The 288,358-nt window shown below is 32.7% G+C and overlaps 8 protein-coding genes and 1 long non-coding RNA gene across 13 annotated transcripts; 2 read left to right on the forward strand and 7 right to left on the reverse strand.

The window, feature by feature from the left end:
• Positions 1–6,511: 6,511 nt before the first annotated feature.
• Positions 6,512–26,961, reverse strand: LOC143053414 (uncharacterized). 2 transcript variants are annotated; one of them, XM_076226214.1, is made up of 2 exons: positions 26,840–26,961; positions 6,512–8,562 (listed from the first exon to the last, which is right to left on the reverse strand). In XM_076226214.1, exons 1-2 carry the CDS (start codon positions 26,861–26,863, stop codon positions 6,733–6,735), a joined length of 1,854 nt encoding a protein of 617 aa, XP_076082329.1. In that variant the 5' UTR covers positions 26,864–26,961; the 3' UTR covers positions 6,512–6,732. The 2 variants fall into 2 exon arrangements, with proteins under 2 accessions (XP_076082329.1, XP_076082328.1); XM_076226213.1 differs by having other exon boundaries at positions 26,750–26,880.
• A 25,755-nt stretch (positions 26,962–52,716) lies between these two features.
• Positions 52,717–149,781, reverse strand: LOC143053434 (uncharacterized). 2 transcript variants are annotated; one of them, XR_012971347.1, is made up of 4 exons: positions 149,680–149,781; positions 148,836–148,946; positions 148,250–148,360; positions 52,717–53,407 (listed from the first exon to the last, which is right to left on the reverse strand). It is a non-coding gene; the product is annotated as an uncharacterized LOC143053434 (long non-coding RNA). The 2 variants fall into 2 exon arrangements; XR_012971346.1 differs by lacking the exon at positions 52,717–53,407 and adding an exon at positions 146,186–146,794.
• Positions 114,010–138,307, reverse strand: LOC143053431 (uncharacterized). 2 transcript variants are annotated; one of them, XM_076226216.1, is made up of 11 exons: positions 137,950–138,307; positions 136,367–136,454; positions 128,641–128,748; positions 127,290–127,397; positions 126,139–126,246; positions 121,188–121,298; positions 119,053–119,163; positions 117,666–117,773; positions 116,463–116,573; positions 115,080–115,187; positions 114,010–114,118 (listed from the first exon to the last, which is right to left on the reverse strand). In XM_076226216.1, exons 1-11 carry the CDS (start codon positions 138,268–138,270, stop codon positions 114,039–114,041), a joined length of 1,362 nt encoding a protein of 453 aa, XP_076082331.1. In that variant the 5' UTR covers positions 138,271–138,307; the 3' UTR covers positions 114,010–114,038. The 2 variants fall into 2 exon arrangements, with proteins under 2 accessions (XP_076082331.1, XP_076082332.1); XM_076226217.1 differs by lacking the exon at positions 116,463–116,573.
• A 3,265-nt stretch (positions 149,782–153,046) lies between the features above and the next one.
• LOC143053433 (uncharacterized) lies at positions 153,047–162,891 on the reverse strand. Its single transcript, XM_076226218.1, has 5 exons — positions 162,414–162,891; positions 159,727–159,814; positions 158,810–158,917; positions 154,495–154,602; positions 153,047–153,373 (listed from the first exon to the last, which is right to left on the reverse strand). Exons 1-5 carry the CDS (start codon positions 162,732–162,734, stop codon positions 153,246–153,248), a joined length of 753 nt encoding a protein of 250 aa, XP_076082333.1. The 5' UTR covers positions 162,735–162,891; the 3' UTR covers positions 153,047–153,245.
• Positions 162,892–164,048: 1,157 nt separating this feature from the next.
• On the reverse strand, positions 164,049–185,543 carry LOC143053435 (heat shock 70 kDa protein 12B-like). The gene is made up of 4 exons (XM_076226219.1): positions 185,224–185,543; positions 184,329–184,547; positions 166,908–167,061; positions 164,049–166,650 (listed from the first exon to the last, which is right to left on the reverse strand). Exons 1-4 carry the CDS (start codon positions 185,536–185,538, stop codon positions 165,602–165,604), a joined length of 1,737 nt encoding a protein of 578 aa, XP_076082334.1. The 5' UTR covers positions 185,539–185,543; the 3' UTR covers positions 164,049–165,601.
• An 11,079-nt stretch (positions 185,544–196,622) lies between these two features.
• LOC143053439 (ER membrane protein complex subunit 2-like) lies at positions 196,623–236,383 on the reverse strand. The gene is made up of 10 exons (XM_076226226.1): positions 236,326–236,383; positions 226,283–226,396; positions 225,784–225,848; positions 224,789–224,874; positions 224,408–224,465; positions 223,559–223,644; positions 222,686–222,827; positions 222,044–222,154; positions 200,284–200,394; positions 196,623–196,863 (listed from the first exon to the last, which is right to left on the reverse strand). Exons 1-10 carry the CDS (start codon positions 236,348–236,350, stop codon positions 196,771–196,773), a joined length of 891 nt encoding a protein of 296 aa, XP_076082341.1. The 5' UTR covers positions 236,351–236,383; the 3' UTR covers positions 196,623–196,770.
• Positions 236,384–236,437: 54 nt separating this feature from the next.
• Positions 236,438–242,031, forward strand: LOC143053440 (33 kDa inner dynein arm light chain, axonemal-like). The gene is made up of 6 exons (XM_076226227.1): positions 236,438–236,605; positions 237,621–237,763; positions 238,522–238,691; positions 239,185–239,363; positions 240,920–241,084; positions 241,817–242,031. Exons 1-6 carry the CDS (start codon positions 236,525–236,527, stop codon positions 241,853–241,855), a joined length of 777 nt encoding a protein of 258 aa, XP_076082342.1. The 5' UTR covers positions 236,438–236,524; the 3' UTR covers positions 241,856–242,031.
• Positions 242,032–245,998: 3,967 nt separating this feature from the next.
• LOC143053441 (uncharacterized) lies at positions 245,999–270,163 on the reverse strand. 2 transcript variants are annotated; one of them, XM_076226229.1, is made up of 7 exons: positions 269,974–270,163; positions 266,592–266,664; positions 258,367–258,470; positions 257,763–257,876; positions 253,123–253,236; positions 251,906–251,996; positions 245,999–251,184 (listed from the first exon to the last, which is right to left on the reverse strand). In XM_076226229.1, exons 2-7 carry the CDS (start codon positions 266,635–266,637, stop codon positions 250,025–250,027), a joined length of 1,629 nt encoding a protein of 542 aa, XP_076082344.1. In that variant the 5' UTR covers positions 266,638–266,664; positions 269,974–270,163; the 3' UTR covers positions 245,999–250,024. The 2 variants fall into 2 exon arrangements, with proteins under 2 accessions (XP_076082344.1, XP_076082345.1); XM_076226230.1 differs by having other exon boundaries at positions 269,850–269,992.
• A 21-nt stretch (positions 270,164–270,184) lies between these two features.
• LOC143053442 (hydroxymethylglutaryl-CoA lyase, mitochondrial-like) lies at positions 270,185–286,257 on the forward strand. The gene is made up of 10 exons (XM_076226231.1): positions 270,185–270,290; positions 273,955–274,023; positions 275,052–275,159; positions 276,618–276,713; positions 277,692–277,750; positions 278,682–278,771; positions 280,898–280,961; positions 281,185–281,373; positions 283,976–284,101; positions 285,093–286,257. Exons 1-10 carry the CDS (start codon positions 270,222–270,224, stop codon positions 285,195–285,197), a joined length of 975 nt encoding a protein of 324 aa, XP_076082346.1. The 5' UTR covers positions 270,185–270,221; the 3' UTR covers positions 285,198–286,257.
• Positions 286,258–288,358: the final 2,101 nt, after the last annotated feature.

Genomic DNA, 288,358 nt, shown 5'->3' on the forward strand with positions numbered 1-288,358 from the left:
GGGAATATTCTGTACAGATAAAGTCGCTTAAGGATAAATTCGAAGTTGTTATGGCTTCATGATACAATCGAAGTTGTTGTGACTTCATAGTACAGGCGAAGTTTATACAGTTTTATGATATAGACGAAGTTGTGTTGACTTCATGGTATAATGAAGTTGATAAGGCTTTGTGATACACATACAATTGTGGTGACTTTATGGAATAGACCAAGTTGGGACTTTATGGTATAGACGTAGTTGATAGTTTCATGATACAGACGAAGTTATTTTGACTTAATGGTATAGACGAAGTTGATATTTCTTTGTGACGCAGAGGAAGTTGGCGAAACTTTACAGTACAGACCCAGTGTGACTTTATGATATTTACGAAGTTGTTTGACTTCATGGTAATGATGAAGTTTATAAGGCTTTGTGATACAGATACAGTTTTGGTGAATTTATGATACAGACCAAGATGTCTTGACTTTATTTTTTAGACGTTGTTGATAAGGCTTTATGACATAGACACAATTGTGGGGAATTTATGGTACAAACGTACCGGTGGCTTTTATGGTATACACAGAGTTGTCATGCCTTAATGGTAACAACAAAGAAGATGTGACCTCACAGTAAAAATAAAATTGTGGTGACTTAATGATACAGACGACAATGTATTAATCTTACGGTACAGTCGAAATTGTTGCGACTTTATAGAACACACAGTTGTAAAGACTTCTGTACGGACAAAGATGCTATGGTTTTATGTTACAGACGAAGTTGTTGTAGCTTTTGAATACAAACGAAGTTGAAGGTTTTTGGAACAGAAGTTGTTTAATTTTAAGGTTCAATCGAGATTGTTGCGACTTTATTATAGAGATGAAGTTGTGGCTTTACGGTACATAATTAATGGAAAAGTTGTAGCTTCATGATATAGGAGTGGATATGGCTTTACGATACAGTCAAAGTTGTCGTGACATTATGGTATAGTCAAAGTTGTTGTGACTTCTCGATAATCAAAGTTGTTGTGACTTTATGGTACAGTCAAGATTGTTTTGACTTTATGGTACAGTGAAATGTGTTTTGACTTTATGGTACAGTAAAATGTGTTTCGACTTTATGGTATAGACGAAGTTGATATGTCTGTATGATACATGTACAGACGAAGTTGGGGTGTTTTATGGTATAGATCAAGTGTATATGGCTTTATGATACAGTAAAAGTTGTGATGTTACACTATTGTATGGTGAAGGTTGATAACTATTAAAATGTTAAAACCCACTGTATTTGTTTGCACCTGTCCTAAGTCAGAAACCTGGTATTTAGTGGATGTCGTTTGTTGATGTGGTTCTCAAGTGTTAATCGCTTTTTGTTGATATGGCCTCTTTATATCTCACTGTTCGGTGTCGAACCAGCTGCCTGTTGAAGATTGTACATTGACCTATAATGGTTTACTTTTATAAATTGTTATTTGGATGGAGAGTTGTCTCATTGGTTCTCATAGCACACCTTTTTATATCTATAATATCTGCATTATTATCCAAATAAATTATCACTTTAGGCCACACCAATTTAATTTCTTGTTCTACGGATTTTTGGACTCCAAAATTTGGGGCGAGCGAGCGATTTGAAAATTTTAATAAAAAAATATTTAATTTGCAAATTTTTGAGGCGAAGCTTGAAAAGTATAGGCGAGCGATTATAATTTTTTTTTTGTAAACATAAAATAGTAGGTTTTGACAATATTAAAGCTTGATTTATCACTTGTACTTTGACATTTCTTTAATTTCTGAAGTATTTTTTCCCTGTTCACCAAGAAATAGTTAGATCTGGTCTATGTATGTGTGACTGACAAGGAGACAATTCTCCATCCAAGTCATAATCAGTTTGGGGACAACCCCTTAATGTTATAAATATCCCTTTTACATGTTTTATGAGGGATCAATATAAGTTATAATATATTTGTTTGTACAAAAGGGCTCATATTTTCTCAAAGAACTATATATCTATCTGGTATTAAATGGTCAAAACATGTCCAAGAATTTTGTAATATTCCTGGACTTTAACCATGTTAACACATTTACTTTAACAGTTTAATATTATTCAAAATAAGTGGACCCCTCTTTTAGAAAAAAGTTGTTTAAAATATGATGTAACTCTTCTCTTTTTGAGTACAAAATTCTAAGTTTTCAAAGGTTTTGTATAGAAGAACTATACAAATCCTTGGTATTTCTATTTTCTTTTCTACATCAGTAAAATGACCCCTTGTCTGAGGGAGGGTTGTTCTCAACCTGATAATAACAAACACAGGTCAAAGTACGGTCTTTTACACAGGGCTTTGATACAGACCAAACAGCAGGCTATAAAGGATCCCAAAATTATTAGCGTACACAATTCGAACAGGAAAACCAACGATCTAATTTATATATCATGTATATCCAAACGGGAAAATACCAATGAACAACATCAACAAACGATAACTGCTGAACGACAGGCCCCTCAATCAATCAGGACAGGTGCATAAACATGCAGCGGCTATGGATAGTTTTGTTTCGCCAGCATACAATATAATTGCAGTTGAAGGTAAATCCTTCAGAAGTTCTTTGTACTTTATTCTAACAACGAACATTTTTTGATAGGGAATATAAGTAAGGGGGAAAGTAACCAATTTTTTGTTCTTTACAGGTATTTTCGCAGTTATAAATTTATAGCGGAGCACTCCCGCTTTGGATATGCTGAAACAAATATTCTCACAGATATTTACAAAGTGTGGTGGGGTGCTTTTATGTTTAAAATCGTTATATACAGGTTAGACTGTGATTTTAAAAACAAATGTTGATATCTTTTTATAATATTTACAAAAAAAAAAACGGTGCGGGAAAAATGGACATGATTACATTTCCGGATGCGGGAAGCGGGAATATAAAAAAAATAAAAAAATTCTGTTTTGAAAAAAATAGGTGCGGGCGGGTCCGTCGAACAAGGAATCAAATTGGTGTGGCCTTATATGATTCAGTCGAAGTTGTTATGCTTTATAATACAAAAAAGTTGTTGTTTTATTGGTCTTACGTAGTTGTGGCTTTAATGTTAGCTGAAGTTGTTGTAATTCTATGGCATGGAACAGACAAATTAAGTGCGTCTTAAAAGGTTTTTTTTACTGTAGTCGAGATTGTAGTGACTTTATTATACATGTTATACAGACGAAGTTGTGCCTTTATTGTACAAATGGAATAGTTGTAGCTTTATAAACAAGACGAAGTTGAACTTGCTCTATGGTACAGACCGTTGTTGTTACTTTATGGTACTGACCACACTGTGACTTTATGGTATAGATGAAGTTGACATGGTTTTATGATACAGTCAAAGTTGTTATGACTTTATGGTACTGACCAAATTGTGACTTTATGGTATAGACGAAGTTGATATGGTTTTATGATAGTCAAAGTTGTTATGACTTTATGGTACTGACCAAATTGTGACTTTATGGTACTGACCAAATTGTGACTTTATGGTACTGACCAAATTGTGACTTTATGGTATAGATGAAGTTGATATGGTTTTATGATACAGTCAAAGTTGATATGACTTTGTGGTACTGACCAAATTGTGACTGTATGGTATAGACGAAGTTGATATGGTTTTATGATAGTCAAAGTTGTTGTGACTTCATGGTATACACCAAGTTGTTGTGACTTTATGGTATAGACGAAGTTGATATGGTTTTATGATACAGTCAAAGTTGTTATGACTTTATGGTACTGACCAAATTGTGACTGTATGGTATAGACGAAGTTGATATGGTTTTATGATAGTCAAAGTTGTTGTGACTTCATGGTATTGACCAAGTTGTTGTGACTTTATGGTATAGTCGAAGTTGATATGGTTTTATGATACAGTCAAAGTTGTTGTGACTTCATGGTATAGACCAAGTTGTTGTGACTTTATGGTATAGACGAAGTTGATAAGGTTTTATGATACAGTCAAAGTTGTTATGACCTTATGGTACTGACCAAATTGTGACTTTATGGTATAGACGAAGTTGATATGGTTTTATGATACAGTCAAAGTTGTTGTGACTTCATGGTATACACCAAGTTGTTGTGACTTTATGGTATAGACGAAGTTGATAAGGTTTTATGATACAGTCAAAGTTGTTATGACCTTATGGTACTGACCAAATTGTGACTTTATGGTATAGACGAAGCTGATATGGTTTTATGATACAGTCAAAGTTGTTGTGACTTCATGGTATTGACCAAGTTGTTGTGACTTTATGGTATAGACCACGATGTTGCAACTTTTTATGGTATAGACCAAGCTGATATATCTTTATGATACAGTCATAGTTGTTATGATTTTTTGACGAAGTTGTTGCGACTTAAAGACATCAGGGTTTCATTTTTGGCAATAAAAGATTTCAATTATAACTCTATTTAATTGTTGGCGACAGGATCCGACCAGTGCACAATATTTTAACAATGGATCACTGTGAAATTTGAAAGAAAGATTCGTCAAAGAAAAATATATATTAAATGCTAACTTATTTGAAGAAAAAAAACATGCCCCAAAAAGTATTCAATTACTTTATCTTGGTCCTGTGAATAAACCCTTCTAGTATATATAGCCATACATTATGATTCTGATGATTTCATACTTCAAACTGATTACAAATCATGTCAGACTCGTTTGAATTGTTTTACATAAATTTGTAAATTCGGGGCCTTTTACAGCCGACTATACGGTATGGGCTCATTGATGGAGGCATATCGTGACCTATAGCTGTTAATTTCTGTCATTTTTTTCTTGAGGAGAAATGTCTCATTGACATTTTTATAAATGTCTCATTGACATTTTTATATATACACTGTAGATTGCAGTTTATTCTATTTTACATCAAAGGGCAGGTCACTCTGACTGCACAAAATAGAAAAGAAAAAGAACTCTTAAGTGTGTAGTGTAAGATTACTTAAAACATATCATGTGTATGTCAAATGTATCATTTGTATGTACTACAATATCTTAAACGGATAGTAGCTACGATTTTCATTAAAATTACTTTTTAAAACTATATGCCGAATTTTGTACAAAAAGTTAAATAATTATGATTAAAACAATTACTGGTTACGTTCCATTAAGCATTTAGAAGCTTTTTAACGTTTAACACCTACATTTATTTATTATCTATAGATAATAATTCGATGCTAAGCCCAACCCTTATTCATATGACCTTTACCCTTCAGTTCCCAATGCGCAATCGCACATTGTGCCTCGAAGGGAAAATGGTCGAACAGGGGAATGTTATCGCGGAAATGGTACGCGAATTTACAGTTTCAGCGAGAAAAGAAACAAAAAAGAGGTGCAGACAAGTTATTGTAAATTGAAAATTAAAAACGTCGATGAGATCGGTCATTAAAATCACTCAAAACACCTGCGACGCAGGCAAAGTCGAACAGAAGTAGCCGACGGTTTGCGTAATGTTTACATTTCTTAAATTTTCCAGATCACATGAAAAAAAATCTCAACGTGTTCATAATTGTCAAAAATATGTTTATAAATTTACGGGCAGTAATCTCCCACCTTAGAAGAAATTAGAAATCAACTTCCTAAACTTTAGTATTATTCTTCAAGTGTATCCTTCATGGAGGCCCCGATTTAACACACAAACACGTGTATACATTATCGGCATGGTTTGGTCATACAAATGTAATAACAAGTGTATAATATCGCCGTTGTTGGAGAATCTTGAGTTGGAATAATATGACGGTATTTGTTATATTTTTTATTTACATAATTTGATAAATGGCGTCAAATATGTACGTTTAATAAAGAGTAATTATCAAATATGTAAGAAAACAAAAAGCACGTGTTCGTATCTATATATATCTTGGTTAGCTCACTCGCTATGTCGGCAAAGTTCGGGAAGTAAACCCGATGCATAATTAATGAGATGAATAGGCACACAACACGATATGAATTATCAATTATTAACACTTCTGTAGTTTATGAAAACATTCTAGCGATCTTATTGCTTATATTTTGTACATATCTTTGATTTTAGCAGCTTTAAAACGTGTTCATAATTTTGTCAAAATCGTAGCTACTATCCCTTTAAGAATTATATCGAGATAAACAAGAGTGCGCACGCTGAAATGTCTCGCCTGCTTTCTTTCCGTTGGTTTTAAGCTGGTAGTATCTGGTTCAAATAGACTGAACATGATCCAAGAACATGAGGTCAAGGTGAGATAAACCAAGCTGGAAATACATTTACACCTTACATCCATTCTATGTACACCAAATATAGCTTCTTAGAAACGAAATTAACCAAGAAAACTGAACATTGATCATTCAATGATCCACGAGAATGAGGGCAAGCTTATTTCACAGACAGAAACTTCATAACATAATTACAGCCTAATAATTATATAAGACATCTATATACAAAGTGCAAAGTCTTCCACCACCTTAGATCCAGCTTTTGGCGACAGAAGTTGCAAGTTCTTCACGTCTATACTGAAAATAAAATTGGCAATACATATCAAACTTATTCTCCATTTTATCATCCGACATTAACAACAAAATTTAAATTCAAAAAGCTTAATTTGATAGAATGGTTCAAAAGTTTTCACATAGAAACAACTTTCAAGCTTCCTGTCAGCCAGCGTGGTAAAACCCCACTATTGACATAAACCAGTTTTTTCTTTTCTTTCTTTTTGAAATAGGTCAACCATTAATACAGGAGGTTAATATTCCAGGGATCTATCTACCGAAATAGGTTGCATCCAGTTTGTTCTCAATCAAATGGGTATAAAATCTATACAGGAGCCTGTTCATTTGTAGTATATTCTGAATGCCATCTGAATTCCTGGTATACAAGTTAATAACTGATAGATTTTCGAAACTACACCTATTCAAAGTGTAAGGTTTGTCATCATCTCTGGCAATGATAACAACAGCATGTATGGTAACATCCCAGTCAGAAAATATCTTCTTCATCACCTCGAGAGCTCTACCCATAGTGTCCCCTCTATGAGAACGGGAACCAGTTGCCACTTGAATAAGGTACAACACAGAGTTTTGTTTATTCTTGGCCTTTTTCGTGGGAGGACAGTTTTCTTCAGTCTCAATTTGCTGATGCACAACATAATCAAATCCCATTAAAGTTTGGGATTGCGGAAAAGCAACAAAGTCGCCTATTGATGCTATATGTTGTTTCAGATATACAGCAAATAAAGCAACGTTTCTTAGATGACCTTTAAAATTTTCAGGTAAATCACTTTGGTAAGAATCTAAAGATGTATCAGGAGTCCGAAAATTTTGAGATGGCATGACCACAAATTTTAATCTATTTGTTTGAGAAATATTATGCTCGGTATCAGATTTAAGATAAACCGTTTCCGAAATTTTGATTTCTGGTAAGATGACCAGCCCTACTTTTTGCTGAGTTTCTAACAGGAGTTCTTTAAATTCTTTTCTTGCCCCTCCATTCTGAAACATAATTGCAAAGATTTCATCACCGGCTACTTTTTCAAGCATCTCTTCGAAATGAAAGGGAAGTCGTCTGCGCCAATCATTTGCTAAATAAGGTACAAGATGCCTGACCTTAATATAGAAATCTCCTTCATCAAGATCAAGTCGTAAGACTTCCAAATTAGTTTCTAAATCATTTCTGGTGACTCTGCATTTTTTCATTTCAAATATGTTCACAGCCACTTTTAAAAAACTTGCCTCGTTTTCGGTAAAGATACATTCTCCTCTGTCTGGAATATATTCCAGTAAAATTATTGTATGGAGTCCGAACTTTTCATATTCTTTACTACTACCTTTTCTTCCTGATGGATATACTTCAAAGCTTGCAATTTCATTTTGTCTGTCTAAAGTGTACTGTCTCAAAACTTCAGTAACCATAAGACCAGACCTTTTCATGAAATAATCTAGCACCGAATGATGCAATTTTGGGGTCATGATGAATCTGTCTGAAAATAAAGCATAAACTTCATCCCCAATATCTGTTAGTCTACAGTTATGATAACCAAGTGACTCCAAAGATCTTTTCCAGATTCTCAAAAAAGAGTCCTCATCCAACTGCAAATCTTTGCCAAAATCTAGTAAATAATGTGCACTTGCTGTAAAACCTGACTCAATGAATATGAAATTAATTTCTTTCTCACTGGTTAACTCCCTTATGTTGTCAAGGTAACAAGAATTGTGTCTAGTCACATGATCAATAACAACACAATGACCATCATCAAACTTTTTAGAAAATTCAGTAAATGTTTTCAACTTTTTATCCTTGGAAATTATTTTTTCTAAATCAAAATAATGAATTCCATCATCTCCTTTTTTTCTACATTCCAAAACATAGTATAGCACAGATGATGTTTTGCCTAACCCTTGAATTCCACTCACGTAATTCGTGCGTGTTATACCCCGTCTACAAGCTTGGATGTTTGTAAGAAATGTTTCATGAAATTTTGATTTTAAGAAGTATCTTCCTGATAAAAAATCAGTTCTCCTTGCAAAAAACATTGCTTCTTCGTCCTCCAATACATATTGCATGACACTTGATTCAAATGAAGTGCTCGGAATCTGAAAAACAGGAAGTAAAAAGTAATAAAGATCAATATACTGTTGACACAGTTATGTTTGGCTTAAAGCCAAACATAAAATATCTGCATAAAACTCAAACAAGAGTGCACACGCTGAAATGTCTCGCCGTCTTTGCTAAATCATTGCTATTATGTTGATAGTCCTAAATAATAATTAAAGCTTTACTTCAACTATCACATAAACTTAACATGATCCAAGAAAATGAGGTCAAGGTCATCATGGTCCATTTTCCAGCTAGGATTTTGAAAGGGCAGGGAGTCATTCATGAAAAGGGCACTTTAACATCTATTTTATCAGCAATCAAAGACGGGATTCAAAGTTATTTTGAAACTGCCTATTCTAGAGGGGGCGTGAATCAGATGTGGATACTTAAAAATTCCAAAGATCTTTTAGAGTACATACAATCTCAGACAATCTAACTCTCTTTCATCTTGTAACAGTATTAAAACATTTGACTTTTCTACTCTTTACACTAGTATTCTACATTCCAAACTAAAAGACAAATTGAAAGAGTTGGTATTGCTTTGCTTCATTAAAAAGAATGGCCAACGTAGATACAAGTATCTTGTCTTAGGGAGGGATAAATCCTACTTTGTAAAGGATCACTCTGATTCAAACAAAAAAATCTCTGAAACTGATATTATCAAGATGCTTGATTTCTAGATTGACAACATATTTGTCAATGTTTGTTACGTTCGGAGGACGTGTTTTTGAACAGACTGTCGGCATTTCAATGGGAACAAACTGTGCCCCTCTACTTGCCGACTTGTTTCTTTATTATTATGAGGCTTACTTCATGCAGGAACTTTTTAGGAAGAAAGATAAGAAGTTAGCAATATCCTTTAACTCTACTTTCCGCTATATAGATGATGTTCTTTCACTAAATAATTCAAAATTTGGTGACTATGTGGAACGCATCTATCCCATCGAGCTAGAGATAAAGGATACTACAGATACAGTTACGACGGCCTCATATCTTGACTTACATCTAGAAATTGACAATGAGGGTCGGTTGAAAACAATACTTTACGACAAAAGAGATGATTTCAGCTTTCCAATTGTGAACTTTCCATTTCTAAGTAGCAACATTCCAGCAGCACATGCATACGGGGTATACATTTCCCAATTGATACGATATTCCCGTGCTTGCTTTTCCTATCATGATTTTCTTGATAGAGGGTTGCTGCTCACAAGGAAGCTATTAAACCAAGAGTACCAAATGGTGAAGTTGAAATCATCCCTTCGTAAATTTTACGGACGCCATAACGAGTTGGTTGACCGTTATGGAATAACCGTTTCACAAATGATATCAGATATGTTCCTTACGTCGTAACTACAATCCCCTTCCCGTTCATGAATGTGACCTACCGAATTAGACTATTTACCGGATTTGCTATCACATAAGCAACACGACGGGTGCCACATGTGGAGCAGGATCTGCTTACCCTTCCGGAGCACCTGAGATCACCCCTTGTTTTTTGGTGGGGTTCGTGTTGTTTATTCTTTAGTTTTCTATGTTGTGTCATGTGTGCTGTTGTTTGTTTGTCTTTTTCATTTTTAGCAATGGCGTTGTCAGTTTGTTTTAGATTTATGAGTTTGACTGTCCCTTTGGTATCTTTCGTCCCTCTTTTAGCACGATGTTCATGATGTTTGATATTTTAAAAAGGGCATGTCAAACATTGTCTTAAATCTGAACTGCAGGGGTTTCAGCTAAGAGTTTTGATGCTAGATGAAAATCAACCTTAAATTATTATTGGTCATATCAACTAAACAAGAAATACAAGTACACCTTACAATCATTCAATACACTAAGTATAGTTGATATATAGCTTAAATTTTCTAAGAAACAGACTTAACCAAGAAAACTGAAGACTAATGAACAATGAAATTAAGGTCAAGGTCAGATGAAAGATGCCAGGCAGACATGTACAGCTTACAATTCTTCCATACAACAAATATAGTTAACATAATGCTTATAGTTTAAGAAAAACAGACCAAAACACCAAAACTTAACACTGAGCAATGAACCTTGAAAATGAGGTCATGGTCAAATAAAACCTGCCAGATTGACATGCACATTATAAAATATTTCCATACACCAAATATAGTTGATCTATTGCATATAGTGTTAGAAAAAAGACCAAATGTCAAAAACTTTACTTTGACCACTGGACCATGAAGATGTGGTCAAGGTCAGATGACATCTGCCAGCTAGACATGTACACCCTACAATCATTCCATACAACAAATGTAGTAAACCTATTGCAAACAGTATAAGAAAAACAGACCAAAACACAAAAACTTAGCTATAACCACTGAACCATGAAAATAAGGTGAAGGTCAGATGACACAGGTCTGCCAGTAAGATATGTACACCTTACAATCATTCCATACACTGAATATACTAGGCCTATTGCTTATAGCATCTGAGATATGGACTTGACCACAAAAACATAACCTTGTTCACTGAACCATTAAAATGAGGTCAAGGACAATGGACATTTGACAGACATAAACTTCGTAACTTGAGGCATCTATATACAAAGTTTGGAGCATCCATTCCAGGTCTTCAACTTTCTAAAATATTAACTTTAAACATGTAAAGAAGTTAGCTAACGCTACCGCCGCCGGATCACTATTACTATGTCGAGCTTAGGCTCGACAAAAAAGCAGTCTGAACTTAAGGACAGCAACACTGGACCATGATCATCATCTAGTGGGGGACCTTTGAATGGTTGACACATTGAGATGTACAGGCATCTCAGTTATAAACTCTATCGAAAATATTGGTGTTTATTGTAAGAAGATCCTGTTAATCTACATTGTAACTTAAGCAGAAAATTAAAGAATCTTAGTGAGCGCGCTCACATACCCCACGTCCCAACATTGTCACTGGAGGAATAAAATAACTGTAAGAAAAAAAAAATGTATAAGAAAAAACATTGAATCATAATTTCCTGTCGATATACACATCTACATACATGTAGTATGTCCTTATTATAGATCTATAATTAGTTTCATGAAATTCTGTTGTTGTGTGGTTTCAGAGGAGTTGCGATGACAAACTGTTTCAGTAGTATATCATGTATATTAGAGCAAGTAAGTTCAAAGGGCGTAACTCCTAGAAAAAAAATTGAAACGTAATTTTCTGTCGATATGCACATCTGCATAGTATATCCGTATTTTCTAACTAGAGGCTCTCAAGAGCCTGTGTCGCTCACCTTGGTCTATGTAGATATAGGAAGATGTGGTGTGACTGCCAATGAGACAACTCTCCATCCAAATAACAATTTATAAAAGTTAACCATTGTAGGTCAATGTACGGCCTTCAACGCGGAGCCTTGTCTCACACCGAACAAAAAGCTTTAAAGGGCCCCCAAATTACTAGACAAAAGTGTAAAACCATTCAAACGGGAAAACCAACGGTCTAATCTCACAGGCACTTGTCTCAGAAATTTTTTTTCCTATACACCTCAATATATTAAGGTATATAGGAAAAAAAATTCTGAGACAAGTGCCTGTGTCTAATCTATATAAAAAACGAGAAACGAGAAACACGTATGAATTACATAAACAAACGACAACTACTGTAGATCAGATTCCTGACTAAGGACAAATGCAAACAATTGAAGCGGGATAAAACGTTTTAATGGTACCAAACCTTCTCCCTTTTTTTGAAACAATAGCATAACATCACAACATAGAAAACCACACGATAAAGTATCAATTGGAAGGCTTAACTCAATCAAAAAACGTAAATTAACACACTATGACCGAATAAATTTGATCTGCAATACCTGAATGCAAATACACAGTTAAAATAAAATATTAGGGACAAACATTCAAGGCCAAAAAGCAAACAAACAAGTATATTAAACAAAAGACACAGATGGATTAATGACAAAATCCTATTTTGGTGATGGTGATGTGTTTGTAGATCTTACTTTACTGAACATTTTGCTACTTACAATTATCTCTATCTATATTGAACTTAGCCCATTGGTTACAGAGGAAAATATTTTGTTGAAATTTACAAAAAAATTTAAAAATTGACTGTAATGGGCAATTACTCCTTAACGGGTCATTTTTGGTCATGTTGACTTATTTGTAGATCTTACTTTGCTGAACATTATTGCTGTTTACAGTTTATCTCTATCTATAATAATATTCAAGATAATAAGCAAAAACTGCAAAATTTCCTTAAAATTACTAATTCAGGGGCAGCAACCCAACAACAGGTTGTCTGTTTTATCTGAAAATTTTACGGCAGATAGATCTCCACCTGTTAAACAATTTTTCTCATGTGAGATTTGCTCTAAATACTTTGGTTTCAGAGATATAAGCCAAAATCTACATTTCGCCCCTATGTACTATATTTAGCCATGGCGGCCATCTTGGTTGGTTGGCAAGGTCACTGGACACATTTTTTTAATTTAAATACCCAAATGATGATTGTGGCCAAGTTTGGTTAAATTTGGTCCAGTAGTTTCAGAGGAGAAGATTTTTTAAACGAATACTAAAATATTAGAAAATTGGTTAAAAATTGACTATAAAGGGCAATAACTCCTTAATGGGTCAACTAACAATTTTGGTCATTTAACTTATTTGTAGATCTTACTTTACTGAACATTTTGCTACTTACAATTATCTCTATCTATATTGAACTTGGCCCATTGGTTACAGAGGAAAATATTTTGTTGAAATTTACAAAAAATTTTAAAAATTGACTGTAATGGGCAACGACTCCTTAACGGGTCATTTTTGGTCATGTTGACTTATTTGTAGATCTTACTTTGCTGAACATTATTGCTGTTTACAGTTTATCTCTATCTATAATAATATTCAAGATAATAACCAAAAACGGAAAAATTTCCTTTAAAATTACTAATTCAGGGGAGCCACCGAACAACCTGTTGTCCGATTCATCTGAAAATTTCGGGGCAGATAGATCTAAACTTAAACATTTAAACCCCATGTCGAATTTGCTCTAAATGCTTTGGTTTCGAAGTTATAAGCCAAAATATACATTTCACCCCCTATGTTCTATTTTTAGCCATGGCAGCCATCTTGGTTGGTTGGCCCGGTCACTGCACACATTTTTTAAACTAGATACCCCAATGATGAGTGTGGCCAAGTATGGTTAAATTTTGCCTAGTAGTTTCAGAGGAGAAGATTCTTGTAAAAGATTACAAAAATTTACGAAAAATTGGTAAAAATTGACTATATTATCATACATGATAAGGGGCAATAACTCCTTAAGGGGTCAACTGACCATTTTGGTCATGTTGACTTATTTGTAGATCTTTCTTTGCTGAACATTATTGCTGTTTACAGTTTATCTCTATCTATAATAATATTCAAGATAATAACCAAAAACTGCAAAATTTCCTTAAAATTGCCAATTCATGGGCAGCAACCCAACAACCAGGTGTCTGATTCGTCTGAAAATTTCAGGGCAGATAGATCCTGACTTGATATACTATTCAACCACCTGTCATATTTGCTCTAAATGCTTAGGTTTCAGAGTTATAAGCCAAACTCTACATTTTAACCCCATGTTCTATTTTTAGCAATGGCAGCCATCTTGGTTGGCAGGCTGGGTCATTGGACACATTTTTATAACAAGATACCCCAATGATGATTGTGGCCAAGTATGGTTAAATTTGGCCCAGTAGTTTCAGAGGAGAATATTTTTGGAAAAGTTAACGACGGATGACGGACGCCAAGTGATGAGAAAAGCTCACTTGGCCTTGTAGGCCAGGTGAGCTAAAAAAAATCATGAAATTCTGTTGTGTGGTTTGAGAAGAGTTGCGATGACAAGCATGACAAGAAACAGGACTGACGGACTGACAAGTCAAAAACATGCACCCAACCATATTAATATACCTCTTCTGATAAAAAAAATACTTTTTCACAAAATTATTGGATGCAAACCGCTGAATATTTAGAATATCTTTTAATAGATTACCTACCACATCAAAAGCTGTGAGGGCGCTACAAGTAATTATCTTTGATTGTTAATAAGATAGTATCAAACATGTTTAAGTATATGGTTTGTGTTGATAGCAATTGTCATGATTGTTCATTTCAAAATTTCACTTTCGGTGCTTTGCTTTTATGCCAATTGGCAAGTGTTAAGTGTACAAAAAAACTAGGTATTATAATTAGAACATGAATTTTACCATAAAATTGAGAAAGGAAATGGGGAATGTGTCAAAGCGACAACAACCCGACCATAGAGCAGACAACAGTCAAAGGCCACCAATGGGTCTTCAATGTAGCGAGAAACTCATGTATTTTTAAAAATGATTTTAAAGAAGAAACGTATTTTGAATAAGTTTGATATTCATAACAAATAATAAGTTTCTTTATCGAATATTTTGTGACTTATTTTTGTCTAAACTCGATATATTTCTTTGTTATAAAAAAACATTATGTAGCTTTATTAACCCTAAGTTTTTTAAGACTCAAAGCAAAGTATATACCATTGCCAAACTCACAATTCATTAGAAAATCTCTTCCCCAATTAACGGGACATACACTGAAATATGTTCCACTGGTCTTCATTCAATCAACGATGCACTCATAAATGCATAACTTAAACCAGGTGCTACGCAGGGCATAGCTTTATACGACCGCAGAGGTCGAACTCTAAACAAATTTTTGACATAATATGGGTTTCTGACACAAAACAAATGTCAAAATCTATTTTCCCCCTTTTTTGCCCCCAATTTCAAAACATTTTGAGCAATAACCTCCCCCCCCCCCCCTTACACACACACACAAAGTCAATACTAACCATCCCTTCATGGTATGGAAACTTGACGTATAATTTCAGAGAGATTCATACACTAAAACACAAGTTATTGTTTGAAAACTACAAAAATGCTTATTTGGGATCCCCTTTTTGGCCCTTTATTCCTACACTATTGGGACCATTACCCCAAAAATCAATCCCAACCTTCCTTTATTGGTATTGAACCTTCTGGTAAAAATTTATAGAGATCCATTCACTAACACTAAAAATTTTGTCCGGACACTATTTAAATGGGTCATTTTCAAAAAATGTTGAATTTTCAGTAATTTAACCCATGCTAAAATTTTTATTTCTAATGGAAATTTCAGTTGTAATGGTTTAAATGAAAGCTTGTCGGATTTATGATTCCGAATATTGATAATAAACACAATTTACATCTATTTTGATAAGATTAAAATAAATTTAAGTCCGACTTTGGGGGTATATGTGTGCGTAGTGTCAGAAAAACACATATCCAATGATTTTTTCTAATTTTCTGATCGCCTTGATATCTGACTGCAAATGGTACTTTTTAAGAACGTTAATTATTACTCTAATGAAAAATCATAGCTTCTTTATCATTATATGTAACATTTTATCTACAAACTAAATTCAATCAGCGTACAGGAAGTTCATGTCCATCCTGTTACCGCTACTTGAAACTGCTGTAAAATTGTTCTCCCTATGAATATTGAATCAGTCAATGTTGATTTCAAAATTGCAAAGTTACCTTTACATTTAAAACCCCACGTTACAGTGAATAGAAATTTTAAGACATTTAGTGAAAAAAATAGAGGGTACTTTTTTTCATGTCTATGCTGTTACCAAGGATTTGTATATTTAGTCTCACTATACAAATCCTTGCTGTTACCAACAATTTTGATTAATTACATCAACAGTATACTTGTAAAAAGTGCAATAATGTGTAGGAAACCAAATTCACAGCAGAAAACCATAATAACTTCATCAAAGGGAGTAGTTATTTCACAACAGCATTTAAAAATGAAGAAATTTGTCTATCCTGTTACTATGGTTGCTATGGTTACACTGTAACAGGAAAGACAATTGTAGACAGAAACGTTGTTAAAATTTTTATCTTAACATATAGTTGCAAAAAAAATGAAAAATTTCTTTGTTTGAACTCATCTTAAAGTTATAACGTCTAATTCAGGTGCAAGTGCAATACTGATATCGGTAACAGGATAGACAAAAAGGTAACAGGATAGACTTTTATATAGTGATATATCATAAACGTACGTTCCTGTTACCAATGAAATAAAGAGAAAAGTAAACTCTCTTATGTCTCGAGGGATTTATTTGATGTTGGGTTTATTTGAAAGAGAGAAAAAAAGGCCGAACAATATAAATTGCTATCTTAGACTTGCATTACTGGTGGTTATTTTTACAACCTTTGAAAACCAATTTTTAGATGACCAATGCATTTTAAGGGAGACATAAGTTTGGACCCCCTCCTTTATCCTGGGTTAGGAACCCTCATTTCATTTTGATAATTTGCAGTACTTTAAAGACACTAAAGATTACAAGAGGCTGATCCAGGCATTTTTGAAATATAGTTTTCCTAAGTGTGAACAAATCTTATGTAAAGCAGTGTACAGGTAAATAAACAAGATGTATAGATGTGAACAAATTTAATGTGAAACCAGTGTACTTTACATTAAACTTATTGTAAACATGTGTACTGTACATGGCTTTTGGTGTGAACACGGCCTTAGTCTAGTGATTTATTTGTACTACATAAATACATGTAGGTCAAAGAAAGACAACTCTTTCTTCCCAATATTTCTGGACACAATGTTACTAAGTTACTTGAATCGGTGATTTGAAAATTACTCATTTAACATGTTTAAGTACAAATGTAAGTCCCCTGACTGTATACATGTATAAACTAGAGGCTCTAAAGAGCCTGTGTCGCTCACCTTGGTCTATGTGAATATTAAAGGAAGCAGATGGATTCATGACAAAATTGTGTTTTGGTGATGGTGATGTGTTTGTACATCTTACTTTACTGAACATTCTTGCTGCTTAAAATTATCTCTATCTATAATGAACTTGGCCCATTAGTTTCAGTGGAAAATGTTAGTAAAAATTTACAAATTTTATGAAAATTGTTAAAAATTGACTATAAAGAACAATAACTCCAAAGGGGGTCAATTGACCATTTCGGTCATGTTGACTTATTTGTAAATCTTACTTTGCTGAACATTATTGTTGTTTACAGTTTATCTCTATCAATAATAATATTCAAGATAATGACCAAAAACAGCAAAATTTCCTTAAAACTAACAATTCAGGGTCAACAACCCAACAACGGGTTGTCCGATTCATCTAAAAATTTCTGAGCAGATAAATGTTGACCTGATAAACAATTTTACCCCATGTCAGATTTGCTCTAAATGCTTTGGGTTTTGAGTTATAAGCCAAAAACTGCATTTTACCCCATGTTCTATTTGTAGCCATAGCGGCCATCTTGGTTGGATGGCCGGGTCACCAGACACATTTTTCAAACTACTAACCCCAAAGATGATTGTGGCCAAGTTTGGATTAATTTGGCCAAGTAGTTTCAGAGGAGAAGATTTTTGTAAAAGATTACTAATATTTACGAAAAATGGTTAAAAATTGACTATAAAGGGCAATAACTCCTAAAGGGGTCAACTGACCATTTCAGTCATGTTGACTTATTTGTAAATCTTACTTTGCTGAACATTATTGCTGTTTACTGTTTATCTCTATCTATAATAATATTCAAGATAATAACCAAAAAGAGCAAAATTTCCTTAAAATTACTAATTCAGGGGCAGCAACCCAACAACGGGTTATCCGATTCATCTGAAAATTTCAGGGCAGATAGATCTTCACCTGTTTAACAATTCTACCCCCATGTCAGATTTGCTCTAAATGCTTTGGTTTTTGAGTTATAAGCCAAAAACTGAATTTTACCCCTATGTTCTATTTTTAGCCATGGCGGCCATCTTGGTTGGTTGGCGGGGTCATGCCACACATTTTTAAAACTAGATACCCCAATGATGATTGTGGCCAAGTTTGGTTTAATTTGGCCAAGTAGTTTCAGAGGAGAAGATTTTGGTAAAAGTTAACGACGACGGACGACGGACGACAGACTACGGACGCCGGAAGCAAAGTGATGGGAAAAGCTCACTTGGCCCTTCGGGCCAGGTGAGCTAAAAAAAGAGATTTGGTATGATTGCCAATGCCGCAGAGTTTGCGAAATCTTTTTTCCCCTCTGGTGGTCCTTGAAGAAAATCTGCTGGTCCTTACTATTAATTCTATTGAAAAATACTAAAATTGTGTCAGTCCTATTCAAAATGTTGGTGGTGAAATCCTGAGGACTGACACTTTTCGCGAACTCTGATTCAATGGGACAATCATCCACTAAAGTTCAAATGAAGAATATGAATAACTTATTCATTGTTATACATTTATAGGCAACCATATAAAAGCTTTCAAAAATTAATAAAAAATTAAAAAAAATAATGTATTGAAAGTCAGTATAGTCGACTAGACATGCTAGAAGCAGCCCTGATGTGAAAAATATGAATCAAGGGACTGTTTGTGTCCCAATTGACAATGTCTATCTTGACATCTAGCTCAAACATTTGAAGACTATATACATGTAGTTACATGTACCAGTGTAAAATGGTACAAGTGTAGTTTAATTTTTTTGACCAAAAATGAAATATAAAACGTTGAGGTGCAAATGAAAAATTGGATTTTGTAAAAATTTATGTCTGTCTAAGGCAAAAGATATTGTAAAAAAGATCCCATAAACTTACTTTTTTTCTCTAGATTCCATGTACAATGTATGTTAAAATGGCATACACAATCATGTTATCTGTCCATTTCAGGCTTGGTTCAACATTTCATATAATATAATTAACCAGTCAAGTCCTTACAAGAGGGTGGTAATGGCGGTACCTTCATGATGAATAACAGAAAAAAGTCTTAACAAATGACGTTAACAGTAATTTTTAGTGCATGACGATAAAATGTACGCTTTCTTTTAGACAATAAAAGAATCGATTGAATTTGACGAACATCACGAATGACATAAAATTATTTCCAAAAATAACGTTGACTATAATTAATTGAGACCTCTGACGAATCATGATAAGAATATTTTGATGAATCACGGTAAAATTTAAACCAATTTAACACTAACGGTAGCCGAAAATGACCGTTTGACGCCTGACGGTAAAGGGCATTACTACCCTCTTACAATACAACTGGTTTGGAAATTCTGATGTGTGATAACTGAGTAATATATAAACATGATAAACATGATAAACATGATAAATGGGTTATGATTTGCCACAAAATATGTTTCAAGCGTCAAGAATTTCACATTATCTTCAAAGTATGAATTGGGATGAATCAAAATTCACAGCAGCACATCTGTATCTCAAATCAAATGTTAAACACCCTACAACCTTCCTCTTTTCCCTGATTAGATTAAAGGTCTATAGTATGTTGTATAGTAGTCAATGGTAGTCTTAGACCAGTCAATGTCAAGTACTAACCATGCTAACTGATACATTTTGTAATGTAGTCTTTTGTCAATTTATGATGTCATTTTCCTTTTGTACCTAATGTTAAAATTGGTATCAAAATCACTTTTTTAAAACTTAAATTCACTGTGCATGTTTCCAGGTTTCTGTGAGTTTGTTTATTCCAATTTGGCTAGATATTACATTGTACGTATGTTCCATAGGGGAAAGGTTGAGGAGTTTAACACCCCTAATTTTTTTAGACTGTCCCCTGGCTTTATTGGTCTGGTATGTTTTGTTTTTTTTTCAATTTTGGATCATTTATATGTGCGGAAAGTAGTGTGATGTATCTATTTTTGCTTAGCTGGTATACATTAATGGCACTGACTATGGTTACATGGAAATGTAACAATGAAAAAAAAATAAAAATGTTACGTTGGAGACTAATTGCTGGAATGTGGGGTTGGGTAATGATCCGATTAATTACGAATGTAACAATAATATTGTGTCTACAGTTACATTGTGTTATTGTTACATAAATCTGAGACTAATCTCAGCATAATTGCACTTCAATCATGTCAATGTACGCTTAGATTTATTATGTTTATTAAAATAGTTTTTTGCTTATTTTTTTTTCGCCAATAAGAATGTAATTACAATCACAAACTATCTGGACTCTGAGATAAATGAAACACTGTTTCCACCAGTTTCAACTTTCCGGCAAATGTCAACATCAATATATCATGTATATTGACAGAAAGTTTCCTTAACTTACAATGACTTAAATAGTGCAGTATGGAATAGTACAGTATGCAATACAGATGTGCATATTGCTACATCCATTTTTGACATCACAAGTTTATGATGGCTCCTCAGAGTAGTTTCATGTCAACGTATATTTGTTCCATCTTACAGAAGTTCCAGTGGAAACTTTGTTATAAACAATATGTCATAATACCTGTACCTGATGGAACAAATATTCTATACTATTTATTCCATTAGGACCATCTACTGTAATATTTATTCCTGTGGAAATAATATTCCAGAATATTTTTTCCATTTGGAACTTATATTATGAAGGAACTTCTTCTATTCCGTGACAGTTTCACCAAAATGTGTCAGACTAAAACATGCTTCTTCCAAAACAACATACTGGATTTGTAGTAACTGTCATTGTAAACAAAAACTGTATGCAATATTGTAAAATTCAAATGAAAGTTTCAAAGTTGTTCCAGCGTACATTGTACATGTATTGCATTAACATGATTAATGTAACAATAACGCAATGTCACAGCATGTAGACAAAATTGATATTGTTACATTAGTAATTAATAAAACTAACGGTACCAATTTTTCTTGCACCAGATGCGCATTTCGACAATACATGTCTCTTCAGTGATGCTCGTGGCCAAAATATTTGAAATCCAAAGCTTATATAAAAGATGAAGAGCTATAATCCAAAAGGTCCAAAAAGTATAGCCAATTAAGGTTCATCATAACCTTTTGGCTAAAATGGTCGTATTTAACACCACAAATTTTACTCTGAGCATGCTGAGTACAGAAAAACCTGTGCACCTGCGAAAGTTATAAGGCAGTCAGTGAGGCATGGCTGGACCTAGATAATTAAATTTTAAATGCATTTTATGGTTCAGAAAATTATAAACTTTTCTGGTTTTTGCTACTCATTTTTTTTTCATTCCTGCAGGAGGTGCAAAAATTAACAAAGTTGGGAAAACGTTTGAGAAGATCCCCTCATATAATCGATGTTGTGAGTAGTATTGATTTCAATGGACAATAGATGGACAATAGACACCAGTAAACAATAGGTGATTTAAACTGTGTCACTGAGTGGGCCGTATCAAATGAAACTCGTGTGTTTGTTTATATTGCTGTCTTCTGCAGACTGGAAAAAAATGCACGTCAAAATCCAGGTGAGTCATTGATTTTCTGAAACATAGACTTCCTATAACTTTTATATACCTAGGTCCAGCCATGCCTTAAAAATTTCCTAGATGCTTCAGTTTGTCTGCACGCATAGTAAATTTTTGGGAGTAAAAACGGCCATATTTTTCAATTCCTTCAGATGAACAGTAATCAGTTCCTGAGATTACTATACTATATTATAGTAATCTCAGTCAGTTCCTACGGGAGGGTCTAAAACGCGGAAATGGAAAACACGGAAATGAAAAATGAGTGTATTATAACTAATATCTTTGGAACCGCTAAAGCTAAATTAATAAATAAAACTGATTTTGAAGCTAATATAATAGTCTATAAGATAAAATTTAAAAAATATATATTTGAAAATGCTTTTTTACCGAAAAGTTGACCGGAAGGCTTTCTTAGTGCGACTCTGGCAACACATTTTTGAACATTAAAACTTAAATTCACGAAAAACCATATAACCCGGTCAAAGTCTGTAAATTGACTCTTAAAGATATTTAAATGACAAATAATATGATATAAAGAAAAAAATAAATATATTACTATAAAAGGACAAAAAGTTGACCGGAAGAACCCCTTGTACACAAATATTGAAATGAAATTTTCAACTTTGAATTAAAATTCACAAAAATATAAAAAGCCCGGTCAAAGTCTGTAAATTGACTCTTATAGACATTTAAATGACAAATAATATGATATAAAGAAAAAAATAAATGTATTACTATAAAAGGGCAAAAAGTTGACCGGAAGACCCCCTTGTACACAAATATTGAAGTGAAATTTTCAACTTTGAATTAAAATTCACAAAAATTTAAAAAGCCCGGTCAAAGTCTGTAAATTGACTCTTAAAGACATGTAAATGACAAATAATATGATATAAAGAAAAAATAAATGTATTACTAAAAAAGGGCAAAAAGTTGACCGGAAGTCACCCTTGTATACAAATGATGAAATTTTCACTTTGATACTAAAATTCACAAAAATATCTAAAACCCGGTCAAAATCCTGAAAATGATTCTGAAAGACAATTCATTGACAAATAAAATGATATAGAAATATAAATACAAACCTCAAATTAGCAAAAAAAATGTTTCCCGGAAGCCTATCTTGTGTGTAAAATAATAAATAAAAAATTCAACTTCAAACTAAAATTTACGTAAAAATACATAAAGGTGACTGAACTTATGCTAGAATTTATAAAAAAAAAGTAGATAATAAGTAATATGTAATAAAATTAATGAGCAAAACATTCAAATAAGATAGGAAAGTCTAGACCGACATTCTCTTTAATGCTTTTGAATCTATCCCTTAATATTAAATTTTATAAAGATTTTCAACCGTATACACTATATCATATAAGGTAATGATTATTAATTATTCTATTTTATTTATGTTTGATTGCATTATTAAAGTATGTATTATTATATTAATTGATTTATAATTAGTTTTTTTTCGCTCGCATCATAGTATGTAAGGAATGTCGGCGTGTGGACTAATTATGTTGTCGCAAGTGAGCACGTGTCACCTTTACTGAATATCGGCATGTTGATATCAGTGTCACGTACCGGGGGTACGCAACTGCGTTAATCTGGGTTTCGTACCAGAGTCGTTTCTCTGGATACAGTCAAGGCTCAAGAATTGGTAGCGTTATTTTATCAACTGAATATTCGGATTCTCTTTATATTGATGCTGGGCGTCAAAATTAAGTGGGCTTCGGGTATCAGACGATAAATGCCAAGGATGATAATTATAATGACATCCCGGTTTATATTGCTTTATTTAATATCTTGATATACTTTTGCTTGGCCAGTGCTTTCTAAAAGCAACGAAGTATTAATATACTGAGCCAGTGCTTTACTTGTAGCCTATTTCTAGTGTTCAGTCTATTTCATCAGTCCCTATTTCTAGTGTTCAGCCTATTTCATCAGTCCCTATTTCTAGTGTTCAGTCTATTTCATCAGTCCCTATTTCTAGTGTTCAGTCTATTTCACCTTCCTCTTAACCACAACGTGGGGGCGGTATTTTACCTTATTTGACTGGTGTTAAAGTAATGTTTGAAAATGAAAAGGTCATAGATATACTTCAGAATCCTATTAAAGAAAAAATTGGTTGTCTTCCTCCTGTAAAACCTAATGGTGGTGATATATACCTCATTCAGTCAAAACATCCCAATGACTGGAAATGCGACCCGTACACCTGGATTAATGAAAGTAAATATGTTTTTGAAATTGAAGGTGTAAAATTAAACAAATGTTACTTTAGACTAAGATTGCCTGGTTTTGAAGCAAAAATTGGTCGAAAGCGACCTCGTTCTACATCAGATTTTAAACGTATAGCTTATTGGTTAGACAGTAATCCAAATTTGGTTCTCATTCACTATATTCACCTTATTCTGGAATAACAAACAATCTTTCCGAAAGTATGAATGCCGTTTTAAAAAGAGAAAATGATTGGAAAGAGCTACCAGTAGATTTGCTGGCTTTGGGTTTTTATTACATACAAAATTTTGAGAATTATGAAATTTTACGTGGACGTTCTGGTTTTAATAGGAAATTATCATTTGAAAAAAGAGTTTAGTAGAGCATTTATTCCACCATCAGATGTTATTTTTCCAAAAAGAATTGTAAGTCCTGATGAAGTTATTGAATATTTAAAAAACGACAAGCCACTTTTTCAGTCTAATTCTTTCCAATCTGACACTGATCCTTTAGGCAATTTAAATTCACAGGAAATCATAAAACAAACAAACTCTGATGAGAACACTAGTACTAATCAGGTCAAATTAGAAAATAATGAGGTAATAGTTAATCAACAACCTGTCATACAATACCCGACTGATAGCAGTCAACAAAGTTTGGCACGGTTTATTGTTGACAATCATTTAATTACTTTGGTTCCACAACAAGGTGCGTTTATTGTAAATGGCAGGAAAGGAAAATACTGTGTAACTCTTTTTCCAAAAGAAACATGTCAATGTGAATGATCATCTACTTGTTTTCATATTTTGGCTGCAAAAATGAGTATAGGGTTACAGTCAACACAAACAAATAACGTCGTTAGTTTAAGGGCACTTTCAAAAAATAGCAAGAAAAAAATTGACAAAAAAACAGGAAGAAAACAACCAAGAACAAATGATTCTGGAATTGAATTCGAACCTGCGCCAGATTCACAATTTTCTATAAATACTCCTTTAAAGCAAAAATTGATGACAACACCTTCAACGAATGGTAGCATAAAACCTAATAAAACGCCTAAAATATCAACCGAATTTTCAACTCCTAAATCGAAAAAAAAAACTTGAACTAAGTGTAATCGAAGAAGATGCGGGAGAAACACATATTATAGATGAGCAAAAAAATTCGACCGAAATTAATAAATCACTCCCTGTAAAAAAAAAAGATAGACGATATCAACTTAGATGAAATGGAAACCCCCACTAAAAAAACAAAAACTCTATCAGATCTCCCTTGGATAGGGTATTGCAGTCAACAGCACAAACAAAATATTTTAAATAATAAGTATCTTTGTTCTGATATCATTATTTCAACACAAAATCTTCTGAAATTTGAGTTTCCAGAAATAAATGGGTTCCAGGAAACAACTTTAGCGCCTGTTAAGGTAAATGGGTAAGTGAAACAGGTTTTCAATCACAAGAGTCACCAAGTGTACAAATACACCATAATGGTAATGATCATTGGGTTTTGCCTCTTCAAACTAGAGATGGAAACATTATATATCTTCTAGACAGCTTATCACTAAATTTAACAACTTCATATATCTAAATGGAACATATGAAATATCAGAAATAATAAGTATGTTGATACTATTGAAATAAAATTATATGTAATAGAAATAGCAAGTTCAAAGTTGAAAATTTCACTTCAATATTTATATACAAGGATGAGTTCCGGTCAACTTTTTGCCCTTTTATAGTAAAATATTTATTTTTGTCTTTATATCATATTATTTGTCATTTAAATGTCTTTAAGAGTCAATTGACAGACTTTGACCGGGCTTTTTATATTTTTGTGAATTTTAATTCAAAGTTGAAAATTTCACTTCAATATTTGTGTACAAGGGGTTCTTCCGGTCAACTTTTCCCCCTTTTATAGTAATACATTTATTTTTTTCTTTATATCATATTATTTGTCATTTAAATGTCTATAAGAGTCAATTTACAGACTTTGACCGGGCTTTTTATATTTTTGTGAATTTTAATTCAAAGTTGAAAATTTCATTTCAATATTTGTGTACAAGGGGTTCTTCCGGTCAACTTTTTGTCCTTTTATAGTAATATATTTATTTTTTTCTTTATATCATATTATTTGTCATTTAAATATCTTTAAGAGTCAATTTACAGACTTTGACCGGGTTATATGGTTTTTCGTGAATTTAAGTTTTAATGTTCAAAAATGTGTTGCCAGAGTCGCACTGAGAAAGCCTTCCGGTCAACTTTTCGGTAAAAAAGCATATTCAAATATATATTTTTTAAATTTTATCTTATAGACTATTATATTAGCTTTCAAAATCAGTTTTATTTATTAATTTAGCTTTAGCGGTTCCAAAGATATTAGTTATAATACACTCATTTTTCATTTCCGCGTTTTCCATTTCCGCGTTTTAGACCTTCCCAGTTCCTACCAAACCCTGCATTCCGACAATTAGTCTCCAATGTAACAATAATATTTTTTATTATTGTTACATTTTCATGTAACCGTAGCCAGTGCCTACATTAATAGTGGCCAGCTGAGTCCCGCCTCTGTGTGCTGGATTTTCTCGCAGTGTACTTTTTTGGTGGCCTTTTATAGCCAGTATCTGGAACTATCTGGAACTATTTAATACAAATAACACTGCGGTAACTGTAAACATACATGTTATAGCCACAGGCACAGTACTTGTTTCTAACCTTTAGGAGGTCGACTATCCATATGCAGCAATTCCAGGGCATCTTTCATTTGTATGGTAGATGCTTACCGATTAACAATTTCATACTCACCAAGTCTGCCATTTCGCAAGACATTGATTAAGAATGTCTTTTCAAAACTGCGCAAAGTTGGAGGGGCGTATTAGTAAAGGGGAAAGCAATGATAAAGATCCTCTTAAAATCCATTCTGTTCTGTGCAGGTAATTTACTCCGTTAAATATCGGAGCACTCCCACTTGGGATATATGGTTTTAAAATATTTACAGATATTTACAGTGTGGTGGGGTGCTTAAGTTTAAAAACAAAACTTTATATACGGGTAAAACTGTGAACTCCTGCCAAGGTCTTAGCATATAATTAGATGTAAGCAGCTAATCTAGTCGTAGATGGAGGCAGTTAGCTTGGCATTCCATGCAGACTGCTTGGTCCATCTTTCCTGTTTTGTATATATGCATTATTCAGAAAAAGGGAGAGGGTTAGGTACCATTAAAACGTTTTATCCCGCTGCAAATGTTCGCACCTGTCCTAAGTCAGGAATCTGATGTACAGTAGTTGTCGTTTGTTTATGTAATTTATACGTGTTTCTCGTTTCTCGTTTTTAATGTAGATTAGACCGTTGGTTTTCCCGTTTGAATGGTGTTACACTAGTAATTTTGGGCCCCTTTATAGCTTGTTGTTCGGTGTGAGCCAAGGCTCCGTGTTGAAGGCCGTACATTGACCTATATGATGGTTTACTTTTATAAATTGTTATTTGGATGGAGAGTTGTCTCATTGGCACTCACACCACATTTTCCTATATCTATAATGTTAGTTTGTATAGCTGGATCCGGGGGGGGGGGGGGGGGGTGCTACTGACTATTCTTTCGGGTATAACTGTGCCGACAGCACTTGCCAAATCATACCCTGTTCTAACCAGTTAACATTGAAAAACATACCCTGTTCTAAACAGAAATGTTGAAAAACATACCCCGTTCTATACCCGCTCACTATACAAATCCTTGCTACAATTGACCAAGGATTAAGAATAAAGCAAAACAAAAGATTTCTGATTAACTCTTTTTGCTCCTATAAACAGTTAAATAAGTGATCCTGTTCTAGACAAATACTTTGTTTAAAAAAAGACCCTGTTTTCACCAGCAGGGCATAAAAAAGCGACCCTGTTCTAACCAGCAAGGACATGAAAAGGGACCCTGTTCTAACCAGCAGGGCATGAAAAAGGGACCCTGTTTTGCGGCACACTCATACCACTAAAAATATAGGAATTAACTCCCCCCCCCCCACCCCCGGGAGCTGGATAACATGACAATGTTGTTGTTTAAATGTAAATTCACTTTGTCGAGGGTCTTGAAGAGCAGTACTTGGGTGTTTCAGCAGTTTCACTTCAGCATCTTCTTCATGTATCATCGTGTTTGTATTTTGGTGCGTTTCTTATGCATTTTGTGACAGAAATTTTGAGATTGTTTTTCTATTTCTATCAGGTCATTTGCTTTTAGGTGGGATAGGCTAGTTGTTGATAGCCTCGAGCAGTCCATTATAAATTGAAGCACATCCTCCTCTTTATAATGAGCTTTATCATTTCCCCCTTTCAACTCGGTCAAAGATAGAAGTTTGTTCATCTGTTTTAGTCGACCACTCCCCAGAGACTCACATTCCAGCAGAAATTGCTTAATATCCTCTTCAGTTTTGGTACATAGCTCACATATTCCAGATATTTGCAATTGATTTTTGCTAAATTTTGCTTTAGTTGTTTGTAGCATGTAGGTTCCAGTTATTAGCCGCCTACCTTTCAATTCTGCTTTTCGAATGTCATTCTGATTGTTTCTGGTAGCTTTCCAGATATTATGTGGGTTTTCAGTAAGGTTTTCTTGTTTTGTCAAGTACTTAATCGTTGTTTTTGTTAGGCATTCCTCTTTCCAGATATTTGACCAGTATATATTTCTGGCTTTTTTCAGCATGTTTTTCCATGCATTTGTATTTTGATGGCGGGTTTTCTAAAATTTCATTGGATTTGGCAGACTGCCAATTTACGACTACACAACATATCGTACCTCCGCCAGCTCGTACTCAATCAACTCGTATCCTATTTACTAGCAACTCGAAATTTACACACTCCCAGTCCGTTACTTCATTTCAATAGGTCTTCTTATATGATTTTTTAAAAACTTGTTTATCTGTGAAGCTGAGACTATATACTACATCATACATGTATATGATAAATATAAGTTTTAATATATAGTAGTCTAGCTCAGTGTGAAGTAATGTATTCATAAGAGAGGTGCAGTGGATCCATCCATTTTAAAAAAGGGGATCTCCATACCTAGGATCGATTTATCCATATGTCCCCATTCAAATGCATTGATCGTCAAAAAAGGTTGTTAAACCCCTGGATCCCCTTCCCCCGTGGACCCGCAACTGCATTAGTTTTAATCCTACATTGTACTTGGTAAATAGGAATATATAGAACATTACCTGTAGCTTGAATCGTCCATAGAATAATGGAAAAGGATTTTTTTTTATAATTTTTGCGTCGGACATTTCAGTTTATTTCGTAAAAGTGTATATAGTCCTATCATAGGCGGATACAAGGGGAGGGGCTGGTGCGGGCCCGCTCTTGGGACAGTCAGTGACCCCCCTTTTTTATGAAAGCTTTAGAATCCGCCACTGCCTATGCCAGTCTAATCCCTTTGAAACCATAAGGCAGCACGCGAATTGCATGAACTAAAAACTAAAATGTCCAAATTGTTTTACATAAATATATATTTATTAGATACAAGTGTGGACACAGATCACTGTGGATAGTATGTTTGGATGTTTAACAGCGTTTTCTGACAAAAAGAATTCTCAGTTTTCTCTATACGGTTCTATGTTGAACTGTTGTGCACAGTGACAGCCATGGAAACCTGTACCAAACACTGAAAATAGTTAGATACTATAAGACATAACAATAAATTAAAACATATGATCATTCAGTGTATCTGAATTCAGATATTATTTGATAACTGTTATCAACAAAATGTTTACATATCTAATCAAATTAAATAACTGTTGACATTCACATTTAATATTCGATATGTTTACGGTTCAATGACACAATTTGACTACTGAGTGGTTTCATTTCAACTACTAAATGCAACTTTTACAATATATGATAATCGAAAGTCTAAATTGCCTTTCAAACAAAAATCATTATTGATTAGCATTTTATTAGCTTTGATTTGAAAACAATCATGATTGCATCATAATACAAATCAAGGTTATATGAAATTTTATTTGTATGTTTTAACATTATCATGATATATGGAAGAAAATAACAACTATAACAACAAAATGCTATGTATATATCAATGTATGAATACTAAATTAAATGAAATATTGGGTACGAGTTGGTGAAAATACGAGTTAGTAGTAGTATGAGTTGGTTGAGTTCGAGTTGACATACATCCGAATTTAACAATATCTCCGAGATTATCGAACAATAATTCGTATCTAGTCCCTTCTTGATAAGCCGAAAAAGCAGCAAATACCAGTCTGAAGTCTTTGGTTTTACCAGGTCAGGTTCATACAAGGCCAAGTTCAAACCCGAAACCTCCCCGAGATAGTTATCAATTTAAAGTATGTTTTTATATATGGGTTTCGTTCAATATCGTAGGAGCTACATAGGGCTACGTAGATGTTTGACTACTGAACGTGTAGCTAGCCTAACTGTTATCTAGATCTATTTCGCAGCTAGACTATCTACACGTTCAGTAGTCAAAACTCTACATAGCCCTATGTAGAAGAGGGGCGAAAGATACCAGAGAAACAGTCAAACTCATAAATCGAAAATAAACTTTCAACGTCATGGTTAGTAATGAAAAAGATAAACAGTCAAACAATAGTACACAAGAAACAACATAGAAAACTAAAGACTGAGCAACACAAACCCCACTTAAAACGGGGGTGATATCAAATGCTCCTGAAGGATAAGCAGCTGCTACGATATTGAACGCAACCCAGGTTAATGTTTTCTGAAGTAAAAACTGTTAAATCATATTTTCGAAACAAAAAAACAGGGAAAGGAGTAGGTCCAGTAAGACCCCATTTTGGCCCCAAAATATAGCAGTTTTATAAAATTGTTAAAATGTAAACTTTTAGTTATTTATTGGAAAGTATAATGCCTCTGCTACATAAACATGGGCTGTTTTTGACAATACAATGCACATCTATCGGGTTAAAGCATCATAAAGTTATGCTAAAATACTGAAATCTTCATAATTTTTGCATTTTAGTTAAATTTCAGGCTTTTTCCGTCTTAAATGAAAGTGGCCGCATTCGTGTTCATTCTTAATATTGAAATGTTAAGTGTTTGATGATAAAACATAACATATGTAAAGGTTGAGGATGAACACGGATGCGGCCACTTTCATTTTTGACGAAAACCATCTGAAAAATGACATTGTTTGGCATATTTGATAGATTTTTCATATTTAAGCTTGAATCGATGCTTTTTTTATAACTAAATCAGTTAAAATATTTCACATAAAATAATTAAATTGACTGAAATGGCCACTTAAGTGTTTTAAAAGTGTTCAAAATCTGTCGTAAGATGAACATGAAATTTGAGGCCAAAATCGGCCCTTACCGGACCTACTCATGTGTCAACTATCTCCCGTATCAATGGATGTAAATCGTCCTCTGAAGGGTTGAAACAATGACTTTTGTTAAATCAGTTGTACTGTCTCGATTTTTCTATTATTTCACTTTTGGTAAAGTATCATATAATTTTTTTCTCATATTGGAAAATAGTTTTTGAAATAATTTTATCACTGTTTTTTTAGTGTGTTTCCTCCTTTTGTGCTTTATACTTTATTCTTGATATTTTAGCGCTTCATAATTCCCATTTCTTCATATTTTTGCACTTCATAATTCCCATTTCTTCATAATTTTGCACTTCATAATTCCCATTTCTTCATATTTTTCCACTTCATAATTCCCTATTCTTAATATTTTTTTGGTCTATTTTGGTCTATTTTTTATGCTTAATTTTCATTCTGCCCAATTTGTTCATTCTTTTCTCTATATATGCTGTAAACCACACCGGACCCTTCTTAACATAAGTATGGCAAGCCGTTTCACTATTTATTCCAGATTAAGATATCTCATATAATATATAATATATGAGATATCTTATATATTATATGAGATATCTAAAAATATTATGAGATTTCAGATATAATTATATAAGATATCTAAAAAATATTATGAGATTTCTGATAAAATTATATAAGATATCTATTAAATTTATATTAGATATCTAATATACTTTATACTAGATATCTAATATACTTTATACTAGACATCTAATATACTTTATTAGATATCTAATATACTTTATTAGATATCTTCAAAAGTTTATAGGATATCTTATAAAGTATATGATAAAGCTTATAAATGATTTTTTTATATAAGATATCTTATATAATTTATGAAATATCTTTTTTAGTTACTAAGATATAACTTATTTTATAGTTTATTAGATATCTTCAAAAGTTTATAGGATATCTTATAAAGTATATGATAAAGCTTATAAATGATTTTTTTATATAAGATATCTTATATAATTTATGAAATATCTTTTTTAGTTACTAAGATATAACTTATTTTATAGTTTATTAGATATCTCATATAGTTTATGAGATATCTTATAAAGGAAATTATATAGCATATTTTATGATGTATATGAGATATCATATAAACTATATAAGACATCTTATTAACTATATAAAATTTCTTATAAACTAAAGAAGATATATTATAAACTATATATTATAAAGTTTATGAGATATTATATAAAGTTTATGAGATATTATATAAAGTTTATGAGATATTATATAAAGTTTATGAGATATCTTATAAAGTTTATGAGATATCTTATAAAGTTTATGAGATATTATATAAAGTTTATGAGATATCTTATAAAGTTTATGAGATATCTTGAAGTCAGAATAAATAGCAAAACGGCCGCTTACTTTACATAAGCCTAATACCAGAAACATAAACGGTTTTTCAATCTTATAACCGTCTCTCTATAGTCTTTTGAAAGCCAATTATACAACATAATTGTTATCGGCACATTGCAAATAAGAAAGGCGGTATGCATGATTGACAGAATTTCCAGTACGCCCTCCAAACCACGTGACCCTAATTTAAAAAACACAATGATGTATATTGGTAATGACGGCAAGACAACGATTGTGTATGTTACAGATGCTGCGATAGTCACTTTTGCCAGTCTTTCATCAGCTTCTTGTCGATTAGTCTGTTGTTGGTTGAGATTTTGTCGTATATTTTGTTGTTCTTTTAACAAAAAAATGGTCCCTACTGTAAGGGTTATCATTAAAATGCACGGTAAAATACCTCGATAGATTTCACCGGCTATGTTGACCGTAAACGATGCTTCCGTAGACTGCGAATTTTCCAACTGCGATTTAAAGTGATCTTCATCACGACAAACTTCTACAAATTCCCCTGTGCTTTTGTCTAGCAATATTGTTTTTTCGAAGTTCACTTGAATTTTGAAAATTCCCGCGCTTATAGCACACGCACATACACTGATGAGAAGAATATACGCACATATCTTATGTTTACTTAGAATAGACTGAACGTGTAATGGCTTATACAAAATAACAAATACTCGTATCGCCTGTGCAAGTTTCAACCAGATAGTAACCATATATAGACATCCTGGAATGTATATAGTAAATGCTTCAAAAGCATAGCACCAATCATACGGTATATATGTTTCCTCTCTTGAAAGAAATATTGCCAAAAATACGTCTTGCAGTATGAATGCAACTATATCAAGACTAGCATATGCTGTCATGAGTCCATACTGTTTTGCGAAATTCTTGCTCCAAATAAGTTTTACAGAAATGGCCAACCAGATTATAAGGAAAGTTATAAGAACTGGCTGAACGTATATATAAAATATTTGCGATTGCTCGTTAAAAGTTTTCTTTGGAGTGTAATAACTATTTGCATGTACCAATTGAAGAAGCTCCAAATTATTTACACTATTCGCAAAATTTTTCATCCATGCAGAAATATCTTTTGGTGGCATGGTGCTATCTGTAAAGAAACAAATATTATATATAACTTATAAAATTGAGAATGGAAATAGGGAATATGTCAACAAGACAACAACCCGACAAAAGGGAAGACAACATCTGAAGGCAATCAATGGGTCTCCAACGCAGCGGGAAAATCCACTACCCGGATGTGGTCCTCAGCTGGCCCCTAAATTATAAAATTGTGTACTAGCTAGTTCAGTGAAAATCGACGTCACACTAAACTCCATTGTTATATTCCTATTTCTTGCACGAACTTAAGTTTCCGTTTTTCTTTAATGATAATTGTATCGCCAATGTTATAATCAGTGTTCAATTATACTGGAGTACAGTCAGAAAGAAAATCCTGTTGTAATAAGACTTTAGTTTCCGTTTTTGTTTGGTGATAATTGTATCGCCTAAAATATGTTCAAACATGATGGATTATAGTCAGAGAGAAAATCCTGTCGTTAAGAAATTAGTTTTATTTTTATTGGTGATGATTGCATCTCCACGTTTTATATGAAAAGAAGACAGCGTTAAGCTACAACTACCATTATACCGATATTTTATTACTGTATACGAACTGAGTTTCTGTCAACCAAATTTACTTGCATTTTAATTAAAGGGGCACTAGCTACGAGATATATAAAAAATCTTAAGTTTGATTTTTTTTCTGTTCAATCAATAATGAAAGTGAAATAGTGAAATAACAATTCGCCTTTTGCAGCCAAAAAGGTTCAATTTTGTCAAATTACGCTAAGAAACATTGATAATTAGTTATTCACTTGCAAGTGAATGAGTCGACCTCTTTAAATCCGTATTCATGTAAACTTCAATTTAACCCCTAGCTAGAGATTGACAACGCATGCATTGTACGTGTACTGGTTATTTAAAGAAAATGAATGTCAACAATGAAAGTAAAACTACGGTAAATCATTTGATTACTAATTCGATGCACATAAAACAATTCTTATACGATTAAAAACAATGAGAAACATCTATTTTTAAACTATGAAATAAAATCAAACAGACCTATAAAAATCCAATTGCACGTGTTGGTTTAATCTATTCATATCTTTATTTATGTTTTATTTACATCGCTTATATGGTCATCTGAGGTCAAATCGATAGTTAATTAGATGGCATCTGGACTAAAATACACACGAAACGAACCTATATATTATCTATCCCATGCTCTGTAAACTGTTTATTTTAGACTTTGAATAGTTTGGATAAATGTTTTACATTGTTATAAATCAAATATGAGAATTGAGTCAAATCGGTGACCACGAATTTATCAGCTAGTGCCCCTTTAAGACATATATTGTGGAATATAGAATTGTGCTTGGTACTTAAGTTCGCGAGAGAGTTAGACGTAAAATCTACTGTTTCATATGATAATGTTGATCTTGTATGTGTGTGTGATTGTGAGTGATGTGTGCGTGTCTGGTTGTAAGCTTTTGTAGTTTGGTATTTTCATTTGAAGTCAATTAAAGAGTATAGATTTCTACTAACTTCACAAAGATAGGAACACAAAGTTAACATTGCATAATATACAATATCATGCGTATTGACACATTAATTTTATTATTATCTATAGACATGTATATGCTTATTTTAGCAATAATAGCAAGAAATGGTATGAAATGTCTCAGAGTATACTTCAGTATGAAAGTAGAAATATATAATGGATTTAGGAAAAAAGCAATCTTTTAAACTATATTGTTATGTGTTCGACACTTCCGTTAACCAGACAAATTTTTCCAAATTTTATAATTTGAAGCGGGGATGTTATATAAACAATAATAATGCATTGACTTGACATATCAACGATATAAGGATGAGGCTTAGAAACGGGGATATGCGAGGCTGTGCCGAGCACTTTCCCCGTTTCGAGCCGAATCTTTATATCGTTGATATGTCAAGTCAATGCACTATTATTGTCTTTATACTGCAATCTAAAAAAAAAAAAACTTTTTCAATTGTTGTTTAGTGTGTTAATGTTATTTATTTGATTTAAATATTGGGAAAAAATACCTTTTAAAAAGGCCTCATATTACACAGGCGGAGAAATATACAACACGATGAAATGTACATCATTACCTGTTCAAAACCGCAATCAATGGTGAACGAATTCGTTTGTTTACAGACTAAAATATCAACAATAAACATAAAACATAATGATTTATAGGTTGCAAACAAACAAATATTAATAAGTGAAATATGTTTTCCCAAAAATTGTAAAAGAAACAAGTTTGAGTCGCTAAACGCATCGTTGTTTACATTGAAAACAAGAACAGGTTGAAGAGGTCGTATGAATAATTAAATATAATTTCGACAATTTCTATTTAAATATTCATGAGGAAAAGTGATATCAGGTCAGTGCATGACAATATATGACATAGAAATATACGGTCAACGCATTTTGACTGCTCAAATAGAACGACTGCAGTATAAATTCCTATCTTGGGTCTTCTGCCTATCGGGACTGCCTCACACAATTTATCTATAATGTCGGAAAAAGTGGATCATGTTTTAGCTTTTAGGATTACGTTAGGTGTCGTCTGCCAGTGCAGTAGCATGGTCCGTTGTTACACTTTGTTTACATAATGACAAATTGCAACATCTGATACAAAATTTTAATAACACTTTAAATATTTGGATGAAGACTTCAGTATATATAATAAATATATTTCTAATTGTTTATGTCCTTATAGTTTACAGTAAGGGTTTTTGTTTTGCTTTTGAGAGAATTCTTTTTTTTTTAACATTCATAAATTCTTTATTGCACTCCTTGCTGTTTTAACAAATTATTTAATGTACAGCATTCCATCAAGTATCCCTGTTACATACAATTAATTTATAACTGATATCCAGGGAGAATATACAGTAAAACTTATCTTATTTTATACATAGCCATTAAATACATTTCTATTTTCTATAATTACTTTATAAATAAACATAATATCAAATAAAATCTTATCGAAGTACTAAAGATGTTACAGACACTGTGTCGTGAAATTTACGGAGAAAAATCCGTTATCGGTTCTTTAAATAGAATTTTGAAACATATGAAAATATGAATGAGATACAGCGTGGGGACTGTTTCTGTTAATTTTTGTTACTACCTTGGATTTATACAATTTTTTGGAAGTGTTTTGTTAATACTAAAGAATGGTAAGTAAAATATGTTTTTTTTTTGTTTCTTATAAGCATTTGTCATGAATTTTGATTTTACAAATTTGACCCCAATTGTGTTACCTGTGAGCAGTCTGTGACCTGTCTGTGACCTTTATATTGTAAATATTAGAATTATTCTTATTATTCTCATATACAATATGTTCATATAGTTTCACCTAAAAAAAGAAAAGCACCATTAAACATATGAAAATGTACATCTTTGTTGTACAGATATGATAGGATACATGTTGAACATTGTCTAAACACTATTTATTTTTACTTTTATCCCCTTTTTCTTTTCAAGTTAATTTCATACTTCACTTTCATGCATACATAACTTACATACCTACATACATGCATTCACACTTACATATATTTTCATTCACACATATGCTATAGTTACATACATCCATGTTCACACATATAAAGTAATATATATGCATTCACATACATTGTACATATGTGTTTTCATACCTTTTTTGTACATAGACACTTATATTATAGTAATAACATTGACGATATCAATTTTCCTGCACCAGATGCGCATTTCGACAATACATGTCTCTTCATGCCACTGGATACTGGACTGGTGATACCCTCGTGGACTAACAGTCAACCAGCAGAGGCATCGACCCAGTGGTAGTAACAACATTGACGGTATCAATTTTCCTGCACCAGATGCGCATTTCAACAATACATGTCTCTTCGGTGATGCTCGTGGCCAATTGCAATAGTAACATATATTTTTACTTGTCCGCTTGAAATATTAAAAACAAGTACACAATATTAACATTCTACATGTTCTAGAACATATATTCTGTTTTTTCCAAAAGTTAATTTTGTTTATTTCAAGATCGTACAATATAATTCAACTGTACTCAAGATTTCATATTTAAAAATTTTCACTATGTCTATTTTTTTGCCTTATTATTGAATTTATAATGTGATTTATATACTGAAAAAAAACCCATTAAGCTCAGCAAGTGATGGAGTCCAAAATGAGCATCATCACAAATCTTGTATCCTATTACTAGAGAGTGTAAGCTTATAACATGTTTGTCAATACCTAATTTGTTAAATATATCTCCCATTGATCTCCAGAAGTTTGTGTTATATGCGCATGTGATGAAAAAATGTTTGTAGTTGTCTTGTTCATTGCAATAAGAACAAAGGCTGTTTTCAGAAATTTTCCATTGAAATAACAGCTCTTTATTTGCCAAGATGAAGTGCATTAATTCCCACCTGAACATCTTAATCTTATTATCTTTTAAGAATTCAAAAGTGAATTTTATAGTGTCTTTGAGTTCACTATTTATATTTCCTGTATGTAATATCTTTTCCCATTTCAAAACACCAATGGGTGTTTCTGTTTATTCGACTTTGCACTATCTTATAAATATCTTTATTCTTAATGCTCAGTATATCCTCATGGTTTCTTAGTCTAATTTTTTCTCTGTTAATATTTACTATATTTTTGAATGATCTCTCAGTTTTAAGCTTCTCCAAGTGATTTGGTATGGCTCTTTTAAATTTTGTAAATTCAGCAATCCAATTACTTTTGTTTTTTAATTCTAAATTGATAACTTTTTCTGATATTTGTCCTCTATTGTCAATTATGTCATTTATAAATAGAATATCACTTTCAATCCATTTTGACATTGTCCTTTAAATTTTATCAAACTATTGCCCCATATTATTTGCTTTCTGATCTCTAAAAAGTTACATATTTTATTATTTTTGGCTTCATTAAGATTTACATGTATCCATGATTTTATCCGTTCTTGATAGAATAGTGGTGTATTGTTCCATATTTTTTTATCAATTAATTTTATGTTTCTGATATTTATCTTGAAAATTAGCAAATTTTTGCCAAACTTATTCAGGTATAGTTTAGGCAACACCGAACAGTTAGCATTTTCTGATTGTAATATTTTTTTAATCCATGTTATATGTATTGACAGTATATAAGACTCCAGATCAATCATTTTTAAGCCCCCTTCATCATAATTTTTTGTTAATATTGACCTCTTTATCTTATCTTTTCTTCCATTCCAAACAAATCTATAAATTATATTGTTAATGATTTGCAACTTATCTTTAGGAATAATACCATTAGTAGCAAAATAAGTTAAATTTGGTAGCAGAAGAGCTTTTACAATTAAAATTTTCCCAAGCAATGTTAAATTTCTTTTCGACCATCGGTCTACAAGTTTTGTAATTTTATCCAAGATTTGTATTATGTTCAATGCTTGACATTCCTTATTATCACACCCAAATTAAATACCTAGACTTTTGACTGGTTTATTTGTCCAGTTTATATTTTCATATTTATCTTTACTGCTTTTTAATCTCCCTAACCATATTCCTTCTGTTTTATTCCTATTAAGTTTCAGCCCTGATAGACTTCAAAATGTCTCTATTATACTGAGAGCCAGACATATCTTTACGAGACTGAAAAAATAATGTTGTGTCGTCTGCTAATTGACAGATTTTTAAATTACAAGATTGTCCATCTAATTTTATTTTTATTCCCTTAAGTTCTTTATTTTTTCTTAATCTTATGGCCATTAACTCAACAGTTATAACAAACAGTAAAGCAGAAATCGGACACCCTTGTCGAATGCCGCGGTATATTTTAAATGGACTTGAGACCCAGCCATTATTCAAAATACACCCTTTAATATCATTATACATAGTTTCAACCCATCTGATAAATCCACTTTTAAATCCAAACTTTTTGAGAGTTTCTGTCATAAAGATCCATTCTAAAGAATCAAAAGCCTTACTAAAATCTAGAAATAGTACTGCTCCTTCTATATTAAATTTCTCTGAATAATCAATTATGTCTTGAATTTGCCTTATATTAAAACCATTATATCTATTTTTTACATATCCAGTTTGGTCTAGACTTGTAATAGATGGTAAAACTTTTTTTAGTCTTTGTGCTAACACATAAGCCAGTAGTTTTGTATCTATGTTAAGTAATGTAATTGGACGGTAATTATTTAATGAAAGCGGGTCATCTTTTTTATATATTAAGGAGAGAATTCTTTGTCAATTGGTCTCTCGTTGAGAGTTGTCTCATGGGCAATTATCCGACATCTACTAATTTTTATAGTATCCTGTTGGGAATTGATACATTTACTTTAACATGTTTAAATCAAACTAAAGTTTAAAACTATTACCACTAATTAACAATACCCTTGCTTGTACCTTGATATCTATATCTTTAACTTGAAGCTTACTTGTCAAATTACACGGTTAAAGACACAATTTTGAATTTCTTATTGTTAATTATCCATTTCTAGATGACACCATCTTATGATGTTTATGTATCCCAACTTCGGTTTGCTCGTGTATGTAACAACTTATTGATTTTTAAAAAAGAAATCTCTGTATTAAAGATTATTTATTGCACCAGGATTTTCTATAAAACAAATTTGACAAAGCTATCACTAAATCTTATCTCCGATAACAGGACATCAATCGCAAATACTAAAAAATGGACAGACATCACGCTCAAGTATGTCACATCCAATCCTTTATGGTTATATTATCAAATGTCTTCATTTACCTCAAAACCTACTAAACATTAAAAAGACATATTCATAAGGGATATAGATATAATACAGCTGTTAAGTTGGCATTATTTTTTTTTTTATTAATATTGATTCACTTGATATTGTGTCTTTGCATCTGAAATAAACATAATTTTAAAACATAAAACTTTGAAACATAAAAGTGACGGTTGGCATGAGACTGGTTATGTTCTTGATGGCGTGGTTGAGCTTGTTTTTTATATGATGAAGACATAATATTGCGATCAGTTGAATTGAGGCATGGAAGTTACATGTCAGCAACTGCTATTAGTCCTTTTTATGATGATCATTGTCATTTTGCTTTGTTTTCTATTCTAACATCAGATTTTTACTTCTTTAGAACTGAATTCAACTGTGCTTTTTGCTGTCTGTTTTTTTCAATTAGCTAGAGGTAAAGGGGGAGAATTGAGATTTCACAAAACATGTTTAACTGTACCGCATTTACGCGCATGTCCTTAGTTAGAAACTTCATCCTTTGGTCGTCGTTGTTGTTTAATCCCATTCAGTTATTTAAGGAATGAGTGTAATATTTTTTCTGTGTATGAAGAAATAACATAAAAAATGTGGTGCACACTGCATAACGCGCGTAACGGGTTATTTAACAGTGTGCACCTCATTTTTTATGTTATTTCGAATAGACAGAAAAAATATTACAGTCATTTCTTATAATTTAATTCTAAATTCATTTTAAACCGTAGAAAACCATGAAAAAATGTTGATGACGTCACGGTCACATGACTAAACTATATCTATGGGTGATAACAAAATAACGTCAGCCAATCAGAGGACGCGTTACATCCAACATTAAATTATATGCTATCAAACTCAAAAACTCAAGCAAACCAAATAAATGGAAAACAACTGTCATATTCTTGAATTGGTATAGGCATTTCCTTATGTATTAAATGGATCATTATAGGTAAAACTGTAATAAATAGGGGTACAGCAGTCAACATTGTGTTATAATCTTAATCACTATAAAATAAACAAATATGCCAACAAAGAAAAACAAAATGGTATATAGACAAAGCACATGAGCAAAAATGAAAAACAAGAATATAAAAAATTACCACAGCATAACAAAACATTTGCGGAAGGCTTTAGTGTTCCGCAACACAAAAAGTAAAAATGCACAGTAAATATTATTAATTTACAAAGACAAATAAAAGAACAATCAAGCACGGAATTAGAAAGATGGACAACTTTATCTAGTTATATGTTATATATCATGTCGATAGCAATGCATTATATGACGATACCAGTACACCAAGCTAGATCTCGACTTAGATTACACGATCGTACAGTAAAACATGATAGAAATTGAACAAGAATAATTTCCATACAGCCAAAAAACAAGATAAACTGTGTATGATATAATAAATAAATCAAATTGACAGATCCGGCTCATTACATATAACAATGCAACAGTTGTATACAGCTGTTCGAAAGTCATAAATCGATTGAGAGAAAACAAATGTTGGTTACAAACATAAACATTTGATAAACTGAGGTAAAAACAGCAACTTTAAGAGGAAAACAACGAAACAACAGAAACACTGAAGTGCAACAAAAAGACAAAACGACAATGCAACACACACAGAAACGAACTATAAGATAACAACTGCCAGTTTCCTGACTTTGTACAGGATATTTAAAGAAAAATGTTGGGTTGAACCTGGTTTTTTCGGCTAGCCAAACATACAGCTTTAATGACAATGTTAAGTATAACACTAAAATGACAAAACTTACCTTGGCGTAAAAATCTTCGGGACTTCTGAAAGTGTCAGAAAGTGAACCCAATTTATAGACCTAATGGAGATAGATCGATAAAGATTTATATAAAATTTAGCTAGGCTCATATTTAAACCTGGATGTTCTGAAATATCAATAACGAGACGCTGAAGTGTGAAATTTATAATCCATATTAATAATCTCATTTTTCGTCTTAAATTTCAGTCTGTTGTAGTAGGGATAGTCTGATAGATTAAGGCAACCAATGAAGCCGTAAAAACTTCAAACACTAGCGAGATCTGGTATTTTTACAGCTAGAGTAAATGTCCTTTTCTTCGAAAACAGACACTATCATAACACACAAAAGAAAGGGGGTGTATTGAAATTTGATTAAATAAATGTTGAAAAGTTGAAAATAAAACAATGATTTTAAATTGAGATTGTAAAGAGGATTGTGTAAAAAAAAAAGATTTTAAATTGAGATTGTAAAGAGGAATGTGTCAACAACCCGACCTCAAACAGTTCACACTTGGACAGACACTTCATTATTTTGTTATTTTATTTAAGAATTAAATGTTTCTTTTTTGTAAATTCATTGGGTTGTAAAAGCGTTTACCGAGGTTTATCTAAAAACAAAAATGCACACGGTCAACACTTTTACAACCCAATGAATTTACAAAAAAGAAACATTTAATTCTAAAATAAAATAACAAAATAATGAAGTGTCTGTTCAAATGTGAACTTTTTGAGGTCAGGTTTTTATGTAATATACCTGTGCACTTTATTGTGGGACCTCGTGTTATCATGTATGTTAAGTGCTATATATACCATGGTTTTTACGAGTTAACATATTTAAACAAACGAATCCGAAGGATGAGTTTGTTTAAATATGTTAATGAGTAAGACACATGGTATATAAAATTTGTAATATAAATAAAATGATTGACAGCTTCAAGACCTTCAACTAATATTGGAAATTGATCACGTTACAGTTTCATCCAATGAAATGGAAGCTCGCGCAAGTCACTTTTGCGCTTCGTGTATGATCGTCTGTATATTTCATGTAATAGAACCCCTGAATTTGCAGAAAGTAAAGAAAATGTCGGATTTTCCCGATTTTTTTTAGTTTTGCGCCCCGTGTATGATTGTAGGCGCAGGTAATTTCATAATGTCATCAGACTGAGGTAAACAAAAATGTCGGATTCCAGCAACAAGGATTAAATAATTATTCTAATGACGGTAAGAATTGTTTTTTTTTCAATGTATCATACAAATTAATCATATTTTACAGAATTTTCATCTAATTGAAAAATGCTTTTCTTCCGTTATTTTACTAGATTATTTATTAAAACACAATTTTAATGATAAAACAATATTTTAACAGTTGCGGATCCAGGGACATAGATAGTGTACGTCCCCTAATCATGTTTTTCACAGATATTTGTAGCCGATATTTATTCCTTTTTGTATAGATACCTCCCTTTTTAAATCGAAATTTAATTGAATTTTCGCAAAGGAAATGATAGTTTTACATTTTATTTTATTTTTTAAAACTGAAAGAAGAAACATTAAGTAATTGTTTCCAAAATTAAGGGAATTCGTAACAATCATATATAGTTTGAAAAGGGTTTCTTGAAATGTGGTACACATAATTTATTGCTTTTTCTTATAAAAGGAAAACAAATGAAGATCTTGACCTTTTAGTATGTTTTACAGTTTCCTAAATATTTTAGAGGCGGGTACATTTAAAAAAAAAAAGGTGGAGCTTCAGTCATGGAATAACATTTAATTAGAAAAGTATGGTACAACATAAATTTGCATATAATATACCATGGTTTTCCCTCACCACATTTTTAAAGCAAATTATTTCATAAAAACATCAAAGGAAAAAATCCAATTTATGTTACAAATTTCATTGTGCAATGAATGTTAATTTCAGAAGGACGCTAGATTGCTGTTAGCCAATCAAAATAACGTCATGTAATGAAACATTTTGAGAATAAACTACACGGCAATAAAGATAAACCCTGTAAAAGAAGAATGATTTCCAATGCATGTTTGGTGATATTTACTGTTTTTTCTTCTTCTAAAAACATAAAGTTCACATCAAATTTAATACGTTGTGATTGTAATGATAGTAAACCTTTAACACGTCAGAAAAGGTATTGATGAAGTAAAGGATTTAAAGTTCAGAAAAAGTTCAAAATGGCTGACGGTTTTTGTTATCAGCTGGAAATATGATATAATCTGATTGATATAAACTAGATATCATATTAATACAGATTGCACGTCATTATTACTTTCTCTTATATATTTGCCATATATACAGCATTAAATGCCACCTCAAAGTTAAGTTTATTTTCATATAAGCAATGTCTGCTAACACCTATGAAACCAACTACACACAATATATTCAATCCACCATTTTCTACATAAGAAAATGCATGTACCAAGTCAGGAAAATGACAGTTGTTATCCATTCGTTTGATGTGTTTGAACTTTTGATTTTGCCATTTGATTGTTGACGTTCCTCTTTGAATTTTCCTTGGAGTTCAGTATTTTTGTGATTTTACTTTTACATTTCAGTGTTCCTGTAATTTCTGTTGTTACTTTGTTTTTCTCTTTTAGTTAAACACAATTTTAATGATAAAACAATATTTTAACAGTTGCGGATCCAGGGACGTAGATAGTGTACGTCCCCTAATCATGTTTTTTATCAAATATTTGTAGCCGATATTTATTCCTTTTTGTATAGATACCCCTTTTTTTAAATCGAAATTTAATTGAATTTTCGCAAAGGAAATGATAGTTTTACATTTTATTTTATTTTTTAAAACTGAAAGAAGAAACATTCAGTAATTGTTTCCAAAATTAAGGGAATTCGTAACAATCCTATATAGTTTGAAAAGGGTTTCTTGAAATGTGGTACACATAATTTACTGCTTTTTCTTATAAAATGAAAACAAATGAAGATCTTGACCTTTTAGTATGTTTTACAGTTTCCTAAATATTTTAGAGGCGGATACATTTAAAAAAAGGTGGAGCTTCAGTCATGGAATAACATTTAATTAGAAAAGTATGGTACAACATAAATTTGCATATAATATACCATGGTTTTTCCCTCACCATATTTTTAAAGCAAATTATTTCATAAAAACATCAAAGGAAAAAATCCAATTTATGTTACAAATTTCATTGTGCAATGAATGTTAATTTCAGAAGGACGCTAGATTGCTGTTAGCCAATCAAAATAACGTCATGTAATGAAACATTTTGAGAATAAACTACACGGCAATAAAGATAAACCCTGTAAAAGAAGAATGATTTCCAATGCATGTTTGGTGATATTTACTGTTTTTTCTTCTTCTAAAAACATAAAGTTCACATCAAATTTAATACGTTGTGATTGTAATGATAGTAAACCTTTAACACGTCAGAAAAGGCATTGATGAAGTAAAGGATTTAAAGTTCAGAAAAAGTTCAAAATGGCTGACGGTTTTTGTTATCAGCTGGAAATATGATATAATCTGATTGATATAAACTAGATATCATATAAATACAGATTGCACGTCATTATTACTTTCTCATATATATTTGCCATATAGACAGCATTAAATGCCACCTCAAAGTAAAGTTTATTTTCATATAAGCAATGTCTGCTAACACTTATAAAACCAACTACACACAATATATTCAATCCACCATTTTCTACATAAGAAAATGCATGTACCAAGTCAGGAAAATGACAGTTGTTATCCATTCGTTTGATGTGTTTGAACTTTTGATTTTGCCATTTGATTGTTGACGTTCCTTTTTGAATTTTCCTTGGAGTTCAGTATTTTTGTGATTTTACTTTTACATTTCAGTGTTCCTGTAATTTCTGTTGTTACTTCTCTTTTTGTTGATGTATTCCACTCGATTTTAGTTTGTGACCCTGTTTTGTGCTCTCTTAGTCGATTTATGACTCTCTTAATCGATTTATGACTTTTGAACATCGGTATACTACAGTTGCATTTATTTATATACAAACAAAAACATCATGACTAGTTCAAAAAGCATGTTAAAAGCGTACAGTTAAGGCGTCTGATTGATATCATAACTTAGTTTCACACAAGCAAGCAATTTGTACGAAATATAGTTGCATAGCTACTAGTACATACATGCATTTGAATGTACGAAATGATCAGCGATATATAGATATAAGAAGATATGGTGTGAGTGCCAAAGAGACAACTCTCCATCCAAATAACAATGTATAAAAGTAAACCGGTATGGGTCAATGTACGGCCTTCAACACGGAGCCTTGGCTCACACCGAACAAAAAGCTATAAAGGGCCCCAAAATTACTAGTGCAAAACCATTCAAAAGGGAAAACTAACGGTCTAATCTATATAAAAAACGAGAAACGAGAAACACGTATAAATTACATAAACAAACGACAAATACTGTTCATCAGACTTAGGACAGGTGCAAACATATGCATATACCCACTTTAAAAAAAATACAGTTTCTTAAACTTGACAGTCTTTAAGCTTTGTATTTAGACTAAAACCTGCACTTTGCCTTTTTAATTTGGTTTCAAAATTACCTTCAAATATTCAACTCTCCTATATATTTTTTCGATAAGAAAAAAAATAACAACCTGGCTATAACAAAACAGCTACCTAGAACACAAATAGACTCTCGGTTGGAGAGTTGTCACATTGGCACGTATACCTCATTTTCTTCCTATATCTAGTTAATAAGGAATTGCAGAAATGCTTTATATACAAAGTCCTGTTAAAATATTTCAGACACTTTGTGTGCTTGCTGCGATGATTTGTTTCAATATAAGATCATACAGTCAGACACATTAATAGCAACAGTCTACATAAATCGAAGAGTGAAACTTCTATAACTTAAACAATAAAGCAAACATTTTGAAGTATTTTCAATAAACGTTAATATCAATAGCTATATGAAAAAGATGCTCTAACATGCAGGATATGTTAGAATCCATCATCTGGTTGCATTTGAATTGTGTTTGAAGGCATGATTAGATTTTCAGAATTTGATATTTACTTATTACACCATAAATCCTGCTCCAACAGAGTGTTTAGAAATAAAATTGAGAAGGGGAAAATGTCAAAGAGAAAACAACCCGACCATAAAGCAGGCAACAGCTGAAGACCACCGATGGGTCTTCAATGTAGTGATAAACTACCGCACCCTGAGGCGTCCTTCAGCTGGCCCCTAAACAAATATGTATACTATATTTATAGTCTAGTCAATCTAGCATAGATTTGACCTTAACCTGAAAGTAATTGCCACAGATGATTTTTAAGTTTTAATCTTTAGCATTGTACCTCAAATATACACAAAAAAGTCCCATAAGATATTACTTGAGGAAGACTAAAAAATCACCATTTAAATTCCTATGGAGATTTGCATTGAAAAGGGAGATTACTCTTGCAAAAAAGGCAGACACATCAATAACAATTGATACAAAATTATAACTTTACCGCTTCTATTCACCAGAATGTATTGATTCTTCATTTTGAAGCATTCTTAAGAGTACAACAAACAACTCTAAAGGTGTTTTCATATCTTTTATCAATCTATAATCTAGATTTTGTAATTCATTAGTTGACCATTTATTGAATTTTTGAACATGTCAAGGTAAAGAATCTAAACTTTAATAAAAATATTAAGCAATAAGCATGTATTTTTCTTTTTGTGGTTTAATGTTCCTTTGGATAAGTTAGATGCTTAAAAAAATATAATATACAGATATAAACAATACCAAAATTTCACATAATATTTTCAAAATGGGCACTAAGCTTCAAATTTGCAATTTCTTTAATGAAAAATGCATGAAAAAAATAAAACTACCCTTCACACTTCAGTTTTGTACATTTCATGAACAGAAGATTATATAATTTAGTCAAATACAAACTTATTACCCCATCAAAGTATCATACTTTACATAGATTTCAAGAAAATCAACTGAAATCTAACAAAAAAGGACTCATTTTGCGGAGTTATCTCCCCTCCCAATGTTTATTTCCATAGATTAATTTCCATAGGAAATTAAAAATGCTGATTTTGAGTTTTCCTCAAGTTAGACTTTATGGGACTTTTTTCTGTGTAGATTAAAACTAAAACATTTTCTGTTGCAATTAGTTTGAGGTTAAATCTTAGTTTGACTGGACTATTAAATGATGTATATAGAAAGAACACTTGAAATCGGTTGACCGATACGATGTGTTGATATGGTTTCACAGCTAACTAACGCCATGTTTAATGTACTATAACAGTAGTTTGATCAGCAATTTTACGAACTTAAACACTTTGACTGAAAGAGAATGCGTATGGAAGGTGATGTTTGCTAATCAGGATAGACTTACCCTGTTGCCGTCCACGGAATCGCTCCTTTTGGTGTGCATGTAATTTCATTTGTTAAAACATATAATATAGGTGCATGATCAAGCTATGCCATGGAAATTGGATGTTCCGGCCATATCGTATGTTGAACTTTCCGCGAAATCTATATCAGATACAAAAGTATCGGGGGAAAAAAAAACATATGATACTAAAATATAAGAAGAGGAAATACCGATTCATTCTTTTTTGGCCTAAACAGGTTTTGAAGACTGAATATTGGAAATATTCAGTAATAATTTTCTCTTTTAACATGGTAAAAATAATTATTCTTATTTACTGTCATTTGACAGTAAATGTTCTATACTTTTTAAATAAAAGTTGTCTGATTACTCTATTGCAAAATGGAAAATATTTTTAACCCATAAGCACTAGATTTTGTAAAACAATGTCATTTAATTCACAAAAAACGTTTTACCATTTTGCATAACATTTTATTTTATTGTCAACGGAACATATTAAAAACACTGACCGACAAGACTTTATACTTAATACACAAATTGTACAAAAACATACAAGTAGGTAACACAAATAGGTAAAGCGGAAAATATATTGAAGAACTTTGATTATTTACAATTCATATGACCTGAACAAGTTATGAATTTCGTCTGGTTTTCAATTGTGACATCATCAAAATCAGTTTCATCACAGAATGTGTGTTAATCGAATCAGGGACATTACTGGTGCCACAAGTGGAAAAGAATCGGATACCTTTGCGGAGCAAATGAAAACCCCAAGTTTTGAGGGAGTTTGTGATACTGAGACTGTTTTTTTTCTATGAAGTTAACTTCCATTTCCCCCACGAATGGGATCTATTTATCGGGTTTGTAATGATGTGACGGGTACCACATGTGGAGCAAGATTAGCTTACCCTTCGGAGCAACTGTGATCACCCCCAGTTTGTGATGGGGTTAGTGTTGCTTAGTCTTTGGTCATGTTGGTTTTCTATTTTGTGTCTTGTGTACTGATATTTGTCTGTTTGTCTATTTTTTTCTTTTTTAGTCATAGCGTTGTCAGTTTTTTCGATCTATGAGTCCCTATGGTTTTTTCGCCTCTCTTTTATTGTGAATTGTTTGTCATTTTCCTTGTTTTTCATGTTTGGTCATGTCAGATTTCCCAAGTTAAATGGAGTTAGTGAACTCTATCAATAATTTTCTAAGACGTTCATTGTGATTTATTTGTCTTTTCGTTGTCTTTCGCACAATGTTATGGTGGATTATATTGTGGCGTTGTCAGTTTCTCCCATCTTTTGATTTTTTAATGTATCATTGATATCTTCCGCATCTTTTAAAACAAATTGTTTTTAGGGAGAACGATGAGCATATCAGGATGAGGAATGCACATTCCCCATTTCCATTCTCAATTTTATTATTACATTTCTGCGCTTGTGCATGAGGAATTACGAATTAACTTTATCAATCACTTTATAGTCAACAGGAAGACTGATATGATGTTTAGATAATTCCGTATAACTTTGTAAAAAAAGCGGAGAAATGCATATGTATATATGTTCTTCGTAAAATATGTATTTGTCATGTAAAAATCACCATGTGCTTGAACAAATAACACAATTGTTAATTTTGATTTATTAACAACATATTTATTTACAACATACGAAATTGAAAAGCAGTTTATACGATTTACATTACTAGCCTTTGTCAGACAAAGATTAATTTACATGTATATAAGTAAAGAGATAAGTTCATTCTACAAAATAATCATTGAACTTGGAACCATATCCGACAAGAATTTGTTTGTTTTCATAGTTTATGGAATATGATGTGTAAAGGGAGATAACTTTTAAATAAACAAAGCGTTTATCATAATCTGTCTCATTATAAATACAAAAAGGAATATGTGGTATGAGTGTCATTGACACCAACCATCCATCCAAGTCACAATGTATAAAAAGTTAATAATTATAGGTCAAAGTACCGAGTAAAGCCTTGGCTTAAACCGAACAGCAAGATACAATGGGTCTCAGACACAGGCACTTGTCTCTGGAAAAATTTCCAATAAACCTTAACATAACACAAGGTACTTAACTTGCATTTTCGAAAAATGTCAGGAAGTGACGAAATTCCGTTAAATTCCGCTTTCTAGGCTGTCAACTCCACTAAAACTTGTAATATCGTAAATCTAAATTGATTAATCCTTACAATGGTGTATAACACGCCTACATTGCGGTTGGCAAAAATATTACGATTGACATACTTGGGTAGGATTGCTACGAATGATTCCGACAACAAATGTAGGCATGCTATACACCTTTGTAAAGATAAATCAATTTAGATTTCCGCTATAACAAGTTTTAGTGGGGTTGACAGCCTAGAAAGCGGCGTACAACGGAATTTCGTCACCGCCTGATATTTTTCGAAAATGCAAGTTAAGTACCTTATGTTATATTAAGGTATATAGGAAATTGTTTTCTGAGACAAGTGCCTTTGGCCCCAGCATGACAAGTGTAAAACAATTCTAACAGGATACAACGAAGCGGGTTTCAAGGAGGTGCCTAACACTACAGGGAGATAACTCTGTAAAATCAGCTAAACGTTTTAATTACGTTGTCGTTGTTAAGGGAATATTAAGCTTTGGATTTCAAATATTTTGACCACGAGCATCACTGAAGAGACATGTATTGTCGAAATGCGCATCTGGTGCAAGAAAATTGGTACCGTTAATTTTATTACTACCACTGGGTCGACGCCTCTGCTGGTGGACTATTAGTCCCCGAGGGTATCACCAGCCAAGTAGCCAGTACTTCGGTACTGGTATGAAAATACGGATTTTGTGTGTTATTAAAATTTGCTGTTACAAAATGATAGAAACTATTATAAATTAAGGAATGTATCTCCCTCATGCAAAGCTCTGATTCCTTCCACGGATTTAGCTATACTTTTTGGACCTTTTGGATTATAGCTCTTCATCTTTTATATAAGCTTTGGATTTCAAATATTTTGGCCACGAGCATCACTGAAGAGACATGTATTGTCGGAATGCGCATCTGGTGCAATAAAATTGGTACCTTTAATTTTATTAAGCTTCTCAATGATCAAAATCAGTGTAAGTCGAACTGTTGTATGACCAGTGTTTTTTTTCTAATAAATTGGTTGGTTCAATTTTTTTGAAATTTTTATATTTTTGTCAAAGGGTCAAAGTAAATATTTTGTCAAAATTTTATGAAAATTAAACGAGCCAAATAAATTTTAGTTAAGGTGTTGGGTACCACCTTAACGTTATAACAGGCGCCAACCTTTACCTTAATATGGGACAGTAATGTTACATTACAACAAAACAGATTCACTATCAAATATCAATTAAAATGGTTTAAATAGATCAAAAAGACTTTGAACAAAAACAAGTAAATATACACTGAACGAATAAGATCGATGACACAATTCAAATACAATATTAAAACGTAGGTGTCTATATAACAAAGACTTAACAGGTTGTAATAAAAATATGAAAGAAGGGTGTCAATAAGACAACTTTTACCAGGAAAAAATGGCGTCAAATGAAGCAGCCTACACAGGTAAATTCAAATTTGACAATTTTGTTGTCAGGAGTATGGAAGTAACATTTCTCGCAAAATTAATAAAATTGTTGTTCGGAGTAAGAGCACAGAAGTGCAAAATTATTATGGTGGCAAATATAAATCAATTACTTGTCGAGCACTCATTTGAATCAGCGTTAAACATATTAAAGTTACTTAGTATAACAATAATAATGACAAATCGATTGCACCAGATGTAAAATTTGACAATTTTAATAGATGTGTAGAATATATAAATAAAGGCAACAGTTGTATACTGCTGTTCGAAATCCATAAATCGATTGAGACAAAACAAACAAATCCGGGTTACAAACTAAAACTAAGGGAAACACATCAAATATACTAGGAGAACTACGACACAACAGAAACACAACAGAAACACAACACTAAAATTTACTACACACAAAAACGGTATAAAAGATTACAGAATGAACCAGTGATCGTAATGAGGTAAGTCCCTCCAGTCTAAGTCATTGAATTTTATAAGGAAGAATGAAACCTATTTCATCTATTACAAATCAAATATGAGTAAGAAAACATAACATTCGTCGTTGATGTCTTTTACGTCTGGAAATTACGTGATAAATTAGAGAATATACATAAGAAGATGTGTTATGAGTGCCAATGAGACAACTCAGCATCCAAGTCACAAATAGTAAAAGTAAATATTTGATTTCTCACTATGAAAATGAATGTGTTAACGAAAAGAAACATGCAACCTTCTAAATTAATGTTAAAAACTCTTTTCGAATCTATTGTAGAATGCATATATTATTTAACATGTTCAACATTTTATACTTATAAATGTGAATTTTATATATTTAATCGACCAATGTTCCTATAGAAGGATCTGTAAGGTTGTCATATACAATGAAGGTTCAAATTATCAAACAGAATTTCTTTTGCACAGGTAACAGCTCTATCATGTTGAAGGCAATTAATGAATTCCATTGCAGCTGAGGCAAGTTGTTCCAGTATAAGATCGTTGGTTGTGATGTTCGTTTATATTAAGAAGCTACAGTAACAGTGTATCGTTTCTCAATGTTACAGGAATTATCTACCAATCCATTCTAAAAGAGAAAATAACTTGTTGTTATCAAAAGCATCAATACATATATATTACATGTACAATTGAGAATGGAAGTGAAGAATGTGTCAAAGAGACAACAAAAAGCAGAAAACAGCCAAAGGCTACCAATGGGTATTGAATGCACTGAGAAACTCAGTCCTTCAGCTGGCCCCTAAACAATTATGTATACTAGTTCAGTGAAAATGGGCGTCATACGAAACTCCGAATTATTCACAAGAAACTAAAATTAACAAGAATGTGTCCGCAGTACACGGATCCCGCATCCGCACTATCATTTTCTATGTCCAGTAGATCATGAAAATGGGAGAAAATCTCTAATTTGGCATTAACATTAGAAAGATCATATCATAGGGAACATGCGTACTAAGTTTCAAATTGATTGAACCTCAACTTCATCAAAAACTACCTCGACCAAAAGCTTTTACCTGAAACGAAACAGACGGACAGACGATCGAACGGAAGAACGAACGGACGGACACACAGACCGGAAAACAAAAAGCCCATAAAAGGGCAATAAAAATCACACAAGACTAACAAAGGCCAGAGTCTCCTAACTTGGGACAGGCGCAAAAATGTATGAACATCAAAATATCTATAACAATTGTCTTATATTTACTGCTATAGTGATATTAATCAACTATTTATCCATATCGATATCACTGTAACTAATTTTATAAACGCTTACACTATGCATTGATAACCAAGCGAACCTTAATTGGAATCCAAATTTTTAATATTTAAGGTGTGAGACCACCAATTAAAAATCCCTATCTGTTCAATTAAATTTTTCAATGTTAACAGCTTTCTAAATATTTTACCTCAAGTATAACTTCATGAAAACCAGGTATAACCTGATTTGCACATGTATCAGCTTTCTACATGCCAATGTTCAACATACCTTTAAAATCGTCTTAGAAAAAAATGAACTCCAAACATAAATAAAGGCAACAGTAGTATACCGCTGTTCAAAATTCATTAATCGATAGAGAAAAAACAAATCCGGGTTACAAACTAAAATTGAAGGAAACGTATCAAATATAAGAGAACTATGACACAACAGAGACACAACACCGAAACGTAACACACACAGAAACGAACTAAAATGTAACAATGGCCATTTTCCAGACTTGGTACAGGGCATTTTATGAAAATTGATGGGTTGCACCTGGTTTTGTGGCATGCCAAACCTCCCCCTTTAATGGCAGTGTTAATTATAACATTAATAACATTAACGGTACTAATTTTTATGCACCAGATGCTCGTGGCCAAAATATGAAAATCCAAACCTTATCATATAAAAGATGAAGAGCTATAATCCAAAAGTTCCAAAAAGTATAGCCAAATCCGTGAAAGGAATCAGAGCTTTGCCTGAGGGAGATACATTCCTTAATTTATAATAATTTGTAATATTTTGTAACAGCAAATTTAATAACACAAAAAATCCGTATTTTCATGTCAGTAACGGAGTACTGGCTACTGGGCTAGTGATACCCTCAGGGACTAACAGTCCACCAGCAGAGGCATCGACCCAGTGGTAGTAATAAAATTAACGGTACCAATTTTTATGCACCAGATGCGCAATTCGACAATATATGTCTCTTCAGTGATGCTCGTGGCCAAAATATGAAAATCCAAACCTTATCATATAAAAGATGAAGAGTTATAATCTAAAAGTTCCAAAAAGTATAGCCAAATCCGTGAAAGGAATCAGAGCTTTGCCTGAGGGAGATATATTCCTTAATTTATAATAATTTGTAATATTTTGCAACAGCAAATTTAATAACACAAAAAAATCCGTATTTTCAGGTCACTAACAGAGTACTGGCTACTGGGGTGTAAATGACAACATTACACGACAGGGTTACAATAAATAAACAGATAAATAGGAGAGAATAAAGGACAGAGAAATAAACGAATAATAGCCTTCAAAAGGTAACAGGTTAAAAAATATTTTATACGCTAGACGCACGCTACGTCCACACAAAAACTATGCTCAGATGTAAAGGGTTTGAAAGCCATAACAACTACAAAGTTGAAGACCGCCGTGGACCAAAAGTTCCAAAAAGTTATAAGGCCAGGGTTATCCACCTGGGACAAAAACATCATTATTATCAAGAATAATACATACTTTTGCAAACAGTAAATTTTGTAAAATGACTATATGATAGATATACAAAAATGTATATGATTAAACTGAAGTGGTGACTAGCTATAGAATAAAAACGAATAAAGAATCACAGCCCTGTTAGCCATAGTCAATGCAACGCTCAAAGTGACGTCACATTTAAATTTCTAAAACGTGTTCCCAAAATAAAGAAAGAATTTGGATGAAATTCAAGATTAGATTTGTATGACTTATCTAACTTATATTAATAACAGTGAAAACTATAATACTAATTAATATTTAACTGTAGTAGAAATTAGATAATTAATTGTATTATCTAGCTTTGTGGGTGTTTCTTCTGATCAAACTGCAAACCAAATATATAGTGTATATTTCGTTGATCCAAAATTAAATCTACCAAATTAACTGGATGAGTAATTATCCCCAACACAACACAATAATACAACAGAAAAAAATACCATTTACTTCGGTACTGGCATGAAAATACGGATTTTTTTTTGTGTTATTAAAATTTGCTGTTACAAAATGATAGAAATTATTATAAATTAAGGAATGTATCTCCCTCATGCAAAGCTCTGATTCCTTTCACGGATTTGGCTATACTTTTTGGACCTTTTGGAGTATAGCTCTTCATCTTTTATATAAGCTTTGGATTTCAAATATTTTGGCCACGAGCATCACTGAAGAGACATGTATTGTCGAAATGCGCATCTGGTGCAAGAAAATTGATACCGTTAATTTTATTACAACTACAAACGTTGAGACATTTGGCAAATCCGATGATAACAACAAACACAACATCAAAACGCAACAAACTAATTTGAGATTGAAAAGTACCGTGCCACGACTTAAAACAATACGAATTCACACTCAGCAAAACAGTCACATTCGGGAATAAGTCACGTTCGGTAATAAAATATCAGACGACGTAATGACAAACCACAATCTAAAACGTGGTAAAAATGTCCAAAGTTAGTTTGGACAAAGATACATAGTATGGATAAAGCAATTCGTGATGGTGTCCGTAAAATTTACGGAGTGTCATTTTTAATATGTCCTCCTCATAACTGTATTGGAGCAGTTTCTGCGTTAGGAGCACACTCCTGTATATGAAGTCCATGGTCTACGGGAAATCTTTATTTAGTACTATTGGGCGTATTAATCCTGAATTTTTAATGCAAACTCTTTTGCTTAAAATGATCTAAATATTTTTCTGTTTCACCAAAAGTTTAATTTTTGCAAATTTGTTGGTTAGTTTGAGTAAATAATGACATTAAAAGCACTATGTTATGTCAGGAAAGGGATACTTTTTCATACGTTCTAACTTGGAGGAAGTAGTCTGACACCTAAACCTAATCGGAAATGTAGTTAGCTTCAAACAACTCTTACATCTGCCGTATTTAGTATGCTCTGTGTGTCCAAATGGCAATGTAAATAACACTTAATATCGACCTTGTTTGCCTTTTGAATTAATTATGAATGTTTTTCGACCGGACATATTTGCCCCTTTAATCACTACCCCGGTAAAATGTTTGAGCTCAATGGTATCTGATATCCGGAACGGTGACAGACAGTCAACAGACGGATAAAAGGTAGGGCTTATATATATATGATGTGGAAGAAAATAAATACAAGAGTAACTTTTTTCGATTGTGAGATGAGATATTTTATGTAAGCATTTTAGATTAACGCATCTCATGCGTGTTCTGAGGCAAATCATCAAAATATTATTTATTAATATATCATTTATTATCAAAAATATCTAAAAATTTATGAATGCAGTATCTAAAGAGGTAAATTTGAAATTTTTTTACATTTACATGAAATTTAAACATACAAAACGAACTGAAAAGCAATTTAATTTGTTCAGGTCTATCATCTGGAAAAAAAAATAAAAATCATTTTAATTTGAATCCTTAAGATAAAATCTGTTAGACGTTATAACGTTTTCCTCACCCGACGTGGTAACAGAACCACTAATAGGAGGATATCCAATTCTTGATTTTTCTAACAAATGTGTCATAAAAGCCAGGTAACAGTCATCATACTTTGACCAGTATATTTTGTGTTTTCAAAATCGTCCTTCATCGGAAATTAATCAAGAATTGATCAAATCTTTTTCTGAACATAAAAAAATATGATTTACAAATTCGTAAAATTTACTCACTGTTACAAGTTGACCCATACCATCCTAATGGGCATGCGCATTCATAATTTGATCCGCCAGTCGGATTGCACGTACCACCATTCTGACAGGTGTTTTGTTTACATGCTTTCGCTGAAACAAAAGACAATTAGAATTGATTTTTTTTAAATAGATCAAAACTTTTTACAAAGCCTCACATTGAAATTACAATAGCATTACACGTGATCACTTTTTAGACCATTCAAGGGGAATATTACTTTGGCTACTTCCAGTTTGTGTCAAGTGTTACAAAAACATCAGTAATAAGCTGAGGTTTGAATTTTTTTGGAGAAAAACACATTTTAAAATGTCAATTTGTTCGAGGCACAAGTTAAAGTTATCACAATGCTTATTTTAACGATGGTTTAAAAAACATCTCTTAGAAAAGTGTTATGCCCAATACATTGATAACACAGACTCTAAATATGTACAACTAGTTTGTGACGTATTGAAATAGTTGTGTTATTTCATATCTTTTCCAAATTGGAATAAATAGCGAAAGGCGTATTTCCTTTTATTAGCCATCACGTTGTGAATTTATTTTCGACTTTTCGATTAATAGTTTTGGGCATATAAACATAAAAAATATATTTGTACATTCCTTTTTTTGGCAAGCCAGCAACTTTTGTTGCAAAAGCGAGAGATATCCTATTCTTCGTTTTATCTTCAGATTCATAGTATAGGGGTAAGTTGTAAGTGTTGTAACATCAGTCGTTTGATGTTATAGTTTTTATACTTTTTAATTTTACTTTTTACATATTACATAACAAGTTATTTTATCGTTAGAAGTAAGTGAAATTTTCAAAGAAAATTGAACTTACACTCGCATTCCGAACCGTAATATCCGAGTGTACATGCGCAAGAATAAGTTGACCCAGATACACTACATGTTCCATCGTTCCGACATGGACCCAAGTGACATACCGAAACTGAAAGAAAAATGAAATAAATGTACATGCACAAGAATAAGTAGACCCAGGGACGCTTCATGGTCCATTGTTCTGACATAGACCTACGTGACATGGCGTAATTGAAAAAAGAGGTAAATGAACATGCACACAAATAAGTTGACCCAGAGACACTACACATTCTATTGTTTTGACATGGACCCAAGTGACTTGGCGTAACTGAACATAAACTTCTGAAAATAGAAGTATATATGTCTGTTATCATCAATTAAAAGTGTTATGCCAAGTTCATTGATTAAACAGACTCTAAATAGGTACAACTGGTTGGTGACGTATTGAAATAGTTGTGTTATTTCATATCTTTTCTGGATTGGCAAAATAGCGAAAGGCGTATTTTCCTTTTTTAAGCTCTCCCGTTGTGAATTTATTGCCGACTTTTTTATGAATAGTTTCTTGCATAAAATCATAAAAAAAATATATTAGGACATTCTGTTTTTGTTGAGCCAGCGACTTTTGTCGGAAAAGCGACTGATATCCTACATCCCGTCGTCATCTACGGCGTCGGCTTCGTCAATAAATATTAATTCTGTGGTTATTTTTATGAAATTAAAATAACTTTCTTGAACTTTTCTCGATTTGTACCAAACTTGGACCGAAGCTTTTTTGTAGAGCTTGCGACTAACAGTAGGCGAAACACTGGGTTCCGAGTAACCCTTACAATTTTTTCTCTTTTCTATGTTTTTTCTTCATATTCATAATCAAGGGGTAACTTGTGAGTGTTGTAACATCAGTCTTTTGATGTTGTAATTTTTATACTATTTGATTTGACTATTTACATACTACATAACAATTTATTTTATCGATAGGATTAATTGAATTTTTTAATGAAAATTAAACTTACACTCGCAGTCCGTTCCGAAATATCCGAGTGTACATGCGCAAGAATAAGTTGACCCAGATACACTACATGTTCCATCGTTCTGACATGGACCCACGTGACATGGCGAAACTGAAAGAAAAATGAAATAAATGTACATGCACAAGAATAAGTAGACCCAGGGACGCTTCATGGTCCATTGTTCTGACATAGACCTACGTGACATGGCGTAATTGAAAAAAGAGGTAAATGAACATGCACACAAATAAGTTGACCCAGAGACACTACACATTCCATTGTTTTGACATGGACCCAAGTGACTTGGCGTAACTGATCATAAACTTCTGAAAATAGAAGTATATATGTCTGTTATCATCAATTAAAAGTGTTATGCCAAGTTCATTGATTAAACAGACTCTAAATAGGTACAACTGGTTGGTGACGTATTGAAATAGTTGTGTTATTTCATATCTTTTCTGGATTGGCAAAATAGCGAAAGGCGTATTTTCCTTTTTTAAGCGTTCCCGTTGTGAATTTTTTGCCGACTTTTAGATTAATAGTTTCTTGCATAAAATCATAAAAAAATATATTTGGACATTCTGTTTTTGTTGAGCCAGCGACTTTTGTCGGAAAAGCGACTGATATCCAACATCCCGTCGTCATCTACGGCGTCGGCTTCGTCAATAAATATTCATTCTGTGGTTATTTTTATGAAATTAAAATAACTTTCTTGAACTATTCTGGATTTGTACCAAACTTGGACCGAAGCTTTTTTGTAGAGCTTGCGACTAACAGTAGGCGAAACACTGGGTTCCGTGTAACCCTTACAATTTTTTTTTCTCTTTTCTATGTTTTTTCTTCATATTCATAATCAAGGGGTAACTTGTGAGTGTTGTAACATCAGTCTTTTGATGTTGTAATTTTTATACTATTTGATTTGACTATTTACATACTACATAACAATTTATTTTATCGTTAGAATTAAGTGAATTTTTTAATGAAAATTGAACTTACACTCGCAGTCCGTTCCGTAATATCCGAGTGTACATGCGCAAGAATAAGTTGACCCAGATACACTACATGTTCCATCGTTCTGACATGGACCCACGTGACATGGCGAAACTGAAAGAAAAATGAAATAAATGTCCATGCACAAGAATAAGTAGACCCAGGGACGCTTCATGGTCCATTGTTCTGACATAGACCTACGTGACATGGCGTAATTGAAAAAAGAGGTAAATGAACATGCACACAAATAAGTTGACCCAGAGACACTACACATTCTATTGTTTTGACATGGACCCAAGTGACTTGGCGTCTTCTGAAAATAGAAGTATATATGTCTGTTATCATCAATTAAAAGTGTTATGCCAAGTTCATTGATTAAATAGACTCTAAATAGGTAAAACTGGTTGGTGACGTATTGAAATAGTTGTGTTATTTCATATCTTTTCCAAATTGGAATAAATAGCGAAAGGCGTATTTCCTTTTTTTAGCCATCACATTGTGAATTTATTTTCGACTTTTCGATTAATAGTTTTGGGCATATCAACATAAAAAAATATATTTGTACATTCCTTTTTTTGTCAAGCCAGCAACTTTTGTTTCAAAAGCGAGAGATATCCTATTCTTCGTTTTATCTTCAGATTCATAGTATAGGGGTAAGTTGTAAGTGTTGTAACATCAGTCGTTTGATGTGATAGTTTTTATATTTTAATTTTACTTTTTACATATTACATAACAAGTTATTTTATCGTTAGAAGTAAGTGAAATTTTCAAAGAAAATTGAACTTACACTCGCATTCCGTTCCGTAATATCCGAGTGTACATGCGCAAGAATAAGTTGACCCATATACACTACATGTTCCATCGTTCTGACATGGACCCACGTGACATGGCGAAACTGAAAGAAAAATGAAATAAATGTACATGCACAAGAATAAGTAGACCCAGGGACGCTTCATGGTCCATTGTTCTGACATAGACCTACGTGACATGGCGTAATTGAAAAAAGAGGTAAATGAACATGCACACAAATAAGTTGACCCAGAGACACTACACATTCCATTGTTTTGACATGGACCCAAGTGACTTGGCGTAACTGATCATAAACTTCTGAAAATAGAAGTATATATGTCTGTTATCATCAATTAAAAGTGTTATGCCAAGTTCATTGATTAAACAGACTCTAAATAGGTACAACTGGTTGGTGACGTATTGAAATAGTTGTGTTATTTCATATCTTTTCTGGATTGGCAAAATAGCGAAAGGCATATTTTCCTTTTTTTAGCTCTCCCTTTGTGAATTTTTTGCCGACTTTTTGATTAATAGCTTTGTGCATAAAATCATAAAAAATATATTTGGACATTCTGTTTTTGTTGAGCCAGCGACTTTTGTCGGAAAAGCGACTGATATCCTACATCCCGTCGTCATCTACGGCGTCGGCTTCGTCAATAAATATTCATTCTGTGGTTATTTTTATGAAATTAAAATAACTTTCTTGAACTATTCTGGATTTGTACCAAACTTGGACCGAAGCTTTTTTGTAGAGCTTGCGACTAACAGTAGGCGAAACACTGGGTTTTGTGTAACCCTTACAATTTTTTCTCTTTTCTATGTTTTTTCTTCATATTCATAATCAAGGGGTGATTTGTGAGTGTTGTAACATCAGTCTTTTGATGTTGTAATTTTTATACTATTTGATTTGACTATTTACATACTACATAACAATTTATTTTATCGTTAGAATTAAGTGAATTTTTTAATGAAAATTGAACTTACACTCGCAGTCCGTTCCGTAATATCCAGGTGTACATGCGGAAGAATAAGTTGACCCAGATACACTACATGTTCCATCGTTCTGACATGGACCCACGTGACATGGCGAAACTGAAAGAAAAATGAAATAAATGTACATGCACAAGAATAAGTAGATCCAGGGACGCTTCATGGTCCATTGTTCTGACATAGACCTACGTGACATGGCGTGATTGAAAAAAGAGGTAAATGAACATGCACACAAATAAGTTGACCCAGAGACACTACACATTACATTGTTTTGACATGGACCCAAGTGACTTGGCGTAACTGATCATAAACTTCTGAAAATAGAAGTATATATGTCTGTTATCATCAATTGAAAGTGTTATGCCAAATTCATTGATTAAACAGACTCTAAATAGGTATAACTGGTTGGTGACGTATTGAAATAGTTGTGTTATTTCATATCTTTTCTGGATTGGCAAAATAACGAAAGGCGTATTTTCTTTTTTTAAGCTCTCCCGTTGTGAATTTATTGCCGACTTTTTGATTAATAGTTTCTTGCATAAAATCATAAAAAAATATATTTGGACATTCTGTTTTTGTTTAGCCAGCGACTTTTGTCGGAAAAGCGACTGATATCCTACATTACGTCGTCATCTGCGGCGTCGGCTTCGTCAATAAATATTCATTCTGTGGTTATTTTTATGAAATTAAAATAACTTTCTTGAACTATTCTGGATTTGTACCAAACTTGGACCGAAGCTTTTTTGTAGAGCTTGCGACTAACAGTAGGCGAAACACTGGGTTCCGTGTAACCCTTACAATTGTTTCTCTTTTCTATGTTTTTTCTTCATATTCATAATCAAGGGGTAACATGTGAGTGTTGTAACATCAGTCTTTTGATGTTGTAATTTTTATACTATTTGATTTGACTATTTACATACTACATAACAATTTATTTTATCGTTAGAATTAAGTGAATTTTTTAATGAAAATTGAACTTACACTCGCAGTCCGTTCCGTAATATCCAGGTGTACATGCGCAAGAATAAGTTGACCCAGATACACTACATGTTCCATCGTTCTGACATGGACCCACGTGACATGGCGAAACTGAAAGAAAAATGAAATAAATGTACATGCACAAGAATAAGTAGACCCAGGAACGCTTGATGGTCCATTGTTCTGACATAGACCTACGTGACATGGCGTAATTGAAAAAAGAGGTAAATGAACATGCACACAAATAAGTTGACCCAGAGACACTAGACATTCCATTGTTTTGACATGGACCCAAGTGACTTGGCGTAACTGATCATAAACTTCTGAAAATAGAAATATATATGTCTGTTATCATCAATTAAAAGTGTTATGCCAAATTCATTGATTAAACAGACTCTAAATAGGTACAACTGGTTGGTGACGTATTGAAATAGTTGTGTTATTTCATATCTTTTCTGGATTGGCAAAATAACGAAAGGCGTATTTTCTTTTTTTAAACTCTCCCGTTGTGAATTTATTGCCGACTTTTTGATTAATAGTTTCTTGCATAAAATCATAAAAAAATATATTTGGACATTCTGTTTTTGTTGAGCCAGCGACTTTTGTCGGAAAAGCGACTGATATCCTACATCCCGTCGTCATCTACGGCGTTGGCTTCGTCAATAAATATTCATTCTGTGGTTATTTTTATGAAATTAAAATAACTTTCTTGAACTATTCTGGATTTGTACCAAACTTGGACCGAAGCTTTTTTGTAGAGCTTGCGACTAACAGTAGGCGAAACACTGGGTTCCGTGTAACCCTTACAATTGTTTCTCTTTTCTATGTTTTTTCTTCATATTCATAATCAAGGGGTAACTTGTGAGTGTTGTAACATCAGTCTTTTGATGTTGTAATTTTTATACTATTTAATTTGACTATTTACATACTACATAACAATTTATTTATCGTTAGAATTAAGTGAATTTTTTAATGAAAATTGAACTTACACTCGCAGTTCGTTCCGTAATATCCAGGTGTACATGCGCAAGAATAAGTTGACCCAGATACACTACATGTTCCATCGTTCTGACATGGACCCACGTGACATGGCGAAACTGAAAGAAAAATGAAATAAATGTACATGCACAAGAATAAGTAGACCCAGGAACGCTTCATGGTCCATTGTTCTGACATAGACCTACGTGACATGGCGTAATTGAAAAAGGAGGTAAATGAACATGCACACAAATAAGTTGACCCAGAGACACTACACATTCCATTGTTTTGACATGGACCCAAGTGACTTGGCGTAACTGATCATAAACCTCTGAAAATAGAAGTATATATGTCTGTTATCATCAATTAAAAGTGTTGTGCCAAGTTCATTGATTAAACAGACTCTAAATAGGTACAACTGGTTGGTGACGCATTGAAATAGCTGTGTTATTTTATATCTTTTCTGGATTGGCAAAATAGCAAAAGGCGTATTTTCCTTTTTTAAGCTCTCCCGTTGTGAATTTATTGCCGACTTTTTGATTAATAGTTTCTTGCATAAAATCATAAAAAAATATATTTGGAAATTCTGTTTTTGTTCAGCCAGCGACTTTTGTCGGAAAAGCGACTGATATCCTACATCCCGTCGTCATCTACGGCGTCGGCTTCGTCAAAAATATTCATTCTGTGGTTATTTTTATGAAATTAAAACAACTTTCTTGAACTATTCTGGATTTGTACCAAACTTGGACCGAAGCTTTTTTGTAGAGCTTGCGACTAACAGTAGGCGAAACACTGGGTTCCGTGTAACCCTTACAATTTTTTCTCTTTTCTATGTTTTTTCTTCATATTCATAACCAAGGGGTAACTTGTGAGTGTTGTAAAATCAGTCTTTTGATGTTGTAATTTTTATACTATTTGATTTGACTATTTACATACTACATAACAATTTATTTTATCGTTAGAATTAAGTGAATTTTTTAATGAAAATTGAACTTACACTCGCAGTCCGTTCCGTAATATCCAGGTGTACATGCGCAAGAATAAGTTGACCCAGATACACTACATGTTCCATCGTTCTGACATGGACCCACGTGACATGGCGAAACTGAAAGAAAAATGAAATAAATGTACATGCACAAGAATAAGTAGACCCAGGGACGTTTCATGGTCCATTGTTCTGACATAGACCTACGTGACATGGCGTAATTGAAAAAAAGAGGTAAATGAACATGCACACAAATAAGTTGACCCAGAGACACTACACATTCCATTGTTTTGACATGGACCCAAGTGACTCGGCGTAACTGATCAAAAACTTCTGAAAATAGAAGTATATATGTCTGTTATCATCAATTAAAAGTTTTATGCCAAATTCATTGATTAAACAGACTCTAAATAGGTACAACTGGTTGGTGACGTATTGAAATAGTTGTGTTATTTCATATCTTTTCTGGATTGGCAAAATAACGAAAGGCGTATTTTCCTTTTTTAAGCTCTCCCGTTGTGAATTTATTGCCGACTTTTTGATTAATAGTTCCTTGCATAAAATCATAAAAAAATATATTTGGACATTCTGTTTTTGTTGAGCCAGCGACTTTTGTCGGAAAAGCGACTGATATCCTACATCCCGTCGTCATCTACGGCGTTGGCTTCGTCAATAAATATTCATTCTGTGGTTATTTTTATGAAATTAAAATAACTTTCTTGAACTATTCTGGATTTGTACCAAACTTTGACCGAAGCTTTTTTGTAGAGCTTGCGACTAACAGTAGGCGAAACACTGGGTTCCGTGTAACCCTTACAATTTTTTCTCTTTTCTATGTTTTTTCTTCATATTCATAACCAAGGGGTAACTTGTGAGTGTTGTAACATCAGTCTTTTGATGTTGTTATTTTTATACTATTCTTTTGGACTATTTACATACTACATAACAATTTATTTTATCGTTAGAATTAAGTGAATTTTTTAATGAAAATTGAACTTACACTCGCAGTCCGTTCCGTAATATCCAGGTGTACATGCGCAAGAATAAGTTGACCCAGATACACTACATGTTCCATCGTTCTGACATGGACCCACGTGACATGGCGAAACTGAAAGAAAAATGAAATAAATGTACATGCACAAGAATAAGTAGACCCAGGGACGCTTCATGGTCCATTGTTCTGACATAGACCTACGTGACATGGCGTAATCGAAAAAAGAGGTAAATGAACATGCACACAAATAAGTTGACCCAGAGACACTACACATTCCATTGTTTTGACATGGACCCAAGTGACTTGGCGTAACTGATCATAAACTTCTGAAAATAGAAGTATATATGTCTGTTATCATCAATTACAAGTGTTGTGCCAAGTTCATTGATTAAACAGACTCTAAATAGGTACAACTGGTTGGTGACGTATTGAAATAGTTGTGTTATTTCATATCTTTTCTGGATTGGCAAAATAGCGAAAGGCGTATTTTCCTTTTTTAAGCTCTCCCGTTGTGAATTTATTGCCGACTTTTTGATTAATAGTTTCTTGGATAAAATCATAAAAAAATATATTTGGAAATTCTGTTTTTGTTTAGCCAGCGACTTTTGTCGGAAAAGCGACTGATATCCTACATCCCGTCGTCATCTGCGGCGTTGGCTTCGTCAATAAATATTCATTCTGTGGTTATTTTTATGAAAATAAAATAACTTTCTTGAACTATTCTGGATTTGTACCAAACTTGGACCGAAGCTTTTTTGTAGAGCTTGCGACTAACAGTAGGCGAAACACTGGGTTCCGTGTAACCCTTACAATTTTTTCTCTTTTCTATGTTTTTTCTTCATATTCATAATCAAGGGGTGATTTGTGAGTGTTGTAACATCAGTCTTTTGACGTTGTAATTTTTATACTATTTAATTTGACTATTTACATACTACATAACAATTTATTTATCGTTAGAATTAAATGAATTTTTTAATGAAAATTGAACTTACACTCGCAGTTCGTTCCGTAATATCCAGGTGTACATGCGCAAGAATAAGTTGACCCAGATACACTACATGTTCCATCGTTCTGACATGGACCCACGTGACATGGCGAAACTGAAAGAAAAATGAAATAAATGTACATGCACAAGAATAAGTAGACCCAGGAACGCTTGATGGTCCATTGTTCTGACATAGACCTACGTGACATGGCGTAATTGAAAAAAGAGGTAAATGAACATGCACACAAATAAGTTGACCCAGAGACACTAGACATTCCATTGTTTTGACATGGACCCAAGTGACTTGGCGTAACTGATCATAAACTTCTGAAAATAGAAATATATATGTCTGTTATCATCAATTAAAAGTGTTATGCCAAATTCATTGATTAAACAGACTCTAAATAGGTACAACTGGTTGGTGACGTATTGAAATAGTTGTGTTATTTCATATCTTTTCTGGATTGGCAAAATAACGAAAGGCGTATTTTCTTTTTTTAAACTCTCCCGTTGTGAATTTATTGCCGACTTTTTGATTAATAGTTTCTTGCATAAAATCATAAAAAAATATATTTGGACATTCTGTTTTTGTTGAGCCAGCGACTTTTGTCGGAAAAGCGACTGATATCCTACATCCCGTCGTCATCTACGGCGTTGGCTTCGTCAATAAATATTCATTCTGTGGTTATTTTTATGAAATTAAAATAACTTTCTTGAACTATTCTGGATTTGTACCAAACTTGGACCGAAGCTTTTTTGTAGAGCTTGCGACTAACAGTAGGCGAAACACTGGGTTCCGTGTAACCCTTACAATTGTTTCTCTTTTCTATGTTTTTTCTTCATATTCATAATCAAGGGGTAACTTGTGAGTGTTGTAACATCAGTCTTTTGATGTTGTAATTTTTATACTATTTAATTTGACTATTTACATACTACATAACAATTTATTTATCGTTAGAATTAAGTGAATTTTTTAATGAAAATTGAACTTACACTCGCAGTTCGTTCCGTAATATCCAGGTGTACATGCGCAAGAATAAGTTGACCCAGATACACTACATGTTCCATCGTTCTGACATGGACCCACGTGACATGGCGAAACTGAAAGAAAAATGAAATAAATGTACATGCACAAGAATAAGTAGACCCAGGAACGCTTGATGGTCCATTGTTCTGACATAGACCTACGTGACATGGCGTAATTGAAAAAGGAGGTAAATGAACATGCACACTAATAAGTTGACCCAGAGACACTACACATTCCATTGTTTTGACATGGACCCAAGTGACTTGGCGTAACTGATCATAAACCTCTGAAAATAGAAGTATATATGTCTGTTATCATCAATTAAAAGTGTTGTGCAAAGTTCATTGATTAAACAGACTCTAAATAGGTACAACTGGTTGGTGACGTATTGAAATAGTTGTGTTATTTTATATCTTTTCTGGATTGGCAAAATAGCGAAAGGCGTATTTTCCTTTTTTAAGCTCTCCCGTTGTGAATTTATTGCCGACTTTTTGATTAATAGTTTCTTGCATAAAATCATGAAAAAATATAGTTGGAAATTCTGTTTTTGTTCAGCCAGCGACTTTTGTCGGAAAAGCGACTGATATCCTACATCCCGTCGTCATCTACGGCGTCGGCTTCGTCAAAAATATTCATTCTGTGGTTATTTTTATGAAATTAAAACAACTTTCTTGAACTATTCTGGATTTGTACCAAACTTGGACCGAAGCTTTTTTGTAGAGCTTGCGACTAACAGTAGGCGAAACACTGGGTTCCGTGTAACCCTTACAATTTTTTCTCTTTTCTATGTTTTTTCTTCATATTCATAACCAAGGGGTAACTTGTGAGTGTTGTAAAATCAGTCTTTTGATGTTGTAATTTTTATACTATTTGATTTGACTATTTACATACTACATAACAATTTATGTTATCGTTAGAATTAAGTGAATTTTTTAATGAAAATTGAACTTACACTCGCAGTCCGTTCCGTAATATCCAGGTGTACATGCGCAAGAATAAGTTGACCCAGATACACTACATGTTCCATCGTTCTGACATGGACCCACGTGACATGGCGAAACTGAAAGAAAAATGAAGTAAATGTACATGCACAAGAATAAGTAGACCCAGGGACGTTTCATGGTCAATTGTTCTGACATAGACCTACGTGACATGGCGTAATTGAAAAAAAGAGGTAAATGAACATGCACACAAATAAGTTGACCCAGAGACACTACACATTCCATTGTTTTGACATGGACCCAAGTGACTTGGCGTAACTGATCAAAAACTTCTGAAAATAGAAGTATATATGTCTGTTATCATCAATTAAAAGTTTTATGCCAAATTCATTGATTAAACAGACTCTAAATAGGTACAACTGGTTGGTGACGTATTGAAATAGTTGTGTTATTTCATATCTTTTCTGGATTGGCAAAATAACAAAAGGCGTATTTTCCTTTTTTAAGCTCTCCCGTTGTGAATTTATTGCCGACTTTTTGATTAATAGTTCCTTGCATAAAATCATAAAAAAATATATTTGGACATTCTGTTTTTGTTGAGCCAGCGACTTTTGTCGGAAAAGCGACTGATATCCTACATCCCGTCGTCATCTACGGCGTTGGCTTCGTCAATAAATATTCATTCTGTGGTTATTTTTATGAAATTAAAATAACTTTCTTGAACTATTCTGGATTTGTACCAAACTTTGACCGAAGCTTTTTTGTAGAGCTTGCGACTAACAGTAGGCGAAACACTGGGTTCCGTGTAACCCTTACAATTTTTTCTCTTTTCTATGTTTTTTCTTCATATTCATAACCAAGGGGTAACTTGTGAGTGTTGTAACATCAGTCTTTTGATGTTGTAATTTTTATACTATTTGATTTGACTATTTACATACTACATAACAATTTATTTTATCGTTAGAATTAAGTGAATTTTTTAATGAAAATTGAACTTACACTCGCAGTCTGTTCCGTAATATCCAGGTGTACATGCGCAAGAATAAGTTGACCCAGATACACTACATGTTCCATCGTTCTGACATGGACCCACGTGACATGGCGAAACTGAAAGAAAAATGAAATAAATGTACATGCACAAGAATAAGTAGACCCAGGGACGCTTCATGGTCCATTGTTCTGACATAGACCTACGTGACATGGCGTAATTGAAAAAAGAGGTAAATGAACATGCACACAAATAAGTTGACCCAGAGACACTACACATTCCATTGTTTTGACATGGACCCAAGTGACTTGGCGTTACTGATCATAAACTTCTGAAAATAGAAGTATATATGTCTGTTATCAGCAATTAAAAGTGTTATGCCAAATTCATTGATTAAACAGACTCTAAATAGGTACAACTGGTTGGTGACGTATTGAAATAGTTGTGTTATTTCATATCTTTTCTGGATTGGCAAAATAGCGAAAGGCGTATTTTCCTTTTTTAAGCTCTCCCGTTGTGAATTTATTGCCGACTTTTTGATTAATAGTTTCTTGCATAAAATCATAAAAAAATATATTTGGAAATTCTGTTTTTGTTGAGCCAGCGACTTTTGTCGGAAAAGCGACTGATATCCTACATCCCGTCGTCATTTACGGCGTCGGCTTCGTCAATAAATATTCATTCTGTGGTTATTTTTATGAAATTAAAATAACTTTCTTGAACTATTCTGGATTTGTACCAAACTTTGACCGAAGCTTTTTTGTAGAGCTTGCGACTAACAGTAGGCAAAACACTGGGTTCCGTGTAACCCTTACAATTTTTTCTCTTTTCTATGTTTTTTCTTCATATTCATAATCAAGGGGTAACTTGTGAGTATTGTAACATCAGTCTTTTGATGTTGTAATTTTTATACTATTTGATTTGACTATTTACATACTACATAATAATTTATTTTATCGTTAGAAGTAAGTGAATTTTATAATGAAAATTGAACTTACACTCGCAGTCCGTTCCGTAATATCCGAGTGGACATGCGCAAGAATAAGTTGATCCAGATACACTACATGTTCCATTGTTCTGACATGGACCCACGTGACATGGCGAAACTGAAAGAAAAAAAAATAAACATGCACAAGAATAAGGTGAGTCAAAACAGTGACTAAAGTAACTGAGATAGATTATGCAGAAAGCAGGAGGTTTTTCTAGAGAAGTAATACGTTTGTTTAAGTTACTTTTATTTCGCTTTTCAAAACAGTCAGAGCATATACATGTACATGCATACAAATAAGTTGACCCAGAGACACTACACGTTCCATTGTTTTGACATGGACCCACGTGACATTGTGTAACTGATCATCAAATACTGGGAAAAAAGAAGTACATATGTCTTTAATCATCAATTACTGGCGAAAAAAAGAAGCATACATGTCTGTTATCATCATTTACTGAAAACCCAATTTTATTTGCTAAATAAGAAGCGGAATAAAATAATTTAAGACAGCAGGGAAGATTAACTTTGTAGTTTTATAGCTTTAACTGATAAAAAGAATGAGAACTTTATATTGTAAATTTAACGATGTCTCTGAAGTGACCAGTGGGTCAGATTTGTATAACATTGCTATTTGATTAATTGTCTAACTTGTATGACACTATTTCACGTGTAGAAAATCATGTGAGTGGATTCCTTACTTCTTATTGGTCAATGATCTTGTGGGGTCAGCACAAGTTTACGTGCCATGTGTGCACTTCCTTTTATCATTAACTTTCGTCTTGATAACTCGTGATTATAAAACATTTCGTGGAATTTAAATGTGGGGGGAGGGGATCCACTCTCAATGTAAGAGTGTATTTGTGGCAGATTTTTCTCCCCACCTTTGCTATTATTTGTCATTTATTCAATTGATATGATTTTAGTTGATGTAATTTCGTATTAATTATGTATTATAATTGCATATTAATTATGAACTTTTATGTCAAATGTTTTATTTGCAAATTTTTATTTTTTGCATTTTATGATTTTGAATAAATGACATTTTTTCGTCAATCTTGTTTTTATGGATATAGCAAAACAAGCTCAAACTCTGGCTGACATGTTTATATGTCGGTAAGTTTATGGTATATGTCTGTCTGTCTTAAAGAAAAATAGTTCAGTCTATATATATCATAAATTTGACCCTAACCTTGAAGTAATTGCAACAGCAGATTTTAAAGTTTTAATCTTTAACATTATACCTTAAATATACACAGAAAAAAGTACCATAAAATCTAAATAGTGATAAGGGGTATTTTCTTTTTCTTGCCAATCTGTTGTGAATTTTTTTTCGACTTTTCGATTAACAGTTTTGAGCATAAAATCATAAAAAAATATATTTGCACATTGTTTTTTTGTCGAGCCAGCGACTTTTGTTGCAAAAGCTAGATATATCCTTTTCTGCTTCGATTCAAAGTATTGGGTAACTTGTAAGTGTTGTAACATCATTCTTTTGATGTTGTAATTTTTATACTTTTTAATTTTACTTTTACATACTACATAACAAGTTATTTTATCGTTAGAAGTAAGTGAATTTTTTAATGAAAATTGAACTTACACTCGCAGTCCGTTCCGTAATATCCAAGTGGACATGCGCAAGAATAAGTTGACCCAGATACACTACATGTTCCATTGTTCTTACATGGACCCACGTGACATGGCGAAACTGAAAGAAAAAAAATGAACATGCACAAGAATAAGGTGAGTCAAAACACTACATGTTCCATTGTTCTAACATGGACCAACGTGACATGGCGTAACTAAAAGACAACGAGGTAGACCCATGTAGTTTTAAGTTTTCTCATTGTATTTCAAAAACCAGCAACTATTAATTCCATATTGGTGGAAACAAATCTATGCATTTGGACATTAAAGCGGTACTCGCATAAATGAATCAACCATCTTTATCCTATATCTAAAGATTTTTACTTTTTAGAGAAGTAATACGTTTGTTAAAATTAGTTTTACTTCGCTTTTTAAAACAGTCATGCTCAGTCGTGTATACTAGATTTTATTGTGCCAAATGATGCAGAATCCTTATTTTCTCGGGTGCATCGTAGATTACTCCCGATTTCTGGTTAGGTTCTTGTAGCTCAGTCTTTAGAGTTCTATGTTGTGACTGTAACAGTCGTTGGTCTTTTGATCATTTTTAAAAGGTCTTCAGTTCGTATGGTAAGGTAGCGGAGGGTATACTGAGTAGGGTATGGTATTATCTAGAACGCCCATACGTAATAGAAAAGGGTAAATTGTGTTGGCATAAAATCGTTATCAAAGATACCAGGACTATAATTTAATACACCAGACGCGTGTTTCTTTTACAAAAGACTCATGAGTAACGCTCATATCAAAACAGTTAAAAAGCCTTAGGTAATCTGCTCCTGGGATAAGAAAATCCTTAGTTTTTTTTCTAAAAATTCAAAGTTTTGCAAACGTGAAATTTTTAAAAATGACCATTAAAACGAAACAATTTAACTTTTTTTTCTTTCTTTCCTTCTTTTTTCTTCACTTCCCTTTTCTTTTCTTTTTCTCTTCTCTTTTCTTCATTTTGTAACATAAGAACGTTGTAATAGTAGTCTTTTAATGTTGTAATACAAAAAAAACTTTGATTAGACTATAACATATCATATAATGAGTTTGTCGTTAAAATCGTTAATAATAATCAAACTTACACTGGCAAATATTCCCGTAATATCCAGGTTTACATGTACAAGTATAAACTGGTCCAGAGAAAGTACATGTTCCATCATTCATACAGGGTCCAGACGAACATGGAGTTACTGAAATGAAGAAAAAGAAAACATGTCTGCCATGAGACATCAAATGTTTATTACATCTGCTATTTCTGTAAAACAGAAATCATTTTGTTTTTAGAAATCTGTTATTTTATGTAACACCTGCAATGCCAATTGTTGATTCTATATATCAGAATTAGCATTCAAATATATTCTTAGATATAGGGACACTACATGTAATCTTGTAATTCAGTGGTTGTCGTTTGTTGCTGTGTAACATATTTGATTTTCGTTCATTTTTTGTTTTTGTATATTAATAAGACTGTTAGAGTGCCTTTATACGTTTGTCATACTTGTGTCTCTTAAAGCTAACTATGCGGTATGGGTTTTGCTCATCGTTGAAGGCCGTTTGGTGAACTATAGTTGTAATGGTTGTTAATTATTGTGTCACTTTGTCTTTTCCGAAGTGTTGTCTCATAGGACATTGCTTTCATACCACATCTTCTTTTTAAAGTAGAAAAAGGAAAATTAACAGGATACTCTTGAATATGTATCCTTCATTTTTCATTTTATCTTCATATTCTAACTGTTTAAAGCAGTAAATTGTTTCTGTTTACATAAGTCAGTGTTAGATTTGCTTTTTATGTATTCATGTAACACAGTTTCATTTTATTAGTATGATGCATTGCATTAAGATGTAGAACATAATTTACTTGCCCTTCCGGAGCACCTGAAATCAACCCGGTTTTAAATGAGGTTCACTTAGTCGTTAGTTTTCTATGTTGTGTTTGTAGACTAATGTTTGTACTTTAAAAGTTTGTCTTTTTTATGACATTATCCGTTAGGTTTTTACGTATAAATTTAGCCACCCCAATAGTATATTCCGCCTTTATTTGAGAAGCTCATTAGACCATATATACAAAAATAGTTGACACTTAAGTAAGAGGTTTTAAGTTTTAACTTTTGTCCTTTCATATCGGTCTACCGCTGATTATAATTTATCACTCTCTTGCGAAATCAAACTTTTTGTTTTGGTGTTTTTTAGTCCTTTCCAACTGATTATTTTTATCTTTTTCTTGAAAGATTATCTAACCCGCTGTCCGAAGTTCATTTAAACACATTTAAACCCGCCTCAATCGTTTTCCCCGAGCAAGTAGTTCGTAGCCTCGTGGTGGGGGGGGGGGGGGGGGGGCACTTCCTATGTAATGAGTGGTAGGGATGAGCCGCTGGAATAGGTCACTATTTCCACTGAGGTAAGTTATAGATACAATAAATTCGATCATTTTGACATTTGCACCTAATTAACGTTCAAAGGTTTGTATACATGAAACAGGATAACAATTATTTAAAGACATTCCATCTGATAGTGCCAATGTCCTTCAAGAGAGAACGGCAAATGTAACTTTTTATCAGTTTTTAATTAATGTAAACTCAGTAAAAGTGATACTCTCTGGAGTTTTACTACATCTATCTGACTTAAAATATTTTTTTGAAATTGAAATTTCTTCATAATTAAAGATATAAAAGGGGCAAACAGAGGAAATTGTTTAACACGTATTACGAATTTATTGGAAAAGCAAGGTGTGATTATTGCGACTGCGTTGCTTCTAAACAAGAACGTGACAATGAGCGGGACCTCAATTTTTTTTATATACTAATGTACCAGAAGATGAAAAATATCAAAATATATCTATTGGTCTGTTTTTTTTTTTGTTAATTTATATATGACAAGGTATATATTTTCGATAAACAAAATATATGAAAAGTGTGTAGTACTTGATGTCTCAGCTGACTTTCGAGTCTTTTCGAGACTGTAGCTTAGTTGCTGTCCTTGTTTTATCTTATTAAAAGTGTATTAAAAACTTACGTTCGCAGTATTGTCCATAGCATCCAGGTAGACAGCGACAGCTATAGTCTTTCACAGAGTTGATACACATGGCATCATTCTTACACAGATTATTGTCACATGGTGTTTCTATACCGAAAAAGAATTGTACTTTAATTTGCGTAATGTGAATTTTAGAAGTAAAAGGATATATTATACGAAATATTTTAATTGTAACACCTTTTGAATGGGCATTTTCGATTTAGAGACATTTCCCGGAAATAAATATCATTTACTCAACTATCACGTGCGAATTGATATTCTTCCATCGTAAAGACGCATGACGGTGTTTTAATTAATGAATGGCTATTATCTATTTTGAATTTATTGAACCATAAAACTAATTTTTGACTCTTCACATTGAATAATCCATGAAGCGGATTATGTAAAATGTGAAGAGTCAAAAATTAGTTTTATGGTTCAATTAAAACAAAATAAATTATTGCCATTCATTATAAATAAATTTCTATCAAAAATAAGGCTTTAAGAACTTTTTATATTATTTATATTAACAATAACAACGTACACACATGTTGGCGTATGAATACACAACATCAGAGTGGGCGTGTCGCCATCAAAATTGACAACATTGAAAATAAAACTAATAATTTTAACCAATCAGAAGACAGTAAATACACCAAATTTATTTATTGGTATATACAAAACTATTGTGACAATAATATAATAGAGAATGAAAGCGGGACTGTTTCAAAGAGAAAATAAGTAAACTAGACAAAACAAAAAGTGAAAAAACGCAAGAATTATAATCAATATAGATCGGTTTAATTAACATCAAATATGAATATTAGTTGTGTTGCAACTGATAAAAAAAATGAACAATCGCTATTAATGTATATGTTACAGGCATTTTCTAAATTTAGGCATTTTCTAAAATGCCTGCAAGATTCAGTCATTCTACATAATGACTAATTTTCCTAGGCATTTTACAAAATGCATAAAAAAAATTGAAAGGCATTTTACAAAATGCCTGAAATTTTTTTAAAGAATGAAATGTTAAAAAAACAAAAAAATTGAAACCTTTGCACATAGAAGTAGTTTCATTTATGAAAATTATTGATTCAAAATAGAAAAGTTTAAATAATCAAGAATAAGTTTTACTTAATTATTCCAAAAAACTCTACAATTATATATCATTTCTAAAAATGTTTGGATGACAGAACTGTTACACAATATTTGTCCTCATTATTTTTAAAAACATTGTTTGGTTTTAGCACTTCAACCAAAGTTGAAACCTGAATAATGATACATTTTGCTGTTTCATCACCTTTATTGACAAACACTTAACTTTCGACATTATTGTGTTTCGCAATAACCACACACGTCACACATGAATATCTACTTTTTTCATAGGTTCCAAAAATCAAAGTACATAATATCATGATTAGTTTGACTTGTATCTTTTTGTATAGCTTTTCACAGACCGGAGCATATCTGCCGATGAGCAGCTTATCCTGTCAAAGCACTGTCATGCCAGGTTCAATCTACCATTTTCTACATTTGAAAATGTCTTTACCAATTCAGGATTATGACAGTTCTTGTCCATTCGTTTGATGTGTTTCATCATTTGTTTTTGCCATTTGATTAGGGACTTTCCGTTTTGAATTTTCCTCGGAGTTCAGTATTTTTGTGATTTTACTTTTGAGACTGAAGCAAACAAACAGCAATCAGTCAATTAAAAACAATCTTGGTCTACATATGTTTCGCTTTACTGGTTTGAATCTAGAACTTATAAAAATTCTATGGTAAATTTTGTTCTATTGACAGAAAAAATTGTCTTTCTGCTATTTTGGCAAAATAGTCATAAATTCACTACTGGTATCTGAATTACAAAGTGAGTACATACGTATTTTCACTTAAAAGAACATATCATATGACATTCAAACCTTCCCAGTTGGATTTTGGAAAATACATTAATTATACGGAACCGATTACTTATTTTCTTTGTAATGTATTGTGTTTTTGTCCACATTTGTCAATGATATCTTTCTTCAACAAATTGCCTTAAACTGAACGGACAATTTGTTGAATTTTGCTCAAAAATTTCAGTCATTTTACAAAATGACAAGGTATTTTTAGTCATTTTATATAATGACTGTCAAGTTTAGACATTTTATAAATTGTCTGAAAATTTAGTCATTTTACAAAATGCCCACATTTAGAAATTGCCTGTAACTTTTAGTGGGCGCTATATCAAAAGGGAGGGGAAATATAACATAGATTGACGAAAAACAGTCGACACCACGGGTATAAAAAAAAAAGAAAAATCTATGGAGTAAAATTAGAAAGTTTACGATTTTAAAATAGGTCAGATGTTACTAGATTTTCTTTATACATTTTTTAAAATCAGGTTTTGACGTGTTTTACAGAGTTAAGAATAGGAGTTGTCATATTCAGAATGTGTTGGGTTTTTTTTTGCATACTTAAGTCTTTATAGTTTTTAGCAAATACTTTTCTTTGGTTTGATTGACAGCATTCCTTTTCACCTTCATTTTTTAAACAAGTTATTTCAGGATTTTCGGTTTCTATTAGTCAGTCTGTAGAAAAGTTTTGTTGTGGGTTTTTCCATTATCTGTTGGTAGAGTTGTTTTCTAGCAATGGCTTGCTTTATTCTTTTTGAACTTCTCAAAAGTGTCTTTGCTGTTTGTAAAACTATGTAACATCATCGTAACTCATGTGTTTTACGTATAGTTTATATATATTATACAATAATTGCAAAGGTGATCCATAAAGATTTAAAAAAATAAAATAAATCTCGTAATAACACTTACCAAACGGTATACAGATTTTAAGGTTCCCATAGCCAACAATACATCTAGTTTTGGGTGGACAATTGTTTGGCCAGCAAGCATCTTCATCCTGTCGAATATACATGATCAGATTATAGTACATGAATTTCACGGTATTAAAAAAAAATCCATCAAAAAGGCATCACGTCAACTTTTTGTCTTTGTTAGATGCATTTCTATTTGTATCTATTTGATGATCTGTTAAACCTTTTTAAACTGATTTTGATAGTTTGTTCTTATGTTGTAATGTGACACCACTGTTCAAGATTAGGGGAGGGTTGATCGCTTACAATTAAGTTTTTCCCGCATCATTGTTTATGTGTCTGTCCCAAGTTTGGAGCCTGTATATATCAGTCGTTGTCGTTGGTTATTGTCTGTGATATTTGCTTTTCGTAAACTGTTTTGTTATAAATAAGGCCGTCAATTTTCTCTTTTTAACTACATATTTAAATTTTTTGTGTATGGGCATTTTATAGTCGACCATACGGTATATTTTTTCTCTCTTTATAAATGCAGTATGTTTGCCTATAATTGCTTTCATCCACTTCATTCGAACTTTGGTGGATAGTTTTAAAACTCATTTGCAATCATACCACGACTCCTTATTCTTCTATTGAATGATTAAAGATCGACTTATTAGATTGATGGGTTACAACTTGGTTTATAAATTAAAGGACGAACTACAATTTTTTTTTTCTGATACGTGCTGTTCCTTTAGTTTAAAGAATATTGTTGTTATTCCTGGTAGTAAAACTATCATAATCAATACCAAAATGATCATTAAATTATTTATTACTTACAAATGAAACCGCAATCAGATTAATTGTTAGTCATTTTTTTTTTTAGAAATTTAGAAATGATACAGCTTCTCCACAACATTCTATGTGGTATTGGGTAAAAGCAGAAACTAGTCGACTGTAGTTAGAGTTCTGTGTGTCTCAGCCTGTCGACTGTGGCCCTTTAAAACTAGCATATTAAAAATCCCGAAAAATCGTCATCATCGTCATCAATACATAAGATCACAATATGAAATTTATAATTTCCAAAATGACCTTTAATTTATTCAACAATGATATATAATAAGGCGATCAGATTAATTAATTACTATGATTGTCTTTAATCTCTAGATTAAAATCTTTTCGGAAGATTCCAAAACTAAACGTTTGATTTTTATTATTTTATTTTGAAATTTTGAAATTAATTGTACAGTGAGGTTGCCCACATATTTTCTATGTTTAAATCTTCTTTTTATCAGCAGAAATAGAAAAGAGCACATTCGCTATATTGAAATCTTCTTTTTATCAGGAGAAACATAAAAGATTAAATGGAGAAATAGAAAAGATTTCAATCTTTTTTCATTTCTCCTGATAATAAAAAAGATTTGAATATAGCAAATGTGCTGGCAACCTAACGACACATACAATCAAACGAAATATTTACAATTTTTATGAATCCCGCGTTATTTTACAAGGTTAACATGTGGTATGGACATTTGAAAACTTTCTGAATTTGTCTCCAAATGACGTGATTTTATTGTTAGGTTGCTGTCCATTTGACTTAACTTACCTTTGTCCAGTCAGAGATATTAAAGTTTTATTTTCAATATCTTTTCTATCACTTCCTGTATTTAGTGCCTATTTTGTTGTTTACATTTAAGAAAATTGTCAATTAAATCGTTTAGAAGTGTGAATCAATTCCGATCTTTTTTAATTTCAGTTTTAGATAACAAAATAGCATGCAATTACAAAAGGAAAATCTTCAAAAAGATTATTTTATAAGAGTGGCTTTGAAAACGCTTCCGTTTCCTGTTTAATTGAATGTTTAGATAAAAACAAAGATGCATTTAGAGTGTAAAACTAATAAAGCATGCATTATTTTTCAACTTGGGTACATACGCTATAGTTTAAAACATATGGTTGCTTTAACGTTTTTGTTGTTGTTATCGTTACTTTTAAATAGTATTTATTGCTATGTTCGTCACATAATATACATAACATATTGGTCTTTAATCGTGTTAATATTCCACAAAAGTTTGAAATAAACTGTAAAATAATATGTGACGGTCTGAATAGGAGTTACAGAATAGATAGATAATAATGAAGAAATGATCTGGTAAAACATAAAGAATCAAGAAAATAAAATAAAAAAATAATAATATAGAAGAATTGGCAATTGAAAATAAAGATAAGAGAATAATAGACAAAAAACTAGACGCTCTTAAGAGCCTGTGTCGCTCACCTTGGTCTTTGTGCATATCATTAACGAATACAAATTTACAAAATTAACAAAATTGATGAAAATTGTTTAAAGTTGACTATAAAGGGCGATAACTTCTAAAGGGGTTAATTGACCGTTTTGATCATGTTCTACATTATTGCTGTTTACAGTTTGTCTCTATCTATAATAATATTCAAGATAATAACCAAAAGCTGCAAAATTTTCTGAAAATTACCAATTGCGGGGCAGCAAACCAAGAACAGGTTGCCTGATTGGTCTGCAAATTTCAGGGCAGATAGATTTTGACCTAACGAACAAATTTATTTTCGTCAGATTTGCTTTAAATGCTTTGGATTCTAAGATTTTAGCCAAAAACTGCATTTTAACCTATGTACTATTTTTAGCCATGTCGGCCATCTTGGTTCACAGGCAGGGTCATCGGAAAAATTTTTCAAACTACATACCCTAATGATGATTGTGGACCAGTTTGGTTAAATTTGTTTAAGTAGTTTCAGAGGAGAAGATTTTTTTTACAAGATAAAAAAAATTTACGAAAAATTGACTATAAAGTACAATAACTCCTTAAGGGATCAACTGACCATTTTGGTCATGTTGACTTATTTGTAGATCTTACTTCGCTGAACATTATTGCTGTTTACAGTTTACCTCTATCTATAATAATATTCAAGATAACAACAAAAACGGCAATATTTCCATAAAATTGCCAATTCTGGGACAGTAACCCAACAACAGGTTGTCCGATTCATCTGAAAATTTCAGGACAGATAGATTTTGACCTGATAAACAATTTTACTGATGTCAGATTTTCTTTAAATGCTTTGGTTTTAGAGATATAAGCCCAAAACTGCATTTTACCCCTACGTTCTATTTTTAGCCATGGCGGCCATTTTGGTTGGTTGGCCGGGTCACCGGACACATTTTTTAAACTATATACCCCAGTGATGATAGTGGCCAAGTTTGGTTAAATTTGGCTGAGTAATTTCAGAGGAGTAGATTTTTGTAAAAGTTCACGACGACGGAATCCTCTGAATTACAAATTCTTTTGAGAAGATGTCAAAACTAAACTTTTTTTTTAACTTTTATTTAAATTTATAAATTGGATGTTGATGTGAAATAGTTTCTATACCTGCTTATAAAAAGAAGATAGTAAATGGGCTATTAACCAAACGACACAAACAATAAAACGAAATATTTACATTTTTTTATGAATCCCACGTAATTTTTTTTAAGGTTAACACGTGGTATTGACATTTAATAATTTTGAATTGACCTCTAAATGAAGTGATTTTATTGTTGGGTTGCTGTCCCATTGATTTAACTTAACTTACCTTTGTCCAGTCAGAGACATTAGTGAAATACACCTCATTGCTGTTGTTTATTGTTTCATTATCACTGAGGGCAACATCTAATAGTTCGCAGTAAGATCTGGTCATGTCAAAATTGACTGCGTTACAATCCGTATACATCATGCATTCTCGGACGCATCCTTTCGGCCCGGTCAGATCACTTGCCTTCACTACAAATGATTCCATTACTTTATTCCTTTCGTAAAAACCGCCTGTCACATTAAGAACTTTTGCCGTGAAAGTCAACTCGAAATTTAGCAAAAAGATTAAGCAAAATTTAAAAAGTTTTAAAGTGATTGCCATTTTTATTTTACTCTTGTCACTGGTCTGGTTAAATCAACTGTTCGTCGTCGACTCAAATACTCGATTGATAGCTTGGAATCAGATCTTATTGAAAACTATAGCCTAAAATAACTTAATTTCCATAAGTTGCGACACGTGGTCCTAAAACTTGACGCGTAATATATATATATATATATATATATATATATATATATATATATATATATATATATATATATATATATATATATATATATATATATATATATAATAAAGCCACAACGTGCTGTTTAATGAGCTAAAAGCTCATCAGTACTTTTCAAAAGTATTGAATACTATGTTCGTAACAATTTCGTACCGCCACATAATTATCTGATTATGTTGTTTAATAAAAAAAAAAATAAGTTGCCAAGGAATAATTATATAATATTGATTTAGTGTATTGACTGGTTAATTGAATGTTGACTGAATATGTACTTTATTATAAAAATAAGATGTGGTATATGAATGTCAACGAGACAACTTTCCACCAGCGACCAAATATTGTAACAGTTTTAACAACTCTATGACACCGTACGGCCTTCGACAAAAAGCAAAACCCATACCACATAGCAAGCATACTTTTTCTTTGGTTTTTCTTTTGTGACTGTGTTTTGTCTATACAGAAGCTCCAGACGTGCTTGGGTTAACTATTACGATTTTTTTTGTATTACTCTTTTGCTCCTTTATCGCATCTTTCGACACTTTTCGAATATAACAATCATGTTAACTTACTTCTTTTCAAAATTTCGCGAGCAGGAAATTGATGAATTTGAGATCAATGAGAAACAATGTGTAACTGACCAATATTCAACCCTCTCCTTTATCTGAAACAATATATGAAAAAGTCTAATTTTTGGCAAAATATGTCTTTAGAACCCGTATTTTAATAGCACAAATCGAAGAACACACATTGAGGATATAGGAACTGTTGTCTGTAATTCAAACATTTGTTAAATGTAGTAACAATGGCAATTTTAAAAATGGTACAAAAAAATTCCAGTTCTTTCTTGTTACCAAAGTGAACCAATTTTAAAAAGTTTCTAACGGAAATAAGGAATAAGTTTAAGGTACTATTTGTGGTTTACTAATATGTCCTGACCAGACTCAAGCGAGCAGCCACTCGCTAGCAGCCAATACGCTAGCAGCCAGTTTTAGGATATGTCTATGAACCCAAAAGTTGCATAAGATTCAAACGTACTCAAAATGTTTTTATTGATATGTAACCAATATATCATCAGTTTTAAATATATAATAAAGCAGTCGGAGAACTATTCGATGATTTAAAAAAAGTATCAAGTCCTGTTCATCAATTTAAGACAATAGTAATCGATGTCAATATACCAAACAGCGTGCCCCCGCTTTTAATTTTAACAGCCAATAGTTTTGAGTGAACATAGTATCGTAAATATGTAATAAAATTATTGAAATGCTTACAAAATTGCTTGTTACAGGGAATTGACATTGAAATCATAAATTATAGATTTTATGATATTGTGTCAAATAGCTTTCCATTTTCTCTCCTGAAAAGTTATTATTGTTCTGCATGACAAGAAAAGAAAGATGCACTCGTGCATTAATATTTTTAAAATGAGTAAACTCTGTTTTAACAAAACATTCTATTTCTGAAGCAGTGGATATCGCTTACTTTCTATTAGACGAATGGTTTATATTTTGTACACAAAGTATGGTGGGCAAGGAAATTATTTATTTTCTAAAAAAAATCAAAAAAATCCATGTTATACACAGACGTGAAATCCTGGTCAACCTAGTATGAGTAAGAGTATTACCGTAGACCCCCAGCTTCCCATTGCACCTAGTGGCGAAAAAAGTATTGCCGTAGAACATTTTTTATTAACATTTCCGTAAGGGTGGGGTAGGGTGTCCGACCCCAACTTTGGACCAAATTAGAAAAAAAAACTAAGCCGAACCACACCCTGGATTTTTTCTCAAGTAGACCTTGCGTATTCACATTCCCATTGCACCTAGTGGCGAAAAAAAAAGTATTGCCGTAAAACATTTTTTATTAAAATTTCCGTAAGGGTGGGATAGAGTGTCCGACCCCAACTTTGGACCAATTTAAAAAAAAACAACTAAGCCTAACCACATCCTGAATTTTTTCTCAAGTAGACCTTGGGTATTCAGCTCCCTATTGCACCTAGTGACGAAAAATGTATTGCCGTAGAACATTTTTTATTAATATTTCCGTAAGGGTGGGATAGGGTGTCCGACCCCAACTTTGAACCAAATTTAAAAACAAACTAAGCCGAACAACACCCTGGATTTTTTTCTCAAGTAGACCTTGGATATTCAGCTCCCCATTGCACCTAGTGGCAAAAAAAGCATTGCCGTAGAACATTTTTTATTAACATTTCCGTAAGGGTGGGGTAGGGTGTCCGACCCCAACTTTGGGCCAAATTTTAAAAAAAAATATTAAGCCGAACCACACTCTGGAATTTTTCTCAAGTAGACCTTGGGTATTCAGCTTCCCATTGCACCTAGTGGCGAAAAAAGAATTGCCGTAGAACATTTTTTATTAACATTTCCGAAAGGATGGGGTAAGGTGTCCGACCCCAACTTTGGGCCAAATTTAAAAAAAAAATATTAAGCCGAACAACACCCTGGATTTTTTCTCAAGTAGACCTTGGATATTCAGCTCCCCATTGCACCTAGTGGCAAAAAAAGTATTGCCGTAGAACATTTTTTATTAACATTTCCGTAAGGCTGGGGTAGGGTGTCCGACCCCAACTTTGGGCCAAATTTTAAAAAAAAATATTAAGCCGAACCACACCCTGGAATTTTTCTCAAGTAGACCTTGGGTATTCAGCTTCCCATTGCACCTAGTGGCGAAAAAAGTATTGCCGTAGAACATTTTTTATTAACCTTTCCGAAAGGGTGGGGTAAGGTGTCCGACCCCAACTTTGGGCCAAATTTAAAAAAAAAATATTAAGCCGAACAACACCCTGGATTTTTTTCTCAAGTAGACCTTGGATATTCAGCTCCCCATTGCACCTAGTGGCAAAAAAAGTATTGCCGTAGAACATTTTTTATTAACATTTCCGTAAGGGTGGGGTAGGGTGTCCGACCCCAACTTTGGGCCAAATTTTAAAAAAAAATATTAAGCCGAACAACACCCTGGATTTTTTTCTCAAGTAGACCTTGGATATTCAGCTCCCCATTGCACCTAGTGGCAAAAAAAGTATTGCCGTAGAACATTTTTTATTAACATTTCCGTAAGGCTGGGGTAGGGTGTCCGACCCCAACTCTAGGCCAAATTTTAAAAAAAAATATTAAGCCGAACCACACCCTGGAATTTTTCTCAAGTAGACCTTGGGTATTCAGCTTCCCATTGCACCTAGTGGCGAAAAAAAAATTGCCGTAGAACATTTTTTATTAACCTTTCCAAAAGGGTGGGGTAAGGTGTCCGACCCCAACTTTGGGCCAAATTTTAAAAAAAAATATTAAGCCGAACAACACCCTGGATTTTTTTCTCAAGTAGACCTTGGATATTCAGCTCCCCATTGCACCTAGTGGCAAAAAAAGTATTGCCGTAGAACATTTTTTATTAATATTTCCATAAGGGTGGGGTAGGGTGTCCGACCCCAAATTCGGACCATATTCAAAACAAAACTAAGCCGAATCACACCCTGGATTTTTTCTGAAGTAGATCTTGGATATTCAGCTTCCCATTCAACCTAGTGGTGAAAAAAGTATTGCCGTAGAACATTTTTTAATTAACATTTCTGTAAGGGTTGGGTCGGGTGTTCGACCCCAACTTTCGAATCACACCCTGGAATTTTCCTCAAGTAGACCTTGCGTATTCAGCTTCCCATTGCACCTAGTGGCGAAAAAGTATTGCAGTAGAACATTTTTTATTAACATTTCCGTAAGGGTGGGGTAGGTTGTCCGACCCCAACTTTGGACCAAATATAAAACAAAACTAAGCCGAAGCACACCCTGGATTTTTTCTCAAGTAGACCTTTGGTATTCAGCTTCCCATTGCACCTAGTGGCGAACCAAGTATTGCCGTAGAACATTTTTTATTAACATTTCCGTAAGGGTAGGGTAGGGTGTTCGACCCAACTTTGGACCTGATTATAAGAAAAGTAAGCCGAAACAAACCCTGGATTTTTTCTCAAGTAGACCTTAGCTATTCAGCTTGACATTGCACCTAGTGGCGAAAAAAGTATTGCCGTAGAACATTTTTTATTAACATTTCCGTAAGGGTGGAGTAGGATGTCCGACTCCAACTTTGGACCAAATTTAAAACAAAACTAAGCCGAACCACACCCTGGATTTTTTCTCAAGTAGACCTTGTGTATTCAGCTTCCCATTGCACCTAGTGGCGAAAAAAGTATTGCCGTAGAACATTTTTATTAACATTTCCGTAAGGGTGGGGTAGGGTGTCCGACCCCAACTTTGGACCAAATTTTAAAAAAAACTAAGCCGAACCACACCCTGGATTTTTTCTCAATTAGACCTTGCGTATTCATATTCCCATTGCACCTAGTGGCGAAAAAAATATTGCCGTAGAACATTTTTTATTGATATTTCCGTAAGGGTGGGGTAGGGTGTCCGACCCCAAATTCGGACCATATTCAAAACAAAACTAAGCCGAACCACACCCTGGATTTTTTCTCAAGTAGACCTTGTGTATTCAGCTTCCCATTGCACCTAGTGGCGAAAAACGTATTGCCGTAGAACATTTTGTATTAACATTTTCGGCAGGGTTGGGTAAGGTGTCCAACCCCAACTTTGGACCTGATTAAAAAAAAGTAAGCCGAACGACACCCTGGATTTTTTTCTCAAAAAGACCTTAGCTATTCAGCTTGACATTGGACGTAGTGGCAAAAAAAGTATTGCCGTAGAACATTTTTTAATAACATTTCTGTAAGGGTGAGTTGGGGTGTCCAACCCCAACTTTGGACCTGATTATAAGAAAAGTAAGCCGAACAACACTCTGGACTTTTTCTCAAGTAGACCTTAGCTATTCAACTTGACATTGCACTTAGTGGCGGAAAAAGTATTGCCGTAGAACATTTTTTATTAACATTTCCGTAAGGGTGGGGTAGGGTGTCCGACCCCAACTTTGGACCAAATTTTAAAACAAACTAAGCCGAACCACACCCTGGATTTTTTCTTAAGTAGACCTTGGGTATTCAGCTTCCCATTGCTCGTAGTGGCGAAAAAAGTATTGCCGTAGAACATTTTTTATTAACATTTCTGTAAGGGTGGGGTGGGGTGTCCGACCCCAACTTTCGACCAAATTTTTAAAATAACTAAGCCGAACCACACCCTGGATTTTTTCTCAAGTATACCGTAGGTATTCAGCTTGATATTGCACCTAGTGGCGAAAAAAGTATTGCCGTAGAATATTTTTTATTAACATTTCCGTAAGGGTGGGGTAGGGTGTCCGACCCCAACTTTGGACCTGATTAAAAAAAAAGTGAGGCGAACAACACCCTGGATTTTTTCTCAAGTATACCTTAAGTATTCAGCTTGATATTGCACCTAGTGGCGAAAAAAAATATTGCCGTAGAACATTTTTTTATTAACATTTCCGTAAGGGTGGGGTAGGATGTCCAACCCCAACTTTGGACTTGATTAAAAAAAAAGTAAGCCGAACGACACCCTGTATTTTTTCTCAAGTAGACCTTAGTTATTCAGCTTGACATTGCACCTAGTGGCGAAAAAAGTATTGCTGTAGAACATTTTTTATTAACATTTCCGTAAGGGTGGGGTAGTTTGTCCAACCCCAACTTTGGACCTGATTATAAGAAAAGTAAGCCGAACAACACCCTGGATTATTACTCAAGTAGACCTCAGCTATTCAGCTTGACATTGCCCCTATTGGCGAAAAAAGTATTGCCGTAGAATATTTTTTATTAACATTTCCGTAAGGGTGGGGTAGGGGGTCCGACCCCAACTTTGGACCTGATTAAAAAAAAAGTAAGCCAAACAACACCCTGGTTTTTTTCTCAAGTAGACCTTAGCTATTCAGCTTGACATTGCACCTAGTGGCGAAAAAAGTATTGCCGTAGAACATTTTTATTAACATTTCCGTAAGGATGGGGTAGGGTGTCCAACCCCAACTTTGGACTTGATTAAAAAAAAAGTAAGCCGAACGACACCCTGGATTTTTTCTCAAGTAGACCTTAGCTATTCAGCTTGACATTGCATCTAGTGGCGAAAAAAGTATTGCCGTAGAACATTTTTTATTAACATTTCCGTAAGGGTGGGGTAGGGTGTCCAACCCGAACTTTGGACCTGATTATAAGAAAAGTAAGCCGAACAACACCCTGGATTTTTTCTCAAGTAGACCTTAGCTATTCAGCTTGACATTGCACCTAGTGGCGAAAAAAGTATTGCCGTAGAACATTTTTTATTAACATTTCCGTAAGGGTGGGGTAGGGTGTCCAACCCCAACTTTGGATCTGATTAAAAAAAAAATAAACCGAGCGACACCCTGGAATTTTTCTCAAATAAACCTTAGCTATTCATCTTGACATTGCACCTAGTGGCGAAAAAAGTATTGCCGTAGAACATTTTTTTTAACATTTCCGTAAGGGTGGGGTAGGGTGTCCGACCCCAACTTTGGACCAAATTTTCTAAAAAATCTAAGCCGCACAACACCCTGGATTTTTTCTCAAGTAGACCTTAGCTATTCATCTTGACATTGCACCTAGTGACGAAAAAAGTATTGCCGTAGAACATTTTTTATTAACATTTCCGTAAGGGTGGGGTAGGGTGTCCAACCCCAACTTTGGACCTGATTTTAAAAGAAAAGTAAGCCGAACAACACCCTGGATTCTTTTTTGTCAAGTAGACCTTAGCTTCTTAGTTTCCCTTTTCAACTATTAGGTGAACGGATAAAAGTATTATCGTTTATAAACGATTTTTTTTAACGTTTTACTCTGACGTAAGGGCCGGGTATTGTGTTCGACCCCATTTTTTGACTTACAAAAACAAACTGGTGTAGTCTTTTTTTTTTCTCTAGTAAACCTTAGCTACCAAGTTTTCTTCTTTCGCAATTAGACATAAAATCCTTTACCTCTGTTTTCAACTGGTAAGTAATAAAGGACTTAGATGTGTTAGTCTCTATTTTGTTATTTTCGGTTTTGGAAAGCCGTCAACTCCTGTGCAATCAGGTAAAACAGTTACTGAAGAATCAGAATATAAACTTGCTTTGTCTTCAAGTCATTAATACACTACAAACCATTAAAAGTCTTAAATGGCCTATATCTGTGCTCGACTGTACTGATTTTTACTCGATCAGTCTGAATTCGTCTGAGATTTACTGTAGTCTGAACCATACTTAACAGTCTGAATGTGTACTTGACCAGTACTTAACCGTTTCATACGAGTCTGAACCATACTCGACCTAGTCTGAACCGTACTCGACATAGTCTGAACCATACTCGACCTAGTCTGAACCATACTCGACCAAGTCTTAACCAAACTAGACCTATTCTTTGTATCTATCAGCAGAAGTTTATCAATTTAGGAATTTTTTTAATAAAAATGAAATTTGAACAACAACTTGAAATTAAAAATGTATTCAATACAGTATTGAAATTAAAATTTTACAATAATCAATCATAATATAACTTCAACTCAATATTAATCAACACTTACATAATAATATATATTAACTTTTAAAATATAAATAAAACAAGCTGGTCAAATTATTTAAAAAAATTAATTGTGACTAATATTTTCAATATTATTCAAAATTTTATGAATATTTCGGAAGTATTTTATGGTAACTGGACTATTTTCACCATTAACTTAAGCCTAGTATAGATTTATGGTGTGAGTTGAGTTCAGGTAATAATGCAGTGAATGTTTGTTTTATTAAGATATATAAAATAGTATATGAAACAACTTAATAAATTTAAAAAAAAAGAGAGCTTAATTGTTTTGTTTAATTAAACCAAGAATTTAATTTAATCATTATAATAGAATTTCCATAGCAATCCTTGATAACCTTTTTAAAAAGAGAAATGTATTCCAAAGTAACAGTAAAAAAAAATTTCAATTTTAAGTATTTTTTCGTCCAATTAACATGGCATACATAAAGCACTTTAATATGTTCTGATTACCTCAGTACATGTGTGTTTTACAGGTAAAAAGAAAGCCCTATTTTCTTAAATTCGTGTATTACTTATCTAGTACATACATGTATATTCGAAAGGCCTTGTTATTTAATTTAAACAGGATGTTGCAATTTTGAATCAATGTTATTTAGAATTTAATACCTCTGACCAGTTGTGATCTTATTTATGAGTTTGCCCCCAAGCAGAGGTTATACTTTATATTTCACCACTAATCAGAAAAACAATTTTATTTATTTATTTAATTTTATCCCTTTTTGATATAAGTTTTATATAATATATTTTTTTATCCTAAATATAATCAGAGATATATTTCTTTTATAAGGTTAAAATCTTTTATAAATTTTGTTGGCTGTAGTTATATATGTCAGTTAAAAAGAAATTTATTTATTTTAACAGTTAAAAAAGTAGAGTTTTTATTGTCTAGTATGGTTCAGACTGGTCGAGTATTGTTCAGACCTTTGGTTAAGTATGGTTTAGACTGAAAAATAGGTCGAGTACATGTCGAGAATGGGTTAAGACTGTTTCAGACTGGTCGAGTAATAGTTCAGACTATTTTCAACGGCAAAGATAAGGGTCAAGTACGATTCAGTACAGTCAAGTATGGTTCAGACTGGGGTCGAGTAATGTCAAGTAAAAGTCAGACCAATTCAGACTGGTCGAGTAAAAATCAGTACAGTCGAGTACAGATATAGGCCATTTCAGACTTTAATGGTTTGTAGTGATAACAATAGTAAATGATGATCTGTTCTTACACAAAAAGGCATTTCTTATGTCGCACATCCTCGACATATACCGATCAGTTTTACCAATAAAATGTCGTCTAAACATACCAATTTGCCAATCGTTAGAACAAATTAATTAGTTATTATAGCAGCTCAATTACAATTCTGACACAGCGGGGACAATGGATGTCAAAAAGAGTGTTTAGCTCTGACCTTACTATAGGGGAAGCCATATCTGCTGCAGGAAAGTTAGAGCCTATTTTAAACTTCAAGAATTACATCAAGATGTGTTTGCAGATTAAGGATACATGAAATGAGGACCAATTCCTTCACTCTGCCGCTACCAGTCTAAGGCGTGATATCAAAAAACCTCACTATTTACTTTGATGACTATCATAGTGCCAATGAAGCCTTGCTAAGGTCATTTGTTGGTTGATTGATGAAAAATCAAACACTGTCGCTTCTGAACCGTATGTTGTCCCTAAAGATACATTTCGTAAATGTATGGCTATTACAGAATGTATCGTTTCTGTAGCAAAATCAGCATTCATCCCATTCCATTTTGCCTGACCGTGCAGTTATATCATGAGAATGGGTCACGAGCATTAATAGAAACTTTGTATTCGCATGACTTTTGTGCTTCCTATGCAGAGGGAAGACGATATCTGACAACCTTTGCCATGCATGAGGTTGACCTATTTAAGACGGTACTTATATTCATGACGGCATTGTTTCAAAACATCAAAGGGGTGCTTGATACAAGAAGGTGCCGACAATAAAGTTCTCAACACGAAGACAATTGATTGTAAGGACATGTGTCATTAAATGGCACGATCCGTCTTTCAGGTGTGTAAGTCCACAATTGTTTCGGATTTGCGTCAGATTAAGGTAAAAAGAGGTCCAGTCAGAACGTTTCAGTTGACTGACAGTGCATGATTATCTTTGACGGTTGTTCTACCTTTTATTAAACCAAAGATAAGAGGAGTTCCTGTTCGTGTTCCGAATACTTTCAACAGCATTTCGAAATGTGCTGAAAAAATCGGAAACACATCTGAGATTCATTGTTTTTTTTGCGCTCTAAGTCAAGAGATATTAGTAACATTCTTGTTCAGTAAGAAAAGTTTGACCACCAAGTTATTCCATTTTAGACCGGATATATTAACACTCTTTCTGAACTCAGACCTGAATTTTCTGTGGACCGGTGTCTTATGCTCCGATAGTACACGCAAAACAAGTGATATGTCAACAATTTATACGACTATGAAACGTTGTTAACGTTTCAGATATGACAAAGTCAATCAGCTTTTCGATTCAAACATGCGACTGACAGCTGTAGTTGGAATAGGCAATGTGAGAAACATTTAAATCGCACATTCTTTGTTTATGGGCTTTCATACTCTTTCGTGCATCATGGCGTCTATTGGGAAACTTTAGGGGGATCGCGGTCTGTATGATTAATTAGTTGACTCTTCTGTTTATGCAGCAGGGCCCGTTGATCATATGATGTGTGGGAAACAGTTCAACCGTGTTGTAATAGCAATGAATGTTGTGTATGGGGCATTGGTTGCTTTGTGTTTTTCCGCATTCTTTAACTGGTGCAGAGACAATGATTTAATGACTTCGTTTCATGCTAAATTATTGTCATTATTGTCTGAGGTAGTCTGAAACGTTCAAAACGTTTCAAACGTGACCGGACAATTACAAATCTGTAAACGAAGCTCTGGTTGTCGTTATTCTGAAGTCTTGAAGACTTCAGACAGTGGGGATGTCAATCGTCACCAACATTCAGGTATTGGGATATGGTCTACGCTTTACACGCGAGAAGACGTTACTTAGTTGAAAAACTTGTGTCTAATCTATTTGTCTTTTTTGAACAGTAAAGTATATTTAAACTAGTCATCACCAACATTCAAGTATTGTGATATGTGTTTACGCGCTGTAGAAATCATGATTCAGAACGTCAGGGCGGAACGACAGAGTTCGGGGATATGCATTTTACCTCGATTGCTTCAATATTACCATACATGTTTGTTGCAAACAGAGTAAGTTCGAGATGGTTACCTGTATATATTTTAGATATGCTTAACTTAATATCTGATATACAACCGATATTTTCATCTAGACAGTTTGCCATTCGCCAGAAGCCAGTCAAATTTAATGGGGCATGGAGCGACATGGTGACAGTAATTAAAGATTAAAAAGGCCGTGGTGGTATAGCTGGGATTTCAAGACAAAAGTCTGCATTCATTCGCTGGTCCCTCATCCGTCACGTGCTCGTAGAGTTAAGTGAAATAATGAGATCCTGATCTGGATGTTTTTGCTCCCGAGAACCCTCTCCATTATGCTAACACGGGCCTAACAGCATAATGGCGAGACAAAGAGCTGGCAAACTTGTTATAGAACATGTTTAGCACCGAATTACAAATCCTTTTGTTTTTAAACCTCATCCTAAAGCACTCATTAACATCTCGCCTAAGGAAATTGAATCATTACTGTCAAAAGCATTTGATAATGATATGAAAATGGTAAAATCGTTTGTCAATGGTGCGTTGGCAGCAGAAGGTAACAACAGTTACTTCTATGGTCAAATACCTAGATCGAAAATTAAAACCTTTGAAGACTTAACGAAAAAGTCTAAAATCAACTGTAGGTCAGGAAAAATTCTTAGTGTACCTAGAAGTCAAGAATTAGTAGGCAGTCGTGTTCTAGTTCTTTCGGGGTGTCGTGAAGATATAACAAGGTTCTATCCCTCCCAATCGGACTTGCTTCTACATGTACCTCTCTTTTCAACGAAGACGGCACTACACGACAAACATGTGAGTCTGATCTTTGCCATCAAATAGAATCAGAAGCTGCAACTAAGCATCAGTTGGCACCATACGATCGATCTTCTACCGTACTTATCAGGGACGGAATGGCCTTAGTCCAATCATTGCATGTTAAGATATTGAGAAAATTCGGTGACTTGCTCTACGTGTCATTCAAAGTCAGAAATCATGCCTTACCAATGCTGCTACAGTCTTTGATATATACGACATCAAACATTCAATAGAATATGCCGAAAGAGACCGACGAACTGGAGTAAATTCGTGCCAAAAGTTATTTCAGTTAAAATATCCATAACAGACTGGAAGGAATTCTTGAACGTCAACACAAATAAACAAGCCCTACAAATCAAGAAGGGTCAAATTATTATAAAGTCTCCAGATACAGATATTATATTTCTTAGTGTGCATTTCTTTCCATCTATGGAAAACACCCAGGAACTGTTGTTTCAAACAGAAACAATTTCCAGCAATAAAGATGGTCGTAGATTCCTTCCTGTACATGAATCGTGCTGAACCCTGTCATGGGTAAGTTTTACCTGCTGTTCATGCTTTGACCGGTTGTGATCCCACTTCACATTGTAAGGAATCGTGGAAAAAAAATGTTTACAAATTTTAATGGACAATATTCGAGACTTTGTTGTTTTTGACTATCTTTCAAGCGGTCGCATTGATAAATATGTTGATGTCAGCCGGACATGTGCTGCAAGGCTCTATGACCAGAAAACAGCAAGCTAAATTTGACCACAGTGATTTAATTAAATTCCGTGTAAAGAAAGCTAAACAAAAAGTTGCTAGCTTAGCCGAACTGCCCCCATGCGAATCAACTATCCTTCAAAATGACCTGCGAGCTTCACTTCAGACCACTATTTGGACTTCTTCAAATATTGCACAGCCACCAAAGCAGTCTCCTTTAGACTCCGGTTAGGAAGACACAAATGGATTAACCCTAATATGTTTAAAGAGAAAAATGTCATCTGATTACCTACAAGATTTACAATTATAAATCTGTGTGCTCAAAAAACTGTGTTTGCTTTGAACAAAATCTGTCACGCACCGTACGTTGTCCGTGTGAAGGAAGTTAAGCGTGCTGTTATGTTAAGCGTATTGAATCCGCTCCGATGACGGAGAGATTGACCCTTACTTACGATTCTTGTAAACACGTTCCCATAGTACTTTTTACATGTAGTTTATCCCTATTTTTTTTTTTTTTTTATTAAAACCAAATTTTTTGAATGTAGCTTTGGAAAGACAAGTTATATATGGTTTAATTTATCATTATTATCTTCCATTTTCCTAAACAATTGTCTACACATTATCAGGATAATCCAAATAAGAAAATGGTCATGCATTTAATTATTTTGTTTTACTCTAAACCAAACACTTAATAAATGCAAGTCACCTGGTCACACCTATGGTGTTTCTTAAACCTCGCATTCGCCTCGGTTGACCATGATTTTTTTTAACTTATCTGTCCGACTTTGTAAATACACAATATTTATTCTATAGCCAGATACTTATTTTCCAAAAATAAGAAACCTAAAAAATTATAAACAATGTTTCAGCGCTGGAATTGTTTTTTCTACTTTACTATATATAAAAATATTAATTTTCGCGAACCGATTAGGTCACAGAAAATACAAATTTTACCACGAGTAAGGAATGTTTTACAAATAATGTGAAAATACAGAACCCCGATCTAATTTATCTTTTGCTAAAGGTGTTCATCATTTTCTGTTTTGTATCTACTAACAAGATTACAATTTTCTATAATTCCTATTTAAGTGTTCACCAAACTGCTTTAAAAATAGTTATGCCCAATTCGACCATTGGTGGAACTACTGAGGTGATCCATAAAATTCACAAACCTAAATAAACATGCCCAGATTAATTGAACTAGTGTGGCGTCGATGTAAAGCAACGCAAGCTTGTATGTAAAGCACACGCTTTCCAAGAATAAGGAGAGTTGTACAAATAATGTGAATACACAGACCCCCGATCCAATTTATCTTTTGCTAAAAATGATCAAGTGTTCCTCATTTTCTGTTTTGTATCTACTAACAGAATTCTATTTTTTTTATAATTTCGATTTCAATCTGTCAAAACCTGCTGTTAAAATAGATGTATATCATATGTATGCCCAAACTAAACATTCCCCAATTGGTTGAAAAACTGTAGCCTCGATGATGTAAAGCAACGCAAACATTTCCGCTAATTTCAAAGAAAGAAAAAATATAGCAATAATCAGGTGTATTTCAGTGTAGAAAATAGTTCTGTTATATACTGTAGTAAGATAAGCAATATGAGGGTCGATGAATGTGAAAAGGTCAAGGCAGCTTCTGCATATGCTATGTCATAAATGCGGAAAATTTAAAAGGTTCAAGGTCCATTTTGTAATATTAGCAGCCCTTTATAGAAGAAGTAAAATTTGTCGTTTTGACATCCTGTGAAGCATATGCTTGTGATTTAATCGAACTTATAGATAAGGAATATATATTAGAAAATTTGGCGTTTTTACCTCATGGTTGAATTAATAATATGTTCAGGCTTGATCACTGGCTTCAATTTCACAAAAAGTGGAAAACATTGTGAGGATTGCTTAGTCTTGGGTTTTCTATGCTGTGTCTTGAGTAATATTATTTGTCTTTTGTCTTTTTTTTTTATCCACTTTTTTAATGGCATTGCCAGTTTATTTTCGTTCTATGAGTGTGAATGTGAGTTTGGTACCTTTCGCCCCTCTTTTGGCAGAGAAAAAAAAACAATTCAAGACTTTGTAAACAATCAGAAAAAAAAAACTGCTGGTGCCAATGATTGACTGCAAACCAGACACCAAACCCTATCGAAACAAACATCGTCCTTTTTCCAATTATTCCATTAATTAATGTGACGACAGGGTCTTCACTATATATCAGTTTGTTATTCAACATGTACAATTTAGGAAAAATAGGGATGATGTGGCTGCGATTCATATGCATAAACTGAAAGAAGATTTAAAAAAAAAATAATACTTATGTCCAAGGAGATGTCGAAAGAGACTCAAGAAGCGTGTGAGCAAGCAATAATGTAACGGAGATGTTGAAATCAGCTAGGAGATGACAAAGTGAGAGATAACTGTCAACATACCGGGGATTACATAGGCACAACTCACAATTGTCATAACAATCACAATACATATATGTCTATCAGTTTTTAAATCACCAGTTCCAGTGTGTGTCAGTTCCAATGGAAGAGTCTTGATTAAAATACCACACTATATTTCCTATGGTTCATACGGTAATTTATTTCTAAACTTGACCTATCTGACTTGTGTATTTTTTTAATTCTTCCGTCCACTTTTCGATTCCTACATCATAAATTAAGTTTTGGGAAGTAAAATATTAAATATACTTTTCCCACTTATTTAACTTGTACGCTATTTCTTTCTACTCTTCACACACGTGAAGAAGTGAGGTGTCTTGTAGTTGTATGCTCATATATATCCACATATATATAAAGTTTGAAAAAACTTTGAACTGCCATACAATCCAGGTGATTCTTACTCAAATAACACAGCAGTTCCTTGAACAAGTAAATAGTAATGCATGCATGTTGAAGGTTCCATCTATTCGCAGTTTACGTAGTTATCAAAGGTACCGGGATTATAATTGAATACGCCAGACTCGCGTTTCGTCTACATAAGACTCATCAGCGGCGCTCAGATCAAAATAGTTATAAAGCCAAACAAGTTAGTTGAAGAGCATTGAGAACCCAAAATTCCAAAATGTTGTACCAAATACGACTAAGGTTATCTATTATTGGGACCTTGAGCTCAGTTTCAAGGTCATAAACCAAGGACCTATAATCAAAAGACTCTAGGCCTCTACTTTATATTGTTATTAAGTTATATTTCCATACGACTAATATTAGATATAAAAGGGGGGCGGAAACTTGCATCAAATGTCTAAGTACCCTTACATCTAAAATTTATGTGTTACGAGATGTCGCGACTAACAATTGTGTGAAAATATCTTGTCAATATCTTATATGATTTCTGATAATAAGAGATAACAAGCAGAAATCTAAATTTTGAACATGACCTTCACCTTTGACCTATACCTCATTTTCATTTTTTTGGACCAAGAACCTCAAATCTAAAGACCCTAGGCCTCTATCACTTATGGTTTTCCAGTTAAAAATACATTTCAAAATATCAAATACAAAAGGGGAAATAATTTTCATATGGATCTCATATTCCAAATATCTAAGCAACATCTTGCGAACCAAAAAATCAGCAAAGAAAAAAAATTAGGCGGAAGAAAAAAAAAATAAGAAGAAAACCAATAGGTCTTTCCACAGAAAAGTGGAAAGACCTTATTAATAAACAGCTGCGCCATGAGCGCATGATACACCCGTCGTCTTGTGTGAAAGTTTTATGCAATAATCATAAATAGTTCCTGAAAAAGTTTGAAGCAATAACCATATATTGTTTTTGAGATACGGAGGGACATATGAAACCCCCTCTTTTTTCTTCAAAAACCAAAAAGTATACAGACCTTTAGATTAATATAACAAAGAAGTGTGTAAAGTTTTAAGCAATAATCATAAATCGTTTTTGAGATACGGCGCGACATGTAAAAATCCCTCCCCCTTTTTTACAAAATACTCAATAACTCAAAAATGAAATTTTGAATCATCACCAAAAAGTATACAGATCTTTAGATTAATATAACTAAGAATTGTGTAAAGTTTTAAGCAATAATCAAAAATCGGTTTTCATATACAGTGCGACATGTGAAGAAAAACACCCCCCTGTTTTAGTTACAAAGTGCCGTACCTCAAAAAGTTTTAATCTTATTTTCACCAAAAAGTATGCATATCATACATGACCATTATAAGAAACAACTATAATAAGTTTCATGAAATTTGGATAAGTCGTTCTCAAGTAACGGTGCGACATGTTTACGCCGGACAACACGGTTTGAAAACACCTTAACTTGAAGTTCAAAACGACAAAGCAGATGCTTTGTTAAAAAATTTCACAATTTGAAAATTGGTTTTATTAAACTATTAATGATTCAAACAAACTTTTCTATTTGATTGACGAGATCTCTAACAGATATGTCGTATGTTCTTTTGCAAATCATCGTGTTAAATGATCTGATATTCCCAGAAGCACTACGACTCATTTATTCATGAAACATTTGGTTTTTATAATAACCCACATTTTTTAATAAAGTAATGTTAGCTTGCAATTTGTTAATACAGAGACTTTTTGAATAATTCCAAATCAATATTTTCCTGTATGTCTAGATAATTTGTTTCCGTTCAAGGAATTATTACATATACATCAAAATGTTTTTCATGGTGTACTAACTACATTTTGGTCGAAATATAAAACGTGCCGTCATAATATATTATTTACAAACTATTTTATCGACTGTAACAACTTCAAACGACAACACATACATGTCGTCATTACTTGGTCCTCATCATTGATTTCAACATCAATTAATTAATAATTTACCAGTTAAATTAAATATTCCAGTTTTAATTATCTTTAAAATACATCATGTACATGGTATATATAATATATGATGAAATATATGATGAAAATTTTCATTAAGTGATAATGCAAATATATTATTTATAAACTATTTCATCAACTGTAACGACTTCAAACGACCTAACATACATCTCGTCATTACTTGCTCCTCATCATTGATTTCAACATCAATTAATTAATAATTTATCAGTTAAAATAAATATTCCAGTTTTAATTATCTTTAAAATACATCATGTACATGGTATATATAATATATGATGAAATATATGATGAAAATTTTCATTAAGTGATAATGCAAATATAATATTTATAAACTATTTCATCAACTGTAACAACTTCAACCGACCTAACATACATCTCGTCATTACTTGGTCCTCATCATTGATTTCAACATTTTATTAGTTCAATTAAATATTCCAATAAAGTATTATCTTTAAAATACATGGTATAATATATGCTAAAAAAATCATTCAGTGCAAACTATAGGTGTAATATAAAGAGCTAGTGTGTAAAAAAGTAAAAAAGACTACATATACCATTAAGTATTATAGATATAATAAATTCGCCTATAATCAAACATAACTTTTTGGATTATTACAGTATAAACATAAAAATAAAAATAATTAAATTCAGACAGGCATCTTTAATCTTTTTTACATTTTTTTTCAAATAAACTTGGATTTTCATCAAACTATGCAGCTATCTTAGATATATATTAAGCTTACTGAATCCCCGGTCATTATGTAGTTTGGTGTATTGCTGTCAAATTCAAGAATTAAATTAATCTAGGTAAAAAAAGGCTAGGATTTGGAATTTTTGACAAATAAAAGCAACAGTAGTATACCGCTGTTCAAAACTCATAAATCAATGGACAAAAAACAAAATCGGGGTAACAAACTAAAACTGAGGGAAATGTAATAAATATAAGAGGAGAACAAAGACACAACATTAAAATGTAACACACACAGAAGCGGACTAAGCATGAGACAAAATTCTATGAGAATAACAAATATAACATCAAAATCAAATACATGAATTTGGGATAGATAATTACCGGGACACGTCTTATAGTAATGTGATTTCACACTAAAAAAAAAGAGTAAAACAAACGACACAACGGAAAAATAACGTTAAAATGTAACACACACAGAAACTAACTATAATATAACAATGGCCATATTCCTGACTTGGTACAGGACATTTTGTCAAAATAGAGATAGTACAATTTTTTTTTTTTTTTTGTCAAAATAGAGATAGTACATTTTCTTATTTTTTTTTTGGTCAAAATAGAGATAGTACAATTTAAATTTTAAATATCTTTTTCAAATCAACTTGGATTTATGCAGCTGTCTTAGATACATATGAAACTTACTTAATCTCCGGTCATTATGTTGTTTGGTGTATCGCTGTCAAATTCAAGAATTAAATTAATCTAGGTGAAAAAGCTAGGATTTGCTATTTCGAACAAAATAGAGATAGTACACTTTAATTTTTTTAATAGTTTTTTCAAATCAACTTGGATTTTCATCAAACTAAGCAGCTATCTTAGATATATACTAAGCTTACTGAATCCCCGGTCATTATTTAGTTTGGTGTATTGCTATCAAATTTGAGATTAAAATTAATCTACGTAAAAAGGCTAGGATTTGCAAATATGGACAAAATTCAGATAGTACACTTTAAATATTTTAATAATTTTTTCAAATCAACTTGGATTTTCATCAAACTATACAGCTAATCTAGTGATATATTAATCTTATTGAATCACAGGTTGTTATAAGTTTGATGTATTGCTTTCAAATTTAAAATTTAAATTAATCTCGGTAAAAAGAACTAGAATTTGTAGTTTGGACTATATTCAGATAGTAATTTTTTTTTAATAATTTTTTTAAATCAACTTGGATTTTCATCAAACTATACAGCTTAGTAACCTTGGTGATGCATTAATTTGATTGAATCCCAGGTTGTTATTTAGTGTAGTGTATTGCTGTCAAATTTAAGAATTCAATTAATCTAGGTAAAAAGAGCTACGATATTAGAAATATATCTTTCCTTATAATTTGGGAAAAAATATATTTAAAATCAAAAACCAATTGTTCAGAGAACAATTGAAGGTCTTTTCACTAGTAAAGATCTATTTTGATATTAAAATATAAAAAAAAATCAGTTTAAAATGTTAGTTCCTATGGCTTTATGATGTATTAATATGAATTTGAAGCAAAGGTCAAAATATAGAACGTCCTATTAACCTATGACCTTGACCTCAATTTCAAGGTCACAAACCAAGGACCTTAAATCAAAAGACCCTAGGTCTTTGATATGTTTGGTTAATGAGTAATATCACTTTACGCATAATTTTAAATAAAGGATGGGTGAAAATTCCCATTAATTGTCTACGTACACATTCAACCAAAATATACGACATGTCGCAACTAACAATTTAGTAAAACTAATTTGTCGATATGTTATACAGTGTTTGAAAATAAGCCAAAATAAGCCAAAATCTAAATTTAAAATATGACCTTGACCTTTGACCTTTGACCTTGACCTAATTTTCATTTTTTGAGACCAAGGATGTCAAATCAAAAGACCCTTGGTCTTTATCACTTATGGTTTACCAGTTAGAAATGCAAATCACTTATATCAAATACATAAGGGGAAATAACTCTCATATGGAGTCTCCGGAAAGCTCAGTTAAAATATAAAATCCTAATCCTGAAGACGAAACGAGCAATTTGGTAAAATAAATTTGTCGTCATCTCTTACGGTTGTGAAGGAGAAGTGGCCACAAGAAAAACAGTGTTTGGGGAGATAACTCTTACAAGGTAAAGTATTTTGTTACGCAGTTGTCAATATTTAAAGCGTATAAACTAAACGATATCATATTCCAAATATTTAAGCGACATCTTTTGAAACAACAAAACTACGAAAGAAAAATATTTATGCGGAAGAAGAAAAATAATAATAATCAGAACAAAATCAATAGGTCTTTCCATGGAAAGGTGGAAAGACCTAATTACTCCACCGTCGTATTTCCGAACACACAGAAAGTGCTTAGAGAAAGTTCCGTCTATCCGAAATTTCAATATAATTGAATCCGGAAAGTGGCAGACATACTAGTATACACATAAGAGAACTAGAAGACAGGCGTGTACAATGTGAATAATCTGGATGATTGTCAACTTAAGGCCCGATTGATCAAAAGAGAGTTGAAGTAAACACCAATATTAAATTTAATGCGCGATTACCAAGCCAGTACAATAAAGGTGAAAATATAAGTTGTTACTTTAGTGGAACCGTTTTTGAGGATATTAGACTGCGGTAGATCTCTGATTTCAAGATACAAGCATGACGAAATAGACAAACACTTTGCGAAGACTACATGTATGAGACTGACACAAGGAAAAGTCACCCGACGTTATAGGCCAGATGATAAATATTAATGAACCAAATAATGTATATACATTCAACATAAATTTTTCAAGCTATTTCAGCAAAAGTGGTACATAACTAAGTACTGTATATACGTGAACTTAAAGAGGTATCTGACTCAGAAGTTGAAACTTATGAATATACACAAAGCTATCATATAAAACCATGGCCTGAAACCTGACATGAACACAAATCAAACTCCAAGCCAAGTGTAATGTAATAACAAGTATAACTTGAAAACAAGCAATTAACCTTAATTTCACGAAACAGAATATATTTAACGATGTTTTGGCTGAAATCCACAGGACATGAAACAAGTTGGGATTTGAGAAACCAATCGTCATAGGTTTTTACGATATTGGTCTAGTCGAAAGAAAGCATGGATAACTGACTTTATAAAAGACTAACCCCAATAAGGACCGCGAGACACGATCTGCTACATACGCATTACTGAAAGTCCTGTTTTCTATATTCAAATTACACACACTTACAAATGCATTTCGAAAAAAATGTATATCGATTATACGAAATGTACAAATACCCGACTGACCATATCATACCCTCCAAGTAAAGACTAGGGTAAACAAGAACCCGTATCTGTTTCACGATGGAGAATGCTGGAATACCAATGGTTTCATGTGTCGGTCTAAGACGTTATGCCATGAAAACATTTAGGTATGCAATCAGGAGAGTTAAAGGTATAACAAATTGTGATCACGAATGAGATTGCTTACAGCGACTTCAAACAATATCTGAACTCAGCCTATGATTCAATGAAAACGATTCTTAGCTAATGATCCCATCTACATAGTACAACACAAAACAAGAAATCTTTTTCAGCAGACGAAAATAGGCAGGCATTATCGATTGGACAGAAACACTACAAAGTTGTAGACACAATACAGAGATTCATCTCGTAGATTGTAGATCATGATGATGAACTTATTAATATCATGTATGAGGAGGATTTTTAAAGATTAATTTCTTACTTATGACCTTCCACATGTGTTGCAAACTGATCAGGAAAAGTATCCAGGCGACCAATAGCACTAAATAAAAAGAGAGGTGAAAGATTCAAAAGGTAGTGCTTGTTAGTCGCGATTTATTTTGTTTGTAATTCGTCATCTAGGACTCCACATTTGTTACATAATCTTTGTGCTCTTGGAATGTTTCTGTACCTTTCAAATTCAATGCCTAGGGAATGATCACTTAGCCTACATTTTGAGAGTTACTGCCTATGAATAAAATTATTGCAATTTAAATGTTCCTCAGACTGACAATTAGTTTTTAATTTCCCATAAAGACAAAGTTTGTATGAAGAATCCAACTTTAATAGTTTATTTAAAGTAGTTTGTTCATATTCATCTAAAACACACTTTTTAATATTACATTTTAACACGTTTTTTAATTGTTTAAAAGGTACATTAAAATTAGAGTAATTTCCTGGGTTTATTTTCATATCTTTAAAAATTGTATCTGCAAATAAGTACCAAGAATAAATTCCCGTGGAATGTAAATTTATGTTTGTTTGTAGAGATTCTTCAACCAGGTGATTAATATATCACTACAGTTTATTCTATAAAAATACATGAGTGTTTGAGTTTTTATATAAGAGTCCAAAGTATATCTACCTAATTCTGTTCTAGCACCTATGTTAGTGGCTGTCTTTTTCAGTCCTTATACTGCTTTATAAAATTTAGAATGAACCTTCTCAAAGTGATACTTTTCTGCTAATGCAAGAGTATTACAAAAAGTATTTCAGCAGCTCTATTAGATGCCCTAAAAGCTGACTGAAAATTATGCATAAACCAAATTTCAGAGTTGTATGTCAAAATAGGTCTTTAAGAGTATCAAATAAATTACATGACAAAGTAGTGGGAACAAATTTTAAATTGGACATTGTTTTCTCAATGAAAATAAAACTTTAATACCCTTTTTAGACAGCTCTTCGGTAGTTTTTGTAACATTCCTCTATAGTTAATAATATTCCCTAGAAATTTAGAGTCCATAACTTCAGTCAAAAATTTATCATTGAACAAGAGGGATGGGGATTGTTTATAAATATTCTGAAAAACTAGAATTTTAGTCTTGTTTGTATTTACCCTCAACTGCCATTTAATACAATATTTATTTAGTTTGTCTAACGCGTTGTGAAGTCCCTGGTGTGTCTCAGACAATAACACTAAATCATCTGCGTAGCTGAGAGTTTGGATACTTGAAGTATCAAGAACTGGAGGGTTACAAGTTTCATAAAAAATGAATGCAAATCATTAATATAACATTTAAAAAAGTAGGACTTAAAGTGTCCGCTTGTCTTACACCTCTAATAATTGGAAAAAATAAAGAGTGTTCATTACTAATCTTCAGTGCAGACTGTGATTAGCTTTTTCAAACTAGTATAAAATTTCACACCAACACAATCATTTATCAATTTATACAACAGGCCATTATGCCAAACAGAGTCAAAAGCACCACGCAAATCTACAAAACAAGCAAACAGCTTTGTCTTATTGTAATCTAAATATTTGGTGACAAGAGTTTTTAAAATAAATATGCTATCAGACGTTCTATGATTTGAACGAAATCCAAATTGATGACTGGAGAACTTATATTCATAATGCTTTATTAATTAGTCTTTTATTTTTTTTAATAGAGCATATAATTTTAATAGATTTAACGTAGAAATACCTCTATAATTGCATATGTCTTCCGACTTATGGATTAAAACAATAAAATCTTTCCTCCAGCTGGTGGGGTAAATACCAGCTGATAAAATAATATTGTAAAGTTTAACTATGGCTGTAACTGTTACAATGCTACTACATTTTATAATTTCATTAGATATTAAGTCAGGTCCAGTGCATTTCCCTGATTTCAATTCATTTATACAGTTCTTTACTTCTGATATTGAAAATAGACTATCAGTACAAATATTATGTTCTAAACTACTCTCAAGCATATTTAAATCTTTTATAACTTTTTCTTCAAAAGAGTTATCATATTTTTCAGCTATACCAAGATTTTGAAAATGTTCTTCATAGTTTTTTAAGTTAATATTTGAACAATCATCCTGTTTTAGTGTATTTTTTTTTTTATTTTTTAAGGAGTTCCCAATACTTTTTGGTGTCATTCTCTTAAAAATTGTTAATGTTTCATATAAGTTCTTTTTGAATATAATTTTCTTTCTTTTTTCAAGTTTTTGAGCATGTGTAAAAAAAATTACATTTAAGCTTAATCATCCGTTTTATTTTCTCTATGGGATGTTTGCATAATTTCAACAAAGGCGAGTTGGCATGGTATACAAATGTACCAATAGGCTGAATAGCAGGATTTGCTATAACAACGGATAATAATCATACCTGAACTCCGTCATTGTACAGGAATAACTATATGTTTTTAAAATCAGTTACGGACCTGCGAATTCGCGGGTATGGTCTTGTCTCGAAAACAACCTCCATAACCTATCAATATTTTTAGGTTAGTTTGATTCCTTTCTAATGCTCTTTCGACTTAAAGTATCAATTTTAAATTGTAGATTTTTTTCAAATTCCATCTAGTAGATACATCCTCAAATAGTTTTAAAAAAGTTTATCTTTTCAATAGATGGAAAATCTAAAGGAAAACAAATCAGGATATTGTTATTTCATGTGATGTCCAGTTTGTTAAAAACGCCTTTTCTTAAAATCATTTATTTTGTAATTAAAATTATTTGACACATTTCATGCTTTTTTAAACATAACTAAGAATGATCATAGTCAGAGCTGTGTTTCTTGTTTTAAAATGAATTTTGAGAAATATATATTGTTATTAAATTTAACCGCTCACAACTATTTGCCTCTTGGTTAATTCTAAACATTATATTTTAAGTAACAGTGACTCTTCATTTCATTTTGTAATATTGTTTCTTTCGATTCGTTCCAATTATCATGTACCCCTCTCTTCACCCCTTTTAGTTTTTATTATTTGGTGAAAACAACTTCACAAATATATCATATAATATATTCATATAATAAAGGACACGTTTAAAACTATTGATAAGCCTTATTCGATCCAATATATTAAAAAAATTGGAATTTTTATATTTTAAAACTTTAATCAAAATTCCAAAAAAAAAACAGTATTTGAAAACTTTTTAAAATTTTGAATTTATAAGTGTTACACAGACCGAAATTCTTTATTACACGTTGTACGTAAAAATTAAAAAAAACTTCACAAATATGTCATATAATATATTCATATAATAAAAGACACGTTTAAAACTCTTGACTTTCTTTATTCAGTCCTATTTAATAAAGAGTTACGACCATCACAATTAACGTTACGACCATCCTCAACATTTTTGTTGTTTTAGTTACGACCATCATGCTTGAATTTTTTAATGACTATTTTACGAATGATTTTATGTATCAAATTTGGCTTCAATATCAACGCACTCACGATAAGTGTATATGAGACAAGCGGTTTGGCCCAAATGAACCTTTTACTGCACGAAAATCGGAAAAGAAAAACTTATCCCTAGAGTTGTCTCCCATTTTCGGATGGTCGTAACTTTAAGTTACGACCATCCGCTTACCACCAATGAATGTTAACATGTAGTTTAAGTCATGTTTTGTCTAAATGCAGTTGATAGTCAATGTAGACCTTGTGTGGATCAAGTGTACACAAAAAAAAAAAGTATTAAGAACATGAATTTTACCATGTATATCTAAAGAAGAAACGTTTTTAATAAAATTGATATTCATAACAAATTTCAATAAAGTTCTTTGTCGAATTATTTGTCTAAACTCGACATATAGCTTTGTTATAACAAAAAAAAAACGTTAGGTAGCTTTATTAACCCCTTGTCAATACTCAAAGCATCAATACTAATATTAGTTCATCGTTTGAAATATGCATGAAATATTTGCCACTGGTCTTTACTCAATCAACGATTCCATCCTATATGCAATTACTAAAATATGTGTGCGGTAAATTGTATTGTTTTCCTAGAATCCAGATCCGATAAAATGCACTTAGATATAATATGAACTGTTATTTTTATATTATAATATAGTAGTATTAGTATTTGATCATTGCTCTTGGCTTAAACTCGTGACCGTTTAATTCAAGCAAAACTAACGAATTGCGAAAAATATGTTTCACGAAATCATCAACTCGCTAAAATATATACATTTTTTCCCACATTGCGTCTTTGCGAAATGTGCTCGATATGTGAATGCAAAAGGAGCTACCATTTGACTTTTAGGGGGGAAAGGGGGAAGGGGGGGGGGCTTAAATAAAAAGAAAATGTCCTGCATTTATTTTCTAGTTGTAATCTCTGTCCTGCCTCTTTTCATGCTAAACGGACCTGTCTTTTTTTTATTATCTGACTTTTTTTTTACATAAACTGACATCCTGCCCTTTTTGATGCAAAGGTACTTGTAATCAACTAGTAAAAAAGAGTCAAATTATAGTTTACACATTGTTAGAATTTATTTTGGATTAAGTCATTTTTCAGGGATTGTAGCCGCGGATATTGAAAAGGACAAGACATTTATAATATAATCCTCAATTAACCTTTGTTGCAGTCTTATGCTTGTCTAATATAACTGTAAACTCAGCTTATGTTCCTTCCAGTACGAAACATTGCACTGGCTTTGCAATAACATATGCCTGTCTATTGATATATAGTACTAAAATTGAATATGCATACAAAATTCAGAAAATATGCCAGGCATATAATTTAGGACGCCAAAGGAACATTTCGTCAAATCATTTAAATCAAAACAAGTGGAAGGCCAAATCGAATACGAAGTTGAACAGCTTTAAAAACCAATTATTCCAAATAATTGTTCAAAATCCAGCTAAGGCAATCAATGTAAAACCCTTAGTTTTTTTTAATATTTAATCATTTATAAACACTTTATAAGCATGATAAGAGAAAATGAACATCAATGATCTTTCTTGTCAAACAAACGTTCTGTATACTTGGTTGGTGATAAACGTCCAATAGCAATGGTATCGATCCAGTGGTTAAAAAACCTCATCAAAGATAGCAGGCTTATAATGTGCTACACCAGAATCTCATGTCGTCTACACAAAACTCATTATTGATGTGCGCCTCGCTGGCCGAATGGTCTAAGTAGTCGAACAAATGTATCACTAGCCTTTGTCAGATAGGGACTCATTCATGTTAATAAAGAGATAATCATGTGTAAGGGGAGATAACTTTTTAAATCAACAAAGCGTTTGTAATAGTCTGTTTATTTTCAATACTTGTTAAGTACTCATTTGAATCAGTGTCAAAATATTTGTGTTTATTTAGAAAAGAATAGTAATATCATATCGGCTGCACCAGACATGCCAGATGTGCATTTCGACAATTATTATGAATAGATGCTTAGAATATTTTCACGAAAACAGACTACAGAACGTATCAGCGATTGTAAAGAGTTAAGTCCTTTCAGTTTAAGTTAAAATCAACATTTATGGTCTGATTAAAGAGAGGTGAAAGATACTAGAGGGACATTCAAACTCATATGTCGAAAATATACTGACAACGCCATGGGTAAAAAAGAAAAAGACCAAAAGACAAACAAAGAGTACACAAAACTCAACATAGGAAACTGAAGACTGATCAACATGAACCCAACCAAACACTTGGGGTGATCCCAGGTGCTCCGGAAGGGTAAGCTGATCCTGCTCCACATGTGGCACCCGTCGTGTTGCTCATGTTAGATAATTACGTGATGAATACTGTAAACCAACTTATTTTCGCGGATACTTTATTTCGCGTTTTACCCATTCAAGTCTATTTCGCAATTTTCTAATTTCTGGATATAGTTTAATAAGGAAAGATCAAAGTTTTACATATTCGCGACGATTAATATTCGCGTTTTTTTTTTACTCGCAAAAGTCGCGAATATAAATCGCTCGCGAAAATAAGTTGGTTTACAGTAAGTTAAATTGAAAGTCCAAACTTTTATATGATATATATATTGTAATATATTGTAATGTTTTGGGGTTTCTTTGGGGTGTTTTTTTACAATACATTAGACTCTCAATATTTCGAAGTCAGCCAGACAAGAAAAATATTTCGAAATACCCGTACCCGTTCGATTCATACTGCAAACTAAAACAAACCATGTGACACAACTCTTACTTAGATTATACAAACGTGTTTACATAGCATTTAGATGATCATATTATTCAATCTCAATCAACAATTTGTTCTCGAAAGTCACATCATGTATGGTATTAAAAGTTAAACCTGGTTTAGAATCCACTGGATATTTTTGAATCAGGTACCGTTATCTTCCTCATATTTCGTGATAAATTAGTTAATAATGTTTTGTCTCTCACTATGAAAATGAATGTGGGTCATTAATATATCATGTTAGGGAAGTTTAAACATATAACCTTCTAAATCAATGTTAAAAAAATCCTTTCAAATCTATTGTAAAATGCTTATTGTTCAACATGTTCCACATTTCATACTTTATAAATTTGAATTTAAGATATTCAATCGAAAGGTTCTTTCAGAATGATCTACTAGCTTGTCAAATATAATGAAGGTTCAAATTGTAAAACTGAATTTCTTCTTCGCAGATTACAGCTCCATCATGTTGCCAAACTCCCCGGCAGTTCCAGTTCCGATCCGCATACGGGCCCGAATACTACTCTACACTAATGATGGAGTAAAGGAAAACAGTTCCGGAACGGAAACGATCACTGTCCGGCGTTTCTCATGTTGCAGGCAATTAATTTGTTCCTTCGAATCCGAGGCAAGTTGGTCCAGTATAAGTTGGTTGTAAGGTAAATTTATATGAAGAAGACACAGTGTCAGTGCATGCTTTGTCAATGTTACAGGAATTACAAAATCGTTTTTATTTCTAAAAGAGAAACAAAGAAAACTTTTTATAAAATGTATAATAATTATAATACATGTTTTTGTAAAAATGGATGTAGATGTAAATAGCTACACTATTTTTTTTTATATTTACTTTTAGTTACTGTAAACCAACTTATTTTCGCGAGCGATTTATTTTCGCGACTTTCGCGAGTAAAAAAATAACGCGAATTTAAACCGTCGTGAATATGTAAAGCTTGGATATTTCCTTTTTTAATTTCATCAAGTCAATCAGAAAATCGCGAAATTAAATAGCCGCGAAGTGGTCACGAAAGGGTAAAACGCGAAAAATGTGTCCGCGAAAATAAGTTGGTTTACAGTATATGAATCATATATTTATCCATCTCAGTGTATCAAACCTAAAGGTTGATATGAGAACCAGATATGCACACTCTACACTTGATATGAACGCATGCGCTATGTAATTGAAATCCAGATTTGTAATATCTAACTTACAGGGATATATAGCTAGTGTCAAACGACCCTTATATCTGTCGTATTTAATATGCTCTTTGTTTCCAAATGAAAGTGCAAATTACACTTTCCTCATTTTGGTCGACCTTCTTTGCAAAACACACCCTTTGAATTAATTGTAAATGTTTTTTTTAATGAATATGCCCGACATATTTGACCCTTTACATATACAATAAGTTAACATATAATATGACAACTTTCTTTGACATTGATAAACTGTGAACAGCTTTTTTAACCACCGGGTCGATGTCATGGCTGGTGGAGGTTTTATCCCCGAGGCTATCACCAGCCCAGTAGTCAGCACTACTGTATTGATATGAATTATCATTGATATGGTCATCTATACTATTAAATGAGAAGACCTCATTTAGTGTGTCGCTTCTCTTCCTTCCACAATAAATTAATCATCATGCCTCTGTGTCCTATAGGTACCATGTATAGTCACATTTGTCATCCTCGCTTATGATTATTCTGTTTGGGTTATTTTGGGAGGAAAACGAAAAAAGGCGTCAAAATATTGTTTCCGTCATCGGACGGACTTTTAAGTCATAGACAAGACTTCCGTTTAGGACCCTTTATTCCTAACTTGATTACATACAATGTTTTGGGAACCTGAGCTACAGGAACCGGTATCAAACATACCTTCGGTCCCTGAAAAGCAATAAAAATACGATTTCTTGGAACCCCTGGGATCGGTATATAATCATGTCTTATTTAAGAAATAATTCATACAAGCCATAGATTTGTTGAACATTTTCACATGGCATGGGTAGTTATATCGGCAATTTATCCCGAGCGTAAGCAAGGGATAAAATTAACGAATATAACGACCCAGGCCATGTGAAAATGAAAACAAATCTATGGAACGTATGAATTATTTTGATTCTTATATGGTAAAGTTGACTCTGACGCCATTTCAGTAAAATATGGCGTATTTGTGCACAAATCGCATTGTGACGTCGACGATTTATAGTGGTTGTGGTTGATTGAGTATCTTATTATGGCTCTATTCATATGACGTAATAAGCACCCCATATTAGAATTAATTTGTTTTCTTAAAAGTCAACACCTTATAAAACCTGACGCCATTTCCAGATTTCAGTAAAATATGACGGTTTTGAGCACAAATCGCATTGTTTATTAAGTATTTTATTATGGCTCTATTCATAATTCCAATCTTATTAAATTTTGCAAATATCACATTATAATCTGATTTCGTTAGTGGAATCCGTTTCGAGTGACTGAAATTGAAAAAGTTAACATATCGATTATTCTGTCTTCTGCACAACGAAACAAAAAGCAACCGACTTAAATTTTTATTCCCAAAATTCCGTCCTCATGAACATTTAACATACAACAAAAACAAAATGACATTGGATTCAGTAAGCTTAATGTATATCTAAGATAGCTGCATAGTTTGATGAAAATCCAAGTTGATTTGAAAAAGTTATAAAAAAAAAATTAAAGATGCCTATCTGAATTTATATAATAATTTTTATTTTTAACTATTGTAAAATTAAATTCTTTCATTTCACAGCAATAAATCAAACTACCTAATCAGCTTGAATTTTGTAAGATCAATATTTAATTTAGTTAGATGGGCTGATTTACACCAGTCAAAACTAAATTTGAAGGTCAATACTAGTCCAGACAGGTCGAGACTAGTCAAGACAGGTCGAGACTTGGTCAAGACAATTTCAGACTACACAAAGATCATCAAGTACTGAATCAGACTAATTATTAAGTAAAGTAGAGACCAAGTCGAGTACACTTAAGTACAGTTAAGTACAGTCGATACAATGTCGAGACTAGTCGAGTAAAATGTGTGCTCGATTTTACTGGTCGAGCACAAAAACTGGTCAATTCAGACTCTGAGCAGTTTGTAGTGATAATTATGTACTGACATGATAATACGGATGTTGTTCTATTTCAAGTTTAGAGTTACAAATCATAAAAAAAGACATTTCAAATTAAGGAATGTATCTCCATCATGCAAAGATCTGATACATTGTCTATGTTGGACTTTACTTTCTATTCCTTATAGCTTTTAAAGGCTTTTTCCTATTCCCGATTGCGGCGTTTTGACGGAATAGAAACTCGCAAGGCGGGTGATGCATGCATAACAAAAGACAATTACCCTGTCGACGTACTCGGCCTCGCTTCTTTTGATGTTTCCTTCAGTTTATGTTTGTTTGTCAATTCTTAATCAATTTGAGAGGTAAAATACTGGCGCTTTAATTGTATTAGGTTTTGAATTTTAAAAGGTTTTGGCTTCGAGTATCACCGAAGCGACATTAATTGTCGAAATGTGCGTCTGGTGCAGTAAACTTTGTAGTTTAAATGGTATTGAAAGTAAACGAAATATACTTACTGTTTCAAGTTGATCCGTCCAATCCGGCTTTAAATGCGCAGTTGTATTTTATTGGGACCGTTAATATTATTGCAAATAAATGAAATATACGTACTTTCACACTTTGATCCAGACCATCCGATTTTAATCGCAGTTGTAATTTGATCCTCCAGCAGGTGTACAACTACCACCGTTGAGACATGGGTTGGGTGAGCATGCGTATACTGAATCAATTAATAATATTTTTTTCAATCATCAGATATATTAAATGATTTATAAATGCAGTATATAAAAATGGAAATTTCTAATCTCAAAACTTTTGTAGATTCCTTTGAAGCTTGTTATACTTAACTATATTTATCAAAGGACATTTACGCTCATATTTGCACTCCTGTGGTCACGTTGAAGTGTGCTCGAATCGAGTGGTGTAATTTGTTAGTTCGGTCCCTGGCCAGGTCAACAAATTTAGCATTTTCTACTTCTCTGCTTACCAAGATTCGATAAAGGGTAAGAACAAAGACTGGCAGGACTTCAGTCATAATATGAAATCGAATAGCTTGAAAATATAAAAAGAAGATGTGGTATGATTGCCAATGAGACAACTGTCCACAAGAGACCAAAATGACACAGACATTAACAACTATACCGTACCGCCACCGTACGGCCTTCAACACAGACTCTCTGTCACTCTGTTACACATTACGTTAAAATCTCACTCAGTGTCCTTATAGTGGAAAGCTACGTTCATGTTCATATTGTTTCTTTGTAATTATGCATGCACGTCCATTTTCACTGAACTAGTACACATTTTTATTTAGGAGCCAGCTGAAGCCAGCTGAAGCCCGCCTCCGGGTGCGGTATTTTCTCGCTGTGTTGAAGGCCCATTGGTGGCCTTAGGCTGTTTTCTGCTCTTTATAGTCGGGTTGCTGTCTCTTTGACATATTCCCAATTTCCATTCTCAATTTTATTACACACAAATCCATCAATCCAGCAAGCATGCAGTTTGACATAGAAATATCCACATACCTGGCATATAAGAATTACAATGATCATTTATTGAAGAAATAAAAAGATAAAAAAAATTGTAATTTATTGATATGCATGTTATATGTCAGATGAAATTCATTCTTACATTTATTATATTAAATAGTCAGAAAATAATTGAAAAAAAAATCGTTTGCTTACCATTGCAGTTACTTCCATACCACCCAAACGAACATGAGCATGTATGACTTGAACTTCCGGTTGGATGACAAGTTCCGTGGTTACAGAGATTTGGTAAACAAGGATTTACTGTATTAAATATTATATGTAATAAGAAATCTAAAGATTGTAGTGCGTTTGTTTATTCTTTTGTACAGCTTATATAGTTTAGTAAGCACACAAAAAGGTGAAGTGCATTTTGTCTGTTTACTAGTACCTGGTTGACCATAAAATAAACATAACTTGTGTTTCGTAATTGTTGCAAAGGAACAATAGTTTTACTGCTTACACAACTTGAATTGTTCGAAATACTTAGGATTTTCTACCCCAGGAATAGATCACCTTATCTGTACAAAACCTTTCAGAAGTTTGAGTCCTTAATGCTCTTCAACTTTGTACTGGATTAGGCCTTTGAACTTTTTTTATTCGAGCGTCACCGATGAGTCTTTTGTAGACGAAACGCAAGACTGGCACATTTATAAGCCTGGTATCTTTGATGAGTAGTTTTTTACTACACAATAATATCATCCTATTGATAACATAACGATGACTGAAACATATGTCACACTAGATACTTTCTAGGTTTGAAATATGTTATAAATAATTAAAGATTTGCCAAACACAAGTAAATTTAAACTGTATATATGAAGTACGCATTGAAATAAATGAAATGTAAATTAGAGTTTTTCAATGGCAAATATTTGTTATCGGAGGGTACACCAGCCCATGGCCTGTTGTCAGTATTTTTGAGATAACATAAAATTGATAAGAATATCTATCCCAAGGCATAGATGACCATAAACAGATTAGGCATTACATTTGGGGATTTTCGTGCTCTTTGACATTGTAATGGATTTAGTTTCCCATCTGTTTCGGTTCGAGTGCCACTGATAAGTCTTCTGTATTTGAAAGGCGCCTTTTTTGTACAAAAGTGTAAGCCTTGTATTTTTTTACATTCATTTGGTTTTGGCTCTGCTGTTAAATGTTTCATTCCTGGGGTATTATTAGCCAGAGTACACGAGTTTACCTGACTTTTAGAGGGGTTTGTTTTCATCAATCTTAAGTTGTCTTAGTAGTATTTGATGGTTGTTGTTCTCTTTTTTATCATAATTTATGAGATACTTAAGAGAAACTTATTTATTTATCGGCAGAGGCACCAACAGGATGTTCTAGCCCACACTTTTTAGCTACCAAATACGATTTGCAGGATTTTCTGTTGCAATTTTGTTCATTTATTATTACTTGCATCAAAAGCAAACGACATTACTTAACAGTGTCCAGATTAAAAATCAAAACATAAATAATATTAACTGCTACAATTGCTATTATATGTAATTTATCAAATTAAAGTTTTCCTTTGCTTACCATTGCAGTTAGGTTCATACCATCCAGACAAACATGAGCATGTATGAGAAAAACTTCCGGTTGGATGACAAGTGCCGCCGTTGATACATGGATTTGGTAAACAAGGATTTACTGTATTCAATAGTATATATAAAACATTAAAACGTATGTATATAAAATAAGGATATGCATGTGACATAATTGCCATGAATGTAATTTAAACACATAAAACAAACTGAACAGATATTTTATTTCTTCAGGTTTTACATCTGAAAAATATTGAATTTAAATTATTTGAATTTGAATCGGAAAGATTAAGTTTGGTTGACGTAGCAACGTTATCTTCACCCGACTATGCTATAGACGCCTGTTATACTTAACTATGTTTATCAAAGGACATTTACGCTCATATTTGCACTCCTGTGGTCACGTTGACGTGTGCTCGAATCGAGTGGTGTAATTTGTTAGTTCGGTCCCTGGCCAGATCAACAAATTTAGTATTTTCTACTTCTCTGCTTACCAAGATTCGATAAAGGGTAAGAACAAAGACTGGCAGGACTTCAGTCATAATATGAAATCTAATAGCTTGAAAATATAAAAAAGAAGATGTGGTATGATTGCCAATGAGACAACTGTCCACAAGAGACCAAAATGACACAGACATTAACAACTATACCGTACCGTCACCGTACGGCCTTCAACACAGACTCTCTGTCACTCTGTTTCACATTACGTTAAAATATCACTCAGTGTCCTTATAGTGGAAAGCTACGTTCATGTTCATATTGTTTCTTTGTAATTATGCAAGCACGTCCATTTTCACTGAACTAGTACACATTTTTATTTAGGAGCCAGCTGAAGCCCGCCTCCGGGTGCGGTATTTTCTCGCTGTGTTGAAGGCCCATTGGTGGCCTTAGGCTGTTTTCTGCTCTTTATAGTCGGGTTGTTGTCTCTTTGACATATTCCCCATTTCCATTCTCAATTTTATTACACACATATCAATCAATCCAGCAAGCATGCAGTTTGCCATAGAAATATCCACATACCTGGCATATAAGAATTACAATGCTCATTTATTGAAGAAATAAAAAGATAAAAAAAATTGTAATTTATTGATATGCATGTTATATGTCACTACGTCAATGTAATTTCAGATGAAATTCATTCTTACATTTATTATTTTAGATAGTCAGAAAATAATTGAAAAAAAAATCATTTGCTTACCATTGCAGTTACTTCCATACCACCCAAACGAACATGAGCATGTATGACTTGAACTTCCGGTTGGATGACAAGTTCCGTGGTTACAGGGATTTGGTAAACAAGGATTTACTGTATTAAATATTATATGTAATAAGAAATCTAAAGATTGTATTGCGTTTGTGTATTCTTTTGTACAGCTTATATAGTTTAGTAAGCACACAAAAAGGTGAAGTGCATTTTGTCTGTTTACTAGTACCTGGTTGACCATAAAATAAACATAACTTGTGTTTCGTAATTGTTGCAAAGGAACAATAGTTTTACTGCTTACACAACTTGAATTGTTCGAAATACTTAGGATTTTCTACCCCAGGAATAGATCACCTTATCTGTACAAAACCTTTCAGAAGTTTGAGTCCTTAATGCTCTTCAACTTTGTACTGGATTAGGCCTTTGAACTTTTTTTATTCGAGCGTCACCGATGAGTCTTTTGTAGACGAAACGCAAGACTGGCACATTTATAAGCCTGGTATCTTTGATGAGTAGTTTTTTACTAGACAATAATATCATCCTATTGATAACATAAGGATGACTGAAACATATGTCACACTAGATACTTTCTAGGTTTGAAATATGTTATAAATAATTAATGATTTGCCAAACACAAGTAAATTTAAACTGTATATATGAAGTACGCATTGAAATAAATGAAATGTAAATTAGAGTTTTTCAATGGCAAATATTTGTTATCGGAGGGTACACCAGCCCATGGCCTGTTGTCAGTATTCTTGAGATGACATAACATAAAATTGATAAGAATATCTACTCCAAGGCATAGATGACCATAAACAGATTAGGCATAACATTTGGGGATTTTCGTGCTCTTTGACATTGTAATGGATTTAGTTTCCCATCTGTTTCGGTTCGAGTGCCACTGATAAGTCTTCTGTATTTGAAAGGCGCCTTTTTTGTACAAAATTGTAAGCCTTGTATATTTTTACATTCATTTGGTTTTGGCTCTGCTGTTAAATGTTTCATTCCTGGGGTATCATTAGCCAGAGTACACGAGTTTACCTGACTTTTAGAGGGGTTTGTTTTCATCAATCTTAAGTTGTCTTAGTAGTATTTGATGGTTGTTGTTCTCTTTTTATCATAATTTATGAGATACTTAAGAGAAACTTATTTATTTATCGGCAGAGGCACCAACAGGATGTTCTAGCCCACACTTTTTAGCTACCAAATAAGATTTGCAGGATTTTCTGTTGCAATTTTGTTCATTTATTATTACTTGCATCAAAAGCAAACGACATTACTTAACAGTGTCCAGATTAAAAATCAAAACATAAATAATATTAACTGCTACAATTGCTATTATATGTAATTTATCAAATATAAGTTTTCCTTTGCTTACCATTGCAGTTAGGTTCATACCATCCAGACAAACATGAACATGTATGAGAAAAACTTCCGGTTGGATGACAAGTGCCGCCGTTGATACATGGATTTGGTAAACAAGGATTTACTGTATTCAATAGTATATATAAAACATTAAAACGAATGTATATAAAATAAGGATATGCATGTGACATAATTGCCATGAATGTAATTTAAACACATAAAACAAACTGAACAGATATTTTATTTCTTCAGGTTTTACATCTGAAAAATATTGAATTTAAATTATTTGAATTTGAATCGGAAAGATTAGTTTGGTTGACGTAGCAACGTTATCTTCACCCGACTATGCTGTAGACGCCTGTTATACTTAACTATATTTATCAAAGGACATTTACGCTCATATTTGCACTCCTGTGGTCACGTTGAAGTGTGCTCGAATCGAGTGGTGTAATTTGTTAGTTTGGTCCCTGACCAGATCAACAAATTTAGCATTTTCTACTTCTCTGCTTACCAAGATTCGATAAAGGGTAAGAACAAAGACTGGCAGGACTTCAGTCATAATATGAAATCGAATAGCTTGAAAATATAAAAAAAAAGGTGTGGTATGATTGCCAATGAGACAATTGTCCACAAGAGACCAAAATGACACAGACATTAACAACTATACCGTACCGTCACCGTACGGCCTTCAACACAGACTCTCTGTCACTCTGTTACACATTACGTTAAAATTTCACTCAGTGTCCTTATAGTGGAAAGCTACGTTCATGTTCATATTGTTTCTTTGTAATTATGCATGCACGTCCATTTTCACTGAACTAGTACACATTTTTATTTAGGAGCAAGCTGAAGCCCGCCTCCGTGTGCGGTATTTTCTCAGTGTGTTGAAGGCCCATTGGTGGCCTTATGCTGTTTTCTGCTCTTTATAGTCGGGTTGCTGTCTCTTTGACATATTCCCCATTTCCATTCTCAATTTTATTACACACAAATCCATCAATCCAGCAAGCATGCAGTTTGACATAGAAATATCCACATACCTGGCATATAAGAATTACAATGCTCATTTATTGAAGAAATAAAAAGATAAAAAAAATCGTTTGCTTACCATTGCAGTTACTTCCATACCACCCAAACGAACATGAGCATGTACGACTTGAACTTCCGGTTGGATGACAAGTTCCGTGGTTACAGGGATTTGGTAAACAAGGATTTACTGTATTAAATATTATATGTAATAAGAAATCTAAAGATTGTAGTGCGTTTGTGTATTCTTTTGTACAGCTTATGTAGTTTAGTAAGCACAAAAAAAGGTGAAGTGCATTTTGTCTGTTTACTAGTACCTGGTTGACCATAAAATAAACATAACTTGTGTTTCGTAATTGTTGCAAAGGAACGATAGTTTTACTGCTTACACAACTTGAATTGTTCGAACTACTTAGGATTTTCTACCCCAGGAATAGATCACCTTAACTGTACAAAACCTTTCAGAAGTTTGAGTCCTTAATGCTCTTCAACTTCGTACTGGATTAGGCTTTTGAACTTTTTTATTTGAGCGTCACCGATGGGTCTTTTGTAGACGAAACGCAAGACTGGCACATTTATAAGCCTGGTATCTTTGATGAGTAGTTTTTCTACTAGACAATAATATCATCCTATTGATAACATAAGGATGACTGAAACAAATGTCACACTAGATACTTTCTAGGTTTGAAATATGTTATAAATAATTAATGATTTGCCAAACACAAGTAAATTTAAACTGTATATATGAAGTACGCATTGAAATAAATGAAATGTAAATTAGAGTTTTTCAATGGCAAATATTTGTTATCGGAGGGTACACCAGCCCATGGCCTGTTGTCAGTATTCTTGAGATAACATAACATAAAATTGATAAAAATATCTACCCCAAGGCATAGATGACCATAAACAGATTAGGCATAACATTTGGGGATTTTCGTGCTCTTTGACATTGTAATGGATTTAGTTTCCCATCTGTTTCGGTTCGAGTGCCACTGATAAGTCTTCTGTATACTGTACATATTTGTATTTTCAAAATTGTCCATTATTTGAAATCAATCCAGATTCAATTAAAGCAATTTTTTTACATCGAGAGAAGTCATTTGCATTTTCGTAAAATATACTCACTGTTACAAGTTGACCCATACCATCCGAAAGGACATGAACATTCGTAATTCGATCCGCCAGTCGGAGTACACGTACCACCATTGAGACAGGGGCTCGGTAAACATGCATTCGCTGAAACAGAAGTCAATAAAAGAAATAAAATCATCTAGAAATTAAAATAATTTTTTTTAAATAGATCAAAACAATTTGGAATGTCTCACATTGAAATTACTATAGCAATACACATAATCGCAATTTAGTCCAACATGAAAAAAAGTTACTTGGACAACTTCCTTTTTGTGCCAAATGTCTCAAAACAAGTGACATTTTCCAAAACCTCAGCTCATTACTGATGTTTTTGCAGTAATGAGCTGAGGTTTGGAAATTTACGAAAAACAAGAATGTGTCCATGGTACACGGATGCCCCACTCGCACTATCATTTTCTATGTTCAGTGGTTCAATTTTGGTAAAAACTCTAATTTGGCATTAAAATTAGAAAGATCATATCATAGGGAACATGTTTAGTTGATTTTAGTCTATGATGCATGATTTTTTTTATTATTAATTGATTTGGCTTTTAACTAGCTGTCAGTAACTACGAGTAGTCTCAAATCGTACTTTCTAGTTAATTTGACCTATATTTTTGTTATTTAATGTTAACTTATATCTGGTCTATATATCAGCTTTGAATTCAGTGGCGGATTTACCGGGGGCACAGGGGCACAGGGGCACGTGCCCCCCCCCCCCCCCCCCAGTCAAGGTCACCAAAAACTTTTCCAACATAAATTTATTGCCACTGAATCTGCTTATCCATATTATCTAGAGCGGAAATTAATCACAGCTTGATTTGACTTCTTAAATCGGCTGTTAATTAACCCCATCTTCAACATGTGTGATTTATGACAACTTATCGATTGGTGTGTAAATATTGACACCTGTGTGTAATGTCTCTTTGCAAAACCCTTAATGAGTCTTTTATGTAAACTACATGTACATGATGATTAGAATAGTACTTTAATAATAATATTTTTATTTGTTTTTAATTTCTAATTACAGATTAAAATTCATTAACACTGATAACCTGAGGTTAAAGCTTTTGACCCGGAAAGTAATAACCAACTAAAATCTGTTTTAAAAAAATAGGTTCAAATAGATGTTTAGTGTCAAGACTGTTGGTATCATTATATGGGGGATATGTCTTCATAACAAAATACTCACTTTTCCATTTCTTGTGAACGTATTTTTTTTCTAGAAACTGTCTTTTATGTGATTTTCTTCAACGACAATTTTTTTTTCAATATCATACAAGATTTTATTAACTGAATGTCGTATTTCTTTTTCTCTTATTTTGAAAGGAAACCAACAATTTGCCCCCCTTTTTTCCACAAAAAAATGAATATGCATTACCTAATATATATATTATGATCAATAAAATGCTATTGTATTCTTATAAGACCTACTTTATAACATAATATGGGACTAATACATTACATTTATCTATTAGTAAAAGCAAACTGTGAATTTATGCATGAATATTTTTCTTGTTTCAATTACCACGTATGAGACTATGAATGGTCACCATTTATGAAGATAAGAATGGGGTTATTACAGATGAGAGAATAATGGTAAAAAAAGTAAGATTAGGAGCGGGACCAAAAACTATTGACAACAGAATAAAGAGATGATGAAATATAAAGAAAAGATTGATTGATTCGTGATTGCTTAATGTCCAGTGGCAAGCATTTCATGCATGTTTAAGACAAAATAATTGAGATCAAAGAATAAAGAATAGAGTGAAACGGTAATAAAAAAAAAGATATAGAAATATGGAAACGATGGACCCCCCCCCCCCCCCCCCCCCTCAACACACACACCACAACCATTACCACAAACACTCGCATATATACATCTCTAAACAAATAACCAATTTTGGTTTCATGATGCCCCCCAGACATCGAGCTTCTGGACTCGCCCAAATTGATAAGTGTTTGGAATTACTATAAATTTTCACTTCTTCGTACTATGAACATCAAAATTATTTCCTTTCTCCTTTTATACTGTATATACATCACACTTCCGGCACCTGTACATGAAGAACACGAAGTTTTATCGAGCACCAATTTTATAGTTTTATTGTTGATATTCACCCCACATGTACCAAGTTTTAGGAAAGTTTTATTGATATACAAGAAATTTCTTGGTGTTCCTAAACGGAAAGTTATACAGACAAAAGAAGAAGTATACTTAACAACAAAATTTATTTTTATTCACTTGTGTATAATTTTGATATTGCAAATGGCGTAATTTGTTTCTTCAAAGTTGATGTTTTTTCTGAAAGTATTTAGCATTTCACAGCGGTATAATACTTTAATTTTAATTATTCATCCCTTTTTTTTTTTACCTTTGTATTTACATTGTATCATAGATCAAATTTATTCGTTCAGTGTATGTTCATTTGTATTGCTACGTCTTTTGATTGAGTTAGGCCATTCCAATTGATATTTTATAGTGTGTCTTTCTATGTTGTAATGTTACATTATTGTTTCAGATAAGGGTAAAGGTTTCGTTCCATTAAAACGTTTAAACCCGCTGAAATTGTTTGCACCTGTCCTAAGTCAGGAATATGATGTTCAGTAGTTGTCGTTTGTTGGTTTTCCCGTTTGAATGGTTTTACACTAGTAATTTTTGGGGGGCCCTTAATAGCTTGCTGTTCGGTGTGAGCCAAGGATCCGTGTTGAAGACCGTACCTTGACTCATAATGGTTTACTTGTATTAATTGTGACTTGGATGGAGAGTTGTCTCTTTGGCACTCATATCACATCTTCCTATATCTATATTTGTACTACGTTTCAAGTTGATTGGACTTCAACTTCATCAAAAACTACCTTGACCAAAAACTTTAACCAACCTTGACCAAAAACTTTAACCTGAAGCGGGAGAGACGGACGGACGAACGAACGAACGCACAGACCGAAAAACATAATGCCCCTAGGTGGGGCATAAAAAAATACATTTAAAAATTTTAATAGATTATATTATTGCAAGCTTTCAGTAAAAGAAAAAACTTTTTATTTGAAAATTATCGATAAAGTTGATTTATTTTGTTCGTCGTACCATTGACATTAATGTTTAAAGTGACTTATAGACCCAAAGGGTCAGGTGTTATAGTTATCAAAGGTACCAGGATTATAATTTAGTACGCCACACGCGCGTTTCGTCTACATAAGACTCATCAGTGACGCTCATATCAAAATATTTATAAAGCCAAACAATTACAAAGTTGTATTATATACTATTTTGTGAAAAAACACATGTCACTATAAAAAATAATGTAGTTATTTAGTATAATATAATTTTTTGAGACACAAGTTAAAGTCATTACAATATTTATTTTGAAATGTTTACGATGGTTTAAAAAGGTTTCTTGGAAAAGAGTTATGCCCATACATTATTTAAACAGGGCCTAAATAGCTGTGACGTATTGAAATCTGTGTTATTTCATACCTTATCCGGATTGGAAAAACAACAGCGATAAGGTTTCTTTTTTAGCCACGGCGTTATCAGTTTTTTTTCGACTTATGAGTTTGAATGTCCCTCTGGTATCTTTCGCTTATCTTTTTCGTTCTCTTTCAGGTATTACAAAATTCTTCAAATGACAATGAAATATTAAATAAAAAACCAACTTCAAAACCAAAGCAAAGATCTCAGCTAGTATATGTTTGTAAGAAGCATAACAAACAAACTACTCGTAATTCTCATGCAAACAAAGCTGTTCATGTTAATTTGGAAACTTTTTCTATGCCCCATTTATGGGCATTATGTTTTCTGGTCTGTGCGTCTGTTCGTTTGTCCGTCCGTCTGTCCCGCTTCAGTTAAAGTTTTCAGGTTAAAGTTTTTGGTCGAGGTAGTTTTGATGAATTTGAAGTCCGATCAACTTGAAACTTAGTACACATGTTCCCTATGATATGATCTTTCTAATTTGAATGCCAAATTAGAGATTTTACCCCATTTTTACGGTCCATTGAACATAGCAAATGATAGTGCGGATGGGGCATCCGTGTACATTGGACACATTCTTGTTTCTCTTAAGTTTGACACCAGGGTCTAGTAACATGACGATTTCCATTTAAATCCAAGCAAAAGCACGAATGTTATAACAAAATTTTGATAATGAATTTCATTTAAAAGCACATTTTCCCGTTAAACATGTCAAATTTCCGTTATGATTCTAACAAAAAAAATCTTAAATTTGAATCTTCAACTAAAAGTATTAGTTTACCTGTTTTTGCGAATTTAATTAACATAGTTTATTATTAAAAATCATGTCAATTTTGTTGAAAACAAAGCATAACGAGATGTGTTTCGAATTTTGTTTGTTTCATTTTTTAACTTATAAGAAGTCTTTATCAAATAAGTATGGCTTGGTATTTTACAGGTATCGTACGCATCCCTGGGGCATTGGTGGCCGAGCGGTCTAAGTAGTTACTACTGTAATCACTAGCCAGTCAAAACTGAGGTTGTGAGTTCGAACCCCGCTTTTCGGGTGCACTCGACTCCAATCTTAATTGACTAGGATTGTCAGTTTTCCTATCGAAGGTCGGTGGTTTTCTCCGGGCACTCCGGCTTCCTCCACCAAACAAAACTGGCCGCCACGAAATAGCCCAAAAGTGGTGCTTAAAAGTGGCGTTAAAACACCAAAAATCAAATCGAATCAAATCGTATGCATCCCCATCTCTTAACATAGAAAAAATTTATAATTTTGGGCATAAAATGAAAAAATAAAAAATATTGGGACACATTTTTTTTCTTTCTCTTCGTTTTCTCTTCATATTCAGGTGGGTAACCTGTAGATGTTGTAATAGTAGTCTTTTAATGTTGTAAACTATATATTATTTGATTTGACTATTAACTTATTTCATAACGGTTTGGTCGTTAGAAGCAAGTTAATTCTTGAATCAAAATTAAACTTACACTCGCAATTCGTTCCGTAATATGCAAGTGTACATGCACAAGAATAAGTTGCCCCAGCGATACTACATGTTCCTCCATTCTGACATGGACCCACTGAACATGGCGTAACTGAAAAAAAAGTATATATGTCTGTTATCATAAATTCAATGTGTAAAATTGCTTTTTTCCGTAAAACACAGAGCACTATTAAGTGATCTAATTTTCTTTGAAACCGGCAACAGTTGATTCCATTATGGACATTGAAGAAGCAAATCTATGCATTTGGACATTAACGGAGTACTCGCAAATGAATATGTATCAACCATCTTTATCCTATATCTGAAAGTTCTTTTATTTTAAAGCATTAATACGTTTGTTTAAGTTAGTTTTGATTATGCTATTTAAAACCGTCATGTATAAGAGATTATAATGCGTGTCACTGAGATGTGGATTTCCTTACCGGTGATTTCCTTACCCTTTGGGAGCACCGCAGATCACTCCCGATTTTGCTGGGGTTCGTTTTGATCAGTTTTTAGTTTTCTATGTTGTGTTTTTTGAGACTGTAACAGTCGTTGGTCTTTTGATCGTTTTTAAGTTTTAACCGCTAAAAGTATGTGGTATTGTATGGCTTTGTATGGTATTGTATGATATGATTGTTTAGGGTTGGGCGTAGTTTAGGGGAGGGTATGTAGGGTAGGGTTGGATATTGTTTGGTACGGTATGGGAATGGTACGCCACCCCTTTAATAGAAAAGAGTATAATTGTTTTGCATAAAATCATTAAAAAACGAAATAATGAAACGTTTTTTTTTTTGTTTTTTTTTCTTCTAGTTCCTTTTCTTCTTCAATCGGTAACATGAGGACGTTGCAATAGTAGTATTTTGGTGTTGTAATACCTATAATATTTGATTTGACTATTGACATATTATATAATGGTTTTGTTCCTTTTTAATAGAAAAGGGTATAAAGTTTTTATCATAAAATCGTTAAAAAACGAAATAATGGAACGTTTTTTCTTTCTTTCTTTCTTTTTTTCTGCATTTGGTAACATGAGGACGTTGTAATAGTAGTCTTTTGATGTAATACCTATTACATTTGATTTGACTATTGAAATATTATATAATGGTTTTGTCGTTAGAAGCAAGTAACTTCTTCAATCAAAATTGAACTTACACTCGCAATTATTTCCGTAATATCCAGGTTTACACGTACAAGTATAATTTCGTCCAGAGAAAGTACATGTTCCATCATTCTGACATGGACCAGATGAACATGGCGTTACTAAAATGAAGAAGAAGAAAACATAGCTACCATCATCAGTTCAATGTTTAAATCTGCTATTTCCGTTAAACAGAATGCATTTTTAAGTAATCTTATTTTCTCTGAAACACCTGCAATAGTTGATTCCATATATCACAATAAACAGGCAGATATATGCATAGTATGTGCCTGTCCCAAGTCAGGAGCCTGTAATTCAGTGGTTGTCGTTTGTTGCTGTGTTACATATTTGTTTTTCGTTCAATATTTTGTACATAAATTAGGCCGTTAGTTATCTCGTTTGAATTGTTTTACATTTGTCATTTCGGGGCCTTTTATGGATGACTATGCGGTATGCGCTTTGCTCATTGTTGAAGGCCGCACGGTGACCTATAGTTGTTAGTTTCTGTGTCATTTGGTCTCTTGTGAAAAGTTGTCTCTTTGGCAATCATACCACATCTTCTTGTTTACATAGGGACATTAACGGAATACTCTTAAATTGTATCCACCATCTTCATCATTTTATCTTCAGATTTTAACTTATAATAGCATTAACTTGTTTGTGTTTGTATAATTCAGTGTTAGTTGTGCTTTTTATGTATTCATGTAACAATATATTTTATTATAATGCTTTTCACTAAGATGTAAGAATCGACTTGCCCTTCCGGAGCACCCGAAATCAACCCCGGTTTTTGGTGGGGTCGTTAGTTTTCTATGTTGTGTTTTGTAGACTAATGTTTGTCTTTTAAAAGTTTGTCTTTTTTATGTCATTATCAGCTCGTTTTTAACTTATAAATTTTAATCTATCCCTTCGGTATCTTCCGCCTCTATTTAAGAAGCTTGTTAGACCATAGTCCAAATAATTATGCCGTTTTAGTACGGCTTTTTGATAAAAAAAATTTGGACGCCTTCGTAGGAAGGCGTAACAGCAAAATCAAAAATAACCTTTCTAGACGGCATAATTATTTGGACTAGTTAGACCATATATGCAAAAATAGTTGACACGAACGTAAAAGGAATTTTTAAGTTTTGTCCTTTCACGTCGGTCTACCGCAGATTACAATTTACTGCTCTCTTGCGAAATCATCCTATTTGTTAATGTGCATGTTTGTAGTCCTTTCCGACTGATTTATTCATTTTTTTCTTAGGATATGTTCTAACACCGCCGTCCTATGTTCATTGGAGATATAAGCGCTCACGAACACGTTTAAACCCGTCTCAGTCCATTTTCCTGAGCCAGTAGCTTTTAAGTTTATTAAAAACTTACGTTGGCAGTATTTTCCCTGGTATCCAGTTTGGCAGCGACAGCTATAGTCTTTCACAGAGTTGATACATACGGCACCTTTTATACACTGATTATTGTCACACGGTGTTTCTATACAAACAAAAAAGAATTAAAAAATTTAATTCTGTGATTCTCAGATGCAAAATGATATATTATACGAATGATTTTAATTGTAACATTTTTAGAAAAGCGCATTTTCAATTTAGAGAGATTATCCGGAAATAAATATAATTTACTCGATTATCATGTTGGAATTGATATTCTTCCATCGTATGGATGCAGAAAGGTGTTTTAAAGCTATACAAAATTATTGCGCCAATAATAGAATAGAAAATGGAAACGGGACTGTTTTAAAGAGACAACTAGCTAACTAGTTTAAAACAAAAAAATGAAAAAACACACCATTTTCATCATTATAGATTTGTTTTATCAACACTGTGTAGCAACTGGTAAAAAAGAAATTGTGTACAATGGACATTAAAATATATATTATAATAAAGAAGGGAGCGATATCAAAAGGGAGGGGGAAATATATCATATATTAAAAAAAAACAGGCAAAACAACGGCTATAACAGGAAAAACAGACAACTATAAAAAGAAAAAAAAAGCAGGCAACACCACGACTATAAAAAGAAAAAAAATGCGAAACCACGACTATAAAAAGAAACATAAATGCGAAACCACGACTATAAAAAAAAAAGGCAACAACACGGTTATAAAAAAAACAAAAAACAGGCAACACCACGACTATAAAAAAAAACAGGCAAAACAACGGCTATAACAGGAAAAACAGACAACTATAAAAAGAAAAAAAAAGCAGGCAACACCACGACTATAAAAAGAAAAAAAATGCGAAACCACGACTATAAAAAGAAACATAAATGCGAAACCACGACTATAAAAAAAACAGGCAACAACACGGTTATAAAAAAAAAAAAACAGGCAACACCACGACTATAAAAAAAAACAGGCAACACCACGACTATAAAAAAAAACAGGCAACACCACGACTATAAAAAAAAACAGGCAACCCCACGTCTATAAAAAGAAGAAAAAACAGGCAACACCACGACAATAAAAAAAACCAGGCAACACCACGACTATTAAAAAAAAAAAACAGGCAACACCACGTCTATAAAAAGAAGAAAAAAACAGGCAACACCACGACAATAAAAAGAAAAAAAACAAGCAATACCACGACTATAAAAAAGAAGAAAAAAAAACAGGCAACACCACGACTATAAAAAGAAGAAAAAAACAGGCATCACCACGACAATAAAAAGAAAAAAAACAGGCAACACCACGACAATAAAAAGAAAAAACAGGCAACACCACGACAATAAAAAGAAAAAACAGGCAACACCACGACTATAAAAAGGCGGCAAACACCACGACTGTGAAAAAAAGCAGGTATAAAAAGTAAAAACAACAAAAAAAAGTTACAATCCGCAAAACACTACACAAAAGTCTTTGAGACATAATCTTTGGATAAAAGAAACCAACATAATACGTATTATCATTTTAAAAGAAATGGTAGAACAAAATCAACCTGGTACGGATTTCAGTGAGGGCGACGCTTGTTTCTAGCAAAGCCTTCGTGTGGTGTGTTCTAGAATACATTAGAATGGGGAAAAAAGGCATTAGGTTTGTTCGGATAAAATACATGATATGTCCAAGAAAAAGTTTGGGAAGCTGGTAAACTTAAAAAAAAGGTCTAAATAGATAAATTCTTTTTTATATAATGAGTTTCTTTCTATTTCATGGCATGGTATTGGTTGCAAAAATTCGATATTTTTCATTTAAATGCAATATTTTATATTTAATTGGTATATTTCTTCATTTAAATGCAATATTTTTTCATTTGAATGGTATATTTTTTCATTTAGATGCAATAATTTTTATTTAAATGGTATAATTTTGCATTTAAATGGTATATTTTTTTCATTTAAATGGTATATTTTTTCATTTAAATGGTATATTTTTTTCATTTAAATGCAATGTTTGTTATTCAACTGGTATAATTTTTCATTCAAATTGTATAATTTTTCATTCAAATTGTATAATTTTTCATTCAAATGGTATAATTTTCATTTAAATGCAATATTTTTATTCAATTGGTATAAAACGTCATTTGAATGCAATATTTTTTATTCAATTGGTATAATAGTTTTTTTTTATTTATATGCAATAATTGCATCATGGGAAATTCTTTGACGCCTTAAGGTCAAATTTGCAACAACGTTTGTGATTGGTCGGTATTTATTTGGATTGTCTCCCCTTTCTTTCTAAACTTTAGCGACCAAGAATTAAAAAACGCGTCAGAATATCGCCCCTCTAACTAAATTTGGCGTTCGTGCGAGTTCGTGCACTGGCAATTAATGCCAATAATGACTAGGTAAAGTAAAAAAATAATTAATTTGACACAGAACTTGTTAATGGATAGAAACAGATGCCTGCGTGCATTGCAAACACATCTCCAATAAAAACCCTTTCTGAAGAAACCCCCCTACAATCTACACATTGAAATAAAAAAATATATATACACAGCTAGCCCCCCCCCCCCTCCCCCTCTAAGTCAAGATACATGTTATCATGACGTTCTTTTGTGCCACATGTATATTATTTTTTACTTTCATTGATCCTCAGAGACGTTGCAGGAGGACAAACATGAAAAGAAAAGAAAAAGCCTTCCAGGACGTCATAATTATTTGAACTAAGCCACCTCTTTTTTGCTACATGAAGAAAAAAAATCACCTATTTGCAACAGCAGAACCAGAGACCCCGTGACAAGGAGAGACATAAGCTGTTATACTCCGGAACTAGTTCTTTAATAAAGACAATTCAGGATAAATTGGAACCAGTTACTAACCTATTTTACAACAATAGTCCTATGACATAGGACTTCACTGTATGAGGCGTGAAATTCATATTTATTACTATCTATAATATGTGCTCTCATGTATTATGCCGCAAATCACTTTACATTTAGGATTCGTTGCTGAGCTTTTTTTACTGTTCTCATCTCCGAATCCCTTAAATAGACTTTTTTCAAGCCCCACAGTAGTTCAATAATTACTATATGTCATTGCTTAAAAAAGTATGCAGAGCATATCTCAAAACATATTTTATCTTCAGGACTTTTAAATGATTTACTTTTCAATACTGCATTGGGAAAGGATGGGGGAAGGGGGGGGGGGGGGGGGGTATACAAGTTTATTTTGTGATACAGTATATAATATAATTAGGTATCCAACAAGTTATATGATTGTACGTTTAGCTATTATCTAAACCCGTACAAAATGTATATTACGAAACACATATAACAGGGGCGGATAAAAACTTCGGTGTCTTAAGGGGTGGAGGGGGAGGTTCAAATTTAGATATTTGTATAGAGATGTATATATGCGAGTATTGGCAGTAATGGTTGTGGTGTGTGTGTGAGGGGAGGGTTTCAGATCAAAGATAGTTTCTATAATTCTATATCATTTAGTTTTTACAATTTCACTCTATTCTTTATCCTTTGATCTCTATTATATTTCTCCTAAACATGCGTGACATATTTGCCACTGGACATAAGGCAACCAAAAATCATTCAACTTATTCTGTATATTTCATCATTTTTTTATTATGTTATCTAAAGGTTTGGTCCCGCCCCTTATCTATTTATTGTTAATATACTTGATAATGCCATTTTTTTGGAAAAAAAGGTAGGGCAAGGCGTTTTTAAAAACATATCAATGGGTCGCGTTTTTTTTTTTGTTTTTTTTTTTTATTCTTCGGAAGTGAGCCAGAAGAAGTCTATTTCTGTTTTTTTTTGCATTTAGAAGATCTTCTGGCTCTCTTTTACCTCTTCTTTTTTTGTAGGTTTTTACGACGGCAGAGGCACATAACAAACATGGCGTCGTTTAGTCTAAATGAAATTAATAAATTTATAAATGCAGATATATTAGAATATGAGCTGTTTTATATGCTTTTTAGGGCATGACAGTAGGACGATAAGCTGGATAAATATAAGAACTACACGGACAATAACTCTTGAGGGACAATTATTTGATATTCTAGGGAAGGGTTTTTAACGCTACTTTCAACACTATTGGGCTATTCCGTGGTGGTCAGTTTAAATTTATAAATGAAAGATGGGTAAGGGAAGGGATGGCATTATTATTCATTTCAATCTGTCGCTAATCATACCTATTTTTAAGCTCTTACCAGGTAACCCTATTCATGTATGAAATCCTTCTGTCCCCCACCCGAACAAATAAATAAATATAAAATGGCTCTTATCTAACACAAGTTTAAATTGATTGGTTGTATGTTGCTAATTTGAACACCCAGTGACAAATATTTCATTCTTGTTCATGAAAACACGAGTTAAGAAGTCGGGTATATAATATAAAAACAAAGAGATGGAATGTGATTGCAAATAATCCACCGGAGTTCAAATATGAAGTGGATATAAGCAATTATAGACAATCGTAAGGCCTTCAACAATGACAAAAACCTGATACTGTAAATTTGTCTATAAAAGGCTCGACATGAAAATGTAAACAATTCAAACGAAAAAACTAACAGCCTAATTATACATAACAAAACAATTTACAAAATATCAAATATGAGTCGAGACATGAATCAACGACAACCACTAAACTACTGGCTCTTGACCTTGGACAGGTAAATAAAGAATATGGCAGGATTGATATAGAAACGAAGATGTGGTATGATTGCAAATGAAAAAACTCTCCACAAGAGACCTAATGACACAGAAATCAACAGCTATAAGTCACCGTACGGCCTTCGACAATAAGCTAAGCATATATCGCATAGTCGGCTATAAAAGGCCCCGAAATCACAAATGTAAAACAATTCAATCGAGAAAACTAATGGCCGAATTAATGTACAACAAATGAACGAACACAAATATGTATAACAAAGCAACAAACGACAACCACTGAATTGCATGCTCCTGACTTGGGACAAGCACATACATACAGAATGTGGCGGGGTTAAACATGTTAGCGGGATCCTTAATCCCCCCCTAATCCCGGACAGTGGTATAACAGTACAGTAAAATAACAACTTGTACAATTAGTTGCAATTATATTAACTCAAAAGATCGGAACGAGACACACACAAACAAACTAATTTTAATAGAATAGACACAAAGCACCGACATAAGAGTATAAATTTTGCAATTAGTGGAAATTTGCTCAAAGCTAATAACAACTAGAACTGAAGTAAATCTTGTTCTTCCAGATTGAGCTCTTAAACACGGCAAAGGATTTAAAAAAATAATAAAACAGTCTGATAAACGTCTAGTTTACGTTGTATATAGATATAAGAAGATGTGGTTTGAGTGCCGGTGAGACAACTCTTCATCCAAGATAAAATTTGTCAATGTAAACCATTATAGGTCAAAGTACGGTCTTCAACACGGAGCCTTGGCTCAAACCGAACAAAAAGCCATAAAGGGCCCCAAAAAATGACTAGTGTAAAACCATTTAAAGTCTAATCTATTTAAAAAAAAAAAGGTATACTTGCATGTATATCTATATACAATAGAAGTTTTTGAAAAGTGGCCCGAACGTTGTGACCATCGAAATTTTGCAATAGAAATACTAGTTAGGACCACAAGATTTAAAAAAAAAAACAGCCAGTGCAGGGCTCGCACGAACGTCAGATTTAGTTAGAGGGGCGATATTCTGAAGCGTATTTTTAATTATTGGTCACCCATGGTTAGAAACAAAGGGGAGAAATCTAAACAATTATCGAACAATCACAAACGTTGTTGCAAATTTGACCTTAAGACGTCAAAGAATTTCCCATAATGCAATTATTGCATATAAATAAAAAAAAAAACAATTATACCAATGGAATAAAAAATATTGCATACAAATGATTTTTTATACCAATTGAATAAAAAATATTGCATATGAATGAAAATTAGACCATTTGAATGAAAAATTATACCATTTGAATGAAAAATTATACCATTTGAATAAAAAATATTGCATTCAAATGAAAAAATATATCATTTAAATGAAAAATTATACCATTTAAATAAAAAGAATTGCATCTAAATGAAAAAATATACCATTTATATGAAAAAAAATTGCATTTAAATGAAGAAATATACCAATTAAATATAAAATATTGCATTTAAATAAAAAATATCGAATTTTTGCAACCAATACCATGCCATATTATTTGCACCTGCACATAATAGTAAGTTTTATACATTTTATGCATACTATAATATATAGGCAGAAGATATACAACATATTAAACAGACACAGCTACAATAGTTGATACATTGCAGAATCTATACTATTAAACGAGAAGACCTCATTTTGTGTGTCGCTTCTCTTCCTTCCACAATAAATTAATCATCATGCCTCTGTGTCCTATAAGTACCATGCATAGTCGCATTTGTCATCCTCGCTTACGATTATTCAGTTTGGGTTATTTTGGGAAGAAAACGAAAATAAAGGCGTGCGGATATTGTTTCCGTCATCGGACAGACTTTTAAGTCATAGACAAGACTTCTACTATCCTCGGCGGTCACTGATATATTATATAGAGATTAATTCCAAGTTTATATATCATATAGAGTCTCTATATAATATATCATTGACTGCCGTGGATAGTAAACCTGGAATTGATAGTTAATAGCAAATAAACTTTATTTATAGTATATATATATGTTTATAGTAATACAAAAAACAGAAAACCAAAAATAACGGACTTTGGAAAGAAAAAGGAGAGGGCTAAAAAAAATTGTCCTGTCAGCAAGTACCTATGGCTTTTGATACCTTTCCCGAAATTCTTCAGTCATAAAATCTTTTACAAAAAATTCATCCTACAACAGTTTACATACTTTCAATCACGCTCTAAATGCCCGCGATTTCGCGGGTGTGTTCTAGTTAATATGATTGCAAGACAAAGGCTGCTCGGACATACAATTTTTAATTTCTATAACATATGGTGTCTGATGTTTATCTTAGTTTTTATGACAATAAAGGAGTCCAGGCGTTCCAGCAGTTCTCTGCTCTACTGAGTATGTTATTCGAACAAAAACAAACAAATCTATAAACTTAGTTCTTATTTTCAGTGCTATCATATTGGTTTGTTCCAATGATAATTTGCCTCTATAAATATAGAATTTTGTCAACAGAATTTATAAGTTATGTCATTTTTATAGGTTTTCGTTAGAATACCACATAAAACCAAATCTTTATTTAAAGATAGTTCCATTTATATCTTCTCAAATATCCAGATCATAAATTCTTTATAAATCAAAATTTATTGGAAGAAGGGCTGTAATTTTTGTTCTGATAAATGTTTTGCCTTCAAATTCAACAATATTGTTATCGTTTCTGTTGTAAAACCATGTAACACCATCGTTAACCAGATGTTTTATGTATAGTTTATATATACAATTGTAAAAGTGATCTACTGTGGATTCATTATTATTCGTTGGATACCAATTTTCGTGGGTTTCGTCGGTACAAGTGGACCACGAATTCAAATGTCCAAATAATAACAAATTTTGTATAGGCTATATATTTTCAGACATTTGTAAAACCACGAAATCAGATATCCATGAAAATGTAAGTTTTCCTCAATCCACGAAAATTGATACCCACGAAAAATATGAATCCACAGTATAAAGAATTTTAAAATTACAGTAGATCTCGTAATAACACTTACCAAACGGTATACAAATCTGTAGGTTTCCATAGCCAACAATACATCTAGTTTTGGGTGGACAAGTGTTTGGCCAGCAAGCATCTTCATCCTGTCGAATATACATGATCAGATTATAGTACATGTATTTCACAGTATTAAAAAAAAATCCATTAAAAAGGAATCCGTCCACGTCCACTTTGTGTCTTTGTTAGATACATTTCTAATTTGTATCTATTTGATGATCAGTTAAACCTTTTTATACTGATTTTGATAGTTTGTTCTTATGTTGTAATGTGACACCACTGTTCCAGGTTAGGGGAGGGTTGATCGCTTACAATTATGTTTTTCCCCGTATCATTGTTTATGTGCCTGTCCCAAGTCTGGAGCCTGTATATATCAGTCGTTGTCGTTGGTTATTGTCTGTGATATTTGCTTTTCGTAAACTGTTTTGTTATAAATAAGGCCGTCAATTTCCTCATTTTAACTACATATTTAAATTTTTTGTGTATGGGCATTTTATAGTCGATATGATACGGTATATTTTTTCTCTCTTTATAAATGCCGTATGTTTGCCCATAATTGCTTTCATCCACTTCATTCGAACTTTGGTGGATAGTTTTAAAACTCATTTGCAATCATACCACGACTCCTTATTCTTATATTCAATGGTTAAAGATCGACTTATTAGATTGATGGGTTACAACTTGGTTTATAAATTAAAGGACGAACTACAATTTTTGTTCTGATACGTTCTGTTCCTTCAGTTTTAAGAATATTGTTGTCATTCCTGTTAGTAAAACTATTATAATCGATACCAAAATGATCTTTAAATTATTTATTACTTACAAATGAAACCACAATCAGATTAATTGTTAGTCAATTTTTTTTTTAGAAATTTAGAAATGATACAGCTTCTCCGCAACGTTCTATGTGGCATTTGATAAAAGCAGAAACTAGTCGACTGTAGTTAGAGTTCTGTGTGTCTCTGCCTGTCGACTGCGGCACCTTAAAACTAGCATATAAAAACTCCCGAAAAATCGTCATCATTGTCATCCATACATAAGATCACAATATGAAATTTATAATTTCCAAAATGACCTTTAATTTATTCAACAATGATTTATAATAACGCGATCAGATTAATTAATTACTATGATTGTCTTTAATCTCTAGATTACAATCTTTTCGGAAGATTCCAAAACTAAACTTTTAATTTTTATCATTTTATTTTGAAATTTTGAAATTAAATGTATAATGAGGTTGCACGCATATTTTCTATATTTAAATCTTTTTTTATCAGGAGAAATAGAAAAGAGCACATTCGCTATATTAAAATCTTCTTATTATCAGGAGAAACATAAAAGATTAAATGGAGAAATAGAAAAGATTTCAATCTTTTTTCATTTCTCCTGATGAAAAAAAGATTTGAATATAGCAAATGTGCTGGCAACCTAACGACACATACAATCAAACGAAATACTTGTTATGAATCCCGCGTTATTTTACTAGGTAAACATGTGGTATGGACATTTGAAAACATTTTGAATTTGTCTCAAAATGACGTGATTTTATTGTTGGGTTGCTGTCCATTTGACTTAACTTACCTTTGTCCAGTCAGAGATATTAGTGAAATACACCTCATTGCTGTTGTTTATTGTTTCGTCATCACTGCGGGCAACATCTAATAGTTCGCAATAAGATCTGGTCATGTTAAAATTAACTGCGTTACAATCCGTATACATCATGCATTCTAGGACGCATCCTTTCGGCCCGGTCGTTTCACTTGCCTTTACCACAAATGATTCCATTACTTTATTCTTTTCGTAAAAACCGCCAGTCACATTAAGAACTTTTGCCGTGAAAGTCAACTCGAAATTTAGCAAAAAGATTAAGCAAAATTTAAAAAGTTTTAAAGTCATTGCCATTTTTATTTTACTCTTGTCACTGGTCTGGTTAAATCAACTGTTCGTCGTCGACTTAAATACTCGATTGATAGCTTGGAATCAGATCTTATTGAAAACTATAGCCTAAAATAACTTTCCATAAGTTGCGACACGTGGTCCTAAAACTTGACGCGTAATATATATATGATAAAGCCACATCGTGTAGTTTAATGAGCCAACAGCTTGCATTAACCCCATGTCAAACATTATTATATGTGTAAATAATTACATTGGATGTATGTTTCATTATGATACTTTATTCTGATTGGCTAACTGCACATCACGTGTTATTCCGTTACTTCCGCGCTTCCTACAAAATGTACTTCGGTCAACGCTTTTACACCCCAATAAAGTTACAAAAAGAAGCATTCAATTCTTAATTGTTTGTTTTGCGTTTGAAACCAGTAGATTCAGATTTATTTTCAATTACTTTTTTCGTCACTTCCTGTATTTATTTATTGGATGTAAACATTCAAGTGCCTATATTGTTGTTAACATTTATGAAAATTATCAATTAAACCGTTTGTAAATGTGAATCAATTCCGATCCTTTTTAATTTCCGTTTTAGATAACAAAATAGCAATAATAAAAGGAAATCTGTCAAAACAAATATTTTATAAGAGTGGTTTTAAAAACGCTTTCGTTTCCTTGTTAATAGAATGTTTAGATCTAAATAAAAACAAAGATGCATTTGAAATGTAAAACTAATAAAGCGTGCATCAATATTTGTCTGTAAGTCCATACATAGTTTTAAAATATATGGCTGATTTAACTTTTTTGTTATCGTTGTCAGTACAAGTTTTTCAATAGTATTGAATACTATGTTCGTCACAACTACGTACTGTCACATAATTATGTTGTTCAATAAAATAATAAGTTGCCAAGGGATGATTATATAATATTGACTTAGTATATTGACTGGTTCCTTGAATGTTGACTGAATATGTACTTTATTATAAAAATAAGATGTGGTATATGAATGTCAACGAGACAACTTTCCACCAGCGACCAACTATTGTAACAGTTTTAACAACTCTATGACACTGTCCGGCCTTCGACAAAAAGCAAAAACCCATACCACATAGCAAGTATGCGTTTGCTTTGATTTTTCTTTTGTGTCTGTGTTTTATTTATATTGAAACTCCTAACGCAATTTGGTAAACTATTTATACGGATTGTTTTGACTTTTTTTCTGAATGGTTCATTTTACATCTTTCGGCTCTTTTCGCACAAAAATATCACGAAAACCGACATATTTGATTCTATCATAAGTCATGCTGTAAATATACACATAGACACAGACATATCATTTCTTTAAAGAAAAAAAAATCCTACAAACAATTCAATCCAATACGATTCTTAATTACACCTGGAAGTTGAACTTATATGAACGACGATGGACGCCTATAATATTTAGGTTAAATATGCTTGCTCAAATATCCTTGTTTTACAATCAAAAATAATATCTATAAATAATCAAATTGTCTTGGTTATACTAAGTCTCATTTCAGCCACAGTTAAATAATGAATGTTGCAGTTGATAAATCTAACTGATTCTAATATTACAGACACTACACAGTTCTCCCTATAACATTTTTTAAGAATACAGTTGCTTGTGGTCAGTGGACAATCATTTTAACCAGTACTTCACATTGTTTGTAAATTCTATGATATATCAAAGGATACCGTGTCTACACAATTCAAAATAAACCATCTTACATTTGTTGTACACTGCTTGACACTTATTTTTTTGTTGCAAAAATCAATTTGTATTTTTGTAATATTTGGAGCTTCATTGACGCCCCATATTTCACAACCACAACATAGAATACTACATGTATAAGTATCAAACGAATTCGAAAACAATGACGAAACCTTTGACTTTAAACCAAATACAGCTTTTTGACTTTGCTCAGCTAAATGTTTTTCAGCTAAAGCAAATTTACCGTTTACAGTTCAGCAAGGTAACAAATCATCTACTATGTCAATAAAATTGTCCTCATAATACCAGATTTCTTCGTCTTTCACAAAACCTCCGTTTTAAAGACCAATTTGTTTTTGTTTTGGATGTATCTACAGTCAAACCACATTTACAAGTCCATATGATAATAGTGTTTATACTGCACTCGTTCTATTTGAGCAGTCAAAATGCGTTGACCGTATATTTCTATGTCATATACAGTCACTGACCTGATATCACTTTTCCTCGTGATTATTTAAATAGAAATTTTCGAAATTATATTTAATTATTCATACGACCTCTTCAACCTGTTCTTGTTTCCAATGTAAACAACGATGCGTTTAACGACTTAAACTTGTTTCTTTTACAATTTTTGGGAAAACATATTTCACTTATTAATATTTTTTGTTTACAACTTATAAATCATTATGTTTTATGTTTATTGTTGATATTTTAATTTTCGTTATTTATGACCAAGCAAGTCGGTATATAGAATTTAATCTGCACAGCTCAGGTGACCCTTAATAACCCGAACGACGTAGGGTTAAAGGGTCATCCTGAGCGCGTGCAGATTAAATTCTATATACCGATTTGATTGGCCAATAACTGTTTTAACACATGACGTCATTAATTTACGTGAACGCTTTAGATGTGGACGATTTTCCGCAATCCACGGATCCTAAGAAAGGGGAAAATACGACTTTCATTGGTGAGTTTGAAATTGACAACTTTTTTGGGGTTTAGACATTTTGTAAAATTGCGATTTAATGGTAGATTTTTCTTAATGTTTCTGTTTAATCATTCCCATTTTTTTATTTAATAAGTGACGATTAAGACTTTGACAATTTGAGTACCTTCAAATCGTTGTATGAAGAAAAAATCATAACTGAAAGGGTTATTGAGTTTAGATTAATTGCTTTTGAATATCTTTCCATCAATGATGTGCTTTAATAGAGAAAGATAAACCGAGGAAGATGTTATATTACCTAAATTTTAAATGTTGAATAAACAGAAAATACGTTTCTCTTTCCAATCTTTTCCTCCCCCAAATTTCTTTGTATCTACTGTATTAATTTTTAAGACACGTCCATCTAAATGAAGTCTGATTGATCTCCAGCTAGGAATATAGATATTGAAAAAGTCGTTATATTAAATTCCATTGAGTCTAAAACTAATCCAAATCAGGTTTCTTTTATTCGGATATTCTTAGATACATTTCTTTTTTGGCGGAAATGACTAAACATTGTTTTAACTCTCTTTCTGACTTTAAAACACTGATTTAAGATTTATGTTGTACGCAAAATATAATAAAATTTTCATGTTCAAGCTAAGATGAAAAAAAAGGAATGAGAAACCTTTCTTTTTTCCTATTTTGAAACTACGATGTTGAACAAAGTTAAATTTTGTCGCAATTTCAAGGCAGAAGTCGGATTCGGGGGTGGGGACGAACACGTTGTTCACCCTAGGATTGGACAAAGTATCGTGTTTTGCCTTAAAATCGTCAATATTGTTTTAGTCTCGCTACACTCGGTGATATGTTTTTTTTTAATTTGATAGAATAACGCCCCTGTCAACATCTAGGAACCGCCCCTAAAGGTAAAAATAGATTTGAACTGTGCAGTATATCTGAGGTAGTTGATGCACACCTTTGCTGTGCATTATCCAGATTATAGTACAGTATGAACAAAGAGATTTTGCCCATGTCATGTGTTAATAAAAAGATAAGCAGTTTCGTGCATTTAATTTTCGCTCTAGTCACTATAGTAAACACATTTAGGTTATTTATATAGATTCACCTAAATAAATTGGTTTTATACACACAAAACTATTTTTCACGTGCACCTTATGGTGCCTCATGCATGACGAGTGAAGTCATATAGCACGTGACCTATGCCATTATTAATTTACATTGGAGTAGTGTGATCGATTTTTTATAGACTTAACTTAATCATGTTAATATCATTTCATATTCATTCATGATTAACTTTTTACACAATATTCATATTAACTGGACTATCAAAATCATTCCACAATGAGTAGTCGAAAGCGGCCAGTGCGTCATGATCTAAATGATCCAATGCATTTGACCAAAGAACAGTATGTTACACATTTTAAAAGTATTGGAATTACAGTAAAATCTACTTGGAGATTAGACAAGATTCGACAACTGTATTTTGTCAATCAAAAGGACGTTGCAAATTCAACAGAAAGTGGTCCGAATGGTTCTACGGAATCAACAACGAAATTTGTTTTATATGCAGACGTATAAAAATTGCAGTTTTTATCCAACGCAATCATAGGTTTGAATGTAATTTTCAATTTAGACTTGTTTATATTTTTTCGTGTGGGCTTCTATCATATTTTCCCTCCAGTTTATATGATCCGTTCATCCTACTTTGACTCTTTAAACTCAAGAGTCTATCCTAAATTGAGATAAATTATATGGCCTCCTAAATACCGTTTCGTTCCCTAACATCACTGAAGAGACATTTATTGTCGAAATCTGGATCTGGTGTACAAAAAAAAATGTTTGCACCTCATGTTTGTGGTATAACATCTTTGCTGCAAGTTTATTGTTTTTCTGTTAAGTATAAAATTCATATTAAGATTCATTTTGTTACATCTTTTGATCAATTAATTTGGCAATCGCCAATGGCAGTCAGCAGGGTTTAAGAACATCAGTTGTTCGACCTGTTAGTCAAATGCGTTTTGTTAAAATAGACTTTTTCACTTTTTTGGTCTTTTGGAAAATGTTGTTTGTGCTGTAGGCCTTCTACAACGAAATTTGTTTAACATGCACACGTATAAAAATTGCGGTTTTTATCCAACACAATCATAGGTTTGAACGTAGTTTTCAATTTAGACTTGTATATACTAGTATATGCATAGTTAACACATCTACTTTCATTCCGATTTTCTTCCTTTTATTGATATTACTACTAAGAAGAGCATAGTGTTCCGTAGTTCAATATATTAAAGTAAATACTGAGTAGGCAAACACATATTAAACTTTATACATAAGTACATAACTGAAGTGACTCTGTACTTTGACTCTATAAACATATCTCGCTCAAAGTCTTATTAATTTCATTACTATTTGTTCTCGAATTTTCAACATCAAAAATGCACGTTTATGATCACATTTTCAGGCATAACTCAAACAGACTATCGTCATCTTATGAAAGGAAAGCTTGACATTGCATTTACTTGCAATCTATGCAAGAACACAACAGAAAATGCTCCTGTAAAATCCACCAGATTAGAGCAAGACAGTGAGCAACATTCCACACTGACAGAATATGGTACATATTTCTTGAATTATACTAGTTTAAATCATAGGGGGGGGGGTGGGGGGGGTAGATACACATACACAAATACGCAGCCACGATGTATAAATGATTAACCCTTGGTCTAAATTAAAATCGAACTGCTGTTATTGAATACAATTTATTTTTAATGGTATCTTTACAGTAGTAACTTATTTGCTAACTATATTATACCCCCATATACAAACCTTAAAAAATATTAATGTATATATTTATGTTGTTTATAGGTTGGCACACACGCATAAATTCAGGAAAGTCAAATGTAAGCTTTTATGTCCTTATACCAGAATTAATGAGAGAAGCTGAGATCGTTAATCTTACCCTAAGATTGGTATCTGAGGGACAGGTTCTTAGACATCAGCGATGTCGTTTCAAGGATTTGGAAGACCGGCTCCATCAGTTCTGGAAAGAGTACGATAGTGGCAAAAAACTGTGACACAATTGTTGAGGGAATGCAGTAAAGTGTACGGCCCCTCAGATGACTGATCACTGCTGCCAATACAAAGAATGCAGTAAGTGACATTTTTATTTGTCGTTAACTTTTCATTTAGTGTCTGTATGCTATTTATAGGAATTGTGTGTTGTTTTTTTTGTGAATGGTTCATTAGTTGAGAAGAGAAAGAGGGAGACAGATCGTGTACATAATTTGTTTATATGTAATTACTTCATTGAAAATACTTCATTGATAATAAACGTTCTGGTCAGTTGATTATGCTGCTTTTTATCAATCATTGAAAAAAGGACTACATGAAATTTTACTCCATGCTGCTCCAATTAAAATACACTGATGACACAATAAAATAATAGATGCATGGAATACTCTAAGTAAGGCAGCAATCTAACCCAAAAAAATCAAGAAAAAAATCTGATTAATAAATATAATAAGATATGGTTTGATTGTCAATGCGACAACTCTCCATTGAAAGATAGGTTCTTATTGAAAACTATCATATTTGATGAGATTACTATTACGATGGTGATAAAAGAACTAAATGACTGAACATGATATATTTGAACGAAACCATTCGAATATGGATAACTCCTAAAATCTGTAACAATTAATATTTTCATATACACCATAATTTCTTTGCAATTTGTTAAGACTGTTGTTTCTTCTAGTGATCTGATGATTTAAAACCCTTTGTTGTCTATCAGAAATGCTGCCGATTACATTTAAATTTCATCAGTCATGAGACTTGTTGAAAACTGTAAGAAGTGTTGTTTCTGGTTATTTTTTTCTTGATCACAAATATCAAACTAACAACTATATCAACCGAGAGACCTGTAGGAATGGCCACCTTTTTTCCATCCTTTACACAATGATTTGTCGTCATTTCTTATTAGGCTATCTATCAGTTATAGAAGAGGGACAAAAGATACCAGATGGACAATCAAACTCGTAAATCGAAAATAAACTGATAACGCCATGGCTAAAAATGAAAAAAAAACAGACAAACAATAGTACACATGACACAACATAGAAAACTAAAGAATAAGCAACACGAACCCCACCAAAACCTAGGGGTGATCGCAGGTGCTCCGCAAGTTATCCTCCTCCTGGAAACTGAATGTTTTCATTAATATGTGCATTGGTTTTAAGACATACGATCCAGATATGCAAAAAACGAGTGCGACAATTTTGGCTAGGACTGCATCACCTTAAATACACATAGCATATATCAATTACCAGGGGAAAAGAATGTAAGACAGTAAGTCAAAGAACAAATATTATTTTGAGTTCCATTTGTTTGAATATATAAGAAGAAGATCTTGCAATGTTTTCTTTTTATTACATTTACATTTACATGTATCCATTTTAACAGTTTAGGTTTATTAGCCTTGATAAATGAACATTTAATAATTTAACATAATAAGCTGTAGGACGCCTCCGGGTGCGGGAATTTCTCGCTACATTGAAGACCTGTTGGTGACCCTCTGCTGTTGTTTTTTTATTTGGTCGGGTTGTTGTCTCTTTGACACATTCCCCATTTCCATTCTCAAATTTTTTTTATCAGATTTAAGGCATAAACAACTTTTTTTTATCATTATTGATATTTATTTAGTAAAATTTAATTAAAAATTTGCTTTATTTATAAAAGTAAAACACATTTTTATTTTATATTAGGTGTTTTCTTATTTATGTCAGAACTGTGACTTTTTGTCAGATGACTTTCTGTCCTATAATATGTTCCATTTCTCAGCTATGGTTAAAAAAATATTGTTATTTTTTTCTCATCGTAATTACTATATAAAATTGCTTTTTATGAAACATTTCCATAAATATATTCATTAATGTGCCGAGTATGTATAGGTAGTGTGCCGAGTTTGTATAGGCCGAGTTTGTACTTTGTTGTCCCGAGTTTGTAGAAATTGTAGTGTGCCGAGATGTCCTGTTTTCATATAAATAAAGGCAACCGTAGTATACTGCTGTTCAAATTCATAAATCGATTGAGAAAAAAAAAACAAATCCGGGTTACAAACTAAAACTGAGGGAAACACATCAAATATAAGAGGAGAACTACGACACAACAGAAACATTGAAAGGTAACATTAACAGAAATGAACTATACTATAACGATTTAAATTTTTGATAATACCCTCCAGTCTAAGTCATTGCATTTTATAAGGAAGACTGAAACCTATTTCATCTAGTACAAATCAAATACGAGTAAGCAAACATAACATTCGTCGTTGATGTCTTTTATGCATGGACGTCACGTGATAAATTAGAAAATATATATAAGAAGATGTGGTATGAGTGCCAATGAGACAACTCTTCATCCAAGTAACAATTTAGAAAAGTAAATATTTGATTTCTCACTACTAAAATGAATGTGTTAACGAAAAGAAACATGCAACCTTCTAAATTAATGTTAAAAACTCTTTTCGAATCTATTGTAGAATGCATATATTATTTAACATGTTCAACATTTTATACTTATAAAATTAATGTGGATTTTATATATTTAATCGACCAATGTTCCTATAGAAGGATCTGTAAGCTTGTCATATACAATGAAGTTTCAAATTATAAACAAAATTTCTTTTGCACAGATAACAGCTCCATCATGTTGAAGGCAATTAATGAATTCCATTGCAGCTGAGGCAAGTTGTTCCAGTATAAGTTCATTGGTTGCAATGTTCATTTATATGAAGAAGCTACAGTAACAGTGTATGGTTTGTCAATGTTACAGGAATTATCTACCAATCCCGTTCAATTCTAAAAAAAAGAAACAATAACTTGTTGTTATCAAAATCATAACTACATATATAACATGTACAATTGAGAATGGAAGTGAAGAATGTGTCAAAGAGACAACAAAGAGCAGACAACAGCCAAAGGCCACCAATGGGTCTTCAATGCAGCGAAAAACTCACGCACCCGGAGTCGTCCTTCAGCTGGCCCCTAAACAAATATGTATACTAGTTCAGTGATAATGGGCGTCATAATAAACTCCGAATAATACACAAGAAACTAAAAATAACAAGATTGTGTCCCCAGTACACGGATTTCCCATCCGCACTATCATTTTCTATGTTCAGTGGACCATGAAAATGGGAAAAAATCTCAAATTTGGTCTTGAAATTAGAAAGATCATATCATAGAGAACATGCGTACTAAGTTTCAAATTGATTGGACTTCAACTTCATCAAAAACTATCTAGACCAAAAACCTTATCCTCAAACAGGACAGACAGACAGACGGAGGCACGGACGGACGAACGAAAGGACGGACACACAGACCAGAAAAATAATGCCCATAAAAGGGGCTTAAAAATCATACAAGACTTACAAAGGTCAGAGGATCCTAACTTTGGACAGGCGAAAAAATGTATGAAGATCAAAATATCTATAACAATTGTTTTATATTTACTGCTATTATAGTGATATGAATCAACTATTTAGCTATATCACTGTAACATTTTTTTTATAAACCCTTACACTATGCATTGATAACCAAGCGAACTGTAATTGGAATCCAGATTTGTAATATTTAAGGTGTCAGACCACCAATTAAAAATCCCTCTCTGTTCAAGTAAATTTTCAATGTTAACAGCTTTCTTAATATTTTACCTCAAGTATAACTTCATGAAACCCAGGTATATCCTGATCATGAATTGCACATGTATCAGCTTTCTACATGCCAATTTTCAACATACCTTTAAAATCTTCTAAGAAAAAAATTGTACTTCAAACATAACCCATGGTCTACTGTAAATCTTTATTTAGTACTATTGGGCGCATTAATCCTGTATCTTCTTAGAAATAATGGCATTCTAAGAGAATAGAAACTTGCAAGGTGGGTGATGCATACATAACAGCAGACACTTACCGTGTCGACGCATCAATGCTCGCTTCTTTTGATGTTTCATGCGATTCATACAGCTTTTGTTTGTTGCCATGATTTGCATATTCTTTATCAATTTAATTGGTAAAATACTTGCGCTTTAATTGTTTTGGGTATTTAACTTTGACAGGTTTTATCTTAGTACCAACGAAGCTTCAGTAATTGTGGAGATGCGCGTCTGTTGCCGTAAACTTGGTAGAATATGGTATTGAAAATAAATAAAACATACTTACTGTTTCAAGTTGATCCGTCTGATTCTTTTTTACATAAGCAGTTGTATTTAATTGGCATTGTTTAAGTTACTGTACATAAATGAAATATACTTACTGTCACAAGTTTTTCCAGACCATTCGTCTTGACACTCGCAATTGTAATCTGATCCTCCTGTAGGTTCACAAGTACCACTGTTGGCACATGGTTCATCTTCGCATGCGTGTTCTGAAGCAAATCATCAAAATATAATTTATTAATATATCATATATTATCAAAAATATCTACAAATTTATGAATGCAGTAACTAAAAAGTTGTTTTTTTTTTTTTTTTTTTTTTTTTTTTACGTTTACATGAAATTTAAACAAATAAAACAAACTGAACAGCAATTTTATTCGTTCAGGTCTATCATCTGAAAAAAAAATTAAAATCATTTTAATTTGAATCCTTAAGATAAAATCTGTTAGACGTTATAACATTTTCTTCACCCGACATGTTAACAGAACCATTAATAGGAGGATATCTAATTCTTGATTGTTCTAACAAAATCTATGCGATAAAAGCCAGGTGACAGTTATCATAATTTGATCAGTATATTTTGTGTTTTCAAAATCGTCCTTCAACTGAAAGGAATCAAGAGTTGATCAAATCTTTTTCTAAACATAAAAAAATATGATTTACACCTTCGTAAAATTTACTCACTGTTACAAGTTGACCTATACCATCCTAATGAGCATGCGCATTCGTAATTTGGTCCGCCAGTCGGAGTACACGTACCACCATTCTGACAGGTGTTTTGTTTACATGCTTTCACTGAAACAGAAGTCAATATAAGACAATAAATTTATTTTTCTCAAATAGATCAAAACCTATTAGAAAGCCTCACATTAAATTTACAATAGCAATACACGTAATCCCTTTTCAGTCCAATCAAGAGGAACGTTACTGTGTCAAGTGTTAACACAAAAACATAAGAAACAAGCTGTTGTTTCGGATTTATTTGGAGGAAAAAAACGAACATTTCAAATGGTAATTTGTTGCGTCACAAGTTAAATTCATCCCATTGCTTAATTTAAAATTTTAACAGTAAATTAATGGTTTAAAAGTGTCTCTTAAAAAAGTGTTAGGCCCAATTCATTAATTGAATTGACTTTAAATAGGTTCTACTGGATTGTGGACACATTAAAAATGTTGTGTTATTTCATTTATCAGGATTGGAATACATAGCGATAAGGCGTATTTTCTTTTTAATGCCAATCGTGAATTTAATTTCGACTTTTCGATTAATAGTTGAATAAAATCATTAAAAAATATATTTGGACATTGATTTTTTTGTCGAACAATCGACTTTTGTTGCAAAAGCGAGAGATATCCTTTGGTTGTTTTTTTCTTCAGATTCAAAGTATGGAGGTAACTTGTAAGTGTTGTAACATCAGTCGTTTGATGTTGTAATTTTTATACTTTTTAATTTAACTTTTTACATACTACATAACAATCTATTTTATCGTTAGAAGTAAGTGTATTATTTAATGAAAATTGAACTTACACTCGCAGTCCGTTCCGTAATATCCGAGTGTACATGCACAAGAGTAAGTGGATCCAGATACACTACATGTTCCATCGTTCTGACATGGACCCACGTGACATGGCGAAACTGAAAGAAAAATGAAATAAATGTACATGCACAAGAATAAGTAGATCCAGGGACGCTTCATGGTCCATTGTTCTGACATAGACCTACGTGACATGGACGTAATTGAAAAAAGAGGTAAACGTACATGCACACAAATAAGTTGACCCAGAGTTACTACCCATTCAATTGTTTTGAAATGGACCCAAGTGATTAAGCGTTACTGATAATAAATTACTGAAAAAAAGAAGTATATATGTCTATTATCATTAATTACTGGAGAGAAAAAAAACAGAAGTATATATGTGTGTTATCATCAATTAAAAGTGTTATGCCAAGTACATTGATTAAACAGATAGGTATAACTGGTTTGTGACGTATTGAAATAGTTGTGTTATTTCATATCTTTTCTGGATTGGAATAAATAGAGAAAGGCGTATTTTTCTTTTTTAAACCCTCCCGTTGTGAATTCATTTTCGACTTTTCGATGAATAGTTTTGGGCATAAAATCATAAAAAATATATTTTGACATTCTGTTTATGTCGAGCCAGCGACTTTTGTCGCAAAAGTGACTGATATCCTACATTCCGTCGTCATCTACGGCGTCAGCGTCGTCAATAAATATTCATTCTGTGGATATTTTTATGAAATTAAAATAACTTTCTTGAACTATTCTGGGTTTGTACTAAACTTGAACTGAACCATTTTTGTTGAGCTTGCGACTAACAGTAGGCAAAACACTGGGTTCCGTGGAACCCTCACAATTTTTTCTCTTTTCTTTGTTTTTTCTTCAGATTCATAATCAAATGGTAACTTGTAAGTGTTGTGACATCAGTCTTTTGATGTTGTAATTTTTATACTATTTGATTTGACTATTTACATACTACTTAACAAGTTATGTTATCGTTAGAAGTCAGTGAATTTTTTAATCAAAATTGAACTTACACTCGCAGTCCGTTCCGTAATATCCGAGTGCACATGCGCAAGAATAAGTTGACCCAGAAACACTACATGTTCCATCGTTCTCACATGGACCCACATGACATGGCGAAACTGAAAGAAAAAATAAATAAATAAACATGCGCAGGAATAAGTTGAGTCAAAGACACTACAGGTTTTATTGTTCTGACATGGACCCACATACCCAACTATATCAGTCCTATCCTATAAGCAAAAATTAATTTTTTTAAAAGATTTTTTTTATTATATTCATATTTTCTTAAAATTTATTATGATACATACTTTTCTGGTTTGACACGGGGAAGAGAAGATATTTATTTGTACAGTTATGAAAACTTTTGTATATCACAAATTTAAACTCTGGTACTACATGTATACACAGGATGTTTAATGTCACCTTGTTGCTTTTGGTTTGCACGTCTACCTGGCAATATATTGTTATGTGACATTACAACCCAAGTCAGAGTTCACCTGTTCTTCAATTTGGGATTTTAAAGGTATAAAATATTTATCTATAATAATTGTTTGGCATTGTGTTTTTTTTTTCTCTCTTGTGTGTTTTTTTTTTCTCTCTGGGGACGAAAATATTTGTTCGTCCCAAAAGGAATGTATAAATAGTTATCAAAGGTGCCAGGATTATAATTTAGTACGCCAGACGCGCGTTTCGTCTACATAAGACTCATCAGTGACGCTCATGTCAAAATATTTTTAAAGCTAAACAAGTACGAAGTTGAAGAGCATTGAGGATCCAAAATTCCAAAAAGTTGTGCCAAATACGGCTAAGGTAATCTATTCATGGGGTAAGAAAATCCCTAGTTTACATATAGATATATTTCTGAAGAAACTGAGATAGATTATGCAGAAAACAGGAGAAACACCCTTAAAAAAAAGAAGAAAAACAAAATATTATAAATTTTATTATAACTTTTTTTCTGGTAACAGTATATCATGTATATCTCCTTGATATCTGTCAAAAGGAAATGTTCTTGTGTCACACTGAATTTTATTTTTATCAAGACATTTTGAAATCAATCATATCGAAATATCACCAAAGAAAATAACAGAAACATCAGAGATTCTACACGAAAAATTGAATTTAATAAAGGAAAGTCTCACTATACAAATCCTTGATTTGATGCATCATTTCAATATACATTATCCGCCATTTTGAAAAATCCCGAAAATTTCACTTTTTTAAATCGATGTTTGATAGAAATTGCCCAGAAATTAAATTGTTTTAAGTAGTATTTTTCGTCAGATATATGTTTAAATATACTTAATCGATTTGCAAAGTTTTATTTTTATTAACAGAATTTCTTTATTTGTTGTACAAGTAGACATGGGTATCGGTACATTTAGCATTGAGTCAACGGAGAAATAACGAGAAAGAGTACAAGTTTTTACGATTCTCCAGTGACAGAATTTAATCAAAAATTAAACTGTTAGGACCAACATTGTTTGATAGAAATATGTTTGAATATCAAGAATTGATTTGCAAAAGTAAGAAAAATGGTCAGGTTAATAAGAAAATTAAACTTTATTGAAGCACCTGTGCATTTTATATGGGGCAACATAATACAAAATGGCGGCTAGTATACGTCACACAAGTCACGTGATGTCTGACTTAGTGGAATATGATTTAAATGGCGAAACTGAAAGAAAAAAGAAATAAATGTACATGCACAATAATAAATTGATTAATTTATATCATTGTATTTGAAAAACCAGCAACTGTTAATTCCATATTGGTGGAAACACATCTATACATTTGGACATGAAAGCGGTACTCGCATCCATGAATTAACCATCTTTATCCTATATCTAAAGATTTTTTATTTCTTAAGAAGTAATACGTTTGTTTAAGTTAGTTTTACTTCGCTTTTTAAAACAGTCAAAGGTAAATGTAAATGCAAAAAAATAAGTTGACCCAGATACACTACACGTTCCATTGTTTTGACATGGACCCACGTGACATGGCGTAGCTGATCATCAATTACTCGGAAAAAAAAGAACTACATATGTCTGTAATCATCAATTACTGGGGAAAAAAAGAAGCATATATGTCTGTTATCATCATTTACTGAAAAGAAGAATAGTTCAGTCAATCTAGCATAGATTTGACCCTTACCTTGAAGTTATTGCAACTGAAGATTTTTTAGTTTTAATCGTTAGCATTATACTTCAAATATACACAGGAAAAAAGTCCAATAAAATCTAAATAGCGATAAGGCGTATTTTCTTTTTATTGCCAATCCGTTGTTAATTTATTTTCGACTTTACGATTAATAGTTTTGGGCATAAAATCATCAAAAAAAAACATATTTGCACATTGTTTTTTTGTCGAGTCAGGACTTTTGTTGCAAAAGCGAGAGATATTTTTTTCTTCTTCGATTCATAATATGGGGGTAACTTGTAAATGTTATAAAATCAGTGTTTTGATGTTGTTAATTTTATAATTTTTAATTTTACTTTTTACATACTACATAACAAGTTATTTTACCGTTAGAAGTAAGGGTATTTTTTTAATGAAAATTGAACTTACACTCGCAGTCCGTTCCGTAATATCCGAGTGGACATGCGCAAGAATAAGTTGACCCAGATACACTACATGTCCCATTGTTAACACATGGACCCACGTGACATGGCGTAACTGAAAGAAAAAAGAAATAGATAAACATGCACAAGACAAACTTGAGTCAGAGACACTACATGTTCCATTGTTCTGACATGGACATACGTGACATGGCGTAACTAAAAGAAAAAGAAGTAAATGTACATGCGCAAGACTAAGTTGACCCAGAGACACTACATGTTCCATTGTTCTGACATGGACCAACGTGTCATGGCGTAACTAAAAGAAAAAGAAGTAAATGTACATGCGCAAGACTAAGTTGACCCAGAGACAATACATGCTCCATTGTTCTGACATGGTCCTACGTGACATGACGTAACTGAAAGAAAAAGAGGTAAATGTATACATGCACACAAATAAGTTGACCCAGAAAAACTACACGTTCCATTGTTTTGACATGTACCCATGATCTTTAAAGTTATCTCATTTTATTTGAAAAACCAGCAACTGTTAATTCCATATTGGTGGAAACAAATCTATGCATTTGGACATTAAAGCGGTACTCGCATACATGAATTAACTATCTTTATCCAATATCTATTGGTCTTTTGGTCGTTTTTAAGTCTTAACCTCTGAAAGAATATTGTATTGTATGGTTTCGTATTGTAGGGTAACGGAGAGTATGCTGAGAAGGGTACAGCATTGTTTAGAATGGTTTGGGAATGATACGCACGTACGTAATAGAAAAGGGTATAATGTTTTTTGGCATAACATGGTTTAAAACGTAACAATAGAACGGGTTTTTTTAATTTTCTTTCTTTCTTTTTTACTTCTCCTCTCTTTTCTCTTTTCTTCATTTCGTAACATAAGGACGTTGTAATAGTAGTTTTTTTAATGTTGTAATACCTTTGATTTGACTATTTATATATGTTATAACATATCATATATATAATGTCGTTAGAAGCAAGTAAATTCGTCAATAAGAATTAACCTTGTAATATTCTCTGGGGCCGTATGGCGATAATAAGAATTACAAAATTTAGAAGCAGCGTGTTCATTTGTATTCCAAATGAATAATAATACAAAATAATATATGGGGTTTACATAACTCACATCAGACTGATATTAAAGGGAAGTAATTCAAAGAATGTTAATCAAAGTACGTAACGACTACATAAGAATAATGTTACAAAACTTACACTGGCAAATATTCCCGTAAAATCCTGGTTTACATGTACAAGTATAAACTGGTCCAGAGAAAGAACATGTTCCATCATTCTTACAGGGACCAGACGAACATGGAGTTACTGAAATGAAGAAAAAGAAAACATGTCTGCCATGAAACATCCAATGTTTACATCTTATATTTCCGTTTAACAGAAATCATTTTGTTTTAAGAAATCTGTTATTCTATGTAACAACTGCAGTTGTTGAACCTATATATCAGATTGAGCATCCATATAATTATATTCTTAGATGTAGGGACACTACATGTAATCTTGTTATTCAGTGGTTGTCGTTTGTTGCCGTGTAACATATTTGATTTTCGTTCATTTTTTGTTTTTGTATATTAATTTGACTGTTTGTGTTCTCCTTTGAATTGCCTTACGTTTGTCATATATGGGCCTCTTATAGTAGTTGTCATCTTAATGTTATATTTCACATGGCTATAAAAGGGGAGGTTTGGCATGCCACAAAACCAGGTTCAACCCGCCATTTTTTTCTTTAAAAATTTCCTGTACAAAGTCAGGAATATGGCCATTGTTATATTATAGTTCGTTTCTGTATGTGTTACATTTTAACGTTGCGTCGTTTGTTTTCTCTTATTTTTGAGTGTAAATTCAAATTGCGATAAGACGTGTCATGGTACTTGTCTATCCCAAATTCATGTATTTGGTTTTGATGTTATATACATATGTTATATTTGTTATTCTCGTGGGATTTTGTCTGTTGCTTGGTCCGTTTCTGTGTGTGTTACATTGTAGTGTTGTGTCGTTGTTCTCCTCTTATATTTAATGCATTTCCCTCAGTTTTAGTTTGTTACCCCGATTTTGTTTTTTGTCCATGGATTGATGAGTTTGAACATCGGTATACTACTGTTGCCTTTTTTCACTATGCGATATGGGCTTGCTCATTTTTGAAGACCGTATGGTGAACTATAGTTGTAAATGGTTGTTAATTATTGTTTCATTTGGTCTTTTCCGAAGTGTTGTCTCATAGGACATTGCTTTCATACCACATCTTATTTTTAAAATAAGGAAATTAACAGGATACTCCTGAATTTGTATCCTTCATTTTTTCATTTTATCTTCATATTCTAACTGTTTATAGCAGTCAATTGTTTCTGTTTATATAAGTCAGTGTTATATTTGCTGTTTATGTATTCGTGTAACACTGGTTTTTTTTTGTATTATGATGCATTGCATTAAGATGTAGAACATAATCTACTTGCCCTTCCGCAGCACCAGAAATTAACCCCCGTTTTAAATGGCGATTGTGTATTTCAGTCGTTAGTTTTCTATGTTGTGTTTTGTACATTTAAAAGTTTGTCTTTTTAATGTCATTATCAGTTAGTTTTTACGAATTTAGCCACCCCTTTAGTATATTCCGCCTTTGTTTAAGAAGCTTATAAGACCATATATGCACAAATAGTTTACACTTAAGTAAAAGGTTTTAAGTTTTACGTTTTGTCCTTTCACGTCGGTCTACCGCTGATTATAATTTACCACTCTCTTGCGAAATCATTCTTTTTGTTTTGGTGTTTTTTAGTCCTTTCCGACTGATTATTCATTTTGTTTCTTCTAGAAATACCGCTGTCCTAAGTTAATTTAAACACATTTAAACCCGCCTCAATCTTTTTCCAAAGAAAGCAGCTTGTAGCTATGTGAACGGCCGACACTCGGCTAACCGAGAGATTGGTCGGTTAATCTATATCGAGTATACGGCTATATGGGTGGTTGGTCTGTTAATCGGGTTGGCTAAAGTCTATTAATCAGGTGTTATCGAGAAAATCATTGAAATTTCATCAGGTTTTATTTTATAACTTTTTAAATATATTTTTATCATAAACATTATTTATGTCTAACAAAACAATTCAATATACTGAATGCAGTGGTGTAATTATTATTTTTCTAGCTTCGATGTACGATCTACAAAACGAAAAGAAGGGTTACTCATCAATAAATTTATACATATTTTACACACACAAAATGTACACAAAATTTACTTGCATGCAATATTTTGAACATCGAAAAAAGACAGACATTATATTTATTAATCATATTGATATCTGTGTGTGAAAAATCTACACGAAAATCTGTATTTTGGTATAAATTTATTGCTAAATGGGGTGTTATCGGATCAAATGGGTAGGCTTAAGACGAGCGGCTAAAATATACGGAAACAACATATGAGCAATGAAACATAAAATATAAGGTAACAACACATGAACAATGAACAATTTAGACAATGGAAATTGAAAATTGAAAAAATGGTTTCAAAAAGTGAAATTTCAAAGTAATATCAATTTCATCTACATTGGTAACCAGTATATACATCAGAGATTAATGTCGTAATGTAACTAAACATCAGTGAGTAAAAATATTGGGATGCTAAAATATAAAAAATAGAGAAAGAATAATATACATTTATTTCCCGTACCCTGTATTGACCTCATGCATAGGCTATAATTGTTATACATGTATGATTAATTTTCCAACCATATTTGTATCAAAATCGTCATTTGATATTGTTTGAATTTTATAGATATCATATTGTCTCCTATACATTAACGCCACATATGAATTATTATTTTAATGTTAAAAAATTATTCTTCAAATAATCGATATTTTTTTTTAAACTTTAAACAATATCATGAAATTCATAACATGACGTCGCAAAGAATGTCGGTTTTTAGACATTCTAAAAATAACCGTGCAGTATGCTTTTTGTTGTGCAATATGCATTTTGCTGTCCGCCGTTTTCGATCACTTTCGAAAATATAGTTTAACTTGTGACTATCCCTGAGCAAATCAAATAAGTTATTAATAATATTGAGTAAGATAAATAAAATGTAGAGAAAAGTGACATACCAATTTAAAGAATACAGAAATAAAGAACACCCCCAATTCTGACCCTCATGGTATACACCAGAATCTGGATGGAGACGCAGAATGTAAATTGTAGATAAGGACAGTAGAGAGTGATGCATTGCTTAAAAAAGAGGGGAAAATTGTTTAAGAATACAGACATGAAACAACCCTGGGTGTTGAAACAGTAACGGATTGCGATGGACTCATATGATGACAAATGCTAGAAGTTTACACGCGGACAACTGCAGTTCTCCAGGACTAAATTTTGTATATACGCCAGACGCGCGTTTCGTCTACAAAAGACTCATCAGTGACGCTCGAATCCAAAAAAGGAACTAAACGGAATAAAATGAATTAAAACTTAAGTTAACCAAATGTAGCTGCATTCGCTCCTATCCAATGACTTCTTTAGAATGATTTGAAAACAACATATGATTAAGTAATTATAGAAGAAAAGAACCAATTGGATGATGCTGACGAATTAGGGTTTTACGTCCAGTGACAAATATCATGTACATACATGTATGAGAACGACAACACGTTATATATACCCTGTGTTGTATTAAAAAAACACTTTCAGTCGGATTTGAGAACGTGCTACTTTGAACAGATACAAAAATTAAGGCTGATTGAAAACGTTAATAATACATTCATGCATATTCCAGCGGCCAATCCATATCACGCTATATTGAAGTGACACACCCTTCAATAAAATGCAAAGAAAGTTAAAATAGAAATGCTCTTACTAGAAGGATACTATTGTACCGTATTGTCATTTTTTTCTGCTCATGACAAGAACATCTCATTCTTAACTTTTTCAATGGGAAAACATAAAGGTAGCAAAACTATTGCCATGGCTAAATAACTCTTACCTGACACAATTTCAATTGTCCAACCCATTAACAGACTTTATTCCCATAATTTTTTACTAAAACGTGGTATTATTCACGTTATATTACAATTAAGAAATATTTACTAATATCAATTTATTTTTTAGAACCAAAGTACAATTTTATGACCTTTAAATGATATCTAAAATTGTTTGTTTCGCCTTTTATTAAACAAATTGCTATGCGTATAAGCATAAATTATATATACTTGCCTTTTAGTTTTACTGAAAACTGCGCAGACTATGAAATGTTTTTACAGGTGGAAAATATTCTATGATAGGTACCATTTTGTCAGACACTTTTCTTTTTTGATTTGGTTCTTATAATATACCAAAAATCTGTATATTTAATAGAGTTTAACATAAAATTGTGCGTTTTACTCTTAACAGACGTATAACCAACCCGATTAACAGACCAATCGCCCATATAGTTGCATACTCAATAAAGATTAACCGACCAATCTCTCGGTTAGCCGAGTGTCGGCCGTGTAGTTGCAGTCCTTGTTTTATCTTCTTAAGTTTAATAAAACTTACGTTCGCAGTATTGTCCATAGAATCCAGGTAGGCAGCGACAGCTATAGTCTTTCACAGAGTTGATACATACGGCATCATTTTTACACAGATTATTGTCACATGGTGTTTCTATACCGAAAAAGAATTGTACTTCAATTTGCGTAATGTGAAATTTATGTAAGATGATATATTATACGAATAATTTTAGTTGTAACACTTTTTGAATGGGCATTTTCGATTTATCGTATGGACGCAGAACGGTGTTTAATGGTATATACAAAATTATTGTGACAACAGAGAAAATTGTAAAAAGTAAAAAACGCAAGAATTATCATCAATATAGATGGTTTAATTAACATCTGAAACTAATATTAACTGTATTGCAACTGGTAAAAAAAATGTGTTCACAATCGACATTAGTGAACAATTGACATTAGAATATAGATTTTTATAAAGAAGGGCGCTATATCAAAAGGGAGGGGAAATATAACATACATTGAAGAAAAACGGGCAACACCACGGTTATAAAAAGAAAAGAAAACCAGGCAACTTATGTAATCTTTCCTGTTTGTAAAACTATGTAACACCACATCTTCGCTAGCCAAGGGTTACGATCCACCCCCGCTCTCTTCACCCTTGGCTAGCGAAGATGGTAACACCATGATCGTAACTCACATGTTTTACGTATAGTTTTAGACTTTTAGACTATTGCTACAATTCCTTTTCTTTTATTTCTTTCTTACTAATTTATATGTTTACTGATAACTGCCAGTCTACAGCAGTAAAATTGTTAAAGGGGGAAAGTTGATTGAAAAAAAATATAATTAGGAAGGGACATGTAGCAAGTCTAGTATAGTTTATATATACAATAGCAAATTGTGATCTATAACATGTATAAATATTTCAAAAATTACAATGGATCTCGTAATAAAACTTACCAAACGGTATGCATATGTTAAGGTTCCCATAGCCAACAATACATCTAGTTTTGGGTGGACAATTGTTTGGCCAGCAAGCATCTTCATCCTGTCAAATGTATATTTTCAGATAACAGTATACATGTATATCACGGTATTAAAAATACATGCATGATACGCCCGTTGCTCATTTAACTTGTCTTTTATGCTTTAAATGAATTTATATGATCAACTAAAAATATATATACAAATCAAAAGGGATGTTACATTAATATATTCACCAAAGTTTCATAAAATCCCCCTTTTTAAGTATAAAAATTCATTACTTAAGAAAACGTAAAATCTAAAATTTATAAAAATGGAAAGGGAGCTTATTTCAATAGATATAAACAATTTATCAAAGTTGCATAACATTTTGTGAAAGTGTTAGTTATTGTCCCAAAATTTGAAAATCCCCCCCTTTTTTAAGCATAAAAATTCATAACACGGAAATGTAAAATCTTAAATTTATAAAAATTGAAAGGGAGCTTACATCAATAGATATAAACAATTCACCAAAGTTTCATGGACATTGGTGAAAGTCTTTTTGAGTTATTGTCCGAAGTGTTGAAAATCCACCTTTTTTTATGAATAAAGCCCCATAAATCAAAAACTTAAAATCTGAAATTTATAAAAATTGATAGGGAGCTTACATCAATAAATATAAACAATTCACCAAAGTTTCATGGACATTGGTGAAAGCCTTTTTGAGTTATTGTCCGAAGTGTTGAAAATCCCCCCTCTTTTATGAATAAAGCCCCATAAATCCAAAACTTAAAATCTAAAATTAAAAAAAAACGAAAGGGAGCTTACGTCAATAGATATAAACAATTCACTTAAGTTTCATGGAAATTGGTGAATGAGTTTTTGAGTTATTGTCCGAAGTGTGGACGACGGAAGGACGGACGGGCAGACAAACGGACGGACGGACGGACAGACGGACGGACGGTACGACGGACAGACGGACAGACGGACGGACGGACGGACAGACGGACGGACGGACAACGGTATACCATAATACGTCCCGTCTAAAAGACGACGGGCGTATAAAAAGTCCATTAAAAAGGCATTCGTCCACGTTCATTTTGTGGCTGTGTTAGATGTATTTCTATTTGTATCTATCCGATGAGTTCAGCTTTTTTTTTTAACTATGTACTGTTACACCACTGTTAAAGGTTAGGAATGGTTGAGTGTTCGTATCATTCTTTATGTGCCTGTCCCACGTCAGGGGCTTGTATAGTCAAGTCGTTGTCGTTGATTTATGTCGGTCATATTTTTTTTTTCGTAAACTATTTTTATAAATTAGGCCGTCAATTTTCTCATTTTAATTTAGGCAACAAATTTTTTATGTATGGACATTTTATAGTCGACCATACGGTATATGTTTTTCTCTTTGTTGAAGTCCGTATTGTTGCATGCCTATCATTGCTTTCATCCACTTCGTTTGAACTTTGTTGGATAGTTTGGTAATCATATTACATCTCCTTAGTTTTTATATTCAATTACTAAACATCAACTATTTAGGTTGATGGGTTACAACTTGGTTCAGCTATTGAAGGAAGAACCACAGTTGTTGTTTCGATAAGTGTCAGGGGCGGATCCAGCCATTTTAAAAAGGGGGGTTCCTAACCCAGGACAAAGTGGGGATTCCAACTACATGTCCACATTCAAATGCATTGATCGGCCAAAAAAGGGGGTTCCAACCCCCGGAACTCTCCCCCACCCCTGGATCCGCGCCTGAGTGTTGTTCCTTCAGTTTTAAGAATACTGTTGTCTTTCCTGTAAGTAAAACTAGCATCATCGATACCAAAATTACCTCTAAATTATTTAACAATTATAAATAAAAGCGCAATCATATTAATTGCTAGTTATGATGATTGTCTTTAATCATGAATTTCAAAATAATTTGAGAAAATTGATATCAAACAAAACTTCTTTTTTTTCTTCATTTTTTTAACTTTTTTTATTTAGAAATTGTGCATCTTCTCCGCAACGTTTGTGACTTTTCAATAGGTTAAAGCAGAAACTAGTTGGCTTCATTTAGAATGATGTGTGAGACTCGGACGTCAGCTTTTCATTTGAACTGCGGGCCTTCATCATTGTCATCAATACACGAGGTCACAATGTAAAATCTTATATATTATCTTATATTATCATAGCCAAAAATTACCGTTAATCTGATATATAATTACGCAATCAGATTTATTAATAATTATAATTTATTATCTTTATCCTCTGAATTACAAATTCTTTTGAGAAGATGTCAAAACTAAACTTTTTTTTTTAACTTTTATTTAAATTTATAAATTAGATGTTGATGTGAAATAGTTTCTATCTGCTTATAAAAAGAAGATAGTAAATGGGCTGTTAACCAAACGACTCATACAATCAAACGAAATATTTACATTTTTTATGAATCCCGCGTAATATTTTATGGTTAACACACAGGGGCTTGTTTAGTGGGTCAGACGAGGTTTTACTATCAATGGCCTCGTTGATACATATAAAATACAGGATAGCGATCCCCATTGATAGTAAAACCTCGTCTGACCCACTAAACAAGCCCCTGTGGTTAACACGGGGTATGGACATTTGAGAATTTTGAATTGACCTCTAAATGAAGTGACTTTATTGTTGAGTTGCTGTCCCATTGATTTAACTTAACTTACCTTTGTCCAGTCAGAGATATTAGTGAAATACACCTCATTGCTGTTGTTTATTGTTTCATCATCACTGATGGCAACATCTAATAGTTCGCAGTAAGATCTAGTCATGTCAAAATTGACTGCGTTACAATCTGTATACATCATGCATTCTCGGACGCATCCTTTCGGTCCAGTCAGATCACTTGCCTTCACCACAAATGATTCCATGACTTTATTCTTTTCGTAAAAACCGCCAGTCACATTAAGAACTTTTGCCGTTAAAGTCAACTCGAAATTTAGCAAAAAGATAAAGCAAAATTTAAAAAGTTTTAAAGTCGTTGCCATTTTTATTTAACACGTTCACTCTGGTCAGGTTGGTTACTGTGCGTCGCCAACTTAGATACTCGGTTGATAACTTGAATTAATATTTTATTGAATACTATATTATATAGCCTGAAATATCTTTCAATAAGTTGCGACACGTGGTCCTTAAACTTGACGCGTAGTATATATAATAAAGCCACATCGTGCTATTTAATAAGCTAAAAGCTTGCATTTACCCCATGTCAAACCTTATATGTGTAATTGTTTGTTTTGCTTTTTAAACCAGTAGATTCAGTTTATTTCAATAAGAAAAAATCATCACTTCCTGTATTTAGTGGATGTTAACATTCGAGTGCCTATTTTGTTGTTTACATTTAAGAAAATTATCGATTAAATCGTTTATGAGTGTGAATCAATTCCGATCCTATTCAATTTCAGTTTTAGACAACAAAATACCATTTACAAAGAAAATCCGTCAAAAAGATTATTTTATAAGAATGGTTTAAAAAACGCTTCCGTTTTTTCTGTTCAATATACTATTTAGATCTAAACAAAAACAAAGCTTCATGCATTTGAATTTTAAAACTAATAAAGCCTGCATTAAATGTTTTCTAAAGTACGTACACTATAGTTTAAAATATATGGTTGATTTAAACAATGTTAAAAAAAACAAAAAACGTTGTTATCGTTACTTTTCAATAGGATTGAATACTATGTTCGTCACAACTACGTACTGCCACATAATTAGGTTGTTCAATAAAAAAAATAAGTTGCCAAGGAATAACTATATAATATTGACTTAGTATATTGACTGGTTCCTTGAATGTTGACTGAATATGTACTTTATTATAAAAAAAATAAGATGTGGTATATGAATGCGACCAGCGAACAAATTTTGTAGACGTTTTAACAACTCTATGACATCGTATGGCCTTCAACTATTAGCAAAACCCATTGCCTGTCGTAAGCATACTTTTGTCTTGGTTTTATTTTGTGACTATGATTTATACCGAAGTTCCAGACGCGCTTGGGTTAACTATTTAGTTTGTTGTTTTTTTCGTATTCATTTTTTTCTCCTTTATTACATCTTTCGACTCTTTCCGAACACAACAATCATGTAAACTTGCTTCTTGAAATATTTTAGTATGAAAAGTGTTACCGTAAATGTAAAAGTGGGGAATACTTATTACAAAACACAGTTCAATTTCCCTTGCGTGATTGAATGTAACGTTTATTAATTTGTTTTTTTAGTGTTTAATTAATATACATAAAAAAATCCTTTGTTATGAAAGAATTAAAGCAGTCAAAATAATGAAAATATGTATAGAAACCTAGTATAACTTATCACTGTAATGTATTTAATAAAGCACGGGTTTTTACGAATACGAATATTTTACGATATTTAACGAACCTACATATCTTTATAGTATGTTTTCCATAAATCGGTGTGAGTAGTCATGAATTGTGTTTGTGTCCATCTACCATGCTCTTTGTCAGAGTTATATGCACTCAAAGTAAAAATGGTTATAGTTTCACTCTACAAATGTCTTAACTCTCACAGTGTATGACCCGGACTCATATCTTATATCTTAAATAGTTGGTTTTCATTATTGAAAAATCGGTACCGATGATATTTATTTTTAATCATTGAATAACAATAACATAACGGTACCAATTTTCCTGCACCAGATGCGCATTTCGACAATATATGTCTCTTCAGTGATGCTCGTGTATTGGAACTGTTTAGCTTGAGAACGAGATAAAAGCGTCTACATACACGTAAAAAATGGCAAGAAAAATGTACATAAAACAACAAACAAGAACATTTCAGTACATTTCATCTTTTCCAAGGGAAGGTATTAATAGTACATATATGCACATCTGGTTAAAAAGCGATATGAACTAATTATTTTACCATGGATTTAGAAAATAAATATTCTCTAGATATGAAATCATGATATACTTGCAACTTGTTGAGGAACTTTTAATATTTTCCATACTTTCAATATTTCGAATGTAAACATTTGCTTTTGCATAAATTTAAGATGCATTAACGTATAAGTGGTTCATGTTCATGAAGTTAAGACATTAGGATCTTATCCGCTATCATCTGTGAGACGGATATTCCATAATGGATAACCAGCTATTGATGGTGTCCGTAAAATTTACAAAAGGATTATATTTTAGCAAACGCTCTGTGCGCTGTCCAGACCATCTAGTGTAGGAATAAGTAGGAATCATAATTATTAGGTATGGCATGGTGTAGATGTATCAGCTGGTGTATTTACACAAGTCCAGTAGTCAGCACCTCGTTGTTGACATGAATATCAATAATATGGTCATTTTGGTAGTATTATTAAACTGTTTGCAAAAGTATGAGATATTCGAAATACTAAGAATTTTCTTATCCCAGGCATAGATTACCTTAGCAGTATTTGGCACATTTTTTTGGAATTTGGGGTACTTTGATAACTAAATATGTATATACAGTTATAGATTCCTGCAGAAACGCAAATAAAACGATATGATGACTACGAATTGGAGGTTATAACGTCATGTAAATATGACAAGCTGAGCAGGCGTGGAAAATATAAATGAGATATGAACATAGACCTTGTGTGACACCAATTTTTGTAATGATTTCCTATTTTTTTAAATAGCAAATTTGAATTAACACAAATAGAAGTGCTGGCTTATTGTTTGGATATTAATTTGTTTCTACTTTTTAATACTACGCATTTTTAAAGCTAAGAAATATAACTCATATCTTACAGTCAACTAAATATGTATGCCATTACCAACTCAGCATCTGTTTTACAATGAATATTTGTATTCCGTTAAAGCATAACTACTAAAAGATGAACTTAATATCGCAGGTATGTCTTTCTTTATATCAAATCTAAGACTGCTTTGCATTCTTTTCCTGTCTGTTCGTCATATGCAGTAACTTTTAGTTCGGTGTATCCAAACATCATAGCACAACTGAACTTTTGTACTTCCTTAGACTCGGGAATATCCAAAACAATTTCTCCGAGACATTTACAATCATCTTCATCTGTATAAACAGGACATTCTTTTGACGACTGAAAAATAGCAAATCTTACACGTGTTGATACTGCTGTTTTAGACTGTCTGTGTTTTATTGTTTCACCGAGCTTTACAACAGCCCCTTTCTTCGCGTAAATGGAAAATAAATTGTCACACTTGTCCATTCCATCCCTTTTTATCAAGCGATGCTCGTCGTGAATGTCAGGATTGAATAATTCCCGGACTCGAAGCCCATATGTATATCTGACAATTCTTGATACTATGTACTCGGGTTTATGCCCAAATAGTACTGCTCCTTTCAGAACTGCCAACCCAGCATCGTCTGGAACTATAACTCGTTTATTCGGAAAGCTTGCTTTTATACTTTCTTGGATAATTTTACACTCAGAGAATCCACCTACTAAAAGAAGAATATTAGCACCATTGTTCTTGTGATCACCTAAAGCATTGCCAATCAGTTGAATTATATTCTTTGAAGCTTGTGTAAAAAGATTTTTTATCAAATCTACCTTTATTCTCAGTTTGTCATATCGAAGTTCCATTTGGTCCTTATAAGGAGAGGCCTCAATAACGGATTTAAAATCCTCATGTAAATGTTTCCTGCAAATTTCATCGAGAATTGCTCTAGGAATTGTCATTGTAACTTTGTCTTGTTTGCTACTATCAACAGTTCTCTTGGCAGCTTCCAGCTCTCTGAAGATATCGAGATATGCTGATGGGTCTTCTTGTTTCATCAAATTCAAAAGTGGTGCCCCAACAAGTTTGACGAAGATTTGGTAAAACGAATTATCTATCGAAGTTCCGCCGCAATTTCCCCCTGAGGCTCGGCATATTTCCTTTAGCTTGCCTTTGTTAATCTTTTGGTGAACTGTGATGTCTGAAGTTCCTCCTTAAATCGAAATCATGTATGAAATTGTATTGGATTTTATAACATTTGATACAAGTACCATGATCATATCAGTGCAAAGATCAGTTGTACAATTATTAGTCTTATTTAATGTATACCCTTTAAGAAAGATTACCAACTTATTCATTGATTAGAATTAACTTTAATTGCATCGGGAAAAAAATCATGTACCTTTTTATAATTGCTTATATCTAAATTTTAATAATTTTTTTTTAAAATTGACAATCCTTAATACCTACCACCATTATCTACAACCATGTACTGCGTTCCATCTTCAGTCATACAGAAACCTTTTGCAGCCCCTTGTAGCTTATCTATAGGTAGATATTGACAGTATATAGATGCGGCCTCCGGTTCAAGAGCAATTAGAAGTTGATCATTTTGTATCCCAGCCTAGAAAAAATATTATATTGGTGCGTTCACAAGAATATCGATACAGAATTTCAACCAGTGTCGTACTTATTTGTCATATTTTTTTTCTTCAAGTCGACAACAAGTCACTTTTTGCCAAATATATATAAAAATGTAAAATTTTGGATGAGTAGCGACGAATAAGCTTTTTTCCTACTGTAACTTTGCAGACGATTTACAGTTTTAGTATCAGTATGCTGGTAGCTCATTTGGATGCGTTGACGTATTGTTGTGACACAATCTAGACTTCACCAGTAATACATAACTACATTAGGGGTTAGTTAGGGGTCCATTTGTGTTACGCAATACTGTAAGGTATTAGGCAATACGTAAGGTGGGGGTCCATGTGTATTAGGCAATACCCATGTGTATTAGGCAATACAGTCTAGAATGTCACTTGTCCATACACTGGTGTCCATATGGTGTAAGGTAAGGGATGTATTAGGCAATACAGTCTAGAATGTCAGGTGTCCATACACTGGTGTTCATATGGTGTAAACATGCTCATTTATTAGGCAATACAGTCTAGAATGTCAGGTGTCAATTCACTTATCAATCAAAATATTAAGTTTATCCATCCTTGATTTAAGGAATTTGATATTTTGAAATACAATATGAACACTCATGAAATGATATAATAAAATGTTTTTTTTTAAATTGTAATATTTAAATGAAGAGTTAAACAATGACTAAACAGAATTGTCAAGCATAAAATGAACACTCAAATATATTTCAAAATAAATGTAGGAAGACATCTGATTCATTTGATAACGAACACCAATTCACATTTATCTAACATGTAATGGTATCTAAATATCCATATATATGTCATGTTACATAGCGGGAGATTGGTTGATATATGGAAGGTATTTGAATGGATGGTACGGATGATTAAAATTCACAGTGTGAATTTAATAGCTATTTGTTAAAATGATACATCAATATATTTGATAGAATCACCGTTATTTATAGGTTAGACAATACTTGGTCATGTTTTATAAATCTTCATAAAACATGACCAAGTATTGTCGAACCAATTTAGAACATATTCACACTTTAGAATGACCTTACAAAACTATCCTTTCCCATTGTAATATTTAAACCAAATAAGAGTTCACTTTTTGTAATGAACTAATTATAAAACATAGGTAATGATCATTTCAATGGATGAAATGAAATAGCACTGACATAGTTTGTGAAGGATAAATTGTTTTTCTTCTGCTTCAGGTAAAATTTAATACTTATATATCTTTAGATATTTTTTTATTTTAAAAAGCAACACAATTTTATATAAATCCTCTTCTTAACATTCGATTTTTTTATAAATATAAAACTCTCTGTATGAATATTTGAATTCAGACCATTCAACATTAAATGCTTACTTTTTATTGATAAATTTAAATGTATTGTGTTTCTCCGAAAACAATCTTTTGCTTTATATATCAGCAGTCTGGCATTGTGTTTTTTTGAAAGAAAAAGAAAATAATTCCCTCAAATGTAAGGTATATAAATTAAATAAATATCATTTTATTTATCCTTACCAATTATTTTTTTGTGTATTCTATGTATGTGTACCATTAGAAAATGCATGAAATTTTGCAAAATTCAAAATGTTTTTATTTTAATCTTTGCTCTAGCTTTCATCTTAATCAGTTGGCTATTTTACCAAGGAAAATGCCTTAGGTTGGGGAAATTAGCATTAGGGGATTGTACACTTCGTTAGTGCAGCTATTAAGAGTTCACTTTCATAATTAACTGACAATGAAAGGTCATTCATGTATAACATTTCATAGTGCATGGAAAACCATGTACTATGAAAATTATAGGGCAAAAAACTGACTTTTCATTGGACGAGAAGGGGTGCGTATGTTCTAATTCGTGAGTGTTTGATAGAAAGGAAATTTCTAATGAACACGTAGTACGACGGTGTTCTTTTTTATATTGTAAATTGAACATGAATACAGAATAAAAATCAATGAAATAATCAATTGACCATGACACACAAAAAAATAGTATATTATAAGAGAAACCCAATTATTAAACAAAATATACGGCATAGTTTAACATTTAACAGAGTCACATAAACAAAACAAAAACACATACAGAAAAGTAATCTATATTTTAACCATTTTATATTTGTCCTTTTCTTTTTCTTCAGAGCAGGAACACCTGGAGGTCCGTTAGGTACACATGTGTTGTTCTCAGAAAACACCAATCCATTCCCTGTTTGAGTACTGTTGTCTAGTAAGGTATTCTTGGACTATATGTCAATTTTTTTCCCCTCTTCTGCTGAAATGCTACATTTTGATCACATTCCTCTATGTTAGGGTCATTATCTGCATTATTTGTTGAATCCTTTGACATCTCTTCGAATTGTCTCTTTGAAATCAGTATGATTATATATAATATACCCTAATGCTGGTTTCACGATGTTTGGTAGAATTTTGTTATATCGTATCAGTAGTATTTTTTTATTCCGATGGTTTTCTGTCTTTGAGCCTAATCTAAATATAACGAATCTGTATGGTGCTAGAGCTTTCACGTATTTGGTTTTGTTTGGAAAATATATCTATGTAAATGTTCAGTGCAATTTCAGATAACAGGTCAATTTGATGTGTGGTGATATGAGACAAAACAGCTTTTCTTTGTTTCGGAGTAATCTCGTAAATAAACTTCAAAAAAGTTTTATTTAGTTGCATGCGTCTATTCATACTGTTTGGTAAGAAATGAACATCTTCTAAGCATGACACATACTTTTATACAGGTTGATACACCACACATACGTCACCTGGAAATATACCAGTTCGTAACATGTATTTTTTATCTCGACGAGTGGACAGGTCTACCAAAAGATATTTGAAGGGTTTTTCGGAGGCTTTCTGGAAACTATCTAAAAAATTTTATGTCCTGCCCGTTAGAATTTGGAGGCAAATGAAGAAAGCTGTCTCATGTCTCTAGGGTTTCGAAATAATACAATATTTGCACAGTTCAAAAAAAACTTCTGGCATGTTTCCCAGCACAAAATAAATTCTGCAAGATGAAACAGCATCATGCCATTCTGTGATGACTGGTTACAGTAAACAATTGCAGAAGAACATCATACTGAACAACTTTAGACATTAAGTCATCTATTATTATCAAAGTGTGTTTCATGTCCTGAGTGAACTCCTCTGTTGTCTTTTTATCCGGTAGACCTTCGTGAAATGTCACATCTTGATTCTCTCCTCGCATTTCTTGGAATACATGTTGGTCTTCGGAATAGGCATACAGTATTCTCCTCGGGGGTTCGGTAAACATTACATTCGCATTTTCTATTAATTCTTTGGTAAACATTGTCTTTCCAGATTGGGTGGGACCAACTACACACATCGTCGTTGGGGCCATAAACGGTAAAAGGACTTCATTCGACATCTTCTTTCGGTGACGTCCGTGTAAGAAATGAAGGGGTTGTTAGGGTGACATCAAATAAAAAAACAAAACACTTTCATTTCAATACCAATCTTTTTTTTACTTCAATAAATAAACAGTTGATTACAATCCCAATCTTTTTTTTTTATTTCAATAAATAAACAGTTGATTAAAGTACAATTTAACTAGTTCATCGTTTTGTTTTAATGTTGACTTGAGCATGTCATATAATCTATAAAATGGCACATGATGACAAAATCTCATGAATATGAAAAAAAAGTACGTATAACCCACACAGATAGGAGTCACTTGGTTGAATCACATGAGATAACATTATACAACGCTTACCATTTCTGGCAATAAAATTGAATAAATATTCCCGTAAAATGACGGTGGTCTGCCTAAACTATCGAAATATTCCGCATTAGACGAATTATTAAATATTACACATAACCAGTGTTTTCCAGCATTGGGGTATGGATCTGTATTGACGATATATATCTGTGAAAAGTGATCCTTTGTACGGAACGGAAGTCCATTTATGGCAGTTATCTTAAAAAAACTACACCACGTCTTTATAAACAGATGTTATTCTGTAGTATTTTTTCAGTTATAGCGAATTCATGGTTCTACTATTTGTATGTCTCTTGTTTCGTCGCAAGTTAAAATGGCCTGTGTCTGATAGTAACACAAGCAATTTATAGTCTCTGTAGTAGCCGATTTAAACCTCATTTCTAATCTAGCATTTCCGTTTCTCACTAGATTTAGAAATTCCTCCTGAAAATCATTTGGGTTTAATGTAAAAGCGATGAATGTGTATCCTTTTCCGAAATCAAAAAAGGGAATGTTGAGGCCAGTATCTTTGTTCCACTTTTCACATATTTCAAATAAACAGCCGTATAATTTCTGTTCGTTCCAAAATCTAGTTTCATGGGTGACCCATATACATCAACGCCATTAATCTTGAAAGACACCGATTCCATATTAAAATGTTTAAAATCGAAAGGATTCATCGTGTAATCACCATTAACAGCATTTTGTGGCAAAAGTCCAAACACAGCCTTATCTGGAAGTGCTTTTGGAAATATGGAGTCCCAATAGAATTCAGTGACACCTTTCTGAATGACGTTCTGAATAACGTGGCTTCTGTTGATCACATATTTAGCTGGATGCTCTCTAAGAAGATTTCTGTAATTGATAATAACGCCTGAATCAGGTTTGCACCTACATGTGCGGTAAAATACGTCTACAATCTTAACCTGGTAATTGGGATTTGATTCACCAGACATCAACAGGAATGGTGTGGAAGACCGGAATAATTTTAAGTGTATATCTACTCCATTTATCAAATATTTGTCCAACATAAGAGAATCTTCTAACAGATTTCCTTCTAACTCAAATATTCTTGATTCTTTGGTGTACTCATATCTGCTAACATACCCCGAATTTAATGAGAGGGTGTTCATTGGATCGTCGTTTTTCATTAAACAACTGACTCTGAAGTTGTGAAATGTGTTCATCGCTGCCTGATAATAAGATTGTTTTAAGTAGGCTTTCCACGGATAGTTATTTGCGTTGACTGAAACCGATTTTTTGTTCATGTACACATCCACATGAGAAAACATACTCTGTAGTGGTTGATTGATTATACAGGTGTGTTCCTGTGCGACTAAATGTGACCCGTCAGCTTTCAATATTTGCATTTTAACACAAAGACGTGATTTTCGAAGGTCAATATAGTCATTTCCAGCCCCAGATATCACTATTTCAATAGGTGTAGATTCATTTATTAGGTTCGATATGGGTCGTTCTTCCGTATAAAACGTTTTTTCGATAGCTACCTGGTTAGGTGGTGACGCAAAAATGGATAATTCCATTGGCTGTCCAATTGATTTGTTGTCTTCACTCAGAAATGCCATTTTTTTTCTTTTACAATTTCCGCTTTTTCTTATTTGCAATATACTTCATAACACTGTCAATATAATCTCTATTATGTTTTCTTTTTCTTGAAATCTGTTTTAAGCTTTTTTTTTTAGATGTTTTCTTGGTGACACCTTTCTTCTTTCTGACACTGTTTTTTTTTCTTAACTTGTATACTCTTCAAAATCTTAACATGCGGTTTTTTCTTACTGTTGTTTTCCTTTAATTCTGATTCAGCTTTTTCTGCATCTGCTTCAACAGGTGCCACTAGTTCATTTTGTATTAATGTTGATTCTGTTTGTGTAGAATTAGGACTTACTGGAATCAGGATCCTCTAAATCTTCCGTACAATCCACGACCGGTTTGAATTTTGTTCTGTTTTCTAAATTTGTATGGATCGAAAGATTTCTTTGACATATTCTTGTAAAAGTTTTCCCGGATCAGTGACGTAGGTTTGACTATTCATTTTATAGTACAAACGGAAACTTCTTCAGGTGAAGTGTAATAGTCAATTTGTTTTTCAAAAATAAAGCATTTTTTCGTTACCATCCTTTATATATACATGCAAATCCACCAATTCATTTCTTTTTACGGGAACATAATATGGGTTAACAAAAATCATGTTGTCGTTTTCTAAATAAACCCGTTTCAAAAGAGGTTGTTCTGTGTCTCCAGTAAAACTTTCTCGACATATATCAGTAAAGTTCTTTTTTCTTCATTGATTTTTCGAAATCGGTTGTACTCAGTTCTGTAAGGACAACAACCCAGTAACCATCTAAATTAATCGTTCGATTTAGTTTAATCCGAAAATCATCTGGAGTGTTATCTGGATATAGTTATACCGTCAGAAGACGAAAACACCATTCTTAAGCTCATCTCTTCGGATAATGAATACTTCCTCTTCCCTGTTCTCCTTATTTTTTTTTATTTTTCATTATTTTATACGTGTTGATATCGTCTATTGTAATTTTCTCAATTTCGTATCGGTAAAAGGATCCGGCCAAAAATTTTGCCTGACATGTCATTTAAAACTTATAAATTCTGATTGTCTCTGATGAATCTTTCGTAAATCTTGAAATATTCCAACGTCCAATTTTCCGAATAACTTTTATCAAATACCTTTTTCAAGTGTGACACCCTCACAATGGCTCCGGAATTAAATTTGAATGTATTCTTTCTGATTTTCTTTTTTTCAGATTTCACCGGTTTTACGTCAACTTTTTTCCTTTTCTCAAATCGCCATCAAACTGTTCATTCATACCACTCACGACAACTCCATTCCTTTGGAAATTCCTTCTGACAGGTTTTTGCACCGAATATGCTTCGATTTTTCTTAAAATGTTTTTCACTCGTCCTTTACCTATCTCATATTTCACTTCTTTTTTTATAACCTTGTAAACTTTGGAAGGACCAGCAAAGGCAGCTGGGTGTTCAGGAGTTGTCCATGTCTCTGTAACATATTTTTCTTTCTCTTTTTTTGTCATTTTTGTTTTTGGTATAAATTGTTATTGTATTCTTGCTGTCTCCAAAAAGAAAATAAACACCTACCTCAAAAAATAAACGTTAAATGAAAATATAGTAAAACAGTAATTTATAGGAATGACCTATTTTATATTCGTTTATAGAAATAAGACAAACAATGCAATTATTTTTTATTTATTTATTAATTTCAAATATGTACAGTGGTATGCAATACCATCATACTGTTTCCTCTAATATCTGTGTCATATCTTCTTGACTAACGTCATACTGAGGATCTTTCGAGTTCAAGTTGAATTGGTCTGTATGTGTTTTCATACACATATATGCTAGGTCAATTACAGGTACAAACTCTCTGATTAGATCCATAACATCACATAACCTTTCCCATTTGAATCGGTTCAAAGATATTCCTTTTTTCGTGGGTAGTGCTTGTTCTGATTCATCTGGTTTTCTAAACTGTCGAAAATCTACGGTTGGAAACTTCGAACTAACGTGGGTGTTTATATACTTGTCATTTTCTTCATGGTCTTGATAGAGTTACTTAAGTATTACCATCCTTTTAAAAAAAACTTTTGTATATTTCAATCGAACTCCCCGCTATGCATCATGATGACTAATATTTTTTCTGTATGTGTTTTTTGTTTTGTTTAAGTGACTCTGTTAAATGTTAAACTATGCCGTATATTTTTGTTTAATAATTGGTTTTCTTTTATAATATACTATTTTTTTGTGTCATGGTCAATTGATTTTTTCATTAATTTTTATTCTGTATTGATGTTCTATTAACAATATAACAAAGAACACCGTCGTACTACGTGTTCATTAGAGATTTCCTTTCTATCAAACACTCACGACATAACGGTGATTCTATCAAATATATTGATGTATCATTTTAACAAATACCTATTAAATTCACACTGTGAATTTTAATCATCCGTACCATCCATTCAAATACCTTCCATATATCAACCAATCTCCCGCTATGTAACATGACATATGGATATTTAGATACCATTACATGTTAGATAAATGTGAATTGGTGTTCGTTATATCAAATGAATCAGATGTCTTACTACATTTATTTTGAAATATATTTGAGTGTTCATTTTATGCTTGACAATTCTGTTTAGTCATTGTTTAACTCTTCATTTAAATATTACAATTTAAAAAAAACATTTTATTATATCATTTCATGAGTGTTCATATTGTATTTCAAAATATCAAATTCCTTAAATCAAGGATGGATAAACATAATATTTTGATTGATAAGTGTATGGACACCTGACATTCTAGACTGTATTGCCTAATACATGAACATGTTTACACCATATGAACACCAGTGTATGGACACCTGACATTCTAGACTGTATTGCCTAATATATCCTTTCCCTTACACCATATGGACACCAGTGTATGGACAAGTGACATTCTAGACTGTATTGCCTAATACACATGGACCCCACCTTACGTATTGCCTAATACCTTACAGTATTGCGTAATACACATGAACCCCCAACTAACCCCTTATGTAGTAGTTACATATACTCAATATTCTTCTCTTTTTATGTAAGTATCCGTCTATGCAGTCTATTTGCTAAATTCACTGAAAAGGGATTTTAACTCTTCTGTTTGGTCAGTTGTTATTAATATTTCTTTCCTTGGTACAAATTGTTTGTTTACTCATATCTGAAAACTAACCACTACTGCAAATCTGATGACTAATTATCAACTATCCCAATTAATTCAAATTTGAAGGATATGTAATTCATGTAGTACCTCTTTCAATTGATCCATTGCTGGTGTTTAAACACCACTCTTAAACGCCATTTTTGGGCTATTTCGTGGCGGTCAATTTATTTAGATGTAGGAAGCCGGACTGTCCGGAGCAAACCACTAACCGTCAATAGTAGTGATGTCAAATCGTACACTTTTGCCTAACCGGTTACTCGGATAATCGTTCGACCGATTAACAGGTTAACCGATACTTTAAGTTGATGTTTGAAAGCCTTATCAATAGTACCCTACACATAGATATAAGAAGATGTGGTATGAGTGTTAATGTGAATACCTTCCATCCAAGTCATACATTTACGTTTTTTAAATACGATGAATTGAAGTTTGTCCTTTGGTATTATAAGGCTTTGTCTGTAAGATTTCTGTCGAAGTTTGACTTTTAAGATTGAAAAATTAAAAAACATGCCTCATTGATCTCGTAGAACTATTTATGTCTGAAGCCGATGATTCTTTCATTTTCTCTTGTTGTCTCCGAAAATAATGTGGAGTGTTTTGATTTGAATAGATTTATACTGATGCTCGTACCATCAAGTATACATTGATTACATTCACATTGGTTTGCATTGCACAATTTTTTAGTTAGCATTTTGTTTAAAGTATTACAAAGACTTGCAAGACGAAAATTGCATATTCAGATGTAGGTCTTCACAATATTAGATCAAAAATGAAATAATGAAGTAAATCGCAAAATGTAATCGTATAACTGATTTAAAGTTACTGTTAAAATAACATGTAACTAATTATTTTTCCTTTCGATCTTGCCTTGAGCTGAGAGACAGTTCTAATTAATTTTACATTTTCGGATTAACAATGACAATCAATATACTGGACAATTGATCCGTCAAATTAATTACCACGACGACAATTTTTAAAGAAAACATAACTATTAAAAGTTTCAATACAAATTTATATTAAATCTATTAAAATTGAAAAAAAAGTCCGGTTAACCGGTTAGCGTTGTTGGTATTCGGTATTCGGTAGTTCGAACGGGTAACCGGTTAACCGGTTTACCGTTGACAACACTATTCAGTAGGTAAACTGACAATCCTAGTCAATTAAAATTGAAGTCTAGTGTAACCGCACGAGCAACGATCGAACTCACAACAGCAGTGTTTACTGGCTAGTGATTACAGAAGTAAAACTGCTTAAAACACTTGGCCACCGATGCCTCGTACCTCTTTCGAATTTCTGAATATAATTAGAAGTTACTGAACAAAAGTGTATTCAGGTTCAAGGTGAAACTACTAATTTGATTTTGTGAATGACGTCATCTTTCTTTAAAAAAAATGTTACTTATTCACAAAGCTGTCCAACTGTCGTGGCAATATTTAGTACAACTTATATGAGGTTAAAAGTGAAGTTGACATTATAGGATAACATTATTTTTTTTTGTCAGATAAGGAGATGATTGTATACTGGTTCTGAAATCTATTTCTCATTATAAGTCTCAGACTGTAACATTGAAAGTCATTACATTCTTATCATTTGTATATAATGAGATCTGTAAGACGCTACTTTATTTATTCAGGTATTACGGGGGCAAACATGTCGATTACAATTTTAAATATCTATTCCATATAAAGTTGTAAAGGAGATATATTGGACAACATTTGCTTACATCCACAATTGTGCATTTAAATATGAAATAAATACTATGATTCCCCTAAAAAATTCAAAATGCTATTCCTTTCCCTAGTATTGTATTTTCTTTTTGTAAAACGTCTTACGTGAATAAAGTTTAGAATTTTATATTCAACAAAAAGCAAGTTTAGTGATAAGACAGTACGGAGTAAAACTTTAAATAATTGATTTGGCTTTCCTTTTGTAGATTCGTGTAGAATATCATGCGTTTGAGGTACTAACAAATGAGTAAGTATGATTATACTGTCACCGCATCTTAAAGGCGATTTAACATCATCTGTGGATTTTACAGTATATGGTATATGTTGGGGTTTCACGTGACTTTTCAACACCAAATTCACTTATCTAGCGATTAGTATGTGATTAAAAACAACACAGAGGACAAATTATAAGTCTTGTATTATTTGTATATTGACTTTTTTGTGTTCCTATTATGTTATAGTGATTTCTGGGTCGGCGGCCGAAAACGTTTCAGTTCGCAGACAATAGCTTGAGTAAAAGTGGAACTATATGAAATTTTACCATAAGATTCAGTATCACAATCATGACAATAGCAGAGTTTTGATGGAATCTATGGGTTATTGTCGTATCTGTTATGTAATTAGTGGCCAAAAGTGGTAAATAAAGGCAACAGTAGTATACCGCTGTTCGAAATTCATAAATCGATTGGGAAAAACAAATCCGGGTTACAAACTAAAACTGAGGGAAACACATCAAATATAAGAGCATTTTATTGGTTGATAAACAACAAATCAGTCAAAACCTTGATTATAAGTGACTGTATAGAGTTGCATGATTTTCAGTTTCTATACAACAATAGGTGAGTTTTGGGTTGATTACAGATTTTTGTTGTGTTGTAGCTGTTTTGTAATTAGGGACCAAAAAGGGTCAAACACAAGCATTTTCGGGTTTGCAGACATCAACTTGAGTATACGTGTTTGGATCTCTATTACATTTGAGAACAAGGTTTCATACCACAATAAAAAGGTTGGGATTGATTTTCTTGGTTATTTTCGTACCTGTTAAGTTATATGGGATCACAAATAAGTAAACAAAAACAATTATTTTTCTAGTTCACAGTCAAAAACTTGAGTATAAGCGTACATATCACTATAAAATTTTAGCACTATGTAGTCTTTTGTAGACGAAACGCGCGTCTGGCGTGTATACAAAATTTAGTCCTGGTATCTATGATGAGTTTATTTACATACTACAATAGGACGATTGAGAATTATTTTGGGGTTTATGGTCGTAGATATTTCCAAATTAGGAGCTAATCAGGACAATAACTTAGAATATGGATCGCTATGAAATTTAACCGCAAGGGTCCGTAAAATTAAGGACAATTGAAGTTGGGATTATTTGTTACGATCATGGCACAAATCGAATAATAATTAGTGCCGGAAAGGAGTCAAAGAGCTAGGATTTTCAGTTTTCGGGACAATAACTTGAGTAAATAATTGCTACATATACTTAATTGTGCCACAAAGTGCAATACCATAAAAGAAAGGTTGAGATTGATTGTTGGGGTATGACCCTAACAGTTAAGGAAAGTTGGATCAAAAACAATACTTTTGTAATGCTCTGTATAAATTACTTATTTATTGACCAATTTCAATCATGTTTAATTGAAAGTCTTGATTGATGCGGTTGTTTTATGTGCCATTTCTAACCGAGTATGTATAATTGGACTTTTGGGTCCTGTTTCTGAAGAATTGTGTGCAGGCGCGGATCAAGATCTTTAAGCGGGGTGGGGAGATAAGGGGTGGGGTAGGGTTGAGAAGCATTATTTTTAACATTATAGAAGTTTTCTTAATTGTTATACCAAACCTTATGTTTTCAATAATTGGCTCACTTATTGTTCACTTATTGTCATCCAGCATATGGTTATTCAAATTAATTTTTTGGATTACTTATTTTACTACAGATGGAAATACTTCAACTTGAATGTTCAAAGTTATCTTGAAAAGTCTATTGTTGATAGCCGAAAAGACAATCTATGGGTAAAAGTGCAGCCATGCGTATTTGAAGCATTTTTCAATCCGTACACTACTCGTTTAGGAAAAGGAAAAGGTGGTTCTAGTTTTCATTAGGAATACTATACATTTTAACACTATAACAGATGTGGAAATAAAGTCTGCAATATCATTAGATTCAGCAGGTGTCTCAGCAATTACATAATTTAAAAAAAAATAATACATGGATATAACATTGTATAATAGAGTGAGAAAGTATTATCAAGATAACAAAGAATGTCTTTTTAAGTCAATAACAATCAAAACGAAGGAGTAAACGAAGACTCACATTACCAAAAGACTATATACGTCAACAGTTATAAATAAAAAAAATAGAAAAATTGGAATAAATGTCGTCTTAGTAACAAAAAAAAGGAACTTCGTCATATCTTTGTCCAAAAACAAAAACTATTTGATCGAGGAGTCCAAAGATCAAAACGTCAATATTGACATTCAATGCCAGAGGAATTAATTAATTCGCAAGAAACCTGAAGGAATTTTGGCGGAAAATTGGCAGGATCGGAGTAGGGAGTGAGCGTCAAAATACTATTCCAATGAAGATCAAATTAAATGATGCATGGATCAATATGTGATGATAAAGATATAGTTATTAATAAATGGAAATGTGATTTTGAAGAAATGTTTAAGGTAGATCATAAGTAAATCTTTTTTGAGACAGAATTTTCTTATACTTAGCCAGAATGAAGATTGTAATATGCTTTTTTCAAAAATATAATAAAAAGTAGGGGTCACCGTGCTATTTTTCAAGCTATGAGTCGTTGAAAATTGCCTAAATTTGGTTAGATTGTTAATGGAAAAACACAATTGTGTGCATAAAAAATAATCTATGAGATAGAATTTTGAAATAAATTGTGAAAAGATAGGTTTTGTAATATGTTTTAAGAAAATAAAAAGAAAAAATGGTGTCACCGAACTTGTTTTCTTGCTACAAGTAAAAAGAAAAAAATTCCCTATCTGTCCAGTATAAATTTTTTACTAAAAGAGTTATCTTCCCTTAAATGGCTCATTTGAAAAAAATGATTCAAAAAGCAAAATAAAATGATATTTGTTTAATTATTTTGAATTATACAATAAATTGCCAAGTTTTCTTTATATTATTAAACAGTCTAACCATCAAATTGCAAATCTGTCTCCAAATTTGCAGATTTAGGCAAATAACTAGACCGATTTTTTACTGTGATTGTTCAATCCAAGATGGCGGTATACCATGAATCTACCTTAATAGAAATAGCGATAATAGTATAAGTAATGAAATAGAAAATTGTAATAGTGATATAATTTGTGATGAAATTTCAGATGGTGAAATTACCAGTAGCGAAGTGTATAATGTAGTGAAAATATCAAAATATGGCAAATCTCCTGGCGTTGATGATATTCCAGTTGAATTATATAAAAATCCTACAGCATTGAATGCGCTTATTCGTGTTTTCAATATATGTTATAATTCCGGTAAAGTGCCAGCTATGTGGAATAAATGTATCATTACACCGATCCTCAAGTCATACACGGCAGATCTCAGCGATCCGATGTCCTATAGAGGAATAAGTCTAGCACCAGTGGCGTATAAACTGTACTGTGGCATCCTAAAAGAGGGACCAAAGATACCAAAGGGACAGTCTGACCGGAAAACTTACCGATCTTGAAGTGATCAACGACGAACAGAAGGGTTTCAGAAAGAGTCGCAGTACCATAGACAATTTATCAACTTTAACAACTATCATTGAAACAAGTAAACTTTGTAAACTTTCAACATTCTGTGTATTTATAGATTTAAAAAAGCATATGACTGGGTTAATCGTTATTTGTTGTTTAGTAAAAAAGAATCCTTAGGTTAAAGTACCAAAATATTAAATGTTTTACATTCTTTATATTATAATGTTCAATCTTGTGTCAAGATAAATGGCAATTTGACTGATTGGTTTTGAGTAAATTCTGGCCTAAAATATTATCGCCGTTATCATTTAATATTTTCACAAATAACTTAGTTGATGACATAAACAGATTAGATATTGGTATAAATGTAAATGGTGAAAAGATTTGTATATAAACAATAATTGTGCATTAACTTGACATATCAACGATATAAGGATGAGGCTTAGAAACGGAGAAATGCGAGGCTGTACCGAGCTATTTCCTCGTTTCGGGCCGAATCCTTATATCGTTGATATGTCAAGTCAATGCACTATTATTGTCTTTATACTGCTATCTAAAAAAACATTTTCAATTGGTTTTTTTCAATGCGTTAAGGTTATTTATTTTATTTAAATATTGAAGGAAATCCTTTTTAAAAAGGCCTCAAATCATGCTCGCAGAGAAATATACAACACGATGAAATGTACATTTACCTGTTGAAATCCACACTCGATGGTGAACGAAATCGTTTGAGTATGGACTAAAATATCAACCCTAAGCATAAAACATAATGATTTATAGGTTGCAAACAAAACATATTAACAAATGAAATATGTTTTCCAATCATTGCAAAAGAAACAACACTGAGTCGTTCCACGCATCGTTGTATGCAGTGGTTGAAGAGGTCGTATGAATAATTAAATATTATTTCGGCAACTTCTGTTTAAATATACATGAGTAAAAGTGATATCGGGTCAGTGACTGTATATGACATAGAAATGTACAGTCAACCCAATTTTATTGCTCAAATAGAACGAGTGCAGTATAAATCATTATATGATGATGTAGTATTATTAGCCGAAAATTAAAATGACCTTCAAAGAATATTAGATGTTTTAAGTATATGGTGTAATGTAAATGGCTTAATTGTAAATATGGACAAGTAAAAAAAATCATTTTAGAACACAATCTGTGACACAAACAAACTTTGAATTTATGTTGAACTGAAACAAGTAAGATATTGTATCAAAATATATGTATCTTGGATTATTATTGAATGCGTTTTTGGATTATAACGAGGTGACGAAAAATGTAGCAAAATGCTAAATGCAAAGCTAATGGTGGTTTTGAATATTCTATTTTTGAATATGGTGCTGCAGTATAGGAAAGTAAAGAAAACGCTTGTCTAACTGCTGTAACAATTGGGGCAATGCGTTTTTTTATGGGTGTTGGAAAGTACACGCCTAATTTAACCCTTTATGGTGATATGGGTTGGATGCCATGTATTGTAAAACAATGGACATGTATTTTTTAGTACTTATAGTAGATTTACGAAAACTAATAATAGAATAAACAAAAAAGTTTTTATATGGGCAAATAATATATGCAATAATAGACTGCAAAATTGAAATTTCAGAGTACACACAAAGTTTAAAGAAGTTGATATGGAACATATTTGTAAATACTAATTTGATTTTTATAAACATGTTATAAAAAAATATTGAGAATACCTGTTTCAATAGATTTAAAGAGCAATGGTATATTGATGTAATGTCAAACGAGCGTAGTAAACTACGTACTTACAGACTGTTCATAAATGAATTTGGTGAAGAGAACTATTTATTAAAAAATATACCTGGTAAATATAGGAGTACCTTTGCTAAATTTAGAAGTGGTACTGCTCCTTTGAAAATTGAGACTGGAAGGTATGAAGGTCTTTTAGTTGAAAATAGAATTTGTTATAACAGCATTTGTAATGAAAATCTTTCAATTAAAGATGAAAAACATGTATTAATGAATTGTCCTGTGTATGAAGATGTGCGTTGTTATTTGTTTTATCAAGCATCTCCATTTAATGTTAATTTTATGCAATCGTCTGATGACGATAAATTTATATTTTTATTCACAGATGAAAATATGTACTTTTATACTGCCAAAATCTGCAATGACATTTTATTGAAAAGAAAATGTATTTTATATAGCTAATTTTAGTGTAAATAATGTATATACATTTTAGATAGTCTCTCATAACTCTTTTTAGAGTGGCTCTTGTATGTTTTATATAATTAAGAGGTGAGAGAGACTTCAATAAAATATTGTCTTGTCTTGTCTAAATAAAAAAATCTAACCAACAAAGTAATAAATAGGAGTAGCAGCCTTGGATTGTCTAAACTTAATCCCTTGGTCGCTCAGGCCAATGTAATTATGACATGTGTATTAAACGGAGTGTAGCGACAACGTGTTACCACCCTATTAAGTTCTCACTGGTATTCAATTTTTAGTAAAGATAACATTAAAATAAAAAAAGATTAAGTGGTTGTATGCTTTCTGCTCACAAAAAATATTCTAAGATTTTCAAGCGGGGGGTTTTAACGAATCCCCCCCTCAAAAAAAAAATATTCCCCTAAATCCGCTAGTGGTGTGGGAGGTTTATATATTATTCTGTATGAACTAATTGTATGAATGCTGTACATATACTTATAATTATAATGTTGTTTGTTTCTGTAAAAACTAAGCTTATATAGTCCATTAATAAAAATTTATTAGATTATTGAATTTTGGTCCAGTTCAAAAGTTGACCCAAATCAACAGTTTTTCAACAAAAATTGAAAATATGGGGTTCTCGGAAATACTGAATCTAAACTTCTATTTACATTAAGAATTTTCGGGACAAGATTTCAAGTTGATCTAAATAATGGACAAAAATTAAACTTTGTTTGAGTTCAACAATAATTCAATATATGGGATTCTTTCAAATTCTGTATCTTATCTAGTATTTAGAAGTGGTACGAAAGATACCAGAGGGACAGTCAAACTCATAAATCAAAAATAAACTGATTTAGGATTTGGGATTTGGGCCCCGTTATCAATTTGATCAACATGAAGTCTAGGTAAGTCACTAAGTCTTTATTTCCGTCTTAAACCTATGATGTGTCAAATATTCAATCACAATCCAAATTCAGAGCTGTTTCAGCTTGAACCCCAGCGGTCGTATCAAGTTGTGCATATCGGAGTCTTTTATTACGAAAATTTAACATTCTTTATTTGCATACCATGATCAAAACTAAATTTCGACATTTTTTGTCAGAATTTTGCTAACTTATGAATTCTACATACTAATTCTGCACTTCTTCTCATGAACTGTTTTGCTGCATCTGACCAAATTGCAGGTACAGTTAGAACCCATCGTATTTCATTCGTTTTAATGCCTATTCCTCTTTGATCAAAAAGATCAAACAAATGCTGCATTAGCGCTTCGATGGATTTTGCAAAAACCTTCATTGCTTTCAGGGGTTTTCCTGAGATATCTTCTATTATCATTTCCCCTTTGATATCCTGAAAGTAGAAACTATGTACAGTGATATAAGTATAGATTTTGAACATTCTATGTAAAAATCATAGAGATTGATCAGAACATAATTATAATTTGGGGAAATATATATCCTTTTGAGGATTGTAAATTACACGAATTTTATGACTAGACTTAATTATATATCCCAAAAAAATGGAAAACAACACGTTTAATAATTTCATTCGTCCGAAACGCTTTTCTGGATTTACCTTCATCAGGAACGCTCAAAGCCAAACATTTGAAATTCAAAGCTGTACAAGTTCCTGACCCGTTGAAGAGCTATATGACAAAAAATACCTAATATAAATAGCCAAATTCATCTAAAGTCAACTTTGCCTGAGGGACATGAAACCTTAGTTTCTTAATAATTTCCAAATTTATAAACGAATAATTTTAGAAAAGTTTGTTAAATCATGTCAGTACCGAAGAACTGACTACTGCGTTGAAGGTGCCCTCGGGAACTTAGGGCAAATTGTTTTCTATTTCATGTCATTTTCTGACATAAAAACAAATGTTTTATTGATTGTAATTGGCAGTTTATCGATCCCAAATATTGATGTGACGACACAGTCACACAAATTAATCACACGTAAGCACATGATTCGCAAAAACTACAAATCGAAGGTAAACTGATACAAAAAAGTGATTTTAAATCCTTACCTCGTTCTTGTAAAGCTGCATCTTAAAGCGTTGGAAAAAGAAATAGTCATGTTGCTGTCTGTCAATGACAATGTCGGCATACTTATTTTCTGCTTCATATCCAAACGATACAAGCTCTTCTTTATCATCAAGGAGTAAACACGTTGGTGTTTTGAGGGATAAGTGTCGTTGACTGCCAGCATTCCAAGCCTGGTTGGCAACGATTTTTAGAGGGTCCTTTTGAAAATCATCCCTAGAGGAGAAGGCATACCCAGAATACGTAGTGCCAAAATCTATTGCCACAACAAATAGGTAGTCATCTGATAATTTTGACATTTCTCTTTCGGACAAACCACCTTCAAAAACAAGATATGATTATATATATAGAGATATATATATTTATAGATTATTTTTGGTCATCTCAACGAGATTGATTTTCTCGCTTGAACTTGTACGGCGAAAGGGAGAAAAGTAATCGAATTGAGATGACCAATGATAACTGGTATCGGTAATTTACCTGTGACGACGTGCGCCCTTAGTTTCTAGCGATAATTTTTCATATCACTCTACTGTGCTAGAAAGGAAATTATCAGTCAGTAAGATCAAAGATTAAATACGCTTTTAAATCACAGTTCAAATTAAGAAATCAACAATTACATAATTAATGGAGCATTATTCAAATGTTTAAAATTAATAGACATGATACGAAAAGGTATATTCTCGACGCTGAGGTTGACTAATTAGACTTTAAATTTGGGGACGGTGTCAAAACATTGATTATAGATTTAAACAGGTAAAATTGAAATCCTGTGCGTCTTGTTAATTCAAATCACATTTATCTAGAACATCATCATTTAACATCATATAGCATATTAATCTATTGTAATAAAAATTCATAATATCTAATAAAATTTGTAGATTTAGCTAGCAAAGTCCTTATATTTGTATAAAGTAACATTCGTTTATAGTAGAAAATTGTTTTAACGGTTAAAAAAGCTACAATTAATAATTGCTTGCTAGTTCCTCTCTGTGATTAAAAAATATTCTTTGAATTTGAAAAATGCTCGAGTCAACTTGACTTTCATAGCTCATAATTAACGTTTTTACACAATATTTTGATAAAGTAGTTAAAGATTATTTGCTTCCCAAAGTGTATGACGCAATAAAAATTGTATGCTTGCATCATCTTACCTTAATACAGATTTAATAAAGTCCTGAACATTTCGACATTTGTTTGTTTATTTTTATCAATACCGGTTTGTAAACAAATTACAAGTACATGTTAAGATCCGACTATATACCTATATCCCGATATTGTCAAGTAAATATGCTACATCATATATGAAAATTGTTTTTGTGATATCATTGCTGTCTATCATAAGACATGAAAGGTGTACGCGTGCAGGAGTGGGTGGGCTAGAAAAGGGGGACTGAGAGTTATACGGTCATTCGATTCCATACTCATTTCATAATATGTACATAGTAAGCCAGTTAGATATTAGTTTTATTGTTGTATTACAGTTCCTGAAAAAGTTCAATCTGTCGCTCCACTAATTCCACACAAAGCTAGATACAGTCTGGTTGATTTTTTCTCTCCGATGTGTCTCCGTAAGCTTCCATGAATGACTCTGAAAGTGTTTAAGCGCCTTATAGCGTGTTCGACATATACCCGACACTCTGATATACGCACACTCATTTTTATTTTACATTTTCTTCCTTCTGCTCGTTGTTTAGCTCTCGGATGATGGCGTATGTAGGTGGTAACGAGGTGCGATCGACATAGATAAATTTTTCCCGCTAAGATGACAAAATTCTGGGGGAAATCTAACTCCAAACCTGGTCCAATTAAAGGCAATAGATTATACTGTTGGACATCATTTTGATGTCCTAGGAAACCATTTCGAATAAATCTTATATGATTTATGCTGTCCACAATCACCTGTGTATGAATGCATTGTCTGTGTCTGTATCCGGAGTATAATTGTTCTAGAGGCTCAGTCTTCAGATCGAATGAGAGGTTCTGTGGATCGCAGCTAACGCTGTGGGTAATGTATGCCACCCATCGCGTAGTTGGCGCCAATTTTCTACGATTTGCCAAGAAATATTGGGGACATATATTTCCCAAAGAATTGGAATCAAGGCATTTATTTATACACGAAAAACGCACAACTCTTGCTAGAGCAAATTCAACTGCTGTATTACAATAACCGAAAATCCTTAAAGACCTGGGAGTGATTCTGGACCCTTCTGGTAGTGATAGCAGATAAATATAAGCGCGGTTTCATATTTTCGCCGCGTAAGTTTACAAAAATAATGAGATGTGGTATCAGTGACAATGGAACATCTATCTATTAGCGATCATAAGGTCTTTGACAATGAGAAAATCCTATACCGTATACTAGTAGTCGGCTATAAAAGATCCCTAAAAAGTGAAATAATTTATAACAAAACCATTTACGAAGAACAAATATGACAGACAGTAGCCAACGACAACAACTGAACTACAGGCCCTTGACTTAGGACAGGCTAATGAAAAGTACTGCGGGCTTAAAAATGTTTGTAATATATTTCCTGTCCTTTTTTTAACTCCAAACTCCTGGGGTTGAAGTCATAAAACTTTTCTCAGTGCTCGGAGCATACAAATCATGCTCGAAACACGAAATCCCGCATTTTGATTGGTTGATTTTGGAGTATGAGTACAAAAAAAAACTGACTCGAAAGTTTTATGACTTCAAGGCCTGTCCTGCCTTTTTTCTTTAATCCAATTTCCACAAACCGTTTCAGGAAAAAATATCTGTATAAGCTGGTGTTAAGGTGTAAATGCAAAGTCATTATGCAATGCTTTTGAAACTCTTCAGGGATGTTCAACCGGTCAGTAGTGAGTCTTATTTCACATAAACCTCTTATCGTTCTGAACATACATGAAATATTTCACACTGGACGTTAATCAACCAACAATCAATCAATCACAAACCCCTTATAAAGAAAATACTAATTGAGTTGAAACTGTTTAAACAAAGTTGGAAGGATATAAATGAAGAGTATACATGCTTTCGATGTTATGACCGGGAGTAAATATTCTAAAACTATAATGCAACATATTTCAGGTTGAAATTGTATAAAAATCGCGTCTTAGGTGTTTTAAAAACAGACCTCGTTAGATAAAAATTTAGGTGGCAAAGAACTGGATCAAAATGCATACACGCATTTGTTTGCTTTTCATAACTATATAAAAATGACCGTTACATATATATTAACGAGTAGGTATAAATATAGATTCTACCACTGCATCGAGTGTAATACGATACTTATCCACTCGAGACAGTTAAATTTTCCAATTTAAAACGCGAGGCTGGCCGAGCGTTTAAAATATTTAAAATTTAACTGTCGCGATCGAGAGTGGATAAATATCGTATTACACGGGATTTGGTGGTGAAATCTGTTCTCTATGATTTTAAAACAATACGCAGGCAAACTTATTCCTTTTTTGCGACTGATCTGCAAAAAGATGTGTTCTTTCTATGTGACGTCATCAGGCATGGTCGCTTTTTTTCGTGCCGTCACAATAGGAAGTTTAGAGGAAAACAAGAAAATTCGACGTCACAATCGGATTTTAACCAATGAAGAACTGAGATCAAACGAACCACACGTTGATTAATTTTTTTTTATACAATGGGTGCAGAAAGGGATAAATTGACTAAGAATTAGAGACAACAGATTATAATATATTCGTTACATGGGCGTTTTTCAATAAAAGCGTAACTTTCAGACCTAATAAAAAAGGAAAATCAACTTGTCTAAAATTTAATTTCAAGAGTTATTTTGAATACCTCTATTATAGAACTGTTTGTAAACAAAAAGTGCAATCTTAAATATTCTTTAAAATGATATTATTTTCATAACTTGTGTACTGTTTCGTAGGGGACTTATTTTGTCCCCTACGAAACTCTTTCTAAACACACATATTTTTTGCAATTTTAAATGTTTCGTATAGACATTCCAGTTTGTTTACTTTAATTACTAGAAAAATCTCACTTTTTTCTGAATTGGAAAACCATTTTTATCGATAAAGATTAGACAGTACTTCACATATGAAGGTACAACTCATGTTACGTAGTGTACATTTTGATGCGTTTCGTAGTGGACAAAACCGTTTCGTAGTGGAGAAAAAGTTTTGTAGTTGATATCAACCCTATTATATGTTAATAAAAACATAATAAAAATTACATGAAACTAACCTTTGTTATTTGGTTTGCACGAATATAATTGAAAAAAGATTAAAAAAAAGACTGCATGGTAGTGGTAGTGTCCACTACGAAACGTTTTTCTCCCATACTTGTTTCGTAGGGGACCGCTTCGTAGGGGACATATTCGCATGTTTTATTTTTTCCCCACAATCCCTATATTGCAATAATAACAAGACTAATTGTATTCATCAAAGCAGTTATTATTAAGCTGTACACTGATTTTTTTTCATAATTTTAAAACCAGATACTAAAGGAGATTTGACCCGTTTCGTAGTGGACATTAACAAAAATACGGTATCACTCTGGTCCATTTGATGTGCTCAATTTTTCTTACCAACAATTTAATTGCCGTTATAAAAGCATCACTTCTTTTGAAAGACCCTAATGTTTATATCTCTTGCAAACAAAAATTACATTGATTTTATAAAACTGTTTATTGGCAAATTTTAATGACTTCGTTTCGTAGTGGACATTTTGTGAGGGACACACCTTCTGAAATTAAAAATCCAATATTGAAAGCTGTTTATTAAAATATCTTGGCTCTGAACATACTTTTGAATTATTAAAGAACTTATGTAAAGTAAAAATAACATTTATTTCTTCATTTTTTTACGATATTTTAGAGTATGAATGTTGAACAGGCGGTGTAGGGACATGCCATTTTGGTTGTTTTGGACCATTCAGGAGTCAATATCTTATCAATCCCTTTAAAAATAAACTGTCTCTTTGCTTAAAATTTTTAAATCTAATTTAATGTACTGACTGCACAAAAAAATACTTGCAAAGATCAAACACATTTTTTTTAAAGTGGCTGGGACAAGAAAATACGTTTTTATTGAAAAACGCCCACATACGGAATTGCCTCCTAAAGGTTCAATGCAGTTTTTACATAATATTCAATGTAAACACAGGTAATCTCTTTTGTGTTTTGACCAGTCCCCACATTTGAATATACCTTTTCGGAACATGTCTAATAAGAGTGTCTAATAAATCGCTTTCGTTTAAACGATAATCGTCCTTTGTACCTATGAAACACCTTTGGGGACATGTTTTTTTGTCAATATGATAAAGTACATAAATGATAACTTGCTATCGTTGCACATTTCCATTTCATTTATAAATTATGCGCTCCCGAAGGGTAAGCTATTCCTGATTTACTACCTTCAAATATGTTACATATGATAATTTCTATAATGAAATGTCATAAAACAAATGTTTTATTAAGAATTACTTTGATTCAATTAGGCCAAAGACGATTTGTATCTATACAGTTCAAATTAATGTATGAAATCAAGGACAAGAAGGTCAATTTAATAAGATGTCACACACAACCACAAAACAAAAGATAATTTGATATGTATGTCACTGAATAGACACATATAGCATTAAATTGATTTGTATCATAATTGTATGTACCTTGAAATATTTTATTTTTGTTAATTTCAAAACCGAAAGTATTTTTTCAGAAATATTTGTTTTCTTGTCCTCATTAATTTTGATAGGTTATAAAGTTAAACAAAACAAAGGAAAAAGTAAACAACTATTGGTATTTCGATATGCCCTACCTGCTTCTGAACAAAAACGGAAAATTATCAAGGATGTTTATTCTCCAACTTACATTCCCGTTACTATATTTGACTCGATTTAAATGTCATCGAATATTGGGACAATACAAAATATGTCAAGTATGTTGCGTTTCAGGTTCAGACCCGTTCAAGATAACTATGCATCAATATTGATTGATATTTAAAAAAAAATCAATTTCGTTAGCGAAAAACTTTACATATTATCCCTTAAATATACATGATATATGCAATAATGAATGACATAATAAATTATAAAATATAGCATTTTTATATAGCTAATAGTGTCTGAACTGAAATCTGAAAATTAACGTTTTTCTCACATTTTGTACTATGTTGATATTACATATAATCCTATTCTACTTATATTCTCCGACAGTGGTCAGAGGTATACCCGTAAAATAATTTGTTTTGATATAGCAGATATTTCAATCAGATTTAAAAATATAACGGGAAAGGGGGAGTTGAAAATGCAGATTTTCTTATATTTTTGAAGCGTTTATGTTGTTTATTCTACACAACAATCGTTTTGATTTTGTAATTGACTTTTACAAATAAAATGATAAATTTTGACAAAGCATACACCGGGTAATTTAGCATTTCATCTTCTTATATGTGATGTCACAATATGGTAGGTTCTCCTCAGGATTAGGGCTTGAAAATAGGAAAAACAAGCGGATGCATATAAAAATGTCACGTGATAAAACAAAATCTTTCTCGGAACACTCCTTATACTCCTAGGCTTTATAAGCGCAATTTGATTCGACAACTTTTGCAGAAATCAAAGAACTTTAATAATCTTTTTTGGAGTATTGTAACATCGATTCATTAATGTGAATGTAACTCTTCTAAGGATGTATGACAGAAAACTTTCATATTGTCATCATTTGTAGCTGACAATATTTACCGACATTTTGATTCAACGATTGTTTGCGGGAGTTCGGGGACTTTGGTAATCTCCTCCAAGAACGTATGGCAGAAACTTATTATAATTATTACGATGGTGTACAATCGTGTGTATTTAGTTGACGATATTGTACCGCCATGTTGATTCGACAATCTTACTAGAGTTGTTGAATTATTGTAACATTGTTATTGTAAAGAAACGAATTCCGAGCTCATCGTTATTTTTTAAGGCTGTAAAAAATCGAAACTTAATTACTACACCTTGTCCAGTGACAGTTCAAATTTCATAACGTACCTGTATAACAATATTTTCTAATAGATTTTACCAAAATGATTTATCGTTTCTTTTTGTCGTACTGAACATATATGAAAAATTCGACACTGGGCATTCAATAAGCATTTTTCTATAAAGAGTTACAATTACAGTGAATATTTGAATGTGGCAGATTTTTAGGGTTGAAGATGGCTTAACTGATTAAATCGATGGTGCAGATGAATTAATATAATAATTTTAGATTCGTAGTTGGTAAATAATGCATTTTTGCTGTATCAGTGGTTTATGAAATTTTGGTAATGTCCTAGTGCTAGGAAAGATACAGATTAATCAAATCTAACAAAAATAAGATAAACTCATGTGTTCAAAACAATGCAAGACATTTTGGCCACGCAGTCAGTTCTGTCATGTTTTTTTGTGGTTATAAAGGGATGACACTATATTTCTTTTTTGTAAAACAGACTTTAAGACACAAATGGAAAACTAAATTTTATTCATACATTTATACACATTGTTATCGAACCAATATTTATAATTGGTTTTGATTTTTCACAAATGATGTCAAATTGTTATTTCTAATTCCGTATTTTCTACATAAAGATATATTGTGTGGCCAAAACGTCTCAAAAATGATTTAAATTTCCGAAATAAAAATGATAAAACAACTGCCTAACTTATGTACAAAATAATGATTGAAAAAAAATAATGAAATACAGCAACAAACGACCACTGAATTACAGGCTCCTGACTTGGCATATAAGCATGTATAAATTGACGTTTATTAATACACAGCCTCTCAGTAAAATCAATTATGAGCCAAGGTCACACTTATAATAGACATTAGTTTAACTGAATAACAAATATCATTGTCGGACCATTAGTTGCTTTCCGTGCTCTGACCTAATTAGAAACTTTAAATTGTAAACTGTACATGTAAAAGGTTTTTTTTGAATGACCATAATTGAAGGAATAAGAAGTACCTATATAGCTAGGTCAACACAAACGAACATCAGTGACTTACCATTAGTTACTTCTCTTGCTTTGTCCATACCTAATCATAAATTATAAAATGTAAACTATGCAAAAGATTTAAAGTAAATTATCTTTACAAGGCCATATAATCATCATGGAAATGAGATGAGCAAATGTTCTTACAACTGTAAACCAAAATTCATTGACCTATCATTATGCCATTGGTTCCCCTTTAACTGGCCTTATCGCAGATTTAGACACAATCAAAGCCAGAAACACCACACTCAAGTGCCGCCTCCAATCTTTGTACAGTCAAACAAAACCAAATATATGGTTTGAAGATAGGTGGAGGTTTGCTGAAGGCATTATAGAAATATTCTCCCTTTTGTAGGCAGATGTTTTGGAAATGACAATTGATTGTGTCAAAAGTCACAGACATACCTTATACATGCATGTGAATATTCTGCATTTTCCTGTTGATAGAATATATTAAACAGCAAGTTCTTAATACGAACAGCCAGATAAAAAAAGATAGTAATCTTCAACTGCTCTTTCGGGTAAATAAATAATAGTAGAAATGAGGTAAAACAATATGATGACACCTTCTCATTTATACATATTGTCTTCAACAATAGGCTGTCATCTATAAAATACTTAAACCTTTAAATTTACCCAAGACTGGAAAAGTTGATTAATAAATTAGGAAAGACTACCAAAGGTCGGCAATCAACACGTAATTCTCAATTTTACAAAATCATCAATTACAAGTCAAAGATGATGATAAACACGGGGTGGCAGTCATAGGAACCTGTGAAATGGTTCATAATTTATTTCTATTGGTGTGTTATTTTACAACTTTTGAGAAATAACCTGAAAATGTGTTGAACAAGAATGTGTCCAAAGTACACAGATGCCCCACTCGCATTATCATTTTCCATGTTCAATGGACCTGAAATTGGGTAAAAAATCTAATTTGGCCTTAAAAGTAAAAAGATCAACCAATAGGGAACATGTGTACTAAGTTTCAAGTTGATTGGACTTCAGCTTCATCAAAAACTACCTTGACCAAAAACTTTAACCTGAAACTCACACTTTTAATTTCTATGTTCAGTGGACCATGAAAATGGGATCAAAAGTCTGATTTTGTTTTAAAATAAAAAAGATCATATCATAAGGAACATGTGTACTAAGTTTCAAGTTGATTGGACTTCAGTTTAATCAAAAACTACCTTGACCAAAAACTTTAACTAGAAGTGGGACAAACAGACGGACAGACAAACGAACAAACGGACAGACGAATGAACAGACGAAAGGACGCACAGACCAGAAAACATAATGTCCCTCTACTATGTAGATGGGGCATAACAAAAATGTGTCTAAAGTATACGGATCCCCCACTAGCACTATCATTTTCTATGTTTCGTGGACCATGAAATTGGGGTCAAAACTCTAATAATTTGGCATCAAAGATCATATCATAGGGAAGATGTCTACTACATTTCAAGTTGATTGGACTTCAAATTCATCCAAAACTACCTTGACCAAAAACTTTAACCTGAAACTTGCACTACTATTTTCTATGTTCAGTGGACCATGAAATTGGGGTCAAAACTCTAATTTGGCATTATAATTAGAAAGATCATATCATAGGGAACATGTATACTAAGTTTCAAGTTGATTGAACTTCAACTTCAACAAAAACTACCTTGACCAAAAACTCTAACCTGAAGCGGGACGAACAGACGCACAGACGCACAGACCAGAAAACATAATGCCTCTCTACTATCGTAGGTAGGGCATAAAAATTAACTCCTTTCTTGATTCCACCAAACGTTTTTTTTATCTGAATAACTCCAAATAGACTGAACAAAAAGTTACAAGTCATTTTATGATTTTCAGTCAATAAAGATCTATTCAGTTTTACTTCAGACTAATAGTTGCTATTTTTTTTATCTTTACCTGTCAACATCAACATTAATTAGAATAGTCTGAAAAGCTACTGAACAGTCATAATTTATTGTTCATTTTTCAAACAATGTTAAGATCAAAATGACTGTTTAGACTTAAATTCGTTTACTAGGTCCCCTCCCAAATAATTGACAATAATGCAATTGATTCAGGAAAGCCACCAACAAATTATGATAAATAAATTTATTCAAATGTGATTGTTTTTGTTTTTCAAAACTTATCTTGTTCTCATTTTTTGCAATATAAAAAATATCTTTTTTTTCAATTAACACTTTTTTGTTTATAAAGCATAAGTAATAAGCCCTTAAAACATACTCTAACTTTAAATGTTGTCAAACTAAAAAATCAAATACTTCCTGAAAGACAATCACTATACCAATTTTGCTGTCAGACAACAACATATATCAAAATAATATTTTGCAACACAAAAAACACAAATGACATAATTATATTAAATAACATTTATTTAAATGTTTTACACATAACTGACTTGCAGTTAAGTAGAAATTCAAATGATGTTATATGCAGATTTACATTGATAAACTGAAATGGTTCTATTGTGATTGGCTGAACATTAAAACAACTATAATATCAGTAACAAAGAAACAATAAATATATGTTAGAGCTGTATAAAGAAGTTAATGTTACTGTTTATCACTGATTATACACCGTGGATTTCGGCTTCAAATTTCAGATTCATCTGACGAAAGATTTTGGACACTTTTTAAACACTTATTGTCTATTTCTGTTGATTCAATTAGTTCATGTGAAAGATTTTAACTGATTTAAGCTTAAATATGAAAAATATATAAAATATATGCCAATAAATGTCACTTTTAAGATGGTTTTTGTCAAAAATGAAAGTGGCCACATCTGTTTTCATCCTAAACCTTTATATATGTTTATGTATTATCATCAAATACAACTAACATTTCAATATTAAGAATGAACACACATGCCGCCACTTTCATTTAAGACGGAAACCTTCTAAAATTTCACTAAAATGCTAAAATTGCAAAGATTTCAGGAATTTATCATGACTTAATGATGCTAGTACCCGATATATGTACATTGCATTGTCAAAAACAGCCCATTTTTATGTAGCAGAAGCATTCTATTTTCCAATAAATAACTGAAAGTTTACATATTTTTGGAAAACTGCTATATTTTGGGGCCAACTGGACCTTCTCTTTTATTCATAAAAAAGCTCTCACATATAGTAATCAGAATATATTAGAACTTTCTGTTATCTTAAAGTGGAGTAACACAAAATGTTGCATGATTTTCAAAGATTGAATTTAACCAATTAATTATCTGTAGGATTTACAAAGTATATGATGTTTAAGACTAACTGACTTAAAAATGATAACATGTTCAATGATTATTTTTTCATATGTTACTTTATATGCATTAAATCATTTAATATCAGTTGGATCTTGATCCCAATAAGATCAAATATTCCAAAGAAGATTTTTCAATTTGACCAAATCTCTTTAATATAGAAACAACTCAATGTTTACAAAGATCCACAATCGAATAAATGCCCAGAATTTGAACACTGTTTATTTGTAGTCTATATATTATAATCTCTGAAAATATATCTCTTTAGTTTATATGATCAACTAGATGTCTTTTCTGTTAAAGATTCCAAGACTTTCTCAATGGCTTCTGCAACCCTGGTTTCTTCTGTCATTTCTTTTGGCTGGTCAGTCTAAAAACATTAAACATTGTATCACTAACAGGACAATTATTGGTAATTTGCAATTGTTTTCAAAGAATTGTGCATACAAGATGTCTTCCTCATTTTAAAGATATTGTAAAGTCAATATTTTGTGAACAAATGTAAAGAAATTGCTCCACTTAGTGCTGCTGGATATGTCCAACCTTAAAAAATGGGACCAAAATGGACAAAATATTCATGCTTGATACAGATCTGAAAATGGATTGTCAATATTAAATATAATACAATTATTATTCAATGTATATATCCTTGTTATGACCCCATACATGACGAAGCTGATTTAGGGGGGGGCCTACCAGGGTTTTTGATGGGAAAATTTAGTTGATTATATGATGTTTATTGAGAATCACTACCACATGACTGGAGCAGGCCCCCTCTTATGTAAATTTCTGGATCCTCAACTGACAAGGGATAAAATGATTATATAACAATGGTCCATAAGCTAGAAATAGAAAAGAAATTCACTTGATTTGTTAATGTGATTGCATCACATAGTATTTTGATTTGTAGACTTCTTATTTTTAGATTTTTATAAACAAACGTGCAATATCACTCTACTATCTAGTGTTTTAGTCTCGCTTTGAAAATACAGTTGAGGTGTAACTTTTTCTGATATCAATCAAATAAATAACAAGAGGCTCTCAAGAGCCTGAATCGCTCACCTTAATACTTTTGGTTAAATCTCTCATCAATGATTATTTAGGCTTTTCAATTTATTTAAATGTTTTTTGGATCGTCCTATTTTCTTCAAAAGCCAAAAAAAATAATCATTTTCTCCTATGTTCTATTTTAGCCATAGGAGCTATGTTTCTTGACATACAAGGAAATAAAATATAAAATTTATACTAGATACTCTGAAACTCATTTAGCCTAAGTTTGGCTGAAATTGATACAGCAGTTTCAAAGGAGAACTTATTTTTTAAAGTAAGTCAACATGATGAACAAATTGTGAAAAAAGTCTTTAAAGGGCAATAACTCCTTAATTGGTCAATTGACAATTTTGGTCAATTTGACTTAATTGAAGATCTTACTTTGCTGAACATTATTGCTGTTTACAGTTTATTTCTATCTATAATTATATTCAAGATAATAAACAAAAACAGCAAAATTTCCTTAAAATTATAAATTCAGGGGCAGCAACCCAACAACAGGTTGTCTGATTCATCTGAAAATTTCAGGGCAGATGGATCTTGACCTGATAAACAATATTACCCAACGTCAGATTTGCTCTAAATGCTTTGGTTTTTGAGTTATAAGCCAAAAACTGCATTTGACCCCTATGTTCTATTTTTAGCAATGGCGACCATGTTTGTTGATAGATCATAACTTCGGATACAATTTACAAACTAGATACCCTAAGGAACATTCACTTAAAGTTTGGAAGTATTTGGCCCCGTAGTTTCAGAGGAGAAGATTTTTGTAAAAGATTACTAAGATTTACGAAAAATGGTTAAAAATTGACTATAAAGGGCAATAACTCCTAAAGGGGTCAACTGACCATTTCTGTCATGTTGACTTATATGTAAATCTTACTTTGCTGAACATTATTGCTGTTTACAGTTTATCTCTATCTATAATAATATTCAAGATAATAACCAAAAAACAGCAAAATTTATTTAAAATTACCAATTCAGGGGCAGTAACCCAACAACAGGTTGTCTGATTCATCTGAAAATTTCAGGGCAGATAGATCTTGACCTGATAAACAATATTATCCCATGTCAGATTTGCTCTAAATGCTTTGGTTTTTGAGTTATAAGCCAAAAACTGCATTTGACCCCTATGTTCTATTTTTAGCAATGGCGACCATGTTTGTTGATAGATCACAACTTCGGATACAATTTACAAACTAGATACCCCAAGGAACATTCAGTTAAAGTTTGGAAGTATTTGGCCCAGTAGTTTCAGAGGAGAAGATTTTTGTAAAAGATTACTAAGATTTACGAAAAATGGTTAAAAATTGACTATAAAGGGCAATAACTCCTAAAGGGGTCAACTGACCATTTCCGTCATGTTGACTTATTTGTAAATCTTAATTTGCTGAACATTATTCCTGTTTACAGTTTATCTCTATCTATAATAATATTCAAGATAATAACCAAAAACAGCAAAATTTCCTTAAAATTACCAATTCAGGGGCAGCAACCCAACAACGGGTTGTCTGATTCATCTGAAAATTTCAGGGCAGATAGATCTTGACCTGACAAACAATATTACCCCATGTCAGATTTGCTCTAAATGCTTTGGTTTTTGAGTTATAAGCCAAAAACTGCATTTGACCCCTATGTTCTATTTTTAGCAATGGCGACCATGTTTGTTGATAGATCATAACTTCGGATACAATTTACAAACTAGATACCCTAAGGAACATTCAATTAAAGTTTGGAAGTATTTGGCCCAGTAGTTTCAGAGGAGAAGATTTTTGTAAAAGATTACTAAGATTTACGAAAAATGGTTAAAAATTGACTATAAAGGGCAATAACTCCTAAAGGGGTCAACTGACCATTTCCGTCATGTTGACTTATTTGTAAATCTTACTTTGCTGAACATTATTCCTGTTTACAGTTTATCTCTATCTATAATAATATTCAAGATAATAACCAAAAACAGCAAAATTTCCTTAAAATTACCAATTCAGGGGCAGCAACCCAACAACAGGTTGTCTGATTCATCTGAAAATTTCAGGGCAGATAGATCTTGACCTGATAAACAATATTATCCCATGTCAGATTTGCTCTAAATGCTTTGGTTTTTGAGTTATAAGCCAAAAACTGCATTTGATCCCTATGTTCTATTTTTAGCAATGGCGACCATGTTTGTTGATAGATCAAAACTTCGGATACAATTTATAAATTAGATACCCTAAGGAACATTCAGTTAAAGTTTGAAAGTATTTGGCCCAGTAGTTTCAGAGGAGAAGATTCTTGAAATAGTTTACGACGACGACAGACGACGACAGACGACGGACGACGACGGACGCCAAGTGATGGCATAAGCTCACTTGTCCCTTCGGGACAGGTGAGCTAAAAATGTTAAATCCCGCTGCAATTGTTTGCACCTGTCCTAAGTCAGGAATCTGATGTGCAGTGGTTGTCGTTTGTTTATGTGGTTCATAAGTGTTTCCCTATTCTTGTTTTTTAAATAGATTAAACTGTTGAATTTACCGTTTGAATGGTTTTACACTAGTAATTTTTTGGGCCCTTTTATATAGCTTGCTGCCTAGGCTCCGTGTTAAAGACCGTACCTTGACCTATAATGGTTAACTTTTATAAATCGTGGCATGGATGGAGAGTTGTCTCATTGGCACTCATACCAAATCTTCCTATATCTATAGAATATAGAAACTTAGAATATTATATCCCTTTATTCCAGAATGCCATGTTAACCTACCTGATATCTCTCATTGAGTTGTTGTGCTGCCCAAGCAGCATTTTTGATATTGTTTTGCTTCTCTTTGCCACCTCCTCCTTTGGATGCTGTTAGAGCTAGATTACTAGAGGACTACAAAATACAATTACAACTAGAATTGCCATTGCAAGCAATAGCGGATGTCACCCTTCCCCAATTGCCATTAAGCGGCAGCCATTTTGATTTTTTTAATAGGGAATGCATGGGTATACAGTATGTGAATTTTCATTACATTAAAAGCATTTTAGAAAATAGAAAAATGACAATATGCAGTTTCCATGGCAACGGTGGCCGTTTTTGAAATTCCCAAGTTAAAAGTCTCATTTAGAGTTGGCAGTTAATAATTATGTTGTTGGGATATAGAAGTACTAGGCAACGTCAATTCCGTTTAGTATTAGCATTCATATCCATCTGATCATTGTCCATCAAAGCCAATTCAACTGATCTATATAGTTGGTTATGTTGTATTGTTACACCATTGTCGCAGGTTAGGGAAGGGTTGGGATCCTGGTAACATTTTTAACCCTGTCTTATTTTGTATGTATGTGCTGTCTCAAGTTAAGAGCCTGTAAATATATTTTGAAGTAGAAGTTAAAGCTAAGAACAACTACAAAAAGAGTATTAATATTTCTACATTTCAACGTGATTTGGTGAACTGAAACCATTCACCCTTTCAAGTAGACTTAAAACAATGGGGAATAGTTTATAAAGACAATTTACATTTCAAATATGAGTAGGAAACTCAAAATATTCACATTTTCAAGCAGGAATTAAACAATGCAGAATGGTTTCAACAAAAACTATTTACAGTTGAAACACGATTTAGTCAACTGAACTAATTTAAATGGTAAGCAGTAGTTGTAACAACAGGCAATGGTTACAGAAGGACTATTTACATTTAAAACACAAATAGGGAACTCAAAACATTACATTTTATTCACATTTTCAAGGAGTAATTAAATAATGACATTGTCGATCGGGTGACATAATGAAGAATGGTTTCAAGGAAAACTATTTACACTTCAAACAAGATTTAGTGAACTCGATTGATTCACATTTCTAAGCAGCAGTTAACCCTATGGGCAATGATTACAAAAAGACTATTTACATTTCAAAGATATTAAGGGAACTGAAAACATTCAAATTTTTAAGTAGCACTTAAAATAATTGAGAATAGTTTCAACAAAGACTATTTCCACTTCAAACAAGATATAGTAAACTCAAGTTATTCACATTTTGAAGCAGCAGTAAAATTAAAAGACACATGTTTTAAAAAGAGTATAAGTGAACTCAAATCATTCACATTTGTAAGTATCAGTTGAAAACAATAGACAATGGTTTATAAAAAATTACTCACATTTTCAACACTATAAGTGAATTCATTACATTTACATTTTCAAGCAGTCGTTAAAACTAAGGTCAGTTTCAAAAAGACTATTTACATTTTCAACACTATAAGTGAATTCACTACATTTACATTTTCAAGCAGCAGTTAACACAAAGGGAAATGGTAACAAAACGGCTAATTACATCACAAAGACGATTACGGCACTGGAAACTTTTATATTTTTTATTTAAAATGGACAATGGTTTAAAAAAAAACTATTAACATTTGAAATACGATTATATAATCATTCACATTTTGAAGCAACAGTTAAACTATGGGCAATGGTTTAAAAAAAAAAGAGTATTTACATTTTAAACACTAGTAGGGAACTCAAATATTTTACATCATTTTCAAGCAGCAGTTAAAACTAGGGACAATGAAAAAGACTAATTACATTTCAAACACAATTTAGTGAACTGACAAAAGTTCAAACTTTCAATGAGTAGTTAAAACAATGGGCAATGGTTTCATCAAAGACTATTTACATTTCAAACACGATGTAATGAACATAAATCATTCACATTTTAAACAGTAGTTAAAACAATGGGCAATGGTTTCAAAAGGACTTTTTCCATTTTAAACACAAATAGGGAACTCAAAACATTACATTTTATTCACATTAAAAGCAGCAGTTAAAACAATGAGCAATGATTTGAACCGATACTATTTACACTTGAAACAAGATATAGTAAACTCAAGTTATTCACATTTGAAGCAGCTGTATAATTAAAGAACAGTGGTTTTAAAAAGAGTATTAGCGAACTCAAATCATTCACATTTCTAAGCAGCAGTTAAACAATAAGCAATGGTTTCAAAAAGACTATTTACATTTTAAACATAATTTAAGTGAATTCATTACATTTACATTTTCAAGCAGTCGTTAAAACAAAGAGGAATGGTTTCGAAAAGACTATTTGAATTTTCAACACTATAAGTGAATTCATTGCATTTACATTTTCAATCAACCAGCAGTTAAAACAAAGGGCAATGGTTACAAAACGACTATTTACAGTTCAAAGACGATTATGGCACTGGAAACTTTCATATTTTAAGCAACAATGGGCACTGGTAAGGACTTCAAATTATTTTTATTTTCAAGCAGCAGTTTAAACTATGGGCAATGGTTTCAAAGAGACTATTTACATTTCAAACATAATTTTGTGATCTCAAATCATTCACATTTTCATGCAGGGGTTAAAACAATGGGAAATAGTTTCAAAAAAGACTATTTACACACAAAACACTGTCGAGTGAACAGAAAAAGAACCACATTTTCAAGCAACAATTTAAACAATGGGCAATTGTTTTAAAAATCTATTTTCAAACACTATTTAGTGAACTGAAACCAGTCATTTTTTCGAGCAACAGGTAAAACTATGGGCCATGGTTTAAAAAAGCCGACTGTTTACATTTCTCTCAATCACGTTTCAGTGAAATCGAATGAACAACTTTTTCACGCAACCGTTAAAACAATGGACAATGTTTTCAAAAAGAAGATTAACATTTCAAACTCCATTAGGGAACTCAAATCATTCATCATTTCAAGGAGCAGTTAAACCATGGCAATGGTTCTAAAAGACTATTTACATTTAAAACACGATTGAGTGAACTCAAATCATTCACATTTTCACGTAGATGTTAAAAAATGGGCAATGGTTTTAAAAAGACTATATACATTTTTAACACGATTTAGTGAACTCAAATCATTCACATTTGCAAACAGCAGTTAAAACAATGGGCAATAGTTTCAAAACAGACTATTTACATTTATATTTGAAACACGATCATCTGAACTAAAATTTCAAGCAACAGTTCAAAGAATTGGCAATTGTTTCAAAAAAGACTATTTACATTTCAAACACTATCTAGTGAAATCAAAATTCACATTTTTAAGCAACAGTTTAAACAATGGACAATGGTTGAAAATTCACTATTTAGTGAACTGGAAAAATTCACATTTTCGATAAACAGGTAAAACTATGGACAATGGTTTTAAAAAAAGGCTAATATTTACATTTCTTTCCAAGACGTTTTAGTGAAATCAAATAATTCACTTTCTCACGCAGCCGTTAAAACAATTTACAATGTTTAAAAAAAGAAGATTAACATTTCGAACACGATTAGTGAACTCAAATCATTAACATTTTCAAGCAGCAGTTAAACCATGGTAATGGTTTCAAAAAGACTATTTACATTTCAAACACGATTGAGTGGACTCAATCATTCACATTTTCAAGCAGCAGGTAAAACAATGGGCAATAGTTTCAAAACAGAGTATTTACATTTATATTCAAAACACAATTGAGTGGACTAAAAAAGAAATCAAAATTTCAAGCAACAGTTTAAAGAATGGGCAATTGTTTCAAAAACACTATTTACATTTCAAATAAAATTGAGAATGGAAATGGGGAATGTGCCAAAGAGACAACAACCCGACCATAGAAAAAAACAACAGCAGAAGGTCACCAACAGGTCTTCAATGTAGCGAGAAATTCCCGCACCCGGAGGTGTCCTTCAAATGACCCCTCAACAAATATATACTAGTTCAGTGATAATGAACGCCATACTAATTCCAAATTGTACACAAGAAACTAACATTAAAATAATACAAGACTAACAAAGGCCAGAGGCTCCTGACACCATTTAGTGAACTCAAAATTCACATTCTGAAGGAACAGTTTAAACAATGGACAATGGTTTAAAAATCACTATTTACATTTCAAATACTATTTAGTGAACCCAAAACATTCATATTTTCGAGCAACAGGTAAAACTATGGACAATGGTTTAAAAAGGCGACTATTTACATTTCTTTCAAAGACGTTTTAGTGAAATCAAATGATTCACTTTGTCACGCAGCCGTTAAAACAATTAACAATGTTTTAAAAAAGAAGATTAACATTTCAAACACGATCATTAACATTTTCAAGCAGTAGTTAAACCATGGTAATGGTTTCAAAAAGACTATTTACATTTCAAACACGATTGAGTGGACTCAATCATTCACATTTTCAAGCAGCAGTTAAAACAATGGGCAATAGTTTCAAAACAGACTATTTACATTTATATTCAAAACACAATTGAGTGGACTAAAAAAGAAATCAAAATGTCAAGCAACAGTTTAAAGAATGGGCAATTGTTTCAAAAAGACTAACAAAGGCCAGAGGCTCCTGACACCATTTAGTGAACTCAAAATTCACATTCTGAAGGAACAGTTTAAACAATGGACAATGGTTTAAAAATCACTATTTACATTTCAAATACTATTTAGTGAACCCAAAACATTCATATTTTCGAGCAACAGGTAAAACTATGGACAATGGTTTAAAAAGGCGACTATTTACATTTCTTTCAAAGACGTTTTAGTGAAATCAAATGATTCACTTTGTCACGCAGCCGTTAAAACAATTAACAATGTTTTAAAAAAGAAGATTAACATTTCAAACACGATCATTAACATTTTCAAGCAGTAGTTAAACCATGGTAATGGTTTCAAAAAGACTATTTACATTTCAAACACGATTGAGTGGACTCAATCATTCACATTTTCAAGCAGCAGTTAAAACAATGGGCAATAGTTTCAAAACAGACTATTTACATTTATATTCAAAACACAATTGAGTGGACTAAAAAAGAAATCAAAATGTCAAGCAACAGTTTAAAGAATGGGCAATTGTTTCAAAAAGACTAACAAAGGCCAGAGGCTCCTGACACCATTTAGTGAACTCAAAATTCACATTCTGAAGGAACAGTTTAAACAATGGACAATGGTTTAAAAATCACTATTTACATTTCAAATACTATTTAGTGAACCCAAAACATTCATATTTTCGAGCAACAGGTAAAACTATGGACAATGGTTTAAAAAGGCGACTATTTACATTTCTTTCAAAGACGTTTTAGTGAAATCAAATGATTCACTTTGTCACGCAGCCGTTAAAACAATTAACAATGTTTTAAAAAAGAAGATTAACATTTCAAACACGATCATTAACATTTTCAAGCAGTAGTTAAACCATGGTAATGGTTTCAAAAAGACTATTTACATTTCAAACACGATTGAGTGGACTCAATCATTCACATTTTCAAGCAGCAGTTAAAACAATTGGCAATAGTTTCAAAACAGACTATTTACATTTATATTCAAAACACAATTGAGTGGACTAAAAAAGAAATCAAAATGTCAAGCAACAGTTTAAAGAATGGGCAATTGTTTCAAAAAGACTATTTTCATTTCTAACACCATTTAGTGAACTCAAAATTCACATTCTCAAGCAACAGTTTAAACAATGGACAATGGTTTAAAAATCACTATTTACATTTCAAATATTATTTAGTGAACCCAAAACATTCATATTTTCGAGCAACAGGTAAAACTATGGACAATGGTTTAAAAAAGGCGACTATTTACATTTCTTTCAAAGACGTTTTAGTGAAATCAAATGATTCACTTTGTCACGCAGCCGTTAAAACAATTTACAATGTTTCAAAAAAGAAGATTAACATTTCAAACACGACAAGTGAACTCAAACCATTAACATTTTCAACCACTAGTTGAACAATGGGAATGGTTTCAAAAAGACTATTTACATTTCAAACACGATTTAGTGAACTCAAATCATTGACATTTTCAAGCAGGTATTAAAACAATGGCAATGGTTTAAAAGAACTATTTACATTTCAAACACTATTTAGTTATCTCAATTGATAGGAATCTGCAATTGCACCATGTTGTGATAACTATAATAGGTTTGTAGCATGTCAGATGAAATTGCCAATTTTCCACGAACATATACATGATCTATGAGGGTATCTCCATCAGTTGTTGCTTTGTTTAATATTTGTTTGAACTCATTTTGTTCCATAAACAACTGTATTGGTGATTTTGATTTTAGAATGTCCTCATTAAAATCACCCATTACTATTGTTGATCCGGCTTCATGGTGTAAAGCATCAAGAACATGTTGTAAGTGTTCCAAAAATATAGATGTAGTGTATGATACTGGTCTATAGATGACAAGTATGTTGGTTTTGATGATATCAATATTAACACCAATACATTCAATATTACAAGATTGTAATGATAGTTGAGTATACTGCTGCTGATTTCTGACATAAATACCAACACCACCATGTTTTTTGTTACTAAGGTCATTAAAGATATCTTTTGTTGATGTATATGATTCCGATCTTGGTTTATGTATCAATTGAAAATGTTCCAAATTCGGCAAAGCAGATTTTTTTTCCATCCAGGTCTCTGTTAAACAGATAAAATTCACATGTTGAGTATCACTATTTGCCTGCAGGTCTTCAATATGTGGGATCAATCCCTGAATATTATGAAGCAATATACGTAATTGATTTTGCTTTACGTTGAGCTCTTGTTGTCGTTGGACTATATACTTTGGCATCCTTTGCAGTGCAGTTGAAATCTGTTCAGTACAGTAAATCTTGTCTGCATTAAGGTCTTGAATTACCAAACCCTCAATTGATCTAACACGACTGAGCGCAACATAAGCCATACCAGCAGCAAATATATTCTTCATTGAGACAACAGCTTTATCGGTGGTGAGTCCCTGTACCTTATGTGTGGTACAGGCCCATGCTAACTGCAACGGAAATTGATGTCTGACAGCATTTTTCTTTAAGGTTTCCTCAATTGGCGTAATGTCAATTGGTATGTGTTCCGTTGTTTGTGATGATGAGACAGGTTTTTTTCCTATAACTTTGTTGTCAAAAAGAACTTTTACTGCACATGGCAAAGAAGACTCCTTGTGGGCAGGTAGTATGCTTATTACCGTTCCAATAACACCATTGACCAAACCTATGGTGATATCAACATTCCTTATAAGCATAACTCTGGCTTTCGGTCCAATTATTAACTGTGGAGGTAAGAAATCATGTGAAGTATCATATGGTGAAGTTTGGAGAATAAGTTCGCCTGTCCTTGGATTTCGATCATAATCCTGTGCCATTATTGTTTCTGTTTCTTGGCAAACTTTGGCAATCATTTTACTGTTATGAAAATCTATTTCTTTATTAGTGGCAAATATGTGTAGACTTTCTTGGGGAACAGAATGTGTCATACAGGATTTTAATAAACGATAATCACCGGGTAGCAATTGCTCAGTTTTCTTTTTTACACGTAATCTGTTCAATAGATGAGCAAATTCGGAACCCTCCTTTTGTCGCATTATTTGATTTAATTCAACCAATGAAAAATTTGAACTCCATAGTGGGAAAAAGTTTTCCGGTCTTAAATCGTATAGACACTTCTGTTTCACGGGTGGAAGCTGGTAAAAATCTCCGACAGCAATAACACATATGTTACCAAAAAGAGCATTTCCACTTTGCTTAATTTGGCGTAGTCGCTCACTGACATACAGAAGGACACGTTGACCAACCATGGATATTTCATCTATAATTAAAATTTGGAGGTTCTGAAGTTTAGAGCGAAGCTTGTTTATTTCCTCATCACGCATGTAAATATACGGAAATGGTAGTGATTTAGAAAGTGAAAAGGCTTGATGAAGAGTTGTTCCACCGATATTGAAAGCAGCAGTTGCTGTAGGTGCTGTGACAAGCACGACTATATCGTCTGGATTTGATGCATGTGGAGATAAGATTTTGTTTGTCTCATAACACAAGCACTTAATAAGGTGACTCTTTCCTGTACCAGCACCCCCATTAATGAATATGTTAAAAGGGTTTGGATTTTTGCCATTCACTTTATCTAGGCACCACTGTCTAATCTGATTAAAAACCATTTTCTGTTCTGTATTTAGTTGTCTTAACATATGTTTTACTTCTTGAGAAGTGAATAAGCTTTGCCGAATTTCAAACTCTACCCCTCCTCTTTGTTTTTTGTTTGACGTGTCTAAATCAGGTATTTCAAAACTATCTTCATCACCAAGGTGTTGTATCTTACTCTCTGTTTCTATACGTTCAGCCTCTGACTCTGGAGCGATCAATGCCCATGCATCTTCGAGGGGCCCTTGTTTTTCTAACAACTCCTGTGCTTCGTCTAATTCATCTGCATTATTCTCAAATATCTGTCTGTTTAATTCTACAATTGTTTTTACTTTTTGTGGTTCCTTTGATAAGTCAAGGGCAACTGCGCCATTCAAATACATTTCTTCATAGGTTTTAAATTTAAGTGGCTTTAACTGGTCATCCATTCTATGAGGTAAAAAAAGTTGTAGACTTGATTTAAAATATAACTCAGGATTCTTGTTCTTCGAAAATCTTGGATATGCTACAACGGCTGCCTCTGTCCGAGAATGTTTACGAATGTATCCAAGATTACTCTGCAGTTTGAAAATATTTGGTGAAGTTTTTTTGGGAAGTTGTGAAGGTGAAAGAACATTGTACTCCGATGAAAATGATGCATAACAGATAATATTAAACTCTGAACTGAGTGGCCGAGCCTTGTATCTATCATACAAAGAATGCATCCATATAGTATCATCTAACTGGTTGGCCTTCATTTGAATAATATTAAGTGGTAGGCTCATTTTTACTGGATTATTACCCACAGGAAGAAATTGAACCTTTCTTGATGATTCCTTCAGGTGAAGACCGCATGCCCTATATGTAGCCTCTTGTGCGCTCACTTCTCGCTCGCGGAAATATGCCCCTCCTATTTTCTTCATGGCGTCTTGAGCATCACAGTTACCTTCTGATGCTTCTTTTCTGGCATTTTCTAACACTACACCCATTTCTCTTTCTGCTTTTGAAATATAAGAGATTATATACATTACACATGAATAAGCATCAGTTATGTATTGCAGATCCATATTTGCATTCCAACAACGGAGTAGACTGGGGTTGTATTGATTGATCCAAATGTCAGCTGGTTTACGTCTCAAAGTAATGTTGGTTCGTTTTGTTAGAGTGTTTGATGCGATTTCAAATTCGTCCTGATTTATTCCAGCTGCAGTAAACAGGTTTTGGGTTGTTATATTATCTAAATTTGTTTCGTTGATAGTTTTCCATAGCCTAAGTAATATGTCTTTTGCAAAGGAATGGGTTTGTTTTGATGATCTCTGTACAGATGGTCCAGATGGCTTTGCAGTGCGTGAAATAAACGTACTTTGCGAAGGGGGTCTTGGGAAATTGAACCTGCATTTTGTTCCCTTTTTTGCACATGATTTGGAGTGGTTCTTGCTGTGCTGCTGGACATTAATTACTATATCGTGTAATTCCGGGTCAGCAGTTTTATCAGGTAGATCACAAGTTACATATGAGTCAACAAAATCACAAACCGTCTTATCATCGTGTGTGTCAAGTAATGGAGCATCTTTGATCCAAAAAAGGCAATGAGCATGTGGAGAGCCACGTTGTTGAAACTCAATGCGATGGAAATGGTCTTTTACATTACCAATGATATTTTTTTTTATGATAATTTCTTTAAGGAATGTGTTGAATCTGTGATCAAACATAACAGCACTCATTACTGGGTTGTTCTGCAATAGCTTCGATTTGCCAGTCCAATCAAGATCTTCAAACGACTGTGTGCTTTTTTGCTGTTCCAAAAGTACCTGCAGGGTTTCCTTCCATCTTAAGTCAGCTGCTGAGAAAGTTGCAAACCAAGTCGGAATCCCCAATTGGCGTATACTAGCCATTAAATCTCGAAGCGTTGCCTGCCAATATGGAGGTGTACCTCTGATTGGTGTCATAAACTTGTATCCTTGGTCAGTTGTCAACAGCCTTTTAAGTTGGTTTTTATCCGTAAGCATTCTGGCTGTAATGGTATTTCCTGTCCTATCCTTTCCACTACTTTTGCGCAACGCTATTGATACTTTTGATATAACCTGCTCAAGTTCAGAGAGGTATTGGGCATAAAAAATGTATGACGTGTCACTTGAAAATCGTGTGTCAGCACTAAAAAGTCGCGCATGGAAATATCTAGATCGTGTTAGATGAATGAGTCTCTTACCATCATATGATCCAAAAGATCCTTCAGGAAATTGAACAGGGAAGGACATTGCTTCGTTACCTTGTTCTTGCAACATGCTAACAGGGGTATTGCCTTCACCTGGAGCGACACAAAAAATGGCGTCGAAATGTTGGTCAAGAATTTCCTGTCCTAAATCAACTGGTTGAAGGCATGTGTCTGAAGGTAACCCTCTATCTTTAAATTCATCTTCTTCAGCATTGTGATTGTTAGGATCTTTATCATGTTCATCTGCTAAAACTTCGGTAAGTTCTGTCTCTTCAATTGCGAGATCTTTAAAGTCTGAAGGAATATGTTCTATCCATTTGTCGTTAAGTAATGTATCATGATAATATTCATTTTTTTCCTGTAAATATTCCAAACCTTTGCATATTTTCTTTCTGCTGACATATTCATACTGGCAATAACCTTTGTATTCAAGTTTCCTTTTGAGTTTACATCTGATCAGTTCAGCTTCATTTTCACATCTTGGAATAACATTGGTGGTCTTCTGAATGTCTGTTGGAACAGAAACACATGGCCCAATAAATCCTCGTTGATTTCCTTTTGGAAGCTGTACAATTTTCATAAAAGGGATCCTTACAGAGATTAATTGTTTTTCCAATTTATTCAATGAGTTTAACTGATCAGGAATCGGAATCAATTGCAAACCATTTACATAAGCATCTGCTGGCATTTCTCCTTTCATAATGTGGTAATGGCAAGTAAAACAAATCCATTGCTTGTGATGAATGGTTGTACAGGAGTTTTGACATTGAGGTGAACAAGTTGAATGGAATTGCTGAGTGATGCACTGATTTGCCATTGATATGGTTTTTGCTCCCTTTTTAGCATATTTTTCTGGGTCACATATGACAACCTGTTTTTTGAACTTAAACTTGTGACAAACTGAGCAAACATATATTGGACCATCTCTAACTTGCTGTCGAAACAAAGTTGCAATACTACTACAATTTTGTTTTTCGTGCAAACGTCTATACAGAACCATTGAAATTTTCTTTTGTCTTAACAGCAACTCCTTTCTGTATTGTTCTCGTAATCTCCTTTTGTAATTTTCTTTGATAAGCACATTCTGCCGGTACCTTAAAAGAGACAGAGTCTTTTTCTTTTCCCGAAAGGTAATATTACAAGCATACATTCTTCTGGTTGCTCTTCTCTTTGCTTGCTTAAATTGTATATCCATTCTATATTTCATTTTACTTCTTTCTTTCAATGCCTGTTGGAATTCTGTATTAAACTTATATTTCATTTGACTTCTCGCTTTCACTGCCTGTTGGAATTCTGTATTAAACTTGTATTTCATTTGACTTCTATCTTTCACTGCCTGTTGGAATTGTGTATTAAACTTATACTTCATTTTACTTCTTTCTTTCACTGCCTGTTGGAATTCTGTATTTAACTTATATTTCTGTTCACTTCTTTTCCTCACTTGTTCATGAAATCGAGTATTTAACATATATTTATCTTTACTTCTTTTCCTCACTTTTTCTTGAAATTCAGTATTGAAGTGGTATTTCTTTTTACCTCTATCCTTCACTCCTTCCTGAAATTTTTTATCCAGACTATATCTAGTTTTACTTTGACCTATTTTTGTTTGTTTATATGGTAGATCTGAATGGTATTTCTCTTCAATGTATGCTTTTTTATGCTGTCTATAAGAAGCATTTTTAGAATACATCTTCTGCCATTTAGTTTGAAACTGTTTTTCATTATCGCAATCAGAGTTTTCGGAAGTAATTGCAGATTGGTTTTTCAAATTTCTTTGCTTTCTCTTTCTTTCTTTGTCATTTTGTCTTTTGAATCTTGTCGATGTCTTGCTCTTCTTTTTGCGAGGCATCTTGCAATTAACCTTTTTGATTTTTGATATATTACTTTCAAAATAATCACCACTCTCCTTAGCTTCGTGTTGTTGTTTGCTTTGTTGACTCAAGTATTTGAATGGCATGTCAAAGTCACGTATAAAAGAACATTGATAACACACCTCTTCTCTCAGTGCTGACACAGCCTTACTCAATTTATGATGGTCAAATGTATGCACATTTGAAATACCTATCCCTGTGGGTTCTATTTCTTGAGTATGAAATTGAAAACATTTTTCTGTTTTGTTTTCTTCACAAGGTATATAATCAAATGGCAGCTGAAATTCTTGTTCTTGTTGAGAAAACAAGACAATTTCTTTCTTTAAATTCTGCAAAGGTTCTTGCAAGTTGATACTGCGTGCAATGGTAGGAGCTTGTTGGTTTTGGGGTATATAGTTGTCAGGAAGTACAAACTCATGATCAGTTTCTGATTTAACAACTATTTCTCCCTTTAATTGATCAATAATTTCTGACAAATCCATATCAGTGGGATAAAGGATTTTTTATGCAAATTTTCATGAACTTTAAATGTGCGTTATTATAATCGTACACAATGTAAATTATATAGGTGGGCTACATTCATTTAATAATATACAATAAGAATTTAACGTGATTTCACTGTTTCAATATTAAATATTTGCTAGTTCAGGCAACAAGAAGTGTAACATCAGCGTTTATCGCGTCTATGTCGTCAAGTGAGATGAATACTTCAAATAAAAATAAAATTTGACTTTTGCCTTAAATGTTGAATTTGTATGTAGTTCAAGATTATCATAATCTCTTTTTAATGTTTTTGTATAAACAAGGTTTGATGCATAATTTGTTACATACAATAGATAGATTAGTAAAATATGCATGAAACTAGATCAAACAACCAAAACAGCTTTACTGTCACTTGAAAAAATAACAAAGTGAACTGTTGTTTGGGTCCCCATTATAATTGGACGTGGCTTTGTACTTTGAACATCCCAGACAGACGGCCCTCTTTTACAAAAGTGTTACCGCAAATTGGAACTAAATAGAAGTGATATGATGAATTATTGTTTTGCTCTACGTTCAGTAGTTGCAAATATGTTATGCATAATTAGGAACTGAACATGTTAATAAAACCAAAATACATGCGTATTAGGTTTTGCAATAAGGGTCGACCGCGAATGTTTTTAACTTCTCCGCGATCAATTGTTAACGTCTCCAGACTCTCTGAATATGGTTGCATGATTAGATACTCAACAGACAACAAAACTTGTACTATCACTTGAAAAAAGATCAAAGTGAACTAAAAGAGGGACGAAAGATACGAAAGGGACAGTCAAACTCATAAATCTAAAACAAACTGACAACGCCATGGCTAAAAATGAAAAAGACAAACAGAAAAACAATAGTACACATGACACAACATAAAAAACTAAAGAATAAACAACACGAACCCCACCAAAAACTAGGGGTGATCTCAGGTGCTCCGGAAGGGTAAGCAGAAGGGTAAGTGTAGGTCTCCATTCTAATTGGATGTGGCTGCGTACTTTAACATCCCGTATAGACCGACAGACAGTCCTCTTTTAATAAAAGTGATCCTGCCAGTTGGAAGATAACAGAAGTGATGTTGATTTGTTTGTTTGTTTTTGTTTTGTTTACTCTACCGTGTCAACGTTTAGTTGTTGCAAATATATCATGGGTAATTAGGAACAGAACATGTTTACTGAAAATACAGAAGGAAGATTCTGCAATGCATTTTGCAATAGGGGTGGACGGCGATCGTATTTTAACGTCCCAAGTCTGACTAGAGGTTTCATGCATTAAGCAAACTACAAAGGTTTTACTGTCACTTGAAAGAAGACCAAAGTGAACATTCTTTTGTAATAAATGTTTTGCAGGTTGTTTAAATTGTCTGATTGTTGTTTGTTTTACATTTAGTTTAAAACATATCATGCATGTTCAGAAGCAGAATACGGGATAACTGGGGAAAAAACAATGCGAAGGTGCTGCAGTAGGGGTCGACCGGGTTTGTATGTTAACGTCTGTAGTGTGACTGCATATGGCTGTTTACTTAGACATCCCGTTAAGCTTTTCAAACAAGAAGGAATTACTGACCCTAGAAAGGTGACCAAAGTGAACTTTTTCGAGGTCTCGATTCTGACGACGTAACTTTATACTTATACATCCTGTAAAGCCTTACAAACAACAATGATTTAATGTCACTATAAAGGTGAGTAAAGTAAACTAATTATGATGTCTCCATTCTGACGACGTGGCTGTGTACTTAGACATCCCGCTAAGCCTTACAAACAACAAGGATTTACTGTCATTAGAAAGGTGACAAAGACTTCCCATCAGTTGGATGAAAACAAGTGATCAGCTTGTTGAAATTATCTGATTTTTTGTGTTTTTAAGTCTTCATTGTGGCTGGATGTGGCTGCATATGTAGACATGTCGTATAGCCAAACAAACGGCTCTGTTTGACAAACTGTGAAGTTCCATCATGTTTGGAGCATTTTGATTTGGTTTGATTTTGAAATTGTTTGATTTTTTTGCTGTAGTTTTAAATTTAACGTTGAAGTTCAAATAATTGTCAAAATTACCGAAAACTTGCAATATAATAGTGGACACGATCTTATACATACTATTAAATTGAGTGGGTTTGTTCGTATCTTTTATTACATTGTTTATATCGTTTTGGGGGAGGTTAACCTTCTGGTAGTACGGCCCGTCCTTGACGACCTGGTTGGGAAACTTGATAGGCAAATGTTCACATTAAATTTGTACCGACACAGTGTGTAAAATGTCTTAAAACAGTATTAAAGTCTTATATGTGGTCATTGTGAAATTTTAACTCGGGGTAATGCGGTTGATCAGTTGGGGAGTTTATTTTCTCCTCCCTGAAAACGAATACGGTTGCAGTGAAATAGCACCAACACATTCATCATTATCCATATAGACGCTATGAACATACTTTAGAAATGAAACGTTCATCCCATTTCGTAACATGCTGTATGCGTTAAATAGCAAGATACTAATCCTTATACATTAAAAGGTCACTTAGGAAATGAGGTTATTTTTTTAGTGATGTGAACTGATATGTTAATATATTCCGAACATTGATACTCCCGTATCCCGTTGTTGCTCCGGGAGCATACTTGTAATATAATGTTCTGTATATATACTGTTAAAATTAATGAATACATGGTTAACTCAGATATGCGTTGATAATATGAAATGTTGATCTCTCCGTACTCCAGTGATCTACCGCTAATGTGTGTCTAACCTAGTGTAAATAGATGTGATGGTGGAATATTTACTACTCTAAATGAGGGTGTTCAACAGTGGACGGAGAAAGATTTCCTTGTAAGGTAAGCTGAAACCTTTTAGTTTACTTTCCAATATATACATCAATAAGTCTTTTTATTTTAATAATTATTTCTAATCTAAATATTTATTTAATATTATTTCCATATAAACCTGCAACTGATATTACCATGATAATTATATATTTTAAGGTTGCAAAATGTTTCAGTTGCAAAATTAACTAGTTAGGGACGAGTAGCTAGTTACGAAACGACAAGGTTACGAAATGACCTGCGCCTGTTCCGGAACTATCCGATGCGACTTTCTTTTTACTCATGTCATTTTATTTCCGGTCTATATATATGTAAGCAGCACACGTAGCGTCTACAGAAAAAACAATTTACCCAAAAAACCGAATAGAAGAATAAGTTACAAGTACAATATATATCATAATTCATAATGATAAAGTTCTTGTCCCAGTGTACATACTAATCATCATGTACCGAACTTGAAACAAACAATCTGGACCCTTATACACTGTTAGGGAGCTACCATTTGATTTTTAGATGTAATCTCTGCCCTGCCTTTTAATTTTTCACTCTATTCGGTCTTGCCTTTTTTTTAATATGAGGCAGGCATTACCTGTAAATGGGGACGAAGTCTGTATGAATTATTTTTTTGTAACTTAATTATTTTTTTTATTAGTTTATCCTAACTTTTTTTCCCTAAATTGTCATCCTGCCTTTTTTTTGCAAAGTGTCTCATCCTGCCTTTTTTTTTTACTCAAGACTCCTGTCCTGCCTATTTATTTCAAATTTCATCCTAGCCCCCCCCCCCCCCCCCCCCATAAAAAAGAAATGGTAGCTCCCTTAGTGTACATAGTTTAGTCCAAATATTTATGACGTCTTAAAAGGCTATTATATTTTTTTCTTTGACGCCTTACATCTCAGGAAGGCGTCAAAGCAAACATTTTAAAATAGCCTTCCAAAACGTCATAATTCTTAGACTACTCTGTACATGTACACCCTGTCATGTAAAATGTAGTTAGGATACTGTATTATCGTGGTGTCATATGTTTTTGTACGTCATATGTTTTCGTATCAACCAGATTTCGTTGGTTTAGACTGCATACACGTACATGTACATTTTGGCGTGTTTTTGTGTTTCTATATTTAAAACAACCCCACTACAAGTTGACAAATTTAAAACATATGCAACATCGCTTTTTAAAGACTTTAGAACAATAAAATTGAGAATGGAAATGGGGAATGTGCCAAAGAGACAACAACCCGACCATAGAAAAAAACAACAGCAGAAATTATCAGTAAAAATTATTCTATTCTATGAGTATATTTTTTTCATGGACTTTAAAGACTTCCATAGTTGACATGTTACAGTATTACTATTTCAATTTAACCATTTGAAAATACCTAAACAGTTCAGACATATCTCAGTATCAACAGTTTACTTTAAAAGCTGCAAACTCCTAAACAGTAAAAAATATTGTTAATTGTGAAAATATCAAGGACACATCAATCAAAAAAGACTTCAAAGATAGTTTTATCACTTAATTATTACTATCCTACTAACCAAGTCAAAGTGGACTTTAGGTTTGCACCTGTCTGTCTGTCTGTCAGTAAGACAAATCAGTTTTTCTCTTTTTATACCCCGCTTTGAAAAAAAGGGGATATACTGTTTTACCTCTGTCTGTCCTTCCATCCATCCGTCAGTCCGTCCATCCCATGAATATTTTTCTCAGGAACTACACTACAAGGATTTCTGAAATTTGTTTTCAGGCTTGATATAAGTCACTATACCGTGTGATGCGTTTTCAGATTCATCACTCATTAACTTCCTGTTTACTAAACACTTGTATGATTTTACACAGGATAGCCAAGTTGAAAATTTTAGTCACATTTTTCTCAGGAACTACACTACAAGGATTTCTGAAATTTGCTTTTAGGGTTTAAATAAGTCAGCTATACCTAAATTGTTTATTGTCTGCAGGCGATAACAATCACAAATTTCATATTCTTTGTTTCAATGTTCATCATATATCACTTTCTGTTACCACATTTACACTTTTCAAAGTTTTTGTACATGTATATTCTTTTTTGGTAGATGGACATCACAGACTTCCTTTACCCTGTAAGCTTATGAAGGCCATCCATCAATTGGAAAATATAAATCATAATGGTATTAAATCATCCATTGCAATGGATTCATGGACTAAGAGCAAAAACTTCAAAGAGATAATTGAAGAAGCCCGTGAGCTACAAAGGGTCTTTAGTTCGGATGTTCCAAGAGTGATTGAAGAGTTGTTCACCGCTAAATCAGACTCATCTTTTGTTATTCATGAGCTACAACAAATATCAGCCAGTGTCCCTGTCAAAGACACTGAGACAGAAAATAGTATTAAGCCTGCTAAAAATGAGAGTACGAAGCTGTCATCAACTACCTGTGAAACACATTCCAATCAGGCTTCACCAGATGAAATTGACAATGATTGTAATTTGTTTACCATTGCTATTTTCACATGAGAAAGTTTCATCTTGGTATCTGTCAACATTATTTTGTGTTCCATCAGTAAAAATAAGAAATTTTTGCTAAAGTTGATTTTTAATTCTGACAAAAGATTAGTAAAGGCTTACAGATATGACAAAACTGTAATAACATTTATATTTCTGAATTATATTTTATTTCACAATTTTAGACTATAAAGACGTCATTACAGAAATTGTGTTACTACAAACTTTTTTTATATCCAAGGCAAATTGGTTTCAGAAGGTTTAATGTTTTTTTCAAAAATTTCAAGAAGAAACCGCATTTTCATGGTAATAGTGACTGCAATAGCGGCTCATCTATATTTGCCAGTTAACAATAATATTAAGTTTCATTCAGTTTGGAGCATTTTGAAAATTGTCAAAAGTTTCACATTACTTCTGTTTCCATGGCAACAGCAGCCATTTTTTGAAAATTCTGAAGTCAAAAGTCTCATCTATATATGCCAGTTAACAACAATATTAAGTTTCATTAAGTTTGAAGCATTTTGAAAATATTCGACATTATTGCAGTTTCCATGGCAACGGTTGCCATTTTGGAAATTCCAACTTCAAAAGTCTCATGCAGACTTGACAGTCAACAATTATATTAAGTTTCATCAATTTTGGAGCATTTTGAAATTTTTGACATTTTGGCTGGTTTCTATGGTAACAGATACCATTCCAAATTTCTTATGGCAGATACCACATTGGTACATGGGAGGGAACATACCATCAAAGTTTCAATGGATTTGACCTACCATTTTAAGAAAGTAAATGCCACTTTAAGGTTTTTGAAGCATTTTCACCATTTTTGACTTGTTTCCATGGCAACGGTGGCCATTTTGGAAATTCCGAAGTCAAAAGTCTCATCCAGACTTGCCAGTCAACTATCATATTAAGTTTCATCAATGTTGGAGCATTTTGAAATTTTTGAAATATTTGATCCTGTATCCATGGTAACAGAGTAGTTCCAATGATTGTCAAAATCATTCAAAACCTGTATATAGTGGATAACTATATTGTGTAAAAATTTGATGATTTCAAGTTCAAGCATAACAAAATTATTCACCAAACCCTGAAGTTTTTAAAGCATTTTGACACTTATGATCTGTTTCCATGGTAACAGGAGACATTTTGGAAATTCCAACGCCAAATTCCACATCTACCAATGTTGCTCATCGTTACCATGAAGTTTAAAAAAAATTGGAGCATTTTGATATTTTTGAAATTTTTGGTGCAGTTTCCATGGCAACATAGTAGTTCCAATGATTGCCAAAATCATCCAAAACCAGTATATGGCTGGCACCTACATTGTATCAAAATATGATGATTCTGAGTTTAAGCATCTCCAAAGTATTCACCAAAACCAAAAACTGGAATTTTTCACAATTGTTCCGTTTCCATGGAAACGGCAGCCATTTTTTATGGTCTTAGACCCACCTGCATCCCGAAATTTTGTGTTCCACCTTATAGTGAACTATCATTAAGATTGGTTCCATTTCACTCCAAAAAACTTGCCGGACAAAATAGGTGGAAGTATAATAATAACTAGAATTGCCATTGCAAGCAATAGCGGATGTCACCCTTCCCCCCATTGCCACTAAGCGGCAGCCATTTCAAAAACTTTTAACGGTGAATGCACATATTTGCATGGCTATACATTTTTCTGTAAATTTTCAGTACATTTAGATCATTTTAAAAACATGACATTTTTGCTGTTTCCATGGCAACAGCAGCCATTTTGAAAGTTTCAAAGTCAAAAGTCTCATTTATACATGCCAGTTTACAATAATATTAAGTTTCATTAAGTTTGGAGCATTTTGAAAATATTTGACATTTTTACAGTTTCCATGGTAACGGTGGACATTTTGGAAATTCAAACTTCAAAAGTCTCATGCAGACTTGCCAGTTTACAATCATATTAAGTTTTATCAAATTTGGAGCATTTTGAAATTTTTGAAATTTTTGACATTTGTGATGGTTCCTATGGCAACAGAGACCATTCCCAAAATCTAATGGCATATACCACATTGGTACATGGGAGGGACCATACCATCAAAGTTTCGATCCATTTGACCTACCATATTAAGAAAGTAAATGCCACTTTTAGGTGTTTTTGGACCATTTTTACCATTTTTGCATTGTTTCCATGGAAACAGCAGACATTTTGGAAATTCCAACGCCAAATTCCACATCTGCCAATGTTGCTCATCGTTACTGTGAAGTTTCATAAAATTTGGAGCATTTCCATATTTTTGAAATTTTTGGTGTAGTATCCATGGCAACATAGCAGTTCCAATGATTGCCAAAATCATCCCAAAACCAGTGTATAGTGGGCACCTACATTGTATTAAAATCTAAAGATTTTAAGGTTAAGCATTCTCAAACAATTCACCTAACTCCAAAATTATATTTTTTCACCATTTTTCCGTTTCCATGGTGATGGCAGCCATTTTTTTAGTTCCAATACCGGAAAGCAACAGGAAAGTCAGGGTTCCTTGTTATAGTGCACCATCATTCAGATTGGTTCCTTTGGCTCTGAGAAAACGGGCGGACAAAATTAGGTGGAAGAAAAATAATAATAATAATAATAATACGGAAAAAGAAACAGAGGAAAAGCAATATGTCACCCGACATTGTCGATCGGGTGACATAATAATAATAATAATACAGAAAAAGAAACAGAGGAAAAGCAATATGTCACCCGACATTGTCGATCGGGTGACATAATTATTTTATAAAAGTGGTTTGGTTTTAATCTTTTTTTTTAGATCTAATTAATTATAGAAAAACAGACTTGGAACTACTGTAAATTCAGCAATTATTGCATGCATTTATTATTGCAATTTTGTCACATTATAGCAAAATGTAATTCTAATTTTTGCCATATTGAGAATAATCCTGTTAAATTCATATAAAAATTTCAAAACGTGTTAAAGTATTGCGATAATAACCATGTCCCTTTTTTTGCAATAATAAAAACATCGCCACAAGTTCCGAATTTACAGTAATTTAACAATTTTTGAAATTACTAATTTTGTTAAAATCAAATATAATGATAAATATACCATGTTAAAAAAAAACTGGTGCTATCATAGTGTTGATCTACTTTACTTAGTAGCTACTAATTAAATTATTTGAGAAAAAGATAGTTTCTGTCATATAGAATGCATGATTTACATGTGACGATAATGTGTCAACACTTTTTTAATCAAAGAAACTCAAAATTATTGTTTTATACAACACTTCAATCAGTGATTTGGAAAGTTCTATAATGAAAATACTACAAATCTTAGAATTTCTTATTGAATGTAACCTTGGTTTAAAACATCACACATTGATATTGGAAATACTGTAAAAAAACCTACCTAGGTTTAAAATTTAGTCAAGCAAAGAAAATAATCATTTATGAAAATAGAAAAAATAGAAAGTGGATTGTTGTTTGAACACAGAGAAATAATATCAATTCCATAAATTCATCAAGTACATGTGAGGAGTATGACCTGCTCAACCTTAAAAGCACCTGAGATCAACTGGTTTTTGTAGGGTTCATGTTGCTCAGTCTTTAATTTTTTATGTTGTCTTTGTACAATACAATATTGTTTGTCTCTCGGTCTGTAGATTTTGGTTTTTGGCATGGTGTTCTCAGTTTCTCTCTGTCAGATTTATAAAGTAAAACATTTCTTCAGTATCTTCTGCTTATCTTCTATAAACTTACAAGAAATAATCCATACAAAGCTCTAACATTTTTAGGATTCAGTTTTATGGCCTGGGCATAATATGATCTTGCCATGGCCATACTCTCTGGATCTCCCATGGTATATTTTATCTGTAAACAAATAATAACTATGATAATTATAAGCAAAGGGTGAAAATTTCACTCTTTTTGTGGCGAACAACTTCTCTCATGTAAAGCAATCATGTGCCTTCTAGGCATGCTCATAATTGACAAATGGCGTTAGAACACAAAAAAGAGCAATAACATTCCTAAGATACAATTCTACTTTAAGATATGCTGTATTGCTATATCTTTAGCACAGGGTGAAGCAATTCGTTGACTTGTAGTAATTTTTTTCTAATTTTTCTATTTGGCAATGTGATTGACAAGTTTTTTTCATATAGTTAATGATTTCTGCTTTATATCATCTTCTTCTATTTTTTTATTTGCCAACTGCACAAGAGGATCTGATTTTTTTGCTGAAATTCAAAGCTCTTGTAAATTGTTCTCGAAAAGTTACAGAATGTTTATTTTTTGCCGAAATTCAAAGTTCTCATTATTTGTCCTTGAAAAGTTGGGCAATAATATAAACCAGAAGGTACATTTTAAAAGATTTACAGGACAAATCTAATATTGACATACCTCTGCAAACTTCTGATAAAACAAATGGTTGTGTGGATTTGACATAATTAATTCTTCCATACAATAACAAGCTTTTGAGTAGTCCAACTGTGATAGATACAAATCACATAACTCCAACCAACCTTCAAAATCTGTCATAAATCTAAAAAAAAACATAGAAATAATCCAATAGTTTAGAACCTGTTAGTACCGGTACAAAATTTCAATATAGCATAGGTTATTCCATTTAAAAAAAAAACTCATTACAGACACATGACCGAGGACCAAAAATAAAACCGTATAAACTTTTCAGTTGCATTTTAAAGGCAGTCATGCAGGAACAAAATTGTTATGGTTTGAAACCAAGTGTCTCACCTACTTTTGCTGTTAGTCGCAAGACCAATAAAAATGGAGAACAAATTATTAAAATGTTTCCTCAAGATACTACCTTTTGATTGTAAGAAGCTTCTGTCCAAGTTTGGTGAAAATCCATGATGGTTTATGAATCTAATAAATGTTTTAAAAAAGTCCATTCATATGTAATATATGGAAAAACAGGGAATATTTTTTTGCAAGATTTCTAGATAATAGCTTTTGATAATGAACAAGCTTCTTACCAAGTTTGGTATAAATCCAGGATAGTTAAAGAAAGTTATTAAAATTTTAAAAACTTTAACCACAGAGAGAATGTAATGTCACTGAATGTTAACTGGCCAAAATAAGTAAAACTCAGAAAAAATGGATTTTTCTGTACAAAATTTACTTCTAGATACTATCTTATGATCATAAATAAGCTTCTGTCTAAGTTTAGTTGAAATTCATAAACAAAAATCTTAGTACTATTCTAGGAAGTGGCAAGGGTGTCCTTGAATGAAACTTTGCTAATTTACTTACTGTTCTAAATATTTATTTAACAGTTCAATAGCTTTAGTTACTTCATTCTGTTCCTTAGCTATAGTCACTAGTCTTTTCCTTACAAACTGAAAGTAAAAATTCCAGATCTCTCAAACAAAAAATTTATTTACATTTAAGTTTCTCAGGCAGGAAAACTACAATTACTTTCAACAAGTCTATATCATTTTATTTAAAATAGAAATTAAGCTTAGAATTGATGTATAAAGATTTTTTTTTGTCATCTATCCTTTTTCCTTATTCTTGGTTTTTTTTTTAAGCTGATTACATGAAATATAATTCAAAATGCCAATTACTGAGGTTGTTGGTCAATACACATATTTACACTCTTGGTATTTAGCTGTATTTTTCCTCCAAATGACCTTAAATCTACTCAGAATCACCTTTTGAAGTGAGGCAGCAATCACTTATTAATTGTGATGTCATATGTTTTGAATTATGATGTCAAAGTTTATTTTTTATTGATACATACTGCATATTCTGTATTCACAAATATATATATAAAGTTACAAACCTCATGATCAAAACATTTGATGAGTATCTGGAAGGGATTTACAGAATAGAGGGTGAATCGATTTTACAGAAAAAGAGCCAAAAGTATATTTTGAATACAGAAAAATAGGCCAAAAGAAATAAAGAATGGAAAATGATGGTTTTAAAATATGAGGAATAGAGAATAAGAGGCCAAAAAAAGGATAAAGAATAGAGAAATTGGACTATAAATGTAATGAATACAATACTGGGGACCCCCATCCAGACCCTCATGCATCATGTGTTTGTGTATACGTAACAGGAAGTAAGAGTCCATAGAATCAGAAAAATATCTCTTACCATGTTAGATTCATCTTTGTCAATAATTGCCTGGTATACTTCTTCAGCCTTCACAAATCTGAAAAAAAGTTCAGTGATAAGTCAAAGTTATGATTACGGAAAATTCTTTTGATCAGGTTTATTGCAAGGACAGAAAGACATTTGAATACATAGGATGGTAATGTTTCGAGGATGTACTCATGTCAGGTTAAGGAATTTTGTCAATATTTCGACTCCTTGGTTTTTTTGGGCTACAAAAAAGGGTAATATATTTTGCCCCATTACACCCTTCATTCATTTCATAAAAGGTCATATACCAAAATTTAAGCAGATTCTAGGTAATTACACGGAAATTTATTTACCAAATAAACCAATTAAAAACCATCATTTATAATTTCTTACTTTTTTTCTGCTTCATATCTCATTCCTAATAATCTTTTAACTCTGACTGAATCTGGAAATTTGTTGTGTAGTAATTCTAAACAGATCTACAAATAAATATAATAATTGTCAAATGCATTATTAAAAAAATACTCAATAAAATATTGTAAGTAAACAGACGGTAATTATGATGCAATCTTTAATAATAATTTTTCCTAAAGCAGTTGTTATGCACGTGTTGATCACATTTAAGCTTGAAAAAACAGAAATTTTAAGTTTTAGTTGCTCAATACACAATCCTGACTCAACAAGTTAGCAAAATTGACCTGGTGGAAAATGGCCATAACAGTTTAACTGAGAACTTTGCTTCTTTTGGTTATTTATTAAAATTGGAAAATGATTGTCAACTATACATAAAACCAAAATATACAATTCAATGTACAATCAACTTTCATTTTTAAAATTCCAAAGTTATGATATATATAGCATTATAAACCCCATGATCAATCAGAAATGTGCACAAAAATACTTAGAATACAGCCCCATCATTTCCCATGTTTGGAATCATAGATGAATCAAAAAGTAGGGGACTTTGAAACCCTGTTTAAAAATGTCCAAATTTGTGTAAAGAATTTTTCATTGTTGCATAATAAAATATCAGTCTTTGGCACTATTAATGTTGTTCAAACTTATTCATTTTTCTGCTTCATGTTATGTGAACTGTTTGATTTGGTTTAATCGTTAACACCATACTAACAGCCTTATCAAGTTAATTTTTTTTATGTCGAATATGTTTGTTAGAGTTAGACATCACTTTTATACATTTATACATTTTCATGCAATTTTGTCAAAGATTACTTGTAAAGAATGTAAAGCAAAAAGGAGTGCTGTGAGTACACCATACACATTTAATTAACTCTAAAATATTCTGACCCATTGTGGCATTTTATGTACTCTATCATGTCTATATATTTTATGGTCTAAAATATGTTTTATATGCTTTAACTAGGTTTTACCTCAGATAAATCTAGTCTTTGACAATCCAGGGCAGCAATACAAACTTGTTCATATACAGTCCATACTGAAATAAAAGTACATTAAATAATTATTTCCACTCTTCCAGCACAGTGAAGGTCTGGTTTTATTAAATCATTGATCTTTGTATATATGTAAACTTAATAAAAAATTCAAGTCACTAAACAATAAATTTTTGTTTATTATATAAAGAAAATTCTAGTAACAAAACATTTCTTTGTTTGCATCCATTTTAGTATGGAGATATTTTATTCTGATTTAGAATACAGTAAATTCTTACAATTTCATTGGTTTCTCCTCTCCCGATATGAATTTTATTGACCCGATAAACATTATAAATTCTCTTATTATGACAATATAAAGATTTGGTATGGTACATCATTTATCATGTTTGTAAATATAGTAATACAGTTAGATTCAACATAACTTTGGAAATCTATATCTGTATGTTTATCATGCTTATCATGTTTATAGTATTACATTCATCTCCTAGCTTTTCTCTGTGATTCATCAAACATTCTTCCCAAAGTCGTACTACCAGTTCACTGTCTCTAACATGATCCTCTCTCAATCTTCTCAGGCAATCTCTGGAACCTAAAAACAAAAGTTAATTAGTTAGAAAGTCGTACTACCAGTTCACTGTCTCTAACATGATCCTCTCTCAATCTTCTCAGGCAATCTCTGGAACCTAAAAACAAAAGTTAATTGGTTACAAAGTCGTACTACCAGTTCACTGTCTCGAACATGATCCTCTCTCAATCTTCTCAGGCAATCTCTGGAACCTAAAAACAAAAGTTAATTAGTTAGAAAGTCGTACTACCAGTTCACTGTCTCTAACATGATCCTCTCTCAATCTTCTCAGGCAATCTCTGGAACCTAAAAACAAAAGTTAATTAGTTAGAAAGTCGTACTACCAGTTCACTGTCTCTAACATGATCCTCTCTCAATCTTCTCAGGCAATCTCTGGAACCTAAAAACAAAAGTTAATTAGTTAGAAAGTCGTACTACCAGTTCACTGTCTCTAACATGATCCTCTCTCAATCTTCTCAGGCAATCTCTGGAACCTAAAAACAAAAGTTAATTAGTTAGAAAGTCGTACTACCAGTTCACTGTCTCTAACATGATCCTCTCTCAATCTTCTCAGGCAATCTCTGGAACCTAAAAACAAAAGTTAATAAGTTACAAAGTCGTACTACCAGTTCACTGTCTCTAACATGATCCTCTCTCAATCCTCTCAGACAATCTCTGGAACCTAAAAACAAAAGTTAATAAGTTACAAAGTCGTACTACCAGTTCACTGTCTCTAACATGATCCTCTCTCAATCTTCTCAGGCAATCTCTGGAACCTAAAAACAAAAGTTAATAAGTTACAAAGTCATACTACCAGTTCACTGTCTCTAACATGATCCTCTCTCAATCGTCTCAGGCAATCTCTGGAACCTAAAAACAAAAGTTAATAAGTTACAAAGTCGTACTACCAGTTCACTGTCTCTAACATGATCCTCTCTCAATCGTCTCAGGCAATCTCTGGAACCTAAAAACAAAAGTTAATTAGTTACAAAGTCATACTACCAGTTCACTGTCTCTAACATGATCCTCTCTCAATCTTCTCAGGCAATCTCTGGAACCTAAAAACAAAAGTTAATAAGTTACAAAGTCGTACTACCAGTTCACTGTCTCTAACATGATCCTCTCTCAATCTTCTCAGGCAATCTCTGGAACCTAAAAACAAAAGTTAATTAGTTACAAAGTCGTACTACCAGTTCACTGTCTCTAACACGATCCTCTCTCAATCGTCTCAGACAATCTCTGGAACCTAAAAACAAAAGTTAATAAGTTACAAAGTCGTACTACCAGTTCACTGTCTCTAACATGATCCTCTCTCAATCTTCTCAGGCAATCTCTGGAACCTAAAAACAAAAGTTAATTAGTTACAAAGTCGTACTACCAGTTCACTGTCTCTAACATGATCCTCTCTCAATCGTCTCAGGCAATCTCTGGAACCTAAAAACAAAAGTTAATAAGTTACAAAGTCGTACTACCAGTTCACTGTCTCTAACATGATCCTCTCTCAATCTTCTCAGACAATCTCTGGAACCTAAAAACAAAAGTTAATTAGTTACAAAGTTGTACTACCAGTTCACTGTCTCTAACATGATCCTCTCTCAATCTTCTCAGGCAATCTCTGGAACCTAAAATCAAAAGTTAATTAGTTACAAAGTCGTACTACCAGTTCACTGTCTCTAACATGATCCTCTCTCAATCTTCTCAGGCAATCTCTGGAACCTAAAAACAAAAGTTAATTAGTTAGAAAGTCGTACTACCAGTTCACTGTCTCTAACATGATCCTCTCTCAATCTTCTCAGGCAATCTCTGGAACCTAAAAACAAAAGTTAATTAGTTACAAAGTCGTACTACCAGTTCACTGTCTCTAACATGATCTTCTCTCAATCGTCTCAGACAATCTCTGGAACCTAAAAACAAAAGTTAATTAGTTACAAAGTCGTACTACCAGTTCACTGTCTCTAACACGATCCTCTCTCAATCATCTCAGGCAATCTCTGGAACCTAAAAACAAAAGTTAATTAGTTACAAAGTCGTACTACCAGTTCACTGTCTCTAACATGATCCACTCTCAATCCTCTCAGACAATCTCTGGAACCTAAAAACAAAAGTTAATTAGTTACAAAGTCGTACTACCAGTTCACTGTCTCTAACATGATCCACTCTCAATCCTCTCAGACAATCTCTGGAACCTAAAAACAAAAGTTAATTAGTTACAAAGTCGTACTACCAGTTCACTGTCTCTAACATGATCCACTCTCAATCCTCTCAGACAATCTCTGGAACCTAAAAACAAAAGTTAATTAGTTACAAAGTTGTACTACCAGTTCACTGTCTCTAACATGATCCTCTCTCAATCATCTCAGGCAATCTCTGGAACCTAAAAACAAAAGTTAATTAGTTAGAAAGTCGTACTACCAGTTCACTGTCTCTAACACGATCCTCTCTCAATCATCTCAGGCAATCTCTGGAACCTAAAAACAAAAGTTAATTAGTTAGAAAGATGTACTACCAGTTCACTGTCTCTAACACGATCCTCTCTCAATCTTCTCAGGCAATCTCTGGAACCTAAAAACAAAAGTTAATTAGTTACAAAGATGTACTACCAGTTCACTGTCTCTAACACGATCCTCTCTCAATCTTCTCAGGCAATCTCTGGAACCTAAAAACAAAAGTTAATTAGTTAGAAAGTCGTACTACCAGTTCACTGTCTCTAACACGATCCTCTCTCAATCGTCTCAGACAATCTCTGGAACCTAAAAACAAAAGTTAATTAGTTACAAAGTCGTACTACCAGTTCACTGTCTCTAACATGATCCTCTCTCAATCGTCTCAGGCAATCTCTGGAACCTAAAAACAAAAGTTAATTAGTTAGAAAGTCGTACTACCAGTTCACTGTCTCTAACATGATCCTCTCTCAATCTTCTCAGGCAATCTCTGGAACCTAAAAACAAAAGTTAATAAGTTACAAAGTCGTACTACCAGTTCACTGTCTCTAACATGATCCTCTCTCAATCTTCTCAGGCAATCTCTGGAACCTAAAAACAAAAGTTAATTAGTTACAAAGTCGTACTACCAGTTCACTGTCTCTAACATGATCCACTCTCAATCGTCTCAGACAATCTCTGGAACCTAAAAACAAAAGTTAATTAGTTACAAAGTCGTACTACCAGTTCACTGTCTCTAACATGATCTTCTCTCAATCGTCTCAGGCAATCTCTGGAACCTAAAAACAAAAGTTAATTAGTTACAAAGTCGTACTACCAGTTCACTGTCTCTAACATGATCTTCTCTCAATCGTCTCAGGCAATCTCTGGAACCTAAAAACAAAAGTTAATTAGTTACAAAGTCGTACTACCAGTTCACTGTCTCTAACATGATCCACTCTCAATCGTCTCAGACAATCTCTGGAACCTAAAAACAAAAGTTAATTAGTTACAAAGTCGTACTACCAGTTCACTGTCTCTAACATGATCTTCTCTCAATCGTCTCAGGCAATCTCTGGAACCTAAAAACAAAAGTTAATTAGTTACAAAGTCGTACTACCAGTTCACTGTCTCTAACATGATCCACTCTCAATCCTCTCAGACAATCTCTGGAACCTAAAAACAAAAGTTAATTAGTTACAAAGTCGTACTACCAGTTCACTGTCTCTAACATGATCCTCTCTCAATCATCTCAGGCAATCTCTGGAACCTAAAAACAAAAGTTAATTAGTTAGAAAGTCGTACTACCAGTTCACTGTCTCTAACATGATCCTCTCTCAATCTTCTCAGGCAATCTCTGGAACCTAAAAACAAAAGTTAATTAGTTAGAAAGTCGTACTACCAGTTCACTGTCTCTAACACGATCCTCTCTCAATCATCTCAGACAATCTCTGGAACCTAAAAACAAAAGTTAATTAGTTACAAAGTCGTACTACCAGTTCACTGTCTCTAACATGATCCACTCTCAATCCTCTCAGACAATCTCTGGAACCTTAAAACAAAAGTTAATTAGTTACAAAGTCGTACTACCAGTTCACTGTCTCTAACATGATCCTCTCTCAATCTTCTCAGGCAATCTCTGGAACCTTAAAACAAAAGTTAATTAGTTACAAAGTCGTACTACCAGTTCACTGTCTCTAACATGATCCACTCTCAATCCTCTCAGACAATCTCTGGAACCTTAAAACAAAAGTTAATTAGTTACAAAGTCGTACTACCAGTTCACTGTCTCTAACATGATCCACTCTCAATCCTCTCAGACAATCTCTGGAACCTTAAAACAAAAGTTAATTAGTTACAAAGTCGTAATACCAGTTCACTGTCTCTAACATGATCCTCTCTCAATCGTCTCAGACAATCTCTGGAACCTTAAAACAAAAGTTAATTAGTTACAAAGATGTACATGTACTACCAGTTCACTGTCTCTAACATGATCCTCTCTCAATCGTCTCAGGCAATCTCTGGAACCTTAAAACAAAAGTTAATTAGTTACAAAGTCATACTACCAGTTCACTGTCTCTAACATGATCCTCTCTCAATCGTCTCAGACAATCTCTGGAACCTTAAAACAAAAGTTAATTAGTTACAAAGTCGTACTACCAGTTCACTGTCTCTAACATGATCTTCTCTCAATCAGCTCAGGCAATCTCTGGAACCTAAAAACAAAAGTTAATTAGTTACAAAGATGTACTACCAGTTCACTGTCTCTAACATGATCCTCTCTCAATCTTCTCAGGCAATCTCTGGAACCTTAAAACAAAAGTTAATTAGTTAGAAAGTCGTACTACCAGTTCACTGTCTCTAACATGATCTTCTCTCAATCATCTCAGGCAATCTCTGGAACCTTAAAACAAAAGTTAATTAGTTAGAAAGTCGTACTACCAGTTCACTGTCTCTAACATGATCCTCTCTCAATCTTCTCAGGCAATCTCTGGAACCTAAAAACAAAAGTTAATTAGTTACAAAGTCATACTACCAGTTCACTGTCTCTAACATGATCCTCTCTCAATCGTCTCAGGCAATCTCTGGAACCTTAAAACAAAAGTTAATTAGTTACAAAGTCATACTACCAGTTCACTGTCTCTAACATGATCCTCTCTCAATCGTCTCAGGCAATCTCTGGAACCTTAAAACAAAAGTTAATAAGTTACAAAGTCGTACTACCAGTTCACTGTCTCTAACATGATCCTCTCTCAATCGTCTCAGGCAATCTCTGGAACCTAAAAACAAAAGTTAATTAGTTACAAAGATGTACATGTACTACCAGTTCACTGTCTCTAACATGATCCTCTCTCAATCGTCTCAGGCAATCTCTGGAACCTTAAAACAAAAGTTAATTAGTTACAAAGTCGTACTACCAGTTCACTGTCTCTAACATGATCCTCTCTCAATCGTCTCAGACAATCTCTGGAACCTTAAAACAAAAGTTAATTAGTTACAAAGTCATACTACCAGTTCACTGTCTCTAACATGATCCTCTCTCAATCGTCTCAGGCAATCTCTGGAACCTAAAAACAAAAGTTAATTAGTTACAAAGATGTACATGTACTACCAGTTCACTGTCTCTAACATGATCCTCTCTCAATCGTCTCAGACAATCTCTGGAACCTAAAAACAAAAGTTAATTAGTTACAAAGTCGTACTACCAGTTCACTGTCTCTAACATGATCCTCTCTCAATCCTCTCAGACAATCTCTGGAACCTAAAAACAAAAGTTAATTAGTTAGAAAGTCGTACTACCAGTTCACTGTCTCTAACATGATCCTCTCTCAATCCTCTCAGACAATCTCTGGAACCTAAAAACAAAAGTTAATTAGTTAGAAAGTCGTACTACCAGTTCACTGTCTCTAACATGATCCTCTCTCAATCCTCTCAGACAATCTCTGGAACCTAAAAACAAAAGTTAATTAGTTACAAAGTCGTACTACCAGTTCACTGTCTCTAACATGATCCTCTCTCAATCGTCTCAGGCAATCTCTGGAACCTAAAAACAAAAGTTAATTAGTTAGAAAGTCGTACTACCAGTTCACTGTCTCTAACATGATCCTCTCTCAATCGTCTCAGGCAATCTCTGGAACCTAAAAACAAAAGTTAATTAGTTACAAAGTCGTACTACCAGTTCACTGTCTCTAACATGATCCTCTCTCAATCGTCTCAGGCAATCTCTGGAACCTAAAAACAAAAGTTAATTAGTTACAAAGTCGTACTACCAGTTCACTGTCTCTAACATGATCCTCTCTCAATCATCTCAGGCAATCTCTGGAACCTAAAAACAAAAGTTAATTAGTTACAAAGTCGTACTACCAGTTCACTGTCTCTAACATGATCCTCTCTCAATCGTCTCAGGCAATCTCTGGAACCTAAAAACAAAAGTTAATTAGTTACAAAGTCGTACTACCAGTTCACTGTCTCTAACATGATCCTCTCTCAATCATCTCAGGAACCTAAAAACAAAAGTTAATTAGTTAGAAAGTCGTACTACCAGTTCACTGTCTCTAACACGATCCTCTCTCAATCATCTCAGACAATCTCTGGAACCTAAAAACAAAAGTTAATTAGTTACAAAGTCGTACTACCAGTTCACTGTCTCTTATTAACATAATCTTCTCTTAATGGTCTCAAACAATCTCTGGAACCTAAAAACAAAAGTAAATTAGTTACAAAGTCGTACTACCAGTTCACTGTCTCTTAACATAATCCTCTTTCAATCATCTCACACAATCTCTGGAACCTAAAAACAAAAGTTAATTATATAATTAGTTACAAAGTCGTACTACCAGTTGACTGTCTCTAACATGATCCTCTCTCAATCCTCTCAGACAATCTCTGGAACCTTAAAACAAAAGTTAATTAGTTACAAAGTCGTACTACCAGTTCACTGTCTCTAACAGTCAGGGGACTTATTTAAATAAGTGATTTTCTAAATCACTGATTCAAGTAACATTATTTCCTTTAAGGTTGGAAGTTAGAGTTGTCTTTCTTTAATAATCACCTATTTAAGTAGTACAAGTTAATCACTAGAAGAAGTGATTTAATTTTATTGTAGCTTTAAATATAGAATACTAATGATCCAGGGACTAATTATGTTTCTAAACTTATCAGAACCAACATCTGTGTTGTCTAGGATGACCAGGTCATTTCAGGTGATTACCTTGTACTGAATCTAGGATAATGACATAAAAAGTATCAGACCTCAATTTCCTTCCCAAAAATCACTTCTTTAAGTATCATTCTTTTAATAACCCCCACTAATTTCAACACCCCCGAACAGTGAAATTTTTATCGCGAACAGTAGAATTTTATTACATAATCTGAAAGATGAAACCTTGAACTTCACAGGAAAAATACTCCCACTGCTGGGAAAAATCTTTTAAGAAAGTATCAGTTCATTATGTAAAGCCATTATTATAGCATTTTTTCAACTAAAATAGAATTTTCAGCTAAATGATAGCATCAAAGGCATAAACCTTGCTACTTAAAAGAAGCAAAAAGTTCATTTTTTTTTTTATTTTACTAATTAAAAGATGTTATTTAAACCTATGTGTTTAAAATTTTGAAAAAACTACATAATCCCAATTTGTGACAAAACCTTGAATTTGCTACTCAAATAAGTGATTTAAAAATCACTTATTTCAGTAAGTCCCCTGACTCTAACATGATCTTCTCTCAATCGTGTTAGACAATCTCTGGAACCTAAAAACAAAAGTTAGTTAGTTACAACAGTAAATATTTTGTCAATTTGATGTATTAAAGAGTCCATTTTCTCATTTCTCGATCGGTGTGAGAAAAAATATTTCTTCTCATTAGTAAAAATTCTGCACATAATTGGGCGGAATTTATTTATGAGGTAAAACTGTCCAGGTTTCTTCTGAATTTCCTACTGTGATGAAATGAAAAAAAGGCGACCATGCCTGATGGAGTGATGTGTCACGTAAAGAGAACACAACTTTCTGAAAATCTTTGAAAACGAAGGATACAAATCATTAGAGAAACCAATTCCAACACTTATCATGCTTATAACTCATGTTTTATTATAACTCTCAACAGTTAAATTTTAATTATTTAAAAAGCTTGGCAAGCCCCACCCTTTAAATATTAAAACTTAACTGTCTTGAGTGGAGAAATATGATCACACGCTTGTTGCAGTGGTTGAATACTCTATGTCTTCCTATCTTCCTGACTCTGCACAAAGATGAATGATGTACAGGATTAACTACATTGTACTATGCATACAATGAAGCTATGAATATGCAATCCTAACTAACTAATAAATAAATACACCTTTAATCAATATTTGTCTGCCATTACTAGACACCAGGTTCCTGTAAAATTTGGAAGTTACAATAGAAAAGTTATATTGTTGTATAATGTCAATAGTTTGTGTAGGTTATTTTCTGGTCGAGTATCAGATTCCACAAAATTTGGCACATTTCCACCTACAGAATGTCATGCCTTCATGTAGCTGCGGAAGGATACATGTCAACTCGTACTTTCGGCAACTCGTACTCAGCCAACTCGTACTTTCGGCAACTCGTACTTCTACCAACTCGTACTTCTACTAAGTCGTACCCAATATTTTTTTAGCATTATAATATAAGTTTTCTACGTTTATATCAGTAGATATGGATATTTTAACTCCCTGAAGTATCCCAGTGAACCCTGAAGTAGATCCATAGAATATGAAGAGGATATTTTTTACTGAACATTGCGTTGAACTTGTCTTAGTTTTTTCGTGTTAGTAGAAAATATTTTTAACATTATAATGCTTCATATTTTATTATTTACCTACTGATTTATCTACTGATAGGATTTGTATCTGAAAAAAAATCCTCAAGTGTCAAGGTGTGCTCGATCCTTAGAATATTTGAAGAGATTTTTTACTGAATATTGCGATAAACACGTTGTTTGTTGATGTGTTAACACTTTGTTTTTTGTTCTTTTTTTATATAAGTATGGCAGTCAGTTCGTTTTCCATTTGAATTGTTTTACTGGTCATTATAGCTGACTATGAGGTATGGGTGGGTATTGCTCATGGTTGAAGGCTGTACGATTACCTATAGTTGTTCATTTCTGTGTCATTTTGGTCTCTAGTGAAGAGTTGTCTCATAAGCAATCAGACGAGATCTTCTTTTTTATATGTCTTATTTCGTATATTTTATGTATATATATATAAATGAATGCATTTCTAATAGTTTTGAAACCATAAAGCACATGCATGTATAAAGCAAATTGCAAAAGATTTATATATTTTTTATTAGATACTATAATCAATAACAGATAAGAATAACAATACATTAAATAATTTGATTTATCTGAATCAAATTCATTTCATATAACTGTTCATCTCAAAAAGTTTACATGTTCAATAAATGTTCAATACTGATATACGAAAGAAAGTTACAATAACTATGCATATAAACTTGATAAATAATATCAAATAAAACATGGTTACGAGTTGGTAAAAATAGGGTACGAGTTGGTTGAGTACGACTTGCCGAAAGTACGAGTTGTCGTGTACCCGCTGCGGAACTGTCCGCAAATAGTCAAAATATAACATTAGGACCTAAGAGCTCCTGTTCCGCAGCTAGCCTTCATGTAGCTGTAAGAGATTTTTGCCTTTTGGAAAACTTTATTGATCTCAACTCAAGATGCATTTGTTTTGTTGACTGTTGTTGATTTGTGGACTCATTTACATAAAAAAAATATGTATATCTAACAGGGACTTGTTTCTATCGATGGGAAGGTCGACTATCTATTTATATAGCAGTTATGAATAGATCTTCCCAGGCAATAATAGAAACAAGTGCCTGTGGCTGTGGACAGGAGTGTGGTACACCATCTCGGTCCCATTTTTTCATGTTCGAACAAAAACAAATTTGGAATTTTTAGATTTTCAACAGACAATATGTTTAAAAGGGGAGCTTTATCTTAGCTACGTAGGATGGTCAGTTAACAGTAAAATGTAAATAATACCTTCCCAGTTTAACCGGCGAGCCATCGATAATTTCAGAAAATAAATTAAATTATCTCCCTTCCGGAAATCTCGTTACTCGTCCGAGAGAGCGAGATTTTATTTGACGCATGAGCAAACGTTTATCACCTTGGCGACAAGTAAACCGAAAAGATTGTCGAAAGTTTCTGTTTCATTTCAACGGTGTGGTAAACAAACAAGATGATTCCTCCAAATGCTTCTCTTGTAAAATACGACAACCCTGTACTGGTTAGTCGAAACACAGACAAGAAAACACCAAGGGTAAGTAAATTTTTTTTTAACAGAAAACAATTATTTTGCACAGACGACAACAATGTCAACATCCAAAAAAACTGTTTGATGAAGAAATTTTTATATGAATATGAACTGTTAAAAAATGAAATATGTGAAGTAATATAAGGGAAGTCATGCCAGTAACTGTCAACTATTCATGTTTGCTACCGTTAGTAACGCGGGCGTTAGCGTCAAATTGGTTAAAATTTTACTGTGATAACTGATTTGTAAAATATCCTCATACTTAACGTTTTTGTTTTTGTTTTTTATATATATAAGAAGTACAATGTAATTCGCCAAAGTCAGTTGTTTTTTTATTGTCGAAAAGAAAGTGCACATATTATCGTCATGCACCAAAAAATACTGTTTAGCGTTAATACACCTTATCGCTATTTCCGGCTGATCTGGCTGCTTGAACTTTTTACGTCAACAACACTCACTTTTCCATTGTGCCGTCAGATATTTTCTTTTATGACGTCAAATTTTGCGGGAACCTGTGTGATATCCAGTAATGGCAGACAAATAGCGATAAGGTGTATGTCATTTGGTCTTCAATCTTTGTCGTGATGACAGGGTTTACAATCTCTCTGGTAAATTATCCTCTCTGGTAAAATTATAATCACTTAAGTCTAATGTAGTTTCTCCTTTGTACTTTAGTCATTTGGCAAGGTTTTTCTTATTGTTATTTGTCATGAAGGTATAATGTACCCCATGCACCTTTTCGCTATTTATCCACAATTTCTGGACATCACACAGGTTCCTTTAAAATTTTGATGTCATCATACAAAATATCCGATATGCCACAATGGAAAAGTGATTGTTGTATGACGTCAATAGTTCAAGGGGAACAGATTCTCAGGTCAGCTAGGAATAACGATAAAGTGTATTACTCCCGCAACAAAATTTGTTTTTTTATCATTTAAATTTTATTTAAACAAAAAAATTTGATGGCAAACAAAACCTCTTCTTTTTCGCAGCTTTTCATAAAACTTATATGTTTCAGGCAAGAGCACTAAAAGTGACACCAGCACCGCCTGCAGGGTCTGGACCAGTACCTAGTCCCCCAGGCAAACAGAAGCTTGCTCCAGTTGATGCCAAGGCTGCACAGCAGACTGATGAAATTCTTAATTCTATTTTACCACCAAGGTTAGTCACTGACATTAGCTTTATGCTATGGCAGCTATAGGGAGATTGAGCTGAGACTGCATCCTCTAAAATCTGTGTTGGTAAATTAATCAATTGTACAAATACATGTACATGTAGTTGACCCACACACATACATGTACAAACCTTTTTAATGCTTGGGTTAGCTGGTGAGTAAGTGATTCCAATTTTTTTTCAATTTCAACAAAAAAATTTGTGTGACTACCAATGAGACAAATTGCCACAATAGACCAATTGACATAAATCTAAGAAACTGGTCACAGTGTAAGCTATTAAAGGCCGAGACATATAATCATAAAAGGTAAAACACTTGAAATGAGAAAACCATACCTGTTTATGCCAGTAAATTACTTCTCATGTACATTTCTTGTATTTCGATCTCTTTCTAAGAGTCTTATCATAATAATAAAAGGGTTCAACTTCAAGTAGTACAATGTAGTAATAACTAATCATACATGCTATTACTTTGATCCAGATTATTTCAAAAGATTGGAAATGATACAACGCATACCAACTATGTAACTTACAAGTTACAATAACAGTGAAACAATTATTGATTTTATGTATAAGGTTCAGACAAAAAGGTTCAAAAAATTACCACCTCATCAAATTTTAATTTGGTCTTTAATTTGTAGTACTGTGTGGTGGATTGTCTCTGTTAATTTGACAGTTTCTATTCAAATATAATGCTCTTGCTGTTGCGATTTTAAATTGATTATAGTGTACCACTTAAATTTCAGGGAATGGACTGAAGGAGGACAGTTGTGGGTACAACAGGTCTCCAGTACACCAGCAACCAGACTAGATGTAGTGAACCTACAGGAAGAATTAGATAGAAGGTTACAACAGAGACAGGCAAGAGAGACTGGAATTTGTCCTGTCAGGAGAGAACTTTACTCACAATGTTTTGGTAGGTCTGAAAAGGAATTTAATCGGTTCGTGATGAAAGTCATAGCATATAAGTATATTCAACAGGGTATAGTACATTCATTATAACCATGACAGTTAATACAGTAATGTTTCAACATACATGTAGATCTACAATGTATAAGAAGATGTGGAATGAGTGCCAATGAGACAACTCTACATCCAAGTCACAGTTCGTAAAAGTAAATCATTTTAGGTTAAAGTATGGCCTACAACACAGAGTCTTGGCTCACACTGAGCATCAAGCTACTAAGGGCTACAAAAAGAATTGTGTAAAACCATTCAAACTATTCTTTTTTAATTGATTTGTTTTGTTTTAGAAAATTGAATTCAACCAAGGTCTAAATATTTTTCAACATAAAGCACATTTAAATTTGTTCAGAGCAAGGGTAGATAATCCAGAATTTGAATTGAAATTTCCAATTTATTTTATCCTATAATATGGTGTATCTAATCCTTTTTTAACCTGTTTTCAGATGAATTAATTCGTCAAGTTACAATCAACTGTGCAGAGAGAGGTTTGTTATTACTCCGTGTTCGTGATGAAATCAGAATGACCATTGCAGCTTATCAAACATTATATGAAAGCAGTGTAGCATTTGGTATGAGAAAAGCTCTCCAGGCTGAACAAGGCAAAACAGACATGGAAAAGAAGGTGGGTTAAGAAAAAATTTATTCAAAGCATGCTGTAGAATGGAAGACCTTTTCAAATTGACGCATTACTTGGTGTTCGATATTGATTTGGAAATATATTGAATGTCAACAAAAAATCTCATAAATTAATTCTTTTGAATGTTGATTTTTTTTATTCTCTATAATAATTTTTTATATCAAGCTTCTTGACTAAAAAGTTATAACAAAAATACCAAACTTTAAAAAATCTCATGAATTAATTCTTTTGAATGTTGATTTTTTTTTAAAACTCTTAAAAAAGTCTCTTTAAATTTTTCTCTGTGATAATTTTTTATATCAAGCTTTTTGACTAAAAAGTAATATAACAAAAATACCAAACTCTAAACAGAAATTTCCTAAGTAAATGCAAAAATCAAAAGCTCAAACACATCAAACTAATGGGTAACAACTCATTCCGTAAAATTGCTTCCAGGCCATTCATTAGGAGGCGGTACCCGGTACTTTTACCCTCTTATGCTATTGACAAGTACCGCCTAAATGTAGGAATTTTTATATAAGATATTCATGGAATAAATTGAAAAGTACCACCTAGAAACGTGGAAAGTACCGGTCAACATGAAAGATAATGAAACCCATGTGTTTCTAAAGGGAGTTTCACAGGATCATTGATCTCATCTCAAGGCTATTGTCAGTCTATGACATAGTAGCCTAGAACTACTTTTTAATGTTTTCAAAACTATAGATATTCTTTAAATACAAAAGCAAATGCTAAAATATTTTCATACATGTGTAAATTTGTACCAAAAGTTACAAAAATTGACACAGTTATTATTCTCAGGATACATATATTGTGATCAATTTATCTCAATAGATAAATGGTTTGCTAACTCGTACTTTTGTCTGGTACTTATACATATAATTTGAAACGAGGCAAAACATTGACTCTCAAAAAAAGTCTCATGCATTTTGGCAAGTAAGTTAGAAAAGATACCAGTATAATATCATTGAACTGTTTAATATTTGTTTTGTTTAGTTGATTCTTGACAAAGAAAAACTGAAAGTCAAGGTAAAACAAATGTGACAATGTTGTCAATGACACAAGTAGAAAGTCGTCAATCACATTGCATGATTGTCTGGGTTTAACACAAGATTTTTATTACAGATGATCTAAAATGATCAGGAAAACATATGTAATAAACTTGAAGTACTTAGTTTTGTATGTGTACAATTTGTTTATTATATGTCTACATGAATGTAACATCTGGAAGTCAATGCACACAGTCACAGCATTGCCACTTAATGAGATGCCTGCCAATTGTTTTACCTAAAGTACTTTCCTAAAAAAGTCTGTCAAAATCATAGCCAAATCATTGTATGTTATATATACAGGCACCATTTTCCACTTCTAATTACAGATACAAAATTTTTGATACATTTCTAAATTTGATATATATGAAAGCTATTAAATGTTTAGAATGAATTATGTAGTTTATCAATCAATACCTGGATTTTTTTAAGAAAGAAATAGAAATATACACTCAAACATGTAGTTGTAAAATATGTGTTATATTATTTCAGATTACAGAATTGGAACAAGAAAAGAGAGATTTAGAAAAACAAGTAAACGAATGGAAAATGAAATGTGAACAGACAGAAAAGAGAGCAGCTGAACAGAGACAGGTGGAAGAAAAGAAACACACAGAAGAAATCCAGTTCTTGAAACGAACAACACAACAACTGAAGGTACAAGAAAATTGAGATCGGAAATTGTGAATGTGTCAAAATGATAACAACCTGTTCATAGAGCAGAAACAGCATAAGGCCATTAAATAGCTGCTTTAAAAAAGGAGATATTGTATAATTGACAATGATATCAGATACAACTATCCTCCAGGGTTCAATTTCAATGGATGTAAGCAATTAAAGGCCACCATGCAGTCTTCAACAATGAGAAAACCTTCAATGCTAAGTCAGCTTTAAAAGGCCCAGAAAAATGGGGAAAAGTCTAAATTTTAAATATAATGCCATAATTTATATCAAAACTTATATAAAAAAAAATGACAAACATGATTCAATGAAAACCACCAAACTATTACAGGCTCCTGACATGGGCAGTCAGCAGGTCTTAACGTGTTTACGAGCACTCAACCCTTCCCTTGCCTGGAACTGGGGTGCAACAACACAACATAAATCACAAAAAGTACTGTTAAAGAAAAAAAAGTTATAAATTATAAATTGAAAAAGTTATATAAGTCAGTCTGCTAGAAAAAGGCATTTCAGACATCTTTTAAACCATGCAAAGGTTAAATCAGATCATTTAGATCTTGCAAAATAAGACTAACTATAAGTTTGTCCCTTTTTGGCAGAAATGGTTGTAATACAACCCTCAATAGAATGAATATGTTTAGATTTTAAAGGCAGAAAGATATTGAATTAAAGGGAGATAACTCAGAAATAAAACATCTTTTTTTTCAGGGTCAATTGGAAGGACTTATTACTCCAAAGAAGGCATAGTGAAATGTGATACAAACTCGTCAAAACGCATTTTATTGGACCACTTGACTTTCATTCCATTTTCGTTGAAGGACTTTATGGTGAACATAAAATTGAAGATGTTCAGGAAAATCTAAACCATTATTGTATTGTAAATTATAATGTTGACTATTTTATTTAAGAAAAATAATCATATACATCTTTTTGTTATGTTTTGATTGACAAAGGTCTGTCCCATTAGATTTCATGTAATTAACAAAATATTGTATTTTTTGGATTATATTTATGAATTTAAAATTGAGAATGGAAATGGGGATTTTTTTTAGCCTAATAGACTGAAATGATTGTAATACACACCTCATTAGAATGAATATGTTTGGATTTTAAGGAAAATGAAATTATTTCAAAAATGGAGATAACTAAGAAAATTTGAACTTCATAGAACATTTGGTTTACCTTTACCAAAACAAATTGATGAAAATTGGTATCCCAACAGTTATTATGAATCCACAATAATCAGTGTATTGTAAAAGTAGAGGTTTCAGAGTAAGATACTGACCCCTGATTGACTTCAAATATTGTTTCAGTTGTGGACAGTTAGGATCATTAAAATTAAGGTGTATCTGTATTACCTTTTACATGCTTAAATAATCATTCTAATATGACGTCCTTATTACGCTTTGTAAACAAAGCTGTGTTCTAATGAGCACAAAATATGTTTGACACATGCGCACGAACTTACTGTTTATATTAACAATATTTCCATCGTTATCCTTTAAAATATGTATATTTAAGCAGCTAACATTTAAGTTTTATTATATTTTTTTTTATGAAACAACATATATTTACCCTGCTCGTAGTTTTTAAACTTATCAAATATGAAATGCAATGCACCGACTCCTTGAGGAGGAAACGGGAAAAGCCAAACTTTTTTACGGTAATTTCGTACGCTTCGACCTATAAAAAGTAAAAACACAAAAATACTGAACTCCGAGGAAAATTCAAAAAGGAAAATCCAAAATCAAAAGGCAAAATCAAAAGTCCAAACACATCAAACGAATGGATAACAACTGTCATATTCCTGACTTGGTACAGGCATTCTCTAATGTAGAAAATGGTGGATTGAACCCGGTTTTATAGCTAGCTAAACCTCTCACTTGTATGACAGTCGTATCAAATTCGATTACATTGTTAACGATGCATGAACAAAACAAACATACTCAAAGAGTAAAAAATGTCAAAAATAGGGGTACAGCAGTCAATATTGTGTTATCATCTTAATATCACTATAAAAACAACAAATGTAACGAAGAAGCACAAAAAGGCATGCATCAAATTTAACATATTCATTTTGTTTTTCTTATACGACTTAATTTATCTATGTAAAGTCTACCCATAAAGGATAGAAGGTTTTCAGTACTGGTGTAAAATTGCCCGTTTGAAATTCGCACAGGTAGAAATACTGTATTTCTCCTATTAGAATCGAAATAATTCCTTCATGTCATGCTCTATGCTCATTTTAACATGGGTAGGCATTATATTTGACAACATTTTACACCTCGCTAATGCTCAGTGTAAAATATCGACAAATATAATGCCTACCCATGTTAAAATGAGCATAGAGCATGACATGAAGGAATTATTTCTTAAATAAAAGAAAACAGGAACCACCCAAAATAACACAAAATCCGTCATCAACTACCTAAAATAAACATTCAACAAATATCAACTAACAACACATATTCCAGATAGCCTGACTATAAGCAATACTGTGGTCAGGTTGAATTAGTTTTATACGAGGCTGTACCTATATAAATAAGTTGTGGTAAGAGTGCCAATGAGACAACGACTCATCTGTTTCAATGTATCAAAGTTAACAATTACTGTAAACCAACTTATTTTCGCGAGCGATTTATTTTCGCGAGGAGAAAAATAACGCGAATATAAATCGCCGCGAATAGGTAAATCGTTATTAATCTACATCAAGTAAATAAGAAAATCACGAATTTTAAAAGGCGCGAAACGGACTAGAATTGGTAAAACGCGAAATAAAGTATCCGCGAAAATAAGTTGGTTTTCAGTATAGGCCTTCAACACAGAGCCTTGGCTCACATCTAAAAGCAAGTCATAACAGGCCAGAAAAAGACTAAATGTCATGAAAAAAACACCCAATAAATCAAACTTGTACACTTCTCTAAACCATAATGAGGTTGGATGGTTGGTCCTTTCCATACAAACCATGACTGGACTTGAAATTTGGTATTTGCTGCTTCTCTCCTTGTCGCACTGCATTTATAAAAGCAAAGATTGTTCAGTTTGGAATCAGAGAAATATCTAGAATGACATGTTTTCCCAGTTATTTTTAATTGGGAACTATCCTGTTAAAGTTCTAGCTCATTCAAATGGTCTGTTACTAAGAAGGCTTTATCTTCATATCACAAAAGATGCATGGGATATTTGTTACTGGCTAGACATTTTTAACACTACTCCATCCATCCTTCAATTTCCTACCATTATTTGGCTTGTAATAACTCAACTTGGGGAAGCAGCAGCAAACACTTTTAAACCCTGCTGCATTCTGTATGAGCCTGTCCAATTCATTTTTTGTCGAGTCTGCAACTTTTGTTGCAGAAAGCTCGACATAGGGATAGTGATCCGGCGGCGGCGGCGTTAGCTCACTTCTTTAAAAGCTTTAAATTTTAGAAGGTGGGAGACCTGGATGCTTCATACTTTGTATATAGATGCTTCATGTTACGAAGTTTCCGTCAGTCACATGTCCAATGTCCTTGACCTCATTTTCATGGTTCAGTGACCACTTGGAAAAAAAGTTCAAATTTTTTGTAATGTTGAATTCTCTCTTTTTATAAGTAAAAGGATATCTATATTTGATGTGTGCGTACCTTGCAAGGTCCTTATGTCTGTCAGACAGTTTTCACTTGACCTCAACCTCATTTCATGGATCCGTGAACAAGGTTAAGTTTTGGTGGTCAAGTCCATATCTCTGATACTACATGTATAAGCAATAGGGCTAGTATATTTGGTGTATGGAAGGACTGTAAGGTGTACATGTCCAATTGGCAGGTGTCATCTGACCTTGACCTCATTTTCATGGTTCAGTGGTTATAGTTCAATTTTTGTGTTTTGGTCTTTTTATCTAATACTATATGCCATAGGTCAACTATATTTGGTGTATGGAAATATTTTATGATCTTTATGTCAGTTGCCCAGGTTTTATTTGACCTTGACATCATTTTCACGGTTCATTGCACTGTGTTCAGTTTTTGTGTTTTGGGCTATTTTTCTTAAACTGTAAGTAATGGGTCAACTATATATGTTGTATAGAAGCATTGTTAGCTGTACATGTCTGCCTGGCATGGTTCATCTGACCTTGACCTCATTTTGGAGGTTCATTGGTCTTTGTTTAGTTATCTTGTTAATGTTAAGTTTATGTGACAGTTGTAATAAAGCTTAGCTTTACACTTAGGACTATCAACATAATATCAATGATTAGTATAGAAGGCGAGACATTTCAGCGTGTGCACTCTTGTTAATCTAGTTATTGCACTGCATTCATCCTGTTATAGGATTTGACACTCACTACTGGATCAGAGTGGATTCGACTGCTCACAATCTAAATACCTGGCTGGTCTTTCTCTTTTATTCATGCAAATCCCTTTCTTTATTTGTAATCAAGATTTCTTTTGATAAGCTTGTAAAACAAAGAATAATAAGTGGAACCTGAGATCTATATGACTTGCCTGTGGGCATAAAATTCAGAATAGGCAATCTTAGGGACTGCCATATTGCTCAATTATTAAAAGTTGCTGGACAAATGTTCGTGAACTAGTTAGTGGACACTGAGACAGGGTCTCAAAATGGCAATCAAACTGAGATGTACAGACAGTAATATTACAGAACCACTGGAAAACATTTAAAGGTCAATTAGTAGCCTGGTGCATAGTGAAGCTGTATCAAGCGTAGCCTTTTTTCAGTGGTATATCAAATTTGCAGAAACCTCTCCATCACATGTAATGTTAAACTTTTCTAGTTCAGAATTCAAATTATTCTTAAGCAATATGATAATGATCGTGCCAGAAACTTCTGCAAAAGCTAGAAAATTTTGTTGTGATTCATAGCTAGAGAAATGGCAATGAAAAACACAAATTTCAACATCACAACTGTTTTAATTAAATAGAATTATAACAAGAGCAAGTCTCCCAATGTATGACTATCTTAAGTAATACAATTCTGAGCAAAGACTATCAACCATAACACCAACGGTTCAAATTATAAGCACTAAATGCACAGCTGTATTATTGGGTAATAAATAAATTATGAATCTACACATGGTTCAATTAATATTGCAAAAAAAACGTCATCACATGTTGATTCAAATTGTCAAAATATTGTAATTTATTTCACAGTATTAAAAATGGAACACCAAATTAGATAATTATTTCATTTTTTAAACTTAGATTGCTTTCTTCTCTCTCAAATCAATCCAAACTTAAACCTCACTTTTTAATAAGAAATGTCTAACCTCTTTTTTATGCTTTTATAAAAAGCTGAAATTACCAATATCAATGACAAAATAAATTCAAACAGTGATGGTATTTTTTACAGTATTTTTAAACCATGTATAAGTTGAATTGGTACAATGCATAGATAACAATAATATCAGAGGCTATTAAGTCCCATATGTAATCAATATAATAGTGATATGAATTAATAAGATGAAAATGACCTTGACATAATGAAAATAAATTGCATTTATTATTATTTTCTTGGGACTCTAATATCAAAATTTGATTTTTGTCTGCATTAAACATTAAGAAATTTGTTATTTATTTCATCTATTTAAGTAAAATGTTTAAAAAGGATAACAGGATTTAACAAAACTATTGGATAGTACAACCACCATCAAATGCCTTCTACAAAGAAATATGGACCACCCTTACATATAAATGTATTTATCTTCTAGACTGCACTTCACACAAAAATCTTCAATTAATTGTATGTATAGTTTATAAATCATAAATTAAAATTAATTTTAGTTATCAGATATTTTTTTTAACAAAGTTCTGAAATGTAAATATTTGATATTTTCCTCACATTCCCCAAGTCTCAAAAAGTATTTGGAACAGAATCATTATTCTTCAAACTCAATTATATTTTTTTTCTCAGTCTGGGTAAAAAATATGCCTTTAATATTTTATATCTCAATTGTTTTCATTTACACAATGTCCATTACCATTTGGACAGGAAAGTTTGGATGACAAATTAAGCCCATTAAAGAGAAAAGGTCAATCTTATCAAATTTATAAAAGTCTAAAACAGCAATATCCCTTCTATAAAAGTTCTTATAGTTAACACCTGATCTATTTAACACCTATTGAGGATATACTTTTGGTTGCCAAGAATGAAAAAAATTGGCAAATAGAAGGGTAGAAAGAGCCCACCCATAATGCATCTGTTCTTTAAATTAATTTCATTCCTAAAACTTTTTAACCTTCCTTCGAAAGTGTCTTTACATAAAATATCAAACTTTTAGATTACAGATTACATTTTTAGTACATTTCTAGTATATAGTCCTTTAAAAAGTAGTTGGCACTGAAATCAAATTTTATAAAGCAAGTTGAATGAAAATGAAAATAAATAGTAGAGTGAAAAATTCTGAAAATTAAGTACCTGAGTCTAAGATTAAGCTATTTGATATTTGTTATAAAAAAAATTGCATAATTTGTTGCAAAGATATTCTTAGGGCTGTTCCAGAAAATACTATGTCCCCCCTAGGGATGGCATTTTTTTTTTAATGTGGATGGCTGTATTTGAAGTAACAAAATTCAAAGGGAGTGCTGTTCTTATTTAGTTTTATTTCTGTTGGTGGTGGGGGTTAAAAAATAGAGCCGTCAATGGGGGGACATAGTATTTTCTGGAACTGCCTTATAATAAAATACCTTCACCCTGTACTGACCGATATGTCTTCATTAATTTTTAACTACTTAGCTGCAGAATTCAGTAGATATAATATATCATATTACATTAATTTCATATACATTATAACTACAACTCAAGAGGATTTGTGCTTTTTCCGCTAATCCAGAGTGGATTAAATAATAAACTACTAAACAATACACAAATCTTTGCTCAGATAAATGTCTATAAATTTACTTGTTTTTCTTGCCTCTCTGGCGTTTGAGTGATACAAAAATATACTTTAATTATTTCACTCATACTTAATTTTCACAAATATCACACATAAAATATAATGGTCTATTTACAATATTACACACAATCATTTCTCAAATTAAATATTTGTAATGTATTTTTCAATTAAAACAAAATGCCCAATAACCATGGTTATTTCTTAAGTTTAATAATTCATTAATGTTTCTACTGATTTCCATAATTTATTTAAAGGCACTTAATCCAAAATCACAATTTTTGTTTATGTTGCAGACGCTATTTACATCAAGAAATGTTCCCCACCTTTCAAACACCCAAAACCCATATCTGGTAAGCATCTATAACTAAATTCTATATACTGAACTAAGGAGAATTTTACAACAGAGATCATTGATTGAAATATTAATTTTTTGCAATGTTTGCAAAATTTTCTTCCTTTTTTTTATGAAAAGAAAATATATTGAACAAAAACAATAACAAAAACCCAGAAGGCCATCAAAAAGACTTTATGGTAATCTATATTTTTTTTCAATCTCTGTAAAACTGTTTGCCATTTTAGAAGGTTTATGTTTTTTAAAGATAAGAACATTGAAGTGTAAAACAATTTTTTTTCAAAGTGTTCAATTAAAAAAAAAAAGAAGACAAAGGCTGACTGCCTGAACCAAATTTTAACTAAAATTAAAAGATTTGTTTAACAGATTGAACAAATGATAAATAAATTGCTTAGACACACACATGTTGTGAAGTTTGATTTAATGAAATGGTAAGTTTTAAAATTCATGAAATTATGAATGAAAGCAATGTGATATGAAATTTACATACACAATCAAAATGATACATATACAACAAAACAGGAAATATACAAAGGACACATTTTACGTAAAATAAAACCATAGTGAAGAGAGAGAAAAATTGAAGAAGAAAAATTACTGCGTTTAACAATACTGCTTTGGCACCAGTAAAATCAAATTTCAATTATAAATCAGTTCAAATCAAAAATTCATCTAAATAATCTCAATTCTCTAATTACCATAATATATTGTTTAAACACATAAATATTTTGATTATTAAATAACAATATTCTTTCATTTCATAGTTGCAGTTTTAGAGTCACTTAAAAGAAAGTCAATATCTTTTTGTTTCCAATTCAAATCAAGCTCGAAATTGCACACTAATTAAAACACTAAACACTTGATGGAAAACTGGACAAACCTTCACCATATTTAAAATGGGTGATCAATTCTAAAGGCAGTGTGTGGATGTTACAGAAATGAATAAAACAATTTGGCCACAAACAATTATTTCTTAAATAATACAAGCTATTAACAAATTATGCTGTATGGATACAAGACTTGGCTATAATATCGAATGAAATTAAGACTTTTAAGTAAGCTTTTTAGCATATGTTCTGCTAAGGTTCATTCTGGCAACATATTAAAAAAAACACTTTAAACATGTAGTTAAGAATTAGTTATTTAAATATTTGTCATCTTGAGATTAACTTCAATAATTATCTAATTAAAGCTAACTGAAATCAAAATCAAATATCTAAGTAAGCAAGAGTAGTTTTATTCTTTTTTTTTGTGTATGAAAATAAATATGTAAATTCATTGTTTTAAATGTAACAGGATTATCTCCCTTTGAACTGACAAGGGAGATAATATATAGTATTCATGAGAACATTGTACAATTCAACAATAATCAATATTGTATAAGAATAAAATTCATTATCTCAAATATATCAATAAACAAATCTAATTAAACTTTAACATCAGTTCTTAAACAATGAACAAATACTGTGTTTCCTACCCATATCAGATTACAAAAAATCAAAGTTCAATCTGATATGCTACAACCCTTTATATAACCAACAGAAGATATGTGGCTTGAAATAATGCCAAATACATGTACGTCATTCACACAAAACATGACAAATAATTAGCTTCTTGACAGGTATCTTCTGAAGACATCTGCCGTTCTTCATTCATGGGGGGTAATGCATGTCTAGTTTTCTGCCTGATCTTCAACAGCAACTTGGGCTTCTCCGTCTCCTTTGTTTTGCTCCTCATCGATGTATTGTTTGACCCGATTAGAGATCTCAATTTTCAATTTCTTGCCGTTCATTTCAAAGTCTTGTAGTGTGTCAAATGCAGCCTCCATCTCGTTCATCTTTGGAAACTGCAGCAGAGCATAGCATTTAGCTCCATTCCAGATAACTCTTAATGGATTCACATTTTTCTCACGGATTTTGGATTTCAGTTCACTAACACGGACAGACCTTTGAACACTACCAACAAAGATAGTAGGGATGGGTGTTCTTGGGGGTCCACGTCTACGTCTTGGAGACTGACCTTGTTGGTCTTCATTCTCATCTCCCTCACTGCGTCTGTTGTTAGGTCTAAATCTCCTTCTCTGTGGCTGGGGTCTACGTCTCCTTGGTTTTCCCTCGTCACCACTTTTACCTTCGTCATTATCAGCGCCATCAGACTCACCAACACTTCTACGATTTCTTCTCTCATCACCACTTCTAGGTTCTTCATTCTCCTTATTTTCACTTGTATTTCTCCTCCTCCTATTAAATCTACGTCTTCTTGGCTGTTGTTGACGCCTTGGGCGCTGATTTTCTTCATCGCCGCTCTTCGCCTCTCTTTCACTCTCATCTCTTATGTCACCTTTTCCATCTGTATCATTTTCACTATTACGATCTCTTCTAGGGCGTCTGTTGTATGGACGTCTTGGACCACCCCTAGTTCTACGATAGAATGGACGTCTTTGATAATTCCTGTCCGATTCTTCTCCTTCATCTTCAGTTTTTATTTCAGGAGGAGGAGCACCTTCTTTGAGGGTAACGTCTTTTCCTTCTGCTTCTTCACGCTTGAGTAACTTCCGTAGAATTGGAACACGACGAAGTTTCTCAGGTGTAATCTTAGACCAGATAATACCAGAAGGGTTTTTTCTCGTCCTATTACATTTGATGATTTCTGTTGGTGTTATGATGTAATCAACAACTACATCATGATCTTCAATCAGACTCTCAGGGAAGTCGACTACCTGAGTGTCGTGGACTGTGGTGATGATGACGGTGTTCTCATCCACAGCTTCCATGCTTCTCATCATAGCATACTCCATATCAGCGTATCCCTCTCCTTTCCCTATTCTCAAACCTGCAATTATATAAAAGTTTCTATTCTGATTAGCAGATATTCGAAACATATACAACTTATTTATATATTGAACAATATTAATGTGTGTAGAGGGCCATAATTAGATATATTGATATTTTACGAAATTTTACTTTGATCTTGCTAACTCATAATTTCTTTTCTCAGCACAGTAGAGTGATATGAAAAATTAATACTAGAAACTAAGAGCGTAGGTGCCCCTTGTCAATGAAAATTAACAACATCATCATGGGTAAAATAGCGATAAACAGATTATCATTGGTCATCTCAAATCGATTGCTTTTTTCACTTTTGGCATACCAGCCCAAGTATGTAAATCAATGTCGTTGATATGATCACAATATCTATAATTATCAATGTAATCTTTTTCTGTATGACCCTTCTTTCCTCTTTACAAAATATCATCTTATTCATTTGTGAGCTTAACGTTTAATGCTTCTGGTTTAAATCTATCACCACATTCAAAATGCTTGACTCGATGATGATAATTTCGACGAAAAATTCAGTTCTACGGTTTTTGAAAAATATAGATAAGATGAAGACTGTGACATTGTTTTAAGTTGCTTGGTCTCTAGATCCAGTAACTTTACCACATCTTCTTATTTTTGCAGCATGCAGAAATATGACCCTTCCTTTACATTTTATCCTGAAACAGTCTTTACGATGAAGATTGCACCAATGTTCTCCAAGACGAAGCCCTTACCTGTTTTAGTGACAGCTACTGATCCAATAACAACTAAATCTACTTTGATTTTTGTGTCCAGTCCAATAGGTTCACTGTGTTCTCTGACACCCTGAAAATATACAATGATCACTTAAATAATGTATACTGTAAATCTAAAGATTATTTATTGCCTGCATTTATTATTGCGATATTGAGGAAAATCCTGTTTACCTCATATGAATTATTTCAAAATGAGAGTTTAGATTATTGGGATAATAACCTTGCAATTAACAGTAATCAAAGTACACAGAAATATGTATGGAAAGATGTTAGCACCCTGAAAATGTACAATGAAGACATAATATTTCAATCAGTTTAATTGAGGTCTGGTGCTGGCATGTCAGTAACTGCTAGTGATCCTTCGTTAATTTATATCATTGTCATTTTGTTATCTATTCTGACATACATGTAAGACTCAGACTTCTTTTAAACTTGGTTTTACTGTATGTATTGCAGTGTGTTTGTATTTTCTACATTGGCTAAAGATATAGGGGAGGGTTAAGATCTCACAAAATATGTTTAACCCCACTGCATTTTTGTGTCTGTCCCAAGTCAGGAGCCTCTGGCCTTCGTTAGTCTTGTATGTTTTTTAATTAAAGTTCATCAATATGTTTTGGAGTTTAGTATGACATCCATTATCATTGAACTAGGGCCTAAAATAAAATATTGTTTGTTTCCCCAATCCCGACCGACCCTGCAAAAATGGTGCTACTCGTAAAATTTTATTGTCAAAACTAAGTCAAATATTATTTTTTAATATTATTTGGATTTTCAGGCTTGCCGGATTGTCGGATAATGTTCAAGCTTTTTCGAAAAATTAAATAATTTACCTACCTACCTACCCACACCTGACTTGGCAGGGTCTGGATTGGGGAAACAAACAATAAATTAATTTAGGCCTAGTACACATTCTTGTTTGGAGTCCAGCTGAAGCATGCCTCTGGGTGCATGATTTTCTCGCTGTGTTGAAGCCCCATTGTTGGTCTTTGGCTGTTTTTTGCTCTGAGGTAAGGTTATCATTTTTTGACACATTCACCATTTCCATTGTTTATTTTATTCACTCAATTTATAATCAAAGCACTTGTCAGTACTCATGGAAAGATGTTTACTGTAATGTCAATAGTTCTAACAACTCAAATAATATTTTTTTGTGAAAATTTGCTACACATACAACTCTTATAATCAGTATTTATTACCTGTGTTGTGGCACAAATTCTCAGAATATCCTTATTACAACCCTCTGGTGGTACTATTTTATTGAACAATCCAGTCCTAAGTCTGGGTGTTGGCACCAACAATGTCTTATCAGCCTAAAATAGATTTACATATCTTTAGAAGTGGTTCACAAATCAAATGTAGAAATTCGGAAATTGTCCAATTAGTATAGTATGTTTCATTTTGGAACAAAATTGCTGATCAAGCTCATTCATATTTGTTTATTTTTTCCCATTAACCCTTTCAACGCTATACACGGCATATGCCGCGATGACATACGCCGTCCGCCACTGTTATTCGCGGCATATGCCGCAATGACAACGGATTTTTCATAAGGACTCTTAAACCATTCGGTTTTCTTTCGGATCCTCTCTAATTTTTCCTTGTATGAATCGAGGATATGCAAGGTCTCATTTGCGCTTGAAATCCTGGGAATTTTTATTGTAAAATCATGCAGTAGAAGGAAAATTGAAGGAAAATAAAAACAAATATTTTGACAAATGCAAATGGCGGAAATCGGAAACGAAGCTGTAAATATGGAAATATTTCAGCATTTCTATGGCGAAACTGATGACAAGGATTAGTTAAAAGGTTTCATGTTATCTCAATGTGTTTACTACATTCAATTCGTGTGGGAAATATGATTTGATCGATCATTACGAGACGTAGAAAAAGGGGGGAAAACGGAGGTTGACTGAAATTTTTGAAGACGGAGCCACTGATTTGTGCCATGATTACATAATTACGTTGTGTATGGTGCAATACGCTACGGAATCGAGCAATTGGTGTCTTCTTTATTATATGGCAGATAAAAAAACAAAATAGATGAAGACGAAAAGTAGTTTTTATTCAAAATTCAACACAAATGTAACAAATTACACCTTTTACCTGTTAATTACCTGAAAATGCAGGTAACCTAATAAAAATTTTACTGAAATAACTGCCTAACATTACAGGTCATACTCTCCTGAGCATTTTTTATGCAATAACTTTTTCTATATCTCTTATAATAAAAAAGATACAGCAGTCCGAAAAGGAATATACTGTTCTAATGAATGAACACAAAAAAAATGCAGCAGCAGCAGCCATTTTTCTATTTTTTTGTGTAGCATTGAAAGGGTTAAGTAAAACTTGTATAGTGTCAAATTATATCAGGATTTTTTTTTGCAGAACTGACTGTATAGGAATTGTAGGAAGTATACTGAAGATATAATAACATAAAAAAAATCCCACCATTGGCTGAACCAGATAAACCAAAAATACTGCAACCAAAATAACCCACTTTACTGTAATCATTTTGAAAATACATAAACAGCTGTTTACAACGTGCTTGTGAGAAAGGAATGGTAAAGATTGCCCTCATTATGTTCATTAAATTTATAAAATTTTGAATTTAAAAATAAACACAAAACTGTATTCAGCATTTCAACACATACTGATTTTGTATTCTTAGTTCCATGAAAAAAGAGAATTTAGCATACAATGATCACATGCATGATTGTGAAAATGATGAGAAAACTTGTGCTGATATTAAAATTTTAGGAAACACCCATCAAAACTCTTTATTTTATTGGATCATTCTTCAGGAATCTCCAATTTGAAACATAACTTTTTAGGGTGCAATCAACAGTTTTTTACGTGACGTCATTCTGTAACAGGGCATGTAATAGTGGACCCACCATGCAGAAGTCAGATATTCATAGTTATATAGATATCTATACATCAATGGAAAGATAATTCTATGAACTTTCTGAATAAATAAAAAAAAATCCAACATCTCTTGTTTAAACATGCAAATTGGTACAAGTTATCAGCTGAAAATTAGGCATTTTTCCCCTAAAAAACCTTAAAAACAGACCACCTTTGGACACATGGATCAGTAACCTGTGCATATATTTGAGATTTCTTATAATATGCATTTCGAAGAGCTTATCCGGCTGATTTAAGAAAATGTAGTTTCAGCCTACGTTCGCCTGCTCCGAAAGGAGCTATCTTACCTGACAAATCAAAGTGCTTTTTGCAACAGGTGAAAATCAGCTGTTTATGGAGTTGCCTCCCATATAGTAGGAAGTCACAAACACATTTTTTTTTTTTAAATCTTGACAAAAGTGGCATTTTAATTGAACTTCAATATATGTTTTTCACATTGAACATAAAAAACAATCAACTTTTTCATTTAGTGGTATATAAATAGCAGGGAATTCCATCAGTATGTAAATCTCACTGGGGAAATACCCCTAGTTTTTAGTACGAAACTGTTTATAGCACCCTTAATTAAGGGTGCAATCAACAGTTTTTTACGTGACGTCATTCTGTAACAGGGCATGTAATAGTGGACCCATCATGCAGAAGTCAGATATTCATAGTTATATAGATATCTATACATCAATGGAAAGATAATTCTATGAACTTTCTGAATAAATAAAAAAAAATCCAACATCTCTTGTTTAAACATGCAAATTGGTACAAGTTATCAGCTGAAAATTAGGCATTTTTCCCCTAAAAAACCTTAAAAACAGACCACCTTTGGACACATGGATCAGTAACCTGTGCATATATTTGAGATTTCTTATAATATGCATTTCGAAGAGCTTATCCGGCTGATTTAAGAAAATGTAGTTTCAGCCTACGTTCGCCTGCTCCGAAAGGAGCTATCTTACCTGACAAATCAAAGTGCTTTTTGCAACAGGTGAAAATCAGCTGTTTATGGAGTTGCCTCCCATATAGTAGGAAGTCACAAACACATTTTTTTTTTTTAAATCTTGACAAAAGTGGCATTTTAATTGAACTTCAATATATGTTTTTCACATTGAACATAAAAAACAATCAACTTTTTCATTTAGTGGTATATAAATAGCAGGGAATTCCATCAGTATGTAAATCTCACTGGGGAAATACCCCTAGTTTTTAGTACGAAACTGTTTATAGCACCCTTAAGCAAAACCTTGTATGCGATATATAAAAAATTCTCAGCTTTTCTGAATCTGTACACTATACCCATTAAAATGATGTCTTACTTTAAGGATTGTGACCACAATTAGTGAAACTACAGCTCTTTTTTTATGTCGCGCGGTAGTGGCATATTGGCCAATGGCAAACAATTTAACTGGCAAATCCCAAATATTTCCTGTATCACATTTTCATCAGTTTTACAAAGAAAATAAATCATAAAATAGGGTTTCTTTTGAATAAATAGAATAAAAACTATGAAATAGGCATGAATAAAGTTACTTTAAATAGATTTTGTCCCTTGTACTATATGAACTAAGTTATAGCTGAGTTGAGAAAATATTGAAATAGTGTTTTTCTTAGGAATGGCATGTGTACCTTTTTGACTATAAAAAGTACCAAATATATATTTTTATGAATAAAACTTTATGTAACACTGATCAGGAGTAAAGGTCAAAGTAGAAAAAATCTACACTTTTCATATGCAACTTTTGGTTCCAAATATATGAGAGATTGAATAAAAATATCATGACGTCGCAAAGAATTAAAAAACTTCAATATTCGCACAGAGTCTGGTTTTCTTATATCTGGTTGCTATGTACAAATCTGTAATATTTGCATTAAATATACCAAACTGATGCTTTTAAATTAATGTATACATGCCGTACAATATTTTTCAGAATTATTTTACTCCATTCGCAAACACATTTCTATGCTAAAACATCACTATATTTTGTATTTGTCCCTTAAGGGTGCAATCAACAGTTTTTTACGTGACGTCATTCTGTAACAGGGCATGTAATAGTGGACCCATCATGCAGAAGTCAGATATTCATAGTTATATAGATATCTATACATCAATGGAAAGATAATTCTATGAACTTTCTGAATAAATAAAAAAAAATCCAACATCTCTTGTTTAAACATGCAAATTGGTACAAGTTATCAGCTGAAAATTAGGCATTTTTCCCCTAAAAAACCTTAAAAACAGACCACCTTTGGACACATGGATCAGTAACCTGTGCATATATTTGAGATTTCTTATAATATGCATTTCGAAGAGCTTATCCGGCTGATTTAAGAAAATGTAGTTTCAGCCTACGTTCGCCTGCTCCGAAAGGAGCTATCTTACCTGACAAATCAAAGTGCTTTTTGCAACAGGTGAAAATCAGCTGTTTATGGAGTTGCCTCCCATATAGTAGGAAGTCACAAACACATTTTTTTTTTTTAAATCTTGACAAAAGTGGCATTTTAATTGAACTTCAATATATGTTTTTCACATTGAACATAAAAAACAATCAACTTTTTCATTTAGTGGTATATAAATAGCAGGGAATTCCATCAGTATGTAAATCTCACTGGGGAAATACCCCTAGTTTTTAGTACGAAACTGTTTATAGCACCCTTAAGCCTTTACAGTTTATGTTAAGTCTTTTTTTTTTTATTAGTTCATTTATATGTTTTGGAGTTTAAGTGTGACATCTATTTTCACTGAAGTAGTTCACATTTTGTTAAGGGGCCACTGGTGCATGATTTTTTCGCTGTGTTTAAAGTCCCATTAGTGGCATTCAGCTGTTTTCTGTCCTTTGGTCGGTTTGTTGTCTCTTTAACACATTCCCCCATTTCCATTCTCAATTCTATTTTAACATTCATTTTCCCTCTATATGCTTACTTCAAGAGTTAGAAACCTAGCATTTTCCTGTGGTTTATCTGGGTTTATTTTCACTGTCTGTGCCTTCTTAAACTCATCCAATGAAGTCATCTTCTCTGCTGCAGTTGCTGCTCCCTAAGAAAATAAAAGAATTTATTCATGATCCTATTCACCCACATTGTTCTTAATCTATTTCATTTGTACTGCATCATAATTTTACAATCTGGTAATAAATTTACTAGAATATTTTTTATTTTGATGAAAAATTGTGCTTTTGGATAAAGTCAACTTAACTGCGCTTTCCAAAGTTTTTTCCTGTACATTTTGTAATACTTGTCTCAATTTGACGTTGTCAGTTTTCAACCAAAAAAAGTGTTGCATGTGTTGGTGCTTTTGTATTTTAGCCTAGTAAAAATTGCAAATAAACAACATTTTTAAAAGTAACCATACATCATGTACATGCCATATATATGAGATTTTTTTTTTAAGAAGAACATTTTTGCTTTCAATGGTTAGTTTTCTGCAACACCATGAACATGATTTATATTGCATTTTTACTAGCCTGACTAAAGCCAAATGAAAGGTCGGAGTTTGGTATTCTTTGAAAACTTTGTTGTGTACAAACCTTAACATTAGGGATTCTACGATAGCATGGTCTTGGAAACTCCACAAGATCATTCTTCTCTATGTAGTCCCAAACAATCTGACGAATGGCTCCTTTATTAACTTCTGAAAATACAAAAAAATACATAGGTTGACTGCTTTCTCGTAGCTTTACACGTTACCATGTACTAGAAATTCAAAAATAATTGAGAGGTTCTTATCAAATTTTCACTAGACTTGGTGAGTCTGAGTATAGAAATAATAAGAATATGATTTTATATTCTCATACATCATTTGTACATGTCCAGAAAAGTCATTTCCGGTCCGATCCAGATCCATATCTTACTATGCCCAAACAATCGAAATGGCTGCTCCCAGCACAAATGTGCTACAATTTAGGTTTTAAAAAAGTCGGTACTGGGAGGAGAAGTCAATTATAGCTACTTTAAAGAGATTAAATCATTTTGGGGAACATAACCCTAACCAAACATGACATTGAACAGACTGCAAATCTGACAGGGAGTGCAAATAAAAATTTTTTTTTTTTTTTTTTAAATCCTGACCTGCCAACCCTGATTTATTTGACTTGGCAGCAGGAAACAGACATTTTTTTTGGCCCTACTGTTCTTCTTAGTTTAAACTCTCCATTCACTTCAGTTTAACAATTCCTTATAAGTTATATACTGTATATGTTGTGTATTTTGCATAACGCTGTTCGTCTTTTGGTTGTTTTCAGGTTTTTTGCCATGGTTTTGTTAGTTTGTCAACAATTTATGTGTTCAGTCAGGCGAATTACTTGTACAAGTGATTTTTTAAATCACTTTTTCAAGTGATTTTTTCAACAAAACTAGAGTTAATTCCCTTTCATTACTTTTTAAAAATCACTTCTACCAGTGATTAGAAATATTTTTATAAATCACTCATTCAAGTGATTATTATGTTTGGAAAAGTTTCAATAAGAAACAAGGGTTATCTCCCTCTTTCAGAGGACAACATCACAACAGGGGTCTTCTTGACATTAACTTATACAAGACGCCTGTTTGAAAGGGGAAAATAAATAAAAACTAACTTGTAAAGAGTAGAATTTATTTTCTGAACAAACAATAGCATTAGAAGTGTCATAAAGCACAATCTGTTCAAATGTTATATATAATGTATTAAAGGGACATAACTCAAGAACTGTAAAACTGATGCTACCATATTTGTACTCGTGCTGAGTTTGGCGGTAATAAGCATTGTCTATAAGTTTCTTAACATTTGGTTGAGGCAAACTTAAGCTAGAGAAGGGAAACCAATTTTGGGACATGCAGACAACATGAACAAGGGTAAAACATAATGCCCCTACGCTACAACTGGGGCATAAAAAGGAACAATAAAAACTCATAAACCAAAAATGCTATGACCAAAACAAACACAATCATTTTTACATACATTTGTGAAAGCTAGAATCAATATCGATCAAAGTGATAAATAAGATTTTGCAGGTCATAATTATAAATTGTAGTGAAGTTAATGGAATATAATCATCCATTAAAAAAATAGTATTGATCACTGGTATAAATAAAAATAAAACACTTCAAAGGGTGTCTTTAATCACATACATTTTGAAATAATATAAATCACTGGTACAAATGATTCTAAATCACAGCACAGAGTGATTTAAATTTTGCAGTCAATTAGAATGTAAATCACTTGTACAAATGACTTAAAATCACTGCACAGAGTGAATTAAAATGTGTTTTTATCTCTGATATCAGCAGTATTTCAGATCAACTTCTATGGTAAAAAACAGATATATTTTTTGTAACTCAAATTAAAAAAAAACCAGATGCTCCGCAGGGCGTAGCTTTATACGACCGCAGAGGTTGAACCCTGAACGGTTGGGGCAAGTATGGACACAACATTCAAGCTGGATTCAGCTCTAAATTTGGATTGTGATTAAATAGTTGACACAGCATAGGTTTCTGACACAGAATGAATGTGTTCTAATGAACTTAAAATTTTTGTTTTCTCTTAGAGCAATTCACTATGCTGTTGAATATTAATCCTCTCAAAAAAATGTTTGAGAAATTTTCTTTTTTATTTATGAAATTTCAAATGAGAAAAATTGAACCCAATTTTTTTAATCACATCCCCCTTTCCCTTATTCCAAAACTAATCTCAATTAAAATTTCTAATGGAGTTTGGAACAATAACTACTCATTTAAATACATCATAAAATATTAAGATGTAAAAAAACTGCTTGTTATCACTGAATGGTAAAGATTATTTTAATTTATCAGTTGGTAGTAAAAAGTGAATATACATTGTATATTGTATATAACAAAGATTTAAGTTGATTCTGGACAAAGAAAGATAACTCCAATTATAAAAAAATATTGCTATTGCACAATATTTTGCAATTAGATATTTCTTGCTTACTATTCCGGACAAAGAAAGATAACTCTAATTAAAATTTTTTTTGCTATTTCACAATATTGTGCAATTAGATATTTCTTGCCATTGCGCAATACTGTGCAATTGAAAAGACTTGCTATTGCACAATACTTAATATAATAATTTTAGATCCTGATTTGGACCAACTTGAAAACTGGGCCCATAATAAAAAATCTAAGTACATTTTTGGATTCAGCATATCAAAGAACCCCAAGATTTCAATTTTTGTTAAAATCAGACTAAGTTTAATTTTGGACCCTTTGGACTTTAGTGTAGACCAATTTGAAAACAGGACCAAAAATGAAGAATCTACATACACAGTTAGATTTGGTATATCAAAGAACCCCATTTATTCAATTTTTGATGAAATCAAACAAAGTTTAATTTTGGACCCCGATTTGGACCAACTTGAAAACTGGGCCAATAATCAAGAATCTAAGTACATTTTTAGATTCAGCATATCAAAGAACCTAACTGATTCATTTTTTGTCAAAATCAAACTAAGTTTAATTTTGGACCCTTTGGACCTTAATGTAGACCAATTTGAAAACAGGACCAAAAGTTAAGAATCTACATACACAGTCATGACAGTTAGATTCGGCATATCAAAGAACCCCAATTATTCAATTTTGATGAAATCAAACAAAGTTTAATTTTGGACCCTTTGGGCCCCTTATTCTGTTGGGACCAAAACTCCCAAAATCAATACCAACCTTCCTTTTACGGTCATAAACCTTGTGTTTAAATTTCATAGATTTCTATTTACTTATACTAACGTTATGGTGCGAAAACCAAGAAAAATGCTTATTTGGGTCCCTATTTGGCCCTTAATTCCTAAACTGTTGGGACCTAAACTCCCAAAATCAATACCAACCTTCCTTTTGTAGTCATTAACATTGTGTTTAAATTTCATTGATTTCTATTTCCTTATACTAAAGTTATTGTGCGAAAACCAAGAATAATGCTTATTTTGGCCCTTTTTTTGCCCCTAATTCCTAAACTGTTGAAACCAAAACTCCCAAAATCAATCCCAACCGTTCTTTTGTGGTCATAAACCTTGTGTCAAAATTTCATAGATTTCTATTAACTTAAACTAAAGTTATAGTGCGAAAACCAAGAAAATGCTTATTTGGGCCCTTTTTGGCCCCTAATTCCTAAAATGTTGGGACCAAAACTCCCAAAATCAATACCAACCTTCCTTTTGTGGTCATAAACCTTGTGTTAAAATTTCATAGATTTCCATTCACTTTTACAAAAGTTAGAGTGCGAAAACTAAAAGTATTCGGACGACGACGATGCCAACGTGATAGCAATATACGACGAAAAAATTTTCAAATTTTGCGGTCGTATAAAAACTATATTCATCAATCAAATCTCACATTGTCAGGTCCCTGGTCATGCTGGTTAAGATCCTTGAATTAATTTCAAATTAACTGCCAAAACTTTTATCAATTGAAAAATAGGGAGGATGCTATGCTTTCTTTTTTATTTTTTTTTGCTAACTTATTTTGAAAGGTCAGACAAACTAACAAATTAATGTCAGGCCAGGTCTATTACAAGTATAAGCTACATTGTACTACATGTACTACAAGTATTTTCAAATGTATTTTTTTTCTTTAATGTGCATGATGTGTCCTTTATTTCAAAGAACTTAAAAATAGGTGTAGCTTAAAGGAAACTGGTTTTTTTTTGTTTTTTTTAGGGAGGGGGGGGGGTGTTCTTTAAGTATGTTTAGTTATAATAACTTTAACTAATGCAATGAAGTGACTTTGAATCTTAATCACTGTGTGGAGTGATTATAATTAATTTTTCTACATGCAACACTTCAACCAGTGATTTTTTTACTTTAGCTTCAAATGCCACAGATCAACTTGATTATTTTGATGATGATGTACAAATGCTCTTTAAGTGTATTTGGGGGGGATTGAGCGGACATAAAAGGTCTTCCTGACAATTGCAATTACACCACAAAGTGTTGACGCCAGAAGGAGATGCTAGATATAAAATATATGTACAGCTTTTGACAAGAATATTTTGTCGTATTTGTGTTTATTGTTACGTCTTGAATGTTTTAGTTGATAAGCATGATAAGAAATATTTATAGCACGCAAGGTATTTATAGCCAATTGACCAAATTTATGTATTGAACTTGTCAGTGATCAATGTTTAGGGGGAGGTTAAACCATATTTCCTCATTCAAATGCATTGATTGTCCAAAACTTGGCTATCATGTGTAAAATGACACAAGTTTTTCTATAAACAGGAAGTAACTTTAGTTGTTGAGTGATAAATCTGAAAACACATTACAAGGTCACATGTAGCTAACTTATACATGTTATATATAACCCTAAAACCAAATTTTAGAAATCCTTGTCAAGTAGTTCCTGAGAAAAATGCGACGAAAATATTCATGGGACAGACGGACTGACAAATGGATGGACAGACAGAGGTAAAACTGTTTACCCCCAAGTTTTTAAAGCGGGGTTTAAAGCTGGGGTTTAAAATAATAAAAAGTCACTTGTACTAATGATTTTAAATCACTGCACAGTGACTTTCATCATGGTCAAATCCTATGTTTTTGTACCTCATATGAATTTGTAATATTCATTTTCTTTTCAATGGAAATTTGACGTCACAATGCATTCTTTACAGTGAGAAAACCATTAATGAGACCAGGATAAATAATAAATTGTACAAATGATTTCAAATCATTGCACAGAGTGATTTACATGAAATGATGTAAGTCACTTGACTGTACAAATGATTTCAAATCACTACACAGTGATTTTCATTAATATAGTTATGGTCAGATCATATGAATACTCACTTCATATGAATTTGTTCTATGCATGCTTTTGCTATGGAAAATGTGACGTCAAAATACATTCTTTATGAGGTTGGGAACAACCCCTAAAATGAGGGGTAATTAACCCCTCAATGTAATGACTATCCCTTTTATGAGGGGTACCTTTCAAGTGATTTACAAATATTTTTTTTATAAAAAAAAAACACTTTTTGGTGCAAATGAGTATATATATTTATATTATTTGAAGAAACTTTTCCCAAAGAACTGTAAATTTATCTGGTGTTATATGGTCAAAACATGTTCAAGAATTTTGTAATATTTCTGGACTTATATCTTCTTTATTATTAAAAATAAGTGGACCCTTCTTTTACATGTTTTAGAAAAGTTGTTTCAAATTATGAAATATAATAAATTTTTCCCTTGTTAATTAAAAAAATATATGTTTTTCTTTTTTACAACAGTAAAATGACCACTTGTCTCAGGGACAGTCCCTCATTTGGGGGGGAGAGGGGTTTGTTCCCAACCTGTTAATAGTTGAGAAAATCCATGAGACCATGATCCAGGATAAATAAAATAGTTGAGAAAACCCATACATGGTTCAGGATAAATAATAATATAAATCACTCGTACAAACTATTTCAAATCACTGCATAGAGTGATTTACATTTTAAAATACTAACCAGATGCTCCGCAGGGTGCAGCTATATACGACCGCAGAGGTTGAACCCTGAACAGTTGGGGCAAGTATGGACACAACATTTAAGCTGGATTCAGCTCTAAATTTGGATTGTGATTAAATAGTTGACACAGCATAGGTTTCTGACACAGAATGAATGTGGTCTAATGAACTTAAAATATTTTTTTTGCCTTTGAGCAATTCACTATGCTGTTGAATATTAATCATCTCAAAAAAATGTTTGAAGAAATTTTCTTTTTATTTATGAAATCTTAAATGAGAAAAATTTAACCCCCCCCCCCCCCCATTTTTTTCCACATCCCCCTTTCCCTTTTTCCAAAACTGATCTCAACTCAAATTTCCAATGGAGTTTGCAACAATAACTACTCATTAAATACATCATAAAATATTAAAATGTAACAAAAAGTGCTTGTTATCACTGAATGGTAAAGAGTGTTTTAATTTATCAGTTGGTAGTAAAAGTGAATATACATTGTATATTGTATAAAACAATGATTTAAGTTGATTCAACTACTATTCTGGACAAAGAAAGATAACTCCAATTGAAAATTAATTGCTATTGCACAATATTGTGCAATTAGATATTTCTTGCTATTGCGCAATACTGTGCAATTGAAAATATTTGCTATTGCACAATACTGTGCAATTGAAGATTTCTTGCTATTGCGCAATACTGTGCAATTGAAAATTGCTTGCTATTGCACAATACTGTGCAATTGAAGATTTCTTACTATTGCTGAATACTATACAATTGAAAATTTCTTGCTATTGCACAATACTTAATATAATAATTTTGGATCCTGATTTGAACCAACATGAAAACTGGGCCCATAATCAAAAATCTAAGCATATGTTTAGATTCAGCATATCAAAAAAGCCCAAGAATTCAATTTTTGTTAAAATCAAACTAAGTTTAATTTTGGACCCTTTGGACCTTAATGTAGACCAATTTGAAAACGGGACCAAAAATTAAGAATCTACATACACAGTTAGATTCGGCATATCAAAGAACCCCAATTATTCAATTTTTGATGCAATCAAACAAAGTTCAATTTTGGACCCTTTGGGCCCCTTATTCCTAAACTGTTGGGACCAAACCTCCCAAAATCAAACCCAACCTTCCTTTTATGGTCATAAACCTTGTCTTTAAATTTCATAGATTTCTAGTTACTTATACTAAAGTTATGGTGCGAAAACCAAGAATAATGCTTATTTGGGCCCCTTTTTGGCCCCTAATTCCTAAAATATTGGGACCAAAACTCCCAAAATCAATCTTAACCTTCCTTTTGTGTTCATAAACCTTGTGTTTAAATTTCATTGATTTCTATTTACTTATACTGAAGTTATTGTACGAAAAACCAAGAATAATGCTTATTTTGGCCCTTTTGGCCCTTAATTCCTAAAATGTTGGGACCAAAACTCCCAAAATCAATCCCAACCTTCCTTTTGTGGTCATAAACCTCGTGTTAAAATTTCATAGATTTCTATTTACTTATACTAAAGTTATGGTGCGAAAACCAAGAATAATGCTTATTTGGGCCCCTAATTCCTAAACTGTTGGGACCAAAACTCCCAAAATCAATCCCAACCTTCCTTTTGTGTTCATAAACCTTGTGTTTAAATTTCATTGATTTCTATTTACTTATACTAAAGTTATTGTACGAAAAACCAAGAATAATGCTTATTTTGGCCTTTTTTGGCCCCTAATTCCTAAAATGTTGGGACCAAAACTTCCAAAATCAATCCCAACCTTCCTTTTGTGGTCATAAACCTCGTGTTACAATTTCATAGATTTCTATTTACTTATACTAAAGTTATGGTGCGAAAACCAAGAATAATGCTTATTTGGGCCCCTTTTTGGTCCCTAATTCCTAAACTGTTGGGACCAAAACTCCCAAAATCAATCCCAGCCTTCCTTTTGTGTTCATAAACCTTGTGTTTAAATTTCATTGATTTCTATTTACTTATACTAAAGTTATTGTACGAAAAACCAAGAATAATGCTTATTTTGGCCCTTTTTGGCCCCTAATTCCTAAAATGTTGGGACCAAAACTCCCAAAATCAATCTCAACCTTCCTTTTGTGGTCATAAACCTCGTGTTAAAATTTCATAGATTTCTATTCACTTTTACTAAAGTTAGAGTGCGAAAACTAAAAGTATTCGGACGACGCCAACGTGATAGCATATACGACGAAAAATTAAAATTTTTGCGGTCGTATAAAAATCATGCAAATAACTGACTGGAGTTTGCGATATCCTTTTGGTGCATGTTTCTACATGTATACTGGTGATAGATTTATATTCTTACCTTCACCTAATTCAATGACAGACTCTGCAGGTGTTTTGGTTGACATGATTGCTTGTCAAAACTGGAACACACTCTGAAATGAAAAAAAACAAAAAATTAATCACCTCAAAAAGTAAAATCACAAAAAGTACTGAACTCTGAGAAAAATTGAAAACGGAAAGTCCCTCATCAAATTGCAAAATCAAAGGATTAAACACATCAAATTTGATAATATTGATAATGATGTGTAAACAAAACAAACAGCAGACACAATCTGTAAAAATGTCAGAAATAAAGGTAAAAAGTCTAATTCAGTAGGTCACATTTGTAAAAAAGAAACAGGATTGTAGTTACAATATAATGAACATATCTGAATAATCTATATAACAGATATTCCATAATGGTGAGCCAACTCGTCATGTAGTACGTACAATTTACGAAGTAATGATTTCAGTTTCCATTAAACTTCACTATACTATAGGGAAGCAGAAATCATCTCGATCGTCGTAAAGTTTTGTTTTCAACCGACCCTCATCTGGTCAATTTCTAGATATAAATCCTAATCAAGTGGCAAAATCAAGCGCTTAAACACAACGAAGGGACAACAATTTATCTTTTAATATTTTCACATTCCATCATGCATGTCATGTTGAAATGGTTGACTCCTGTTACAATAGTGTTTTCTGCAGGTTATTTTGGCATGCAATTGCACCCTTCCCTTTTGAAGATGGTGGGTGATATTTTAACGAGTGTGGGCCGCCACCGATCATTAAACAGGTAATAAAGATTCCTAAACCGTATTCGAAAGATTAACGTTTGAAGCCTAATAGTAAAGGTTTTCCTACCCCAGGGTTTCCGCTGGCGGTCGCCATTTTCGCAACTTGCGAAAAAATAATAATTGTGGCGATAAAAATTCGTCATTTGCGAAAGAATTTGGCGAAAGAAATATATAGAACGATTTATTTTCCTCCATCTTGTTTATTTACTTTTTTCGAGTTTCTCGGACTTTACCCGATCAGACAATACTCGGAATTCACCTTGACCTCATTAAGATTTGGACAGAAAATCAATAATCAGCTGATTGCATTTTATAGCTATCAACAACAAAGGACTAATTAATAAAGGTGTTGATTGAATTGTTTGACAAAATGATATGGTTAAATGGCTTCCGCTAAATGTCACATACAGAATTTATTTACGACTTTGCGACGCACGTGTTTGAAGCAAACTTTTGACGTCTCCTCTCCTTTTAAAGATAGTTTAGAAAGAAAGCTGTTGTTGTGACGAAAAATTTTCAAAAGCAAGAAAAATCTCTGATTCAAAACTTTAATTGTACCATAGTTTGTTTAATTTTCCATTGAAAAAGTGTGAGGGTATCTACACTTATCCTTTGACTTTAATATAGGTAATTGATTAGGGAGACTACTTTAAAGTCGTTTGAGTGACACGTGTGTTTCAAGCATAGTTTTAGTCTCAACTTTTTCATTTAACGATGGTCAAGAAAAGAAAACTGTCGTTTTGAAGAAATCTATCCAAAAGGTTGGGAACAACCCCTCGAATGGGAGTAGCCCTCCAATGTTATGACTTCACATGAAATGAAGGATCAAAATATCATGTGAGGCCGAGAAAAAAAAGATCGATGTTTCCGGTAACCCGACCGACCCAGTTTTTTAGCCCCGACCCTAACTTTTTTATTGGATCTTCAAAAAAAAAAAAAAAAAAAATTGTATCAACCGACCCCGTTTTTGACACAGGCTTCTGATAGATGACATAATATTTTTTCTCTCTTGCTTCTACTTGCATAGAAAGCCAGTAAAACATTTTATTAATGTCAAAAGATATTCCAAATAGGTTAAAATCCAAGAAATTAGCACAGCAGGTGCTTCAAAAACATTGCAAATGGCACACTTCCGGTTTTTGAAACTAATTACGGATCCGGACTTGGAAAAACCATGATAATTTTCCGGATTTCATTTACGATGTCAAAAAAAAAAAAAAAAAAAAAAAAAGAATTCCGACCTACCGACCCTATTTTTCAAAATGATGTTACTGGAAACACATATATTTTTTTTTTAGGCCTGATAAAAACTTTTGTTTTGTTGTAAAAACCACTTCTTAGTACAAAAGGGCACATCAATATTTTTCTTTTAAAGAAACTTTCCCTACGAACTATATACTACCAGTATTATATAATCAAAACATGTCCATTAATTTTGTTGTATTCCAGGACTTATATCTTCTTTATTATCAAAAGTATAGTGGCCCGCTCATTTAGAAAGTTGTTTAAAATACGATGAATATTTTTCCCTTTTATGTTAAAAACAAAATCTGTTGTTTTAAAGTAAATGTTTAGTGTTTATTCATTAAATGTAGACTCTAAAATAAGTTTGACAGAATAATCATAGACACAATGGGGCAAAATCACCTTATATAAGGGAAAGGGGGGGGGGGAGGGGGTAAGAAAAAAAGGTAAATTTTAAACGAAAAATATAGTTATGTTACTTGGCGAAAATAATAAAGTGGCGAAAAATATATTGTTTTGGCGAAAGAGGTGGCAAAAAAAATAATTGACCCAGGGGAAACCCTGCTACCCTCCTATAGGTGTTTACCTGACATAGTTTTTGTATGCTATAAAAGCTTTCAAGCCTTTTGCAAAGTTTTGGTAGACCACAGGAACTAGTAGAGGGCGGTTATAGGTATACCTTCATGACGAATAACAGTAAAAACTCTTGACAAATGATCTTAATGGTTAAGATTGGTGCTTTACAATAAAATGTACACTTTTCGCTAGAAAAAAATCGACTGGTTTTGTCTTGACGAATTGCATAAACAATTTTCCTTAAATGGTTGCGATAATTATTTGAGAACTCTAGATGAATCATGATTATATTTTAGCCAAATTTACGCTAACAGTAGCTGGAAATGACCATTTGACGACTGAAGGTAAAGGGAATTACTACCCTTATAGCAATAAAATCTTTACAATGGGACACTTTTATTTTTAGATATGGACACTATTTTCTTTCAATTGCCCATGCTTCATTACTTTTGTTGTATATACAGAACGTCTAGTGCTGCATGTTTGAAGGTGCATGTTGGACGACTGAATTTATTTCAAGCTCAAATGAATATTGAAATGTTCAAATTTCAAGGGAAAGCATTCATCACCCAAAAATGTCTCGTGTAAAAGTTTAGGAGTTACCAAGTAACTTACTAATCCTATTTGGGCAGATGTTTTACATAAAGTTTGATAAACAGAGAAAATCCTAGAAAAATTACCAAATTTGGATTGGAAGCCAGTTGATAAATTTGAGAAGTCAGATTAAAGACACTTGTAGCAAAAATATTAAAAAAATCTATAAAACTGAATCCCTTTTTAACGGATTTCCAATATTTCAACAACCTTTGACGCTGTCTAATCTCAAAACTGTTATCAAACTGACTATTTCCCAACGTGGCAAATGGAGGCTACCATATTACTGTCACGCAACGAATATTTTTTCCTTAATTTTAAATGCTTACTAAAATCTTCAAATGTTTCAGATAATTTTTCTATGTGCAATTAAATGCTTCTGTGATTAATTAGCATGACAAGTGCAAGAAAAGTGTAAAAAGGTTAAAATTTAGTGCCGTGAAATTCACTTCCGGGTTATGGCTGTTCGTCGTCTTCTCAGTTCCAAATTCTTGGAAAAAGTGTCAAAAAATTACTCCCAAGCAACAGTAAGCTATATTTAAAGACTTTTAACAACAGCGTTCAACACAAACTTCTCATTGAAGGTATTAGGTTAATGTGTCTCGTTTCAATTCAATAAAAAGGTGGATATATGATGATATGAATTGAGGACTTTTGATATGAGTTGAGAAATAAACACACAATTTTGAGTTTAACTTTCACTTTAAATCACCTATTGTTGTCATATATCTATTGACCCTCTAAGGATCTATCGTTCCTCTTTTGTCCCTCTATCATACATATATGTCTGTGACCATGGTGACATCCCGATAGTCTGACAACCAGTATTCCAACAGCCCATTACGCCGACAGTATCAGGTCCGTTCCCACCCAATACACTTTCGCACCCTACATGTTCGCACCTCGCACTTTCGCACCCAAGGTCAGTTCGCACCCAATTTAAAATCAAGTTCCAGTTGAATAATAAGAAAATCATGATTGTTGTTTTAAATTGCCTTGATGTAAATACTGCATGTACATACACCTTATCACAATAGGGCTCTTCACGGTTAGTTCGGCCATATTGGATAGGGGGCAGATTTTCATAATAGAGGTAAAAATGGTGTGAAAAATACGGGAAAACATCATTAAAACAGAGCTGTTGCTTGGAAACACACATAGGATTTCCCACACTTTCATACCATTTCCACCTCCTTCCAAAAAATCTGCCCCCTATCCAATATGGCCGAACTAACCGTGAAGAGCCCTATTTAGTCCAGTCTGGGGAAAAACAGTCATTTATACAACTTCCTGTTAGGGTCATGCCGCCGAAAATAGAGGTCATCAGTAGTGAGCTGAGGGAGGAAAAACTTTAGAAAGCGATCATCAAGAAACTTTGATAGAATATGATCCACTTTTTTCGAAATTAAAATTAAAGTAAAAAAATATTTTGTTTGAAGCATTTACGGTAGTTTAAACAGGTCTCATTAAAAAGTTTCATACATGGTGAATTGTTTAAACAGGGTCCCAGATAGCTTCAACTGGATGAAAAAGTTGTGTAATTTTAGAACTTATCCGGAATGGAATAAATAGCGATAAGGTGTATTGTATTGTAAGATTGGCCCCTATGATCTGAAACAATCAAATAAAAAATTATAGCAATACACTAACCAAAATTGATTAATATTTAAGATTTATTCCACCCAAAAATCCTGGTCGTCAGAATCTCACTTTTGTATTTAAAAACAATGATTAAAAATATTTTAACAATACACTATCCAAAACCTGATTAAATTTTTTTCAACACATAAAACAAGTTCTCACTTTACTTTGAGACAATGACAACAACTATACTAATAGGAATACACTGGCCAAAACTTGGTTATAAAGTTATCAAACAAAAAAACCAATAAAAATTGGGCGCGAACGTGTACATGGTGTAGGGTGTGAAAGGGCGCGTACATGATCGGGTGCGAACTCGAATGGGCGCGAATGGACCTGGATTCTACGCCGACAGCCCAATATTCAGACAGCCCATTACTCTGACAGCCCACTATTTTGACAACCCATAACTCTGACAGCCCATTATTCCTACAATGCATCTGTCTTGTGTGTATGGGTAAATTTTCTCTAAAAAGACCAACTCTGTTCGCTTTAATAAAAATTAATATTTAGGGTTGTCTGCTTTGATTCCAATTATTCTTTTCATGCGGGATATTTGATTCATTATATTGGAGTTGATACACATGCTTATTGCAACTGCTCAGTCCTTACCTTCGTCCCTCATTCGTTTTACAGGTCAGGGTATTTTATTTGTCTTTATATTGCATCGGTTGTGTGTCCACTGTCAGTCTGTGCTGTTCTAGTTCGTTGTTCTTCGGTTTTCCCCTTTCACGTATCAGGGGAGTGAGATTTCACCACAATAAACTACATAAATAAATATAGATTACACTACCCGCCCTCGCAACACGTTCTACCCCTTGTGTCACTCAGGCCATAAAAAAGAATAGGTTTGTTTGCCCAAACGCTACCTACCCAGAAAAAAGTTGCCTACTCAAATTCTTTTATTGTCCTGATTTGAAGAAGTTTTTTTTTAATCAGATAGGCATGAAGACTAATAAACACCCGCTACTTCAATTTCTCTTTTTGAAGAAAAAAAAAGAAAATGCCTACCTACCTACCCACTGTCTCAACCTTTGGGTAGGGTTTGGGCAAACCAAAATATTTTTGATTGTGGCCTCATCTGACAATGAGTGTTATTTACATTGATTAAATTGTCACAGAAATAAGGGAATTATGTGGCGTCAGTCAAAATGAGAAAAACAGAGACAAATACATACATAGACATACCCAGATCCTAAAAAATAAGATGACAAATAGGACGAAATATATGCTCAGAAAAGATGAGCAATTACAATTCTCTCTTGGAGTCTCAGGTCCAATACAGCTGATCGAGAATCTAAAACAGGGCCAATACGGAACAACCAGTTCATTACACATTATTGAAATGATTTTAAGAAAATTAAAAACAGAAAGTCATCGAAAGTACAAGAAGTATAAGCCCATGGGCCAATACGGCTTTTTTCCATATTGGCCCTGTGTTTTCCGTTTCAAAACTTTAAGACGTTACAAAACAATGCACATCATTTACCTGTTTATTTTGTGATTTTAATTTAAAAAATATATACAAATGTTTTTATACATAACGATACCACCAAACATTCTAAAGTTAAGTAATGGCGTAAGAAAATTGTGAACGTCCCGTCCTGTATTAGCCCATGGGCCAATACGGTTTTTTTTCGTATTGGCCCTGTTATGCCTGTTCAAAAAGCAATATTAAATTTTGAATTATACCAACAGTGGAACGTTTTCAGTATTGCACATGCTGATTTATCTGTATTAGGGCTTATTTGCTCATATCATTTAATAATTACTCCTATGTCTGAGGTGAATATATAGAATATATATAAAATTCATCTGGAAAAGTTTGTAAACATTATGACTCGTTTTTTTCAGAAGTTGACAGTTTTTATGCGATATAAAATTTAAAATATTTGGACTAGTTTTGTGTCATCAAATAAGATTGCAAACTTGGACTACATGTATGTTTCACAAAATGTCTGATGACTAAAATTAAAATTGATCGGAGGTATTCTGAATCGTTCATGACTTCTAACATGTACAATCAACATAATTTGCCTCCTATTTTAGACAATCTGATTAAAATCAGATTTTCTTTGCTCTGTTAAATACATGTGCAGATTTACTTTTCCTTTGACTATTTTGATTAAAGATCTGAAGACATCTCATCAAGGTTATGTTTGGGTAACCTCTCAAATTCCTAATTTCCATAAAATCTTTGCCTGCATAAAGTTTACGAATTTTTTGCTATGAACTATCAAAAACGTGTAGGGCATTCTTTGCAAGATAACTCATGTTTCAGGATACCAAGCTCTATTTTTTTTGTAAAATTTTCCAAATTTAGCAAATTGTTTTGTTCGTTTTATAAATTAATAAATGGAGGAAATGATTTTATTATCATAAAGTTGAAATTTTTATTCAATTGTGTTACAAATTGTAATCAAAGAACCAGCATGTTGAACATGATGAAGGCCATACAGACAGTTACCTATAGTTGTTAATCATGTTAATATCTGTGTCATTTGGTCTTAAATTTTCCAGCCGTTTGAGTCTTTCATTCTTTTTTTGTAGATTGCTGGTTTTCCCTCATTTGTAAAGATTGTTGAAGTTGGACCAAGAGATGGGCTTCAGAATGAAAAGGTAAGAGAGGGTGGTAAAGGGTTATTTTCGTGCAACATGTTTTGCTATTTTTATTTCACGTGCAGTCGTGGAAACGGTTCGTTATCACCGTGTTTCGTGAAATCGGTAAAAAGATCAACATGCAAGACATTTTTAATTGTTCCTTCATCGTGAAATGGCAATTTTATTTCATGTTCTTCCGTGCAGATACCCCCCCTTTACGCCCCTCGTAAGACTGTTTGATTCATTATTATTAATGTGGTGCATGTTCTGATTTTCATGGATTATTTGGGGTATACATGTATATGGTATAATCATGATAATTGGTGAACCATGAACTTAGATAATCAATGAAATGCAAACTACATAAAGCTTGGTGAGGTACTGATTTTCAGGGATTTGGGAGAGGGTAGAGTGGTATAGATGAACCATGAATTTGAGGAAAAGTAAAAATTCCAAGTGCTTTGTGAGGCTGGTTACTCATGAATTGAATGAATAGTACAAATTCTGAATAGACTTGGTGAGGTTCTGATTTTTAGGTAATTTTGAGGTTATCATGGTTATCGGTGAATCATTGAATGAATAATGTAAATTCCAAATAACTGAATAAGCTTGAATACAGAATTTGTGACATAACTCACATGAGATCAATAGTTTTTTTTTCCTGAATTAAAAAAAAAATGATACCCACAAGTTTAAAAAATGCAGAAAAATGATTCAATAAATATAAGAAAGATGTGGTAAGAGTGCCGATGAGACAAATATCCATCCAAGTCGCAATTTGTTATTTAGTTAACCATTATTTGCATTGTTGCTTGAACTTAATTCAATGCAAATTTAAGATCCTGTCATACAAAAAATTTATTTAAGCATGTCAATATACTTCCATTTTGAAACGCAAAAAAAAAGGTTTAGTTCTCATAATTTGAATATTTTGAATAAGTACTTATATGCTGGTCAGTGGTGAATATGTTCTTGAGTTCTTGAAGAAGACTATTGACCAGTCTCACTAAATGCAATTTTGACATTATTGATATTATTTTCAACAGGCCATAGTTCCAGTACAAACAAAGATTGAGTTTATCAACAAATTATCAGAAGCAGGATTGTCTGTTATTGAGGTCACAAGTTTTGTGTCACCAAAATGGATCCCCCAGGTTTGTTTATATATGTCAAAAATGTCATGTCATGCTTCATTCTAGATTTTAGCAGTCAACAGCCAATCAATGATAGTCACAGGAACCTGTATTACAATTCTCTTTAACAGCTAAGGCCAAATAAAAATATATGTGTGGTTACAGTTAGCCTACTTACCCTTCTTTTTAGTCTAAATAATAGCCTACCTTAAAGATTTTTATGCCCCACCTACGATAGTAGAGGGGCATTATGTTTTCTGGTCTGTGCGTCCGTTCGTCCGTCCGTCCGTCCGTCCGTCCGTCTGTCTGTCCGTTCGTTCGTTCGTCCGTCCGTCTGTCCCGCTTCAGGTTAAAGTTTTTGGTCAAGGTAGTTTTTGATGAAGTTGAAGTCCAATCAACTTGAAACTTAGTACACATGTTCCTTATGATATGATCTTTCTAATTTTAAAGCCAGATTAAACTTTTGACCCCAATTTCACGGTCCACTGAACATAGAAAATGAAAGTGCATGTTTCAGGTTAAAGTTTTTGGTCAAGGTAGTTTTTGATGAAGTTGAAGTCCGATCAACTTGAAACTTAGTACACATGTTCCCTATGATATTATCTTTCTAATTTTAATGCTTATTATATTTTTTATCCAATTTCACGGTCCATTGAACATGGAAAATGATAGTGCAAGTGGGGCATCCGTGTACTTTGGACACATTCTTGTTCATTTTCCATTAAGCACTGTTAAAGTCAGAATGTTGCTCCCATAGACTAAATGTAAAAAATAACATAAAATAAATAAAAATCCCTACCTACCTACCCTAAAAAAAAAATTAAAAGTAACTGGAACCACACATACTATGTTATTTGGCCTAAGGGGCCTTGGTCTTGGTGATCGAAGTGTTATAAGTAGTTACCACTTTTACCACTAGACAGTCAACATTGAGGTTGTGAGTTTGAACCCCTCTCATGTGGGTGCACTTGTCTCTAATTTTAATTGAATAGGATTGACAGTTTTCCTATCAAAGGTCAGTGGTTTTCTCCAGGCACTCTGGCTTTCTCCACCGATAAAAACTGGCAGCTGCCACGTAATAGCCAAAAGCAGTTCTTGAAAGCAGCATTAAAACACATAAAATAAGAATGTATTTAAAAAAAATTGTATAGAACATGTACATGTTTAAGTTTATCATATAGTGGGAAGAGGGAATTTTGAATCACCACAAACAAAACAGCCATCACCAGATACATTATTCAATTTCCTTATACATGTTATACATTGTGAAGAAACTTGGCCCATTATTTATTTTTATTATATCAACACAAACCTGTTCCATTATAAAAATAACAGTTAAAGTGAAGATAGATAATTTTTAAGATTGTCATTTTCATGATTATTATTTTCATGATTATTATTTGTCACAGAAGGCTGCCCATGCAAAAGTGATAACCTATGATTGCTATTATGATAATCATGATTGTTTCTTTGCGACAGATGGCCGACCATACAGAAGTGATGACAGGAATTAAGAGACACCCTGGAGTGATATATCAGGCACTTGTCCCAAATGTTAAAGGATTTCATTCTGCTGTAGGTAAATCAAATGGTTATAGATGTGGTTTATGGAATACATGATTATGGGCCATAACACATCAAATGGTTATAGATGTGGGTTATGGAATTCATGATTATGGGCCATAACACATCAAATGGTTACAGATGTAGTTTATGGAATACATGATTATGGGCCATAACACATCAAATGGTTATAGATGTGGTTTATGGAATACAGAGGATAGAGAATAATTCAATGATTGAATAAAGAATAAAGAAAAATGAGCTGATTTTTTTTTTACAGAAATGAAAAAAAAACCATCCAGACCTGCAGACCTTACCCACTTCATCTACTGTGCCAAATAGAACTAAATGTAGAAAAAAAATTTCAATAGTGTATCTTGATTGAAAAATGTAACTGACAAACCTGTCATCCAACCAACATGACTGCCATTGCTAAAAAAAAAAAAATAACATTGGTTTACTATAGAAGACTATTGGTAATGGGTAATTGTAAAAAATACAATTAAAAATGGTCACAACTTGAAAACTAATTTAAATAATGATAAAGGATCTTCAATAACTACTACAATACTGGGATTACCTGCTTTTAATTTAACTACAGGGCCAAAATAAATCAGACTTTGCCTCAATCATTATTAGGTTATCTAATACTATTCATTATCATTTTAATCTTATTTTACATGATTTCCAAAACCACAGTCATGACAATAGATACAGGGGTTGAAGTCATAAAACTTTGCTCAGTGCTCGGAGCACAAAAATCATACTCGAAACATGAAATCCAGCATTTTGATTGGTTGAATTTCGAGTACGAATACAAAAAACTGACTCGAAAGTTTTATAACCGCAAGGCCAGGTGAGCAATACAGGTGAGCAATAGTATCATACAGGCATTAAAGCTTCCAGTTATCAATAGCAATAACTTGTTAAGGCGAAATTACTCATGATGATCTTAAATTACATGAAAATCTAATATTTTTTTTATTTCAGATAAATGCCAAAGTTAATGAGATTGCTATATTTGGTGCAGCATCAGAATCCTTCAGCAAGTAAGCCAGGACTAATAATATAAGCTGTAATAGATTTATTTGTATACCCCTACTCTAAAAGGACTATGACAATCTGTACATCCAACAATTTTTTTTCTCTCACTCTCAGAAATTACTTAATATTATGACTGTACATTATGTCAGCAGCTCAACAGTGATGATTTGTAAACTTTCAGGATCTGACAGTTAAAACAATTTTTCTGTATGCCTAGCATGATACCTGTGCAATGATTTTAGTTAATGGGATAGAGATCAAAATAAGGGCTGTTCAATTACAACATACATGGGACCAAGGGACGGCACTTTAAAAGAATTTAATCACATATAGAGGAAAATTAAAATTTCACTTACATTCCCATTATGCCAAAAAAATGGTTGACACCCAACCATAGTTGAGATTTGGAAATGCTATCCCTGGGTCTTATGCATGTTTTTTTATAGAACAACCATTATGCAAGCATTCAACTTGTGGTTGCTAGTGATTCGAGAACAGTTAACACTTTCAGAAAATCTATGTGTACTCCTAGGTCTTTTTGTGTGGGTTGTGTACAGCAGCTATATTTTATTTGATTCTCTGTAAAGTTTTGTGGTCATCTCAGTCTCCTCTCATTAACTTCTTTTACCAATGTGGACTCCTATTTTTTTTCAACTCATGATATTTCATTTTCCCGTTGATATTTTTTAAATGGACATATTTACACTTTTGGGAATTAAGGTTAATTTAAAAAAAAAAAATACCCTACATTTGTTTCCTAATAACCTTCTGGCGTTATTCAACAATCACTGTTTGATTTTGACGTCATATGTTTTAAATTGCACTAAAAATTTTACAGGAACTTGTTTTACATTACTTTATGGTAGACTAAATTTGCATATAAGTGTATAAATATATATGTTTTTCTGTAGTGTAAATCTCTTAACTTTTTCATAGAAAAAACATAAACTGCAGTATAGAAGATAGTCTGAAAAGATTTGATGCAGTTCTAGAGGAAGCTAAGAAGACTAATACACCTGTCAGAGGGTAATGTACACTTTAATTCTTGTGTTAAATGTGCCAGTTGAAATCAAATGTATTTTTAGTTAAGAAAATATTTTATATGACAAAACATTTGTACAAAAAAATCTTCAATAATAACCAAAAAAAATTAATTGAAATGATGATAATAGAATAGTGTTAACAAATACTTCCACAAAATCACTATGGTATCTCCATATCAATATAATGGATATATATATTTAAATGTAAAATGAGCCTGTATTCGAAATCATGATACGGAGACATCATGGCAGCTAATCGCCTTGCACTACATCCGATGCACAAGACCACTGGACCACCTAGGCTCTACAATAATGATATATATATATATATATATATATATATACAACTCGTCTAAACATCAACCCAACAATGTTAGATCTGTAAATTTGCTTTCGCAAATTTTTGGTTCTTCCCTTGCCGGGATTCGAACCCATGCTACTGTGATATCGTGACACCAAATCGCCTGCACTGCAGCCGTCCCGCTAGACCACACGACCACCTGGGCTCTCAAAAAAAGAGCTTTCGCTGGCCGTGTGTTACCTTTCCTTGTCAGTTTTAATCTAGCAGCGTACTACAGTACATGATATATAAGGCATGAAGATGTTATTGTTACAGATCAGCTAAATTATCTATAGTAAAGGATCCTACAAATTAATGTAATATACAGTCACAGAAAATAATTATATTTATAAGTACGTCTGAGTCAGTGACAACTCTACAACAGATGTATCCATCGGATCGCCATCAATGATGTTGATACATGGCTGTGTACATAATGTATATACAACTCGTCTAAACATCAACCCAACAATGTTAGATCTGTAAATTTGCTTTCGCAGACGTACTTATATATATATAGATAAACTGACGTGGAAAGGTAACACACGGCCAGCGAAAGCTCTTTTTTTGAGAGCCCAGGTGGTCGTGTGGTCTAGCGGGACGGCTGCTGTGCAGGCGATTTGGTGTCACGATATCACAGTAGCATGGGTTCTAATCCCGGCGAGGGAAGAACCAAAAATTTGCGAAAGCAAATTTACAGATCTAACATTGTTGGGTTGATGTTTAGACGAGTTGTATATACATTATGTACACAGCCATGTATCACCATCATTGATGGCGATCCGATGGATACATCTGTTGTAGAGTTGTCACTGACTCAGACGTACTTATAAACATAATTATTTTCTGTGACTGTATATTACATTAATTTGTAGGATCCTTTACTATAGATAATTTAGCTGATCTATAACAATAACATCTTCATGTCTTATATATCATGTACTGTAGTACGCCGCTAGATTAAAACTGACGTGGAAAGGTAACACACGGCCAGCGAAAGCTCTTTTTTTGAGAGCCCAGGTGGTCGAGTGGTCTAGCGGGACGGCTGCCGTGCAGGCCATTTGGTGTCACGATATCACAGTAGCATGGGTTCTAATCCCGGCGAGGGAAGAACCAAAAATTTGCGAAAGCAAATTTACAGATCTAACATTGTTGGGTTGATGTTTAGACGAGTTGTATATACATTATGTACACAGCCATGTATCACCATCATTGATGGCGATCCGATGGATACATCTGTTGTAGAGTTGTCACTGACTCAGACGTGCTTATAAACATAATTATTTTCTGTGACTGTATATTACATTAATTTGTAGGATCCTTTACTATAGATAATTTAGCTGATCTGTAACAATAACATCTTCATGTCTTATATATCATGTACTGTAGTACGCCGCTAGATTAAAACTGACGTGGAAAGGCAACACACGGCCAGCGAAAGCTCTTTTTTTGAGAGCCCAGGTGGTCGTGTGGTCTAGCAGGACGGCTGCCGTGCAGGCGATTTGGTGTCACGATATCACAGTAGCATGGGTTCTAATCCCGGCGAGGGAAGAACCAAAAATTTGCGAAAGCAAATTTACAGATCTAACATTGTTGGGTTGATGTTTAGACGAGTTGTATATATATAGATATACATATTTGCACTAGAAAGGAAATACACTCAACAGGAGTTGCAATTTCGGGAATAAGGATCCACTCAATAATATATATATATATATAATGTATTTTTATGTTTTGCTTATTTTCTTTTATGTTTTGTATATGAACAGATACGTATCCTGTGTACTTGGTTGTCCATATGAAGGTGACATTGACCCAGAAAAAGTGGCCTGGGTGAGGTTTTTTTATTTTTCTTGTTGAATTTTTTTCAGTAATATAAAAATGAAATTATTGTGTGCATTTAAGATTGAGATTTTGTCATTTTTAGACTCCAATGCGATTTTAATTTTTGCGATATTGAGAAAAATCCTGTTTAATTTATATGGAAATGAAAAATTATAACATCACAATAATTTCTGAATTTACAGTAAATAAATATTTTTATGTTATATTTCAGGTTTCCAAAAAGATGTTAGACATGGGATGTTATGAAATATCACTAGGAGATACCATAGGTGTTGGTACACCAGGTAAAATGAAGACGCTGATATCTACGGTATCAAGAGATGTACCAATAGAGAAGTTAGCAGTACACTGCCATGATACATATGGTCAGGCTATTGCCAATATATTTGCTGCTTTACAGGTGACTAGATTTGTTGCTTAAAATATGCACATAATTTAGACTTTCTGCTTTACTAGTAATATAAACTTAGGCACCAATACTTCATTTTTTAGGGGAAGGGACACAGGTTTTTATTATTAAATTTACAACACTAAAATTTGTCTTAGAAAAATGACATAATTTTGTGAGAAAAAAAAGTATGAGAAGATAGCTCTTATAAAAAGCTTTTAGTAAATGAAAAAAAATGTATTCTCTATTTTTATGCCCAATTTATTATTATCCCCCATTTAGGACCATTATGTTTTCTGGTCTGTGGTTCGTCCATCCATTTGTCCGTCTGTCCGTTTGTCCCGCTTCAGGTTAAAATTTTGGTTGAGGTAGTTTTTGATAAAGGTGAAGTCCATCAACTTGAAACTTGGTACACATGTTTCTTATAATATGATCTTTTTATTATTTTAATGCCAAATCAGAGATTTCCCCCCATTTTCACGGTCCATTGAACATAGAAAATGATAGTGCAGATGGGGTAACCATGTACTATGAACCAGTTGTTGGCATGACAAGGGTTATGTTCTTCTCATATATGTTATGATAGTATGATACTAAACCCCTAACGGGAAGGATTTTGCCTGATGTTCATATGATGAAATCATAATCTTACAGTCAGTTTAATTGAAGTCTGGAGCTGGCAGAGATGGGTTTGATTACTTTCAATGTAATTGATTAATTTACAATTACTTTGTCATTTGTACGATTAAATTAAATTAATGATTACATCATTTCTGAAAGTATCTGATTAAATTAATGATTACATTGGCAAAGTAATCATGATTACATCTGATTACAATGAATTTAGAAACAAAACATTTTGAATGATGTGAATGATAAACGTTCAATATAACTATAGCATTTTTGAGAAAGTATTTTATTTGGTTCAATTATTAAATGATAACTTCAAATTAAACTTCATCTATTTAAATAAACACCAAATTTAACTACATATATATACAATACACTTTATCACCAATGATCTCTGAATTATTTTGAAATAAATTTAAAAAAAGATATATCATAAGAGTTTTTTGTTTGTCTTCTGACCTCTTTCATAATTTATATGTATTCCAAGTTGCAGTTTATGGAAGTTTAAATATGGATGAAATAAAGTTACTGGTTAAAACTATGTTTTAATAGAAATGTTTAACCAAATTGTAAACAGTATGCAAGTACTAAAAATCATTGCATTTTACATGTCCAGTCCATTTAAAAAAAATTCTAAACAACATATTTGTCCAACTTTTAATTTAGTTTGTGCTAATTGGGTAAATTTTCATGTCTGATTTATCTTTTATCATATATATTTCCCTACAGCTATACTCAATTGGTATTACAATTGCAATAAAAACAAACCTTAATTAGTCTCCTTCCTATCAATTCAAAGTTGATAAAAGTCACAAAAATTAACAAAAGATTATAATTCAGGGTTAAAGAAAAGTATTACTTGAATATATATCTATAACAGTTATTATCAAATATTAATATGAAGATCATTATAAAACGATGAATATACATGCATGTACAATATCTTTTACCAAGATAAAAGGTATATAATTGTATTGTATGTCTCTGCTTAGGCTAATGATGACTTTTCAATACTGTAACAGTTTATTGTTTACTGAAGTAGACATGCTTAACGTAACCAAACCATTTTAGTATGTTAAAAATTTATCAAGGTTCATTTAATGACCAAAAACACAATTTTAGAATTTTTTTCATTGTAATCAGAATGTAATCAAAAAGTAATTATAATTACAGGGTATTTTGAAAAGTAATTGATTAAATTAAAGTACATGTAATCAGATTTTTGGCTGATTAATGATTACACTGATTACTTGAAAAATTGTAATCAATTACAGCTGATTAATGATTGCGTACAATTACAATTACCCCAGGTCTGGGAGCTGGCATGTCAGTTAACTGCTAGTAGTCGGTTGTTATTTATGTATTATTGTCATTTTGTTTATTTTCTTTGGTTACATCTTCTGACATCAGACTCGAACTTCTCTTGAACTGAATTTTAATGTGTGTATTTTTATGCGTTTACTTTTCTACATTGGCTAGAGGTATAGGGGGAGGGTTGAGATCTCACAAACATGTTTAACCCCGCCACATTTTTGCGCCTGTCCCAAGTCAGGAGCCTCTGGCCTTTGTTAGTCTTGTATTATTTTAATTTTAGTTTCTTGTGTACAATTTGGAAATTAATATGGCGTTCATTATCACTGAACTAGTATATATTTGTTTAGGGGCCAGCTGAAGGACGCCTCCGGATGCGGGAATTTCTCGCTACATCGAAGACCTGTTAGTGACCTTCTGTTGTTGTTTTTTTCTATGGTGGGGTTGTTGTCTCTTTGGCACATTCCCCATTTCCATTCTCAATTTTATTTTATTACACAAACATTTCTTAAAAACAAATTCTCTGAATCTTCTCCCTTTCATTCACCTCAAGCTGGCATGAAATATCCAACAGTGCTGAAATTTGCATTAAACATCAATCAATCAATACAATCAATCAATCAATCAATACAATCAATCAATTCAATCTTTGCCATCTTTTTCTATTTAACAGATGGGTATCTCGGTGGTGGACAGTTCCGTAGCAGGTCTTGGAGGATGTCCATATGCCAAAGGTGCCAGTGGAAACGTATCCACAGAAGATGTAGTCTATTTAATGCATGGTTTATCAATTAAAACAGTGAGTTATAATTTTGTTATTGTTATTCTCATTAGATGAATGAGGATATGAAAAATGATTTTTATGAAATATAAATTCATATTTATTAGGGTCTTGATTTATATATTAGGGTCTTGACTTTGAATGAAAACAAATATACAATTATTGACTGTTCTGCGCACAGTGAATAATAATTTCTTTCCTTATTGGAGATTAATAACATAGATTTGACTTACTAATATATATATTAATTGATTTTGCCATGTGGGAGCAATATTTGTGAAAGGATTCTTTTTTTATCTCTACTGAATCTATGTCATAAATTAAGGAGATGTGGTATGATTGATAATGAGACCCACCACAGTTCTCAAAATAGGCCCCTTTACAGTTATTTCGGTCATATTGTATAGGGGGCAGATTTTTACAATGGAGGAAAAAATGGTCTGAAAAATATGGGAAAATTTCATTAAAACAGAGCAGTTGCTTGGAAACATGCATAGGATTATCTCTACTATTATACTATTTCCTTTTCTTTCAAAAATATCTGCCCCTATTCAATATGGCTGAACTAACCATGAAGTGGCCTATTAGCACAGGACCAACGGGACATGTCCTGTAAAAATAAATTTGGTCCTGTAGATTTTGATAAGAAAAATTTGAAGAATTTTCAATTTGGTAATTCTTTTGTAGTCAACTTACTACAAACTTACAAACTCTGCATTCGATTGTTAAATTGAATTGACTTGTTTAATTAATTTCTTGTGCTCTCGATGGCCACCTTGGTCTAAATAAATTATCTACAAATATCAGTAGCCTGCCCAACAACTATAACTAGCCTGTTAACATTGAGGCATTGAATTTGAATTCTGCATTTGGCAGGTGCTTTTGACATTATTATTTTACCTCATTAAGTCTCCAGTGGCGAGTTGTCTCACTGACAATCAGTAACCTAAACTTCTTCTTTTGAGAAAACCCTACAGCTTTGAATTATTTTATTTTTTTCTATTTTCAGGGTGTTAATATACAAAAGTTGATAGACGCTGGTAATTTTATATCGTCTGCTATAGGACGACAAACTCATTCCAAAGTGGCACAAGCAACAAAATCAAGTCTATGAAATAATTAATTTCTAGATCTGTTTTCTGAATTGTGCAATCTGTGAAAAGTAAACATCATCATCTGTGACTGGCTGTCACATACATTTGCCGCAGTCCAATGTAAAAATGTGGACTTTAATGAGTCTATTTGTGTGAGATCTAATATCACATACAGTCACTACAGTCCTCTGTGAAAATGTGGACTCTAATGAGTCTATTTGTGTGGGGTTTAATATCACATACAGTCGCTGCAGTCCTTTGTGAAAATGTGGACTTTAATGAGTCTATTTGTGTGAGATTTAATATCACATACAGTCGCTGCAGTCCTTTGTGAAAATGTGGACTTTAATGAGTCTATTTGTGTGAGGACTAAACCTAAAGAGCACAAAATCTATGCAGGACAGGACTGAAATGGGTTGGACCAGTGAACAATCAAAAGTGACTAACCTCTCATATTCATAAAGATCAGTATAGAGCCAGATTAGATGTCTGATACCAGCAGGCCTGAAGCCAGGATGTTTCTGGGGGCCAGGGTTAATTGGAAGCATGTCCATATGACTTTGATAGTAAAATGTTTTACCCTAAGCTTACAAATCAAAAATAAAATAGTAAACAAAATTATTTAATTTGAAAAAATATAATTCAATCTAATTTTGTCTCCCATATTCTTTCATTTTATTGGGTTTTTTTAGGGAGTGGGGGATAATCTATGTTTGTGAGTTATGGGTACATGTATTATTTTTGTATTAACAAACTGATTTCAAGCAAAGTTCAAAGTTATTCATATATCATTCATATCTCATGTTTTAGGCATTTACTATATCATATGTATATATATTGTTTTCATGCCAGTTGATAGCTTATGGGTTAATTTTCTATGAACAAATGGGCCTATTTTGTCAAGGTTTTTATACATTTCATTTTTAGGGTGACCTAAAATTATGCAAGTTAAGATATGGTTGATATTTTGTTATTATTTTGAATCTTTTGATAAATGTTACATACATAAACATAAATGTGTTCAAAAACATAAAAAGTTTGGTGTGTATGGTGTGTCAGAAATAATAAATGTTACATGAGTTTGTTTTTTTTTTTACCCTGGCCTGTATGGCCTGAAGCTGCAAATCCTATCCAGTTCTTCAGACAAAATTTCACATATCATTTTCATTGCATATAAGACAATAACTATCACTAGAATTTTACCAACAAAATTTTCACCTTTTAAGGTAGCACTACAGTCTAACAGTGATTAACAGTGATTTTTTTAAGATATTTTTTTTTATCATATCACAACAGGGAGTAAATTGATAATGAACTTATGTAAATAAAAGCACATAGTAATAAATCTAAATATATAGGCATTTAGGAGGGACTAATATGTCAATCATCTGTTAATACCAGTGTCCAGCTGTTAATCCCTGACCACAAGGTAAATAGTGTGGTCTTATCTCATTGTATCATGTGTATTGCAACAAATGTAATTTATATAACATGGATGTAAATAAAGAAAAGGGGAAAGTTATGAAAAAGAGAAAGTCTAAATGGAAAAGATCTAGCCAAAATGAACAAAACTATATATATATGGATGTGTGAAAGCATCTTTGAAAGCCTCTGACCTTTAAACGTTTAAGGTTCTTACTACAAATAAGAAGAATATGTCTTCTGTTAGGAGTTTAATGCACTTTAACCAATTTTAAGTTTATGTGAAATTTTTCAATTCCAAAAACTCAAAAATCATGTGGGACAGTCTATTTTCAGGAAAGGATGGTCTTGATCTTTTTTTGAACATGTCTTTTATTGCATAATTTTAATGTTCTAGCTAATTTCATAGCATATTTCTTTTTAAAATACAAATGAAAATGATTCTTTATAGTGATAATAATGATGTTAGATATTGATTATATGAGGCTGGTTATTCCTGTTCTCTTATCTTAGACTGTCTGGACAGAGGCGGAGTTTTGTCTATATTTAATTACTACATTATAGATGTCGGTCAAATCTGTGACGTCAAACTCCCGCCAAATGCCAATTTAGTGTTGTTCAGTGCACATATAATTCAAAATTTACATTATTAGAGCATCAAAGACACACATTGTGTGGTTCTATTGATAACATAATGGTGTCTGCTGTCAGAACACTCCTGGGGTGTTCTCAGTGGAATGTTTGTATTTATGATGCATTTATAGGGGTTCTAAGGGGCAAATTAAGTTTTTATATCTATAGTCATTTCTCAGAACAATTTTACATGAGAATAGTTAGCAAAAAACTCAAATAGAACTTTATGGGTACCCCTTTTGGTTTGCCTTTGATATATGTGAATTAAAGGGAGTATTTACTGTTTCCCAGTTTTTGGATAATTTGTTTCTAAATGAATTTATTGGTGTCCAAAGATGAAAGGTGAAATGAGGTTTGGCACCAAGCAGTTAAATCAATATATCTTCTTACTTGAGGCATATATCAAAAATCTGAGACACAGTTTTGTATATTGTGTTTGATTGATTAAAGTGATGAAAACAAATTACACTAGCATTTGACCTGAAGGTGACATTTTCATCCAAGTTGGAAGACCACTCTTTGGCAATTAATGAGTTATTATTTGAGTTTTTTATTATACCAAAAGTAAATTTTAAATATCTATAGTTTAAGAAGTAGTAATGTTTTAGCTTTATAATGAGTTAAAGATTTTAAAAATCCATTGAATAGTTTGGGAGAAATTAATCTTTAAAGACTATTGGTTGGTGTCAGAACATTTTGACTGTAGTGCTACCTTAAACTTGTGTACAAACTTTAGTAACCATGCTACCTCAATGTTCCAAACTATTCTATAGACACACCAAATAAAAAAAGATAAGTACTTTGAAACAACCAAGATATATGTTTATGACTCAGATTTTTATACGACCTCAGAAATTGAAAATTTTTTGGTCATATAAATTGGTATGACGTTGGTGTTGTCGTCGTCGTCCAAAGACATTTGGTTTTCGCACTATAACTTTAGTATAAGTAAATAGAAATCTATGAAATTTAAACACAAGGTTTATGACCATAAAAGGAAGTTTGGGATTGATTTTGGGAGTTTTGGTCCCAAAAGTTTAGGAATTAGGGGCCAAAAAGGGCCCAAATAAGCATTTTTCTTGATTTTCGCACAATAACTTTAGTAAAGTAAACAGAAATCTAAGAA

The sequence above is a fragment of the Mytilus galloprovincialis genome, chromosome 12, assembly GCF_965363235.1.
Source record: "Mytilus galloprovincialis chromosome 12, xbMytGall1.hap1.1, whole genome shotgun sequence".
NCBI lineage: Eukaryota > Metazoa > Mollusca > Bivalvia > Mytilida > Mytilidae > Mytilus > Mytilus galloprovincialis.

Bases quoted from the DNA above. Each gene is read 5' to 3' on its own strand.
- LOC143053431 (XM_076226216.1), bottom strand. From the start codon at position 138,270: ATGGCAATGACTTTAAAACTTTTTAAATTTTGCTTAATCTTTTTGCTA. The intron at 127,398-128,640 runs GTAAGTTTTTAA...TCTTCATTTTAG, and splicing joins CCAGGGAAAATACTGCCAAC to TAACGCCATGTTCATCTGGT. The intron at 114,119-115,079 runs GTAAGCAAACGA...TAATTGATTCAG, and splicing joins GTATGGAAGTAACTGCAATG to TATACGCATGCTCACCCAAC.
- LOC143053441 (XM_076226229.1), bottom strand. From the start codon at position 266,637: ATGTCAACCAAAACACCTGCAGAGTCTGTCATTGAATTAGGTGAAG. The intron at 257,877-258,366 runs GTTTGTACACAA...TTATTTTCTTAG, and splicing joins GTAGAATCCCTAATGTTAAG to GGAGCAGCAACTGCAGCAGA. The intron at 251,997-253,122 runs GTAATAAATACT...GTATATTTTCAG, and splicing joins GAATTTGTGCCACAACACAG to GGTGTCAGAGAACACAGTGA.
- LOC143053439 (XM_076226226.1), bottom strand. From the start codon at position 236,350: ATGGCTCGCCGGTTAAACTGGGAAG. The intron at 226,397-236,325 runs GTATTATTTACA...TTTTGTTTTTAG, and splicing joins TCGCCGGTTAAACTGGGAAG to GTTCCAGAGATTGCCTGAGA. The intron at 196,864-200,283 runs GTAGGTTAACAT...TAATGTTTTTAG, and splicing joins AACTCAATGAGAGATATCAG to ACTGACCAGCCAAAAGAAAT.
- LOC143053442 (XM_076226231.1), top strand. From the start codon at position 270,222: ATGGCTGTTCGTCGTCTTCTCAGTTCCAAATTCTTGGAAAAAGTGTCA. The intron at 277,751-278,681 runs GTAAGCCAGGAC...ACTTTTTCATAG, and splicing joins GCATCAGAATCCTTCAGCAA to AAAAAACATAAACTGCAGTA. The intron at 278,772-280,897 runs GTAATGTACACT...GTATATGAACAG, and splicing joins ACTAATACACCTGTCAGAGG to ATACGTATCCTGTGTACTTG.
- LOC143053440 (XM_076226227.1), top strand. From the start codon at position 236,525: ATGATTCCTCCAAATGCTTCTCTTGTAAAATACGACAACCCTGTACTG. The intron at 238,692-239,184 runs GTAGGTCTGAAA...ACCTGTTTTCAG, and splicing joins ACTTTACTCACAATGTTTTG to ATGAATTAATTCGTCAAGTT. The intron at 239,364-240,919 runs GTGGGTTAAGAA...ATATTATTTCAG, and splicing joins AAACAGACATGGAAAAGAAG to ATTACAGAATTGGAACAAGA.
- LOC143053414 (XM_076226213.1), bottom strand. From the start codon at position 26,791: ATGCCCTGGAATTGCTGCATATGGATAGTCGACCTCCTAAAG. The intron at 8,563-26,749 runs GTTAGAAACAAG...CCTGTTTTTCAG, and splicing joins GGATAGTCGACCTCCTAAAG to ATTCCGAGCACTTCATTTGA.
- LOC143053435 (XM_076226219.1), bottom strand. From the start codon at position 185,538: ATGTCAAAATTATCAGATGACTACCTATTTGTTGTGGCAATAGATTTT. The intron at 184,548-185,223 runs GTAAGGATTTAA...TTCTACTTTCAG, and splicing joins TGCAGCTTTACAAGAACGAG to GATATCAAAGGGGAAATGAT. The intron at 166,651-166,907 runs GTAGGTATTAAG...TTTCGATTTAAG, and splicing joins CATGGTTGTAGATAATGGTG to GAGGAACTTCAGACATCACA.
- LOC143053433 (XM_076226218.1), bottom strand. From the start codon at position 162,734: ATGGCAACGACTTTAAAACTTTTTAAATTTTGCTTTATCTTTTTGCTA. The intron at 158,918-159,726 runs GTAAGTTTTATT...TTTTCGGTATAG, and splicing joins TAACATATGCATACCGTTTG to AAACACCATGTGACAATAAT. The intron at 154,603-158,809 runs GTAAGTTTTATT...TCTTCATTTCAG, and splicing joins CTATGGACAATACTGCGAAC to TAACTCCATGTTCGTCTGGT.